The sequence below is a fragment of the Nesoenas mayeri genome (genome assembly GCF_963082525.1).
Source record: "Nesoenas mayeri genome assembly, chromosome: 18".
Taxonomy (NCBI): Eukaryota; Metazoa; Chordata; class Aves; order Columbiformes; family Columbidae; genus Nesoenas; species Nesoenas mayeri.
Window position 1 is genome coordinate 9572974 of NC_137566.1, and position 286040 is coordinate 9859013.

General features: G+C 48.6%; 7 protein-coding genes across 11 annotated transcripts in view; 4 read left to right on the forward strand and 3 right to left on the reverse strand.

The window, feature by feature from the left end:
- The window catches only part of DBH (dopamine beta-hydroxylase), a gene marked incomplete at both ends in the record, with an annotated part of 13504 nt that extends 6573 nt beyond the window's left edge, over positions 1-6931 (forward strand). Inside the window, 7 exons of the mRNA XM_080355749.1 lie at positions 1008-1174; positions 1898-2041; positions 2142-2180; positions 3052-3111; positions 3696-3823; positions 4229-4388; positions 6797-6931. Of these exons, the coding sequence (XP_080211875.1) occupies positions 1008-1174; positions 1898-2041; positions 2142-2180; positions 3052-3111; positions 3696-3823; positions 4229-4388; positions 6797-6931 (833 nt within the window). The remainder of the gene's footprint in view (positions 1-1007; positions 1175-1897; positions 2042-2141; positions 2181-3051; positions 3112-3695; positions 3824-4228; positions 4389-6796) is intronic.
- A 2848-nt stretch (positions 6932-9779) lies between these two features.
- Positions 9780-28858, reverse strand: SARDH (sarcosine dehydrogenase; the record flags this gene model as incomplete). Its single annotated transcript, XM_080355968.1, has 20 exons — positions 9780-9905; positions 10800-10935; positions 11283-11451; positions 11778-11940; positions 16195-16288; positions 16694-16841; positions 18361-18474; positions 19045-19183; positions 19715-19828; positions 20202-20285; positions 21870-22011; positions 23478-23568; positions 23673-23759; positions 24751-24880; positions 25032-25136; positions 26111-26211; positions 26348-26471; positions 27052-27231; positions 27760-27938; positions 28543-28858. 20 exons carry the CDS (start codon positions 28856-28858, stop codon positions 9780-9782), a joined length of 2742 nt encoding a protein of 913 aa, XP_080212094.1.
- Positions 28859-35073: 6215 nt separating this feature from the next.
- VAV2 (vav guanine nucleotide exchange factor 2) lies at positions 35074-149003 on the reverse strand (the record flags this gene model as incomplete). 4 transcript variants are annotated; one of them, XM_080356166.1, is made up of 28 exons in its annotated part: positions 35074-35121; positions 35732-35886; positions 37987-38073; positions 38975-39098; positions 39192-39279; positions 39382-39498; positions 40156-40208; positions 40792-40866; positions 41067-41194; positions 43486-43613; positions 43718-43819; positions 44305-44414; positions 44847-44861; positions 45587-45719; positions 45978-46063; positions 47729-47815; positions 50376-50444; positions 50900-50995; positions 52161-52260; positions 55132-55232; positions 55847-55915; positions 57354-57452; positions 58099-58113; positions 59618-59720; positions 66833-66901; positions 77663-77721; positions 122645-122761; positions 148800-149003. In XM_080356166.1, the coding sequence occupies 28 exons, from the start codon at positions 149001-149003 to the stop codon at positions 35074-35076; spliced, it is 2637 nt and encodes an 878-aa protein (XP_080212292.1). The 4 variants fall into 4 exon arrangements, with proteins under 4 accessions (XP_080212292.1, XP_080212295.1, XP_080212293.1 ...); XM_080356169.1 differs by lacking the exons at positions 37987-38073; positions 44847-44861; positions 58099-58113 and adding exons at positions 42464-42485; positions 42821-42837 and having other exon boundaries at positions 43525-43613; XM_080356167.1 differs by lacking the exons at positions 44847-44861; positions 58099-58113.
- A 6468-nt stretch (positions 149004-155471) lies between these two features.
- On the forward strand, positions 155472-155741 carry BRD3OS (BRD3 opposite strand; the record flags this gene model as incomplete). The annotated part of the gene is made up of 1 exon (XM_080355807.1): positions 155472-155741. One exon carries the CDS (start codon positions 155472-155474, stop codon positions 155739-155741), a length of 270 nt encoding a protein of 89 aa, XP_080211933.1.
- An 8054-nt stretch (positions 155742-163795) lies between these two features.
- Positions 163796-193553, reverse strand: BRD3 (bromodomain containing 3). 2 transcript variants are annotated; one of them, XM_080355808.1, is made up of 13 exons: positions 193496-193535; positions 184543-184687; positions 178260-178570; positions 176152-176289; positions 175032-175179; positions 173950-174164; positions 171916-172287; positions 169563-169691; positions 168946-169137; positions 167878-168113; positions 167062-167354; positions 165087-165215; positions 163796-164373 (listed from the first exon to the last, which is right to left on the reverse strand). In XM_080355808.1, the coding sequence occupies exons 3-13, from the start codon at positions 178458-178460 to the stop codon at positions 164258-164260; spliced, it is 2169 nt and encodes a 722-aa protein (XP_080211934.1). In that variant the 5' UTR covers positions 178461-178570; positions 184543-184687; positions 193496-193535; the 3' UTR covers positions 163796-164257. The 2 variants fall into 2 exon arrangements, with proteins under 2 accessions (XP_080211934.1, XP_080211935.1); XM_080355809.1 differs by lacking the exon at positions 184543-184687 and having other exon boundaries at positions 193496-193553.
- Positions 193554-201480: 7927 nt separating this feature from the next.
- On the forward strand, positions 201481-212194 carry WDR5 (WD repeat domain 5). Its single transcript, XM_080355919.1, has 14 exons — positions 201481-201605; positions 203114-203304; positions 204100-204208; positions 204856-204929; positions 205843-205932; positions 206515-206604; positions 207154-207237; positions 207724-207779; positions 207928-207974; positions 208764-208839; positions 209347-209380; positions 210095-210169; positions 210379-210466; positions 211106-212194. The coding sequence occupies exons 2-14, from the start codon at positions 203224-203226 to the stop codon at positions 211204-211206; spliced, it is 1005 nt and encodes a 334-aa protein (XP_080212045.1). The 5' UTR covers positions 201481-201605; positions 203114-203223; the 3' UTR covers positions 211207-212194.
- Positions 212195-215895: 3701 nt separating this feature from the next.
- On the forward strand, positions 215896-218295 carry LOC308047492 (uncharacterized protein). The gene is made up of 4 exons (XM_080356018.1): positions 215896-216049; positions 217207-217347; positions 217529-217800; positions 218167-218295. The coding sequence occupies exons 1-3, from the start codon at positions 215974-215976 to the stop codon at positions 217723-217725; spliced, it is 414 nt and encodes a 137-aa protein (XP_080212144.1). The 5' UTR covers positions 215896-215973; the 3' UTR covers positions 217726-217800; positions 218167-218295.
- Positions 218296-286040: the final 67745 nt, after the last annotated feature.

The window sequence follows — 286040 nt, forward strand, 5'->3', positions numbered from 1 at the left end:
TGCAAGGTGGTGGGTCTGAGCTCAGAGCCAAGAGCAACAATGGTGCCAAAACCATCAGAGAGACAGTACCAGTCTGGCCGGGGATAGGGAAACTTAGATGTTGTTTTAATGGTACTCCTGCTTTGATAACGTTGTCAGGAGACACATTAAAAAAAAAAAGGATTCCAAATAACCCAGTTTCTTCATTTACATAAAAACATGTAGCTTCTTGACTAACCAAGTATATTTTTAGGAGACCAGAGCATATGTACTGTAGATCAATCATAGCACATTCGGCAACTCGAGAAGAAACACGTCTATAAATATGGAGCTCACGTCTTTCATAATTTATTTGCTTTTGCATGTTAACCAATAGTGTTTCCCCCTGTTATTCCTATCCCAGGGTGGGCTCCAGCCCAGAGACAGGGGATTCAAAGCCAGCCTGAACCCTCCTGACCTACTGAACCAGCCCCTTCCCTTCGCTTGCAAAGCACATCAGAGGCACAGGGTCTTCTCCAGACACAGCAGTGGGAGCTCTGGGAGGGGGTTAAATGGAGCAATCTCAAATGCAAGAGAGAGCAGAAGCTTTCCAAATACTAGGAGTACTTGCTCCATAGGCATTTCACCTCCTGCCAAGCCCCCAACAACAGCACGCCCTTAGTTCTTTGGATGCATCAGTTACAGAAAATGCAATGAGACTTATTTCTGAGGGAGTTCTCCAAAGCAACACATGATCCATCCTGCTTCAGGCTCTCCAAGGGTACTCCTTACCTCTCCTGGGAGCAACTCATCGTTAGGTGGGTGACCTCTCTAGGGGACCAGGCACGTGGCTGGGGCCAATCAGTAAAGAACTGTGTGAAAATATCCAGGATTTAAAACTAATAAGAACCATGCACACAAAAAAGCTGTAAGTGAGAGGCCGGTGTGCCTCTCCCCACTGCAGCAGTGTCATTTTTCACACCTGACCTTGTCCCAGCAGCCGTCACTTCTCCAGAGGTGACTTGAAGCCGCATCCTCTCACCTGCCAGGTCGCCGCGACTCCTCGGGGATCCGTCTCTACTACACGTCCACGCTGCGACGCTACGATGCCGGCATCATGGAGCTGGGCTTGGTCTACACACCGGTGATGGCCATTCCCCCAGGCGAGGACACCTTCATCCTCACGGGATATTGCACCGACAAATGCACCCAGCTGGTGAGTCTCTATCCTCTCTGCCCTGGCTTCTTCTTGGAGAAGAGAGGTTGCAAATGGTCTTTCCAAGGCAGAAATGATACAGTACCAAGCTCCCAATTCCCAGTTTTAAACTCCCCAAATCCTTTACCATGAGGTTGTGCTGGAAAGAAAAGATCTGCTGTGTACAACAAACAGCAAGCAGCTGGTTGGGATGCGCTGAATTCCCCCTGAAGCAGCTCTCCTGGGGAGCCATCTGCTCCTGCTCCCGGGGTACCATACCCAGAAAACTCACTGCCAAGCTGGCTGTGTCCTGGCGGTGCTTTCCCCCGTGGAGATGGGAAGATTGGCCTCTGCTTCCAAGAAGCTCAGCAAGAGCTCTCTCAAGTACTGTTTCAAAATACCCACCTTGCTCTCAAGGAAGTTTTAGTGGATGTTTTTGTAGGGCCTACCCAAAATGAATCATTTGTGCTGCCACTAATGACTGCAAGGAAGCAGGCAGCAACCAGCTCAGCCGTTCCTGCTGACTTAGGGCATGGCAGCACATCAGTTAGATTCGGAAGAGGATCAAGCATCTGTCCATTTGCAGGGACCTCACTCCTGTGCTACCCAAGGGCCCAGCGACCCCCTAAACCTCCACGCAGGAGCCCGTGCAGGGATGGCTGGTACTGAGCACACAGCATGGGGAAGCACAAGATGGGAGGGGGATCGGGTCGGGCACAGGGGCTTGAGCCATCCTTCCCCCAGGCTCTGCCTGCTGCCGGCATCCACATCTTCGCCTCCCAGCTCCACACTCACCTGGCAGGAAGAAAAGTGGTGACGGTGCTGTCCCGGGACGGGAGAGAGAGGCAGGTTGTCAACGCCGACAGGCACTACAGCCCTCACTTCCAGGTACAGGGGTCTGCCGGGGTCCTGGCTGGATGTCACCCGTGGGGCTGCCAGGTACAGAGCTGTAGCGTCACTCTGACATGTCCCCTTTACCTCCCTCCAGGAGATCCGCATGCTGAAGGAGGTGGTTGCAGTTTTTCCAGTGAGTGGCTCCAAAACCAGTGGTGGCTTCTAAACAGCACGAGACCTTCCCCTGACCCCACATCACTGAATCCTCCTTTATATCACCTCGTCCCCACTGCTGCCAGCAGCCCATGCACACAGGCACCCGCTGCCATCCAGGACCTCCTGGACCATGCTCCCCATGGTCCCCAGGTCATATCTGCCACCCCCACGCAGATGCCTTGGGGACATCAGGTCTCATCTAACATGGTACAAAAACAGCGTGTGGGCAATTGAACCATGCCGGGAGCTAAATTAAGCACTTAATTTAGCTGGGCTTCCTCTAGCAGAGGGAGGCTCCTTGGGGGGTGAGGGTGAACTGTGCACGCCTGGGAGGTGCCCCCTGCCTCCTTGCTTAGTAGAAGAGATTTGGCAACAAATGCGGTGGGAGCAGGTGGTGGAACAGAGGCTGAGCATTCCCCGGGGCTGTACGGTGAGTAAGGACCCAGATCCAAAGCCAAGGGCACCCACAGAAGCATCGTGCACTAGGAGGTTGCACCGACCACAGAGGGGATGCAGTTGTGCCATCAAGTTGGGTACAGGTTTGGCAATTCAAAATGTTGCCTAAGTGCATTTTTTTAGGTGCTTCAGCCCTGCAGAAATTCTTGAAAAGTAAGGAAAGAGCAGGAAACACCATCCCAGGGATACGGCCCTAGGGAATCTCCCCAGGGGATACAAGCTTAGCAAGTGTTCCTGTGGCACCATGGTCGGTGCTGGTGGGGAACCAGGCTGCCTGCAGGCTGCAGGGGGCAGAGAACCGCTATGCTACAAACTCCCCCAGCCCCAAATTTCCTGATTCTCTGAAACTCTGCACTCTCCCACCTACATGTGTCTGTGTTCAAACCTCCCAGGGTGATGAGCTCATCACGACCTGCACATACAACACGGAGGACCGGAGCCGAGCCACCGTGGTGAGTGCAGGGCCGGTCTGTGTTTGCACCCCAGGGTTGGGGACACCCACAAAGCGGGTACCTGCATGAACCTGGCCTGAATTACAGCCAGTGAAGAAGCGAGCCCACAAGGCTCTGCTGCCTGCAGTGGGGATGGTTAGGTGCTAATTGAGAAGTCGCATGTGTCACTCCAATTCCCATCACAAACTGTTCCACCGGGGATTAATTGTAATTAAAGAGAAGCGGCGTTTTTTGACAGTGCATGTTATTTTCTTACATAGGCAGCAAAGAAAAAGAGCCTGTCAGAGGTACCATCAACAGGGACGAAGCTAAATATAGCAGAGGGATTATAGGAAATCTGCATTTTAATGTAAAACCACACGATCTAGCCTGAAAGTCTATCCTTGCATAAAAGGCAGATGGGCAGATGAGCAGAGTGCTGCCCATCCCATGCACCTGAAGGGGCGTGTATATAGATATAAATATATATATATACACACACACACACATGTACACATATGGGTGGGAGATTTCTGCCTCTGCAGCCCCCTGCCCGTGCAGTCCTGGCAGGGCAGAGCCAGACCCGTTTTGTGTCTGTGCTGCAGGGGGGGTTTGGCATCCTGGAGGAGATGTGTGTGAACTACGTGCACTACTACCCCCAGACCCAGCTGGAGCTGTGCAAAAGCGCTGTGGATCCGGGCTACCTGCACCGATACTTCAACCTCGTGAACAGGTACGGAGCCCTGCATGGCGGTGCTGGGTGGAGAGGGACCATTGCAGAGCCCTTTGTTAGTAATGCTGGAAAAGAAAGCTTAAAAAGTGGGGTCAGTGCTTGGCCAAGTGCTTACATGCGAAGAACTTCTTATACCCTGGGGCAAACACCAAGCATCCCTGCAGCTCATTCACCCACCATGAGAGGGCTGAGATGCTGACCTTGCACACTATGTCCTACTTATGGACAGTCCGGCTGGCCCCAAATCTTGCCCCCCAGGTGCTGGCTCTGCTAGGCTCTCCCTGCTCCCACTGCTGACTTCAGAGCCTTTCCAACCTGAGCTTTAGGCAAGGAGGAATTAGACACATCCAGGGCTGAAAGGGGACGGCATTGCTGTGTTTCAGTGTGGCATTTCTTCTGCCGCAGGTTTAACGACGAGGAGGTCTGCACCTGCCCACAGGTCTCTGTCCCACAGCAGTTTTTCTCTGTCCCCTGGAACACATTCAACAGAGACGTCCTGAAATCCCTCTACAGCTTTGCTCCCATCTCCATGCACTGCAACAAATCCTCAGCCGTCCGCTTCCCGGTAGGTCCAGTTTCACAACTAAACCTTCACAGCAAAACTCCCGGCCACGGGTAAAAAGCAGCTTGGCAGAGCTGTGCCACAGGGTGACCCCGAGGAGATGGGACAGGTCCCTGGTGCTCAGGACGTGGCTGCACCACCTGAGCTCGGGCCAGGGAGCTGGAGCTGCCGGGGAACGCCGGCATCAGTAGGACACCGAGCCCAGTACACACCCAGCGTGTAAAACGTGGCTGTGCTCGGCCAGATTCAATTAGCAGATGCATTTGCATAAAGCAATTTTGAGGCTGCTTTTGCTGAGTATTAAAGCAGGGCTTGCTCCAGAACCAAGCAGAAACGTGAGGTGGTTTTTAGGATTTTGGCAAATCACATCAGGTCCCAGCAGAGCGAGCTCATTACGCACAGCATCTGTACAGTCTCCAAATGCAGCGAGCCAGTGAAACGTAAAGGATAAAGAGCCATGAGATCTTTAAAGAAAAACCAGGCCCAGCCACAATGGTCATGATGATGATGAAGACTTAAAACCACTGCCGGTCTCTATGACCATTAGCTCCCAGTGGCACATATCAGCGTAATAAACTTACAGGATACCTGAGCTGGCTGCAGGGAAGACCATCAGCTTTCTGCCCTGGTAAAAACCCTTCAGCAAAGTCTGCTCTGAAGGGGGCAGAAACCATTTCTTGGTCATGCAGAACCTTGCTGCAGGGACAGAAATGGCACAGAAGTTTTGTGCAGCAGCAGAATTATGAATTAAGCCTCTTAATTGCAGCCCAGGCAACTCTCCTGCTTTCAGAAAGGTCTGGGGAGCAGCTGCGAAGAGACTTGAGCGGAGCTGATCCGAGGCCGGCACAAAGTGGGTCACGGTATCGCAGCGAGGGCGAAGGAGCTGAGCTGCCCCTCCTGCTCTACTGGGGTTTGCAGAGCAAGCCCGATTTTAAGATACCTCATTTATTCCACGCTGTTTCTGCCAAGAGAAAAGCACCAGCTTTCAATTAAGCTCATGTTTTTGCAGTTCAGTGATCCCAAAACTGAGGAGATTTCTGAAGGGACCGAGTGCTGCTAATTAACGACCAAAATCTCAAGGTAACACTTGTGAGACTCTGCAGGGACATCACTGTCCCCGGGTCCCCTGCACCTGCGAGGGCTTGCAGTGAGTTCTCTACACTCTGCATTAACTGCTTTTGAGTGGAAATCTGAAAGCAACAACTATGGAGACACTCCAAATGCCTTTGATCTACCCCAAAAGCAGGGTGCTGGCAAGGCATAAGCAAGTGGTTTGGGAGCAGATGCACTCAGGGCTGGGGCCAGCCTTGGAGCAAGTGCACCCCAAACATGGTACCTGCACTCCAAAGCCATCATGTTGCAAGAAGAGTCGCTTCTCCAGCTGGCTTCTCCCTCTCTGCTCACTCCCCCTGTGCTTTGGGAAGGTCTCTCCATTCCCCCCCTCCAACTTTCCTCAGGGTTTTCCTGGTGCCAGTGCAGCCTCTGGCCCGTTTCGCTTGACATACTCCAAGGAATTTCATCTGAAAACATGAAAATCAACTTTCATCTTCTTGCTGATGACTCACGGCTCTACCTCTCCTCTCCAGACCTCCCTCCTCCTGCTCACGCTGCGGCTCAGCCTCTTGCTGACATTTCCACATGAACGCACAGCCAGCAGCCAAACCGTAGCATCACCGAACCAGAGCTCAGCCCAGGCTGAGCCCCCCTTCACCCTCACAGCCCCTGATTGCGTCTCAACCAGTCTCTAAACCCAGACCAACACCTCACATCTGAGCTAGATCCTGCCTGGCAGGCTCAGCCGTTGGCACTGGGTGAACCCAGGATGTTGCTCCTTGCAAGGAGCATCCCCAAGACAAGGTGACCCCGTGCACACGTGGAGCTGGGGGTTTTGTCCTGGCTGTGGTCACCTTGAGTCCTGATGACTGTGACAGCCCTTCCCTGGCTCTGCCCCACGGCACCTCATCCAGGCTGCTGTGTCCCTCCTGTTTCTCAGCAGCTGCACATGAACATCCACACCACCACACCGCAAATGTCACCTCCAACCAACCTTCCTGCCAATACTTGTTACAGAGTGTTTCTCAGGGCTGGGCTGAGAGCACGGTGGGTCAGTGGGATGCCCTGGTCTGTGATCTCCATCTAATTTGGTGGGTAATGCTTTTTGGGGCGGAAACTCCCTAGTTAAGATGGGTTTTTGCAACACAGTGCATTGCAGAAATCTGCACGGCTAGGAGGATGCACAGGTGCTTCTGCAATACAAATAATTAGCAATGTCTCCTAATAAAGCATCCTGGTTTGGGCTAAGTACACTTCAAATATTAAAGATCATTTAATTTTTACAAGTAAGGAGGAACATGGAGTCTCCAAGCAGTCAAAACCCCAGCTTGGTCTCATTGTACTGAACTCTCTTGCAGGGCGAGTGGGAGAAGCAGCCGCTTCCCAGCATCACCGAGAGGCTGCAGGAGCCTGTCCCTCACTGCCCACCCGCCCCAGGGCCTCGGCCGGCCGCCCCCGTCCCCCTCGACCTGGGCAAACTCAGGAGGGACTGACCCAGCGCCCGGCTCCTTCCATCCAACAGGAATCACCTCCAGGCAGCAGCATCCACAGGAAACATCATCCCATTCCTCTCCCGGCATCCCTGCCCACGCAGCAATGCTGGCCGGTGCCCTGGCCCCTGTCTCCAAGGGGTTTAGGGCTCACGAGTTAAGAGTTCAGAAAGTACTCTGGAGATGGAAAGCGCTATATTTAGTGCGTTATTAGCAATCCGGGCTCTGAGTAATGCTGCTTTCCGCCCCCAGAATAATAACGCAGAGGTTCGCTATTGTGTCGAACCCAGCACAGCCCCAGGGAGGAGGGGGAGAAGCCTGTTTTCCCACAGGGAAACTGAGGCACAGAGCAAAAGACCTGTGTGGGAGCAGGGTACAAGCCTTCCCAGTGCCCCACAGTCCCGTTGAGCTCAAGGCGGCTCCGTGGGTGCTCTCCCACGCTGGTACCCATGGCAGGGATGGAGGGAGGGATGCTGTGACACCCACCTGGCGCTCGCCTCCCCGCTGCAGGGACCGCGCTCCCCGCTGCGCTCCTCCTTCCACTCCCCCGCGCTGGGGATTATTCATCTTGACGCCACCAGATGCCAATGGCCGGGAACAAATGATACCTCTGTGATGGGGTTTAGAGAGGGGGAGGGCTTGGAGGGAGGGACACGGGGGGAAAGACAAACCAAGACAAACCTTTTAGCAGGAAAAATGACTCTATTAAATACCTAAATGTAATTAAAAAAAAAAAAGAAGAAGAAAAAATTGCTTTTGCTGTTGAACTATAAAGGGAAAATACTCGGGAGGGTCCCTGCCACTCGCTGCCTTGGAAGGGGGGCATCCAGGGCAGGGTGGCAGCTGAAACCTGCCCTCCCAACCTTGGGTTTAAGGGAGAATCTCAGGTCAGAGCCCTGCGGATCACAAAGGCCTTTTTGAAGCAAAACATTATCTTGGCAGGCACAGGCACACAGCGGAACCCTGGCTCAGCAGGGAGACAGCACACTTGGTCCCTTGTCTGTCCCAAGGACAAATGGACAGGACTGTGGCCATCCCTTCCTCTGCCTGGGCGCTATCGTGGAGCACAGTCACCTCGTATTCACACAAAAATTAATCTCAAACTTATTTTTTAATGTTTCCAGTAAAACCAAAGCATATTGAAGAGTTCAAATTCCTGCCCGTGGCACTTGTTGCATGAGGCTCAGGAGCTGAAATCCACTCTAAAGAGGGTATAAACCAAGCAAACCTAGTTCAAGGGAAATAAAGCGAAAGGCAAGCAGCGTGATTATTTCTTCACGTGGGTGAAAGCTTCAGCACTGAAGGTGGAGCCCAGCAAGGGGACCAGAGCAAGGGATGGTGATGGGGATGGGCTGGGAGCAGCTGCCCCTTCCCCTCAGCAGCAAGGGGGTCACAGGTTGCATCCATGTGATGAAAAACCTTCCCTGACACCTCTGAGCCCAGCTCAGCCTCTGAGAGCATCCCCTTCTCCATCAGGAGCTAAAGGAGCTACCTCCATGGTGACCTCTGGGGAGATGCCACCAGAGCAGATGGGACCGTGGAGCTGCAGGGGCCAAGGGCAGCCCTGGTGCCGGTGCCTCGGTTGGTGAGTTTACACCACAGCGCTGAACTGGTCCTGCCCTGGAGAAGCCCAGAGGACACACAGACACAAACAGCACCAGCAAAACAGCCACAGGCCAAAACATGTTCAACAAAATCTTCTTCCTCTCCTACAAATTCTGAGGCTACACACACACAGAGCAAGGACCCAGATTCCAACAGCATTTGCCTCCAGGAGTTTCTTTTATTCACTGAGGCACAAACACAAGAATCTCTCCCCAGTTAAGCATCGAGGGGCTGTACAGCATCACAGTGTTTTCCTTGTTTCAAACCCAGGGCCAGCGCAGGCTGGCAGAGCTCCCTGGGCAATGACATGCTCCCAAAAACTGGGACTTGCCTTGGCTCCCACCCTCCCACAAATAGACACGCTCATCGTTCAGGTCTGGGGAGGATCGACCCTCCCCACCTTCCACACATCCATCACACTGAGGCAGCACGTGAGCACCACCAACAAAATCGAAGCAGCAACTGAACACCTTGCACCCCAGGCTTGAATTTTCAAAGGGCACCTTTGGAGCCATAAGAAAGGATTTTGCCAAAGCCAGACCTGAAGCTCCGGCTGTGAGTGGGACAAAACAGGATGGAGGGATGAACCTGTGCTTGGAGAGGTGGGAGGAACATGCCTGGAAACCTCCGGGGTAAAGGAAATGATCTCAGGGTGCAGAAGAACCCTGCAGCAGGCACAGCATCCACAACGTGAGCCCTGCACCCTCTGTGCCCCCCAAGTGCTCCCACTCCAGCACCGGGTCCCCAGGGCATAGATGGGATGACGTGACACCCGTCAGATCAGGGAGAGACACAGCAAGGGACCGGAGTGACAACAGGTTTGGAGGATACAGCTGTGTTAACAGCAGACTTAGTTTTAAAAAAATTCATTTCCAGGCAGCGTGAAACTACATTTTGGGGGAAAGAGTTTCCAGCAAAGTCAGAAATTGAAACCACTTCATTTGCAGTCAAGCAAAACACTGTTTTCAGGCCAATTAACCCATGGAAAAGAATTATTGCTATGGTGGTACTGCTTCATTTAGAAAACACAGGAACAAAATCTTTGCACTTTTTGGAATCTCTTCCTCCTCTTCCCTTCTAATTTGACCCAAATTTGCTTGATGAGTTCATTGCAGATGTTTGCCTGGCTCTCCCAGCAAACCCTGGAGCCAGCTGGGGCACCTGAGGGCTGGGAATTCAGCCGGCAGCTCCTGACGGCATCTTCCCTCTCCCCATCCTGGCACCCACAGCACCCGCTGCCATGCGATCAGTAAAACCCCTTCACTCGCTTGTTGTCCGCGTCGAACGGGGACCTGGTGTGTGCCTGGGCAGGGTACGTCACCCCCATCCGCTCCAGCTGGTAGCTGCCGCTTTTCACGAAATCCAGCGAGACCTGCAAGGCAGAGCCACGGCTGAACCCCCTGGTGCTGCCGGGTACCCGTGGGGCACCAGACCCCCTCCATCCCAGCTCCATCACTGGGCAGCCTCTCGCACCCCCCCGTAGATCTGCTTTCTGCAGAAAACCCAGCTCTGCCATCCCAGGAGGATGGACAGAGGGGAGGAAAATAGATTTTTAAAAGAACTTGGCTGAAAAATAAAAAAGAATGCAATAGTTAATTTTTTTGGAGGTTGTTGGTTGGTTGGTTGTTTTTCCCAGAAAAAGGAGCTCTATGGGAGAACATGCGCTGTGAGGAGAAAAGGTGGTCCCCAGAGGCTAAGGAGGCAACTGGAACACAAAACCGCTTGGCCTGTGAGTCTTGCACTGATGCAGAATTAAAAATCAAGGCGAGCAAGAGGCTGAAAGCACGAGCAGATGCACTGCCCCTGGTTCAGAATGGAGAGAGTCCCTGGGGACATGATCCACAGCCCTCTGTCCCCACACGCATTCCCTGGCCTCTGTCTACAGTGCACTGCTTAATGAGGACATCTAATTTACTATCCAGGAGTCTCCCAGGGTTAATTAAGAGCCTGCTGTGCTCCTATTGGTCGTTGCTCCCTATAACATAAGTTAATTCACTGCTGCAATTACTCGGTTGCAATTAACATCCGAGGCAGTGCTTGGGCTGGAGAGCATCACCGGGGCCCTGCAGAGTGACTGTTGGTGACACCAATCTCGCCACCAGCTGCAGCAAGTGCCAGGGGCTGCCCCATCATGCTCCCCAGGTAACAGTAGGTTTGCAATGGGCTTGTGCACATGGCTGCTACACCAAAACAGTGCTACAATTTCCCACAGCAAGCCCCCATCATGAGCAAGGAGGCACAGCCATTCCCGGGGGTCTGTACTCACCGGGCCCCCTGCAGGGTCACGGATGTAGCCGTAGGCGATGGTTTTGTCGATGGCAAATCCGAAGTCTGCCCGACGGATGTGGCCGACCACCTCGCCGTCCCGCCAGATCGCCTCCAGGCCGAACATCGGCACCTTCCTGCAAGGCCAAGGCAGAGCCACCGTCAGCAAAGCCCCACGGCAGCACCCCACAGGGCAGGGGGGCTTGGGGGAACCCTGGTTCTGCCCAGCCCCATTTGCAAAACTGCCTGCTGTTCTGGGTGAAACAAGATCAACCCACTCCCTGTCACACCGCTTCCAGCTCCCATTAAACATCCAGCAGGGAATTCGCGGTGGGATTTAAATTAGAGATGGAATTAGAGCATGGAAAACAGCCGAGCTGGCTTGCAACTGAGCTCCACATGCGTGCCTGGGTGCAGGATGCATGGGGGTGGATGAAGATGCTCGTCCCAGGGCATCGGGTGCAGAGCTGGCAGTGGTACTCACTCCTCGGTGGTGAAGCAGACGAGGCGGCGGAAGATGCCCTTGGCTTTCTGAGCCTCCACAGCCTCCCGGCCCAGGAAGGGGATGCTGGACTTGAGCTTGCAGGTGAAAGCCAAGCCTGCTTCTAGCGGGGTGTCGTCGGGGCGCAGGTCTGCGTGCCAGTGCCTGTACCCTGCAGAGAGCGAGCATGGGTCAGCCAGCCTCTCCCTGCCATGGCAGCAAGCCCAGGGTGAGCAGCATCAGGAGACCAAGACATCACCCTGTCTCTTGGACACCCCTGTTGCTTCTGATTCACTTGGCCCTGGACAAAGAGCCCTGGAGAGGAGCCCATAGCAGGCAAGTCTCAGCAAGGAGCACTGGGACCAGTAGCATCTCTGCCAGTAGCCACCAGATCTCCAGTCACATTAACCCACCCTTGAAGCTGGAAAAAAAAACCATCTACGCTGGTCCCCTGGCTGGAGGCAAAGCAATAAGTGTGCTGTAAGGAAAGCAATAAACCTTTCTCAATGCTGAGGCTGTCGATGGCTCTGTAGCCGGCATTGGTTATGCCATGCCGGGTGCCCGCCTGCATCACCGCCCGGTAAACCTTCACGCAGTCCTCCCGGGGCACGTGCAGCTCCCAGCCCATCTCGCCGACAAACGACAACCTCATGGCACGGACCTGTGAAAGGCAAGAGGCCAAACACTCCTGCAATGGAGCTGGGCACCTTAAACCAACAGCTCCCCTGAGCCCCTCCATCCCCAGCTATCGGCAGGGCCCAGAATGGATGGTGAATGAGTGGAAGTGGCTGCATCCAGCATCCTTCAGCCATCGATCCCAGGCTAGGGTTAGACACGATGCTCCAGCTCCAGCCGGGCTTTTGTCTCCCTCTGCTGATTCATCAACACCAGGGAAGAAATCCCATGGGCACCCCCAGCCCTGTATGTCTCTAAATCAGCCTGTCAGACGGGGAAGCCAGTCCCCAACAGGACTCTCCTGCTTTGGGGTACTTTGTGGCTGCTGTCCCCTTGGGGATGCCCCCTGCTTGGGCTGGTGCTCCCATGGCAGAGGGACCCAAAATCCCCATGGTCCCAGGCAGGGGCTCAGCCCAGCACCCCGATCTGTGCCTGCTCATCCCAGGGGGATGCTCAGGATTCCCCCAGCGCAGGTTGTACTCCAGAGCGTGACTCTCTGCTGCCAAAGCAGCTCTACACTGAACGCACGAAGCTCCGAAGAGGAATGAGCAGATCAGCACAGGGGATTTGGTGTTTCTCTGGGGAAGCCTTCTCCTTGGAGATCTCCTGCCTGCCTGCACTCCAGGGACACAAACCTCCCGGCTGTGCTGGGGCTGCCCTGCCCATGTCCCCTCCGCTCTTCGCCCAGGCGGGATTGCCTGCATCCTCCTGCTGTCCCCACTGAGCCAGTTTGCATTCCCAAAGCTTTCCAGGTTGGCTGGGGACACCCCAGCTTGGGCACCTTCCCTGGAGATACCTCTGGAGTCTGAGCTGCGTTTTCCTCTGCTTCATCCCTTTGGATTTCTCCGCCCCCACAAACATCCCTATGGTTCATCTCTTTGGATGCACATCAACTGCAAATGCATACCTCGCTTTGGGAGAGAGATTAACTCAGTTTCATGCCTGATTGTGATCTGCAGTATAAAAAAAATAAATAAAAAAGCAGCTTTCAGCTAGGAAGAGACTTCCAGGCTGGTTCTGTCTAGCTCAGCAGCTTTGGGGCTGTCTTGCCCATGCTGGCTCTGGATGCTGTGGAGGCAGGAGCTGCCTCTGGCCATTTGCTGAGCTCTTACTACAACCTGGAGCTGGTCTCAGCTGTGCTCTCTAACCCCAGGTACAAACACCAGACAACAGCAGTGGCTGCCCAAAGCGACAGGCACCACAAGCACCAAAGGGGTGCTCGGGCTCTCAGCTGTGAGGATGGCCAGTGGGAGATATCCCAGAATCCAAATCCATCCTCACTTCCTCCATCACCCCCTTGCTCTACCAGCACTGCAGAAACAATGTCCTCAAGCAGAGTTTAAGGCAGCTGTTAAGACACCTTAACCTTTACAACTGAAGTGGAGAGGAGGAAGGAATGCCACAGATATTTGGAGCTTATTTTGAGGCTTCTCACAAGAAGACACGCTGGGGAGCCAGTTCCTGCCCCAGCCACAAAGTGCAAAGCCCGGGAATCACTTTTCGAGGTGCACAGACATGGGAAGCTCTTCCCTCTGCACAAAGGTGTCATCTAACCAGGGAACAGCCCGGGATCAAGCCGCTGCAGCCAGCTACTGTCTTCATCGCAGCAGAAGATGCTCTGGGGATTGACGGGCAACTTCCCAGCTCATTAACTCTGCCTGCGGCTCAGCAGCCAGCGCTGCAGCTAAAGTGCACTTTACTTCCAGGAGCAAGTTGCTCCTGGGAGAAACTTCCCCTCAAATCACTGCTGCTCTGAGGAGGCGAGCATCCGGGCAAGAGCGGTGAGGCAGAGCAACGCACCCCAAAACCAGGTATTCTCAGGAAAAATGGGGTGCCAGGCACCAGCTTTGCACAGGCAGCAGTTGGGGGTTGCATCACCGCAGAGCCCAAGGGGGATGTCAAGGGCTGGGCTCAGCCCACACTGCTGGCTTCCTTCTAAATTCCCCTAGGAACAGGTTTTTCTGTTAGATTTCAACCAGAGCTACGAAATAGCATCAATTCCCAGGTCTTTCAGCAGCAATTCAAAAGCATTTGAAATATTCTAGAAAATGAAAACCTGAACTTTAGCCTGTATCCAGCAGCGAAATTCAAAGGGGGACCTTTCTCTGCTGTTCAATACAATGAGAGGCGCTATATATAAACTCACAAACCAATCGGTAATTTCCAGGGTCATTAACTCTGCTGGCGCTCTCCTTTCACTCCAGCTGATTTTGTTCAGCTACTGAGTTAATGCCTGAAAATCTCAGCAATAACTTTTTAAAGATGTTAGGTTCAGTTTAAGCCCCCTGGAAGGCGATAATGTCAGCACAGGCTTCAGCCTGATGTCCTGAGAAACCCTCCCACTCCAATTTCAGTGTGAGATAAAGTCCCCAGCGCTCATTGTGTGGCGGGGACCCGAAGGAGGTGACATCCCGAATGGCCCCAGCAGCAGTCAGGGCACTTACACCAAAAAGGAGCCACAACATTCCAATCAGCGATTTCTTCCAAGCAGGACTGGATTATTTTTTATAAACTCGAAGTGAAATGTAAATAAACTAATCACGCTCTTGAAGACGGGAACATTTCTACACCTTTCCCGGGGGATAAGTAGATTATTATGAGATGTTATCAGCTTCCTACAGGCGTGACAGGGGAGGATATAACTCACTGGTGGAGACTAAAATGCAACATGCTGGACAACCTGCAGCAATAGATTGGCCTTTGGGTCCCCTGTGCCACTGTTCCCACAAGGGACACTGGACACACTGTGGGTTTTGGCATCCGGAGCACAGGACACACTGATGGTGATGGTTTGGGGGATTAATCTTTGTTGGGCAAAATCTGTGGCTTAGTTAAACCACCCTAAACCTTGGCTAGGCTCTTGCTCACAAATCAAGTAGCCTTAATTTGATTTCGCAGCAATCCCTTCAGCAACCAGCTGCACTGAAATTAAAGCCACTTTAATTCCGAATGAAAAGTGTCCGTGTGTGGCTTAACCCAATTTCACTAATATCCAGCCTGCCTCCGGCTCCCTGTTTTCCTGCTGCCTTTCTATAAGATTTATCACTGCAACTTCATCCTCTTTGTCTCCCATCACACACCAGCCCGAGAGACGGAACAAACACCCAGGACGGTCCCTCCTGTGGGAGAGGGATGTGCTGGGAACAATCCCTCCCCAGATTTCCCATGGAAGGCCATGGTATAAACCCTACCCCTTGTCCCAAAGAGGTGTTTTTGCAACAGAAGGAATATTTTACATGGGGGAAACATCAATAAGAAACCAAGGCAAAACTTGCAACAGCTTTTCCCGGGTACCAAAACTTTTGCCAACAGCAGGTTTTCCCAGAATGCTGACAAAATGACACTTCGTGGTCACCAACTCTTCCACTTGGGATGTTTCAAGCAGGTGAAATCAACAGTTTCACACATGACAAAACTCCCCAGAGAGCTGCCATCACCCCCTTTCCCCAGGGATAATTTCACACCATGTTGATCTTTGCCATATGAAGTGCAAGAGAGATTTAAGGTGCTTTTCTTGCTGTCCCACACCAAGAGAGACAGAGGAGCCCAACCAAGCAGACAGCACCGTGAAACCCCCCATCAAACCTCAGGGACCCATCCACCCCTTTGCAACACTATCCCCAACAAAAGCTTCTCGCCCCCTCGCTCCGGCACCGAGGGGCTCAGCCCGAGGCGTTAGCACAGAGTGTCACCATTTCTCTGCTTTTCTTGCATAACCGCTGACGTGAGTCCTGAAGTCTGGGCAAACACAGGATGAATCTGCGCTTGTACAGAAAGCTTAAGGTTGTCAGGATTCTCCCGTGATCAAATACAGCGGCTCCGCAGGCTGCCCACCGCTCACTGCCGGTACTTGACACATTTTACATTAAATCTTGTTTCTTTTGTGAGTAGGGGGAAAAGGAGGGGATCTGGAGTGTCAAATAAATCTCTCTATCACCAGTGCTTGCTCCTAATCTCTTGTTCCTCTGACATTGCTGCAAAGCCACAAGTCACCACGTCCCTTCCTCAAGCTCAGCCTGGGCTGGGAGAGCAGGCTGGCATCTGGCAGGAAAGAAAACACCCCAATTTTTGGGCTTTTCCAACAAAAAAACCCAGCAAAACCTCCCAGCTGCCCACTGCAGCAACGTGGAGGCAGATGGGTTCACTGGCAGAGGATGCTCAGCTGTGCAGGCTGGTGGGTCACTGGTCATCCCAGTGAACAGATGTCCCCAAGGAGCTGGAGAGGCTGTCCCCATCCTACCGTGCATCCCGCAGCCGTGGTGAGTTTGTGGGTGGAAAAGGGGAAGGCTTCATTGCTGAGGTCGGTGTCGAGCACTTCTTGGAGGACAACGCGGCTGTGGGGAAACAGCAAATTGGCCGTGGTGAAAGGATGAAGTTCGCCAGCCTGCTCAGGCTATTGCTAAAACCTGCTGCTTTGTCTTGTTGGCAAGACAGACCTCTCTCTTTGAACAGGAGCTGATGTGGGCAATATGCCATGCTGTGAGAGCCTCAAAAGAAATGCAAATTCCCCAGCAAACAGTGTCACTCCATCCAGATCATCACCCAGTGCCGCAGGGCTCACACCTACCCCTACCCAATACAGGGATCTGCCCTCTGTCTGAAGCACTTCCCGATCCATCCCTGCACCCCTCCCACCATCCATGTCTCCATCCATCCCTCCATCCATCCATCCCAGCGTCCCTCCATCAGCCAGGCATCAGGGTGCAAGGAGGGGGCCACGACACTCTCCCCACACCCACCTCAGGGGGCCCTGGATGCTCATCATGCCCAGCTCCTCCGAGCAGTCGAGGAGTTTGCACTGGAGCTTCATGTCCTGCAGCACAGACGTGATGTGCGACCAGTTGTGCTGAGCCACAGCCCCACCGATAGCCAGGTAGTAGCCATCCCCTGGAAGACACCCCCCGGCAGACTTTAAGGCTCGAGATCATAAGGTTGAGATGATGCCCAGCTCAGCTGGGGACTGGTTTTGCTCTCCAGAGGCTGAGCTGCAGCCCTGAGCCTCTCCAGCTTGCACACCCTGGGGGGACTGCCAAAAAAGGGGGAGGGATTTAAATAGTGCTGGGGCAAGGGAGGGCTCAGGGGCTCTGCTAACAGCCACACTGCTTTTTACTTGTGGTGCTCAGCACAGTGAAAACCAAATGACTGTCAAAAACCCGAAAGAAGGAAAAGCCAAAAAAGCTGTTTGAGCCCTGAAGGTGCCTATGTGTGTGTGTAAGCATTAAGGGAAGAGAAAAAAACTCTTCGTCCCTTGAGACCAACAGCAAAAGCATCTGCTCTTTAGTCCCAGTACAGAGTGAATACCAAAGTGCAGAGGGAGCCTGGAACTGCCAATGGGAGCAGGGAGGGCTTCAGTAACCGGACCAGAACCAGGGCAGGGGCTGCACTGTATATGAGGAGGAATTCCACCTTGTCAGTAATCCTGGGTAGAAAAATCCCCAGGATGGGTTTTGGGAGCCGATTAATACGTAATCAATCTTCCTCTTCTCTTTCCTGCCACTACAAAATTGCTCTCTGATAATCTGTCATAATGATAATAAGTGCAGCCACCTACTGTAATTGGAAAAATAGACTTTGCTGCAATTAAACTCCTCCATCGCCTGACAAACCCTGCAGCTCTGCCATCTACTCCCTGTGATCCTTCTGCCCCCCGCCAGCATCCCAGACAAGAGGGATGCAGGAATCGCCCACGGGGAGGGAATTGCTCACTGGTACCCGAGCACGTCGGGGCAAAGATGGTGAGATTGTCCCTGCAACACCCATCATCCCCAAAACACCCATCAATCCCACAACACCCACCACCCCAAGGGTTGCTCCCTTCCACGCAGCATCTCCAAGGGTGACACTGCATGGGGACAGGGCTCTGCAGGCACTGGCCACCCCAGTGCAAACCTCCCTTCTGGTGGCAGCCCGAGCGACCAGCTCAGTGTCCTCCTGCTCTGCTGCCACTGCCTAATGCCATTTCTGCCCTCTGGGCTGGCTGCTCTGCTCCATTTCAATTCCTCTTTATTGCAGCTGATAAGGACTTGGGGAGAGGTCAGAGCCGCCAGCCGGGGCTGGACAAACCCAATAACGCCAATGAGCACTGCAGGGCCCCAGGGACAAGGGGGATAATTGGGTTACAGGGATTGAAGGGTGGAGGTGGAAAAAGCCAGGTGGCTGTTATTAGGTAAATGCAATCACTCCCAAGCATGGCTGAGAAGGAAGAGATGCTGTCAGCCCCAAATCAGCCACCACAGCTCCCCAGGACTGGAAAGGTCTTTGTGTGCATTGATGCAGCTGAAAAAGGCAGCAGTAGAGGCTGGGGGCTGAATTATCGGGGGGTAAATCTATACAGAGATCCCCCCCAGGCCCACAGTAGCTGCAGAATCGCACCTGCCTGCAGCATCCCCATGTTCAGGGCTCTTACCTTCAAAGGTGGGGGCCAGGGGGGAGGCCGGGTCCCCGGGGCTGATCCGGCTGACGGTCAGGTCGCTCTCCACACCACCCCGCTGGTTCAGCATGCAGGTGTACACGGTGGAGCCTGGGGAAGGAGATGGGCAGCGCTGCCCATCAGCTGGCCCTGGCAGAGTGTGGCAGGTACCAGGGAAACTTATCCTCATCGCTACGTCAGCTGCCACTGCCTGGGGATGCCCTGATGGACTCTGGATGTCCCAGCACCAGGAGGGAGTTGGGCTTTATCCCCTTGGGATCTGTGAGAGGAGCTGAAACTGCATCCTTGGAAATGCTATAAGCTGCACCCCATCCCCAAAGAAGGGGCAGCTTCTTCCCGTGTGAACTGCAGCTGGTGAGGGTTGTGCTTGATTTACTCCAGTCCCCATCACATTTCCAGCTGTGATCCACAGCCGGAGCCAGCGGGTGAGACCCATCACACCCCAGCTCATTAGTTCCTGTGTGAATGAGAGCAGAACGCAGCCCCCAGTGAGGACAGGGACAGCAATCACTGTCACACGCTTCCCACACCCTCTGCCAAAGCAGCATTTTAAAGAAAAGCCCATTTGCGTCCCGGGTTTGTTTTGCTGTGAGATTTGATTTCCCAGGGCAGCGCTCGGCAGAGGCAGAATGCGGCCGGAATCGGGGGCTGAGCTGGTACCTGGCGCTTTGCTCACGTCGGCTGTGAACAGCCAGTTCACCGCTTTGGTTGCTTCAGGACCAACCAGGTAGAATTTCCCAAAATATGACATGTCGAAGAGCGCCAGGGCATTTCTGCACGTTAAACATTCCTTCTTGATCTACAACGAAAGCAAACGCAAAGTCGTGCCTTATTCTCACTCCCCAAAGGGAGGCGCATATTAAAACCATTTATGTAATGAGAAAAAAAACACCAGAAAACTCGCCTGGTGCCTTTGGAGGTTGTAAGGCTTCAAAACACTCCTGAAAAATCAGGTATTAAATGGAGCAAATTCAACAGGCTTTCCTGGATGCTCGGTTCCATTCCTTATGTCACAAATACAGTGACAGTTATCAATAATAATAAATTCTATCACATCGGGTACCTCCCCTAAGCTGGTCTCAACTTTTTCATTTGGGAAGCAGCAGTAAAATTCCCAAGGCTCCTCCATCGTTGTTTCCAAGCACAAGTCGTGCATTTCTCTTAATCTTTTGGGCACATTTTCCCTGGTTTTGGGCAAAGCTTGCAGCTTCCCCTCCCTCTGAGCCTCACAAACACCCCCCAGAGCAGCGGTGTGGCACAGGCTCTGCTGCCTCAAATCCCCCTGGCTCCAGATGTGCCCAGCGGTTTTGGCTAGGGGGGCACGACTCACAATGTCATGGTGAGGGGGGAAATCGAAGGTGTACTCGTTCCCCAGCAGCCGGTTGTAGGTATAGTCCCCGTGGCGCTCCCGGCCATATGCACCATAGTAGTCATAATCCAGGACCTAAAGGGGGGAAGCAAGAGAACAGGAGGTAGTGAGGAAGACAACATGAGGCTGAAGAAGAGGGGCTGCTCCCAGGCACGTTTACCCCATGCTGGGAGAGGCAAAAGGTCCATGCAGGACCTGCCCACAGTGATGGGTTCCCACCCCAGCATCCCCACCCACAGTGACGGGTTCCTACCCCAGCAGCCCTGCCCGCTGCTTTTCAATATATAGAAATGACATCAATATATAGAAATGAGATCAGTGCCTCTCATTTGGGGGCATTGCAAGCAGACAGATGAGCACAACATGCACACATGGATCTTCTTGTCACCATTACATTGAGTTAAAGCCCAACAGCTTTTACGGACCCGTTTTGGGGTGCTATGCTTACCGGGGCTGCCCCCCCGGGGCTGAACCAGCCCGGCCTCTCCCAGCCATGTCTCTCCTGGAAAACACAGCCCTGGCGCAGCAGCTCCTATGCGAAGCAAAGCCAGAGAAATAGAAACAAATGGTTAAAAAAAAGGCGCCTTTTCCCAGCTTTTTGAGCATTGCCCAGGCTGCCTTTCTTGAGTGTGTGCTCAAGACTTGTGACCCCTTGGCTTTGGCTATCAGCAGCCACAAGCAGCTCTGCAGTTTATCTTTTAAAACAGTGGCAAACCCCAGCTGCCTGCAAATTGCCTGATGTTTTTGTCCCCGAGAAAGGTATTTGCCTCCACAGCAGCCCATGGGCAGGAGTCTGGCAGCCCAGCTGTGCTCCCCACCAAACCTTGTGCTACGATGCGTGAATTACTGACCGAAAGATGCTAAATCCAGAGAGCAAGATTCCCCCCCATGTTTGCAAGAGTAATTATATAATAACATTTAAGATTTATATGACAACCTTCTCATTCCTCCTCTATGCTCTCAGGAAAATCTCTCTGCATGCAATTAATTAGGGATCCATTAAGATATTTTTGTTTGGTGCCTCTATTCGGAAGAAGAATAGATTTTGTTGAATGTTTCAGCAATGATTCAGTGCCTATTTATAAAACACAGCACATGTTCTTGTGCTGCGTGTATAAATACCAGGCTGTCAGTCAAATGGGCATCGCTTATTAGACATGCTATTAAAAAATAAATTGCATCCTCGGTGACAGAAAACAACCGAGCTGTCAACCAAACACCGGGGGACAGCGGGGAGGGACGTCTGTTTTACTGCTTGAGCCGCTGTTCTCCACCGGCAGGGGAATGGTGTGATGTGAATTGGTGACAAGAAGAAATGGGCTTTAAAACTGTGGCTGCTCCTTGCTGGGGCTGGGATTGGAGCCAGCACTGACAAGGTGGGACAAGGCAGCAGCCCCAGGTCACCCTGGGTGATTTTGGAGTTTCTGAGCAACAGAAACAGCAAACCACTGGAAACTGATATTTTTCTCAAGTGCTGCATCTTGAAAGTGTTCGCCTATGAAGATTTATGCGAGGAAGCAGCTGGCGAAGGCAGGAGCAGGGAGGAGCCCTGGCTGCAGCTCCAGGGAGCAAAACCAGCAGGACTTATTGGGGTGCTGGCAAAACAGCTGCTCCCCACTCTTCCCGCATCCCTCCTCGTGTCCCGGCCTCGCTCTGCATTGCAAGATGCTGTTTTCGGGAGGAAAAGCTGCTGCTGAGCTGTGAGCAAGACACGGTGAGCGGGGGGCAGGAGATCACCAGGGGCAGCCAGCACCCCACAGCCCTCGTGACTACCCCTGAGCTGGGCTGGCAGTGGATTAAATTAGCCTTTGAACCCTTCTCTCCACCCTTCCCTTGCCCCGAGACCATCACCGGGCTCTTAAACCATATCTGCCAAGTTAAATATTACAATAACGCTTGGCATCTCTACCAATAAACTGTCCATTCCCTCGGCACCCTCACATCACGCACCCAGCGAGCTTTGGGGTTCAGGGGTGGGAACACGGATGCAAAATGCTGCCTTGGGGAGCAATCCAGCTGCGGCTGCTCCTTGCCACCTCTTTTTTGCTGCAAGGGTGCCACCAGGATCTCCCATCGCTCCCCACGCGGCAGCCCGGGATGGGACGCGCGTCCTCACCTCGTGCAGCGGGTCCTTCCTGGCGTTGCGCCCCGCCAGCGGCTCGTCGTGCGGGAAGGCGACCGAGTAGTTCTTGGCGTAGGACTCGTGGCTCCGCTCCCGGATCCAGCGGTTGTTGTCGGTGAGGGAGCGGTGAAACCTCCTGGAAGGCAGGGAGAGGGGAGCATGCGGATGAGCCCACCAGCCTCCTCCGGCAGGCATGGCCCCCTTGGCCACAGCCAGATGTGGATGCAGCTGCTGCGGTGTAAAATTGGTATTTCTGCAGCTGTTTAATGGGTAGGAGAGCAGAGGAACCAAGGGAGCTTGGTGCTGGCTGTGCTGTAGCCCCCACCCAGCTCTGCAGCCCCACACCAGTTGACCCCAGAGCAACTGGAAGCAGAACAGCCCCGCTGGGAGGGGAAAATATTTTAAAAGATGAGAATTAAGGTTAATTCTTCTCTACCTCAGCATGGGGCCGGCCTCAAAGCATGCCCAACGCACAGCCCGGATGTAAACCCGGGGGAAAAAGCCCTGGATATTCCTTACATTTTTCATCGAGTTCTGCCTAGCCTGAAATGTAAATAAAACTTGAAGCATTTTAAATTTGTCTGACATATTTTCATCTTTCAAACAGAAAATCTCTTTGAAGGAATGTGCCAGCTCAGCACACACTTGGGTTGTTATTACCAGAGACTATAACTCAGGGACAGCAGCCCCGGGTGCCAGCAGCAGCTTTCCTGGAGCTGAAGAAAGAGAGGCAGGCAGCAGGCGAGACAAGATGTCATTTACAGGACCCTTTAAAACAATACTTTCAGCTTCCTTGGGTGCCGACAAAAGCTTAGTAATTGTCACCAAAATTAAATAAAATATATATATAAGACTGACATAGGTTGATGATGGGGCAGATGGGATACAGGGGATGCTCGGGACTGGGGTCCCCTGGCACAGCTCAGCCCTGCGATGGCTGCGGTTGTGCCAAACCAGCCCAGGGATTTCTCCTTCCCAGGCTTGGCCCATCTGTGGGTACCAACACCAGCTGCTCTCTCCTCCCAGCCCAAGTCAATGGGGTATTTGCCACTAAAACAACATGATTTTAAAAGCGTTGTCCCCGACAAGGTGGTTGCTGTCACTAGCAGCCCTACAATAAAGCCCCAAACAAATCAAATATTAATATAATCAAGCAAGTCAAAAGCAATTACAGAGCCAACATCTGCATCATCAAAACTCCCGGCCCATGTTGTGCTGCAGACCAGGGGGAAAGCTAATCTTTCTGCTGTTTAAATCATCACCCCCGATTATTAACTTAGAGGATTAGGCACGGAACTAATTGAACAACAACAAAATCCAAACATAATTACCCTGTCCTTTCCCATCACTGCAATCTCCTTGTGTCTGATGGAAGCCGTTTGCATAGAAGCGAAATGAGGCAAATGAGATAAATCCCACGCGTAAATTCATTAAAGCCATCGAGCCTAATTGATTTCAGCTCCTTGGAGGGACACAGGCTGTGGCACGGATGGTGCCCAGACACACACTCCTGACACCAGCACCCAGCCCAGCCTCAAAACCTGTCCCCATGGACCACCCAAGGACGTGGGGTGTCAGTGAAGGAGACTGTGGGTGACTTGCCTGATGTCATAGCCATACATGTCCTTCTCTGGCCGCCCGTGGATGATCCAGTGAGCCAGCTCCCTCCCACAGCCGCCTCCCAGCATCATCCCTGGGGAAGAGGTGAGGACACAGGTGAGGCCAAGCACAGCTCTGGGTACCCGGCTCTGCCCGGGACACGGTGCCCGAGGTGGGATCCCTTCAGGTCTCTCTTACCAGCACTGTTGAAGCCACAGCCCAAGAAGAAGCCTCGGACCTCTGGGGCTTCCCCCATGAGTGGTTTGTGGTCGGCTGTGAAGGACTCTACAAGACAGAGAGGGCCAGGACAGATGTTCTGGGGACACATCACACACTTTAGGAGCAGAGTTCCTACAGCTTCCTGTGCTCGCCTTGGCCTCCTACTGTTCCCAGAGAGGTCGATGGGGCCAGAACTGGACCAACACTGAGCACTCCCCAGCATCCCAGCTCGAGCATCCCCCACCTGCGCCTCTCCCACAGCACCCAAAGGGGAGGCTTCCCTGGTACTGGGCTGCCCAGCATCACGTACGTGTCTTGTGCAGGCTCCTGAAGCAAATATACATACAAATATATACATATATTTGCTTCAGAAGCTTGTGTGACTATACATATATGCACACAGACACATATTAAATCACAGAAGCATAGAATGGTTTGGTTCAAAGCTCATCTACTCCAACCCCTGCCATGAGCAGGGACATCTTCAATAGTTCACGTTGCTCAGAGCCCCGTCCAGCCTGACCACAAATGTCTCTTATTTTTTTTCAGCCTGTGGTGGATTTCAGGGCCAAATCAAGTGTGCAGAGCTCAGGTTCGATGGTTGGCGTCACCTCCAGCTGCTGCTGCAGCGATGCGGTGGGCATTAACCCCACACCAGACAGCCCGGGATGTAAAATCTGGGTAAATCTAATGTCATCGGCCCAGAAGCAAATAGAAAAAATAATAACAAAAGATAACATGTGGTAAAACAATGGCCATTGCTTGAAAAAAACCTGCCACTTAATTCCTCAGGCCAGTGGCCACAACATTGGCTGTAAATCTGTGCCAGCCACCCCCCAGTTCAGACCAAGACAATAAACTCCACAGCTGTTTCTCCACCTAAGCTAAGCCTGGGATGCCACCCCTTGGAAGATGACACCATTGCAGCCAGACCACAGTCACTTTCTCTGCCTTCAGAGAGTTGTTCTTCTCGCCAGAATATGAAATTTCCCCTCATCTCTAGCAACATCATCCTTGGAGGGACACAGCCATCACGGTGCCACTGCTGCCACGTTACCTGGCCCGCAGACTGTGGATTTAATGCCTGTTTTCTCCAGCACCGGCACCCTGTTGATGGCACCTTCAATGTGTTGTGTGAAAACATCCCAGTCCAAATCAAAGAGGCCAAAAGCAAATTTTTCTGATACCTGGAGGTACAAAACAAGAATTGGGACATAAAATACAGTACAGCTGAGGGCTTAAGGATTTCTCAGCTCTGGCAGCCTTGAAGGTTATAGCAAATAGAGACTGAAAACCTGGCTCCTTTCCCCAGGGAAAAAACCTCCTGGCACCGCTCACCTCCTCCCAGAAGATGGGATTTGACTCATATCCACCCACAGAAAGGGCATCACCTTGGAGACGGAGATACACCGAAGCGTCGTGATCACGAACGTTTGGCATGTTCTGAAAAATGGGGAGAGGGAGCAGAGAGGTGAGAGGGGTCCAAGAGCTATGGGGAGACCCTGACACTGGCCCAGTTGCACCCCAGAGAGGCTGAGAGGGATGAGCTGGGGGTCTGGGATGACCTACAAGGATGGGGAGGAGCAGCAGTGGCTCTGTGGATACTCCCAAAAGTTGGGTACCCCAAGGGGAAGGCACCCAGGTCAGCTCCAGCAAACCTGGGATAGAAATGGATGGGATGGAAACTAAATAACGTGTCACCCTCAAAGCCCCAGTGCCTGAGTGAATGGAGTCTCCTTCAACTCCTGAACAACTCTGCACAGCCAAATGGCAGGAACAGATTTCTTGGGAGCATTTAGAAATGCTTGGAGAGCTCCACCTCTGCACACCGGGGACTGGGGCTTGTTCAGAAAGAGTTCAACATCTTTATGAACGCTGCTGTCAGACACCAAACACATCAGATAGTCTATAACAGTTCTACTGAGAAATTAAAAAAACATGAATAAAGTTATCCTGCTAGTCATAACATAGTTAAATATTAAATACAACTCTATTAAAGGTAGTCTGATAGTCCTGCCAGGAGAAAAAGCTGCTGGGTGTGCACTTCATTGAAGCACAGAATGGTTTGGGTTGGAAGGGACTTTCAAAGGTCATCTAATTCCAACCCCTGCCATGAGCAGGGACATCTTCACCAGCTCAGGTTGCTCAGAGCCCCGTCCAGCCTGGCCTGGGATGCCTCCAGGGATGGTTCACCCACCACCTCTCTGGCCAATCTGGGCCAGGCTCTCACCACTCTCAGTGTCAAAAATTCATTCTTCTGCACTCTGCTGGGTGCAGAGCCTGACCTGGCAGCACAGACTTGTGCTAGGGGGGGATGCCAGGCAGGTCTGGGCATGCCAGGGGTGTCTGTCTTATCCCACCCATGCAAAGGGAGCAGAAGCCTCTGGAGCGGAGGATCTGCAGCCACACGGACTGACCTGGATGCCCTCGATGCGCTCGGTCACCACGTAGGCATGATGCATCGCTACCAGCGGCACCTGCACCCCAGCCAGCCGGCCCAGTGCTCGCGCCCACACACCTGTGGAGAGAGCAGCCCCCCTGAGCTCTCCTTATCCCCAGGACACCTGTGGTGGTCGGGGGGTGACAGCCAGATGGGTGTGACAAGAACTGATGCAAAGCCACCCCCCTTTCCTGCCATGCTCTGTGACCCATACCTGCACAGTTCACCACACAGGGCGTCTGGATGGTCCCATGGGCTGTCTCCACTGCATACACCCTCTTCACCCCAAAATCATCAGCTCTGACCTGGATGCCGGTGACCGGGCAGTTCTCGATGATCTGGTGGCAGAGGAAGAGCAGCAGAGTCACAGCAGGGTCACCAGGGCAGTGGGACAACCTGGCTCACTTGATATCCATCCCCCAAACCTAGGAAAGGTGAATCCAACCAGCATATGGCACCTTTCCCAACAGCAATTACTGGTACTGCTGGTAATAACACACCTCCCTGAAACTCAGGCTTAAATGGCTACTCTGTGCTCCTGCATTTGTGTAGGATGTTTATTATAATATTTACACACGCTTGAGCAAAACAACACACCAAGGCTGGTAGACTCTGCCTTGAGGAGCAGATTGTGTTACCTGACCCTAAAACCTCCACTTTTTCACGGAAACTCCCTTGGGTGCTGTCACCTCTTGCTCTTAAAGGTCTTTTTCTCATCCTGTATTTTCCTTGGATCTCACAGCTCCTGCCAGCTTTGCTGCTGTGACCCAAAGAAACTCCAAAGCCAAACAGGACAACAGGCAAAGACGTGATGCTGCAGGAGCTCTGCTCCAGTGGGAAGGAGATGGAGAAGGCAGAGGATGAAGTCTCCTCCCAGGATCAACAGGCATTAATGAGTAATTACTAATTAGGAACTACCGTAGCGCCTCTGGCGGTTGCCGCTCTGGCAAGAGTTGAGCAGGTACCAGCTGGATCCATGGTGCCGTCCTTGGGGACGTACAACGTGCCGTACAGGTCGTCGATGTTCATCAGCGGGTACAGGTCCTTGGTCTGCGCCGGGGTCAGGACATAGGACTCCACACCGTACACCTTCCCCAGCTGCCAACCGGGCAAGAAAACCAGCAGCTCAAGCAGGCAGCAAAGGCTTTGCTCATCACTTGCTGCTGGAGGAGGAGGAGACCCCAGGACATGTTTCTCTCCCATATAAAGTAACTGCTGCCCCAAAGCAAGCCTGAAACGCAGCACGGAGTGGGATGGTCTGCACAGATTTCAGGCAATATGGTGCCATAGTCCCATGCAAGATGGTTGCACAGCTGGAAAAATGATGCTATCGCTATCTGAATGGGCAAAAATCCATGGTTAGATTTAATTTTGCCTACTTCGCTGGCATTTTGCCTGATAGCAGCAGCTTTACAGAAGCCGTGTGGCTGCCCTGAAGCATGACCCCAGCCACTTGCCGTTCTCCAGGTAGGATGAAGATGTCCAGGATGGGACATCCAGACACCCTAGGACATCCCACAGCCCTGGGACTCACAGCCCTACTCCCTTGTGCTTGAGATCAAACACCCACAACCTCCAGCAGCACACCCAGCCGGGGGGGACACACACCAAGGGGCTTCTCCTTACCGACATCAGCCTCTTGTACTCGTCCAGGCGCTGCTTGTTGGAGGCGATGAAGAGCCCTCCGTTTTCCACCCAGCCTGTGTGCAGCCCGGTCTCTGCCGGCAGCTCCCGGCTCACCACGTCCCTTGTGTGCGCCAGCAGCTCCACCTCCACATCGCTGGGACGCAGCTGCCACAGCAGACCTGGGATGGGGGGACAAGGAGGGACATGGGGACACAGCCTGCAGGTGGGACAGGCAGCTCCATCACTCTCCTGTTGTGGGGTGCAGAGGGGACCCCACTGTCCCAGGCATGGTCTGTGTCACACGGCTGGGGCTCTTGCTCCGTCTCGTGGTGACGTGAGAGTGCTACAAATCATTGATTTCTACTTTCCTTGGGCATTAAATGAATGGAGGGAAAAAAGGGTTTCTGGAGCAGACTATTCCAAAAGAGACAAAATTCTCAAAAAGATTTTTGAATTAAATGCTTCTAGCTCCCTCGTCTTTGCCAAAGAAAATGGGCTTAAAGAAAAGAAAAAAAAAAGGTGTGGAAATATACTGTTTAGTTTTCCCATAGTCATATAAACCTTTTTTTAAAATAAGGAAAATTTGGGGCATGTTTTCTTAACAAAAAGTTATGCTAAAAGGAAAATGAGAAAACCCCAAATTCTCCGCATTTAGAGCCAAAACTCTCCGGTACATCCAGACCTGTGCAATGGATCCACTCCACGGACAACAGCACATCCCAAACCATGAACATCCCCGTATCCCCCACCCCAGGGATCACCCCGCTGTGCCCCCCGCCTCACCGGCCGTGTGCCAGGTGGTCCCCGAGGTCAGGCGGTCCCTCTCCAGCAGCACCACGCTGCTCACCCCCTGCTTGGCCAGGTGGTAGGTGGTCTGGCAGCCCAGGCTGCCCCCTCCGATCACCACCACCTCTGCCGAGGGCGGCGGGGACCGGCTGGGCTCCCTGCTCCCCGAGCCTTCCTCCTTCAGCGTCTTCTGGTATGGGACGCTCTTCCTCGCCGTGGGGCCCCTCGTGCTGCTGAGGGGCCGGGGGTTTCTCCATGGGGGCGGCAGGCAGCGGGGGGCGGCCGCCCGCAAGGCGCAGCTCACGTAGGACATCTCCACCTGCGGATCCCAAAAACACTTCGCTGGGGGCGCTCACCACTGTTTGGGTGGGAGCAGCATCTCTGAGTGCTGTGCAAGGGGCTGAGCAGCTCCAGGTGGCTGGGGGGAGCCCCTGGGCATGTCCCCGAGCAGTTGCTGGGACCCTCTGGTACCCACTCCCAGCAGAGAAACAGGATCCCAGTTGCAGGCGTGTGCGGCTCCCAAACAGCCTTACGAGGGGCCTCACTTAAAAAAAGGGGCTTGGGAATGCGCAGTGCACAGCAGCGCCTGTGCTCGCTCATGCCTGCAAAAAACACTTTCTTTTCTTTTCCCCTTGTTTTCAGGAGCTGTTTGGCCACAACGAAGGCACAAGGTTTGCTCCCTATCAAAAGAGGGCGGTGTGATGGCTACTGGGGGGGACAGGAACAGATTCTGCCCGCAGACCCCCCAGCTCCTGTGCACAGGGTTTGCTCCGGGTGCGTGGTTTAGGGTACACAAGTTGGGGGTGCAGTGGGGGTCTCACAGGTCAGCACCACCCCCCCCACACACAAACCCTGGGGCTGCCATGGGGTTCACCCCACCGAGACCCCCCCACTTGCTGCCACGTGGCCTCCAAAGCCCCCACTGTCCCCTCACTGTTCCCCCAAAGCCCAGCAAAGCTGCAAAGTCCCACCTGGGAAATCCCGCGACACGGGCGGGAGTTTCTCGCACAGCCCACGGCAGGTTCCCGCAATCGGGCTCCACTCACCGAGAGGCTCCCTCCGGGCTGGCTGTCCCTGTCACGATGGCCGAGGGGCCCCTGCCTTCCTCCAATGCTCTTCTCCTCCTCCTCCTCTTCCCGTCCCTTCAGCCCCTGCTGCAAAAAAACACATTAACCAGCACTAGAGGCGAGCAGAGCCAGCCAGGAAATAGGGGCTCAACTCTTTCTTACCGCTTCTGGTGGCTCTGCTGCTTCTCCACGAAGAACAAAAAGTCGGGCAGAGTGGAGAAATTCAAAACAGGGAGGAAAATGCTGCTTTTTTCCTCAGCTCAGTGCCTGGCAGAGAACAAACAGCCGGGCTGGGGCCAGCGGGGACTCGCACCCTCCCGGGCTGGCGGGAGCCGTCAGCTGGATGCCAGAAAGCAAACACGGCAACGAAAGGCACCATCTGACCCTCCTGCCAGAGTTCCCAGCGCTTACGTTTTAAGAGCAGAATTAAAATGAATTTACACATTTCCCAGGGCAGACCCACTTGCTCAAAGCGAGGACTCACCCCTGAAATTAGGGCCTGTTTGGGCAGGATACGCGGGCAGTGCAAGCTCTGTAAAGGCGGCTCTGAAGGGCCTCATTTGGATATCTCAGAGGAACAGGGGTCGGGGTGGAGCTGGGGTTTGGCTGGCAGTTGGTGGGGTTGGGGTCTGAGCAGCATCGTGGTCCCTGCAGCGTCCCCCGAGCAGGATCACCCACCCATAGCCCCGTGGAGCAGCCCAGGGACGGTGTTTTGTTGGGGTTGAGCATTCAGCAGCACTGTGACCCCAAGAAGGTGCCCTCGCTGCTCCCCACCACCCCGCACCTCTGCTCTCACACGCTGAACACACGGCGGTACCCACTCTGCATCCACATTCCCCCAGTTTGGGAAGGGCTTGGATAGGAGCCAAGGGGTTGGTTTGTTCCAGCACTTAGGCCCTGTTTCAGGCAGCATTTTTCCCAAAGATAGAATCAGTTTCTAAGTTTTAAAGAGAGAGCCCCAGGTCCTCCAGGCTTCTCCACGGACTAATTGCTCAAAATAACCAAAGAGATGCAAACAAGTCTAAACTCCTGTTTGCAATGGGCTGTTTCTGTTTGACAGGACAAAGGCATTTCATCAGTATGTCCTAATTATAAATACGACCTTTGGGTTAGGCCAGGCTTAAAACAATACAACCCAAGTGTGCATTCAGGAGCCTGAGACATTCACCAAGTTCAGGACTGATAGTGGAGAAAGAAGCTGTGATTTCAGTCCCTGCTCCAGGGATGCAGCTCCAGAGCAGGAATGAGGGTGGTTATTTTTACTGATGGTCAGTCCAACATAGAGGAAGCCTAGGCCAGCTTGGTCTTTTCCCTGTAATTCTTAGATTAAATATAAAATAAAGAAGCATAGCATTTTGCATGTGCCAGCTGGAGTTTTCCAGGTCACAGAAAACATTACGACTAACACGGGAAGGAACTAGTCAGGCGTGTTGCAGAACTGCAGCTGCTCACTGTGTGGACCAGCCTGCAAGTCTACACCATCCCCATCACCCGCATGAGCCCTTTCCCCTGCACTGCAGCCTGAATTTGTTATAGGGAAAAAAAGAAAACCCAAGACTGGTGCATCTTTCTGTCCAGGGTCTGTGCAGGGCTGCATCAACTGCGTTGGCCACAGCTGGAGATTTATTTTCCTGTTAATGCCCTTGGGAAAGCTGCTCCCGGTCTGGTTACAGCACCTGGCTGTGGGTGGGCAGGGCAAATAAATGCCCTGTTTATCCCCAAGGCTTCAGCCCCCACCGGTGCAAACCCAGAGAGTCGAGCAAATCCAGCTCAAACCACCACCCCCTGAAGGTTAAATGTTACTGGCTGCCACCCAGGAGCCAGCCCCTGGTGTGACAGGGATGTCCCCAGAGCCAGGACCTGGCCTAGAAGCAGATTTCTGCATTTACCTGCTCTTGCAGCCATCAGTTGGTTCCAGGCTCCAGTGCCGCGTTTATGCAGCTCAGTTGCACCAGGGGCATCCGAGGGCGATGCCCAACCCGCTCGGGGATGAGCTGATGCTCATCACTGGCAGGAGAGCACCCAGGTACCAAAACCTGGTGTTTCATACATGGTGCATGTTGGAAAGCTTCCCTTAGACTGAAGAGCAAAAGTAGTGAAAGGTTTTATCCCAGGCTGGGGTCATCATCTCAGCCAAGGCTAAATACCTGGCTGAGTAGCACCCTTCCAAATCAGCATCCAAAACTTACTGCCCAGCTCATGTCCTGCTTCTCCACGTAAAACAACTCTGCTCATTGCTATGGCCCCTTTCAGCTGACCCTGTGAAAGCTGAAGCGAGAAGGAGAAAGCACTGAGGACTCCAAAAGCAGAAAAAAAATAATATTATTAATTAAATGACATGGCAGCTCACAGTGGCATCTCGCATCCCTGCTCTGGGCTGAAACCTCCAGCAATGCCTCAGCTATTTTATAAGCAACTGTGCAACTTCTTTTATTGCTTTGGAAGACACTGCTGCGTGCGGGATTCTGGAATATGATACTTGGGAGAGACTGGAAGCCGTGGAAAATCATGCTCCTTCTCTCCCCATGTCAGTGAGAGGAACCCCAGGAATGCGAGACAACTGCAGGAGGGGCAGCTGCTCCGGAGACCAGCAGAAGGAACTCGAGAGGCAAACAGTTGGCTCCAGCATCACCTCCCCGCAAAGAGCCGCGCCTGGCACTGCAGGAAGGGTTTGTTCTGGGTTTTGGAAGGGGTACGAACACTTAGAGTTCATGATAGCAGTCAGAAAGGATTCATCCCCATGAGCACACGTCTCCCCTGGACTGGCCAAGCCACCCCACTGTCCCCAGCACAGCCAAGGGGACTTAGTGACAAGAAGCCTGACACAAGCCTGAACTACAGTAAAAACCATGGCTGGAATAAAGAAACCTATCAGCAAAATTACACTTTATTTTTTTTTTCGTTGTGGAATTTACTTTGATGTATTGTAACTTAAAAAGGTCTGGAAAAACCACATGCAAAAGGGTTTCTAAGTAGCAGCTAAAGTTTCTATTCCAGCATTACAAGCTATTCCAAATGATTTCCAAATTCCCAGCTATAAACTATTCCATAAACAAACAGTTTTACCTTTAAGCCACCTCCACCCAACCCCAGTTAGTGCAGTGCAAAGGAAAAACCCACGGAATTTACATATTATTTTCCAACGTATCCCATTGCAACTTTGAATGATCTGCGATGAGCTAAAATATATATACAATTTTCTCACCATCATAAAAAAAAAACATTTCCCTTCTTATTCACAGATATATATTGTGGCAAATGGCTGAATAATTACTTACAAACAAATCAAATCTCTTTAACGAGTTTCTTACAACAGTAAACACAAGAGGGGAGAGCTCTCCAGAGGGAGGGGGTTTGGGGGGGCTGGGAGGGGAGCGTGGGCAGCGGTGGAGCTCAGGGATCCCTTTGGGATCCGTCTTACAAAAACCGGCCACATTAAACAGGAGGGTCGCGTAAGGCTTTAGGATCTGAGGCGTAACATGAGCCATCGTGAGTTTGTCTCGGGTGTGTGCGTGTGTCTCATCTCCCCTAAATACGCCCCAAGCTCCACAGCTCCAGGAATCCAGGACATCGCCAGCTCCCTGCACCCCAAAATTTTCCCTTATGGCCACAGTACCATGGGAGAGCCCTGAGCCATGTCCTTGTCACCTCCCAGAACAAGACCTCAGTGGGCACCTGCCCCAGACAGACCCCAACCCAGACCCCACTCCCCCTGGCACCGAGTACAGAGGCTCCGGGAGCAATAGGCAGCAAAACAGGGCAGCTCTGGGCTTGTCACTGACCAACAACGTTGAATTTCCAAGTTACTAACTTTTCCTTGAGTGTCCCAAACTCTTCCATTTATTATCCCAAACAGGGCCTCATTGCTCCATTTGCAGCAAGGCTTCGGATGCAGCCGTGGGACCCTCGTGCCAAGGACCGATGGCATCAGCACCGCTCACCCACCCAGCGCTGGTGTCCCCAGACCAGGCCCAGGGCACTCCATGGCAGGACCACCGCAAGTCCCATGAGAACTATGTCAGGTCATGGAAGCACCAGCTCAAAATGCCACGGATTCAGAGAGGCTGGAGAGCATCTCTTGAGGCTCAAAAACTGGGTAGAGGAAAGTTGTTCCCCACCACACACATTATTTGTTCGTATTTGCACTTTAGAAGTAAAATTCTGGAGGTGGAGAGTAAAGCCAGCGCCCGGCACAAGACGGTGGCCAGGATTTCCACCCGGCAGCTCTGCCTACCAGCCATGGGGGCTGCACTTTGTAAAGAACAGACTCAGACAGACGGTGCTCAGGACAAAGTGGCAATGCCAGGACAGACGGACCTTTACTTGACAGCAGCAGCAGTAACAGCCTGTGGGAGGAGAAGAGGGGGCAGCACTCACAGCCCCCAAAAGTGCACACAGCTGGGGAAGAAGAGATGCTTTTTACAACTTAGCAAGAGAAATCAGGAGTTGATACCATAGCCCTTACTTGGGTGGGTTTGTGGCTGCAAGAAGAATCAGCCTGGCCCAAGGGGATCCTGCCCACAGTGGGATTACAGACAGACCCACAGACACACACTCCCGTCCACTCCTCTGCGTGTACCTGATGCCTTGGTGGCCTCCAAAACCCTTGTGTGCCAAAGCCAGTATCCAGCCCTGAAGCACACCGAGAACCCCTGCTTACCGGTGAGACCAGTCAGCCCCCAGCAAGGCTGGTGGGACCAAAGGTGGTTGTAAAGAAAATGGGGCTTGGGATGCCAAAGTAGCTCCTTTCCCTCCTGTCTGACCTGGAGGTCACTTCCAGCCTACGTCTGATGGTCAAAACGTGCTCCTGGTGTCACAGCCGGCATCCTTCAGAGATGAGCAACAGCCTCTCCCTCTTCCAGGGCCGCATGTCCCTGCTCTGCCCCATCGCCCCAGCCACAGCTGCCTGGGGACGCTGCCGAAATCCTGAGCTGGGAGCCCACCCGAACAGTGTGGTGTGGGGTCCGCATCATCTCCTTGGGGCTGAGTGACTCCCTCCCCTTAGAAACCCTCAAATTCTCACCTTGGCACAGCCAGGCACAAACCTTCAGCCTCGCCCTCCCACCACCATCACCATGGTGGCTTTTAAAACATTAAAAACATTATTTTTTTTAACTCCAAGAGGTTTGTCCCCCATCCTCTGACGGGCATCGCGCAGAGTCTCTCAGCTCTGTCCATGCAGGGGAACACGGCTTTCCCGGGACTCTTCCGCAGCTGCTACGTGGATGTCATCCGACAGACCGTTCATCTTCTATACACGCAAGAGAAGTGAGGCCGGCAGCGGCCCCGACATGCGCAGGCACACGCTGTACAGAGGAACGGGTTGCTAAAGTCTGTGAGAACCGTCCCAGGAGGCGTCCGGCCACGGTTCACGGGGACCCGCAGGCGTTGGGACAATTGTGCACGGTCTGCAGCGGCTCGCTCTGGGCACTCGAGGACTTTCCACCAGACATCCCCGCAGTCATTGCACCCCCTCCTCTTCCACGTACGTCGAGGGAAACCAGCCGACCTGTCGGGGAAGCGGAGAGAAGAGCTGGAGACTGGGGAGCTGAAGTGACCTCCTGTCCTGTCACCAGGACTATTCCCCTGTCACCATGTGCTGTTCCCCATGAGCATCTGTACAGTGATGGATGCGCCCGCAGCCTTCACCCTCACTTGGGACAAAGCTAACTATACATTGCCTTGGACACATGGGTTGTCCACAGTGTATAAAGGATCAGGGCATGAAGAATCGGTCCCCAGTGTTACAAACTCCATGGGACACCAGGTCAAGCCATCAGCCTGCTGCTTGTCCCCAGGATGCTGAGCCTGTCACCTGCAGAGCTGCTCCTCCAGAAACCCCCCAGGTGCAGGTTTAAGGAAGGGCAGATCCCAAAATCGCCCAAGCTGGCCTGCCACCACATCACGTGTCCCTGTCACACAGCACCGACTGAGGACACAGCGGTGGCTCTGGTGAGATGACAACCCACCCATGAGCCAGAAAAGAGCATGAGAGAGTGGGACGCATCCCTCTGCCCTTTGCTGGGCCGGCAGCAGGTTGTGTTCTAGCTGGGCAGGTTGAGAACAGGGAGGACCGTGCGCTGCAGAAACAGGATGGGACGTTATCTGGATGCACTCACTCTTCCGTTGGTTTCCCCCTTCCACCAGCCCTGGTCCCCGCCGATCCTGCTGTAGATCTTCACCACGTCACCCTCTCGCAGCGAGAGCTCCCGCATGTCCCGCGCTGCGAAGTTGTATCGTGCCACCGCCGTCCCTATGACCCGTGGGGTGAACACTGCGAGGGGACAAAGCAGAGGGAGTCGGGACCTGCCCCACCGCAGGGGACCGGCCGAAGCCTGGAGAAAGCTTGGTGAGGTTCAACCTGGGTTTTCCACCACGGCGCTGGCTCCCATCGCAATGCCACGACCTGGATCAGATGGGATGGTGCAGCTGGCTCATCCCAATTGCTCAGCCCCACACGGACTGGGATGGTCGGGGGTGAACTGAATTCCTGCCAGGCTTTAAACAGCTCTGTGGGCTTGGGAAGACTCTCTTCTGATCAGGAGAGTCTAGGAAGGACTTGGTAGGGATCACTGGGGTGAGGGGTGCTTTTGTGAGAAGGTTGCGAAAGAGATTTCATGGGAATACACAGTCATTAGAATAAAATCAGGGAAAAATCCTGTTCCACCATCAACATCATGTCTGGCTGCTGCACAGCTCCCAGCACCTGATGGCACCACCTCATCAGAAGATTTCGCAAATTAACTTGTATTTATACTACTTCCAAAAAATAAGTTACTGGGATTGGATTCTCCTAGAAATGCTGAGCAAAACCTGTATGTTTTGCCACGAGGAGGAACAAGCTGCAAACCCAGTATCCCCCCTGTTCCTGTCCCTGCCAGGGGCCTTGGAAGAAGCTTGGTCTCCCAATAGCCCAAAATGTGCAAAAGCACCCTGCAAACCCTAATGCTGACCAACACCTCATGCCAAGCAACTTGTCCTTGGGGACCATCCTGGGACTGACCTCCGCCAGCACCGGCACGGCCCCGGCACCGCGGATCTGCATCACTTCAGGCAGGGGATGCTCGGGGAGGCAGAAGGGAAACCCTTGGCATAGGGGAGCAACGAGGAGGGGGAAACAGCAGGAGCAGAGCTTGACATCCCCACCCCAGTGCCTGGGCAGGGGGGAAGGAGAGCTGGAGAGCAACAATGGGAGGGATGGGACAGGGAGAGGAAGAAAAAAATGCAAAAAAAAGAAGAAAAAAATGTAAAAACCCCACTCCGAAGGGACGTTGTGCTTCGGTGAAGCTGCCCCTTTTGTCGCAGGAGTTTCGAGGACGGATTTCCATTTAACAAAAAGCTCGCAAACCAAGGTTGAACTAAGTTTGAGGAAAAGCTTTGCCCAGGTTTTCAGCTCTCAAGATGGAAGGAGATGAGGATGGCGATGGAGGCGGTGCAGACACAACGTGCAATCACTGGAGGGCTCCTCCATCCTCGCCAGGATGGAGAATGGAGCGAGAATCGTGGCAGCTTTGCACTCTTCCATCAGGAGCTTGCTCAGAGCCCACTGCTGCACCAATTATTTTATGCAATACTTTGTATGCAGCTAAAGGATCCCAAATTCCCAGAATTATGTCCCAATACCTTGAAAAGTTAAATGTTTTCCCAAACATGACACCAAGGAAAACACATGTGGCTTTGCTGATGATTTTCCCTGTCCGGCCTCAGCAAAATATAAAAAGTAAAAGCTTAAATGGGAAGAAATAAACTGGCACAATTTTGCTCTGATCCCCGCCAAATAGGGAGGAAGATGCCAGTCTGTAATGCATTTAATCGATGGGGTTCAAAGGCCAGAGCACCACTGCTGTCTCTGCAAGGACTCGGAGCCACAAAACACATTTAGAGCACAAGTTCCCCCCCCAGCCTCCCCACCAAGGGGCTCCTGAGCAGTCACAGATGCCAGAGCTCAAAAACTGCCGGACATCGAAATGTTCTCCTTGTACAGCAAGGAGGAATGGTCTGGAAGACAGTGTGATGCCAATGCTCATTTAGTGAAACACATGGGATAAGCAGGTTGAGCTTGAAGTACATCATGAGATCCCAATGCACTAGATTCACTTGTTTTGTTGTTGTTAATTTTAGCCCCTTTTCTCAAATAGCAACAACTCCATCTCCTCCCTGCCTTGATTATGGGGAGATGAGGGGAGCACATTTTGCTTCCAGCCAAGCCTCAGTTAATTAACTTATTTCCAGGCTGTGCCCCAGGGCAGCACTGGGGACCCCCTCAAGTGCCTGGGGGTGATGAGGGGACAGCGGGGACCCCGCAGGTCCCGCCAGCGATGGCTTTCAAGCTGGGGATGCTGCAGGTCTCTCTGGCGGGGAGAGGCACCGGTACCTGACCAGAAGGGACTGGAGGAGTTCTGAGAAGAAAAGTTGAGGCCCTGAGGACTGAGAAAAGAAAAGTTGTAGGAAGCGCAGGAGGCTGCAAAGAGGTTAGAGAGAAACAGAAAGAGGCAGAACACGCATTAAAAAGGAAATTAAAAAAATATGTATTATAATGCACAATGCTTTAAAAGCCGACGGAGAAATACAGGGCAAGGCATGCAGAAGGGCTTGCACAGGGACGCAGAGCTGGGACAGCTGGTGGCACGTCTGGCCCTGCACAGGCAGCGTGGGGGCTCAAAAGTCATCCTAGGGTTGTATTTTATGCAAAAGAATATTTAGTTTTTAAAAACTATCTTCCTTTTATATTTTTAAAAATGCACACATTCCTCACAAAGTCGTTATTTCTGCAGTCAGGCTTTTAGACAAAGCAGAACATTTAATGCTAACGTACACTTTGCTTCCTATTTGTTTTGATTAGCACAGACTTACCATTTCTCCCATCACCTCCAATAAATCCCACTGGGATTCAAACCATCACAAGTCACACTGGAACTGGATCCATTAAAACACACACGCAAAAACTCATAGGGGCGGGTAAGACACGATACATCCCGCTAACAGCATCACATCTCCCCTGACAGCCTCAGATCCTCCCGGCAGGACCAGGGGGTGGCAAATCATCCCCAGGACAGGGTGCAGAACCAGAGGAGGGAAAAGAGGTTCCTCCAGCTAAAGCTCTCCCTGGGAAGCTGCACCCGAGCTCTCAGGAGCAGCCCCAGCTTGGTTGGATCCCCAAGACCGCTGTCACTTCCTATGAGACCCGTCCTCAAAATGCCACCAGCCAAACAGGAGACTTCTTTGTAAACTCGGGGGTGCAAGCCCTAAAGCAAAGCTATAAATCACTTCATCCAGACGATGCTCCTACACCTTGCTGAAAGGGTGGGATTCCCCACCGCAAGTTTAACGGCGCCTGCTCGTGCGGCTGAGCTGGGTTTTACCTGGGGAGCGGGTGAAGGTCCTGGAGGTAGAGCGCTCTCGGGATTTATAGGGGTATTTCAGCGTCGTGTCCAGCTGCTTGAAGCTCTCCTTCAGCGAGTGGCTCTGGTAGTACTCCACCAGCTCCTGGGAAGGACGGAGAGGAACCAGTTGTCCCCACCATCCTCTGCGGGACTTGTAGGGGTGGTGCAAAAGCTTGAAGAGGCTACACAAACCTACCAACAAGCTTTCAAACTTCTTGGCTTCCGTGATGTGAATCCAGTTGTCCTTCTCCACCACCTTAATGTGCTTCACCTCCTCGTTGAACCTGCAAATGGTAGCAAAGGCACTCAAGGAAATGCGGCTGGGTGCTCCAGCCCTATCTCACCTTCCACACTGAGCAACTCTAAATTACTAAATTATTACTCACTTAATACTGATGGCAAAGCGCTCGGCCTCGGCCGGCCGCTCCCGGATCAGGTAGGTGCCACTGACATGGGACTTGAGCAGGTTGTCCGTCTGCTGCCGCTCCATGTTCCCTGCGAACCTGAGCCCCGGCGTTAATGAATTAATTTAATGAAGTAAAAAATAATGCCTATCTTTAAAATGGGCATGCTTTTGACAAAAAGACACATTTTTTTTAAAGGTGTGAAGGTTGAGAAGGCAAGTAGAGAAACCCAAGATGGACAAGAAGCTGCTTGGGCACTGAACAGTGAGGGTGAGTGATGCAGAGTGTAACCTCTTTAAAGTATTACACCTACAAAATCCCACTAATTGGGAATGGATCCCTAGGTAAAGGAGGAGTGTGGATAATTTATCCTCATGGATTTGCAAATGTGGAGCTGGAGGGAAAGAGCAGGAGAGAAGCCAAGTGTGGCCTCTCCTTCCAAGGCAGGAATTGCTTCCTTCCTTCCAAAATGGTTTCCTGGGCACAGAAAATGGGAAGAAAAACCGGTATCTCTCCTTGTGCCTCTGACCCTCTCCATCGGTGAAGAAATCCCCACTGATGCTGCATCAGGTTTCGCCCCCAAACGACACCGCAGCAGCTGCCCCGTGGCCATAAGGGAGGAGAGATGCAAACCACTGCTACCCTGCCTTCACCATTCATTATTAGAGTGGATTCCTGACGAAGTAACAATTAAAAGGCGAGGGTCAATATATCTTTATGGCCAGAGGAAGTCGTGTTCAGCCCAGGGGCACTCACCACGGGTACGCCGTGTAGTCTATCTCCCGCGAAGGCGGGCGGCTGTTGGGAGGCTGCGAAGAGAACGTTGCTCATTAGTGACGAGGCAGTGTCTCATTAGGCTATAGATCACATGTGAGATGCTCCTCTCCACAGGAGGGTTTTTGGCTGCCAAGCTGTTTCTGAATTATTGGCTTCAGCGGCGGAGGGCAGTGTTGTAGCTGAGCATTTCTCTCAGCCTCCCCGTTGCGATGAGCATGCTGCGTTTTTTCATTTACCTGAGCGTTTCTTAATTGGGAAGCAGCTGACAGTGTTACAAAACACAGTAAAAGAAATATAAATAAAGTGCAGTTTTCCTGTACCGTGACTGATCTCAAGTACTCTGTTCCTCTCCCTGCAGAAGAGGGATGGAGTCTGGACCTGGTCACACCAACCCCAACCTTGGGAATGGGGCTGAGACCAACCTGACCACACATTTGCAACCATGGGATGATGGATACACAGTAAAAGGTCTCATTCGAGGTCCAGGGCCTTACTGGAAGGACAACGGTCTCAAGCAATGGGCTGAGCAGAGCAATAGGCATTGCCGGAGCAGCATCACCTCCCGTGACAGCCCCAGCGCCCATCCCCGCGCTCCATCTCCCGCTTGGCACTCACCCTCGCATCCACAGGACAGGGCTTTACCGACGAGCTGGGGAAATAACCCGACTTCTTCGTCTGCAGCAGCCGCCCCTGCAGAGCCAGGCTGGGTATCAGATTGGGATGTGCAGAGGGGAGCAATGTTTTCACTGTGCAGGGATGGGGACAGGATCCAAACCGCCTTGTAGCTCCCCCAGCTCCAAACCCCCGGGAAAACCCACAAGTAAAAGGGATGATGTGGAAATCACTGGTTTAAAACTTCCCGGGAATTTCGGGAGGGGAATCGCTCTCACCTCCCACCATGGCGAGTCGGGGTCCCCCCTCAGCAGCTCGATCACATCCCCAATTTGAAAGGTCAGCACCGGCTTCCCGGGGGGAGCTGGGTTTCCGTGGTAATTCTGAACTGCCACCATTTTAGGACCTGGGAGAGAAACACAACGTTTTCATCACTTAGTCCCTGTTAAGAAAAAATGCTCCTCCTGAAGGCTGATTTTCCTTAACCCATGAACCACAAATCTAACAGCACCAGCAGGCAGGGTCTGGGGCAGAAAGCATTAAAGCAGAAAGGAACAGTCTCCACAGCAAACAGTCTTGGCTGCCGCAGTTACATGGATGATTGAGTTCCCTGAGCAAAAATAAACCCATGAAGGACTGAGCCAAGCCAGAGCTTGGACTCCCAGCCCTGCACTTGGACTCGAACCCCGCTGTGGCAGAGCGGCACCCGTTAGGCGATGCCCGGCTGGCTCCAAACCCCACCAGGGTCAGCGGTGACATCCACGATTGCAAAATACACCAGTAAACGCTCGGCTTGAACGGAATTTCAGCCGGACCTGGGACCCAAACGCCCCTGAAGCTCACAGCCAAAGTCCACTTGTCTCGCCAACAACTGCACATTAAATAAGCTTCCCCAACTGCACTAAAACCACAGTGTTTGTCTTCAAAACGCTTCCCCACCTCTGCCTCTCCCCACCCAGTAAGAGCACTCTGTCCTTGCTTTTTTTTTTTTAAACCTCCAATTTGATTCACGTTTCTTTTTGCCAGACTTGGCTTTCCTTTCATCAGACAAAGTGCAAAAACAAGTTGTTCCTTCTCCTTCAAGCCAGAGTACGGGCAGGGCAGGCCCAGCGCTCTGTCTAGGCTAGTTTTAAACAAAGGAAAACACAAAAATATTGCGGTAACCATCACAACTAACAGCCCCATCAGAGCGCAGTGCCTGGAGCGGCGGATCCCTGCAGCACAGCGGACACGCGCTGGCAGGAGGATGCTCCCCATCAGCAACAAGTCTCCTTCCCAGGACAGGTTTGGTCTGGCTTTGAAGGATGATCTGGCACAAGGACATTTGCCAGGCTCTCCTGGGTCACCGGTGTGACGTGCAGAAGCTTTACACATGTGGCAGAGCCGGCCAGTGACATGAGTGCACCCAGAGAAATGCCAAAGTGCTGGTGGCCGCAGCGGGCGAGGGCTGAGCCCAGGGAGGAGCTGCAGGAGACCCGACCTGCGGCTTTGGGAGCAGGGACAGGAGAGACCTCAGCGCCCCATCGCAGCACAGGACCCCTCTGTAGCTGCTAATGCCCCTCTCTGGTTTTGGAAAGAGTTTCTCCCCTCCATGTGCTCAGCACTAGGGACCACCCACAGCCACAATCAAGATGCCGTCTCTATTAGCCCTCCTGCAATGCAGTAATGCCCTTACCAGGTCCAGCACCCAGTGAATCCTGCAAAGAGAGAAGAAAAAGTCTCTGTGAGGAGAGGGAATCTCAGCTCTTTCCATGAGCACCTGCCTGAACCCACTGGGATGTGAAACCCCCTCCCGAAACCTCCCTGGTACCTCCCAGCCCATGGTGCTCACCCCAGCTGGGTCTGGCACCTTATGAGAGCTGTGGTGCTGAACAAACCAGGCCAGTTTTAGGCTGGAAAAGAGGCCATTGGTCTCCAATCCTGTCCCCCAGGTTACTGGGACCCCCCCAAGGCCATTGCTGGCTCTTCCCAAGGGCTGCCCGCACTCTGACTAGATAAGGATACAGGAAAAAAGGGCCATCAAACAACGTACCTGGTCTGCTGAGGAACCTGCAATAGAAATGGTGAAATAAGTGGTTAATTTATCAAGCAACAAACCTCATTTTCTGTTTTGCTTGATGCTGTATCAATAAACCAGCATCAGTGTTCAGACTTGGAGGACGCACAAAGCAGAGCCCGGGGTCTGCTCTGTACTGACTGGGCAAGACCCAGAGCAGCACTGGGGCTGGACAAGGCCATTTTCTCACTTGCACAAAGTTCAGGAACAGGGTGAGCAGAGCCCAGTCACAGGTTTGCCTAATTTAGACCAAGGACACTAATTTTTGCCATACTGTGAGGCATTTGGGGTCTGGAGACGAGGTGTCTCCTCATCAGAAACATGATCCCTGGAGCAGACCCTCCTGCTTTCACTAACCAATATCTGCTGATGAAGAACTCAGCATCTGTCCTAAATGCCATTCCCCCCAAGAACCAGGGCTGGGGGCACCCATCTGGTACCCTGATCCGCTGCGATCCTCTGACATACACGGGATTCAGCAATTTGTTTTGGGGGTTTTGGTTGGTTGTTTTGTGTTTTAAACCACCAGCCACTGTTAATTCCAGCCCTGGGAGGTGGGTTGGAGCATACTTAAAGTTTTGTTAAGCATAAACATTAGCGCTTTATACAGTGAATCTTTCAGATCATTCACATGCATTCACCTCCTTGGCACAAGCTGCTGCTGATGTGAAGTAACTCACCAATCTTGCAGGGAGGAATGATCTCCAAGCACTCCTTATGAGCACCTGCTCCACATTTGGGGCAAAGATAGCCCTGGTAGAAGGTTCCTCTGTGCAAAAAAAGAAGTCAGAAAGTCCTAATTCAGCCTCAACTTTGAGATTTTCTTTCCGTGTTTTAATGCAGATGCAGAAAAGCTGGATGGATGTTGCTCACCTTAGGAACATCCTGCAGGCTTTGCAGTTGGTCGTCTTTTCAAATGTGTACATCTGAAAGTTATGGTGATTTGCATTGGCTTTCTCTGGCTTTATGTTGGACCTAAGGGAAAGGACCTGGCGGTTATCAACCTGTCCCTGCACGTCACACTGTGACCTGTCACAGCAGCTGCTGTTTGCATTTCAGTTAAAGTTTGGAAACTACATGGACAGATCAGAAATCAAACATGAAAGCAGAGTCAGGGCTTGACTGTGCAGAGAGGATTCTGCCCATCAACCTTCCCCTGGGACAACATTCACGGATTTGGCCCGTAATCGCACAACATCTTCCTCCCGCCCCAGCTCGGTGCCTCACGCACGGCTGGACACCACGGCAAGGTGTCATTTCAGAGACACACCACCCACACCTGGGTGCAGACTTCACACTGGACCCAAACTCCTTTTGCATAAGGACCAACAAGCCCAGCCGAGCTGCCCCATTGCAGGCTTTGCTATCGCAGCTGGTTTCCAGTGACCCACTGGTCCAAGACACTGTCCTCCTGTGCTTGGCAACTGCACAGCATGGACAGAACAGCCACTCATGCTTACATTGCCATTTCAAACTGCTCCATCCACTTCCTCTTCATCTCCTCGGTCTTGCAGAAGAACTGGAAGCCCTGCTTTCCCTGGAGGTGGATGAGGTAGAAGCCATACGACCACTGCAAGAGAAAACAGGGGAGCTGATGGGATCGTGGTGCTCCCAACGCCCGAGCAGCAAAACACACTGTGCTTTTATTCAGGCATCTTAATCCCCGCTCTCAGTGCCTGTCCCTGTCCCTTCTGCTGAACCTTTGCAAAGGTAACAGCAGGGAAGGAGGATGAAGAGCTCCATGTTTCTCTAAAACATCACAGCTAATGATGCCTGAATCAGCTGGGCATTGTGCACTAGGGCCAAATAGGATTTTATGGTGGCAGATGAGAGAACCCAGATTTTTCTGCTCTAACGGCTCCTCCCCAGCCATTATATCTCTCCCTGACAACAACTGACAGCACAGGAGGAACATCTGACCTGCCCAGTGCACATATGCTCTACCCGTCTCATTACAACACTGCACAGAAAAACACGAGAGAAAACTGGATGCTTTGCTTACCATTTTTCCATGAGACTAGAAAGCATAGGAGAGCAAAGTGGAAATACATTTCATTAAAACACAAAGCTAGCAGCATTTCTTCAGCACCCAAGTGGCAAAATTGGCTGTTCTCACCCAAATGTCACTTATCCCATCTGTACAACACCTCTTCCCATTGCACGTAAGTGGATTAAGCTAATGGGTCTCTGTTAAACTGACAGCTGGGAGGTTTTCCTTCATGGTTGCACGCTAAGCTCCAAACCATCGGCAAAATGATGTGCCTTCAGTGGTAACCATGCTCCGAGCATTGATTTTGGCAGGTGGGTTGGCAACACTCATGGTGCCTTTCCAGGCTCCTCCACCCCGTGACTCGTGGGAGCAAGAGCATCGATGGACCTTTCCTCCCTCCCTCTCTTCCTCCCTCTCTCCTCTCCACCCCGGCTGACGTTGGCTCCTGGCCGGTCCCTCGGCTGCCAATGGGCCAGAAATCCGGGAGCAGCTTCCTCTGTCCCAACTCCAACCAGCCCAGCCTCTGCAGGGCTGTTTTACAAGGATGGAGGTCAAGGATCAAGCCAAGCCCCACATTAACAAACATTTCCCAATGCTCTGTAAGGCTGCCCTGAAAGCTGAGTATTTATTTTCCAGCTTTTTTTGCAAGCTCTGTTTCTATTTTAAAAGGCTAATGGGAACATACTACCCAAGGACTGGCCCAAACAGCTCCAAAACGCTCTCCAGCAGAGCCACGCCCCTGATCCACCCACCTTCTTGATGTCCTTGTTATTCATAGGGTCATCAGTCATCTTGTGGAAGAGCAGCTCAATAATTTCTTTCAGCTCATAATTGTATCCTTTCCTTTTGCAGACGATCACCACTTTATCGAATAAAAATAAATACCTGCCCAAAGTAAGCATATAAACAAGCAATCCCGTAAAACATCTCATTGAATTCCCCGTTCAATAGGAAGTATTCGGGAAGCTCTGCAGAGTTCTATGCTCTGAATGTGCTGTGATTTCACACTGATGGTGTGAAATTCGCATCATTCGCGCTGTCAGTGCAACTCTAAGCAACAGTTGAATAAAAGAGTACAAGGGGAATTGCCAAACAAAGGCATGTTTCATTTGGGAAAACTCCCAAGCGCCGTTGCTCACTCACCTGTCCTGCTTGGTGTGGTTGACGATGGAGCGGACCTTCAGCTCGCCGTCGATCTTTGGCCTCCCAAACTCCTCCAGCTTCACTTGCTGCAGAAAGCAAAGCAGGGCTGAGATGCTTTGGAGAGGTGGAAACACGAACCATCCCAGATCCCCCCAGCCCTGCCACCAGCTGCAGAAGCTCCTGGGAACAGCATCATCCTCACCAGGGGATGCGTTCTGGCATCAGGAATGGGACCACCGCAGATCCATGCAGCTCCAGCACCAGCATGGCAGGGGTCAAAGCATTTTGGCAAGGTATGCGATCCAGAAAGCAACACCTTCCCCAAAAATAACCTGTATTTCCAGGAGTTTCTGCAAAACCAGAACCAGGGCTCTTATAGTTTTGGTTCCCATTCTGAACCAAGACTGGAGATTTTGGGGAGGCTGGAACCCAACCCAAAAGTTTGTTTAGTTCGTCTTCCAGCTCAAAAGCCCTTGCAAACAGTGCTCAGTGCAGCACAGCCGCCAAGCCACAGGAATCAGTCCCCTTGCATGGTTCTTACAGGAAAAATAAGTACCGTGCAGCATCACTGCTGATCAGGAAAATAAACGTTTCCCACAGCTGTGTGTACAGTCGGGATTTATTTCCTGGCTGTGCCATGTGGACTCTGTATACATAACACCAATCACTCCGCAACGTCCCGCCCAGCACAAAGAAAGGAAACACGGAGCAGAATGTGCGTGGGATTGACCTGCAGACAGGAGCGACTGCTTTGCTAACACCCCATCTCCCGCATGTCAGAATTACTCTCTGGCTGCTGCTAGGAGGAGAACTGCCTGCCTCATGCCCCCATTTACATCCTTGTTTTTATGGAGCACGATATCTGGTTGTTCACGCAGATCAGGATTATCACGGCTGCTTCAATCAAAACCCATGAGCCGCAACGGCCCGTATCCCACCAGAGAATTTTTGCAGGTTTCCTCTTAAAAATTAAGGAGTTTGTCTCCATCTGTTAAATAACCATCAATTAGAAGTTCATTGTTTTCAAATGAACTCAAGGCTCAAAGTCCTCAAGCCCAGTGCCCCCCTCCATCAGCCCTTTTGAAGCATCTCAGGTGTCAGCCCCCAAATTGCATTAGCCTGTCGGAAAGCGTGACCACAGAGCAGCTGTGCCCGCATGTGACCAGCCCTCCCACCCCCCGGCAAAGCTGGGAAAAACCTCGTTAGCTTGAAGCTCTGCCACCCAATATTGAATTAATGGGCTAAAGTGAGTGATGGGTTGTACGGGTTGGGTTGATGCACATTAATGACCAAGTGTTTGCTATCTCTGGAGTTTGGAGGATGAGATTCCCCTTAAAATATCTGCTTGAGATTTTGGGGATTAGGTGCATATTACATGTGCCCTTCTCCTCCAAATGGGCATCATTACATTTTCAGTTAATCTCTGTCCACTTAACAGCAAAAGAAAATCCAATTTTAAATAGCAGACGGATAGCTGATTTAGGGAATTCTTGCCCCCTCCCACACAAATAACATGAGAAAAAATTAGAGCAGCATTTTCAGTGTAACAACACCAGGAGAAGTCACCCTCCATTCACAGCCAAATCAGTTTTCTAATGTAGCAACCACATCTAGAGCATCAGCAAAAACACTGTCAGTGATGAGGGAGTGTCTGAACACACAGGGACCTTTCTTGGGCAATTGCACAGAAAAAGCAAACATGTTAATAGCAATCAAATTAAAGTTGGGAGCAAGAGGATTTTCCAACTCACCAGATTTTCTATAGAGCTCTGAAATTCACTTATTTTCTTTAAAGTCTCTTTGTCCCTCTTTACTTCATTTATGTACATGGCCAAGTCCTTAAAAGAAAAGTGAATATTGGTTTTTATTTTCCAAATGAAGCCTTCCCAAAGCAGCAAACACACGACCCCAGTTCCCTAAAGCCAAACTCTCTGCCCTGAGGAGTCAGACCAGGACTCAAGCAGCAGCCCCGGCACCCTGAGCGCAGGGTTTGTGTTTGTATTGCTGAACCCGGCAGGCTCTGCAATTTTTACTGTTTCCCAGAAGAGGGCAATGCATGAATCCAGTGCAGCGCAGCAAACCCGACCCTTGGCTTTTACCTGGTGAGAGCTCGGACGAGCAGCCAGGCATCCCCTGCCCCAGCAGCATCCTTCCCCCAGCTTTCATCACCGTAATTCCCTTCCTCCCCATGATACAAAAGCTGCGAGCCAGTCTCTGCTGTCAAATCATCCACATCTGTGACATAACTGTTCTGGACACCCGGCTGCACGTTGGCTGTGAACAGCACTTGACCTGGCTCTGCCCTGGTTGCTTCCAGCTCGTCTGCATGGGGTGCTCGGGGTCACGAGCGCTGGGATGCTCCTGCTCCATCCTTCCCGACAGCATCCCCACCTCCAGCACCCCTGGGCCTCCAGCACCTCCCATACACAAAGGCTGTGTTGTCAAATAAGGAGATACTCCATGGAGCTTGTTCTGCCCTGAAAAATTCCTCACCCAAATTTTGACCCATCAAAGAACCTTATCCCTCCCACTAAAACAACTCCTTACACCCTTCAGAGTGCATTTTCTGCGCCCGTTTGCTTCTTATTTGTTCCCTGCCTCCTTGTCCTCAACAACCGCTCTTGTCAACTCGGATTAAATCTGACCACAGGATTTTTTTAAGACATCCCCTCTAGGTCAGACCTTCCTCAGCTTCCCAACACAAGAAGGGTTAATCGCAGATGATAATCACAAATCTACGTGACAATACTTATAACATCACAAAATACCCCGCCGGGACAGCGGCAGGGATGGTTATGGAGAATGACAAAACCAAAAGCCTTATGAAGTGGCGTCTCCCATCAATGCTTGAGCTTTTCCTCCCTCCTGCTGATGAAACCGTCTCCTATACAAAGGAGAAACACAATCCCAGGATCGACCGTGACTTGAAAGAGTGGCAGCAACATGCAAAGTGGGGCTGTGGGATTTAACTGGGAACTTGCTTCAGCCCACACCATAACCCGGGGGTTTGGTTCTGTGCACTCAGCAGGACAATTCGTACCTGCACCAAATACCCCCGTGTGCAAATCTTTGGTGCAAATCCTGCCCATGCTTTGTGCACACAACTACCTGTGCAAAACAAAGGGGAGGTGAATTGCTTTGGGAAATGTAGCTCTGGCTGTAGAAATTCATCCCCCAGACGGCAGCAACGTCTGTCGCCCCCCAGCACGGCAGACAGAAAGGCTGGACTCGCGATGGAAAACATTGCTTGTAAGTTAAGCCTTGGTTTACAGATCAATTAAAACCAAACCACACGGCTTCCTCTGTCCCTGCCCGGCGTGGTCTGAACTGCACCTGCATTCTGCTGCTGACGGAGTAGAGAAACCTCGCTGATGGCTATTGGAACCCTCTTGCAAAAAAATGTTGAGTCTGCAGTGGAGCTGGAGCCTAAATACATTTATTTATTAGCAGTGGTATTGGTGAGTGCCACGTTATGAGGCCATAAGCAGCGCTTAATGACTGTCCCCATGTTTATTGTTCATTTGAGGCCATGGCCACGTGTTGTGCAGCAACGGGCTGCAAACGCAACGTCCTTCAAACAACCTTAATTTTAAAGCGACCTACATATCAGCTCTGGATTCCCGGGCTTGCGGGGATAACGGCTGCAAAGGTCACACAACTTATGTAATTGCTGGGAAATGCAGCGTCGTTACAAAAGCTGCAGCTCAGAGGTAGAAAACAAAGTGACCGGAGAACACAGGGCTGAACATGGGACAAATCCTCCAATGCTCTCCAGAGAGAAAACCTGGAGTTAATGATCCCACAGTGTGAGCGTGTGAGGATGTATCCAAGTCAGAAAACATTTGGATGGTTTTATTTCTTGCTGCTGAGACCTTGGGGGTTTCGGCTGAAAGCTCAAAAAAAACTTTAAACAAAGCAAAATTTTGACACCAGAAGTCTTCATTTGTGGAAAGAGCATTTTCCCCTTAATAAATTAAAGATAATTGGATAAAAGGATTCCCAACCAGTGCCTGGCTAACAGCACGCAGGCACTGCTCCCATTTCTGCAACGCTCCCCGACTTGCTGATACGGCTGGAGCTCCTCCAGATCCCTCCTAGCAAAACCAAGAGCCAAATCTGGCACAGCCTCTTCACACACAATCGTAATTAGTGAAAAGTCATAACTTGTCAACAAACACCGGCTTCTTCAGCTGCGTAAGGGGGAAGATAACAGTGATGCCTGCAGATTTGCTGCGAAGCAATCGCATCGAATGGCAATCAATACACACTCATGTGTCCTAAAGGAGGAGACGCTGCCTTCCCTCGGGCTCTTGGGTGGTTTTGCTATTGAAGTTTATGTTTTACAGAAGCCGGGGGGTCCCGCACGCTGTTGCACCCCGAGCCCAATGCAGCCCGTACCTGCATCGCCTCCAGAGCCTCCTTCAGCTGCTGCTTCTCTGGTCGATCTGATGAATGGCTCAGCAGCTCCTGAATCACAGCAAAAATAAGAATAAAGAGCTTGGGTGTGATAGGAAAGCTGCCCACACTCTGCCTGCACCGGGGAGCAGTGCCGGGATGGGCAACCGCAGCTGCAGCCATAGGAAGGGGAACACGTCAAGCGGCTGGTGCTTGAGAGGGTCTGTTACATGGAGTTGACGGAAGGAATTTCACACATAATCAGATTATATGCAAGCTTATTTTATATTCATTAACTGCCTCTTGTGGCTAACAAGTGCGGAATTACCCTAGGTCACCGTACTTTAAGAGACAGCACAAATATTGTGTCGCGTTAAGTAGCTCTAGTAATTATTTCATTTGAAGGGGAATAAAAAAAACCAACCCTCAGTCTGCATTTGGCAATGATTCACTCTCTACTGTAACAGCCCAAAGATGCTACAGCGTGGATGGCAGCTGGAGGGAAGTGCCAATGCTGAAACACTTACTTTTAACAGGAGATGATATTTCAAAACTCTTTGCATTGGAACCACCAGCAGGTCTTGCAATTTAAATTTCCCATCCTGAACCTTTAGCGTGCACTCCTGTTAAAGGAATCAATACATCAGGGGTGAAGCAGATGGGGGAAAACAACTGTTCTCCCCCAGAAAAAGCTTCCAGTGTCCTGTGACTGTTATGTTTTGCTTCTGTAAACCCAGTACTGATGACAAATGGCTCGTGGCCCCTGCACACACCCAGTCAGTGCCAGGGCAGAGGTTATCGAGGAATAAAACACAGGGGCTGGACCCTAAAATACAGGCATTCTCATGCAACTGAGCTCCTCCAGCTTAATGAGATCCTGCTCAATTAGGGGAGAGCCCACGAATGCTCTCAGACCTTGGGAAATGTCAAATGAAACGCATTAGCTTAACTCACCTCCTGGATGGTTTGAACTAATGCGTTTTATTTGCAAGGGGCTGGGAGCGAGCACGCAGGCAGCTGCTGGGACTCTGCTGATAAGCATGAAGTCATTAAGATGAGCTAATGCGATCACAGGAACTTCTGCGACTGTTACCTTTGCCCAGACCCATTTCAAATCACGATGGCTTGATGCCAAATCCAGGAAACAGGTTTTAAAAAATTATTAAATGCAGTTTTATCCCTGAATTGGGTTGCTACTTTTGCATGGGAAATCAAAGAGCGTTTGCAAACAAACGAGGTAACGTGTAGTGACAGCCCAGCAAATTCAAATTAGCATCAAGACCGAGCAGGAATTAAAGCTGGGTAAAAACATCAGCTCAAACAATGCATCCCCCTTCTGGGGCTCATTTGATTTACTTAATATCTGGAATAGCCCCTATTTCACACTAAGCCTTTACACCGGGGAAGGAAGATGGGGGAGTAATTGGGTATTCGCCTGGGGACCTGGGTTCGCATCTGATGGTCCCTGATGCTACGTGTGACCTCGGAAAGTCACACAGCTCCCAGCTTGGGATGCTCGGTGCCTTCCTTGAGTCCAAGAGGAATTACTCCACAGCCAGTCCCACTCAAATAGAGTCAACTGGCTTATTTTATATTGGAGGAGGGAGGGACAGAGATGAAGGGGCAAAGCAGGGGATCAAGACAAGATAACTCCCTCTCTGAGCCGTCCAAACTCACCCCCATATCCCACATTAAATCAAACATTCCCAACACAACTTCTGCTCCACCGAGTCCTCCCGTAAGGAGGGCGGTGGGCAGCCCTTGGCCCCAATGCCCCCACCCGCTCACCTCCACCTTCTGCCTGACGTCCTCCCGGTTGGCGAGGAGGTGGTTGAGCGTGTTCTGGGCGTACTCCATGTGGCTGCAGTACTTGCCGTAAATCAGCAGCCTGCGGAGGGGGAAATCACAAATTTAATCGGAAACACTTGCTGGCAGTTATAATCCGTTACATGTAAAAGATATATATACTTATACACAGTGAAAGGACAAGGCAAACAGCTATTCCCCCATATAACTGCTTAGTAAAGTATTAACACTCTTTTACAGTGTGGCTTTTTAACATTTATATCTTTTGAAGTTTCCAGAGCTCACGACGAGCAGAAGGGGCCGAGTGGCCAAAGGAGCCGGTTTTGGGAGGTACGACGGCTCATCGCTCCACTCCTCATCTACTGATCCACCGTTTCCCAAGAGCAAAAGCAGAGCAGGGATGCGCTTCAAGATCCAATGACAATAAAAATCCATTTCTTGGGAGCATTTCCCAATGCAGCTGACTCAAGCCCATGTATTCATCTCCCGAAAAGTCTTAATTTGCTGAGTCACAGCTGCTCACAGCCCAAAAAATCATTGCTACCACCAGATCTGATGTGTGTCTCTCTCTCTGAGGGTTTCTGGATATTTCACCAAGTAAGGAAGAAGGTGAGAAACTCCTGATTCTCAGAACGTGCCCAGAATGGATGGGGGTGACGGTAATTCACACATTATCAGAGAATGAGATGCTTCAAATCCGCTTAAAACATAAGAATACATTTTAGAAAGCTCGTTGCTCCTTGCAGGATGGGCCATGGGAACCTAGAGATCAAAAGACTGCGTAACTCCAGAAAAGAAAGTTGTCACAGCCTTTGGAAATGCAGTGAAGCTCTGTATGGACACCCTATGCTATAAATTAACACACCTGACAAAACCAGAGCAGTTTTGCTGCAGATTCCCCCTTTTTCCTCCACTTTGCTCATTAATCCTGCATGACAGGTTGGGGATTTCCCCCCTTCCTTGCCGTTAACTGCGTTGCTGCTGATAAGACACATATTCCATCACACGCTGCAACTCATCCATTATTTTGGGGCCTCGTCTCTTGATGGAGATGATGTGGGAGCACCTGACCTGGTGTCGCTCCATAAACGTGGGACTCTCAGACTCCGGCGGGGAATTGAATAGAGAGATTTATGGGAGCCGCAGTCCCCGGCAAAGCAGCAGCAAATACTGATTATTCTTCTGCCTTTTCCCCTTGACAACTTTGGAACACGCACAATAATATCTACCTTGCCAGCACTTGGAGAGTTTCAAAGAGGCTTCAGGAGCATAAATTCAAACTCCGGCTTTCAGAGAAGGAGATTTACAAACTATTTCCTTAGACACACACACACACACAAAAATCTGCAAAGCAAAGGAGCAATACATCATTTTGCTAGGATGTCTCCGAGGATGCGTTGGGAAGTGAGAGTTATTTGTCAAGGACACATTTGATGCAGGAAGGTCTTATATACAGGGACCAAGCAGGGACTCTGGAGCTCCACATTGCCTTTTTCCTGGGACAACACTGTCTCTCACTTTCTCCTCCTGCACCCCTATTTCCTTGCTGCAAAACGTGGTATCATCTTTAGCACCGTAGGGCAGGATCCTGCCTATTTAATCAGGTTGCTCCAAGCTCTTCATCTCCAAGAAACTAGTTTCAGGGTCTTTTCCAAGCCAGAATTCCTCGCAAGCAGCAGAACGCAGCTCCGGAGCCACCTCGCAGACGGTGCTCTGAACAGGAGCAAACATTCATTTAAAGGCTGTTGGCCCCAAGAATGAGCTTCATGCTCCTGCACAGCCACACAGAGCAATGTCCCCTCTGTACTCGTGCCCGTGTCCCAGCCCTGTGTGCACAGCTCTGTCCCAAAAGCAGAGGCAGCAGCGGCTCAGCTCAGGATCACCGCCCGGGGACAGGACCGATGTGCACGGAGCCCAGCCAGGAATCAGGAGATCAAAATCACCTGCATGAGTTTTATGAGTGTTTTTAAATTATTTGCATTCTTCTGTCGAAACTTTCTTTAAAAAAATTAATCCAGGAAACATTCCCTTTCTAAAAAAGAGGTACTGCGAATGATGGAAGATCTGACCTTACGGTGTATTATTAATGCAGATGGTATTTCTGGAGTTATTGACTTCTGAATGGCATTTCTGTGTCTAGACACTGGTTTAATCACAGTGAAATAACACCCTGGCACGATTCCACAATGAATCAGGCCTTTGATTAGTGTTAAGGATATTAAACACTTTTATTAACCTTATCTTTGTGTTCTGGGGTACTCCTGCTTGCAGCTGCCAAAACACAGGATCTATGATGCTTGCAAAAGCAACTTTTACATTTATTCATCATGCATTAGGTGTGGGATGAGCACAGCGCCAAATATGCGATTTTTTAGAGTGAGCAATCGCTTTGATCTAACCAGAGCAAAGTCTCCCCTGTAAAGGAGTCATCCCACCATGTCACAAGTCCTCAAAGCCCCACTTGCAGGAAAACAATACATTAAACCCCTGAAGGCAGTGAGGTTTTAGTCCATCCTGGCTCGCCACAATCACAGTGTTTCCATCTTTATCCCCTCCAAACATCCCTGTAAATATACTGTATGTTCAGCCTGCTAAATGGTTGGTCCCATATGGAAAGCTGTCAGCCCAGCAAAACTCAGGTGCAGACATCAGTTGGACTTGATCCTCTTAAAGGTCTTTACCAACCGAAACCATTCCATAGACTTGCAAGAACAAGCACCGATTTAGGCAGGTGATGTCCCAGCCTCTGCCCCTAGAACAGTTGTAGCTGGGTTTGGATGCTTGTGTGTCAGCATCGAGTGATGTTCCAGCTGCCTGAGAACATCTGGCTGCAGAGGATACAAAATCAGTTTGCTGCACCAGGCTTTTCTGTTCTAAGCTCTAAGACGGGCCCTGCAAATATTAACCTGTATCTGTTAAAACTGGAGCTGCCTGCAGACCGGGTTTCCTTTACCTCTCTTTGAATTCCAGAAACACTTTTGCCAGGCTGCTTCCTCCAGACATCATAGAGACATCAATGGCTCTCAGGAAATTGAAGTGCACTTTAATTAGGTCCTAAAATGAAGGAACAATCAATACTTTAAACACATCCAAAGCAAGTGGACAAATACAGCCTAAAGAAACGCACAGTCATTACTTAATCAGGCAGTCATTTTCCTTTTTTTAGTTCTTTTTAGTTGTTTTTAAAATAGGTCATTCTAGTGAGACGCAGCCCTAAATGGCCAGGAGTGCAAGGGTGTGATTCTGTCAGGTTATAGAATGATAAATGCCCTAAGATTTCCATGTGTATTCAAGTCCCTTTTGCAGGTCTGGAGGAGACGAGCAGACTCTGATCCAGACCCTGCGCAAGCCAGCGTAGAAATAAATCCCTTCATCACCGTGTGTCCAAACCAGCTCCAAATACAGCTAAAATATACAGCCCGAGCCCTGGAACATCCTCCGTATAAAATTGTTTTCCTGCTTAGAGTACATATAATCCCCAAGTCTAAAATTGAGTGTTAAGAGTATCTCCTAAACCCGTTCAAGCTCCGCAGCACAGGAAGGACTGAACCTCTCCAGGTGAATGCACAAATCTAACGTGAAATCTGAAAAGCCGTCTCTTGAGCAGGAAGAGGGCTGAGTTGCCGTGAAAAGAACAAAGATTTAAGCCACAGTGTCTGCGCCGTTACCTCCAAATTGATAAAAATAGCTTCCATGTCTTGGGGAGTCAGTACCAGCCTCAGTGGGTTCATGTAGTTCTGCAAGAGGTAAATGGAAAAGGGATTGAAATACCAGAGAGGAATAAGTAAGCTTCTCTCTGTGCAAGGGAGATACTTCACCTCGCTTCACCACTTGCATTTACCCATGCAAGGAGAAGTCAGGTTTTAATGAATTTAAGCATTTGCAAAGGCACATGAACGACAGTGCGTTTGTCAAGACCAGGGACCCCCATGGGAGCATCGTCCCCTGGTCCCCCCGGCACTTCCAGCCCGGGGAAGGTGCCAGAATCCACCGTGGGTGGGCACAGCCCCTGCTCCTGCCCAATGTACCCCAGGGGGATTTAAATGCTCAGAGCTCTGCACCTCGCCACAGTCCTCGCCTGGGGCTGGCAAGAGCTCGGAGGCGTTTTTTTTCAGCTCTTCGATCATCTCACTAGAATTTTGCCCTTGAAAACGCACCGATGATGTGATTACATTGGAAATGCCTTTCTGAACAAATACATATTAATAGAAATGTCTACATGACTCGTAACTAAAAAAAACCAACCACAATGCAACGCACCAAAACAGGACCCTCTACCCATAACACACCATCAGAACTTACTAAGCCTTTGCAAGCCTTTTTAATGGATATCAAGGCAATAATTTAACTCTTCCTTTAGACTGAACTAGTAGAGCTGTGGCTCTTTCTAAGGAACAAGGGTTATTTACGTAAAGCACATGTACATTAGGACATTTCCATGGAAAATAGGAAACATTATCCCATCGTGCCAGTTTTGCTCACAGCTTCCTTGCAGGAACTTTAAGCAGAAGCAAATAATTGCAAAAGGGGAGGAAACAGAAGCGTTAGGGTGATTAGAAATGGCAGCTGGATATTCACTATTGTTCTTCATTGCTGCTGCTTCCCTTGGAGCACAAACCACCTCCAGACTCCACTGTCTTGCTGAGGTGTTGATTTTTATTTTTATTTAAAATAAAGGCACGCCGCTAATTTATCAAAACCAATTAAAACCCGTGAATTCGAGCAGCAAAATGTGACTTTTAATCCAATTAGTTTCAATGACAAGCACAGCTTCAGCACTTTCGAAAAAGGCCCAGAATAAAGAAATTATTCCATAGCAATCACAGTGATAAGATATCTGCAAATACAGCTCTTATCGGTGAGACCGGCCTGGCTGAGCAAGGAGCTGTTACCCCGGGGTAGGGGGACACAGCAACATGATTTTCAGCCTATTTCCAATAAGCAGCGATCAAAAAAAATACGCTGTTTGGCTCTTACAGTTATAGGCTGCACATTTGTGCTTGTCAGTATGGGTTTTCTGAATCCCCCTTCTCTCCAATTTTACATGTGAATGCATCGATCCTGCCTCATCACATCTGCCAGCTATCGGAGCAAGAATTAATACAGTGAGATTAATGTGAGCTCAAGCGATGGTGTGGAAGGGCGATGGGATAGAAAAGATGGGTCGGTTCTTACCTTTTCTATATCTTCAAGTGTTTTGTAGTATTTGGCCTCGGTTTCTTGGATTTCTAGCAAACAGCAATTTCTTTTGTCATCTTCTGTCATACCCATTTTCTAGAAAAAGGAAAAATAACGCACAGATTCTCTTAGGAATGGTCCAGCAACCTGCTCACACGGAGCGGAGCTCCAGTTCAGCCCGTTCAGAACAAGGGTGAGTTTGGAAAGTCAGGAGAGCACTGCTACTGGTTTCTGTTAAAGGAAACTACTTTTATGCAAAAAAATTAGGAAGGAACCCCGGCTGTACTATTCAATACATTTCAACATGGCAAGTATTATATTTTTTCCATTTTTTAATAGCTACATCACCAATGACTATCAGCTAGGGAATAAATAAGAGTTTTCCCCATTTTTTTTTGCTTAAGATGAAACTCACAACTGAGCCCAAGTGCGTCATAAATAATACATCAGACTTATACAAATCCCCTGCCAGGGTTACCAGTTCTCATGATTTTAGGTCAAATCTGATAATACAAGTGTTTCTTAAAGCCCCAACTCCCCGAGTCACTTCTCTTGGTTTTGCAGCTGTAAAGAGGAGCTGGAAACACGTGTGGGGAGGTGCCGCACTTGCAGTCTCTGAACTTGGGATGTCATTCAGTGACTGGGTTTTAATGATCATGCACAGGAACAGACACCCCCTAATAACTCACAGTGCAAACCTATCAGCTGGACGTAAAACAATATTTGAATCAATGTGTCTTACCTGCATATACCTAATCTGAAGCATGCAGAAATACAAGAAACCAATTAGCATCACATACTTGCTATAGCAATAAATCTTAAAAAAAAAATCCAATATTTAGACAGATATGTGGGTGCTTGTAATAAAACTAGACTCTTTTACTCAAGGAAGGGGAGGAAAGGGAGTCGGAGCCATTGAATCCATCACTGCCCAAGGTGTCCAAGGAAACCTAAAACATTGTGCAGGTGGACAGTGAAAAACTGACAATTGTAGTGACCCTAATCGTGCACTACCTGGTTTCTGGACCCCTATACTGTGGGAGCTTTCCCTCATTTTTGCCATTTATGCAAGGAATTCCTACCAAAGCCTTCCCAAGGGGTGGTTCTTGGGCCAAACGGTTTCTGCGACTGATGGCAACACGGTAAAAACACCAGTGGCCAACAAGCTCTGCTGACTTTGGCATTGCCACTGGAGTCCGTAAACAGGTCCAAGCACTTTGGCAAGATCAGTGGGAATGTTTTGTGCCTGACTCCATGATCCAGATGGGTTTTCGGCACACAGGGAGCTCCTCAGGCTGCAGACCAGGTGCGATCAGCAAACCTGTCCATCGGTCCTGCTTTGTTATGGGGAGGTATGTTCCCTTGTCAGCACCGTTTGCAGCCAGCAGAGTCAGAGTCTGCACAAAGCCCGGGGGTGGTAGATATCAGGAGGTGGGAGAAAGTTTGGAAGGTCACGCTCTGATGGAAAGGTTCCCTATAGCTCTGCATCAGCAAAAGCCAGGGTAGAGATCTTCTCGGTGCTGGGGACACAGGTAGCAAGGGTGGCCATGAGCACTTTTGGGGAGATGTAAGGGCCACCAGCACCTTCCCAGCTCATCCACGGAGTGTAATATTTGCACCAGAGCCCTTGGAGTTAATGCAAGCCCCTCCGTGAGGCTGCGCACGCTGCACACCCGTGTTTCCCCACCATCAAAAGGCTTTTAAGAGATGATGGACAGGGTGGGCTGCTTGTCCCTGTAGCCACACGGGTCCCCAGAAAGCTCTGCTGTAAACATCTGCCTGCTCACACACAGCCTGGCAGGAGTGGCAACAGGCACAGGAAAGCGCTGGATCCTCCACACACGGATCCATCAGCACTCGCCCCCATCAAAAACACACGTGGCTGATGGAGCGGCAGAGCCCTGCACTCCCCCTCCCCACCACGGGCTGAAGCGACACCCACTGCCTTGGCTCAGCAGCAAATCACTATTTTTAGCTTATCTTTTAGGGCTCTTTAGCTCTCCCTTTCCCTTCCTCCTCCCCAAACTCCTTCAGATGACAGGATGGGCTGGGAAACTCCTCAGAGAGCCCCCTCTGGGCCAGCACCATCCCAGCTTGGCTTATTGTTACCTCTCACGAGGCCGACCAGCTTCACAGAAGCATGAAAAGCAATTCGCTTCCCTGCAGCATCACCTACCATCAGCAGATACTTATTTAATTGAATTCTCTCCCTTTTCCCTCCCACCTAGTCACAGCTTTAAAACACGCATATAAAGTGTTACCATGGGCTGCTGAACTTCCACTCGGATAATATCTTCATAGATATCATCGCCTTCGTCTTCGCAGGGGACGCAGTCATAAATATCCTCCCCCAGATCGTGTTCGCTGGAACGAGAAGGAGGGAGATTGAGCGATAATAAAGAGGACACGTTTGCTGTCACTTGATCAGGCAAATGAACTACTGCTCGCGCCAAGGAGGGAGGATAACCATGACAATAAAAACACCCTCTTAGCCCACAATATTGACATATTCAGTCCACGTTCTCTGTTTGCATTGGGAAGTTTTGGTTTTTTCCTGGATCGGTACCCGCTGCACATCTCTTTCTGCTCACCAGAGGCTGGAAAAGGCGAAATGCTGCTCAGCACGAGCAGGGATCACAGCCAAGTGGCCGCTCGGAACCCCGTGCCAGCCATGCCATGATGCTCAGTCACCATGAGCTGCCAGCTCTGCCCCTGTGGAGCTTTTCCTCGGCGCTAATCGGTCCATGTGAGACAGACCCACCAGCCAAGTGTCCCGGCGAGACCATCTGAGCCACCGGGTCCAGCTCCACCTGCCCCAAAGATGCTCACAGCCTCCCCTTCATCTCCTGCATCTCCTCAGGACACACAGCAGCTTTGGTGTCTGTGACTTTAACCACATTATACCGAGAGAATCTATTTTAATGGGTTGGATTTTGATATGTTTAAAGCATTGCATGCACCCTTGGTCTGTTTTCGCTTTTTCTCACAAAAAGGCTTCCTTCACACCAAAGAAACCATCTCCTTTCCCCACATTACAGCCACAAACTGCCATAGGAGCCCATGTCCATTCAAGGCAGTAATAAAATACTAAATAATCATTTGATTCCTCCGTGCGGTAGGTAGAAACATCCCAGCCCTGCCTCACCAAGGGGGGAAGCGCTTTAAAGGCATCGCCCAACTTGTGTTTAAAGGTGATGGTGTTAGGTACTTAATTGTCATCTGAGCCTTTACAACCTCCCCCAGGGGCTCCTAAGTCTTAGAACACTTTTGAAAATTCAATCCATAATAAATACCAATTAACAATAATAATTTTAGTGCTTAGATCTACAGGTGCTGATTGCTAACGGCTCCCACTGAAGTCAACCCCATGGGATCAGGACACTGTGAAATGCTGGAATATCAAACAGCGTTCACATATTTTACAAGCTGTCTCTTTCAACATGGGTATTAATTACATACAAATATACTTAGGTGTAAAACTGCGCTAAAACTGTAACACTCGACATCTCTATGTTATAAAGCACGCAGCAGCAGAGCACATCTGTTTGCAAAACTGGGCTTTATTTCTTTTCTAAATGCAGTTCTTTCTATTTTTAAAAATAGATTTATTTAATAAAAGTTGGGGGAAATTAAATAAATACACTGGCATGATGTATCCATCCCATTCTTTCAGAGTGATGCATTGCAGCTGCTATAATAATGCCCACTAATAGCCGGTGATCCATCTTCCCCTTCCCAAGCGTCGCCGTCACTGTTATTATCTGTACCAATATTTATATTCTCGGCTCCGCTCCTCATCCAGAGCGAGGAACTCCTGGTTCCTGATTAATCTCCCCTTCCCGCCCGCACCTCTCGGATCGCTGCCTGTCTCTCCATACATCATTTCCCCAGCTCAAGAGTCGTTAGGAGACCTAAGGTTGGGTTAATGTCGTGAGCACGAGCCTGGCTGGGTGTGACGGGACCACGGCGGGTGCCGCAGTGATGCTGGTGCCAGAGCAGAGCTCAGCAACTGTTTCGGGATACATACAGAAGGAGGAGACACCACCTGAAATGTCCCTGGGATGTCCTATATCCCGAGCATCATCCGTCCCTCCTCTCCCGCACACAAGCACAACTAAGTGCCACATCCAAACCTCAGCGGCCAGTGTCACCCACCCCCAGCCTGGTACTGCACAAGGGACCTAGCTTGGAAAAGCTCAGCTTTTCTCACCCACCAAGGAGCTCTGGACCACAGCTGAGGACACGCCAGGACATCACGGTGAGAGACCCAGGCAGCCACGTGGGATGCTGAAAGGGTTTTGCTAAATCACAGGCTGCCTGGACCAAACCAGGGGTGCCCCATGGGCCTGGCCCTACCCAGAGCTCCTCTGGACCACCAGGAAAGGGACAGAAACACCTACCAAGGGCAAACACAGCGTGTTCACCCACAGAACTGCCAAGAGCCACCTGACACCAACACTGGGAGAAGATGAGCTCTGCGCGGGGGTGCCCACACCAGGGCATGGGCACAGATGGCTCATGATGCCCTGAGATATGGTCTGCAGCAGGTCTGGTGTACTAAAGGAACATTGCACATCACGTTCGCAATGACACCATGGATGAAGAGGGTGAGTTGGGAAGGTCCAAGGGACTCAAGGGTCACTGAAGGACCTTTTTATCCGTAAAAGTTTCTCTGGAAATTTGAGGAATTTGTACCAGCCCCAGGAATCCAAGGACGAGCCCAAGAGAGGCTCTGAGGGCAAACCCACCACGCCAAACCCATCCAAACCACAGCGCTGCTTTTGCTCTGCTGATGAAAGCGCCAGAACTGCCGCGAAGAGAGAAAGAAAAAGGAGGAGGAGGAAGAATGAGCTAAAATAAGACAACCAAAAGACAAGCCCAAATTTCCAGCCCTGTGGCCGAGGTTAAGAGCCAGAAGACCTCAGAACCACCACCGGGTCCCGGCTGGAAGTGCATTTGCCGGGTCCCTGAGACAGCTGCCCAGCAGCTGCGAGGCTCCAATTCGCCCCAGTAATCCTCCACTTTCTCGTTCTGACTCTGCACTTACAGCTATAAATAGACGGTTCATCCAACCAACCCCCTCATTCCCGCCCTCTGTCAGACGAGGACAAGCAGAGTCCTCTATTTGCAGCACATCTGGCAGGCTTCGTTTGCAGGGTGAAGGAGTGCAAGATGGGCAGCCGCTGGACTCGAGATCTTGCAGGGTTTTAATTAGTCAGATTGTACTTGGACAAAGACACGCATCTGGAAATAGCAAGAGAGGCCTTCTGCCATCTATGCTACTCAGGTTTTACATTCCCCATTCAAAGTGAGACACTATAATCCCAAGAATAAGCCACACTTACAGCAACTAACATGATCCTAGAGATGGCACAAGCAGGACATAAAAAAATCTTTACTGGTGACAAAGAAGAAAAGACACGTTTTCAAGTGCTATGGCTCGAGTGCTTTGTACCATGGAGCCATTTATTTAACGGGCTGCCACGTGTGGTTCTTCCAATGCCACAAAAATAATAAGAAAAGTGGCAGCTAACTTATCATCTCACCTTGGATCCTCTATTCATTTCTTTTTTAAAATGCACTTGAGAAATTCTGCTGATGGCATCACTATTTTGGAAGATCCGAGGAGGCAACGCTGGTGACAGCAGTGAAACACGTAGGACAAACTTCAGCAAGGAGCTCTTGGGAGGAGACAGGTTGTTGGCAGAGCCTGTGCCCAAACAAGCTGTGGCACTTGAGAAACTGAGATCTTCTCCATCTCCCCTTCTCTACGATGAAAAGTTCTTTGGAGTACACCAGTATCTCTATTTTGGGGATAAATCCCCAGTGAGCTGTGGCTTGAAAGAAGGTTGGGGGACACCGATGTGTGGGACGAAGCCCCCCCAGGGTACACACTGGCTCCAGTGCAGGGTTTGGTGGGGACCTGCTTCGCTTAAAACACTTTCTGTGTCCTTTTTGCAACACTAGAACTTCCCCCCTCAAAACAATTTACTTTTAAAGGAGAAAAGGAGGTAGAAGTTATGTCAATTACATGTTTCATGTCAGATCACTCACAGAACTCCTGTCTGACTCCGAATTCTTCAAATAGCTACCAAATAACCCAAAATCTGTCCTACGTGTAATCCAGCTGAGCCTGACAGGCTTCATGCCAGTGCAGAGGTACTGTGCCATCAAGTGGAGAAGGCTCATGATAAAGAAGGTTTTGGTGCTGTAAAGAAGACCAGGATTAATCACTCTCATAAGTTTAATGAGACAAAATAACGAGAGAGAGGTTAAGTAGCAGCAGAAAGATTTGGGTTAAATGTTAAGTGTAACTTCAGGAGCACCAGGATGGTTTGGGGAGCTCAAACAGCCATCAGGAGAGATGGAAAAGCAGTTTGGTGGGGAAGATGCTCAGCAGTGAGGTGGATAATTGCCTGTGTTGCCAGTGCCCAGCAGCCGTGTCCATGGGGAGGCAACAGCCCACAGCCCCACAGGGGCTTCATCAGGACAAGGGACCCTTTGATTTTTGGGGGCAGGCTCTAGCCATTGCAAAGCTCTGCTCATTTCCTGGGCAAACGCCCCAAAAAAACAGCTGCTGCTCGAGGGTCTGGCATTAGGGCATGCAGAAATAAATCAGGCAGCAGAGGACAAATGTCCCTTTACTGCTCCTCCCAGTATCGATCAGGCATCGCTTGCAAACCGGCCGCCCCTCGCCATCTGCCCGCGCTCGCTGCAAGCTGCCATCTGGCCGACGGCAAAGCAAACCATGGAGCCGGAGGGCTGAGGACGGGGAATTTGAGAACTTTCTAGCTCCCCTGATACCCTTTTAGTTTCCTTTCTCCTTTCCATCACCACTTGTTCTTCAGGTTCTGCCTTCTTTTTTCTCTTTTAAATAAATAGCTGTTTCCAGGCAATTATCTGCCTTGATCTGCTGGCTGGCTGACCCGGCGTGCAGCCCGGCATCATCTCTGCGATCCCCCAAAGGTGAAAGCACAATGGGTTCATCAAGGCATGAAGATCCTTTATCCACACCAACACCCCGCACTCGCAGGCAGACAGCTCGGTTCTGCAGCGCACGTAAATGGCCCTCGTGGCGATGCCATGGATCCGCTCCCAGCCCCCGTCCTCGCTCTTTAGAGCATCGTGGGGACACCGAGGACAAAGTCTGGTTCCTTCTGCTTCCCAAATCTGCTCCTCTGTCACAAATATGTTTGTATTTTCAATGCTTTGCAGAGCAGGAACTCACCCAGTATCTTAAATGGGGGACACCAAGCTGCTCCATTTAAGTATTAAGGTTGAAATAGAGCATTTTGAAATTCTTAAACAAAACAAACCAAACCCCAAACAAAACACAAAAAAACAAACCAAACCCAAACCACAACATACAAAAACCACCACACTAAACCAAACCAAACACACACACCCCACTTTACCAGCCCTTAGAATGTCTTTCTAGAACTAGCTCAATATTTATCCTGAGTGTTTTACCCCAGACATGGAGGGGTCTCTTTTGGAAAAGGAAGCATTGTTGTGCTGTTCGGTAGCGGTTCCTTCCACACGTTGGGTCACTCCACTGCTCACTGAGAAAATAATCTCTTTGCGTTCCATAAAGCATTTTAGATGCACTCGGATCCTCCCAAGGCTGCTGGATCATCAGCAATATGAAATGCAAAGATGCTGGATGGACTGAATCACCCTCAGCACATGAATGATGCCCTTGTTCAGCTGCTTGGAGATCGGCAGTAGTTAAGAAAGAGCTTTCTCATGCGGCCCCGTGGTTTGCCAGCGCCCAGCATCGGTGCCCAGTACGCACCATTGTGACCAGCAAGTTTCCAATGAAAGTTTCCTTGTGAAGCACGGAGAGATGCTCCTTGTCAAAGGGAAAAGGGGGGACTATTGCTGACGTGTCCCCAGGCGGTGGGAGCAGCAACACTCATGCTAAGGGGCTCTCTGGGGCATTTCAGAGAGTTTTACAGTTACGGGTGAATTACATCTCTGTTTTGTAGGCTGTGTTTCTGCGCACAACCTGCCTGTATGGAGTGCACATCTGGATGAAGGAATTTGTGCAATACCCCCATGCTGATTTACATATGCCTCTCCCCAGTGGTCTTGACTGATGAAAAGGATTTTACACAGAATGGGTGGAAAAAAGGAAAGTTAAAAGTAGGAGAAAATCTGCGACAGAGCAGGGCGATCAGTAGGAAATAAACCTCTAAGTCACCTGAGCACAGGACTTGGGCATCTCAGCCCCTCTCAGCAAGGGACCAACTCACAGCCACGAGCAAAGGTCCCAGGAACAGTTTGGGAAAGTTCTACCTGGACACCCTGTGGAGCAGTTCAAGCTGGGAACCCACGTTCAACACCAAATAACCCACTCTGAGAGCATCAAAACCCCTGATTTCTAGGAGAGGGCTGCTGGAACGCTGCCATCCCCACCAGCGCTTGAGGGAGAGTTCACACACAAACCTTGCTCCAATTAAAAGCACGCCTACGTGTGAGAATCAGGAATTTTAAAACCCAATATTAAAGGGATTTTGAGAACTTTAGGGGAAGAGGAGAAAAAATGTTATTCTTGAAAGGAACCCTTTGTAAGTTAAAAATTTATTAAACTGTAGCTGCTGGGAGCAAACCGCGAGCGGGGGATTCCAGGGTACTCCGTTTCCCTTGACTAGTAATTTATGATTTACTTTTGTAATAACTGAAGCCATAAGGAACTCATTGGATTAAGGAGCCTTATTATTTATGTTGTGGAACAATAATATTTAACTGCATAAAGCCACATATCCACCCATACAGACCTTCCCTCCATACAAACCAGACTGCACTTCATAAGTAAAACCCTGCTGAAGCTGACGGGAACGTTGCCATTGAATTCCAATAGCACCCGCGTTTCACTGTATATGTTGTAGTTCAAAGTTGCTTTAAAGCCTGTTATATCATCACCATGGGCAGCAAAACACAGACACCAGAGACCCAGATAAATATAAACACATAAAACACGGCGGCATGACCCCACATCCCCAAAGCGAGGGGCTGGCTGGATGCTCCAAAGCCACCCAAGGTGGATGCAGACCCGTGTGCCAGCAGCCACACAGCCCAAAAATGCCATGGGGGGGTCCGGTGCTGAGTTAGCAATGGGTACCCCAGTCCTAGCGAGTGGTTCTACTTCAGTTGGCTCTGAGGAGGAATTCTGCCCTGGGGTTTTGCAGCTAACGATGGGATTTAGCAGGTGGAGAGGCTCCCTGTGGGTTTGGTCCCCTCACCATCCACCGAGCCACTCGTAAACTCAACCCAATTAAAAGCGAGGTCACTCAGGACTCTACCTGGGAAAAGATGGACTACTATAAGAGCACAAAAACCTCCTGGCAAGATGATCAAAGCAGTCGGCCCAGCTCTCCAAACCCTGCTGTCAAATTTTATCTGACTTTGCTGGAACTACATTGCAACTTTTCCCTTTTCGTGACCCCTCCCCATGAAAAGGCAAAGTCACTTACTCCGCCAGCTCCTCCAAGCTCCGATACACATCGTCATCATTTTCCGTGGTCTCCTCCGATGGGAAGGGCCTGGGGAAGGAGAGGAATTACAGCGTTATTGGTGTGTCTCAGCCCTTACAGCAGGTCCCCTGCAGCCCCAGCTGACCTCAGCCCAGCCCCGAGCATCCCGTTGAGCAGAGGGCGTTTCGGAACAAAATATTCATTGCAAATACATTTTTTCCTATTGAGGCACTGGCTCCCAGGAGGACATTGTCTGGGCTGCTTCCCGCGGGCAGTGCTGGCACGGCAGGACGAGAAACCAGGTGGTGAGGCTGGTGGAGCGCAGGGCAGCATCTGAGCACCAGAGTGAGGAGCTGCATCATCTACAGCATCACTGAGACCCTGCCTCTGAGCCACCGCTCCCTGCTGTGCTAGTGCTGCACAAATTCAGGAGAAATCTAATTCAAGCCCAGTGCTGGACTTGTTGAGACATAGCAACACCTTTTCTTCACCCATGATGGAGCTTTTCTACCTGTGAGCTCCTGCCCTGCGTGGCTGGTGCACCTCGAGCTGCTTCCCACCAGCACCTCCCACTGCTGCAAGCAGCTGATCCCACCAGAATGAATGAGTCCTCACAAAACCTGGGCTTCCTCATCTTAACAATTTTGTGATAGCTGAAAAAAAAACAAGTTAAAACCCCGGGGATGAGGGAAAGGACACCAAAAGGGCAAAAGGAAGTGAGGAGAAAGCAGATTAAAAAAGAAAGGGAGGGAGTGGGGGGTGAAAGCAAGAATTCCTTGGCTCATTCTGAAGCAATAACCAAATAATGTATGAAGGAGATGAAAAATACTGCTTTAATTAAAGCCAATGTATTATTTCTGGCACGGGGCCATGATGGGCCATGGCTCTGGGGCTGGATGCACCTTGCAACTCTGGCCATGCCGGGCTGGGGGTCCCTGTGGTCACAGCAAATCTTGTCCCCACCAGAGCACAGGGACAGCAGCAGTTTGGATCGTCCCCGTGGGCACTGCAGTGATGGCAGCTGGGGGTCCTGGTGCTGAGAGCCGCGTGGGGCCAGATGCTGATGCTGCGGGTGAGCAAAACTGGATACATGTCAACTTTTAACTGGCCCCAAGGGTAATTTCCTCCTCTCCTCTCCTGCCCTCCCTGTTTCACGATAGATTGCCCCTCCTGAAAGATTTAATACGTGGCCTGGCTACCCCCCGAATGCGCTATTTTTGGATTCTGTCTCTAGCATTAATTTTCCTTCCCTCCTCTGCTGTACTTCACCCTTCCTTTGGTGAGCAGCTTCAGACCAAGCGTTTGGAAATAGGGCTCAAACCTGCAGCGAGTTCAAATGAAACCACGACCAGGTGGTGGCCCCAGGACAGAGCTGGGAACCAGCCTGGACCCCTCTTTGGATGGGTGGGAGGGCACGGCCACCACCGCTGCCAGGCTACCCCAACCCACACAGCCCCAGCAAGAAAGGAGGAATCAGAGGTGACCTCTGCTTAAACACCACTTGTTAAAATCATTTTTAAAATCCACACCACAAAGTACAACCTCCTATCTTTTACATGCATCTTTTGCTTTTAATCACTGATTATTTCCATCTCCAGTACTCACCACGCCAGAAAGAAAGAAGTAAAAGAGCCATGAAGAATATTAAAATCACAAGCACATATTTCCAACCATAAATCTGGGCTCGAGGTGTAATCAGTTCCTGTGACAAACCCCCTCATGTAAGACAAGGAGACAGCAAAGAGAGAAGAATATTTTCTAATGAGAGTTTCATGGAGACGGCAGCTCCGTCAGCCCTTCCAGCTTCACCTTGACCGTGGGCAAAGCACCAGAGTGAAAGTCAGGGCAGGGGAGGAATTAATAACCTGTGTCTCTGCAATGGTGGATAATGGCTAAATAAGGATGCGCAGAACACAATTAAAAGCAAAGTCACGCTGAGGAGAGGATTAGTAAATGGACCATCTGAAACCTGGAGCTGAAGGATGGCTTTTTGGAGAAAGCCTTGGGTTTGCCCCCTGTTCATGTCTCTTTCCTAAGGTGCCCATGCCACAAGAGATGCTCCCCGTGTCCCCATGTCACCGCTGCGGGAGCAGAGCTGCCACCTCCCCTTCTCCAAAACTGGGTACCAGCCCCCGGACTAGGGATGTGGATGAACCTCCAGCAGCCAGCTATAGAAAAACATATTAAACACTTTTCTACCCAGACTCTCAGCAGGGTCAGGGTGGAGCTGGCAGGAGCGGTGGGTGAACTGCCCCCCCAGCCCTTGTCCCATGGGTTATTCCCAGTGTCACTGGCTCCCCTCGGAAGAACACTGGAAGTAAATGGGACTAGAAGCTGATGATTCCCTGAGAAATTCTCACAGATCTCCAGGCGCGTTGCCGCTTCATACACAATATTAAATGTTAGTGCTGGGAATGCTCAACAGTCATAAGTATTTTGAGTCCATTGAAACCCAATAGGTTTGCAAATATGCCAGTCCATTTAAATTCATTTGAAAATGTCTCTTATTTAATATCATTAGTTAAGTGCTAGACTTTGTTTTTCACTCCACCGTCATGAAAAACAACCTGCTGAGCCATTCATCCTCCCAGCCCGCACCGGATCCCGCTTCGATGAAGAGCAAAAGCTCCAGCAACATCAAACGCCACTGGAACAGGCTCTTAGATGTAATAAAGCTCCCAGAGTAGACTTCTTCACAGCCAAACCCCACAGCACTCAACAGCATCGCTTCCAGAGATCAAAGAAAAGAATGAAAGTAGGATCGATCTGATGCTTTAGTACCTAAAAGAGAAGGAAAGACCCAGCAATTTGTTGCGGAGTTTAGAGTGAGCTTCTCCTCTTGAGGACAAGACTTACAGCGGATGATCGTTCTTGAGAAGCGACGCAAAGTACCCCCTTGATCTTACAAAACACTGAGGGTACTTTCTGGGTTGGAGAGCTCGCACATGCGCAGCACTCAGCACCCTGCAAATGCAACGCACCCTTGCAAGGAAAGGCAGGAGCAGTCTACAGCCAGACTACATCACACACGGCGATAAGCAATTAATATTTCACGAGGCACCTAATGCAAAAACCTCCCCCCTTGCTCTCAGCGGTCACTTGGGTTGCCCCACGATCCATCCCATGCCGCATCCTCCTCTCTCTGCAGGGAGAAGGTGCCGCTCGATGCGCTGCCTGGCTGCTCTCTCTTCTGAATTATTTAATGGGAAGAGCTAGGTAGGCTGCAATTCTAACAGCAATAAGCATAAAGATTTATTTATTTATGAACATATTTCAGAATCTGGGTGCCTTGTCCTAGCAACTGAAGCCAGACGTTCATCTCCACGGTACCGTCACTGAGAATATGGAGGGTCAGGGATGGGTCGGTTTTACTCGGATCATTTTGTAAAGCAGCATCGTAGCCTCAAACCCACGTGTGACAGAGCAGAGAGGATCTGGCATGATTTACTGTCTGTCTTCCCCGTTTCCATTCTGATTTCTTGGGGTCAAACACCACCCCTGGGAACAGAACGTGTGGTGAGAAGCAGGCAGGGCGGATATGTCCCCCTCGCTGCCCTCTGTCCCAAGAAGCTGCTCCCATCCGAGCAGATTGTGTCTAGCAGATCTGCAAGGAGGTTTTCATTGCCTGTGCAAGCACCCACAGGAGATTAAAGGAGGCAGCTCATCCCTTACCAGCAGAACACCATCCTCCCAACGCCAGCATGCCCATCTCCTCTTGTTTCCTTGAGTCCAGCGATCACACTTCAGTGTTTTAAGAAGCAGTTGGAGTATGTGACACTCGTGAAACCTGAGCTGCTCCCATCTGCCGCCCCTTCTGCGAGGGATTTCTTCCTAAATGGGAAGGACCAGAGCCTCAGGCTGGTGCAAGGGAGTTCTACAGCCCTGCTGGGATGGATGCGGCTGTGCAGAGTCTTCCTGGCTCAGGATCTGGCAGAAAAAGATCTACAGACCGTCGTTACACCTTGCAGTAGTTCACAAAACCCATGGCTGAGCAGGCAGATCCTATGAGAAACCCATTTTGAAGCAAGCATCGTGGCAATACAAAGAAAACCCAAGGTTTTGGACTTCAGGCCATGCTTTCCGTGCAAGTCCAGGTGTGGGTTTGCAGCTGTCTCCTGTGCTTCCAGCCCTGTCTGTCTGTCCCGCTGCTGGGGTTTAAACGCTGCTTCAATCCCCCAATGTATTTGTCCAGGGGAAGTGCTGTTTGTAGCATGTCATTTTGATATCTCAAACCTTCCTCTCTCTTTGTTTAACTCCTCTTTTTTCTCCAGGATGGTAAGTCACTCCCTGAGCATGGGATCACCCCGTCCCCGCGGCTGCCACCAGTTCAGGTCCCCTGGGCACACAGCACTCCTGGAGCCGTCCAAACAAAACTGTGTGGCTTTGCAAGATGTTTACGCGCAACTGAAAACTCATTCATCATCAGCTTCGGTGGGATTAGGCAGATTAAAGTAGCATTTAATTTACTGATGGACCACGAGGTGGCTGTGACCTGACCTGGGACGAGCAAAGAGGTGACCTGGAGCTGCTTCTCCAGCCCCACTCTCGACTCGGGCGGCACCTCGGGGTTTTGCTTCCCATCTGCGAATTGGGAACAGCGTCAGGGAATTATTTGGGTAAAGTGCTGTGAGACGGATGAAAACCATGTTATTAATGCCCAAGAGCCATTTTTATAAAGCAGAATGGAATCAATTCTCTCCCCTGCAGAACAAGACACATCGGAGCATACCAAAAGCTGCTGAATTTAATTAAAATCATACTATTGTGTTACATTACTCATCTCTGGAAAGAAGCACCTTGTGCTGTGCCAAATTTCAGACACATCCCCTGAAAAATTATGATTTGCTTTTATTTGTGGTCTGAAACTTGCAAAAATACTCACAAGATTAATTCTGATAGAAATTCAGTGGGGAAACAGCGAGCTACATCATCAGATAACACAAAGATGATGATTTTGCAGGAGAGTATTTCCAGCATTTAGCACCGTGCACTCCACATGCCCAAGGGTTAGCTGCATGCCCTGCTTTATCTTCAGCTCAAATCTGAACCGAGTATTTCTAGAGACCATGAGACAAGAAAACAACAGCTCGTATAATTTTATGTTTTAACACGTTATCACATTTTGAGAAAATTCTCATGTACCAATGCTTCGCTCAAGAAAGCGATATGATTTTCTCCTCGCTTCAGCTCCACATTGGCGATAACAGATGGATAAAATCTAAAAGGGAATCCAGAAACATCTTTCTCAAAAGAGAAAGGAAAAAACCCACCCTTCTGGGTTAACAGTGGAACCAATCACTAGGAAACAATTTGGCCCAGGTCTCTGACTCAGAAGAAAATGCTGTGGCTGAAAATCAATAGCAAGTAGAGTGAGCTGGGACACGGGCAGCGTTCCCTGCCAGGGGACATCCCCATGGCCCTGGTCCCACCAGGAACCCAGCAGCAGCAGCCTGGGGAGGAGGGAAGATGCTCCGCTCACCCTGGGAGCATAAAGATAGATCAGAGCCAGGATGTAAAGACCTAGCATGCACCTCACGGTATTCAACAACATCTCCATAAGGCTCTACAACTGCCTAACTCTGGAAGACATTCTGTTAAAAATAAAAACCAAAAAAAACCAGAGCAGTAGTTTCTTTGCTCTACCTGAGCAGCTGCGATCTTACGAAACGCAGGCCAATAAAAACAAATAACTACCTACACGTATATTTCTGCCTGTTTCCAGCGCAGCGCTGCTGACTGCAGGAAAGCACCACCAGCACGTCCCAGCCAAGCCGGGTCCTATTGGGCAACTTAAACCCGATCTGCACAGACCACCCGGGCTGAGCAGCATGTTCTGTGGCCCACGAGGAACAAAAAGATGTGTCCTCCCCCCTCCCAAGAGGGAGCCCCAGGTCTAGCATTATATGGGCAAAATCAATGAACAATGACAAGGCACGTGCACCCCAAAAACCAGCGAGCGCCACATGTGATGATGAAGCAGAGCTGTGCACATCAGAGCTTGATGGGGAGGGGGCGAGAGAAACTGCCTTTGCTGGTATTAGCAGATGCTTACAGGGTGACCTCGGCATGTCGCAGGCCTACAAAAGCAGCCACACAAGAAAATATCTCAATGATATTTTTCAGACTCTCTTAGGAGCAAGTCTGTGAGGACACACACTTGCCAAAATAAACGTGTTAAAAATGCTTTTAGCTGGAAAGGAATTACTTTTAGCCAAGGGTCCAGCTTGCTGACAAAGGAAGAACCTTTATGGTCCCTCCTAAAGAGGTTTCCTGTGACATGGACAGACCCATCCCCACTCAACCCCACCAATGTCTGAACCTCTGTGGATCTGCGCTGGTCAGTCCCAGGGCTGGTCCCAGTCCCAGACTCCCTGCAGCACAGCAACCATGCGTATTTCCAACCACAGATGCCTTCCATATCCATTTTATAGCAATACTTACCAATGGATATGCAACGGCAGTAAAAAAAAAAAGTAATGTGCAGAGTGCAATTACAGAGAGCACACTGGCAATGAATAAAACAGCCCTTGTAAAACCAACCTTACAGAAGAGGTCCCATAATTACCTCCTTGCCAGAAGACACTTGAGGACTTAATCATCAGCAACTTTAATTGCTTGCCATTTTCACACACTGCTGGATCCATCTCCTGTGGGCACCATCCCCAGGGATGGGGCAACCAAAGACCAAATCTTGCAGCATGAAGCGCCTCCATGATGCTGGAGACTCTCTGCAAATCTATTGGAAGGTATCCTCTTATCTCCCTTCTCTCCACCAGGAACATCCAGCTTGTGCCATCCCATCTTTTGCAAGAAGCGGGTTTTGCTGGCAGGAGCACAAAGTCTCCTTTACTGGGACATCCCCACTGCAAACCTGGGTAACCCCACACCGCAGTGGAGCTCAGTCAGATGGGGAAATGGATTAACATCATGAAACCGGGACAAAACTCTAGGTTTAATTCTGAACTGGTGCATGAATCGCTGAGGGGTTTCCAGATCAAGCGCAGCCAAACAGTGAATGACACACACTGGGAGCAGAGACACATTTTTCAGGGCAGGGGCTTGAGGTCCAGCTCCATTTACCCCCCTCTGCCCCCATCCTGCAGACAGGCAGGACACGGTGCCCCGAGGAATGCTGCTTGCTCAGCACGTCATATCACAACCCCGGAACGGCGCAGGCGGGATGCTTGTGACTCTCCCTTCCCATCCCTCCTCCCTCTCACCCACACACACATCCTGATATTATTGGCAAGCCGTTAAGTACAGAAAACTCTGGGGATGATAACGCTGCAAACCTCATTTTGAGCAGGTCAGTCTTGTTTAATAGTTTACCTGGGCAAAACTGAGCAATGCTGAACCTCGTCAGCAAGGCACGGGGTTTGCAGGCAAAGCAGGGTGGGAGGAAAGTCATTTCGGGGTGAAATCCTCGCTGATGGGAGGACATTGGTACAGCTCATTTAGTGCCTGGAGGTGGCTCCAATCTGCGCTAATCCCAGGGTTGAGTTTCTCTCATCTCGCTCTCTGCATTGTAGAGATGGGCAAAATGGGGACACGATGGTCTTGCTGGTGGTCACCACTCAACAGGCAACCCAGCCCTGACCCCCACTGGGCATGGGGTCTGCAGGGGGGAGCAGGGCACCCAGGGGCTCAGAAAAACATCAGGACCAGCTCCAGCTCATCCCCTGGAAAGCCAAGAAGGCTTTTCCCCCTTCACTGACACCTCCAGCCTCCTGTAAGCAAAAGAGCAAATCCCAGCTCCTCATGTACAGGACTTTCGGGGGACACCCAAGCATCCCACTTGCTGAGATCAAACGTGCCCTGCAGCCACGGGCAGGTCCCAGCCAAGCGCTTGCCACCAAATCTGCTCTGTCACCGGGGTTAAATGCCAAGAGAATCAGCATTTTGGTTTGTATTTATCTATTTTTTTCAATGCAAGGTGAACCTCAGCCCAGGGCGCCGGGCTGGCCACACTGTGTTTGCCTGGAGGTAAAACTAATGTCACTTATTCTTCCACCAAGCTCGGGCTGGCTGAGCCCAGGGGGTCCTGCCTTGAAAACACAACCATCCCCTTCTCCTTCCCCGTACTGCCCAGCCAAAGCACCACTGCTGCTCCCGCAGGAGAAAACCTCCTCTTGACAAACAGCATTCAACCCTCCTCCCCATTTGCAAGTGGTTCTAAATCTATTTTATCAACCGCAGTGCCTTCTGAAGTAAGTCACTGAGAGGTTCACTTCATATATAAAGGATTTACTTAGATTAAGGGCCTCAGTAAAAGCCCTTTGAACACGCTAACTCCTTCCCGTTTTCAGATGGTTTCACTGCGCACACATTAAAAATGCATGCAGGCAGCATGAGCCAATATTCCTTAACCTCCTGCTTTGCTTGCAAAACTCTGCTTCCAGGAAAAACATGTGTCTCGGGGAGATGAAAAAGCACGTGCCGTCTCCTCACAGCTCACTTGCAGCCAGTGAAGCCACTTGCATGAGGTGAACGATGGTTGGAGACCAGAGGACATTGGGATCTACCATAGGCAAGGCAGAACAGCCAGGGCTGCAGCAGGAAAGTCTTAAAGAAACTTAATTAATAACAATTTTTAAAAATATAAGGCCTACTCTGCTTTTGCTGATGGGCAATGCTACACAATGAGGATCTTTTCTTTGTCCCCACATAGAGTGCCTGTAAAATAACACATGGATGAAAACCCTAGGAAGAGGGTAGTTATGACACAACTTACATGCTCAAATTGAATCAAAAGGCAGCATTGCCAGGGGTGCCTGTGCCCACACGAGCGCACGGGGCTGTCTCCAACCAGCCAGGTGAACAAGGGTATTTCTCACCTCCCTGTCTCTGAAATGGGAAAATCAGACGTACTAAACCAAGGGATTTGCTCAGGACCATGTACAGCACCTGGGGCAGAGCCAAGATCTGAACCTCGTTTCATGCACCCGCTCTCCCTTCAGCTCTTTATCCACAAAAGCATCTTTCCTCTGAACGCCTTAAACTAAAGAGAGAAAATGGGCCTTTTTCTAGGAGGCATCAATAAGCCTCTTATCATCGAGAGGCTTATTATGCACAGGGCACCACCCAAAAAATAACCCAGTGCAGCAGTGGTGGTACTTGCAACTACACGCTTCTTTAATTAGCGGGGAAACATCGCCTGTGCTGTTTGCACAGCAAGAGAGAAATCTATTTTTGCGGTCATTAGACACCATGGTCTGCTAGGACGTAAGTCAGTGATGCACCGTGCTGGAGAGGGACACCGCTTTCTGCAACCAGGACTAGAACAGGGGAGCAAAGACACAGCACAGGCTGTAGCTACAGCTGTAGTAGATTAAGCCCAGCCTTAGCAGCATGCTGCAAACAAAACATCACATTCAAGATCCTTTTTTGCCATGTTTTGCTGCTTGTAGTTTGTTCCTTGGAAGAAACACTGTCATCTCAACATAGCTATCCGATAGCTATCTGATTTACGCTGTGAACCAGGGTTTCTCTGGCAAGGTTCATGTATCCAAAAATTATTAGGCAGAAAGACTATTTTATTTTTTCACTGAATAGCACGCAAGATTGATTTTTATTTTTCTACCCCACATGCCATGAAACTTATTTAAGGACAAGTAATAGGCTTAGGGATTTACTTCATTCTTAATTTGCGCAATCCTGATTCTCAGACCCCAAAATAGGGCCTGGAGCAGAGCCACACTCATGCTATGGAGCTGAAAACCACATAATCTGTGTCCCATCCTAATTACACTCTATTTACCATGTTTTTGAGCACCATGCCCAAGCCAACAAGGCTTTTCCCATTTATTTCAATGGCAGCATCTTCACGGAGGGGAGGGCAGGGACCTCAGTGAGCCAAAGGGCAGCAGCGGCCAACGGGAATGGTCAGATCCCTTTGGGGAGCCAGAGCTGCTGCTGGTTCCCACAGATCAAATTAATTCACCTGAGAGCAGTTACTGCCATTGAGGCTTTTGTGGTGGTGTAGCAAGAAATCACCTAATTAAACAGAAAAAACTGTCCAGCGATGGAGAAAGCGAGGGGTCTCTGATAGCAGGGGACAGTGGTGACAGGAAGGAACACCCTGGGGGGGTATTTTCCAGCTAATGGGAGCAGCAGAATTTTCTTGCAGAGCTGGCAATGGGAGGAGGAACAAGGTTAATAGGCAGGAAAACAGAGTTACAAGCAAAGACCCACTAAGCTTTGTGCTATTGTTGTGTAATTACGGTGCCAAAGGCTTTCAAGATACAGGATTTTAGTGGGAACCGTAAATGCTGGTTGTAAAACAAATGAGAAAAAGCCACATTTCCACAGAATAGCAAAGCCTCCCTGCTCCTCGCTTCCAGCTATTGCTCCTTCATCCTCCAAACGACACCAGGACCTGCCTGCCCAGGGAAGCGTTTTGCCAGGGTGGACACATTGCAGCCTCCTCCAGTGATGCCTCGAAACTTAAACCCAGCCTTTGCAAAGGCTCTGAAGCTCGTGCTCGTGGGCTCCCCACTATTCCCTGCCTCCAAACGCCTTCGATGTTTGTGTCTGTTAAAATATTAATCACTGCAGGCTCAGCGCTATCCTTGATAATAAATATTCCTTAACTTACAGCACATCTTTATTCCTCAAACCTTCACCCCCTGAATGTCCCCCAGTCCCGGTGGGATGTGTCAGATTCATCTTTAGGCTCCAAGTTTGTTTGTACACATGAAAAGCTGTTTCCCTCCAGCAGTATTGGTGCAGTTAAGGCAGGGAAAATAAGGCTAAAGTGTCTGATGTGATTAAATACTAGGAATGTGGATAGGGAGAAACATTATTTAAAGCATCATATTGAAAGGATCTTACCTAATTCCTTTGGTTTGAGCAATGCTGTGGAAGGAGAGTCTGGATACTGCAGAGATCACCTAGAAACGAGAGAAAAAGATGCTGGTGTGCTTACTGAAGACAGAGGAAGGGTTGGTGGGAACTCAAGGAGCTGCAGCCTTGTATTTGGACCTGAACACCCATCAACATGGATGTGCTCCAGTCCCCCCATCAGTGCCACAGCACGTCACCATCAGGGGTTAGAAGACACTATCAGTGCAAACATCACTTTTGGTTTTACCACTGGGAATAGAAGACATTTAACCCTCCGTTATAAAAATCCCCATTCAGCAGCATCATCTGAGGAAACTCCATCCCGCCATTCATACAATACATCCAGACCCGCTCTGACGGGTTTTATTCAGCACTGAAAAGCAGTGAAAAAGCCCCTCTTACTTTGTATTTTATTACAAAAGGTTTGTAACTCCCTTCACCTCTCCCCACACAAAATGATCTTATCGAGGTAAACTTGCCAAGACTGAACGGTCTTGACTTCTCGCATTTCAATAAAGATGCATCATCGGTTTGTCAGAGGTGAGCGCAGACCATCGCCCTTTTCTGGCAGAAAACAGCCAGAAGTGATTCAACAATGAAATATTTTCATCATCGCAATCGGGAACAGCAGAGCCACCAGCATTTTTCAGAAAACTCCCATTTTTGACGGACGTTTTAATTGCTATGCAGAATTTTCAACGGAGACAAACAAAGAATGGTTTTAGTCCCTTATAGATATAAATCATGTTTTACTCTTGCTCATATTCATCATTTCAAAGCGAGATTGCAAAAACAAACCTATTATTTTTGGACTGGTTTCCCATCTACTGGGATGAATAGAGATGCTGTGTCCAGGACACAGATAAAGGACGTCTTGAGCCAACCGGGCTGCCCATGGCACACAAACCCCAACACCGCTGCAGAACCTCCTCCTGTCTTCTCCTCCACACTTTTCCAACCTTCATCCCTCTATTTTTTCTTTTCTTTTACTGTTTTCATGAATTCCAGCCCAGCTGTTGGCCACTGGTGCCCCACGTGTGGACTCAAAGCCGGTGGGACAACAAAGGAGCTGCCACAGTTTGGCATTTAGCAGTTGACTTCCACACGGAGAACAAAGATGCTGAATTATTCAGCGAGGCCAACGAGACTCAATGAATGTCAAAACGTGGCCAAGTTTTCCCCTAGTATAAAATGTCACTAATGGGAGTTCAATGCAGAAAGGAGCTCCAGAGCAAGAGGGAATTTCCTCGCACCTCCGATACTTTATTGCCCCCACGCTATGCTTCTAGCAAAAAAACGCATTACCAAAGCCCTTTTTTTCTTTTAAAGATGTTGCCCCTGACATTTCATTCTAAGCAGAATACATAGATAAACAATTTTTTTAATTAGACAAAGGACTATTTTTGCTGCTGCTGTCATGAGCCTATTTTGGCCTATTCCTCCCTCTCTTGAGGCCACCTGGCCAGCTACCAGCCCGCCAGCCCTGGCACGCCTGGTTTTACAGGGATGCCCTGGAGCCACTGATCACAGACCGTAATTACTGTGCAACCAGAAGAGAAACGGTAAACCTACCCAAGCAGAAATTCAGTCTAAGTGCAGTCGAGTCCCACATTTTCCTGTAACCCAGCCTCCGTTTTGGGGAGGTGTTAAACAAGCCTGGCTTTCCCAGTCCCTCTCACACCTCTGCCTCTGGACGGTCTCTCGTTTGCTCTGGTTTTGAGGAGCGTCATGCAAAGACGCGGCTTCTGGAAACATCACGATTCCCTGAGCAAACCTGCTCCAGAGAAACCCGAAGGGGCTGAGTCCCCTATGAAGGAGGAGGCAGCTCTGCCTGCGAGCTCCAAGCGAACCAAGCCCCTCACAAAGTGTACGTTGTCATTACAACCTCCATTTTTAACGAAGGTTGAGTTTGCCTTTAGAAATGACATGAGCCACAACAGGAAAACAGAAGGTTAAAACATAACCGAGAGTCAAAGAAAGCAGGTCTGACTCCCAAAATTGCCAGCAACGACTTCAGGCATGTTATTAAATCTCTCTGTGCCACAGTCTCCCGCCTCTAAAACTCTCCCCGGTTTGGGAGAGGAGGTGGGACTGAGCTCATTAGCGTCCAGGAAAGGCTCCAGAGCATCGCTGCCGGCAAGTGGTACCTGCAAACATCAAACCTCGACGGGTGCGGGGGCTGGAGAGCCCGCTGGCACCCCCGGGTTTAAAATAGTCCAAGGGAAGCCCTAGACTGATTGAATGAGTCTCTCCTGCGGTCTATTCTTAGACTCATAAAGTAAAAAAAAATCAGTTTATGAATCAGACAGTTACACCGCAGGGTTTGACTTCCAGGGAAATTTAAGAGAAAAGCGCACTGTTCTTTACGCCAACAAGTTTTGCTTTGTTCTTTCATGAAAAACCCCGAGCGCTCTGAACATCCTGGCACATCAAAGCTCGGGTTCCAGCGGCAAGGCAGCACACACAGACACGCTTGCCTGTGCTTGGGCTCCCAAATCGAAGCTCAGGTACATAAGCAAAGTGACCCACTTTGAGGGAGCGGGTACAAATACCCTCCATAAAGCTTGGCACCTCCAAAACCAAGCCTGAACAGTACCTGTCTCAATATTGGGGAGTATTTTTCCAACAACAACCAAGGCAGTAGCCAAGAGCAAGACAAGCCAAGCGCAACCCCAGCTCCTGCACCCAGCCACGCGTTTAAGGATAAGCAATCCTCTCAATTTCAACGGGATTAAACAACGTTCTCAAAAGTGAGTCAGTCCTTAAGTGTTTGCTAAACTGTGTCTCATTTTCCCTGTAAAACAGCTTCTTATTTGCAGAGAAACCCCGTAATATTTCCTGCCACTCCCGGCTATGGGTCTGTATGAGGCCAGGCAGAACCCACACAGCTGGCACAAGGGGCCCCTGATCTCATCCGAGGCTTTTCGTTGCTTCTGCAACACAAGGACATGTTAATACAACTAATACAGATACGGCACTTAGTGGAATTACAGTTTGCTGTTATTTATACCTCCGCTTTCTTTTATGGCAGCTTGGAAATGCAAACGTTTTGTTTCCCAAGGCAAACAGATTAACAAAAATAGATCAGTTACCTTCGGATTTACACTCATTATTTTATAAGCTCAGATCTCTGAGTCTTGTGGAGACCCTGATTAAAAAGTTACCAAGTCCTACACTTTTTGGGACAAAAAAGAAGGAAAAGAAAAAAAATCAAGTCTCAAACTCAGTTCCTCACACTCACTGGTCACTTTGCAAGAAACCCGGTTGAGTAAAGAAATGGGATTTGGGGGAAAAAACAAACAACAAACAAAATCACCACGATAACAAATCAACCATTCTTCTTCCTTACTCCCAACACTTTCTTTTAGCAATTATAGGTTTTAAAATAAACTCTAGCAAAGCAAAAATAAATCATTATGCTTACGTCTCTTCTATTTCCTCCAGCATTGTTTATTGCTGATGGTATCTCTGGTGCATCTAGAAAACCCTCAAATAAACTCTCTCCTTATTTGTAAAAGGAAATCAACCCAGCTGGGCTGCAGAACGCTTTGCATACGAGGACGACCCAGCATTCTGCATTCAGGGGTTATGGCCAGTTCCACCCATGTCGAGCCCCAGCAAAGTTGTGTGTTCCCAGAACAAACTAATGTTTGCTTCTAAGCAAATCAGGAACATTTCAGAGCTGGATAATAGGATCCAACAGCAAAAACACTGATGAGAAGAGTCCTAGGGATGAGGCCGCTAAAATAAAAGCAGCCATGAGAGCAAGGAGGACTTGCCCCAGTTACCTCCAGTTTGTGGTGCTGGAGAACCCTGTATTTTCTCCCACAGTGGCCACTCAGCTTGTGTTTGCTCTTGTCCACCTGCTGAGTGAAAGAAGAGTTGCTGGCCAGGTGTACGGGGGACAGGGACATCTCTCTTTGCCCTAAACCTCAACCAGCATCCTGCATGGCAGGGAAGAGGTTTGCTGCACAGCCTCCCACACGCATCCTCATTGATGGGTTTGTTGTCACACAGAGAAACATCTGCCCTTCGATTTTCGTAAGCAAGTAGACATGCAACCTCATTGCTATTCCCAACAGACACAAACTCGCACTGATCCATCTCAGACTCTGGGACAGCCCCGTGGATACAAGCGGTGCGGGGTGACCTTGGGACAGCAGATGATGCTCCCACTGAATTCCTGGAACACTTATCACTGAGCAATAGCCAGGTGCACAAACAAAATGTAGCCCAGTTTTGGTACATGGCAAACAACAGTCAGAAAGCACAGCCGTACCACCCTGTGTTGTATTTGACGCCCCCTGAAGTAGTGAGAAGAAATGCACTAATATTTCTAAAAAAAAATGGTGCCTAAAAGCAAGGCCAGGGAACTCAACCTCAGGGTTCCAGTGCCAATTCAAGCAGCCACTGTTTTGAAAGTAGTTTCCCACAGTTTGCTCGCTCCTTCTTTCTAAAATCTTCCTGCTTTTTCCAGAAAAAGGCTCAGAGGCCACAGAACACCCTTCTGCTCTGCAAAGCCGCCATCCACCGCCCAGCCTGTGCCGCAGCTTTATGGCACTTCGCAAGGGACCTGCTGCCAAACAGGCGCCTTTTCCTCCTGCTGCCGCCTTTGGGGAGAAATGACAATCAGGTAGGAGAATTCTGAAGGAATTAGCTCAAGCGTGGGAAGACGTGAAGCACGTAGGAGGACGTGGGCGCTGACAACGCCGACCTCCGCTTGTGCAAACTGGCAGAGTCTCCGCTGAAGGCCAACCAAGCTGTGCTGGCTTATACCCGCTGGGCACGTGGCCCTTTGTGCTAAAAGAGGTGCAAGAACAGAGGAGGAAGGGGGGAAAAAAACCCCCTCAAACACTAATTAGCTTAAAACGCTGGTAAATAGATTTACACAGGCGGTCTGTAAAGCCCTTGGCTAACCGGGATTGCATCGTGCCGTCACGTGGGACTGAGGCACCACAAAGAGACATTGTGCCAAGGTATTTGAGCACGGGGAAGAAAACACCAGCAGAATCATTTCCATGCAAGAGAAGGAGAAATGTCACTGGCTGATAGCAGCATTCATCGTGCCTTTGTGTTTCCAGATGTTCAAAGCCTGGCCCTGCTGCTCTTTATCTCTACAGACTTTGGAGATGTTAGAAAAGCATCCCTGTCTTACGCACAGGGCTCGGAGCCTACTTGGTGCTAAGCAGGGTGGTTATAATTATCACATCTTTACTATGAACAGATAAAATTATCAGGAATATTCAAGGGAAAGGAACCAGCAGCTGATTCCTGATCATGGAGCACTGATGCAAGTGTCAGAAATGATAGGATGGCCAAACCAACACCCTACAAAAAGCAGCTCCAGGCACAAAGCTGTTTGTCTTACACCATGGAGAACACCAGGACAGGCTGAACTTCGACCAGAAACAGGCTCCTCCTGCTCAATGTTTGAATTCAAGCAGTTTTAGTTTAGTTTCCTCCCCAATCTGCAGGGCACCTGCTCTACGACCTCATCCCTTCCTCGTGCTCAGGGACCTTCTCTGACCTCAGCCCTTAGCTCATGATGCCCAAAGTCATGCACCTAAGCAAAATCTCTCATCTTGTGTCTCAAAAAGAGCCACCCAAGCCTTCCGGGGGGGAAAAGTTCGTCAGATGTGGCAGTTCCCATAGGGACTATTTGCACCCTGACTGCGTTATTGCAGCACAGGCAGAGCACGGAAAACAAGCAGCACATATTAATTCATGGTGGTACAGGAACGTGGCTCTAATAGCGTGTCAACCGAGGTGTTCCCAGACCTGAAGTTTTGCTTTGGCCTCTAAATTAAAAAGCTGCAAGCTAGGCAAACACACCATCATCTCGTCCCCTTAATTAGTTTTGCTTTTACGTACTCAAGCGACATCCAGCCAAGGGGATTGCAAAAGCTCTGGGGAGGGACGGTGGCTTTGCACAACACACTACAAGGAGAAGCTCCTGCAAAAGCATCCCCCCCTCCCCCAGCATTGATTGGATTTGTCGAAACAGATGGAAAAAACAAGTAGTCAGATGCAAAACACAGATCGCCAAACTCGCTTCCGAGAAACTGGCTTAAGTCAGTATTACGTTTAATCCCTTTTGATCAAGGCCTTGGATGTAAGCACAAAATATTACAGGTTTTCATATAGCTTTAAGTTCCCATTTCTGCTCTGCTCTGAAATGAAGTTGGGCTGTCAAAGAAAAACATATGGAACACAAAATGAGAGGTTTAGGAACATTTTGCCTGTGCAAGAGAAACTGGAGGCATCCATATGAAACCAATCCACTCGCACAATGGTAATTTACCTACTGAAGAGAGAGGGTTTGAAATTCTCCTTGGCTTATTTCCTCCGTCTTTATTCCAGCTGCTAAAGGAAAATAACACAGCAGTAAAAAATTGGAATGGTGAGCCAGCATTGAGCATCAGAGCGAGGAACATGCTCCTGATTTTACTTAATTCCTGCCCACCTTTCCAGGAACTGCAGGACCCATCTTAGAAGAAAGAGGCTGACTTGGGAAAGAACGTTCAGCCAAGAGCTTCTCTCTTTGCAATTATTAGATGGTTCATACAAATGAAGCCTCTTTAGATCGTGCAATGCAGTAGGAAAGCCAAGGTGGTGGGGGGCAGCGAGGATGCTACTCCTCCTGCCCTCCCCAGAACGAGATAAAATGATTAGTTTTTATTTTTGTATATATTCTGCTTCACTCCTGAAAAGCTGCTGCTGAAACACGTTACAGAAATAGAAGTTATTTTAGAAATAACAAAGGGCTTTCCATCAATAACATTCTGACTGCAGAAACAACCTTCAGTTCCTCTCTGATTTGTTACCCAAAGGATGGTTCTCAAAATAGCAAACGCCGACTTCCCCAAAACCATAATTAACTAGAAGCAACAGCAGAGGTTTTCCAACACACTTGCTGTAGGGAACACCCTCCCACCTCGGGCAGAGCAGTTCCCATGCTGGGCTCTCCAGCATTGCCCGCTGCATCCCCGGCACCACACACGCCAGCCCTGCCGCCGGATAAAAACCTCTGACGCAGCCGCATTTGTTCCATGGCTTAATTCCATTATGTCAATTAATCTATTTACATCTGCAAAAAGGCAGAAACCTGGAGCTTATAGAGAAGGGACCACAAGGCAGCTTTACAGAGACTCTGCTAGTCAGAAACCACCTCCCTTCCTCGAATACCGTAACAGTAGATAAATATACCCATAAAGTGCTTTGATTTGACTGCGTATGTTAAATTTAGCCCTTGCTCTGCCTCTGCAGACAGCACGTTCACTGCTGTGTGGGTGACTGAAACATGCATCACACAGCATACTGCAAACTGGCCTATAAAAGATCCGCAGTAAAAGATATCCAAAATATTGGCTCCCTTAGCGGGTCATAGCTCACAAATTACGGGGCGGAAGGGGAGCTGGATGGATTTCCACGGTCACTACTATACTGAGGGTGAGACAAGATGATCTAAGGGTCCCTTCAGACCTAACAAATCCATACAGCTGAAAATAAAATTAATTAAAAAATCATAGATTAGATCTTGGCTGCCTCCAAGAAAATAAGGAAAAAAAGAATCAGGCATGATGTTTTCAGTCAGTGATTTGAGGAATGTAAACAGCTTTGTCAAGGATGCTCAGGCAGATTCCCCAGCTGGATCCTCCACCATGAGCGCAGCTTTGCGGAGTATCAGGATAGCTTAAACCAGCGGGAAAAGCAAACTGGGGGCTGGCAAGCCTCAGCTCCACGGGTGATAGGTGGGAAATATCATGCAGAGATTATTTGCACCCCAAGAGAACAAGATCCCGAAGATCCCATCATAACACGGTGCAGCTCTTGCTCTCCCCAGCTCGGTGCTGGGAGCTACATCAGCTCCTTGGATTATACAGCGCAACTCCGAAAGTGTCACCAGCTGTTTATCTACTGCTAAAATGTGAGCATTTAAAAATTAATAGGAACAGATTGAGCGAGCGCGGAATGCACAGAAACCAGAAGCTTCGAGGATTTCAACAGGCAACATTAAAAACTGCATGGGCTTCAAAGAGCAAACTCCAGCCCCGGAACGGGAAAGAAATGCCCAAAATACACAGGCTTAATCACACATTCATCCTGGGAGAGGGAAACGCAGCTCTAATCACCACATGTTCTTTCTTCCAGCTCTTTAATCAGACCTTGGAGACAAAGAGCAGCTGGACAGCACTGTGGTCAGCCTTGGGTTGCAGGGGGAGGAGAAAAAAAGGCTCAATGTCTGTGTTAACACAGGCTCAGTTCAACCCAGACCACAGCCAGGATTAAGGACTCGGGTTTTGAATGCACGTCGTTCATAAAGGTCACCGCTTTTGCAGCAAGATGGATGCACACCCTCGGTAACACCCCATGCAAGAGGGAACGAAGGGTCCCCAGCAGCCACACCATGAATTCACTAACAGCAAAACAGGAACAGGATTTACTGGTCCCAGAAGGGCAGGTCTGCAAAGCTCTGGACAGCATTATAAATCAAAGCCAACACCTAAAACTGCATCCCAAAGGCCACTCATGCAAATCTGAAGGTGAGATCAGAGCAACCAGCAGAGAAACATTAATAACTGCTGCCACGTTAGGGCTGAGCAGCCAGTAACAGAGGTTCACCAAAAACTTCTCCCCGGAGCTCCTGTCCAGAATAGTTTGCAATAAAACACACGAAGCTGGTTTGTGTCCCGTGAAGCTCATGGAAACATCTGACAAGTATTTACTTGCAGCAAGGGAAGGGAACAGGAAACTAATATTTGTTCTTAGTTGGCTCTCTTGACGTTTTCTTACCGGTAGTAAGACCAGCAAGAGCACATTTAACTTGGAGGCTGGAGTCTTATTGACTTCACCGCAGCTAATGAGCAAAGTGACCGAGGTTACCAGTGAACGCAGCAATTTATGGAGCAAGAAACCTAAAAAGGCCCAGGTCAGGGTGAGACCCTGCTCAGGTGCCTCATGTGGGGCTGAGACAGTGGCCAGAAGCCTGTGAAAATTCATACTGCAAATAATCTGACGTGCTTAATGGCAGCAACTGCTGGAATTCCCAGAGGAAAAGCTCAGCCTGGTGTAAACCTCAAAATTCAGGAGTGGGAGAGCGAAAAGAATAAATGGTTTTCTGCTGTGACAGATACTGATAAGCATTTCGGTTTTGTCCAATAGAAAACCAAAGGTAATGTTTCCTTTGAATCCACAAACATTCAAAGTATTTTCCATTTTTGGACAAAAAGGCCCAAAAACGTCCCTGAAAATTGAGTTTTAATGACTTTTTCCTCATTTGCTGTAAAGGATGTTTTTTGTTCAAAACAAATAGGTTTTTTTCCACAACATATTTTGGCCAGATGTAGATGATGTGCCTGGACTGCAGAAAAGAGTATTTGATAGCACTGCCAAAAGATAACCAGCTCGGACTAACCCTTGCAAAAGAAAACCTTTCATTTAATGGCAGGTCCTCTGCATTGAGCTGCACCGGTATCGTTTCATCAGCCTGCGGAGCAAAGCGGTCCACAGGGATGGATATGAAAGGTCTGAATAATTCCGCATCAAAATGAACTGTACTTGGATGAGACTTCCACCAAAGCACCGAGACACAACAAGAGGAAAGAGGGAAAATATATTCTTGTCAAAATGACATTCCCCTTAGGAGTACAATCTCCACAAAAGCGTTTACCCGCGCGCATTGTGTTGGATTTCAGATTCTGCGCTTCTGAAACACATTATGCCGGGTACTTGAATAATTATGTTTGACTTATTTAACAATTTAACATTCGCACGCTTGGCTTTACAGCTGGAGGAATAAAATCACATGTTTGAGTGACTAAAAGGAAAAAAAACGGTTAGACAATATATGTATATTTATGCAAGCATTCCCCGCTCTGAAATTACATTCGCAAAGCAAACATTAAACTGAGCAAATTCTCTCCCTCGCTGGCTGTAAATGAGGCTTTAAGCGGTACGATCGGCCAGCAAAGAGCCGCAATCGCGGATGTGGGAAAGCGAGGGCAGCAGCTGGACATGGGCAGGACGAGCAGCTGCCTGTGCCTGAGCTGCTTCAGCACCAAACCTCTGTGTTCCCATCATGGCAGGACCACGGTGCAGGAGTCCATCCATCCAACGCTGCCCCCAGAAACACCTCCAGGGAAACCCCCCCCCTCACAGGGTCAGAGAATCACAGAATCGTTTTGGTTGGAAGAGACCCTCAAGACCATCAAGTCCAACCATTAACCCAACCCTGAGAACCTCGTGTCCGTCTGTTCAACCCCTCCAGGGATGGTGACTCCACCACTGCCCTGGGCTGCCTGTTCCAATGCCCAACACAGCCCTTTACAGGAAGAAATTGTTCGCAATATCCCTTCTAAACTTACCCTTGAAGCCAGGGTCATGTGTGTCAACCTATAAACTGAACGGGGTCCTACACTCTCCTTCTCGAACACCCTGAAGGTCTAACGAGTTGAGTTTCTCCTCCCATCAGCAGGGTCCAGACTCAGTGGTCCACCTCAAATGCCTTGGAGGAACCTCACATGTGACAGCTTGTAGCCACATCAATGAAACTTGTTTTCCAGCTGGTGAGTGCAATGAAATGCAGCTCTTACGAGCCAGGAGCACAGGAGCTGTAAACAGGGCTCTCCATCATTTAGTTGACCCAGGATCAGGTCTTTACACCACTCACCAGACCTCAAGAGGGGCAATTACTTTATCACCTACTCCAAGGATGCTCACGGGCTGTCCTTCCCTGCCTACCAAGAAACCCACCCCAACACGGCCCCTCAACAGCCCCTCTGCATTACTTATCATGGGATCTTCGTTAGGCTGCCTGGAACCTAACACCAAATGAGACGACGAATAACCATGTCCAGTGAGAAGACAGAAAAGTGAACAAATAGGCTCAAATACAAAAAAACATCTTCCAGAATGTCAAATCAGTGCAACACAGGTAAATTTGCCACCTGAGCCATGTACCCCATTACTTGCTATGATCTCACATGAGTGTTTTCCTCCTTGCCCAGAAACTAGAGCTCTTCCCTGGCCAGTATGGTCCAGTCCCGTCCCCCAGACCCTCTTTGCTCCCAGCCTGACCTCAACAGCAGCTCTTCCCAGGAAATACGGGCTGAGAGAAGGGGAAACCGACAGGCTGATGGGTTACAAAACGGAGAGAAGTGGAAAACTGTGATCGCTGCGCCACCGAGGGAAAACCCAGTGATCGCAGCGGGGAATACCGAGGCAACGCTCTGCTAACAAAGGCCCCGCTAATGTATTTTTCACAAAGTGCTTTATTCTGCTACAGACACGAGCGCTATCAGTAAAAAATGTTCGCAAGCGCAGTAGCAGGTGGCGGCACTGATATCTGTAAAGCCACGGATAAAAGCTGATGGGCTGTATCCCATAACAACTCAGCATTTATTAAGACTCCTATTACTCGTCTACCCAAGCTATTTCTATCGGAATCCCTCCTTTAGAAGTGTTATCCCAGCTTGCGGCATCTTATGCTCTTTCTTCATATCTAAAGACATGTTGTGAGCGGGTTTGAGCCAGGTTCATCCCAGTTTACCCCAGTGAAGCCCCAGTAGACCCCATCTGGGTACCAGCAAGCAGACATCCATCACTTTTTTCCAAGAGCATCTCCCAAATGATCCCAGAGAGCCCAGTCCTGTGAATAAAAATATGGATCTCTCCATTGTCCCATGTGCCATTCTCTTCCCCAAGCCTGATGTAAAACTGCGTGATGGTAGGATAACAGTGAAAAAGATAAGCTTTGATAGGGAAAAACTATGCAGAAAAAGGATCAGAACTATATTAAACTGTATTAAAAAGCTGGCATGGAAACAAGTTCAAACAGCTCCCTGTAAAGCAGCTCAGCTCTCTGGGGCTCCATTTAACAGCCATCCTTTTATTAGAAAATCACTGAAGATGACTGTTTAGCGGCTCCAATAAAGAATAGGTGGATGGAGAAGGAAGATTTTTTTCTATTAAGATTACAGAAGAGCCTGAGGCAGAAACAAGGGAAAACCTCCAGATCCAGGATTTGGTTTCTCGCTCGTTCAATAACCCACCCAGTGAGCACCAAGATCTGAACTGGTCACAGGCTGGAGGGTCACTGGGGTCCAGGGTGGGCACATCAATCATTCAGGTGGTTTTAGCTAAAACGAGGAATAGACACATAGATGATACAAGCAAAAAAGCCAAATGCCAAAAGAAGGGATGAGAAGTGAGACTCCAGAGTCAGCACAATGATTTCCCTGCTCCATGTGCACCTCTAGCAGCTGGCACATCAGATGGAGGGCACGACACCTGGAAGAAGTCTCCAGATATACCAGTTTGCAGATAAATCTTACATGTCTTTTCACAACCTTCCCCTCCCCTCCCAGCTGAGGGCAAGAATTGCCCCATCCCAGCAAGGAGCATCAAAGCAGCATCTTCCCCCAAGAAGCAGCGATGATGCTCCCTCCATCACCAAAGAGCTACCAGTGATGGTTCTTCCCAGGGCCACAGTCCTTCCCACCAAATCTTGGGTCTGTTCCAAATTTATCATTGTACCATATTATTAATCCTCCTTATCGTCAGGATCTTGGTGTGCAAATACATGTTAAGGTGTCTTAAGTTGATACAGTGCTTATTCACCCATCGAGCTTTCTCCGTGCTGCCCCTTTCCACAACAGATAACTCTGACTTTTTGAACACAGCATGGGTGGAGGGTTAAGACTGCTCCAACCACCACAGAAATCCCAGCACAGTAAGGAAGGGAGAGGACAAATGTCTGTGAAGCAATAAAAGTAATAATCTAAAGGATTACAGAAATAATCTAATGGGCTTTGAAAGACCATAACCACTGCCAGTGCCATGGGATGTCCAGCCATCAAAGGAATCAACATTAATGTTTTAATGAATACTGGAGTGGACGTTAAATGTGGATGTGACATGACCATTGATACCAGAGAAAGATGACCAGACAGACGATCTGCTTTTAACCATCTGATGGTTTCTATCAACCCCCTTGTCTCAAGGCAGACCTTTAGACATCTTACATTATCTAATCCCAAACACAGCAAAATTAGGCTGGAGATTTTAATAATGATGATCATATTGCTCAGCTTTTACCACTTTGAATACGAAGAGAACAGGAGCTGCGACGTGTAAAGAAATGGCACTGTTAAAAATAACATTAAAAACGCATCTATTTTGGCCCTAAGGCCCACAGAGAAAGATGTTTCATTATCCAAGTCTAAGAACATAATTACGCTTTAATAATTTTTTCAGTACAAAAGGGAAGTCTTTTTGGCTTGCTCTGCTCTTCTAAAGCTGCACTTGAACAGGAACCCCAAGACAAGCACTGCTTGAGCCTCATCCATCTCCTCCAGGATCCAACCCCGGGCTCATTGCAGCATCATGGACAATCCCTCGGTGCAGCCTCCCCAGCTCTCCATCCCAAGCACATCAGGATTCCCTCTGGGCCCAAAGAATCTCCTCTTCTCCTCTGGGCATGGGCGAGATCCTCATTTCAGCAAAAAACTTAATCTGATTGTCAGCCTTTAGGAGATCTGACAAGCTCAGCATCGCACCGACAAGCTCAGCATCGCACCGACAAGCTCAGCATTGCACCGACAAGCTCAGCATCGCACCGACAAGCCGTATCCCCCTTCATCTGGCTTCTCCAAGCACTGGGGCGAGCCTGACACGAGCCCCCCCACCTCGGGTGGGTTTTATTGCCGTTCTCAGGCCGGTTTGCAGCCGGAGCCGAGTGGTGCTGAATCCAGGCAGCTTGCTTGGCACTAAAATTTGGTTTCCATAGAAACAGGTAGATAGCAAACAGAAGCTATATCTTATTTGCTCACTTGTAAAAAAAGGGCTCTCCAGGCTGTAATTTAAACCCAGTGGTAAGTGTAACATAAGTAGGGATACAAAGAATTCATGATGGCAAAGAACGTGGCTTTTAAACAAACAATACCTTTTCTTCTTTAATATCAATTATTATAATAAGACTAACAAGAATTTACACACACACGCTTTAAAAAGTCCCACATCCCATTGGCTTTAACAGATGTTGTTTTTTTTATTAAATGCTAGTGAGTTTTGGAAGATTAATTTCTTTTCCCTTCCTCCACTCCCCTAATCAGACATAATCCCACCGGCCAACCAGGAAATCTGCAGCTTTAGTAACCAGTTAGTTACTAATTGTAACTTGGGCATACCCATCATTTAAAGCAGGTTTCCTGTTCTCAAATCCAACGAGATGCTCTCAAAGTGCAAGCTCTCACTTTTTTTCAGCAGATATATTTAGACCAGTTGATATAACATGTACAAATCACTTATTTCTCCTGTTAGAAGCAGAGAGAGATACTGAACACTTGAGCAGCTTTGCTGTAGTGAAATGCTGCATACCTTGTTTGCAAAACATTGAATTTTGGGTGCATCCCTTGCTCTTTGCTAAGAGGAACAGCTACTTGTGTACCCCCAAACACATACACACAAAGTCTGTTAATGCTTGGAACATTAGTATTTATGGGTTGGAGATATCCTTAAAATGACTCTGCCTTGCCCTGAACAATTGCAGAGTTAGAATATGTATTATTTCAGATGAATAATACATGATGGCACAGTAAATCTAGTCCCAGCTGAGAACGTGCTCTCCAGCAAGGAGCTGGGCAGGTTTCTGGGTCTCTGTGCTGGCTGGAGGTGACGTTTATCTCTTTGCTAATGAAGGGAGTTGCTGCTCCAGCATGGAAAAGGGGCTGCAAAACTCTAATTAATTAATGGTATTCAAAACCCACGCACATCATTCTCCATGACAGCCCAAAACGCTTCCCACCAGAGACCCTGGGGCTAATTCCAGCCCTTGCTACTGGGAACTGGGGTCAATTTAAAATAAATGAAGCGCTTGCAAACATTTCCTTACTGGCGGGGGAACGAGAGGCCAAGCACATCGCTTAAGAAAAGGCCACTGAATAAAGATGACCTACGAAACTGGGGGAAGGATTATGTTTAATCCCATTTAGCAGGGCTCAGACATCCTCCTGCAAAAGGCACAGATTTTGCTGAGTCCGATGAGGACTGTCCCCACGATGTGCCACACCAGGGTGGCCACAGCTCTCATGCTCATCACCCATCCCATTTGCACCAGAACCCCATGAAGCTGGACCAGCTGCTGCTCACGTCAGCGTTTCTCCATATGGGACCAGCTCCCCCGGAAAGCATTGCAGTTCCGGACAGACATTTCAAATAGTTATTTTTAAAAGTGAATTTCCAAGCCAAACTGACAGTATCTGATGTTTGTTCATTAGCTGAGCCTGGGATGACATTGCTCATGGCTCTGCCAGGGTAATAAAGGAACCAGCTAGCAAACAAAGCAAAAATCAATATAGATGAGTGTAATATTTTTCATAATGTCTTTATTGTGTACGGCCTTCCTCACACTGCTATTATTAGACACGCTTTCTCTTCCTTTCGCAGAGAATAAAGAAATGGGATATGTTCTCATTCACAACTGCCAGACCAGAAAACGCTACACCAATTTAATCAGCCCTGAAGAGTTTATAAATTAAACCCAAATAACAGCCCAAATCAAGCATCCATCCTAACTAGTGGAGCTGGTTTCCCAGACACATACTGAAGCCCCGGGTCCCCCTCTTGGTGTCGGCAGGGGCTGGGGACATCCATGTGGCACCAGGTCCCCCCCACCAAGCTGCAGAGCAGGAAAGCGGCTGAGCCCCCAGATGCTCGTGGTAGGAGAAAAGGAAGAAAAACTACACTCAATGGGAAATTTTGTTGGCGAACACAGCAGAATCACATCCATTGGGAAGGCATCCTCTCCGTGAAAGCAGTGACCCCAAAGGACTGATGCCAAAGAGATGTGGGGGTTTATTGTGCACGGGGAGCTGGACCCCAGTTTTGGGGGGCTGTGCACCTCTGGCTCTGCAGATTTGTATTTATTTGAGCATGACCAGCTCTGGCTGGTCCTGGTCTGACATTATCAGTGGGGTCACTCCAGTTTGCATTTATTTAATGCAAAGCGGGTGCTGCAGGATGATCATGGATGGAAACATCGCGATTCCCAGGCAGGAGCACAGGACAGCAGAGCCGCAGCAGCCACCTCCCCATCCCTGCAGCGACTCCCGCCACGCTGAGCAGGATCAATGGCTCCCACTATTGATTAGGTACAGTGAAAATTACCTTAATTACCCACACTGCGCCAATGCCCCGCCAAGGTTAGAGTCAACTGTGCTTTCGGGCTTGGTGTATGAAAAAGCTCTTGGACACAAAGGTGACACAGCTGCTGACAACAAAAGCCTTGACGCAAAGCAACAGTAGCAACCTGCCGGGCTGGAAAAGTCACCGCCACCCTTTTTTGTCCCCCACGTCACCTCCTGAAAACCCAACTCCGATCACTTTGACTATTTTCTGGCACGCTGCATTAAATAAGAGCAAGGCTTTCACAAGGTGCTTCAATCTACCAGGCTAAACCCACTCTCAAAAGGAATCTGAACACTTAATATCCCGTTGCTTGATGCAGCTGGATGGAAACGGTGCGGCTGCAAAGTCCCAGCCCCCTAAAACACACCTTGCTGCTGCCGTTTGATTTTACTTTGTCCCGATAACAGTGCAGCTGTTCATCCGCCAAGGCAGCTGTGCAGGGAAATCGCTGCTTTTTCTGTGCAACCAGTTGGTTTTCAGTACCTGCACCAGAGCTGTTGAATTCAATAAGGGACAAAAAGGAAATTATTCCTCTGTAGCTTCGCTTCTGGTGAGTAAGCAGAAACCATTGATTAAAAATGAGAAATGAGGAGTAGAAGCACCTCTCTGCTTCATAAACAGCTCGGGACACAATGGTTTATACTGTACATAAATTTAAACAGAGGAATAAATAGCCTCTTCTTGGATACCAGCCTAAGCGAAACGGCAGCTGGATGGAAGCAGCGCTGCAGGGATGGACACCGATGGGCTTTTACCTGCAGAAAAGCCCCAGCACACATGTTCAAGGGAACGAGCGTGTTTCCCCGTAAAGAACAAACTCACTTTTGTAAAGATCCTTCAAATTTGGTGCACAAAAGTAAAAAGCAACCTGCTTCTAGCCTGGATAGCAGCGAGCTGCTCTGCTTTTGTTAACGGGAGAAATCAAAATGCTTTGGCAGCGTTCTGCACAGCAAGAGCTTCGACACGCACCCAGCTCACCGTTAGCACTGTTGTTCTTAGCACCAAATATTTTACAGCTATTAATTAATGCCCTGAAACCGTCAACACCATTTTTCAAATGGAAAACCCGAGGTCCAGAGGTGCTCAGAGATTTGGCCAGGAGAAAAACAGGAGGATCATGCCTGGACTGCATTTTGCATGGGCCATTGCTGGAAGCCAAACCATTCATGAAGCAGCCAACAAAAACCGAGCTGTATTTATATGCACCGGCATTGAACGGCAGGTATAAAAGCAAAGAGCTATGATTCAATACAGCCCTGTACAAAGGGGAAATGGGGATATATATATAGCTGTAATTTTAAATAATATCTATTATATTCAGCACTCGCACGATGATGTGAAGCACCGTGGGCTTTGCAGCGAGCAATCTCATTGCTGTGCTAAATCAGAGCGGGCAGCTCTGGGCACCTGTGCCAGCAAAAGGGAAACAGAAGCTCAAGGATGAGACACAGCCTGTCAAAGGTATTTTCTCCTGTGCTCTTGTCCAGATTCCCACCGGGAAAACACGAGTGCGTTAATTCCTTGCACCATCAGGTCCGTGGGGGAAGCGACACGCAGAGGTTGAAGAGCATTTGCTTTTGGCAACCCAACCTTTGCCATTGTGCCAACCACTTTAGCCTAGCACCGTGGCCGGGATCCTGTCCATGTTACTGTTGGAGAAGGCAGAATAAATCTCCAAGGGCATCGCTGAAGAAAGGGGGGAATAAAAACACTTTTAACTCTTTGGGTGGAAACAAAAAAAGGAGTATTTAAAATAAACTTGAGGATCCAGAACATAACTCAGCTCCATCCCTTCTCTGCCCTCGCTCCTCCCCTCGCTTTCCCCAGCAAAATGTGGACAAACACATCCTGTGGCCAAGGGTTTTTCATCTGCTGCCAGGGAGATAAAGCGAATTCCTGCAGCTCCGGGCGCCCGGTGCGAGGCAGGACCAGGACCCAGCAGGCTGGAAAACACGGTGGTGGCCACGTACCCTGCTCTGCGAGGGACAAGGGGTCCTGGCACCATCCCCCAGCAGCACCGCGCTGCAAGGAGGGGACAGCTGCTGGGCCAGAGGTTTTGGCGCAATTTCAACCCATCACTTCTTTAGATGGGCCACGATGGGGGGAAAACAAGGTGGCAAGTGAGGGCTGAAGGCAAGCGACACGGCTGAGGGATGAGCAGGGACAGCTGAGGACAGCACATCACACTGGGAACAAGCTGGAGTCGTAGGGTCTTTGCTGGAGATGCTCCAGCTTTTGGTATGGATCCACAAACATCCTCCATGCAAGAGCCGCCCAGGGATGCAGATGAAGAAGGTGTAATGAGAGAACAACGTGGATGAAGAAGGTGTAATGAGAGAAAAACACAGACAGACAGGAAAGATGGGAAAAGGCAGGAGACCAGGGCATTTAAGCCTAAAACATCCTCTTTAGGATTTACCCCAAAGTAGGTAATCAGCACTAACAGGAGTAAAACAAAGGGTGATGTCACCAACTCCCATCTGCTTCAAATTTGCTCTAAGCTTACGTCTCCCTAATTAAAAGAAAAAAAAAAAAAATCACCAACATTTGCTAAATTAACCCAAAATGAAGCAAACACCCCCACACGTAGCAAAAATGCCTTTCTTCCTAAGCAGCTAAAAATATTGGCACTAATAACCTCACAGACTTTCTGGCTGGTTATAAATATTATAGATACCAGCAGGATGGCAGAGGAGATAACCGGCCCCCCCCGGGATGCTGCACCAGTGATCACCGTACAGGAGAGAAATGGGCTCCGTTAATGGTCAGGGCTGATGCTCTCTGCTGCTGTTGGCCTTTTAATGACTGCGCCAATGGAAAAACCAATGAAGTTGAAATCACTTTGTCACCTATGAGGTTTTCTATGGAGTTAAAAATATATTTTTCCAGTGAATACAGAGAGCAGAAATGAGAGCGGCTCACATTAAGGTCGCTAAGTACCGCAGGACTGCAGCCCACAGCCATTAGCCCATCTAGTCTGAGCTTTGGGGGCCATGAGGTCCCCCTGGGGATACCAGTATAAGGAGAATCACCCCAGCAGAAAGGCGGGTTTACTGTATGACAATTCTGGCCCTTGCCAGTCTGGCTTTGCTAGCCTACAGGAACAACGTTAACACCATGACAGCAATGAGATCCAGCTCTGGATGTTGAGAAGGTTGAGAAAGCAACGAGGATGGACCAGGCAGCACTAACGAGCCCATATCAGGCAGGAAATCCCAGTTCTCATGAGCCCTAACCCACAGCGGCTCTGGGATGCACCTCCAGCATCCAGCAGCTTCCCTGGGGGAGCACCCGCTCCTCACCACATCTGAAAGGTTCTCCCACAGGCTCCCCGCAACATCATGGAAAACTTCAACGAGGGCCCCAATTACTGATTTCAAAGCCCAGGGAAGGACAAAAGCACCAGGGGGATGCTTGGGCTGCCAGATTCGCAGGCGACCTGGCCCCAGGGTATGATTTCTGTATGATTTTCAAGTAAAGCTGAAAAATTTCCCGGGTGCAACGAGCGCTGCTGCAGGTTCAGGACTCGCTCAAACGCGGGGAGCTGAACCAACATTTCAACACAAACAGAAGAAACGCTGAAAAAGTCCCGCAGGCTGTGCTGGGTCCCTCCTGCAGTCTGGGGGTGTTCGGTACAACAGGAGCAGGTTCTCTGGGCAGTCAGGGTTTGCACCTTGCACTGAGCATGGATGCTGCTGCCCCCAGCCCCATATGGAGCCCAGAGCGGGGGCTGAGCGCTCTCTCTTTCACTGCCCCACAAAACTCATTTGGCTTTTTATACAGTCGAGATTTGATCTCCCTTTGCTGTTCCAGGGCCCTGCAGGTCAGTAAGGACCAAACCCAGAGAATCAAGAACTGCACTGGCAGCCCCTCATCTGGATCCTTCCCTGAACTATGACCCAAGAAAACCTGAGCTCTGTAGGGCATCCTGCTCTGCATCGCAGCTTCTGCTTATTAAAGAGAAAGGAAAATTGTTTTTTCCCTTCTTTGCAAGGTGTTCTGGCACATACAGATTCATTACAGCAAACCAGCACAGCGTGAATGCCAGGGATTTCCACAGTAACTCCATAAACACAATGCTAATGTAGCTCGTGTTGAATGAGGTTTTCTCAGCCAAGCAGAAGAAAATGCTTAATCTAGAAGACGAAGGAGACTGAGGACATAGGAGGCTTCTAGGAAAGGACTCTGAGGTCCATAGAAAGCATAGGGGCGATGCGGCAGTTCATTTGTACACCTCTATATTAGCTCCTCTAATATTTCAATTAAGGCACAAAAACAGGGGGAAAAAAAAGCACAGAGTCATACAAGTGTGCGACAAATCACTGGTGTGTGCAAGAGAAGCTGTCAAGGCACCTCAGCTTGGGGAGACAGGCGGCAGAGCAGCGAAAGTTAAAGACAGGAACAGCAATTCAAAACGACGAGATGTAAAAATGTATTGCAGCCGATGGAGCTTGAACTGAGTTTATCCCAGTAGCAATCTGGCACAGCGTGTAAGACAGGCAGCCGGGCCGGTAAAGGCTCCTGTGCGTCCACAGAAAATACACCCATTTGTCTATTTTTCCTTAAGCTAAAACCCAACATCTGTCCCCACCCCCACGGGGAGCTCCCGGGACCCCTCCTGCCTCTTCTCACAACCCCGGCACAGCCAACCTGCTGCTGAACGGCTACGGAGTCACCAAAATTGTACAACCTGCCTGTCTAGCACAGCAGAGGGAGATGAAGGGGATGTTTTTCCTATAATTCCCAGTATTTCTGCACACACCGTTAGCCACTTCGCCCTTTACACTCAATAGCACCCAGCGAGAACACAGTGAGGGGCTCCCACGATGTTTGCCCGTAGAGGCTTCTACGTGTTTCTCTACAGCATGTCAAATCAAACCATTCGAAACGCCAGCTGAAAGGTGGGTTTTCCTCACTTCCAATCCTCCCTCCAGCACTTTTGCACATCAGCGGGCTCAGAGAGCGCCCACATGCATTAGCTGCTCACACGGTGCGAACGCGCCCCGTGCTGAGACTGCAACTCCAAACAGCCCCAAATTTCCAAAACCATCAGTGGTTTTGCAGCCTGGGGCAGGTCTGCTAGCTCAGAAGTGCTAAGGCATCGATGTTCTCCAAAAAACTCAGAGTAGGGCTTGTTTCCTTAAACCACAATCCATTTCAGACCCTCATCTTCCTAGAAGCTTTGACCTATTTAATTTCTTAATTGATTTAAGGATACAATTGTATTTTAGTAGTTGGTTCTTCCCATCAGCCAAAAGCCCCTTCCCCAAGTGTGTCCCAAATACGCCAACTGTCTGGCATCAGCATTCACCCATCTCTGCATCCATACATGGGACAGGAGCATCATAATAAAGCTGCATCAGCAATGTCCTGATACGGGGCTGCTGCTTGACTACTTTAATTTCCCACACTCGCAGAGCTCCTTGGGAACTGATTTATAAGTATAGTATAAAGCCTCATTGGAATCAAAACTAATTTATAGACTCGAGAGGAAAGAAAATTGACATTTTCTAGATCATACACCGTCGCTGTAAATCAATTTCCATTTTGTGCCCCTGGTGCAAGCTGCTTCCAGCCTCGGTAAATAAATGCCAAAGCTAATGAGTTTTGAAACAACCAGCCTGAAAGTAACAAAGAAAATGACAGTCACTGAAAAATCCTTATACTGCCAGGAAAACTCAACTGCAGATTAAAACGATTACCAAAACCCAAGTGACAAGGCAGAGGAGACCGAGAAGCTGATATTCTGTCTTTATCTTCCTCCTCCAAGCAAAGTCACGGAAGATGCTTGGTCCTCTCCTCGTTAGCAACTGCTGCATGGCAGGTAATCACCTGGTGGAGGAGGATGAGCTGCAGAGCAATTTCTAATGCAGGTAATGAACCTCTAAGTGATTTCAGCAGCGAGTCTCTTGGAAAGCAGGAGGAGGGGACGAGTGTCAGCCCCGTGCTAGAAGAATTTTCCATGGAAAGAAAAGGCAACTGCAAAGAGCCACATGAACCCGCAATGCGGCCATCGCTCACAAGCCCATCGTGGGGTCAATTATCAAATTGCAAACTGTAATTTCCTGGAGGATAACTGTTTCCTCTGCTTTTGTCTCTGTCTGAAACGCCTGTATTACTGTGGTGTGAGTTTGAGATTGAAGATCCCCTTCATCAAGAATGCGATATCCTACCTTGAGATTCGGGATTCACGGGTGGCAAATGCAATTTCACAATCAAATTGTAGCTACCCGTCCAGCTGGAGAAAAACCAAACTTAGTGGCACCACGGTGGGATATTAAATGCACAACACTCACCTCCACACACAGGTAGCACTGGGAATGTCACAAAAGATAGCCTTTTTATATACATTAATCCCAAAAAAGCAGTGCAGCCAATTGGATGGACCACAGACAAGTTGTTTTGTCGTGCTGTATCCTCAACAGGAGCTCCCCAGCCAGCATCTCCCACCTGAGCACTGGGACCACATCACCTTCAGCATGGGACCAGGCAGGAGATGGGTACGACTGAGGTCCCGGGTTTTGTCCTGACAAAGAGAGGTCTTTGGAAAACCTGGAAAACCTGAAAATCATCCAGGCTGACCCTGTACCCATCAAGTGTGACCCACTGCATTTCATCAGCTCTGCAGCAAACCTGCCCGTCAACGAGGGAGATGCTTTCGATGCCACCTGCTCTTCTTATTTTGAAAGCTCAACTCCATGGGGAGAGGTGAGTCTTTGTTCATCAAACCTCAGGGAGCTCAGGTGTTTCTCACAGCATCTCCTGGTGCTCAGGGGTATCAATTGCAGACAACAGGAGCAGCCCTGTCCCCTCGGGTCATGGGCAGCTTGCTCCCTTAAGGGGGTCAATTGTTCACGTGAAGCTTTAGGATACTCAAGGATGAGAGGCAAGAAATATAAAGTCATTACTTTTTATTATTACAAGAGAGTAAAAGCCAAGAGTAAAGGCCTGCGCTGACAGCAATCAATCGCTCAGTAACCACCAGGCGTTGTTACACTCAAAGAAAACAGTGAAATAATATTTGAACAGATGAAGAAGGTGAAATTATGGATGAAAGCGGTGCCCAGGTGAGACTTCACACAGACCTCAACCTGCAGCTTCAGGGATGCACAGAGTGGGGATCAAACGCCTCCCACTGCAGATGAGCTGTCTAGAGTGGCTGGGGACGCATCTGCTTCCAGAGCCTCACATCACACACGGAATTTGGGGGTTTTCCCTTTTGTCTGCAAAGGAGCTGCAGCCCAGTCGGGGCCAGCAGCCAGCACATCTCCCCAGGCCCTGCTGCTGAGCACCCGAACAACCCCCCCCGTGAAGTGATGCTCTGACCAGTGAAATCACTTGGTATATGAAAGTAATTTGAATTTATGTAGCAGAAATGCAAATTCAGCCCTGAGGCTGTTCTCCTGTATGCAGCCCAGGAGCCTCCCAGCACACACACGCTTCAGAGGTGAGCTACTCAGAAAATAAAAGCGAAGCTAATTACCAGTCCCAGCACACTAAAGCTTTTGTTACGTTCAGAAGAACAAGAAATCAGAAAGACCGACACAGAAGAAAAATGGAACTACTCCTACTTGTGTTCTGTGAAGAAAAGCCTGGCTAAGACAGATCTTCGGCATTCAGAGAAACAAAAGGCAACACCGGGTCCCATGTGTCCCTGTCTCGCTGCAGACATGCGGTGAGTGTAGTGATGGGGAGGATGCTGAGGGACAAGGTGGGTACCAGGGCAGGGTCCCAAGGGACTCCCCAAACCACAGTCCAGGTCCTCACACCACAGCTCTCCCAGCCACAACCCACCTGCCTGGGGCTGGCTGCCCTGGGCTTTATAAAATACATAAAGAACGAGGAGAATTTCTGGGAATGAGGCAGGGTTCTTCAAACAGAGACGCGCAGCGAAGGTGATGGGTTATCACCAGCACTGGTCCCTGCTCTCTGCTGCACAGACATTGCACACCCAGCACCACTCTGAAAATAACTTTTTGTTTTGTTTTGTTTTAGCAGCAAAACACACAGAGCTGATATAAAACCCCGGGAAGCCAAGACTCCCAGCAGAACAACCATGGGGCAGAAGAAGCAAATGGAGCAGGGAGTGAGCATCATCTCAGGATGCAGAGCAGCATCGGCACACTGCGTTTTCCTGGAGGGTGAACTGAATCCCTGGCTGTGCGACCCACAAGCTCCATTACCTCCCACCACAGATGATGGGGATGGGGCACCTGTGCTCATCCCTCCTCGCTGTGCTGCTCCTGGAAACGCAACATCACAGGGAACGGCTGCAGCATCCGAGGTCGGAGCCACAGAAACCAAGTTGGGCTTCAGAAAAAATCAAAAGTTTGCGACTAAAGGCTTAACAGGGATGATTCACACTTCCCTGGTACAAAGACATGTCCCTGTTTTCCTAGCATTTCACCTTGGTTGAGCAAAGGACCATCAGCCAAAGGCACCTAAGTCACGTAACCTCACCATAAAAGCCCTGGCACAGAGTAAGAGTGAATTTAAGCATCCTGCTCAAAGAGGGGCCAAAGGAGAATGGAAACTCCATATGACTGCCTTCTATATCTAGCAGTTTTATATATTTAGCTGGCTGCAACGGGAAACGGGCGGCTGTTGAGAACAATGATACCAGTTCCTGACACGGTGCCGTGCCCCGGGAGAGAGCTGTTTACAGGAAAAAGCCTTTGCCTGGCGAGGAAGCGAGCGCACGGCCAACAGCCCACGGCGGGCACCGACACGCACCCCGGCCACGCGGCGGCTGGAAAACAACATCCCTGGCTTTGGTGAGGCTGCCGGAGCACGGTCCAGTTCTGCAAAGGCTTTAAAGCAGTGAGTCCAGATGACTTTGCATGAGTAGACATAAACTTTGCTGCAGCCCCGCGGTCACGCAGGGTGGGGAACTGGGGACCTCTCATCACTCCGGAGCAGCGCCAAGGGGTTGGTGGCTCCAGCAGTGCTGCTGACATGAGATGACCCAAAGTACTGGAGCTTAACTGGGCCTCCAGCTCGAGCAGAACAAGTTCCCCTGGCTGGAGGAAAGGCAGCAGCGTACCAACGTTTCTACAAAGCCCAAATGTGCATTTGAGGTGTTTGGTGCCTGGTTCCCATCGCCTGGGCTGTGCTCCACACCGTGCACACAGCCACACGCTGACTGATGGACTTTTGGACTTCTGGACACACAGATGGGCTTTTGGACTTTTGGACTTCTGGACACACAGATGGGCTTTTGGACTTTCAGCAGCACATTTGCTCCTGTCTGAAGCCCATCTGGAGCAGCACGAGGAGGGAAACCGCCTTGTGAAAGGGAAAGGAAGCGGAAAGGGAAAACATCTTCCGCTCTTGTGAATACAACAGAACCCAAAGATAAAAACCACACCACAACACTCAGCCAACCAACAGGGTTACGGCAAATCTTGCTCAGCAACCTGCTGCGAAGTGACCAAAGCTGCTTCATCTGGGTGCTGCAAACACCCTGGCACGCACAGTGTTTCTGCGGTTTCCTCCTGGGACAAAACCGCAGCCTCTTCCCTCCTTCCTGACGCCACCACAGGCCAGAGAACCAGCCGCGAGCTCTGCCCCAGCCAGCGGTGCCGGTGACAAGGCTCACGGTGCTCTGGCATCGCCGGCGCCGGAGGAGCAGCGAGGGCAGGGGAGCAAAGGGCTCCTCCGAGGAACAGCCCTGGGGTCAGCTCAGCATGAAACATCAGACGTCTCATCCTTGTGCTGTTGAAATAGAGCCGTGTCCAGGACCTGCAATGAATTAATTACCGCAGAGCTCGTGTTTGGGAAATAAGCTTTACGCCGCGCTTTAGTTCCAGATCGAAAGCATCCACGAAACACGGCGCAAGTGGTGAGATGTGATGCTCGCTGCTCCTGCTGCCTCCACGCCTGGGCTTCCAAAATTTGGCAAAGGCATCAACACACAAGCCCCTGCACCCCAGCCTCACCTGGGTTTATGAGTGCATTGCTGTGTTGGGGATGCACCAGCTGCAGGGAGCTCAGGGTGCAGGAGCGAGAAACAGCAGATCCCCCAAGACTTTGCATCTCCTCCTGCAGCCGCCACTAGTAAAGCCAGGTCAGTTAGCACGTACAAACCTTATCATACCTAATCTAGTGGAGTACAATACACCTAAATACACAGAGACTTTTTGTAGTATGTACATAACAAGGTATCACAAACACAAGGAATTCAATACAACACACCCATGTGTGTAGAGAGGGGAAGGGAAAGCGAGGACACTTCTCCGTGCAGCACTGACATCACTTCGGTTCAGCTACGGGACAGGACGGCACACGCTGACTTGCATTAGTACTTTCAAGTCTAAATACTGATACAATATTTTTTTAAATTAAAAAGATACCGCCCCCAACATCGGTTTGTTTGAATGAAGGAGAAACCAGGTCTATGCAAAGTCTGGCAGCAGTGAAAAGGAGACATCTTCCTCCTGATTGACGAGATAAAGCCTCCAAATGATTGACAGGACAAAAGACTTTTGTTTTCAGTCGATAGGCAATGCAGTAATTTTCTTTCAATGGCATCTTTTCTCCCCAAGTCTTTCTGGAAAGAGCACAAACCACAAGACGAACCCCCGCACGGAGCCGTATCGATCCCCGGGCCACGCGAGGCGGCTGACGGCCAATTATCATCATGTTTTCTACAGCCCAAAGCCTGAAGAAACCAAATAAACCAAATACATGTTTGAGAGCCAACCCTGCTCCCGTAACAGACACAATCACTGTGCAAACGGGCGGCAGGAGCATCACACAGCGCCAGGGAACATTGTGCGCCTTTACATCTGGGTAATTATTTTCTATTCTAACGAGCATCTTCCCTGAAAGCAAATCCTCTCACATCCCCGCTGGTTTTCCTCTTTTCCCAAGCTCCTACCCTCACCAGCTTCCCTTCTCCAGCAAAAATAAAATCAATGCACGTGACTTGTATGATGGTGACAAACTTGTGTTAGATGTGCAGGGAATCAGGTTTAGCCCTTCTAGAGGAGCTGGGATGCTCCACAAGGCAGTGAATCCCCACGGACATCACAGCACAATTCCACTCGCTCATCTCTGCCACCAGCATGCCTCCTTTAGCACCTCTAACAGTGACCAAGCCCCCAAAACACCCACCTGGCTACCAGGGATCACCCCCAGCACCAGGGGCTGTTATATCCCACGCATTCCCAACGCGCACCCAAACACCAGAACACCTAAATCCTGCAAAAATGGGCATGGAGACAGCCACAGCGAGCAAGAAATTCACCACCCGCAGCATAACTCTTCCCTTCATGAGTGATCTTTGCTCGCACAGGGCAACAGCATGCTGAGAAATCAAAGGGCTTTTAAAAAGTGAGTGTCACCGTGTTTGTGTGACCTTCCCAGCAGATATTTGGCTGCAAGGGGTGTCCTCGCTGCGCTGTGAACGTACCCTGAATAATTCATTTTGGGGGGGATGCGATGGCTGCACAGCGGGAGGGAAGGAGAGGGTGACCCCAGCCGGGTTTGCTCTTGCTGTTCCCCTCTGTACAGTTCCCAGTGCCAGGTGGATCAGGTCTCGGAACAAAATAACCACAGATTAAACATAATTTTGTTTTTAAATGAAGAAAAACCACACAATGTGAAAACAATTAATCTTCTCAAAAATTTGCTTTTCAGACAAAATTATTAGGTGCATTTTAGCCACAACTAGGAGTGTTTTCAGTTAACAGTTTGTTTGGGAGAATACATAAATAAATAAGATGAAAACACCAAGCTGCCAGCAGCGTTTTGCCCTGCTGTAACCCACTGGCTGCCAGCACTGCTACGACAGTGAGAAAGATGCTTTGCTGGGAGTGCACGATGTGGTCCGTGCCGGGGACAGATCCTGATACAGTTAATCCACACATCTGCTGATTACACCAGCATTCGGGAGTAACACAAAGTCATTTACCAGTGATGCGAATCGCAAATGGAAGCAACTTGGAGCATCTGCCCACAGCGTTCAGCTGGAGGGACAAAGGTGATGGAGATGGGACAGACCCATTTGACTCTCCATCCAACCTGACCATCACAATAAATATATATGTGCAGAAAATATATGTGTGCGGGTCTGTCACAAAAATCACTGCATCCCACAGAGCCCGTTTGGCTGAGGCACCATCCAGATTGACCCCGACAAGAGCCAGAAAACATCTTTTTTTGCCGGCAGCAAAAACCCAGCAAGCCAGAGGTAGGAACTGCACCATCAGCTTTCTGTGATATAATCACAGCTGCGTCCCAGATACAGTCGTCTTCTTAAAAATAATAATAATCTACACACAAAAAGAACAGAAACATTATGCTTTGCCTATGAAAAATGACTTAGGACACCGGGAAAATAAAAAAACCCCCACACATGTCAAATGACACTGTTGTGAGACCATCTCGCATCTGTTATCTGTCTTCGTTGCTCCTCATTTCTCTGCCTTTCCCGAGAAGTTCATACATATTTAAAAAGGCCAATCGCTCCATTACTCCTCACTTCTTGTAATATGGGAAGATTAGAGTCCGTAAGGGAGAGAGAAGAAAAGCAAGTATCACGGGGAAAAATGTCACCGTAGTACTACAACACTGTTTACCCCTAATCCTGGGTCTAAAGTAGTTCTTATGTGGAGGAGGGCGCCAGGGCGGGAGGCTCAGCTCTGGCTCGATAACTGCAGATGATCTGGAGCAGGCACAAGGCTCAGGCGTTTCTCAGCCGCCGCTGTGCAGCACGGACCCGCTCTCAATGTCCTCTTTGTTCTCCCAGCAGAATCAGGCTGGAAAACTGCTAATGATGAAGCAGAGCTGGTGTGTTCCCTTCACAGCGACGGAGGAGAAGGCGTCCCAGCCCGCTCTGCCGCTTTGGGGTCGCTCTGGTCATAAAGATGCAACCAGTGGGCAGCACCAGTGACTGTTCAAGCATGTTGGGGGTTTGGTGGTTTTTGCTCTTTTTTGAGTTTTTTGCTTTTGCTGACAACAGATTTCTTTGAGAAGTTTTGCTGCTTTTTAAAGCAAAGGAAAAATACAAATTGAATTTTCAGTTTGTTTGTGGCTCAGAAAAGAGCCGACACTGAGTTTCGGTAATGTCCCCTGTGAAGTCAGAGTTTTAAGTGGCTTCATGCTCATACTTGCCCTCCGGGAAGACTTGACTTCATTCTGCAATCCTGAGCCCAGCGCAAAGAAACCCGAGCCCAGCAGAAATCTCCTGCTCAGACTTTGATCTGACCATAAGCATTTTATCACCGTTTCAAAGACCACAAAGAAGTCCAAAGGCAGCTCTCCCAGGGGAGATGAAGCAGCCTGGGCATCGCTTTGCAAGGGAAACGCTACAGAAGGTTTAAGTGCAGGTGTAACCCTGCAGTCAGCACAGCCCCAGCGCTTCCCCAGGTCCAACCTCCCAGCTCTTTGCTGGGCTTTCAGCCCCTCATCCCTCTCCACCCATCAGCCCCCAAGTCCATCTCCTTGATTACCAACTCTTTTGCCTCGTATTTCTAGGCAGGAATCACGAAACTTCACAGCAACTAAAACATTAAAGCAATAAATATTTATATATTTACATAAATCTACGCATAAATATTTTGGTCACAACCGCTTCTTGCTTCACTTCGACAATATTGATGTGGTGATATTTTCGTGCATTACAGGAACATTCCTTCCTCTCAGAAGGAAATGGATGGAGAAATCCAGCCCAGCTGCAAGCATGCTGACAGCCACACCACACCAACAGGCTCTTTCCAAAGGCTGGAGATGGGCAATTTCATATGACCTTATCATAATTTTAATCTTATTTCCTTGATTTTGGGACAGATTCAGAGCAGCCAGTGAAGCTCATTGCTCTCCATGAGGTTACTCGTGGCTGTGTGCAAGTGCAGCAGTGCCTGATCAGGATTTATCTGAATATTTCTACAATGCTGTTACTAAAAAGCTCTGTTCTTCACCCTGAATGGGGCTGATGACCACAGCTCCTCTCCCGGCCCCTCGAATCACGCTTGCTGGTGCTCATGTGTTGGAAAGGAGAACTTGCAGGTGATGTGTACCCAAGTCATTAACCCCAGTTTGCACTGGAAATCTTGCAAATAAAGCTTGTTTTTAGGGCACCTGCTAGTAGGAAACAAAAGCAAAGCACAACCGCTGTTACAGCTGGGTGAGCCCACCCACAGCATTTCTAGCACACAGGGAGACACACAAATCTAATTTATCAGGGTCAACCCTTTTTTTGACCAGGAAACAGCCAGCTGGAGCAGGAAGGGACAAAACACTGATTCTGTGTTAAGTTTAAAGCTGTTCCAATAGTTACCGCTCCACACTCCTGTGCATCCACATGCACGTGCAGCTCATTGAGATGCTCCAGCAGCTCCTCTGTCTTTAGCGGCTGGGGTCCTAACACTGCTAACGGGGATTTAATTTGCTCTTGCTAATGTTTTATCCGTGGTATTAGGTCATGTTTCCCTTTCCACTTGAAAGGCATCTTCAGCTTATTGGCAGCAGTGAAAGTAATAGAGAAATCATTAGAAAGCATAAGGCTGGGGCCGTGCAAATCACACACCGCGGAAGATTATTTCCAAACAATAAAATTAATTGGTGTCATCAGCCACCAGCAGAAACACTGAGAGAGTTCGCATTAAAAAACATAGAGGATTATTGACAGCCCATGCCTCCTCATACATAAAACATTTGATGGCATAATTCTATTTTACTATTTTCTATGCACGAAGGCTTTCCCTGCGTGGAGCTGCGGAGGAGAGTTGAACCAGGCAGCAAGATGCACCCGGGACAGTGATAACACAGCAAAACCTCAGCTCTTGCCTGCACAACGAAGCTGCAAATCACCTGAAAACTGTGTAGATTTGGTCGTATGGTTTGAGGCAGCAGGAAACCAGACTGATTTTCAGAGGACAAGCGCTCAACACCTTTTGCACATCAAGCCTTACAAAGCCGGGCTAGCTGGACTTAAATTTACAACTTTTGGACAAGTGGGACACAAGGACTTTTCTGTCGCAGGGATTTCCAGGGAGCAAATCCCACAGCAAATGACTCAGACCTGGCAAAACCCACGTTCAGCTCCCAGACCCTGAACCAAACACTCTCCTGATCCTGCAAGGTCCAGGTTTGGGTTCACAGCATCTTCCTGGGCTCCCCCATCACCCTGGGGTCCAGCCCCTTGGTGACCATAGAAACCACAGAAGAGCAGAGGATTTTGGCCCTGGCTACAGTATTTATCCCCCTATAATACTAAAAAATGGCTGCAAAATAGTAAAACCCACACAACTGAAAGAGGCAGACAAGGTCACCATCTGAGCAAAGCAGAGTAAACACTATAGCGCTGCCATCACCATGGTGGTTTTTAAAAAAAAAAAGATTAATTCCAAGTCTCAAGAAGGCATGTATGAATTTGTTTTGTTTCAGAAGAAAAAGAATAAATAGTAGCCTCAAGTCAGGATAATATTTATTCACATGCTTCACTTTGAAGTTCAGCCCCTGTTGACTTCACATGGTGTGTGCACATGCTAAATCTTCTCGAGAAAAGAGCTTTCTGAAAGCGCAGCCCTGAGCAAGGAAAGGAAGAAAGGAAACTGTTCAAACCCAGGTATTAACAAAGCAAAATAAGCCCTGGCACCAGGGGAATTACCACTGTCCCTCCAAAATACAAAGGAGAATTTAAATGGTTTTATTATTGCACCTCCCCAAGATGGTGCAGACCTGTAGAGCAACCTCTTCGGTTCAGGGAACTGAATTTCATGGCAGGAAAAGCAAACTGAGAAGAGTAGCCCAGTTAATCTCCAAGATAAATCCCCGTTCACTTGGTTCCTGCCATAAAGAGGGATTTCTCTATACTGCCATTTCTTCCTGACGTCATTTGGATGCATTTCCACGCTTGTGTGGATACCTGGAGAGCTTTAGGCACAGACAGGCAAAAACATGCTGGTGGCAAATGATCCACGTGCACAGTGAAGCCCTGAAAAGCACCTTTCCACCCAACATCCCCACGGGAAACTCCTTCCCAGCCCCACGGAGCAGCCCCTGGTAGTTTTCTGCATTAGCACATGAACATCAAATTTTGGGTCAGGCTCCACATCGCACAGGGCGACCAACCTTTCTGCACTTTGCAAACCCTTCGGTGCGGGTTTGCTCAGCGTGTGCCCAGGAGCAGAAAAGCAAACAGCCCTGCCTTCTGCAAACAGAAGCATCACGAGGGTCACGCTGCAAACAGCCGTCATTCGGCTCCCTCCTTCTCCCCACGAGCAGGGAATATTTTGCTTTCCAAAATACCAAGCACACCACAGATAGTCATCAGTATCAAAATCCCTCTTCCACTTCACCTGCTCTATTGCCCAGAATGCAAACACATGGGAAAGGAAAGTTTCCTTCTACGTATTTTGCATCTCTTATCTCTCTCCGTGGCTCCTCCAACCAGCTTTACTAAACACACGGGTAAACCAGGAAGCTAAATTACACCCTTAATGAACACTACTGGGTAATGTCTCCTCTCCGACCTTTCTTGTAGTTGAGTCCCTCATTTATATAGTCATGCTTCATTTTTCTTTAAGTGTGCCCCTGTTATGGCATTTATTCATTTATGTTTCAGAAGAGAACAGGGCAAAAAATGGACTTAATGGAGCTAGAAATAGAACAGAGCAAAACCACAAGAATCTGAAGATCTGCTCGTCCTTCAGACAGCTTGTACTAACGGGAACTTGCTGCGACTAATTTTAATCGATCGCTACCTCTTTACAAGCCTTTCTGTGGCAAGACAGAGCTGCGGAATTATCTGGGAGGAGCAAAGCACTTGAAATTAAATGTTTTTTGGCTGCTTTACATCCCTGTAACACAGAGTGTGAACAGAAGAGCCTGTTGCAGATTGTGGTGCGAGGAATCGCAACTTAGACTCCAACAGCTCCTGGGACCAGCACAGTAAAACTCTTTCTAAAAAAGCCTTTTCCCCACCACATCACCTGCCAGCCCCAGTGGCTGCAGCTCTGCTCACCTCCCTCCAGGGCCTTTGGCACCAGCCTGTGCCTGCATTTGGAAGGTCCCTGACACTGTGAAAACAAGAAACCCAATGCTAAGCATCCCTGGCCATGGACCATCCACCCCCGGTGTGTCCTCAGCCAGTTTCTCCTCAGTCTAATCCAAGGCAGGTTTTCTTCACCTTGCCTTGCTTGTCAAATGCTCCCCCCTATCAAGGTTAAAACTGATTATCTGCCAACACAGTGTGAGAAGGTGTTGAAGGTTCAGGCTCTGTTGCTCCTCTGAAGGATAACTGCTCCACTGTGAGCCATTGGCCAAGAAGAGGCACATTAGAAGAAGCCCTGGGGTGTGCCAAGCACTCAGGCAAGGGGCAATTAAACCCTTTTATGTGCCAGAAAATGGCTGTAGAGGTGGGGGAAGCTGCCCATAGCCCTGCTGAGCCCCACCGCATCTGCAGAGGGGATGACCTCCGCCAGGTCCCCCGCCAAGGAGCGCAGAGGACAGGGACTCCATCATAGCACAACTGTCCCCTCCAGCCCAGCCTGGCTCCATGAAGGAGCTGACAGCCACACTACCAGCATTGCAGAGCTGTTGGGATATGAATTTTGGTTCTCCGCTGCTCAGGTCCTCCAACAAAGTCAACTGGGATCCAGCCTGACACCCCTGCAGCCCATAGTCTGTCCTGCAGGGAGGATTCCTCGGAGGTTTTATGATAAACGAGGAGACTCCATGGCAGCCAAAGCCACCGGTGCTTCAGGCCAGCCCAGTCCCCAGGTCCTCAGCACAATCCACACGCACCCCTGGGGAAAACCACCTCCCTAGGACCTGCCAGTCCAGCTCCCAGGCTGCAAACAGAGGGGCAAGGGAAACCCAGACAGAAGGAACCTGTAATTTCACAGCACGAGTCTGCTGCTTGGATGCACCGCAAGTGCTCTGGGATCAGGACACGGTCCAAGGCTGCCCAGTCTCTAATGTTATGAAGAAAACCTCCTCTTTGGCATTCTTCTTAAAGCCTCAGTCCTGGGAACCTTGCAATTACTTGCTAACTGAGCTTCCAGTTTTATTTTTTAAGTGTTTAGCCCCTTGCAACTGCAGAAAAAGCCAGAAGCATTATTCAAGTGCTCCCTACTCATTTAAAACAAAGCCTCTAAAAACAACCATGTATCGTCATTGTTTTTTAAAGAAATATCCCACTTTAAGAGCACGTCAGCCATACGCCCTGCATTCTCTCCAACACCAACAGATGACCGCAGGCACTGCCGTCATGGTTTGGTCCAGCACGATGCACCAGCAGAGCCTAGGGAGATGGACACGGGAGGGCTGCAAGCCCAGGAACCAGCTGGGGAGCAGAAGGTCCAGGAGGAGACATCAAACCCCTTCCTCAAGGGACAGCCACCCTGAGAAAGGAAAGACCACGACCACATGCAAAGTATGACCACAAACATCCCCGTTCCAAGCAGGGTTAAGAGCGCAAACCCCCCAAACAAAAAATCCTCAGCCCTACAACCCTCCTGCAAGCCCTTCCCTGAGCTACCAGTCGAGCTGCTGCTCTCAGAGCCTTGTACCCACAGCCATCCCTGGCTGTCCCAGCTCACCCAGTCAACTTCAATGGCTGCACCGCCGCAGGGATCTCTGCAAGGCTAAAAGGCCACCCCAAAAAATTACATCTGGCAGCTCATCAGGAGAAGCAACACTGTGAAAACACACCCCAGCAGGACCCCAGCAGACATGCGTTAACCCTTCATCCTCCTCCAAAGCCCTCATTTTCTTCCCTTTTTCATCTCCCGTTGACATTTATGATCTCCAACCAATGTGATAACTAGCATGTCCCAGTTTGCCAGAGAAAGGTGCAGAAGTTTGGATCCGAGGATGGGCTGAACATAGCCAGCACTAATGGCGAGACTGCAGCGAGGGGAAATCAATGCACAAATGGAATTTGCCAAGAGGCATTTTAAGAGTCAATTCTTCACACTCCAGTAATTAGAACAATATTATGAAAAAAGGCGAGGGGGAGGGCGGGAGGCAGCGCACACACTAGGACTTGGCTGATGGAGGAAAGGGGTTGAGCAAACAGAGTCAAGTGAGGCCTCAAGGCAAGAGTCCTTCACATGGCTTCCTGCAGGCTGGATTTAACCCCAAAGTTCATCTACTTCCCAACTGTAGATTTTTCTATGCATGCATGTTTTTAAATAAAATTTTGTATTTAGATCAAATATGGGCTAATGACCCTAACTCGCCTTCCTCCTCTACCTCAAAAATACCACCAAGGTCAATGGGGTTTTTCCTTCCAGGCAAATACATTCAATTCAAGATCCTGCTACAGATTCTCCTAATGACTAATAAATCTTTGTGCATAATCTGAGGCATCATAAAAGTCTAATCCCACGGAGCACTCAGTCCCAAAAATCAGATTCCCACAGAGAAGCTGTCACCTAGGCTCTACAAAAATCACAGCACCCCCAACTGTTGCATTAGCTGAAAATGCTTAAAATGAGCTTCCCATCCAGCATCTCTCCTATAACAGGACCAAACAGCCCAGCTGACAAGCAAAGCAAAACCAAACAGACCTACATGCTGATGGATCCATCTCTAACATTTCCCCGGCTGCTGGAGCAACCTCTCCAGGGAACGGGTGGACTCAGTTTGCTGCTGATCTCCCGTGTCCCACGTTGATGTGCCCCTGTGCGGAGCCCTTGCCGCCAGCTTTGCCGTGCCGTGCTATTCCCAGGAGCCAGAGAATTCATTTTTAAGGAAAAATGAATTTGCTGTGCAAATCTAGCTTCTGCAAAGACAGCCAGGGAGCAGAACTGACGTATGGGGTTCAAGACAGGCTGGCGCTGTACAATGGTTGTTCATATCTGCTCAAAGTGGGACTCAGCCAGTTCAATTCACATCTGCAGTGAACTGTGATCTCAGCTCTGCTTCTGGAGCACAGACGTCCTTTTGATAAATCCCTCCGTACAGGGACTAAAGCACTATTTCCACATGAAAGAAATACATTCGATTTTTTTTTTTTTAATAATCTTTACAGTCCACTGGCTTGGAAGACCGAGTTTCTCTTTCCCATCGCAGAGCTGTTGCACCCCATCAGGCTCAGGTAAGGGGCTGGGACAGCAGACAGCGACGCTGCAGAGCCCGCTGGCTCGCACCCTGGCTCTCTTCTGTCAAATTAATCCTCCAGTGCAACCTCCAGTTGCTTTGACTTTTGCATGTGCCTAGAAAAGACCAGGGAGCCACAGGGACACCCTTGATATCACACCCGGTGCTCGCACACAAACTCCTCCCAGGATCCCCATCCCTGATTTAATTCTCAGCGAACACTCATAACACCGACACCAAAAGGTCTGTGTGTGGGAGAAGATCTTTTCTCATCTTTTTGTCCTTGAGAAAATGCTACAAAGTGCTTTTTTTTTTTAATCAAAATTCCACTTTTGTATCAGTCCTCTCCAGATATATGTATAGTTTAAGTTAGATGCACAAAACCAAGAGAGAGATAGAAGAGTACATCTGTGTAAGAGCCATTACTCTGCATGTAAGTGACATCCACTGCATCTTTGAGGACAGTGCAATGCAAATATCTGTGCAACTGCCTCCCTACTCGTATGAGTAATCAACTGCCTTCAGCAAGATGACTCTGAAAGGATGTGGAATGGCAGCAGTGGTGGGAACACAGCTGACAGATCTGTCACTGCTCTGCAGGGCCCGGACAAACTGCTGCTCCTTGGGCCACGTCTACAGCAGCTCTTCAGACAACACAGAATCCATACGTTGTGCAAGGTACCCTCACTGCTCCATCGTGTTCAGGCTTCAGCCTGTGGCAGAGCAACCGGGCATCACAGCGTTGAGATCCTTGTGTGCTTCACGCCAGATGCTCCAGAGCTGCTCAAAGTCAGGGGGACCTTGGAGGCGGCAAATGGAAGAGGAGGAGAGCTGGAAACAGGACCATCCCAAGCCCCAGAAGAACATGCAAACTGCTGGCTCTGATCTAAGTGTTACTTCCAACCCATTTGCACATCGCTCCTTGCCCTGAAGTATTAACCACCTTTTTCAAAACTTAAGTAACAGGCTGTGAAATCCCCACCATCTGTTAGTCAGGAGAAATTTCCACCACAACTCAATCAGTCTCTCCCACACAAGCCTTACTCATTAGTAGGGAATGACTGCAAAGTCCACGCTGGCTCAAAAATGTCTAAAATTACTCACAACAGGCCTGGAATAGGAAACCTTGACAAATGCAACTAAGTGCAGTGTGTCCACATCATTAGCTTTACCCAGGGTGCATTAAGGCTGCTTTCTTGCTACCATGATTACGCTTTAATACATAATTAGTAGGAAGAAAATGATGTCAAAGAGGAGAATGTCTCACTTACATGCACACCATTAAGACCAAGAGCGCAAATGAACCAGCTGCAGCATCACCATCTGAGGCTCATTAAGCGGAGCAGCGAGGCACCACGGGCGAGCAGCGCGGTCCCACTGTAGGAATGGCCATGGGCTGCGCACCCGCGGTCGCCCCATCTCCCTCCCAGCCCATACCCAGGCACGGAAAGGTCTGCAAGAGCCACAAAATACAAAGGTTTCTTTGCCCAAGAGAAATGCTCACGCTTTAAAAAGGGAAACTGATACTTCGGATAACTACACAACCCTTACGGATGGTTTTGAGATGTTTTGGTCAGCCCCCCCTGTGCTGTTTAGAGAGATGCTTTTTAAATCCTATTCAAAGCAAACTGCTCCTGACCATCACTGCAGTCCAGCCCTCTGAAGCCGTGTCACCTCCTGGCTCCACCTGCAGTCCCTGCGCGCAGACAGACGGACAGCCCTGCCGCTCTACGATATCCCTCACCAAGTTCTCCAGTCCTCTCTATCCGGGGTCTGTGCGTGCAAAGCAACGCTGCGCCCAGCCCGCAGTGGGCATCCGGGAGGAACCTCATGTGTACAGGGAGTACTGGAAGGAATATTTCCTTTCTGAAAGAAAAGAAAAACACCCTATCTGGAAGCCCTCCAAGAACAAACAAACAGCCCATTCTGACAGCCAGTGGAACAAAATAGTCTGAGATGTTTTTTAGATGTTTCTTTTCCCCTTTAACTTTCCCCCATGTGGGAGGGAGATGAGAAGCCTCCACACCGTCCCCAGGCACGAGCAGCCCTAGTTCCTAAAGCTGTCCTTGAAGAGTACAGGACCCATTGGTCACAGCATCAGTGACATGGAGTCTCTAGAAACACAAGAGACTCATGAGAGACCGAGAGACGAGAGTGCAAACAGGGACCGAAACCACGCTCTGCTGAGACGCGGAGGTTTCAACGCATTTTTCTTGTGCAATGCTTATTTTCTGTGAAACATTAACATTTCTCTTCCAACAAGCGACTGTCCAAATGCAAAGCATCGGTTCGGCAGGAGCGTGTGGGGTCCCAGGCTTGCTGCCCAAAGCCCATTCCCACCCCAGCCCTGGCCCCTTCTGGGATGGGCTGGAGAAGGAGCAGGGGACACCAGGCTCCTCTTGGCATCGGGATGTTTGTGTTCAGCAGCAATATTTCAATGTGCTAACTTGTACCAGCTCTCCCCTGCCCCAAGAGGAACCACACTTTCCTACAGAAGCTTTTTCCCCCCGCCTCCCGTTATTCTTTCTGTTTTATGGGGAAGATGTTGTGCAGAATGACCCTGAGCGCTGGGGTTTGTGGAGTTTGGCAGTGCCAGCATTTTCCGGCTGATGGTTTCACTTTTTGCCCATTCCTCTGAACCGCAGTTACACCCACATGTTAATCTGTTTCAAGAAATGTTAATTATTATTTGTAACCAAAGCTTTTGGCCGTGGGACAGCACCATCATCAGACACTGCAGCTCCAAGAAGCTGAGAAATCTGCAGAGGATTTTAATGAAGAAATAAGAGCTCATTATAAAATAAAAAAAAATCTTTTATTCTAAGACTCCCTCAAGTGATATTACCTGGGATGTATTTCCTTCCCTTCCCAAAGCACACGCACACTGAACAGTTAATCTCAAATGATGCCAGATGTGCTAATTGAGCACCAAGACAAAGACTGACTGCCTGTTGACATCTTTCAGTCACAATGATGCTCCCTGTATCATTAAGTCTCAAATGCCTGATGCCATAATAAAGGAAAATAACAAAGGAAAAACATCTCAAGGGGTTCAAATGAAACCAGGCGTTTTTCAAACAATACGCAAAAATCTGCTGGGGTACCCAAGAGAGCTTGGACTCTTCCCCCTCCTTTTTTTGGAAATATGGACAGATAAATGCTTTACCACTCACAGGATTTCAAGGGAAAATATTCCTTTTCTTCCCAGTTTTGTGTAAAATTACCACAAGGAAAGGTAAAAGAAAAATCAATTTGATACACATTAAGGATATACATTTATCCATGTCCTGATCAACAGCTCAGATTCCTTGCACATTAAAACACTTCAACTGCTGTTTAAGGCCCAACAGCAGTATTCTCCCACCCAGACTATGGGAGTTACGAAAGATCCTGCCCATACTTGCTTGATCTGAAACATAATACCCCTTAATGTGACCCCTTGGAAAAATACTGCGGAAAGCAGCCAAGAAAGGAAAAAAAAAAAAAGAAAAAAGAAAAAGCAAAGCTTCCCAGAATGAACATTTCTGGCTCTTTCAGTTCCACCGAGAAGCTGCACATCTGTAAACAGACCAGATTTGCAAGTAGAGAAGAGAGGAGGGGAAAAATAAAACAGAGAATATGCCACAGCACGGGTCAAAGATTCTGCTGTGGTTAGTACCGGAGGGACAACACGGCTGGGCAGAGGGGGAAGCAGGATTTGGAGCCTTACAAGGTACATTACTAGAGGTGTCGGTGCCTTCCACATCCCTCACAGCAAACACCGCATGGGGGACAGTCCTGCGCGCAGCAGAAAGCACCGCCTGGTCCACGCTTGACTGGCCCCAGAGACCTGCCATTCTTTCGCCCCGTGTTTTAGGGAAGTTCAGCATCACTGTTTCCTGTACCCGCCTTCAGCGTTCCAGCTGAAAACATCTGCTGGAGACACTGCACCTGCCAACACAGCCCCCTGAACCGCAGCCCATGTCCCCACCATGCCCAGGAACAGAATCACAGAACGGTTGGGTTTGGAAGGGACCTCTGGAGATCACCCAGTCCAACCCACCTGCTAACGCAGGGTCACCAGAGCAGATCGCACAGAAATGCGTCCAGGTGGGTTTTGAATGTCTCCAGAGAAGGAGCCTCCACAACCTCTCTGAGCAGCCTGTTCCAGTGCTTTGGCACCCTCAAAGTAAAGAAGTTTCTCCTCAAAGTCAATACATTTCTCCTTATTTTAGGTTTTATGACAAAAATCTTGATCGCAGAACCTAAGCTGACTTTTGAGATCCTAGAGTGAGCTTCCAAGATGGATTTACTTATTTTAACCATCAGCCCACGTCCCACAGCATCACCCAAGACCAACCTGCACCACGGGCAAGGCAGAGCTCGGCGCCTACAGAGTGCGAGACAAGCAGCCCCCAGCCCAAATGAACCCTCGGACTGGCAAATGGGAATAAACCCAACCCACGCTGTCCCAGTCTGCCTTTCTATTTGTAGCATCATCCCAGTATCCAAGTCTCCAGTACGATTCCAGCAAAGCCATTTAAAACACAGGTGGACAAACCTTGGCTGACCCTGACACCAGCTGAGCATTACGCCAGCCAGCACAGAAGGGACCAAACGTCACCCACAGCTCCTACAAACAACAGAGGGGTTAATTATCAACTGGCAGGCAGTGACCTCCCTGCACAGGTATGTCACCAGATGCCTGCCCTGAACAAGGACGTGCAGCAAGGGGCCCAGCGGGTTCCTGTTTCTCGCATGCAATCACATCTACACACATCTCTCTTTGCAGGCCAGTTACTCTACCACTCCCCCGGGAACTGAAGAAACAAAACACAACAACCACGCACACCCTCCTTTTGGGGAATTCTTCTCACTTCTCACTCCACCCGCTGCATACACGCTGTGTGAGTTATACAGCAATTAGAGATGTTTTCATCTGCGATGGGATCCCTTTCTTGACACACATCCAACCAACATGTAGCAGCCATCTGAGTAACTGGCACAGCCGAAAACAAGACGGGAAGGTCTGTCCGGCTGCCCGGCCCTCCGGGGAATTTGAAAACAAATGGGACACAAGGTAGAGCCACCAGCTCTGGTGTGCGATGCATTACAGCACTAAAATGCAGTCATTTATCCAAAAGCCATGCAATTTTCACCTACCTATATTACTTAACATAAATCTCTCCCTTTATCCCCTTTATATGCCCGAACTATGTCAGAAAGGCACCCTTTAAAGTACTTGCTGCAGGGATATTGACTTGTACGTGAAGTTAGAGGTGATGGAGGGAGGGGAATTCTCAGCAGAGAAACACAAACCACCAGCTCTCAGTTTTCACAGATCCATCAGCCTGAGGAAGGGGACACCAAAAATTATACTGCATTATAATGTTTTATATAGAGCACACATCACTTCAACTCTGATGGTACCGCTGGAACCTTCAGATGTGCAGGACGAGCCATGTACAAGTCCCCCATGAGCCACCCACGAGGCACATGTGCCAGAGAACCTTGGTGGAGTCAGTTAATTGAGAGGGAGGATTGATCCAGACCCTGCTCGAGCTGGTGCAGTTCTCACCAACCACTGGACCAGAACCAACAGCACAAAACCCACTACATTAATCTCAATACCTCCTCGTTTTTCATCTGGCCCGTGAGCTGCTTCCCTTTTTCGTTTTTAGAACAGCATCATTTTTTATTCGTGGGTCAGGGTAGGACAGACCCCTATCAAACAAACAGTGCAGGAACTTCAAAAGCAAGTCAGCACAATTAAGTACACACCGGGAGAGCAGAGAGGAGTGGGAGGCTAATAAATGGCACGCTCCGCAGGTTTATGAATATTTGAACTATATTTCTCAAAAAAAAAAACCCAGTACATTACTGCAAGTTATTGGAAATGAGTAACTCCCTTTAATGAACCTTGCTACCATCGTGCTGACTAATAGAGTGGTAAAGAGTTTAATCCATATTTATGTACATTTTATCTCATTATCGTCGGTGCCAATAAATTAGCAAGTCCAATAAGAGTTACATTTCATACCATTACTGGTATTAAATGTGCATGAAGTACTACGCAACAGCACACCATACATGAGCACTAGATTTTTTAGCAAAGGCTGCCCAGCACCCCCGCAGAGGACCCCAGTGCTCACCCCTGCAATATCAGACCCTAATTAAGGCCAAATAAGTATTAACAGGGGTTTTCTTCCCGGAGCGCTGCTTCTGCATCCTGCAGCCGAGACACAGCCACAGAGAAACATTTCTGCAAAACTCACTGGTGATGATGGATTTTAAAGGGATAAGACTAAAAAAAGCGCCAACTTGTAGAAAACAATATCGCAATATATTCTTTTAAGGTGTCGTAACGGGGCCCGGTTAGAAATACATCAACTCAGCATCTCAGGTCACTTTTGGAAATCTCTGTCATGAAACACAGCATGTCCCACCACAGCAGGATTGCTTAACGACTGGACATTGGGGAAAAAGAAAAGCAAACAACACTGGCTGGGAGCAATGTAAACCGGCCTTTCAACTCCCTTGGGTAACTGGGAAACACTGCAACCGAGATTACAAGAAACATGACGCATCTGTTTGGCAAAAGCCTGAGCTGGCCAATTACCGGACATCCCACAACAGCAGAGATGGAGCTTTGTGGCTCCACGGGGATTTTGGCCGGAGAAGCCCACATGGGTCCCGATCCCATTTCACCAGCTGTTCTCCTGGTGACAAGTAAGGAAACAGGAACTTCCCAAGCTTAACACTTAAAAGTAGCAAACCCAGGGATAGAAACCAGTGTTAGTGGATTCCGGCAGCCCCCAACCACACTTGCTCCTTTGGAGGAGGCTCCATCCATCCTACGGCAGCTCCTTCTTGATGAAATCCCAGCTTGGAAGCCAAAGGGAGTCATGGAAAACTCTCTGGAAATAACAGACGGTCAAGGCAAGACTGAGGGATCTGATTTTCCTTCCTTTTCTAAAGCACTCGTGTCTTTCTACCACTAAGAAAAGACCCTGCAGATTCCAAGTGACCAGCCCTTTACGTATAGGTTGGCACCACATAGACACAAGCCACTGCCTTTCTACTGAGTAATTGCACTGCAGCAAACCCAACGGCTATTAGTAATTGCTGTCTCACCCACCTTCTGGTTTGGAGGAGAGAAATAATCACTTAAGTGGCATCCAGAAAGGAAACACCCAACACCACTCCACCAAGGTTTCTATGCAATTAAACGGTCGACTGCTACTGTGCTCCATCCAGAAAAGTCTCCTACACGGCGTACGTGTCTCCTAACCGAAAAAAGCTATTGATCTAAGGAATGAATAGCTCCAGGAAGAATTTTTGGTGCGTGAAGTCTGCATTTGGCCTGTGGGAATGTGGATTGGAGACTCCTCTTGCTCTGGCTGTGACTCAAAGCTGAAAGGCACAACGGTCAACAGCAGATTTTTCCCTGTTTATTTGTTTTGCTGCTGTTGAACACGGATCTGAGGGTATCGTGGGAACAAAAGGTGCCAAAGACAATGGGGATGTTTTGACAGGGGCTGAGGGTGGTGCAGATCAACAGCTGATACTCCCACCAAACTGATAAAGAACCGCATTGGGAAAAGAGCAGTGAGGTTTCCATGTACAGAATCTGTGCCTCCCACATCTCATCAGGTTGTTTGAGGAGGACGATCCATGCAAAAATAAGCAAGGTCCAGGCAATAATTTGGATTTCTTGGAAGTTTTTGATGAGTTTCTTTCCAAAGTCTCCTAAAAACCTAAGTTGTCACGAGGTAAGAGGGAACAGCAGCTCCCCAGCCCAAGTCACAAACCTGAATGTCCTCCCAAAAACTGAACAGGAGGAAGGAAGAGCTGCTCCCTAACCAGACCCAAAAGGAAACCAAACCGTGTTCAGCTGATGTGTTCCAGCAGTGTTTAACGCCATGCTCTATTTACAGGCGTCTCAGGCAATTCGAAACAGCACAAAGCAAGAGACAACGTGACGATAAAGCAGCATTTTAATTAGCAGTGGTTCTTTCCCCAGCCCAAAAGGTTCCTTCTGTGCATTCATATTCCCAGAACAACAAAAGCCTCCTTGTATTTCATAAATCAAAAAAACTCATAAAACAAGCCCCTGCGATTGCACATTCCAGATAATAGCCCAGAAATAAATTAGGCAATAAATATCAAATAATATATCCCCATCAGCAGTGAAAATCTACTCTTTGGATAATCAGAAGTGAAGATGCCTTCCAGCAGCTTACGCCTGGTACCTCGAAAGAGGTAAAACAATAGAGAGCTTTAATAAATCTTTTAACATCTTTTTCACTAAAGAATATAGCGGTTGTCCTGGGTAATAGCTTCCCTGAGCCCGGTATCCATTAGAGTAACAGCACAGCCCCGACGCTGTTCACATCAAAAGTCAGGGTATCAGAACAACAGTATCGTCCAACAGCTCTTATGAACACATAGATACACAGATACTTTGATTTCCCCCAAAAATAAGACATTTCCTATGTACTTTAGAGGCTGATCCCAGAGGCTTTGTAATCTAAAAGGTTAATCATCCTTCGCTAAGGACACAACAGAATCAATCCCATATTCAGGCTGCCACGAGCATGGGGGAACAGGCACCCAGTGCGCGGGTTAAGGGTGCAAAAGATGCTCAGAAAACCCCAAAACCTTTCTATTTTTGTCCAAAACCTGCAGCACAAGTCAGGAGAATCACCCAGCGCCAGCACCATCGCTCCCCCGGAGCCCAGGAGTAACTCTTACCTTTCCAAAATCCCGGACATCGAAGAGGTCAAAGGGATCAAACAGATCGCTGTTTCTTAACCCAAATTTGTCGTGACACACTTTCAGGAAGGTTCGGATGTTCTTCAAACAGAGAAACTGGGGAGAAAGAAAAAGGGAGGCAAAAAGTGAGCACAACAGGCACACATTTTAACCGAGATTTACTGAGTTAAATTCACATGTGAGGTGAGTTAACGGGGGCTTAGAAACTTGCACTGAGAAGCCGTGTATTGGTTTATTTGTTGTTACTGAAGATGTCAGGCTCCTGGTGCCCTGTGAGGGCTCCTGTGTTCTCAGCTGCGCACCAGAAACAAATGCCCTTTTGAAAAACAAGTTTCACATAAGGTAACATTGCAGAAGGGCTGGAAAACTTAAGCCAGGATGTTTCCCTTTCAAGGTCAAAGCCAAATATAAATTACAACTGATGTTCTACAGAAGCCCAGTGTTGGACTTTTAACCATTTCCAGCACGATCCCATGTGGTTCGCTCCAGGAGGGACATACATTATGTTATTTATTGTACACACTGCTGTACATCCATACACATGCATACATGCACATAGACCAAATAAAAGATTGAGACACTGGAAAATCAGGGTTTTTTTTGCTTTGGGGTCTGAAACAACTGACAAATTATTCAAGTAACATTTGCTCCTTTAGCTTCACACCTCCCAGATGCTGCAGGCACCAGAACACCAACAGACCCACAGAAGAACATCAGCCCAGATCCCATTTCCCAAAACCAGGGCAACCCCTGGGACTGTTTCCACAAAGCTTTGCCCATCTTTAGTCTTAGCCCATGCAAAGAGGCGGAAATCTCACCCCTCTCGGGACCACCCTCAGTTATTCAGACAGCTCAGCCGGCAGAGCAACGTTATGTCTCTCTTTCACGAAAATCCTGTCTTTGACTATAGCAATAATTGGCTGTTTGTTTGCGAGCATGATGGATTTTGAAGTCTGGGGACTGCAGACAGTCTCGCTCCAATGGTGAAGCCTGGCAGCACAGGGGCTCACATGAGAACAAAAATCTGCTTCATTTTTGCAGCTGCATCACCTACATGAGGATGACTCTGCTGAGCAAGCCAATTAATTTCACTTCTTTCTGCATCCTCATGCTATTCTACAAAATACCTTCAATTTATTGCTGTATTTTTAAACTTCCCCCCCAGCAAATTCCTCACAAATACACAACAAACATGTTAGAATAAGTAAATTAAAGGGTTGAATCGTCCCCACGTGACAAAGAGGCGCAGGATGCAGGCTGCCTTGGGGGGGTTTGGTCAGCATGGTTTTGTCACATGGCACTCTCTCTGCTCCCCAAGTTGTCACCAAATCAACACCATGCAAAAACACTGCTTGCAAACATCACCAAGAGTTCAAAGCCAAATAAAATAGCTTAATTTTCTTTTAATTAGAAGAATCAAAGCAGCGCCTTTGGGGTTATCGCATCTCCGTAGACAGGAGCGCGGTGCAGCTTGTCGGTATCATTGCACTTGGGATTGTACGTGAGGTTTGTGGCGATGAGATTATCAAAACCGTCTCATTGACAACAGGCTGGTTTACCTACACAGAAATAATAAATAACCTTTTACCCTTCTCCCCCATTCCAGCCCCCTCTGTGCAGAGCTCCCCCAGCACAGGACATTCCCATCACATCAGAGCCTCCTCATTAGACAAGTGCTGGAGGCAGGAATTGAAAACAATTCTGTTTTTCTAGGGCATTCCTCTATCTCACATAAACACTGCAATAAATACAATCTGTCTAGACTGAGAGGGTTTTTTTGGAATTGCTTCACAACCTCTCTCACCGATACGGGTTATTTCATAACTTTATCTTCTGAGTCTCTGCAAGAATTTACACCCTGGGCAAAGCGGCTGCTTGCAGCAGGGGTGCATTTGCTGTTGCATTGCAGTCTCATTCATTCCAAATTTCTAGCATGTGTTTGTTTTAAATCCTTTTAAGCCTCCGGTTTGAAAGTTAATGACACAGGTTATAGCTGTCATTACAAGATGCTCGCTCCCCACCTCCCGCCTGTCCCAAGGCTGAAGTGCTCAGGAAAGACGGACTTTCACGGCACCGATGTTCAGCCAAGCAGAAGACACCTGATGGGTGTGAAAACCTGAACCCTTCACACAATACACTTGTGGTTCGAATTCCTGAAAAGCCCCATGTTCACGCTGCCTTGTTTCTGAAGGATCGCGGAGAGATGGCACATCCGAATAAACGAACACCTTGTCATGACAGCATTTCTAACGGGGAGCAAAACCCAGCTCTGCCATGGATTTAGATGGGGCTGAGCTGCCCCCATCTCAACTCAGCTTGGGTGAGAAAGGACAGAACTAGATGACCTCCAGAGGTCACTTCCAACCCCAACCATCCTGTGATGCTGTGACCAGCCATGCTGTTCAGCACCAGCTGCATCCCACTGTCTTTGCGCATCCCATTCAAATCTGGCCGCCACCTCGCCACCAGCTGCTAAATGAGCACGAGGTGCCCACAGCGGTGTCACTGCCCTTCACGCAGCCCCAGGGGACATCTGGACAAAGCCATCAGGCTCTGCCACCCCGACAAGCATCACGGAAGAATCCAATACTCTATTTAAATAGTTGCTGAAAAAGCCCAATGTAAACAATAAACCAAGGCAGCAGCACCACGGTCCCGCTCCACCAGCGAGGAGCTGGCAGCAGAACAGTGCCACCACATTGCCCACAAGAAAAGCCACCACTTGGGATGACAACTGTAGGGAGGTTCTAGCCCCATTCCTCATGCACAAGTAAGTGTAAAACAGAGGCACGACTGGCTCCTGCACTATTTCTCTCATCAGTCTGCAAAATATCTCCTTTGCTTCTGCTCACAGGCATTTCAAAGCTAGTTTGCTGTTGATGGAAGATCAGGAATTGTTGGCTTGATAGTGTTACACAATGGTCAAATACTGAAATTAGCTACAATTGGATATGAGCTGTGCCGAGGCCACTTTATTTACCAGTCAATCACACCTTCGGATGGGTAAACAACTCCACAGGAGTAAGAGAAACCAATGTTCTCCATGGGGCTCATTCACCACCTGCCAGGACCAAAATCAATGGTGTCATTTATATGCTACAAGCGAGACCAGTGCTGGAGGAAGGTCCTGCTACCTTCTTCAGTGCAAGGGTCAGCAGGACCCCCGCACACCCCGAGTCCTACCATTGCCCTCTTCTACACCCAAAACCGCCTCGGTACCCCCCAGCCATTGCTTCTGGTGGGAGGCAAGGCACCACCAGCAACCAGGATGCTCTGAAAACAGACCACAACATCATCTGCAGACACCAGCATCTTCCACCGTACCGCTCCAAAAGCATCCAGGGCAGGAATCCTCAGCATGGGGAGAGCTACCCAGGCACAGCAAAACCCATCCGAAGCATTTCATAGCAGGAAGATATTACAGCCAGAACAAAAACATAATGAGGGCAGGGATGGGATAGTACCACAGGGAGAAAAAACACATTTGGTAAAACAAAATACATTGGAGCCTGCCAATAGATGAGAAAAGTCTGTGGTGAGCTCTGAGCTGATCTCTGAGGGCTGCAAGGAGGCAGCACAACAGCCCAGCTCCTGCTGTGAGCACGGCAGAAAGGCCCCACCACCTGCGCTCACCGAGTTTCGGAACAGCTTTGCTTATTTTTAAACACTCTGCAATGCCGTAAGGCGAATAAACTGCTCCAAACCACCGCTCGTCCTGCCCCAGCCCACAGAAACCCGCTTTGCAACGCAGGGAGGCTGCAATTTCAACCAAGGTAGGACCACAGCAGCACCTGGGACACGCTGGAAACTCCTCAGTAGCTTCTGGAATGTTCTTTTTTAAAGAGGGTTTTCATTACATTATTTGTTTTGTTTAGAGACTCTTTGGATGATCACTGTGCATATAAAGCGTATCGCTGCTGAGATTTCAGTGCAACTCAGAAACTTGTCCTGCAAATGTATAAATGCATTGGAGAAGCTTTCTGTAGAGATGAAAAAAAAGGATAATTTGGTACTTGGGATAACCCCAGATACTTGGGGTCACTCTACTTAGCACAGGGACATGCCTGGCCACCCTAAAACTCTGCTCCTGCACCCCCAGAGAGCCCCTGGGCAGGAGGGATGTGTCTGCAATTGGAAACTACAGCTCCGTGGGCAGGAGGGGCGCCCATGGGATGGTGCACGGCAGCTCAGCACCTCTCTTCTCCTCACACCCCCATTTGAGTCACCACCACCACCCTCTCCCTGTGGTCCCCATATGACTGGGCACTCGCAGCACCTGCACTGACAAGACAGCAGCCATTTCCCATGCAAATTCGTGCAAAAAGATCCAGCTACTTGAGCAGGTTGGGGCAAGGCTGGAAACCATCCCCCAGCCCCAGCAGAAATGACTGCAGGCTGGAGAGCCACATGCGTTCCTGCCCCCCGGCACGGCTGCTGTGCTAAAGGGAGATGGCAAAGAGGCAAACAAAAAGCCGGCAAATGCAGCAGCGTTTGCTCAACAACCAAACCGCCCGAGGTGGCACCCAGAGGACGTTCATGTGAGCATCGGCGCAGTCCCTGCATTTGGGATGGCACAAGGGAAGGAGGCGCAAGGTTTGGGAGGCTCCAAGGGGATAAATAATGTGATAAAATGTAGGAAAAAGAAGGAAAGGGGGCAGCTGGTTTGTCTGGCAGAGCAGGATTACACTCACAGCTTTTCAGAAAGGGGTTTTTGGAGCAAAAAGCACCCGCCAGGGGTGGGCGAGCGCTCGAGGGGGAGTGGGGCCGCACACAATAGCACCGGGCAGGCGGCCACGGCTGAACCGCGGCCAAAGCCGTGGGCTCGAAACGGGCCCTGCAGCATGCGAGGAATGCTGCAGCTCTGCCGCTCGAGATAACCCATTGACGAATGACGAAAGTAACTTTCTTTAGCGCTTCCTGACCATGATGTCAGATTTCCTCTTATCTCGCTGCCGGCACAGCTCAAAAGCACCAGGCGAAAAAAGTTAAGTCCCCGACAGGGAGCTGCGAGCATCTGCTTATCGCAGCAAACGGGGAAGGGAGGGTCTCTCATTGAGAAAACACATCATTTGCAATCATCAATGGGGAAATGGGTCTCCTGTGGCATAAACCGCTTGAGAAAGCCAAAAAGATGCATCTCCAAATCACGCACTACTCTGACGTTGCAAAGGGACATCAAAGCTCCGAAGTCAAGAGTGGAAAGAAACTCCAAGAGCATCCAAGTGCCCAGCAGGATCCACGGGGCTGCAGCCAAAGTATCTTTGTATTTAAAATTGCACCCATTAAATCACAATCTTCAGCTAATCTCTCCAAGTGGCTCTGCCTGATCCAGCTCGCTTCCACATCAAGGCGTTACCGGGGGAGCTTTGGAGCAGCAATAAGAGTCAAAAGCACAACTGGAGCTTGTGTCACTCTCCATCAGCAGCACCCAATCTCGCACGGCTTTGTTCTTTCTTATTGTCTCTGGTGGAAAGAAGCAGCCGCAGAAATGATACAAAACATCTCTACAGAAAATTCCCCTTCCCATTCACATTTGGATTCAAGTCGCAGCTCATCATTTACTTTAGACGGACAGATTAAATTTCGGGTTGTTGGACAGCAGATTTATCTATTGAGAAGTGGAGAACGAAATTATTTCTCAAACAATTTAGTGCTATTATTTTCCCCCATTTCAAAGCCGCTCCTGTTGCAGGGTGCTCACGGGCTGGGCAAATACCACTAGGAGACTGATTAATGGGTTTAAAACACTGACGAGCGCTGACCTCCTCACAGTTTCTCCTCACACCCACCCACAAGCACAGATTGACCCAGGAGAGTACCTGAGGGAGAACAACCATCTATTTTAGCAAACGCTCATAGAGGACAGAGGAAAGCTAAACCACAGCAACCAAAGGTCTTTCCCAACAAGGAGCAACAGCCAGAGCTCAAAGGGGCTGCAAACCTCCCACATGAGCTCACCAGGAGCTTCTACCTTGCTCAGCAGAAACGCAACACAGATCCAAGGTAACGCTGCCGAGCCCCACTCTGGTCCTGCTCATCTTTGCACCTTTGCTCATCATCGCTCTCACCCAGGTCAAGCACCCAAAAGAGTTCTCAGTTACCTACAGGAACTTCCCATCACGATGTATGGGCTCGCAAAGGGAAGAGGTCCCTCAGATAACAATATAAAGCTCCTGAACTGGAGGCCAGAATATACATAAAATTGTGAAAACAAAACAGGGGAGGTCCTGGAGTAACCTATTAAACACACCGAAGCAACAAGCCTCACCCAAGGGCAGAGGAACGGCTTTCAGCAGCGCTCAAGTCAAGAGCTGGCACAAACATTAACCAGAGCTCCTGGATTTCATACCAGATGTGAACTGAAACAAGGCAAGGACCGGAGGCAAACACCTCCGAGGTGGCAAACGTTATGAGGATGTGGGAAGAGTGAGAGACAGAGCATCGGGTCAAACGATCAAATCCAAATGAGTCAGAGATGCAGAAGAAATGCTCCGTGACGCCCATACTGAAGATGCAGGGGATGCGAGTGCATCTGCGCTTGCTATGCTGGCAGGAGGAGCCCAAGCGAGTGCAGTGACATCGTGTCCCCCCTGGGGCTGCTGTCACCCCAACAAGCAACGCTGCACAGGCCAAGCCCAGCGCTGCAGGAACTCATCCTGTTTAATCCTAGGAAAGCTCTGCTGACCCCAAACCCCTCCTGAGGATCGCCAGGCTCGTTTCCTCCATTATATATGCTCCTTCAGATAAAGAAATGAAAAAGGAAAAAAATAATCCAGATGTGTGGGTAAAATCCCATCAAGCAGCTGATGAGTCCAAGCAGGGCTGGAGGAGGGGACAAGGATCAAATAACATCCCCCAGTTTGGAGGAGGGAAAAGAAATCGCAGGTTTTGCCCAGATCCTTGTGTCCTCCAAGGCAAATCCTGAGAGCAGCTATGACCTCCCTGAAGCTTAAAAACACAGGCTGAGCTCTCCCCAGCGACCGCTCAGTGTCCATCCGTCCTGCCGTCCGTCCTGCTGTCCACGGGTCACCCAGCGGTGTGCAGGGGCTTTAAATGAGAGGAAGGAAGCTGCAACTTCCCCAAAACAACAGCGGAGCTGCAGCCCAGGACAGCATTTCCCTCCTTTGTGGAGCCCGCTGAAGTCTGCTGAGAAAGCAGGAGTCATTAAGGTGAGAGTTTTAATTGTAGCGTTTTAGCAAAGATGCTTACAGAGTCTGAAACTCTCCGCTCACACACGTAAGATCCGGACACTCCAGGGCTTTTGCCCAAACACCCAAAATCCAGCAGGTCCAACATGTTCAGCACGGGTCCAAACCCCAAGCACAGGTTTGAGGTTTGTGTAACCAAAAGCATTGCCACTGAGGTTATAGAAAACCCCGATTGAATTCCCTGCATCGCATCAGGTGGCTGATTGTACTTCAGAGATTCATCTTTTAGGACGCCTCTAAGAGAGATCTGCAGAGCCATTCCCAGGAATAACAAGAGCTTCTTGCAAAATCAGGTGGGTACAACCCTCTCTGGTCCTCACCAGCTCCTCCTCTAAGAATGGGAATTTCAGGTATTTCTGTGTGGAGAATGGCACTGCTTTGAGCCATGGGTCTCCTTGCTGATACAGAATGAAGCCATGAGAATTAATTCTCCCTTTTCCTTTGCTACCCACCCCATTTGGGGGCATTTTGGGAGCTGGATGGAGAACACAAATTACACAAAGCAGGCAGTGGGACACTAACATATCCCTAACGACCCTGGACAACCCTGAGCTGAAAGATGCTCTTGTGTTATCCCAATTCAACATCTGCAGGGAGCAGACCACCAGGTAACACCACTCTGCTTTAGAGGAGAAACCCAGCAGGACCTTTCCATGCTCATCAGTATCACAAGCAAATAAAACAAAGGGGTTTCTTTTCGACTTTCCCACACAATCCGGGGTTAGAGGCTCTCACTCCTGCATCCCAGATCTGCGCTGTCTCTGCGGTTTACTTACCAGCAGATGGCCAAACCCAGGCTTGGCTTTAGTGAGCAACTAGATTTGAGACTACATAAAGCTTGGGAGCGGGAGAGCTTGGGAGGATTGCTCAATCTGCCCACATTTGGCACCCTTACTGGAGAGTCCCCTTCCACCCTCATTAAATCCAGCCTTCTCCTCTCGCTGGAAGCCACACAGCTCCATCAGGGGAACTTGGTTGAGAAAGTTGGGAGAAAAAGAGTTATCATGGCTTTTATAATTGATGTGAAGTCCTAAAACTCATGTTTGCCTCACGGGGGCTCACATTTCATCACTCAAAAATCGTGACCATAGGTAAAAGAAGGAATATATAAGAAAGAAATTAGGATTATAGCTGACCAAGAAACGCGATGCCTTCCCACGCGCTGAGTTTTCAGCAAAGAAAATTCAAAACATTTTGGCCAAGCCGAAACTTTAAGACAGGACTTGACCTGAACCATGACAATCAAATTATAACACAGAATTCAGCTGCTGTTAAAGCAAATGAGTAATTGCGTAACCGTATATAGGGTTACACTGTAATGATACGCTTACAGAGAACTTTCCAAGTAGTCATTGTTCTCCTGCTCTTCGAGCTGGCGCGGGGAATCGGACCGTGATGAACTTTTGACAGGAGAGCGATGAGAACATCTACATTACGTCTCGAAGTGAGTAAATAGCAGCCAAGTCAGGAAATCAAGCCCTGTCACGTCAAGTATTCGGGCCAGACCCGAGAGAAGAAGTTCCAGGCGGCCGCCTGCAAGCCTGGGCTAGCTCAGGAAATTCAGAGAACTTATTTTTGTCTCTTTAAAACTAAGCTGCCCCATAAAAATGCTGAAGACTATGAGGCAGAAGTGAACCATGGGGTGGGATCTCAGGTAGGCGCCTACAACAGTTGACTCCACTATCATTTATGCAAAACTATTGAAACAGACTAGTATTAAATAATAAAGTATGTTGAATATAGAGGTATATTGAATATAGAGTATATTGATACAGAGGTCTTGAAACTTCTATATCAATTTTATAAGAGTCCCATAAGTCCAGTGTTAAACACCTGTTGACATCTCCAGACCGCCCCGCACTGATCATGTCACTGTTACAGGCACGTCCTCATTCCAGGGCACGCACCAATCTCACCGCGGACACCATACGCTTTTATTTTATAAAACACGCCCAGAAATCTCATTTCAAAAGTTCTGCCATCAGATCAACGGCATGCAATCCTCCAACACCCAAAAGACATTTCTGGCAAGAGCCCGCATGGATGCCATTGCATTATTCATGCATCATGGGTATATGAAACTTTTCTCCGTACAGTCATGATTTGGGGTGACCAGGTTCCAACTAGACTCACTTTACTTTCAGAAAGCCTTGGAAATTACAACCAAATGTGATATTTTCCTCACTGCAAGAAGTGCCAGGTTACCTGTTGGGAAGCAGAAGTGCTGAACAAACAAACCCCCTCCGGTACATTCATCCCATTGAGCCAACATTGCATAGCACACAGAGGGAAAGCACGACTGAAAAGCAAAACCCAACCATGAAAAGTATTTGTAACACCGCATTTGTTGCACCTTTTACCTTTGAGACTGGCGATGGAAGAAAGAACGGCCTAGAACAACCATAAACTTCTGTCATTTTGAGATCTGCACAGTCTGGAGGTGATAATTCAGGTTCAGCTCTAAAGGACCCGAAGCTGTAGCTGGTGCTGGCAGTTCTGCATCCCAGAGGATGCAGATGACCTGCTCGCGGTGACGGCTGCCGACACGCACCCCGACACCGTTACACCTGCGCTACCTTACACTTTCCGGGACCGTTGCCCAAGTTGCTTTCTACCTGAAAAGCATTGCAAAAAAAACCCACATCAGGCTACTGCCTGACAATGAGTTCAGTGAAAAACGGTTCCTAAATGTCACACCAGAGACCAGGGTGGCATTATTAGAAGCAGACAACAAACACAGAAAATTCTGCTTAATGGCACCAGGTAATGATGCTGAAAGATATCTTCCCGAAGAAGTAATTAAAACCAGAACACTACTTTTCACATTACGGATAACTGATGCAGACCTGCATATGAAATCAAGCCGCATTTCGCAAGATTAAGCCCGCAATGTGCTTTTAATGGGTCTCTGGATGCGCCTCTGTCTGGTGGCAGCGCTGGGGCTCTGCACCAACGTCAGCCCCTCGACGCTGAGATGGGGCCACTGGAGCAGCTCAGCAGCTTCTTCGCCTCCAAAACCAACAGAATTGGGGTCACTGGAGGTGCTCCTGGGTCAGATGGTGAGAGAAACTCCCCTATATTTTAACTTTTGTTGTTTCCCTTCACCCCTCGCCCAGTAACAGCAAATGCCAAACGGAGTTTCGCACAATAAGCACACAATGGGTATCAGAACTTCCCGGGCACCACAAGAAGCCCCCATGAGCCTCCAGACTTCAACAGGCTTCACAGCAGGTCCCAAAATCCTACTCGGCTTTCCCATAATAGCTCTGAATCCACTTCTTTCTATGTATCAGGAAAGGAAAACCCATCCCTGAACACAGACATTAACACACATTTTTCTTACTACCTAAAGCACTCCTACTGACTTCTGTGATTTGCATTCAGGGTATCGGTTCCGCTCCTTTTCAACATTGCAAGGAAATTAATTAACTGAAGAATAACTGTAAGTATCACAAAGCTTGGGAGGCTGAAACAGGAAATCTGAAGGTTGACCATCATACTTGATGTTCGCACAAGATAAAAATCAGAATGAACTTTGATTAGGGGAAGGATGGGGAGGCCACTGGCATTACTGTGCTGTTGGCTGGGGTCTTTGTTGTTAAAGATTAAAGCCTATATTTTTATTTTATAATTTCAACAAAGCATTTTTTGCTCTTCTAGGAAGAAGAGAGAGGTGTAAATTCCTTACTTACTACAGAATATCAAGCATCATTCCAAATCACTCGTGTTGTAATGAAAGCCAGGTGAAAAGCAAAAGCAAAGCCATCACTGCTTGGTAACTTAAGGAGACTCCTGATGACACAAAGCAGGTTTCTTTTCCTAATTTCAGTGTCTACCTGAGCACCAGGACAGGCTCAGCTCTGGATTTCCAGGTGAATAACCAGCAAAATGAACGACAGTGCACGCACGCTTCAAGAAAGCAGAATTTGGACTTTTTGAGAAGACAAATGCCATGAAAGCCATCTTTTATTTTGCTTTCATTTTACAACTTGTCAATTATCTCAATTAACACCAGGGAAAAAAAAATCACTTTCTGTTTAAAGTCATTTTTGCAAAGTGTAATCTAATGAGACTCCAGACAAAATTAATGCTGTAAAGTTTCCTGAAGTGTAAAAAGACTTGTTGCCACAATGAATTAGAAAGATTTTCCTGGAGTGACTAGTGCCTAAAGTTTCAGATACGTTTTTGCACCAAATCTCGGCAGTCAGGGCACGGGCTCCAAACCCTTCTGGATTTGGGCACATCCCCATCCATGACCTTTGCTTCAGAGAGAGGCTAAAGCTCAATTAAACAAAGTGGAGCTTCGTTTCTGACCCAGTTTATTTTAAATATCTCTCTAAGAATGTGACTATTTTACCTTATCTGGAATATTTGACCCTCCTTCTCAAGCTCAAGCGGCAAAATTTTACTGCCCCGGCACAGGCAGCGATTCTGTACAGGCACTTTGTTGCATGATGAAAACAGGCTACAGAAAATTAATCTACTGGCTACTTAATTTGCAAAGCTGCTTAAAAAGGTCAGATCCTCAGCTCATAAGAATCCCTACCGAGAACAGATCCCAGAGATTATGGGAAATAAGGCTCTGGATATTTATATAAATTAATACTTGGGGAGTATAACGAGATAACAGGGCCCTCTAATCCAATACCTACATGGCGCTCTTTGGGGCTCGTATCGCTTGCTTATCTATCACAGTAACGCAACGGGGTGTGCTCAGAGCTGGTTCTAGAAACCTGCCCAAAATCTCCTGTATGTTTTCACTGAACAGCTTCCAGCTTGGCCTTAGTATTTCTTAAGGCAAGTCCTCCTTTTTGAGCCAGACTAACAGGGGCTAACATCCACTAGCTGGGATATATTTTAGTCTACTGAAAACATGGAAGAACACAATTTTTTTGATTTGTGGTTTTTTGTGGCGTTTTTTGTCGTGTTTGTTTGGGGTTTTGTTTTGTTGGGGTTTTTTGTTTGTTTGACAAATGATGGTCTGTTAAATTGTTTAATAGAAAGTTTAGCACGCACACATAATCACAAACACTAACACCCCTGCAATTCTGCACTTATCCCCGATTTACGCTCGCTTAAACAAGGAAAACAAACTGGAATTTCTGAATTTGAGACAAGAAGAAAATCCCATTATCTCCAGGAGCTGATCCTTCCCCTCTCCATCCCCACCTTGACTCAAGTCTACTCAAACACAGGTGTTTTCCTAGGACAAGCATCTCCCCTGGAAACAGAATTTAACGATGTATTTACCAGCCAGACACGAACAGTTACACCAGACAGCGTACACGAGCAAAGCTGACTCCCCTAATTGGACTATCTAAAATAAACTCTGCATTACGGCGTAATTGCATTTGCAGAACAGGGAGCGTTAGGGAAGGTTGCGTTGCTTCTGCTGTGCTGGTCTAATTAATTTGGTACAACTTGAGCAGGGAGATAAGGCCCCAGGGAGGTGTTGGGCTGGACCATTAATGCTGGATTTCAGCAGGAGGGGTTGGGATGGGAACTGGAACAGCATCCGACTCCTTCCTCGGCTCAGCTGTTCGGCTCCATTTCTCCTCCCAAAGCCACCCACTCCGCTTTTGTGGGCTCAAAATTATCTGGACACGAAAGGACAATAGTCAGAGCTTCTAATGGGAGGGGATCGATACATCTAAATAGGCAGTGGCCCCAAAAAAAGCTCACTGACCCGTAAATTAAAGTTACTTTATCGACACGGTTAAGACTGTGTCAACACGCAGCTGAACACGGATTCTTCATTTCCCCTTTTTTTGGCAGCAGCCCTGTCCTATTTTCCTAAGCGCCAACCAGATTAAGTTAATTTTTACTACTTCAGCTGCATATGTAACTCAATAAAAGTGATCTTTCCTCTGCTTTAAATTAACCCTCCTCTTAGCAGCCGCCTCCAACACACACACGGTGTAAAACGTATGAAGAATTTTTAAGCACAGAATTAAGATGCAACAATAAGCACACAGATTTGTGTCAGACCAACGTGTACTCACTTATGTTTAGCCCAAAGAAGTTATTAAAGACATTTAGAAGCCAGCACAATACTTTTAAAAAGCCATAGAGCAAAGATGAAGGCAGGTCTGGTCCCTGTGCAAATGGCTCTGGTGCGCATTAGGCTGAGCTGTTAGGAATAAATTGCTCCTCTGCATAATCCAATCAAGACTATAAAAAAAAAGAAAGGAAGGAAAAAATGAAGGCTATGTAGTATTTTACAGGGCCGTAAACACCAAGGGAAATAAAACATCTTTCTGTAAGGTGTAACTCCCAATGCAAAAAGCTTTTCCTCAAGCTCCACAGAGGAAAAGGCTTTTCCAGCCGCCAAGTCCCTTTTTGGGGAGGGGAGCATAAATAACATCACGTGTAAAGTCATCATGACCCACCACTTCTGGTTGCATTTAAGAGGCACAACGCGGCTTTTTCTGGACCACACTCCACCACAAACAGCGCTCCCTCGACTCGGGGAGAGACCAACATCTGTCTGACCAACATCTGGCAAGGGGCTCACACAAAGCCCAGGCCACACGTCAGCTCCAGCTCCATCGGTCTCCATCACACCGCGATGTCGCAGAGCCAAGAAGAGCAGGGTGGGAAGCTGAGAAACTGAAATCTATCTCCAGCCTAATGGACAGTGAAAACTTTAAGCCCCAAAGAAACTGAGCCAGAAAGCGTTTCACCACTCTCGCCTCTGCATGATGGCCAGCCACCAACAAAAGGCTTTTTTTTCCAATTTTTTGAGTAAAACACTAAGTGGGTGGAGGGAGGAGAAGTTCTACATTTATTCTTCAGCACTCAAATATATGACAAAGCCTGGCTGCTAATGTGACAAAGACAAAACCAAGCAGTTATTAAGTTACCTTGAGCACAGAGACAAGTTAAATACCCCTTTTTGTCTCCAGTCTCCTCCTGTGCTCCATCAAAGGGAGCAGCAGACTAATAACAGCCCTGCCTGGGTGAATAACAGTTTCTGTGGAGTGATAACACAACCCGGTGCCTCATCTTTATTATACGGGATCTTCACACCATGAGACTGTTATTAGGAGAGCCGTCTTGCAAAAAAACCTTCAAATCATAGGAAAAGAACAAATCAGAAAGGAAATTTGAGCAGCTCCTCCTGTGCCTGCACGAGAGTGGTGCTCAGTGAAACACAGATTTCCTTCTCATCCCCAGGACAAGAACACACAAAACCTGGTGGCTACGGTGGTGATGCCCTTGTCCCTGATGTCCTTATCCCCAATCCAGCTCAGGATGTTTAACACCCCGGCAAATACACGGCCTCACAGAATCACAGAATCGACTGGGTTGGAAAAGACCTCAGAGATCATCAAGTCCAACCCTTGGTCCAACTCCAGTCCATTGACTAGATCATGGCACTAAGTGCCATGTCCAATCTCAGTTTAGAAACCTCCAGGGCCGGTGAGTCCAGCACCTCCCTGGGCAGCCATTCCAATGCCTGACCACTCTTTCTGCACAGAATTGCTTTCTAATATCCAGCCTAAATTTCCCCTGGCAGAGTTGAAGCCCATGGCCCCTTGTCCTATTGCTGATGCCTGGGAGAAGAGCCCAATCCCCACCTGGCTAGAACTGCCCTTCAGGTAGTTCTAGAGGGTGCTGAGCTCACCTCTAAGCCTCCTCTTCTCCAGACTAAACAAGCCCAGCTCCCTCAGCCTCTCCCCATAGGGCTTGTGTTCAAGATCTCATCTTTGGCGAGTTCTTCTCTGCCCCCATGGAATTACAAGGCTGCTTTACACCTCTGGAAGTTTTGTTCTCACTTCTTTTATTTACACCCAGTTAAACCAGATGTTTAACGCTGCTTATTTTTCTCTACGTCTGTAAAACATAACACTACTCAGCTTTTGTTGGTGGAGCCCAAAGCTAAATGTGGGTTGGTCTGGGTTTTATTTTCCTATTATTTTGCAAGGAGGGGGATTAAGAATATCACCTACTGGTTCATCAAGAATCATTCTGCTTTATAAGACTTGGGTATTTGAGTCTTAAATGCACATCAGAGTCCTATATCACAGCATCATCCTTTCCCATTGCAAAAGAACAGATTTTGCTCACACTGCCAAAAAAATCACCAGGACCTATGAAAATGCAATGAGGCCTCATCTTCCATCAATAAATCCATTTTTTTTGTTCTATAGAGACCTTCACCCACCCCAGCAGCTGTATGCTAATTCCCCTTCAGCACTGCTTTATTATCATTTGGAACAGATGCTACAGCCGCTCCAAAATCTGGAGGTTACAAAAACTATTAACCTAATTGGGGGTTTGTCAGGGGGTGTTTAGCACCAAGGGGAACAGCTCAGCCCCCTCCTTCTGCTGCTGGTCGCCACAGCAGCACAGACAGACAGACAGACCAGGCTCTGCCCTCCCTGCAGCCAGAGACTGCAAATTCTCCGTTGCCAAGCCCCCAAAACAACCAATAGCAACGACAAAACTGAAACTAATTGACAAAAATACCCCCAAATGTTGTAAAACAAAGATGGAGAGATCAAGTGAGATGATGTGATTTACAGACTTGTTCCAAAGGCTCAGGGAAATTAGCTGCAAGATGCCCATGGGTTTTACAGACTTGGCACAAGAGTGGATGCAATTACCTTTCCTTTTTTATATTTGAGGGGGTGTTGTCTTTGTTGGGGTGTGTGTGCAAACAAAGTCACTTCAATCGCAGATAAACCCAACTGCAAAAGGTTTAACATTCCCCACAGAGTTGATTTCTCCAGTGCAGCCCAGTGTGGCTCCTGGAGTAATTAATGCCAGAATCTATTTATGACCTTTGAATAAATTGTTCTTTTCTGAAGGGAAAGCTGTTACACACGTTAGCAAACATAATTAAGAGGGAATGGGGGGAGGATGACAAAAATCTGGAATTAAATCTCTCTCTAATTAGAAATGCTTCTTGCAACAACCTGGCTACAAAGCCTCACTCCCGAGCTGATACTGTAGTTTCATTAAAGCTTCCTCATTACCCTTCCTGAGATAACTGAGCTGTCAATACAAGGGAAATTTACTTCTAATGTTTGTCACCCTAAGAAAAATAATGTGTAAATGTTCCTCCACGTGGGTAAAACTTGGTGACATGCACCCGAACACACCAAGGCTGTAAAACATGAGAGGAGCAGAACTTCTGTATGGTCCTGCTCGCCTTTCCCAGCCAGGGCTGCTTCTCCATGGCCACATTGCTCCTCCTTCACCAGCCACAGCCGTCCATCGCGTCCCAAGGAACAGGTTTTGCTGCCGAACTCTCAGGACATGGACCAAGTTTGCTGTGTCTCAGACTAAGGGAGACACCAGGGAGACACCGATTGCCTCGTGTAAAGAGACGCCAGGCAAAGCAGGTGGGAAGCGGCAGCGATTAAAGCCGGGAAGTCCCCTGAAGATGTTCTCGGTCCTACCAACATGGACATTCCTACCTCTGGAGAAACCAAAACTCAACTGGTGGACGAGAAAGGGTTAAATCACACATCTGCAATGCTATCCAGCACCCACCCCTCCTCACTGTAACGTGAAAATGCAGAGGGCAGGATGATTCACATCTAGGAAGAGCCTAGATTTATTTATTTATTATTATTATTATTATTTTAGAAGGCCCACCAAAAACTCCTGTTTTATGTAGAAATTTTTGTGCTCAAATAACACATTCTCCTACATCTGAGGCTGGACATGAGGAAGAAATTGTTGCCCCTGAGGGTGGTGAGAGCCTGGCCCAGGTTGGCCAGAGAGGTGGTGGCTGAACCATCCCTGGAGACATCCCGGGCCAGGCTGGACGGGGCTCTGAGCACCCTGAGCTGGTGAAGATGTCCCTGCTATTTATTTCTGTGATTTGATGATCTCCAGTTGGTTTCACAAACAAAACACGACCAACAGAGCAAGATGCTCGGTGAATCACAGTCACAAGGAGGGACGATCATGGGCAGGAGGTGCATGGACACCTCCCTGGGAACATCAGCTCCTGACACAGACCAGGGGGAAAATCAGCATACAGCTTCAAAGTAATATATGAGGTTTACTGCAAAAGATTTTGGTTTATTTTCTGTTCAAGCCGCAATTCTCTCACAGCTAACATGAGACTTGGCTTGTGGGTTTTTTGTCTCCTCCCCTCTCTGAGGCTCACCAGTGACTTTCTTGGAAGATCAGTCACATGAGAAAGTGCTTCCCATAAACACAAAGGGTCCTGATGCGCACACAAGTCTGTCCCTGATGATGTACACATTTCCTGTCCTGGGGACATGCCATTCAGCTTGGGATTTCCAGTGTTTAACACACTCCAGCTCTTAAAAAAATATAAGTTTATATATATATCTACATATCTCCTATTCTTGCTGCTTCTGCCACAGAGACAAGCCCAGCCTCTCAGGATCAGGGCTCTGCTTTAGGGCAAACCTGTATCCTTGCATAAACTCGGATGCTCCCAGCCCAGCTGTGAACGCTCCAAGTACCTGATAAACCCAAAGGAGCCAAACAGCCTGTCCTAGAAAGCAAAAACCAGTTTATACAGCACATCTGAGCTCAGAGCAGCCTGGGGGACACGTGCCCAGCAAGGACACACGGACACTGCACAGGCACTGCCATGGGGCTCGTCCCACCGCAGGTCTCACCGTGCTCCAGCCCCTGCCTGCTCAGGGCTCGGCCATACGCTTGTTTTCCAGGCAGCCCAACACTTTCGTCACGCACATGAGTTCAGCGGATTTCACAGATAATTCTGTGTTTGCAGCAGTAAACACAAACCGCTTCTCCCGCTCCTCCCCTTCTATGATCTACAAGCCTCCTCTGTTCCCTCCTCAGCCCCTTTCAAATACCAGATGTTCCATTTAGCTGTAAACCACTATAAAACACAACAAAAGATATGAATGCTATAAAAGGGCCAATTTACTCCCCTCTCCATCAGTATTAAAGCATATGCTTGAAGAGAAAGAGTAAATTTCCTCTATGGGAACCTTTTAACCTTCCCCCTCTCCCTGTTTATCAAGCCCTGCTCGTTCGCAGGCTGAGCTGAAGCCCCAATGCAGGCAAGTGCAGGCAGCTGCCCGCACCGTGGTCCTTAACAGAGCCGGAGAGGCGTGAATCCCTCCTCATCCGACTTCTCATCACATCCAGAGGCAGCCGACAGCATCTCCCTTTGCTGGGCAGGTTCACCACCCGGTCAGCTGTCAGCATGGACCAGGAGCGAGCACGGAGCCAACGCTGCTCCTGACAAGGATGCGCAGGGCACCCCGCAAGACGGGAGATGCTCCCCGGGTTCAGCGAGCCTGGCAAACTCAATCGTGAGAAGTCAAGGGGCATTGCAGCAGGTAAAAGATGATTTATAACACAACTGGGTCTCTACCATGGGCAAGGCTGTGGAGTTTACTGAGGGGGTTGTTCGCTAGATCACACCACCGAGGAGCCAAAGGAGCAGAGTCAGGATGTGAGTCAGGCTGGTGGCTTTCCAAGGAGGCGAAGGAGAATCTTCCACCCGAATCCCGGCTGTCCAGACGGGTTACGAAACAAGACGAGGAGACTTCACGTCACCTCTTGCCACCCAAGCGACAGAACAGAGACCGGGGCAGGCAGAATCCTCTGTCCTGGGATAGGAAGGGCTTGCAGCCCCATATCAGGGTGAAATGGCTCTTTCACGGATTTCAGAAAAAAACAAAAAACAGGCTCTTAAAACTAGAAATGTTCCAAAACTTGTTCTGCAGGACTTGTTAGGCTGGGAAACTTGATGGTCAACAAACTAACACTCTTCAGTAGCTTCTAGTAAGGACCATCAGGTCTTTGAGCCTACACACAGATTAGCAGCCTGACCCATCTGCACCTGTGTTTTTTCCAATTCTTTCTACAGCAGAGTGCTTCTGGTTTTTCCTAGAGCAAAAACACCCTCTAACACAACATGAGAGGACACAGATGGTCCAGCTACTTATCAGAGATGTACCCCTGTGAGAACCTTTCAGGTTAGGTCATCTTAGCTAAACCTCAGCATTAACATGGACTGGACTCAACAGGGCTGAGCTAGTGCAGAATGGGATCCCAGTCAAACACTCCCAGACCTCCATCACAGAGGGTGGAGGGCAAGGAGCGGCTGCATTCGGGTTGTATCATCAGATGAAGCACAGCCCTGAGCTGCAACCAAAAAAAACATAAGGAAGTGAGGAAAAAGTCAGTTTTATTAGAAACAGACCTTTTTTTCAGGCTTTTTCTTGAAGGGGAGATAGAACACCAGGAAAAGTAATTTCATTAACGCTGAGTTTGAAGCTGTCGAACGCAAAGTGTAATTAACAGCTGTTGTGAAAAAGGTGGTACTTCCCTCTCCTCATGACGGAGCTTCGGAGGGCACACGGCTTCAAACAAGCAGGACACATCACCGGGGTTACAGGTAACATATAAATCACCCCAAGGATGCACCCAAATTAAAGCCCTTGGGCTGATACCACCAGGAGAACCGGGGTGACAACTGCAGGGACACAGACCAGGCTTTGCCTGGGGCCAGCGCTCACCGGCACAGCACCGTCTTCACTTCCCAGAGGTGCTGCAAGCTCACTGTACTTACCCACCTCCACATCAATCCCCTCCACACACCTTATATCTCCTGTAAGCCTTCCACCCCCGACTTGCACAGCACCCTAAATAGACAGGATCCTGGTGCTCCCAGCTCTGCCCAGAACACCCCAGCAGCCCCAGCCCGTGCTAATGGGACATGTGGGATGAGCAAATTTGAGATGCTACTGAACACAGGCTTAGGGGGAAATCCAATGGAAAACAGATCTGTCTCTTTAAGAAGGGACAAAGCAGCGGATCAAAAATTTGCCCTCAGGTCAGTCTGAAGCAACATTTCTGTCAGCGCCAAAAATCAGGTCCCGTCTGGTTCCAGATGAGCTGAAGAAAGCAAAGGGTTCCCAGTACCAGGCAGGGGCTCCCACACCACAGGGCGATGGGTCAGCATCATCAGCTGAACACAAGTCAGATAATAATAATGCTCAACCCTTCGATACCACCGCAGCCCCAGCACACACCTTGCTTGCTTTAGCCTAAATTTCTGTAGCCCTAAGCCCAACTGCCTCGCGCAAACACAGCCCTTAAGCATCACAAGTGTCATGGCCAAAAAATTGCCAGTTTTGCTCTGGAGGGACCAAGCGACAAGGTGCCCCATTTTTGTGACAAGGTACCCGTTCTCTTGGCAGCACACCAGGCACAAAGGATCATCACCAGGAAGGACAGACAAGCCAGGCATTTTTTACAGCTCATCAACATGCTGTTGAGATAGAAGGCAGCTTCCCAGCCTGGTCCCAACTTGAAAAACGACCAAACTGACTGGGGTTTTTTTTTGGCTTTGTGTTTTTAAAGGCATCTATTCATTCAAGAGTCTGTTCCCAGTAGGTATTTAATGCAGGTATTTAACTCTCATCAATCATTCAAGGGGGGAAAAGGAAGTTTTCGCTGCTTTTCATGCTTTTTGGCATAGCCAGCAGGATCCACCTAACACTTTCCACCTTCTTCTGCCTCAGCAGAATACATATGAGCCTTCAGTTGCAGGTTCGGTTGGATCTTACAGCCTCCCCAAAGAGCAAAAGAGAGGGTTCAACCTACACAAAGAACAAAAAAGAGGGTCCTACCTCCAGCTAGCACAAGGTCTTTGGGTGCTATTTGCCACGCAGGGGCTGGGAGGAGAGACGGCAATCGTTGCCTATTTGCAAGGAGCTCACGAGCTCGGCCATACTAGACAGAGCACCTTTTTTCCCTGTGTAAGGCTCAGCACATCCAAACGGGAAGTCACTGAGACACAGTGAACAGTGATATGTAATGAGGCCTTTTTTTACAGCCTTTTTGGAACAGAACTCAATTTCAAGAAGCGGAGAGTAAATAAAAAGCCAGAGGACCTGAGCAGAGTTAAATCACAGAGTAGCTACACAGACCTTGCTCAAACAACCCACCTACCCAGTCAGCTCCTATAATACTGAATTATATTTAACTATTAATACAATCATGACATATGGAACTAATTAAAAGCACTGTAGCTATAAAGCCTCCAAGTGGCACGTTAAAAATCCCAAAGCCTTGTGAATAATTACTGGTACCACATACGCCAACGTGCCTTCATCTCCCATATACCTGGGGGAAGCAGTCGCTACGAACCACCTGCTCCCAGTTGTCACGGCAAATGAGTGCCTACATCATCCATAAATATGACTTTGATACCAAATTATTGCCATCCTCCAGAAAAAAAATGACAGCCATGAAGCCACCTGACAGTTTGGAAAGGTATAGGGCATTTCACCCATCAATCGTGGGCAGGCAATTGTCTGCGTGGCTCCTTAATAAGAGCAAAACAAGAGCGGTGGGCAGCCGAGTCATCACGCCAATTATATTTGCTGCGTCTCATCAGTCTCAAGAGCCCTAATAAAACCTCCAGGCACTGCAGACCGAGATGGATTATCTCTAGAGAGATGTCAATATGCTTCAAAATAAGAAGCCTTAATGAGCTGACCATTACTGCTAACTTAAAGTCTGCACACACACAAATACGTGCATTAAATGTATGGCTGCTTCATTTCAAGCAGCCAGGGGATTTTGAAGCAGGAAAAAATAATAATATCTATATTTAGCAGTGTCCAGGCCAACCTTAAAGGAAGGGTGAATGCAACATGATATCAATGGGAGTCTTCACATTAAAACAAATGCATGATCAAGCCCAAGGAGCGCACAACTGCTTTGGTGTAGGTACCAATTTCCATCTCTCTAAATACACGGAGCAACGTCAACGTCACATCAGATAACACTGCAACAGTGTGCTCAGCCAGCCAGGACAGAGCAATGGGAGGTTGGGGCAGGAGTTTGAGGGCTACTGCTTTTTTCTGAGTTGTCCTTCTTCGGATGAACCCACATCTTCCTCAACTGCAGAGATTTAGGAGCAGAAGCACACCCAGAGCAGGGTGCAGGCTGAGCGCCCTCGGATGCGCTGGGCGATGCTGTCAGCCCCCACAGCACCTTGCACGCTCACTTTTGATAACTCCCCATCAACCCCCCACCTGCAAAGGGGTCCAGCACAGCTGATCCAGCCCTGGATGTCTCTGCCTGGAGATGTGTCTGCACAAATCGCGTTGCCTGAGCAGGGAGCAGCACAGGTCACCAGAGCATCCCTGCCAACGCCAGGATACATCCGAGTCCCTGTCAGGAAGGACTAATTTATCTAAGGCAAATGCAAAATAATAATAATAATAATAATAATAATAATAAAGAAACAAACCCAAACCCACGCCACCAAATATCAACCTCACCCAAATGTGCAATTCTTATCACACGCATTTTTATGCCTCAGCATGCTAAAATGCAAGTCAAGAGTCATTTAATTTGTATTTGACCAGAGATTTAACAAAATTACAATTCAAACCTAATTATAGATGAAAATCCAAGGGTTTGAGACTTCCATCTTGCTCCCAAAAGGAGTTTGGGATGCAAGAGCAGCTGTACCACACGGTGCCAGAGGACTGGAATTAGTGCCAGGTACAGGGGAATGGGGCAAGAAGCGGGTTCTGGAGGTGGCTCCACACACAATGGGGGAGAAATGCTGTCCCGAGAGCTGGGGACAGGGATCGCCAGCCTGAGGGTTGTTATATCTGCCCCCATTTCCAGATAAAGACACCCTTTGTATCACATTCCCACAGCCAGCTGGCAAACCAGCTTGAATTACACCCCCCAAAACCCAATCACGGTAATAGACATAATGATCAATAAGTACTGAGGGCAAGTACACTCCTCACGCTTCCCACCTCTCCAGAAACGGCCTCTACAGCAAAAGCAATTAGCAGAAATGAAGTTTTACTCCAGGCTCATCAAAACTGGCCTCACATCCGCCGACTCTTAGAACAGAACTGGGCTTTTTCCTGCTTATTTTGTTTGTCTGTAGTGGTTCAGTAGCTTTGGGTCATCCCATCCTACCAGGCACCACCAAACACTGGACTTGGGTCTCTGGAATTGAGCCTGAAAATGAAGCAAACTTGAGATTGCAACCGAATGAAGTGATTTTCCCAGCCTGGTTTCCCTGCTGAACATGCACAGGAAGGTTTTAGAAGGATGGGGACACCAGTTCAGCCTCCCGCACGGGTGCCCTTGCTGTGCTGTGACCTGATGCTCTCACCTCCCAGCAAAACCTTCAGCAGCTGCTGAAAAACAAGCCAACCTGAAAGGGGATTTAACAAACAACACACCAAGCACACAACAGTGTCTGGATCTTGAAGTGTTTCTTCACAGAGAGATGTGATTTCACCTCTGGCCTTTGAAGTGATGCTCACCTGGGGCAAAAATCTGTTTTTCATTACACACCTGCACAACCCCATTTGATTCACTGAGAAGGGTGGATGACAGAATACTACTGAGTGTTTCAAGTCTAAGCACAAGTGTCTTGTCCCCTGGCATTTTGACTGTTTAATAAAGAAAATAATCTCTCTAGTAAGGCAGACGGCTGGTTAGCCAGCCCAGCCAGTCAGGCAAAATGTGCATTTATCATCAGAAACAACCTCTGAAGTTTCTAATCACACTCTGTCTTGCACATCCCTGCTCCCATGTCCCAACGCATCACCGCTGTGTGACAAAGATGGGTTCCTACAGTCTTCTTCTGAAATTTGGCCTAGGGAGACTTAAACTGCTCCCTGCTAGCTGCAGTGAGGCTGGGGCACTGCAGGGACGTGTGTCCCCACCCCAGGGACCCCCATCCTACCCAATCTGCAAGAGCTGAGGATGCACAGGAGGTGAAGAGCAGCAAGATGCCTCCTGTCTTTTGCTACCATGCGGGAGAAGCCACATTCCCAAATTCAGGAATAGCCAGAGAAGCACTGAATACTTACAAGCAAGTATAAAGACTCAAGTCTAGATTGATTTGGGTCCCATCCTGGCTGAGGACAAGCTGAGTCTTGTAGCATCCTCTCCCACACCAGGCAACGGCTCCGCTCATCTCCATGGGCTCAGCTTTGGCCAGGCTGGGCCACTCTGCTCCCACAGCCAGGTTTTTGCAGAGATAACCACCAAATTATCTGATTCAGCCACTTCACGCTCCTCCCAAAACCAGCAAAGCCGACAGGTGGGGTAGGCAGAGAGCAATTTCATTAAGGACAGCTGGGCCATAAACTCTCACCTCCAACCAGCAACACCTGCCTCAGCAAGAGCCTCCTCTCCAAACTGCCACTGGGATCTTCCCTAGATCGCAGCTACCATTTAAAAACCCATTCTGAGTTCCCCACAGGGCAAATATTGAAACAAAATTAGGTTTGTAGGGCTATAATGTTTCCTTAAAAGAAGAAAGGAGAAAAAAAAAAAAAAAAGCAAAGTATGCCATTCTCAGCATGTTCTAAGAAAGCACCAGTCCCCACGCATTTCCAGCTCCAGTGTGACAGTTTATTTTTGGAAACATCAGTTTGTACAGAAGACAGTTTGATCAGTTTATAGCCTGGAAAGCTAAGAGGAAACCTCACAGCATCGTTCCACCCTGGGAAGAGGCATCAGGACATATTGTTCTTTACACCAGCAGGTCTCACACACCAACACAGGCTGATTTTCACCACACGCTTGGGGTTGCCTATGCCGGTGCTTTGGAGGACCAAGGTCTCCAACTCCACAAGCCAGCTGTGACAGCCTCACACCCACGTGCACACAGCAAAACACACTTTGCTCCCCAAAGCACGGCTCCAAGTTTCGGGCCCAAACACCTGGCAGGGGAGCTCAGGGCCATGGGCTGTCCCCAACCCCGGCAGCTCACCCAACACCCCGGGTTATGTGCAGAGGCCAAACAGACAAAAACCACCATCACCCTAGAACAAAACTGGCGGAAGAAGGGAAAGGTGCTTGCCGGATAAGCGGCATGCTTACACAGCACATATGCAGAATTCATGTTAGCATTATACATTATTTATCTTTGAACGTTCAATAAAGTTAAACAGGGTCTTGCATGCTCTTCCCACCAGGACATTTCCTTTCCTTTTCACCAATAAAACCTATTGTTGTTCAAAAATAAAAGACAAGGGTTTGCTGTCCACTCATCAACACAGGGGCTGCCGGGTAGAGAGGACAAAGTGCCCCGTTTCATTTGTTTCTTGATCGATTTCACTTCCCGATTCCCATGCAAATACCGCGCAGCTCGGCTTGCAGAAACATAAGCAGAGCATTTAAACCCAAAACAACCAGAACTGCCTTTTTTTTTTCCGTTTAAGCCTGCTTTCACCAAAACAACCAGAAATTGGAAACACTTCGGAGGAGGGAGCTTTCAAGTTCCCAGACCTAGAAGCCACGATCAGCGCGGTGCAGGGGGGGTTACCGGACCGGCCGGGTCTCGATCGCTCAACCGGGACGCCGTTACCCATCGCCCCGGAGCGGCTGCGGCGCCGGGAGCCCCGGCCCGGGGGACACACACACAGGGACTCGGGCACCGCATGGCTGCGCTCCCTGTCCAGCCGGGCTTGGGACACCCTTGCACAACACCAGGGTTTGGGGTTTTATTTATTTGCTTATTTTGCTTTTAATCTTCCCCGCCAAAGTTTTCTTCTCCAGACCAGCGCCCTCCGCCTGCTCCTCCAGCACATCAAAGCCCAACTAGTGCCTCGTTAAAAACCCCCAAGTAATCCCATCTCCTCTCTCTTAACCGTATCATTTGCTTTTGTTTCGCGATGACTGCGAACAGAGGGAGGGATGTTTCCCTCTTTCCTAGGGTGTTTTTTCTCCGTCCCAAAGCCCTTTCCGGGGCGGAAGCGGATCCCACCGGGGCACGACGGGCGAGGAACCGGGGAGCTACACACCGGGGTGGGGAGGATGAAGCAGCCGGTCTCCCACGCATCCCCTCCCCAAACGCGCTCGCATTCACGCATCCCACCAAGTTTTGAGAGAGCAACACACTCACCCAGGGAAGGGGGTGCTCCTGGGGGTCCCCCAACTACCCATCCCTTCCCTACCTGGGACATCTGGGGCCTGAAGTTGATGTCCTTGAGGTCGATGGAGCCGGGGGAGAGGTTGTGGAGCAGCTGGCAGAGCAGGACCCCGTCCCGCAGCGCCTGTGCCAGGTCGAAGACCACCGCCGAGGGCCAGACCACCCGGTGGTTCGGGGGCAAAACTTTGCAGTCGATGAGCCAGCGGCCGCACTGCCGCCACTCCTCCATGGCCGCGGGCCGACGGGGCCGCCGCCCCGCTCACACACCCGGCCTTCCCCCTCCTCCTCCTCCTCCTCCTCCTCGCCGCTCAGGGTCAGCGGGCGGCCGCCCGAGGGGCTGCTCTGCACCGCGGCACCGCGCTACCGCCCCGCTCCATCGCCGCCCGCCGCCCGGGGAAGCATCGCTCCGTGCCGGGGCTCTGCGGAGGAGGAGGAGGCAGGAGGAGGAGGAAGAGGGGCGGCGCGGAGTTTTCCGGCGGAGGGCTGCCCCTGCCCCCGCTGCGGCCCCACCGCCTCGGCCGGGCTAGGCGCGCCGCATCCTCCCGGGAACAAAGCGGAGTAGAAGGGGGAAACGGGACACCGAAACCGGGCACGGCGGGGCCGCCCCCGCGGAACTTCGTCCCCCTGCCCCGAGGAAACTTGCAGCAGCCGCCGAGAGGCCCCACCTGCGCGGGCGCGGAGCTGGCGCTGGGGACGCCGCTGCCGCGGGTGCGACTTTTCCCCGCCCGCCCCGGGCAGCGGGAGGAGCTCCCGGGCCGCCCCCGCCGCCCCTTTGTCTGCGGGAGCAGGGGGCGGGGTGCGCTCCACGCTGCCTTGGCTTCCCCCCCTTCCCCCCCCCTTCCCTTTTTTCCCTTTCTCCTCTTTGCATCCCTTTGCTCTCCCGCCGCTGCCGTTTCGCTCTGTGTTCCGGGAAAACCGCGCCGAGCCGCGCTGCTGCTTCACCCTCCGGGGACACGGAGCTGCCATCACCACTTCGTAACCGGGGTGTCCCCCCCCCTCCCCGGGACCCCCACGGTCCCACCGCCCCTCACACGCACGGCCCCAGCTCGCCGGGGGGGCAGGACCCGGCCGGGGCCCCTCAGCTCCCGCTGCCCTCGCACACAAGCCCGGGCTTTGTCTGACCGTGCACTCCCACTCTCCAGCTCATGTTTGGGTTGCAAACAGCGCAGGAGCTCTCGTATTCCTCGACTTCCAAACGTGAAGGCAACTCCTGTAATTAATTACCAGTGTATTTAGTAAAAACCTCAACTCTCAGCCATTAACTCCTTGGCAGCAAAACTCTTGAAAAATCTCTGATTTTCACTGGTGGCTTCCATCCAAATCAGCGCAGTTTACAACAGCCTCTTTTCAAATCTGCTCTGAGTTTTCTTCCGAGATCCTCTCCCCAGAGTTTGTCAATTAATTTCCAGCCCGGCTTTCCAGAAAGCCCAGACCGGAAGCCGAGCCTGGGACGAAGGGAAGCTATTAACCTGGATGTCAAACAAATGCAAGGCTAATCTCTTCCAAATGTAGCCAAGCGGAGATAAAGAAGAAAGCGCAACTCTACTGGCATGATCCTTCATTTCCAATGTAGGAAGGAGGATCCCCCATAAAGAATGAAAAACAATTGTTCAATATTCCAAGGAAAGTTTGGTAGGCTTTTTAATAGCACAGAGGCACTTATTTTAGCGTGATGTGCTGGCACCCAATCTGGCTGTGTGCAGTGCCGCTGCACCCCTGGCAGGGCAGGGTGCGTGTAGCACGATCCAAGAGGGAGCAGCACCCACATGCTCCGATCCTGCAATCGGAGCTGCACCCTGGGCGTATGCAGGAGCACGCTGATCACAATCCACACTTCCCCATACCCTCCGGAGGTGATTTCTCAGAATACCTTTCTCATTCGTTAATAGTTCTCCATGAAGCCTTACTTTCCAGCCACTCGTTAGGTCTCCAGCAGCACCCACTGGGCAGGAATCACGAGGCTACTGAAAGGAGTGGAGTCCTGCCAGCGATAATTTTGGTTGACTCTGTGCTAGTTTGCCTTGTGAGGTCAGGTCTGTAGGTAGAGGACGACAGAGGAGTTTATTATATGCGTATAATTAAAGCTGCTAGTTACAGTCTGGCTTTTTTATTGTGTAATAAAAAGGATACTTGGCCCCTGGACACTTAGGAACAATCACTGCAGCTGCAGAGCCAGCATCTGTGTGGGAGGTGTTGAAGCAAATACATTTCTCGCCTACCTCTGCAACAATCAAAACAGCTGATGGCAGAGATATTTTTGATAGCAGCTGAAAAAAAAACACCCAACAACCCCAAACCTGTAAGACAAGACCCAGTGAAGAGCGTGTATCCCACACACACACGTGTGGGCTGCGAGCTGCGGATTGTACAAATGTCCTGAAACAGGACGGGGTGCATGGAGAGGACCCAGATGCTGCTTTCAGGATGTACCTGGAGCTAAAAGGGAGCCTGCATACAGTAAAGAGGTTGAATTTTGTGCTAGAGTCGGTGCTTTCGTGCCCCTTGGTACTACTGGGAATGACACCCAGGGACAGACAGACAGCCAGGGATGGACAGACAGCCAGGGCTGAGGCTGCTGACCCACACACAGAGGCGGACACCACCCTCTGCTGGGGACCGAGCGTGGAGCTTCTAACCAGCTTCGCTCTATGTGCTCTTATCACTTTCTTGCATGAGAGAAGCCTGAGAGGTGACTGAACACACTAGAAAGATGGTAACAGAAGGAACATCAGGCTTCTTCATCCCCAAATATCTCAGTGACTGTGTCCAAGGACAGAGGGGGTGTAAGGGGGTACAAGGCTGGGGAAGCAGCGGCTGTTTGGGAACATCACAGAGGTGCTAGGGAACATCATAGTCCAGCGCAGAATGGGAAGGAAGGAAGGAAGGAAGGAAGGAAGGAAGGAAGGAAGGAAGGAAGGAAGGAAGGAAGGAAGGAAGGAAGGAAGGAAGGAAGGACTTAAATGCACAAACACATCCAACGAGACTGTACCTTACAAATCAACCAAAACACACGTGGGAAATGGCCACATTTCACAGCAAAATGTATTTGGAGCAGCCCTCTGAAGAGCCAAGAACTCCCCATCTCCAAATCAGCCAGAGTCTGTGGATTGCCATTGCCACCTTCTGGATCAGACCAAGTGTGCACCAGCCTGTCCCAAACGCCGTGGACATCTGTCACCAGCTGGAGCCAGGGTCCCCAGAGCAGGAGCCGTCACGGCTGCTGTCACCGCAGAGCTCGGGCACCACCAGCAGCTGTCAGCAGTTACCCGTCCAGCCTACGTGCCATTTACATCGCGCCCTTAGATTCTGTGATCTCCTTTCACCAACTATTTTAGGAAACATGCACAAGTCACAACCCGGTGAACATGCTGCTCAGCAGCAGCTCTCGCTCCGTCATCAGCGCGGGACAGATCACACAACTATTGAAGCGCTGTCGTGTTAATCTACCAACATTTGTTGGGTACAGATGATAATTCTCTTCCTGGATCACCTGCCCAGACAACTTGTACCTCGAAGGAGTCATTGCAATTATCCTCCCGCTAACAGGAGCTCACGTCTCCTCCTCCCCAGGCACCGATGGGGGTTACTGCCTGCTGCTGTGGAAAGGGAGAGCAGGAAAATTAACCCAGCACAACCCCATGCTGGCAGGAGGGGTGAACTGGATTCTCTTCTTGTATGGGTGTAACGGGGGGGCAGTCAGCCACAAACATTCCTTATTTAGCCTGGAAAACACTAATGCTGGTGAGTAGCACCTGTGAGTGCAGCTCCACTGCAAAAGGGCTCCCAAACTGGGGACTAAGCAGGTGGAGCCACCGGTTCCCTGGGCATGTTGCTGTGGAATAACCTCATTTACAGGGTGCAGGATGCCCCAGCTGTGCTGAATACAAGTGATAACGTTTCCCCAACACCATCATCGTGCTGCCAGGACAGCTTGACCCACTAGCTTTCCTCCACCAGCTCCACTCCCAACAGCTTTCCCATCAACACCAATAGACGCAAATGTTATCACAGTCCTAAGGAGCTGAGTAAGGAGAAAATCACCCAGCCCAGCTCTGTACTGCAGCTGTGATTTACAGCAGAGGTGGGGCTGAGGGAAAAGCAAAGCAGAGATTTCCTTGGAGGAAGGAGAAGAACAAACCATCAGCCGGGCAGCGCCGGGTTTCACCTCATCTGTTCCACTGCTGCTGCTTCCAGGGTTTATTTGGGAAGGGTCCTGTAGGCAGATGTCTTGAGGACTCACAGCGAAGGCTCAAGTGGATGGGCAGACAGCTGTTGGCTTTCAGAGTCCTGCAGTTTCCAGTCCTTCTTGCCTTATCTTAGCAGTGTAACCACTCCGCTTACTGGCTTCTTCTGTTATGCTCTGAGTTCGAAGATAACAGCCCCGGTAATTTTTCAGAGAGGTCCAAGACACCTCATCCATGCCACAAAACTAAACCTGGTTCACTAAATAACTTTGCATTTTGCTCTGCAGCTTCCACAAGGTGGGGCCTGGGCTGGCTCCCCCGTGCTAGAGGGAGGCGGATTAAGCAGCAAAGTCAGGACATTCCTGATAGTAAACATTTTAATAGTGTATTCATTCTTCCTTTTTTCTTTCTTTCCTCTTTGTGTTTGGTCTAAATCTGCTGGGAACGGGGAATGGCAGCGTGCCTTCTGTCTCACAGAACCAAACCACTGCATCTTGTTTGTGTCCATGAGGGCCAAGCCGAACAGCAGCAGCGCCTCGAGTAGCTCTGCAACAGATAAGTGTATCGAGTCCTTAAAGGGAGATTAGATGGCGCTGCGTTCACAGGAGATAAGAAGATTGGAAGCTTAAATTTAGCATCATCAGAAAAAGAATAAGCCCCACAGCTGTCTTCAAAACATATTTCTCGCTGTGCTTGCCAGGGGACATTTGGGCTGAGGAACACGCTGGAGCAGACTGATGACGAGCACTCAGTCACGCTCCTTTTCCACGCAGCCCACCCTATAGATGTGCCCATGCCACTGTCACCGCGACAGTCGCATGAGGCTCAGCACACACGGGGTGTCCCCTACCTGTCTTCAGCCCACAACAGGCACACACTGGGGAGCCTGAGAAAACTGAAGGGGTGTGAAGGTACCACGCACCCTCCCAGCACAAGTGGCTGCTACACCAGTCACCCACCAGAAAGGGGACCAGGCAGCAACACGCTTTGCCTTGGCTGTAAATGCCAGGGCTGGGACCTGGCACCTTCAGCAGCTTTGGCGGCCGCTCTCCCCAGGGCAGCCCCAGATGGGTGGGCGACCACAGGCTCCCCTGATCAGCCCCCGTGCCCCCCACGGGCTCTGCACATGCAGGGCTGGGTGTCCCTTTAAAATGTTCTGTGCACTCAAAGGGTGCTGACACCCGTGGGAGCCGGGTACCCAGCGTGGGGAGCCCCATTGCTGCACCCCGGACCCACAAACCCCGACTCGGGATGCTCCATTGCCAGGTCCCCGACCCACACACCCCACTCGGGATGCTCCATTGCTGGGTCCAGCACCCACACACCCCACTCGGGATGCTCCATCGCCATGCCCTAGACCCACGCACCCCACTCGGGATGCTCATTGCCATGTCCCAGTCCCACGCACCCCGCTCGGGGATCCCCACCGCCGCTCCCCAGGCTGCCGCCCGCCCCGGCCCGCGGCCCCCCCGGTCTCCCCGGCCCCCCCGGCGGCCATTCTGGCTCCTCCCGCCGTGATGCGCTCGGGAAGCGCCGCCGCGGCAGCTCCGCCGAGCGGCGCCGGGGCCGGGCCGGGCCGGGCAGCAACGGTGGGGCCGGGCAGCGCCGGCGGGGGCGGGGGACACGCGTGGGGGGTGCGGGGAGCCTCGGGGTCCGTAGGGGTGGTGGGGGTGCCCCGCGGGGGGCGCGCAGGGGCAGGAGGGTGCGGGAAGCCCCCGCGGGGCCGGGGCGGGTGCGCGGTGCCCGTGGAAGGGGTCGGGGGATCCCGGGGGTCGGGCGGGCGGTGGGGGGCACGGTGGTGCTGAGAAAGGGGCCCGCGCAGGGCAGGGATCCCCGCTGCCAGGCCTCGGGGTGACCCGCTCTGTGCCACCAGGTTGAAGCCTTGAAGCGGGGCGTCAGGAGGCGATGGGTACCCCAGCTCGGGTACCGTAACCGGGGCTGGAGGCGGCATCTTCTCCTGCATCCCTGAGTACGTGACTGTCCGTCAGTCTGGCATCAGCGTGAAGCACCGCTGGAGAGCTCATGCACAGGCCTGGGTGCTGCTGACCTCTTAGGTCTGACCTCTTAGGCCTGCCTTAGAGCTTCGAGAGCTTTTCTTCAGGGAAGCAAAACACGTCCAGAGCCGCTCAGCCCGTCTTGCCCGCGCTGTGGAGCCACCGCTCGCGCCTGCCGAGATGCTCCAGGGACTGTCAACAACAAGCAGCTCGCGTGCGTGTGGTCCCTTTGCAAGATGAAACACGTAGCGGCATCACCGCTGGATGAGGTTTCAGCCATCCTGGCTTGTTATTTAAGCAAGGCCAGGCTGCCAGTTGTGGTTTTTGGGTGCGGGTACCCCTGCTCCCTCTCCTGAGCGGTGTGTTCACCGACCAACAGCTCGTGGGTCGCGAGAGCCGTGGCCCTGGGGATGTTCTCCTTGAGCTCGAAGCAGCAGCAGCTGACCTGGACTGAGCCAGTGGGGTGTATTTTGGAGCTGCCGGGAAGGAGCTCTCGCCTTCGGAGCCACCCCTGAGCAGATGACGGACAAGGTGATGAACGGAAGGGTGCCCCTGCCTGAAAAGGCCTTGTCCGAGGGCTACGCGCGGCTGCGGTACCGGGACACCTCCATGCTCATCTGGCAGCAGCAGCAGCAGAAACTGGAGTCGGCGCCTCCCAACACTTACCTGAGCCGCAGTCGCAGTATGTGGTACTCGCAGTACGGCAACGAAGCCATCCTGGTGCGGGACAAAAACAAGCTAGATGTCTCCAGGGACACGGGGCAATCGAAGTTTTGTGCTATTATGTAATTTCGGTGGTTTGGCGTTAGAAAGCCACACGTGGAGACAAACCAGACTTGCATCAAGCTGGGAGAGATGGGTTTGCACCATCCTCGCAACAGACCTGTGGCTAAAGCAGCGTGTGTGGGATGAGGCCAGAAGGGCTGTCTGAGGTTTACGGTTGTTTTCACTGTTGGTAGTACCAGATTTTGCATGTCATTGAGTGTGTGTAGCAAAACCAGTCTCGCTCAGGAACTCACGAGCTTGTGTTTGCTGCCTGGCATCTTGGCAGGGCCCGTGCTGGACCATGTGTTGCTTCTAAGTGGCTTGTGTACCGTGAGAAACACCCGCTGTCATTTGGGAGCCGTCCCCGGCAGGCACTTTGACTTGCTGGTCCTTACACATTGTGAATTCTGGTGGGAAAGAGGCAAGTGCAGATCGTTTCCATCGAGGCCGAGGTTTTAGGAAGGTGACCTGCAAAACTACCCGGCCGTTACATGTTCTCCTTGCCCTGCCTCCCTTTACCGACTGCCCTGGAAGTGGTCTCTTACAACCAGATAACAAAGGGATTTATTGTAGGTGAGAAGAGGGAAAGAATGTGTTTAGAGTTTCACCTGAGCCTTCAAAACACCTGGCAGGAAAAGTGCGCTGCAGTTCCATCCTGCGCAAAGCAAAGGGCCCTCTCTGGTGCCACAGTTTAGTATCATGGTGATAAGAGACAGGAATTCACACAGATCACCAAGTGAACCGCCCGAAAGGGAGGGACAGGCCCAGGAAAGCACCAGGAAGGAAGCCACTATAAATACATCTGCTAAAGGACGTAAGGAAACTCCCCCCCCGGTCCGTACCTGCCCCCAGAGATCTGTTGCAGAAGGAAACAGTTCACTGAAGTTTGCTTCACATTTAAGTTTTAATGTACGCGGTAGCTTGGAAGAGTTTATCTTCCAGTTTGGGTTGGATAGTAGATTCAGTGCATGTATTTTTGAAGTTGTGTCTGGGAGTGTTTGTTTCAGCCAACTGAGGGGTTTTAAGGGGGAAAAACACTACAGTTGCACTTCTTGGGGACAGAGATTGCTTTTGGGTTGTTTTGTTAGAGCTGAATCCCTAACTTGCTCAAGGCAAGATCAAACTGAGAAGCTCAACCCAGCAAGTCCCTAAACCTGTATTAAAAACAAAGTAGTACCACTTCCAGGGATGCTAATTATGTGCCCAGGGTTCAGCATTAAAGTATAATATTGGGCTTAAGTCCTAGACTCCCTTTATGTCCTGCCTGGGACGTCCCCCTGCACACATGTGCCTAATCCAGCAGCGCTTAGGTATAGGCTTAACTTTGAGCAAATCAGTATTTGATGTTGACTTCAGTGTGGATTATTTACCTGCCTAAAACTAGGCACAGGCATTACTTCTATTATATTTATCTAAAACATCATTTGCATTTTTTGAGCACTTTATTAGGTTTTCTTTTAAGATGGTGAAGAACCTTCTCCACCTCTCTCGTGTGGGTTAAGTGGTAGAACATACACACTCGAGTTTGCTGAGCAGAACAAACCTGTTTTAACACGAGATCATAGAGGTTTGATGTCCTTAGCCCTGATCTGTGGCACGTGTAGTCACTGCAAACTATAGGCAGCTCCTTTTGTATTTTAAAGTACTATTCATGCATGTGTTGACGTTTGGTGCGTGCTCATAAAATTAAACCTGTTGATGGGCCTCAGCGCTTTGCAAACCTGCACATTGCTCTGCGCGCTCAAATAGTCAAATAGATCTTGCCAGGACTAGCTCTGGATGGGAAGTATTTTGGTGAATAAACGTCGTTCCACTGGGGAAAAAGCATCAGATGAGATTGACAGAACCAGCAAGACACAGGAGCCGTGGCAGAGCTCCTGCGCCGAGCAGGTGAAGGTGGAGCAGCACCCGGGGCTCAGTTGTGAGCAAACAGGCAATGATTTACAGACACGGGCAGGAGGTTGGACCGAGAGCTCCCCTGGAACCGCAGGAGGTGGGTTCAGGGCCTTCCCTGCAGCCCAGGGGAACGTGCAAACTCTGGGAGTTGAGGGAACAGCACATCCCCAAAACCAGCTGTTCATTTTCTTTTCTTATAGAAAAATCAGGGTTTGTGTTTTGTTTTGTTTTTTTTTTTCTCAGAAAGTTTATTATTTTGGGTATAATCAGTCTCTTTTTGTTCATGCGGCTGGTAAACCAAAATTAAGTTATTTGAAACATTAACTGGACTATACAAGAATAAAAACTTGAGTATGTGCATAAATTCTTCCAGGATTAAGCTAGACACAACAATACAGGAAGAGTGTGACTTGTTCTTCCATCTCTGTGTGACCGTGACTGTATTATTTCCGTATCTGTGTGTCCTTATTAGTCACAGGTTTGTGGAGTAGCTGCTCTGAGCATTTCTGTAAACCACTCGTGTAGTGTCAATGCACTTGTTTAAAATGCTGTCGTAGCCTCTTGGATAAAGTGCATTAAAATGGTTTGAATGCATCATCAGGAGCAGCTGTTTGTCTTCTGCATGTTAATTGCTTTGGCACATGCAGCTGTTTTCACTCCCAGTTCCACCCAGGCAGAAGATGCAGTTTCTCCCAATAGGAATTATTGGGGCAGTGGGTGAGTCCCACCACGTTACCTGTGAAGACTGGCCATGGTTGGGGGAGCTCCTCCAGGTTCTCAAGCCCAGGAGCCCTTGTCAAGTCTCAGAGGTGCACCGGGGGACAAGGACAGGCTCTGGATGTCACACAACCTCTGTCCGTACAGATATTGGCGTGAGCCGAATCTCAGCTGTGTTTTCCCTGTCCTCAGCCTCTTCCAAGTCTGTCAGAAGCAGCTTGATATACCTAGATGTAACTCATTAGTAAGTGCTAAAGTAAACATTGGTTGCCCCACAGGAGATTTTTAAAGGACAAGTTGAACAAACGTTTCCTTTGGGGGTTTTCAATACAACTAAGCAAAGCAGGTTTGCTGAAACCTCAGCGACATTATGGCTTTTAAACCCAGTGAGCAGGAACAGGGTTAGAGAAAGATTAACCCTGGGGAAACGTGGCTGTTGTAACCCTTACCTTACAAATAAGCCGTCAGACATGCATCTGAGAGACTCAACAGCAAACCCAACCTGAACCCTCTCCAATGACTAAAATAGATCTTGGCCACCGTACAGTAACGACAAGACTCTGCTGTGAATGTGACCAGCCCCATCTCCTATGTCCTGGTCACCCCAGCTGGTTCCTCCTTCAGGTCTTGGTGGCTTGACACTGGTCAGCATTACACCTGCGTGGAAAATGTCACCTATTCTTGAGCTGAACTTACCTCAATCAGATGCAATTCTCACATAATCCAAGACCCCTTCAGACTGTAGGTTTCTAGGAAAAGTCCTTCCTTGGCTGCCCTGGTGCATTAAAACAGGTGAGTGTTGCTCTCACCACCAACAAGGTGTATTTAGAGCACGTCTACACTAAACCAGGACTCAGAGACCCCAAGGCCCCAGGTTCACCCCTGCTCTGAAGGCAGTTTTACCCATTCACGTAACACTCCAGCAGCACCAACAGCCGCACTTGCAAAATTACTTCTGAACTATTTCAATAGTTGTGGCACTAGGACTCTCCACATCCAACTGCTCCACCAAAGCTCTACGGGTTTAACTGGAGCAAGTGCAACAGCTGGAAGAGGAGGTGAGGAAAGGGAGAGGAGAGGGGAAAATATGGGATCAAACTGCACACACAAAACAGTTTTTCTTTTTATTATGAAAACAAAACAAATACCCAGGACCAGGGTCCATAATTACCAGTAACATCAAAGATTACCTTCTAACTTTTTTAAAATTCTGTTGTGTTTGAGGCCAGCAATTGCAATAAACAAGCTAAACTACTTACATTGACTCATTTCTTTTCAGTAACTGACATTTACAGGAATATACTAGAAATGGCACTAAAAAGTTGTAAGAAAAAGAGTTACGGCAAATTTGCATGCACATCATACAGAAAAGTAACATTTTTTTTTTAAATATTAAAAAAATCTCAAAAAAAGAACAAAACCAAAAATACAACAACAAATCTTTCTGGATTGGTTATGCCAGCATCAGGGATAAGTTAAGTGGCCCGTGTCAAATCCTAGCTGGTGGTTTATTTCTTTTTAAAAACGACATTTAAAAAGATATGCAAATACCATTTCTTTAAAAAAATGCATCCCATTGTTTTACAAGATAATGCTGCTGTAGTGTAATGAAACCTTACCCTAAATTTCCTTTCAACAATGCAGAACCTGCCCACAGTTAGCCCTAGTGGTAACTGCTCGTTTGAGAACGTGTCTCTTTAAAATCCAGTACTAAAAGGTTGTGGTTTTTCTTGGTCATGCCCCGACCCCTTCCCCTCAGCTCCAACCCCAACGTTATAAAACACCATTCCTTTCAAAACAAGGAAAAAATTAAACACTGGTCTAAGAGTCCCCAAAACGAAGAACTAGAGCAGGTAAATGCAGTCTGCTTCTACCACACCAAGAACATGGACAGAGACCCCCCCGCCAGGTAACTAGTTTGTATCTTTAAATACACACGCAGAGGTGAGTGCGTGTGGGTGCAACTATTATACACCCTCCCAAAGAACAGTTACACAGTCCTGAAATATCAGTTCTACAGTTACAAACCCTGTCGGTAGGAAAGTTTAAAATCACATCAATACAAAACTGAAATGATTTTGTACAGACAACATTTGGTTCGTGGAAAACTGTCGTACGCAACAGATTCCTTTAGTGGATGGATCAGGGCTGAGCCCGTGGGATGCGGATCTCCCACCCAGCCCCAGGAACAGGCTGACCTTACAATCAGATAAAGTTCCACAAAGTTTTTAAAGGTGCAGTAATGCTGGTTGATTGATAACAGGTCTGGCCAGATATTGTTTTGTCCAAACAGGAATTCGTCAGAAAAAACAGTTTCAATAAAACTATTTGCGCATATGTATACATATGAAATCATACTGATTTCAGTGAAGTTTCCCCTGGAAAACAAAGTTAAACTTTGTTTGTTCAAGAAAAATTCTACCATAAAAATTTCTTTTTTTAATTCTTAAGTTTTAAAATGTTATTTCAAATGTTAAATGTTTGATCATTTTAAAGATCTCTCAATTACATCTGTACTGACGTGTCATGCAATACAAACTCAGTTAAATAAATGCTCTATTGTTTCAGTTCCCAACTCGTTTAAGGGCTGCTGCTACTTACTATGGACTGAAAACATCTCTTCTTTCCTGGATATACAAGAGGCACCACTACTGACACGTCAGAGATAACGAGCACTACAATGTGAAAATGAAAAAGCGTAAGAACAACATTTTGAAATCGAGAGTCACCAGTTTCTTTCCTGAAATGACGGTCACACTGAAACGGATTTCTCCTCTGAACTGCCATTTCATCGGGAACACCCTGCGTTCCACGGCGACAGAAGTTACTACTGAACAGCAGCCCAAGTCGCAGTTGGGTGTTATCAAAGATACGCAGGTGGTTTTTCATATTCCTTGGTGGTTTTGGTTGCTTGTTTATCTCGCAAATCCCCAAGCAAGGACAAGTTTGCCACATAAACCCGGGATCCTCTGGCACTGCAGACAGTCCCAGGCCAGGCCGCTTTCCATCACTTCACACTTGGTCCCCAGCCCTTTGGTTCTCACCTTCCCACTGGTGTCAGGGGGACAGACCTCGGTGTCCCAGCGGAACATCTGCACCCTGGTTGTCCCCGATGTCCAAGGTGCTGCAGAGCCGGGTCCCCAGGCTTCGGGTGGCGGTGACGCTGACGAGAGCTGCCGCTGGGTTTGTTCTGCACTGCGTTACATTAAGGGCACAGCTCAGGTTAATGCGCATGGGAAAAGGTTTCCAGCCGGGAAAACTGGGAGCTTGTTTATCCAAGTTGTTACGGTATTGACTTGGTTGCAATTAATCATAATATCAGTTGGTTTTGATAATGCGAGTCTCAGACAATAGGAGAAGCACAGATGAAACCCAACCTCCTTAAAAAAAAAAAACCTAAGCTCTTAATTAGGTGCATATTACATTTCCTCATAGTAAATACTGAAAATATATTACTAAGGATCTGTCTAGGTGAAGTTTTTGTTAAGGGCAGAATTTTTAAAAAGTATAGGAACTAAAAATAACTCCACTGTTAAAAGAAAAACTATTAATTTCAGTAAGAATCACCCTAGTTCATCCACTTGCAAATACTATGGGAAACTATCTGCAAAGACGCGAGAGCCTCCTGCCAATGGGCCCAGCACCCTAGGGGCTGCAAAAGGAGCCAGGATAGCCAGCAAACTCCAGGAGGATCTCAGTGGCTCACAGCAGCACTCTCAGCGCTTTGAAACAACAAAACCAAACCAAAACACACCAACCAAAACAAAAAAAGGGGGAGTTTTTTCTACAGCAAACTGTGGGGAGTATGTTATTGTCACTACACAGATAGGACATGGACAGAGACACGTCAGCTGTAGGAGATGCACGTCTGAGCACCCAAATGCTGATCAGTGAAAGACAGATATAAATATATATAGGCAAGAATAAAATTCTTGCTAATTCCGTCTCCTAAATGTCTAAGTGTTTGTGTCTAAAATCTCAGGTGATGGGCAGTAAGTGACGGGCAGGTGAGTGTGGATGTGGTTAGAAGTGCAAATCTCTTTATGATAGAAAGAATTTACAATAACTTTCTGCCCTTCAGGTTACAAATTTTATATAATTATAGTAGTGGTGTTTTCCTAAAATTGGATCGTGAAAGAAAAAAAATCACTGTTCTACAAAACAATAAAGTGGGGGCAAAAGAGCCCTCTGGAAATATTACAGGAAATATAATAATGTGCTGTATCAAGGAATTGTATCTACCTGTACATCTCCGAAATCTGTATAAAACAGGAAAAAATGGAGCTGGGGTGAAAAGATAAAGAACATCCCAAACATGACAGAGCACCAGACACAAGACAGACCGGAATGTAGCACCTGTTGGTATAAAGTCCATTGGATTTAAATAAAGTATCAGATTTTTATTTGCTTTTTTTGTTGTGTGGGGGTTTGGTTTTGTTTCATTTTGTTTTTTCAATCTGATTCAAACCACTTGAAAAGCCTGCATTTCTGTTAGCCTGCATAACGCAGCTTTGGTTTTGTTATTTTTTAATAAGTTTTAAATGACCAGTGGCATTTAATAAATAAAGTACTTGTATATACACAAAATTAGGGACAGTGAAAGCAGACTGTATGGCAGCAATGCAAGTCAAATTGTTAGGCTGGACTAAAACTGCAAGCCTTAAAAAATCGTCTATTTTTTTCTCCCTTTCCTCTTTTTTCTCTGTATTGAGGTGTAAGCATTTCAATGTCTGGAAACCTGTCCCCCCGCATGACACGCAGTAGCATATTCCTCTCCTAGGAGCTCACTGCTGAAATAAGGAGGGGAAACAAAAGGAAACAAAACCAAACCCAAACACACACAACATCCCTCTGTAAATCTCCTGCCAGCTCAGCCTCAGGTGGAGCTCAAGCGCTCCTTTATTTTAAGCCCGGACTGAGGTGCTTGTCATGGAGAAAGTAATTAAGCACGTGTCTAATAACGAGCGCATGACTTGCCCTGGTCACTCTGCAAGGATCACTCTGGGGTCCAGCTGTGAACTTCCAGCCAGACACTGGTTTCAATTAAATGAAAACTTTTCATACAGAGTGTCCATTTCCTGGAAATTAGCTATTTGATGTTAAAAAACTGAGCGTCCCTTGCTCCTTTTTTTGCAACATATCCCCAAGCAAAATGAAATTTGAGTGAAAAAAAGTAAATTCAGTGACTTATATATTGCTCATGTGCTTGAAGTTGTAATACATTCATGCTCAAATACCTTCCTGAACGGGTGCCCTTGCCTCTACCAAGATTAAAAAAAAAGCATGTTAGCAATCCACAGTACATGAGAATTTTTTGATTTTTTGTTTTTATGTAAAAAGATGATAGCATCTGACATTTTCATCACACTGTAGACTTTGAGATTAAGAATACTAGTGCTAATAACAAATACACCAACTAGTTCAAAAGCTAACATCTTTCAGATACAGTACCATTTTACAGAGAATTCTTTTAAAAAAAGATTAGTTTTTTACCTTGTGTGACCCAGGCAGGCTTATTAAAGAGAACATTCTGGGGAGAGGGAAGGGGCAGGAGGGAAATGTACTACAAACCTTGCAGAACTTTCTATTTATCTCCTGCTAAGAGCTCAAAAGTTCTTCCATTTTCAACCAAACTTCTTCAGTTAAAATGTATTTTAGAGACTTTATGTAAAGGGAACTATTTGTCATAAAGTCTAGTCAACACACACGCACAAAGATCTTTGACCTATTAAAAGATAGCCCCCCAAAAAAATGGAAGATAACTTTTATAACACTGAATTAAAAAATAAAATAAAAAAGTCAGAGAGAAGGGAAAAAAAAACCTGACCACCGTGAAACAAGAGCAGTATATATTAAGAAAAAGGAACACTGCAGAGCATCGGTGAGGGTGATGTCCGTTTTGTGTTTTGTGTCTAAGTGTCCGTAGCTCATTCCGAATCGCTGCTGTCCGAGCTGGAGCCGCTGGAGCTGCTGCTCCCGGACTCGGAGGAGCTGCTGCTGCTGAGCCGGGAAGGGCCTCCCGAGGGAGCCGAGCCGGATTTCTCTGCGGGGAAGAAGGCAGTGATGTGGTTACTTGCGAGGAACTGAACTACAGAAGGTTTGCCACCAGCCTTCATGCTCTGTGGCTTCGTTCACAACTTTGTTTTGCCTGGGCAGGTTATTCACCTGCAGCCTTCGCTTGCTGCAACAAGGCCCACCACATTAGTGGATATCAAGGTTTCTCATGCTGCAGGTGACCATGAAAGTTTGGGATGCACACAGGAGAGTGGAGCAGCTGCATCCACAGTCCTGCGTGCTTCAGTGCAACCTCCCAGCCCAAGAAAACCCCACTTGACTTGTGCAAAGCTTGAAGCAGCTTGGTTTGCCCTGAAATAACCTTTTGTATCATTTTTCACACTATTGCACTACGTGGGCGCCTGGGCTTTTTTAATCCCACAATGGAGAAAACCCATCCTTTAGCTGCTCTGCGCTGCTGGTGTGTGCGCAGAGTCCTGTGCAGGCTAACACAGAACAGACAATCCTCCTTCTGAAGGATGAATTACCTGCAGGACACCTTGCATTTACAACCTGGAAGGAGCTTCCACCTGGACAGGGACCAAAGCAGCCCCCACAGAGCAGCTCAGTGACCAGCTGGGGTAACTGTCACAGAGATAAACCCAAGTCTCCAAGGCAGCAGCAGTTTTGCCTTGGTGAGGAAGTCTATATACATACGCAACTATCTGGGCACTTTTAGCACAGTAAAACCAAAGCCATTACCTTTCTTTGCAGGTTTCTTGTTGTTGTTTAGCTGCCCACTGACATCCTGTAACCGTTTTTCTAGTTCTTTCTTCTTTTCCTGAGCTAACTCTTCTTTTGACTTTGCTGCTTGCTTTTTTCCACTTGCAGCTGTGGAGGAGGAACGCACAATTTCTGAAACTGCATGGTTGCAGGTGGAAAACAGAGTGGACATCGCTATTTTACAGGGTATGTAAATCTGTGCAACCACTCTGCAGTGACACTGGTAAGATCATGTGCCCACACAGCAACTGCACACCCCAGATGGAGGACAACACATGAAGTTGTCCCCTTCATCCAATCATCATACTGTAACATGTATTTTTTAAGAGAGACCTTCTGGAAACTATTTAAGATAGAAATATCCTTGTAATAACCTTGTAATTACAGGCTACTTACCAAGTAGCTATAAGGCCAAATTACATTTGTAATTACAGAACTGTTACATGGGTTTTCTGCCCTGTAAAATAGTGTCCCATTAAAAGCTGTCAGAAGCGTCTGCCACTGTGACTTAAGATACCTCACATGCAAGAATCTACTATGTTGCTTTAAATATAAAACAAAATAAAAAGGACAAATTAAAAACCAACTGAGGCAAAGGCCGGCAGACAAGAATGTACCTGCATTAGTTCAGATGGAAACAGTGAGAGGTACCAGCAACACTCCTGCTCCTGAGCAGAAGAAATACCCCTCCAAAGATGAACTAATTGAACCCAGGTGTTGGCCAGTATCAGAAACACAAGACAGGATATTTTGCCTGATCCAGCAATGAAATACCTACATTTCTGTGTGCTGTTTAAAAGAGATTATTTAAAAAAAGACATCTTGAAACTACGGTCCTAAGAGGGTATGCTCCTGAAATCTAAGCATTGCAATAGAGAGCAGAGAGCCCAGAGCACAGCTGGGGTCAGGCCTGCCAGCCCAGGGTGTGCCAGTCTCAGAAGAACAGACAGACAGACATCTGAGGTTCTTTATCTGTGTTAGTCTACATTTTGGTTCAAAAACAAAAGGATGCTTCTTTTTCCTAACAACTCTGGAAAATCTCTTCCTGAGCTATTCCAATAGTGAAGGACTTGGAGCAATTAAAAATAAAACAAAGCAGTATATTAAAAAGCAAAAGGAAGGGTCAAAGTCTGAGCTTTACTTAGGCCTATCTGAAAGTCCTCTGGTAAGAAATAGGGGTGCTCTGCAAGAGCTGTGAGTAGCTATTGTGTTGTACTCCTAACAGAACAACTCCCTCTTCACCGACAAGCAGGTGGACAGAGCCAGGACCACTTCAGGTAAGCCATGCTGTCACTATTCAGCTGGAGCTAAACTCTCAAGAGGCCACAACAATTCACTCTCTGTGGATGAGGAACAGAGAACAGTCTGTCCTGTAGCATACCAAACACTCACCAGCGCATTAACATTAATCCTCTGATCTGATAGAGACTGAGGGTAATAGAGTGATCATACCACTTAGGAAGAGCGTTTTTGGGGTGAATGCACAATTTGGACACTTACACCCAGAATCCGCAGGGTGCTCAGGTGACTTTGTGCAAGTCATTTATTCCCTTGGTGTTTCAGATCCCAACCACGCTTTTTGTTTCCTTCCTAATTAGATGCTAAACTATTCAGGAAAAGAAACTGATCCTTCCAGATGTGTGCACATAACACCTAACACAATGAGACTGAAACCTTTATAGTGCCTTCTAGATTCTAGATAAGTAATAAAGGTATCACATGGGTCTTGTGGAGGAACACAATAGTCCTCCAGGTCTCCACGGCATGACATCATGGGAAGAAAGAACAGAACAATAGAAAGTTTCTGTACATTTTCTTGGGAGAAAAGAATCTCTAAAAATGCCTGTCATCACATACCCAACAGCTGGATTATAGAATCCCAATACACATGCCCTGACTCCAAAGCTGAGCCCAAGAGCTGGTGGGGGAACACGTGCCCCAGGAGGTAACTTACAAAACGGTTTCCTTTGTTTTTTCTGTAAACAAGATTTCACGTATCTCTCCAGTTCTCGTAAAGTTGTGGGCTTCAATGTTTCAAAATCTATTTCTATCTCGTCGGGATTGGAGTCTCTGAGGGAAGGTTCCCGTGACTGGATGATGTGCACCACCCTGCCCAGTTTCTCTCCAGGCAGGCGATTGATGTCCAAGCTGAGTTGTCGTTTCTCATCATAGGTCATGGGTAGACCTTCCTCCTCTTCGTCTGAATCGTAGGTTGCAGGTGCCTGTTTGCCTCCCTTCTTGGGCTGCCTGGGGGGTTGGTAAGTATGGAAACATTCATGGGTATATAAAATGCAATAACTCCTTTTTTTCTACCCCCGCCTTGGAACAAACATCCCAATGCTCTTGGCTTTGAACCTCTAGCCAGATGGCTTAAACAGCACCACAACTTCTGAAAAAGTTCAGAAATCTGACATCAGCTGTTCTACTCCTATTATATTTTAGCCCCGTAAGGCATGACAAGCCCATGTAGCAGCAGGGGGGCAGCAATGAAATGGCACATTCGTGCTGGCTGCACAAAAGGCAAAAACCAAAACCTTATCTGAGAGTGATCTGGCAAGGACTCTTAAGAGAGACGGACAGTGGAAATATGACTGTTCTACTGCCAGCTCTAACTTAAAGACTCCCTGGAGTTGTCTGGGAATAGGGACACAATTCAGCAGCAAATTAACTGCTGTGACAACTGAGCTTCACCAGGAATCCAATGGGGACAGAAGAACTGGGCTGGAAGCTCTTGGCATCCCCTTTAAGACAACATGCAGAAGGCTCTTACCTGTTAGCTGTGGTTGTGCTGTTAGCTTTCTTTGCTGGGGCTTTCTTCTGTTGGGTTTGTTTCGGTGGTTGAGCCACCTTGGGTTTCTTATCTTCCTCAGCTTTTACTTTGTGCTTTTCTTTTTCCTTCTCTTTATCTTTCTTTTTCTTCTCTTTTTCCTTCTTCTCTTTTTTTTTCTTTGGTTTGTTCACTGGTGCTTGTGACAATGCAGCCAGCTGCTCATGGACGGCCTTTAGCTGGGGGAGAACAGGGGAAAAATTAACCAGAGTTCAAGGCAAGAGAGCTGATGCCTCCACACACCCTTCCTCTACACCCCAGTGTGTAAGTACATTCCAAAGCCACCGATCAAGCAGTCTAGTGATTGAACTCAGGAGACTTTGTTTGATTTGAAATTCTTTAAAAAAACTGCAGTGCAAGTACGCAGAACCTGACCCACATGAAAATGTGTTCTTGTTTTATAGGGGTAAATAAAAATTAAGCTTAATAGCTCCATCTAGAGTCCTGACAATTTGGTCTCTGAAATCCTGGGTTCACTTTGTGGCTCTCCTACTAGCTTGCTTTGAGACACCGGATAAGCTATTTTATTAGTTCTTTGTTATATTACGGTAGCACACAAAAACGCCACAGCATCTGCATAATAAGAAAGGCCGTGACTTAGGCGTTTGCAACCACAACAGTCAGAACAGCTCACTTCTAGAGATGGGGTACTTGGAGGACAATACTGCACAGGAAGCTTGTGCCAGATTTTGTTATGCCTGAGGTCACACATAAAATGGGGGTCTCTGTTCTTCCAAGATCCCTGGCATTGTGTGCACCTTCATTCATGCGCTGGGATCCCAGAAGGAAGCACAGACCATCAGCACTGAGAATAGCTATGTCAAAGAAAATTAACATCACATCAAACATGCACTTTTTTCACAGCTGAGCATTTTTCCCCTTTAGCTGGCAGAAAGGAGATTGCTTTGCTGCATCCTGGCCTAAATGGGATTTTTAAGAACAAAATTAAACCCTTCCTCCTGCTCTGCCCTTTCTATTGCACAGACACACACAACTTGGCCACTGCAATACCTGCTCCTGGAGCTCTGCCAGCCGAGTCGCTCGCTCTTCTTCTGAGTCCGAGCTGTCCGAGTCAGAAGAGCTCTCCTCGCTGCTGTGGCTGCTCTCTGTGCTTTTGCTCACCACTGGTGCTGTTGGTGGAGGCGGAGGTGGGGCCTCTGCGGGCTCATCGGGCATCTTTGCAAACCTCATCTCAAAGACATCCTACAAAGAGGGAGGAAAAACTGGTGACGAAAGGAGCCTCCGCCACCAAGACCACACTTTGGCCTTTTAAACACACCAGACACCCCAATATGGGTCAGGGTCTTGCTGCACTACACGAGCTGCTGTACAAGTAAATAATCATGTACAGATGGGCAAACTTATTCCATAAGCCCAAGAAAATTATCTCATTACTTTATAGAGCGACAATCATAACATTTTTGGAGCAGAATGTGGCTTTAGGCCATGCCATATGATGAGCACAACAGTTCTGCAGCAGAGAACGTTGCTCTTTCCAAGGGCTGGAGAAACCACCAACTCGCTCTCCCTTGCTGGTGCCAAGAGCAGATCCATGCTTGGATCTCCAAACTGACACCTTGTAGCTGAACTAAACGTACTCTGGAAGTCGCATTTGCCAACACCTTTACCTGGAGCTTCCTGGCCATCGCTACCACTTCGTGGTCTGGAGGATTGTACTTGTAACAATTAGAGAACATTAACCGAATATCTGCTGCAAAACCTTGTGCATCCTGGTATTCGCGACTGTCCATTTTTTTCTGCAAACAAACAAGCCAAAAGGGAAAGGGGAAAAAAGCCATAAGCAAAAGGCATTTGTAGCAACCGCATGGAGGACACGTGCATCTCGGAGACAGCTCAGAACAGCCTAAAAAAATCACATTTCTCTACGAGAACAGTAGTTTGATCAAGCTTATTAGTTCCTAAATAACATCCAGAGTTTCTGTTTTTTAAAACAAGCAAGCAAACAAACACCAGACAACCAAAGAAGCTGATATTGTTCCATAACAGTTTAAACACTTTAAGATTCTAAATTTGGGTTGTTTTCTTTTTCTAAATAGTACTATATAAATCTGCCAGGGCCCACATTCTATTAGAAAATAGAGTCATTTAGAAAAAGGGTTTGCTGGATCAGAAACTGATGTAAACATGGAAAGAAAGGGCATGAGTCAACAAGCAACCAAGTTACAATTACAGGAGCACCTTAAGCATATATTTCTATGTGCTGCTTGGGTGTATTTGTCCTGTAAATCTGAAAGGGCAGAAAATATCAAGACCACCTAACTCTGTCTTCCTGCTAACACTGGGCATGAATTTTGCCAACTTGCATCTGGAGTCAGATGGGCAAAGTTGTCCTTGGTCTCCCAGACAACCACCAAGACATCAATGAGTTCTCACATTCTTTCCATATCAAATCCCAAACACTGGGGGGTTGAAGAAAACATTAACCCTCTCCCAGGGTGCTATCTTCTTATTCTCAAACTAAATGCAAAACAATGACTGTGCTGGCTATGAAAAAGAAAAGTTTCTCACTGCATTAAGAAAACAAGCTCCATTTCAGTCAAACCAGCACACCCTGTGAATCTGAAAGGGCAGAGAAGATCACAACCTGTGACTTTCTGCTAACACCACGCATGAATCTGGCAATTCCTACAGCAAGACAGGTATTTACAGTTACTACAATACCTACTTTTGATTTAAAAGTCCAACTGATAGAGAACAGATACAGAATTCACCCTTTATGAACTTATAATGTTGTTTCCTAGTGTAGTGAGGATAAGCATCAGGAACTAAACATTTGCACATTGTTGCTTTATTTTTCCACTCTCACTTTTGTCCATTTCTCTTGCTGTTTGGGTGTGAATGACTTGGGTTTAGAGAATAGTTCACAGCATTTCTAGAACTTAACTGATTTTATGCGTATGTTACTACTCTGTATGAAACCTTAGCTCCACTTACTCCTACCAAAAGGAAAAAGCAGCTAACACTAGATTCCATTTGCATTTAAAAGACCCAGGTTTAAAGAAATTATCTGTTTGCCAAGTGGTTGCAGGCCCCTGTTTTGCATGACTTGTGCACTTGCATCCCCCATCTGCAGTAAGAACCCCTGCACCATCACAGCTGAATGGCACAGCACATCAGAGCACGGCACGCTCCTTCTAGGTACAGCATCGTATTTGCCAAAGAACACAAGAAGAATCATGAATGCAGCTGCCCTTTTGTCACCTGGGCATTTAAGACAATCCCAGACACTGGCTCAAGTGGCAGCAAACCACTTTTGGTGTGCCAGTGACAGCCAGCAGAAATACTTCCTGCACATCGAAGAAAGTCTCACCTCCAACACCACCAGTTCCAATGGCCAGCTGACAAGCAGAAGATGAGAACTAGGAAAAAAAACACACAGCTTCGCTCCACTGATATTTAGGAAGGATTCAGAGAAACCTCCCAGTCTGCTGGGAGAAACACCTTGAATATTGGGCCATACTAAGCTAAGCTCTTGAAGAGCCAGGCATGAACCACACAAGCATCACAGTGTTTCCTCTCCTCCCTGAGTACCAGGTGATCATCACGTTGCGGTTGGAATTGCTCAGTGTAAGCCTATCGGGACCACACATCATGCCAACAAGTAGACAGGCAGCAGTTTCTGGAAATGGGATACTATCAATTGAATCCTATGAAATACAGCACCTCTTCTTCTCAGGGTGCAACACAATCCCAAGGATACAAGTTTAAACAGCCAGACTATCCACAAAGAGGAGAGGATGCCATCATACAGTCTGTTTTGCAGGGCAGAAAAAAAAAGATGTCCCAGGTTACGGGAACAAAAAGGAGAGGGGAAGGAAGCAAAATATAAAAATATCCAGATGATATCCAAACAGGTTCAGTTTTCCACCCCTGTCCCTTCCCCCTCCCCCAGAAGGAGCCAGTCCTCTGCAATCAGAGGGCTGTGACACCCTGCAAAAGAGGTGGTAAATGTGGACGTACTTTAACAGTACTGAGATCCATGGGGTGTTTGATAATATCGTGATAGTCATGTAATTCCAAGGCCTCTGCGTCAACAGGCTTGTAAAAGGGCCATGCATAGGCTGCATGCTTCTTGGAGAGCATCTCCTTGAGAATGCTGTCACAGTACTTGAGGTGCTCAGAGAGTTTGCCCTTCTTCCCTGCGTGCTGGGGGACCTCTCCATCTTCGAGGTCCTTCTTTGGTGGTTTGATGGGCCGGCCGCCGCTCTCCCGCCGAGCGATGATTTTGGCCTGTTTGGGGTCCGAGAGGGTTGTGGGAGACTCGCTTCGGCTGGCAGTGATTGCAGAGGTGGTGGGGGTTGTCGTGTCTGCTTTCCGCTTCACCCCCTTTTTCTGAAACAGCAGATGGACAGATTTCATCAGGACATGCCCAGCTCCCACGCTATGCTAGCAGAAGCCTAGCACAATTCATCGTTATTTTTTGAGATCTGCCTGTCCTCTGACAGAAAATACAATTACTTCACTGGGATAAATGGGACTTGTGACTAGAGGCTTCAACACGCAGTTCAGTGACTATAACACGATGTATTACTACATGTCATCTGAGCCACAGTAACCAGCCATTGCACATCTCCAACCCAACCCCAAACACGATGCAAAATGTGTTAGCTCTATGTATTTCACTGAGATTTAAACTAAGGACTCTTACCTCATGTTTGCCAAGGGAAAGGAGTGCGCCCGGTCGATTACTGCAGCTCAGGTGATGCATCGTGACTTAGTAAGTGTCAGTAACTTAACCACATGTCTGAGTCCCCAGTGGCAGGATCAGGCTATAAGTTCTGAACCAAAGCATATTAATCACCAAAGACCCATAAGCCCTCACTCACTTGTATTTAGTGGGTGTGCAAAGGTAGATTGCTTATTACGGACAAAAGCAAAGATTTAATGATTTCGCCTTAAGCAAATAAAACCCATCTCACATAAATTCAAGCTGTGACTGTCCAGTCAGCTCTCTCGTGCTCCTATGAAGGATTTATTTTGCTGGAGAGAGAGAAAGGGGAAAAAGTTCCTTAGGGAAATCTAAGGGAAATCTTAAGTAAATCCCAAGCAAGATTAATTTTGCAGCGTGTATTTGGCAAACTCACTTCTGGCTTCACCTTTGAGTTTTAAAGTCAAATTAATTCTCAGAAGCAAGTTGTTTGGACAGAAACTGAAGTACAAGACAGGCTCCTGAAGAGGACAGCTTAGCTGCAAGAAGATTTGACTCACAATTTCTCTAATAATTCCCACGTTCTAAGGTTAAATAAGCAAAACAATTCTGTGACTCTGCTGGTCCATGCAACCTCACATCAGAAAACACCAATACTATTGCAGTTAATTTCCCAGTTTAGAAAAAACACAGCTTTCTCTGAGCTATGCTTTCATCATTTTTAAAGCAAAACACGGCTTGCTCGGAAAATTCCAATTATTTAGAGCAATGTTTTAATTTACCCATAAATTAACATAGTAAATAAGCAAAACATCAATCCCAAAAGATTACTCAGTAAGGAAGACAGAACTAATGCACCCAAAACCTTCAGGCAACATCAGTCTCCTCCAACAGGAGTGACAGGCTTGTCTTGAACTGGTTTATGGCAGAGAGGGACATTCCTAGTGCTGGAGCCCACAAACCTTAAATAAATAGTACCAGTGGGTCAGTTAGAGGGAAGCGATACTTTGAGCTACGTGGTGCAAATGGGGGAAAGCTCCAACAGCCTTCTGGTTCATGGAGCATCAGCACTGGCTAAGGCCATGGTCAGAGAAGAGCCTGGAGTAATTACAGGTGATTTCACCTCAGCTTGGGTGAGGTAAAACTGCCAAAACTTTTTTCAGCCCTCTCAGACATAACAGCAAGCACGTGTCTGAGCACACCCCAAAGGGACAATGATGGCCAGAGAGGCAAGGAGTCAAATGCGAAGAGAAGGAATGTACATAACCAGCAGTGAGGGGACAAAAATAAAGCACCGCTGGGCCATATTGCTTTCTGAAGAGGAAGGGGTTGAGTTCTCCATTTACCTTGACTACCGGTGGCGTAGGAGGCACCACGGGCATTATCGGAGCGGCAGGTGGAGGGGGAGCAGCGGCAGGAGGGGCAGTGACAGGCGGGACATTAGCGGTGATGGTTGGCACGGGGGTGGCGGCAATGACAGGCGTCTGTGACATGGCTGGAGGAACGTTCTGGAACGGGGCCGGCGGGGAGACGGAAGACACGGCCACTGCTTGCTGCGCTCCTTTCAAACGACAAAGGGAAAACGCGCTGCAATGTACTGATGGCTACAAGTGCTGACAAGACATCGGGAACAAAGTGACACTGGTGTCATTGGACTGTGCAATCGTGGGCTGGGCAAAAGGTTCCCAGGCCAGAGCCACAAGATCACAAAAGTCACATTTGATTTTTACCCAGGGTTTAACAAAAAAAAATAAGAGGAATCACTGACCTAAGTTCTTGTACCACAAGTTTTAGGCCAGCCATGTGCAAGCAAAGCATTTCAAGCTTTGCGCATGGAATGTGTTGCTCTGGGAGAGTTTTCACCCCTTTTGTGTTCTCAGAGCTACTTTGCACTCAGCAGAAGAGCGAATGGAGGGACATGGCTCCTTTAGACAGCTGCTGTCCCGCACAGAACTCAATCTGGGAGTGTTTTAACTACATATGACAAATGGTAACAACCACTCCCCTATTGCCAGCTAAACACCCAAAATTCTGAAGTGCTTTGGATTTGCCACAAGTCATACAATGAAAGAAACAGAGCTGTGAGTAGAGCAGGAGCCTCTTGAGAACCAGGCAAATGTCTCTTCTAGATTTGCACTGTCAAGGAATGGGCTACTAGTATAAAGTTAAGGGGAAAAAACTGAGTAATAACCAAGGAGCAATACTCTACGTTTTTATAGCAGCTTTTATCAAAGCATGCTGAAAAGACACATCATCACAAACGTTTGTGAGTTTGGATGAAGTTGTAGCTCCGTTCAGCACTGCTTTAACAGTTAGACTACATGCTCCCTTCCCAGCCTCACCATCTGCAAAGCCATGCAGCTTGGAAGGTGGGTCAGGCCTCAGCAACAGGCTCCCAACGTTTACTGTCACCAGACTGGGTTGATACCTGTGCTCTGCGTGCCCGCCGAAGGCTTGCGACCTTTGCCTTTAGGAACTGGAGGTAATAACTCAACTTCCTCTTGAGGCATCTGGGCAACCTTTTGCAGAAATATCTTCTCCAGGGCTTGGGCCATAAGAACGATGTCATCTGTGGGCTGTGAAAAACGACAAATACAAGCCTATGTTGTATCATGCACATCTTAGAAGCAAACCCCAATGATCAACACTCTTCAAATGAATTATAGTATCCAAGCTCTGAGAATAAACAGACCAGCTCTTCTCCCTCCTTGCAATGCTACCCTCCTGCTCTCCTATCCTGGTCTAGCATGCAATAATTACAGCCTCTAAGTACACTGCATCCAGAGAGTTCTCAGGATTCCCAGCAGGAGCCTGCTAACTAGCACCCTGCGCATCAGTGTGGAAGCAGCAAACTGGAACAGATGAGCTGTCCTCCCCTCCTTGCCAGCAGGTCCAAGAGAAGTGTGTAAACACATACTCTGTGGCTCAAACTAATTAATCTGTTTATTTCAGCTTGTTTCTCCAGCACGGGGCAATGATGACAAACCACTGTAGAAAACATAATACAAAGAATAGAGGCTTTTAACAACCTAACAAAACTGCAAACAAGCCAAACCCAAAACAATAATAAGCAATCTAAAGGTGTGCAAGTATAGACCAGACATAGGCAGAGAACAGAGGTGTATGTTCTGAACTTCTCTGTGCTGCCAAGAGATACTATTTACTGCTAGACAGCCAGTGTAACACAGATCACTAATGCTGCACAGAACACCTGCCAAGCACTGCATAAACTGTAGCTCATCTTAAAGAATTCCTAACTGAAAATAAAAGTAGTAAAAGCCTGCTGCCTAACCCCAAAGCAGAAATCTACCTATAATTAAAAGGCAGATTTGCCATTTTAACTAGTCTGGGGGAAGAAAGGCAGAGCACAAAGACAGCTTTGTGCATTTCCAAGTAACGTGGTTGCAATTAGCGGCATTTCAAATCCTTGCAAGGAGAACCCAGAGTAGAGCAGGCTGGTCCTGTTCAAAACCTGCACTCTAACAACTGGAGGTGGGACTTTTCTAGGCAGTGCACCAGATGAAGAAAGGCTTTTCTGGGCTTTTTACCTTGTTATAAATGTAACAGTTTGTAAACATGGTGTTGAAATCCTGCATACATTCACTGGCACTCCAGTAATAGTTATGTTCCAGGCGCTTCTTGATCGTCCCCATGTCCATGGGGTTTTTTATTATTTTGTGATAATCCTGTTGGAGAAACAGGAAAGATGTTATCTCCCCTGATATCCAAAGTGTTCTTCACATCTCACTCTTGTCCCAGCTTCTCCTCATTTCCCCCTCCCAAAAAACACATCCCCAGATTTTTGTGCAAATCAAACATAACCTGTGCTTTAATTTATTTTCTAAATTGTAGATTTTTAGTCTATCATCACTATGAACTTGATTACAAAGCACCAGAATTCCTTCCACAACTCCCCCAACAGATGCTCAAACTCACACACGAATGGCTATTTGGGCATTACCAGCTTTTTATAAATACAGCTGGTATTGGGAAGGGACTAAGAGTAACATGTGGAGGAAAAGATGCTTTCTGAGCAGCTCTCCCTGGGAGCCATTTGCAGCCTTGGTACCCTTCACGAGGCTGTAGGAACCACTTTGGATTGTGCCACACTTGACAGATAAATTAACACTGCAGTAATGAGCTTCACGCTCAACTAGGAACAGAATTTGGGGCAGGAGGGTCAGCACTAGCCTTGGCAGGTGTTCAGTTTAATGGTGGACTCGCTGCAACTTGGGAAACAGTGCTTCTGCCTCCCTTTTTAAAAGGCTGCCTCTGGCACTTAAAGAAGTTTATCAGCGCCAGCACAGGCTAAGACTGCACTAAAAGTTTCAGTCTCGGGTGTTTCAGCCCTTAAAAGGCTTCTGCGTGTTAACCCGGTTTCTTTCTGGGCTGGTCTCAATCACCTGTAGAGGCTGTTATTAACCTGGAGATGCTCTAGGCACACACAATTGTAGGCTGTAGTTTTCTTGTTCCAGAGAAGAGCAGCAAATCCTCCTGCCACACGTGCACACGAAGCCATGAACAAACACCAGCCACTCTCTGAGCCCAGCCCAAGACACCACGTGGAGAACAACTATTCTTCCAGCTGATTCCTCCTTTCAACTTCCTGGTAACCCACCATAAAACCACCTCAAAATGCTTCACAGAGAAACTAAACCCACAAAAAGGAAGACATAAAGGAACACAGACCTAGAGAAATATTATACAGGTGTTAAGCATTTTATCCTTTCGGCTAGTACTTTAAATAGTACCCATCAACATTATGGAGTTCAAAAGACACCCGATCCAGTCCATAAAATTGAGTTACAACCTGCTGTAGCTGGAACTCTCCGTGACTTTACATCCCAGAACCATGCTCCCTCACACCCTACATTGCAACCCTCCTGCTTTGTCAAAGCAGCCAGAGTTAATTTGCAATGGGCTGCCTGGCTGAGCACAGAGGGAGGTGGTGTCTGTATTTAAGTGAAGTGGGTGGGTGGGGGTTTTGCCTCCACTGCTGAGTTTTTACACCCACAGGACTCCTTTGAGGAGGCAAAGAGTGTGTGTGCCTCTGTTCCTTGGAAAAAAGCAGCTCAGTAAACTCTGGCCATTTACGAATAACTGGGCTATATCTTGTCTGACAGAGACATGGTGTGTGTGTATATATATATGTATCTATGTCACAAGGCACAGATGGGTAAAAGCAACTGTTCTGTTCTTGCTACTTCCAGTACAGCACTTGAAAATATCTAGCTCCAAAGTATCCTTGGTAATTAGCTTCTCCTGTCTTCCTCAACACTGAAGTCAGTGGCAAATCCAGGAAAGTCTATCGAAAACACAAGTTACATCAAGCCCAATGCCAAATCCTCAGAAGGGGGTGGGCTTTAACACTCTCTTACTGAACAGAGGTGGAGCAAGTGGTGAAGACACATAAAACTAAACAGAGGTAAGCTACAAACAAAGCACCACACTTCAGTTGCTCTAAGACAGCTTGTCTGCGTGTTCTTCCTTAACTGAGAACCAGTTTCCTTCTTCAGAGACCTGCACCTCTCCAGCTCTGAAAGACATCACCTTCTTATTCAGTGAGTCTTAAGAGCATTCAAGGAAATCCCCCAAAGCAACCTAACCATTCTGATCTAGTGATCAGAAAACCAAGCAGAAGGTGACAGATACATACTGGCAAATTCAATTTAATTGCATCAACAGGTTGGTAGAAAGGCCAAGCAAACTGATGCTTCCACAAGGTCTTCACCACAACATTTTGCATATATTGCAACTGGTTGGTCTTCCGGCCAGGCTTGTTAGGATTAGTGACCTCCGGAGGCGGTGGGTTCACAGGGCCCTGAGGAGCCTGTATTGCTGATGTGACTGCCGACATTTTCCTGCTCTTGCTCTCACTCGCTGTCACAGCAGCTGGGAGATTTTCTTTCTTCCTTTATGCTCCCTGAACGGGACTGACATCCCATTTCCAGGGTCCAACCATACAACCTAGATCAAATGAGAGGAAGAGGACAATGTGTAAATACAGATACTTCTAGTAGGCATGTTCGAACACTATCAATAGCAGAAGTGTCTTAACACAGGTTCTTTACCCCATCTGCTTTGTTCCCTCAAACACTTTATCTTGATGATGGGCACAGTTCAAAACCCAAGAGACAGTGGAACAGCAAGTCCTAAATTCAAATCCAGCAGAGAGCCAGCAAGCTCTATAGGACTGGTTTTTGCTTTATCTGGCTCAGAGAGCATCTTCATGAAAAGAAAACACATGGGGCAGCATAAGAATACAGTCAGGGAACAGCTAGGATGTGATGTAGGGACTCCAACGAATGCACTGATCCAAGCTAATAAACCCATAGCTCGCAGCTCTACGTAAACACAGCTGCTTTGCCTCTAGATCCATGCGGGCTGGCACTGAGTCAGCTTACAAGCCTCTGCACTGCTGCAATGGTTAGTCTAAAATCTCACAATCAAGGGCGGCTGATAGCTGTCAGGGGACCTCAGACCAGAGAAATGAAATAATGGGCAGTGGGAGGTGCTGTGAACAGTTGTAAACTAAAGATGCCACCAGAAACATCCTAACTTGAAGTGACCTGCACTTTGAATCTCAAAAGTGTCTCACTATGTTCCTTACTACATGTACCTGACTGGGACCTCAGTTTTGTATGGAAGTGTCAAGATAACAGGCTCAATATAAATAATAATTAGTATTATACTTGTATGCCATGACCCAGCTAAGACTACTGTCATGCTGTCAAAGGCACATACGAAATACGGAAGAATACAAAAATTGCGTTATTGTATTTTATTTTTTCCCCGAAGCAAACTGCAGGGAAAAAGTGGTCTAGTATCACTGTGTCTTGTTTACCATATGGTAAACAGCTTTGCTGTGTCATCTTCCATAAACATTTGATATTTCAATTCACATCAGAACTGCAGCTACTCTTCTCATGGCAAACAGACCACAACCACTTTCTAGAGGAGAATTACTTCAAACACATTCAGAAAGCCACACATACTCTCACTGACATGTGCTTCTTGGTTACACAGAGAAACATGAGCAGAGACAAAAGCTGCAGTAACATAGGAAGGAGAGAGCAGTAAAACATCCTAGGGAAAAAACCAAAAAACCTCTTATTTCAGACATCCCTAATCATCTCTACTGAATATCTGGACTAAATATAGAACATCAACATGCTCTTTGAGTTGCTGATTGGATAATAGCAAGAAGTAAACACATACCTCATTTCGGGGAATTTTAGAAAAATAGATATGTACAAACATAAGCAGTTCTGCAGCAGAGAGGGATGTCTAAATATTGGTCTTCTCAGGCTTGCCCAGATAGTGGAGACATTTGAATTTCACAGGCCAGCCATTATATCCAAAGGACACAGAAAAAGCAAAGACTTTCTTGTACCACATACATGGCATAAGTATAGGTCCAGAATCAGGGCTCTGGTCGCTATTCTTTGATAAGTCAAGATCTCAGCTTAGTAGATCCAAAAGAACTCATCTCTGCTCCCCAGCCCCATCTGGTCACGCTCCTGTTGGTGGGCAAGGTGATCACCAAGCAGCAAAGAGGGACGCTGGCACCTTCTGGGCAAGGAATTTCAAAACTAGGATGTTACTCATGTTTTCAGATTTACAACTGGGGAAGCATTTTCTCCTGGTGTTCCATCAATTCAAAGCAGCAGCAGAAGTATTACAAAACGTAATCTTCAGATCAAGGTGGGTAAACAGACAAAGAATTAAAAAGAAGAAAAAAAAAAAGGGTAATTGGGAAGTTTCAGTTTTACTCAGTCTCCTTCTGGGCAGCTCTCTGCACAGATTTCAGACCCCAAAGCCTTTGAGCAACATCCATCATCTGAGTGTACGCAACGCTGACTGCAGGCCCCTGGTGGCCACCACTGAAGCATTTTGTTTGCTGTCTTCTTGATCAACAAACTGAATCCAGTGCAAGGATTGACAGGAAACAGAACACCCACAGAGAACAATTCCTGCTGCTATAGAGCATTTCAGTCACAAGGCTGGAACTACACAGTGTAACTTAAGTCTTCCCTTTAAATAACCTAAGATTAGATACAACTATTCTCTTTTAATTTGAATTTTGTCATGTCCTCCTCCCTCTCAAACTCCATTTTATAAGGATTTTAATTATTTCTTATTAAATCCTGGAACTGTAATTCCAAAAACACATATCTAGCTCCTGCTTCTCCCCAACTCCCTGTCTGACCTTAGCAAGGCGTTCAGCATCTTCACACCACGGCTCCTCATCTGTGCCAGAGACAGCTGCAGTTCCTTTCTGTCTTCATCTGCTCCACCCAGCCAGCCTGCAAACTCCCTGGGACCTGCGCTGCCTCTTCACACGCATGTTTTCACCATCAAGCTTCAACAAGGCTTGTACAGTTCACATAAGAGAACCATGTAGACGTCAGTGACACAACTCGGAAAGGATTTTAATTAGGAACACTACCAAAAGTAGGAGGGGCAGAGGGGCCAACTCAACCAGTCCTCTGACAGCTCTTTAACTCGCGTGCTCCAACTCATTGGTTATTACAACCAAAATTGGTGACAAACCCCAAACCTCTCAGCAGTGCTGCCATTTAAATGCTGAATCTTGCAGCTGAAAGACAGGAATAGCTACCTGGGCTATCTCAGCAGCACTAGAAGTGTCTGTTTCTGGCAGAAATAGACCTTTAATGTGCATGAGCCTCATTGCACCCCTTTAACCCTTGGCCTATCAGATTCCTCATCATTTGCTGCTTTGATATGAGATCATTCTGTAATTTTTAAAACTAAAAACTTGCTTCTATATCCACTCCTTTACTTCTAAAGTTTCAAAATAATATTATTTTTAAGAAAGTAAAAAGCAGGATTGTGAGGGATCTGGAAGCTTAGGGTACAAATGTTTGGAAATGTCCAAAAGTGTATGACATTGCATTCAGAGAGGCCATGGCCCTGCCCGAGATAACTACTAGTAGTCAGACCTCATTTATCACATGCAGAAAGTGAGAGGCATGACCATCTGACATCCCAACCTACCATACAAATCATCCAACGCAACGCTTCAGTAGACTCACAAACAAAACCAAGCAAGCTCACACAAATTGTCCCGTAACTACAAGCAGAATCAAAACACACAGCTCCAGTTTAAGCACTTCAGCATCTACTGAAATTGCATTAGTATCAATAATTATTTAAACCATTAGGGAGCCCAGTTGTGAACCAGCACATCACTGTACAAGGTACTGGCCAAGCCTGGAACACAGATTGCCAAAACCAGCCCTGGCACAGACATGTGCATCTTCCAGGGAGGGCTGGACTTTCTAGCCCTGGAGTAATAACTTCATACATTTACATTTTAAAATTACTACTTATCCTGTTTCTCAGATCTGTAATGTTCATGTAACAGAAGCTATTCTTCATTTTTCTGGCTGCACATGTACAGTTTTGTTATTACAAATTTAAAGTACACTCTTTTGCTGTCATACATGAGGAGTGTACACTGCTTCCCACATTGTGCATTTCTCCTCCTTCTTACTCATCCCAGTCTGAGACAATAACTAAAAGTAAAACTCTCAAATAAATCTTGCTTCTCTGAAGTTTAATCCTGCCCTTTTGTGCTAAGTTACCACCTCAGTGTGGCATCCAGGAAAGCTATGAGGTTTGGCTCATCCCTCAACCAAACCAGCCATCAAAAAAAACCCAGCTAGGTTGGAAGGATTTATTTATTTTATTTTTTAACTTTTCTTTCACCAAGTTGCTTCCACGGGTCAGCCAGTGGAGAGACAGTTGGCGTGGAGAAAACATGCTAATAATTCCCTATACAGGCTGAATAACATTTTACTCAGCTGATGCAGCCCACAGACTGTCTGCAGTGGTGGAGAGTATTTTAAAAGAAGCTATAAAGCCCCATGAAACGTGCGCTGTGCCAGCAAGCCTGCTGCTTCAGCTAACGGCCCTGCCACTTCCCTTGGCAATGCCGAACATTTAACGGCTGGCTCACTCCCGTGCTGCTGTCTGTGCAGTACAGGATGGTATTTGTTTTGATTGCAAAATTAGAAGGTAGCAAGCTTTATGATGGCATGTGAGCCCAGCAAATCTTTTTATTTTTTTCCCCCTTGGTATAGTATTTCTGTGTGGTTACTTGGACACTGATCAAAAACTGGCACAATTCCAGCCCAGTCAGAAACAGCAATATAAATCTTCTCATCAGGGAAAATGATCAAGTTTTAAGAGTCCTTTAGTTCCTTGACCTCATCTTTATCTCCACATTATTATTTACATTACAGTAGCACACGGAGCCTGAGCAGAGACCAAGGTCCCTCAGCACTACGCAGACACACAGTAAGACCTTGTTGCCACCTCAAGTGCTCACAACAAGTGCCCTGAACCCAATTCATTAGCCAGCCAGCTGACACTCCCCTTCTCCCTTCCAACAGCAGTGGTCGCTGGAAGCTTGGTCGGATTTGCCACCATATGCTACCCCTCGCCTGAGAGAAGCAGCAGGCCCATGATCATCTTGCCTGGACTTTCTTGCAGCAGGAGGTTTAGTGCACTGCTACTACCCCTCAACACAACCTTGATGTCAGAGATTGTGAATTGAGGGTAGCTGTACCCATTTCATTCTACTGTGGGCTACACCGCCGCTCCTCCATGTTTCTCAGAAGGACACAAAGCTCGTGGATGTCCTCTTCCTTCTGCTCTGCCCTCCTTTCTGTCCACAGTTCCATACAGAAACAGAACTTCAGCTTTCACTACCTATGAACTCCATGTCAGTAGGGACATTCTCTACAGACTCAAGGGATGTGTGAATTGAGAGCAAGACTTGAGGACAGATGAGTTGTTTTATCAGCCAACACTGCCTTAGCACATCATGCATGCCACACACAATATGCCACCCTCTCAAGTCTTGGGGATGAAGCATTTGCACTTGGTGTCACTGCAGGAAAGGGGAATTGGGCTTCTAAGTGCCTCTATGGCACTTTGCACTCTGAGAGTTCATTCAGCTGCCCTTATTGTCTCTCAAATCATTAATTCCACACATCAGAGATTGTCTTTTCATGCATATTATTTTGAGGACAGCCCAAATAACATCCTGAGATTGGGAGGTGCAACTGTGTCCTTAATTTACCCCTGCACGAGGGAGGGAAAAAGATCACAGAAGATTAAGTCAGTTCCTTGGCTTTTGACTTGGTTAATTTAATGCTCATCAGATTATGCAGATGGATTCCCCACCCTTGGTCTCTCCTTGGCTATTATACAAGCAGGTGTTTTCCTCAGTAAGGAGCCTGTGGGTTCCTACCAGTAGGAAATAATCGGCTAGAAGTAACTGGTACTTTCAAGGGCCTCCAGTTCTGATACATACTCAGTGCTCCCTGCAAATCAGGCTACTTTAAGTTGTCTCACATCATGCTTTCAAACTCAGGGGTACCCAAAAGTCCCTTTATCTTGATTATAGAGGCACTGTGGACTTTCATAAGCACTATTATGGGCACCTCAAATAAAACGATGGTCTTTCTGATAATTACAAGCCAGAGTATTTCTCTCCACTGAGTTGCTAACGCCACAGCAAGCACCTTCTGAGCAAGTCTGAGCAAGAATTCAGATGCATGTCGCATACCCCCTGCAACACACACATCATATGGGGCTCAACTGCTTTCTAGAGGCTGCAGTTTCAAGCACAGGGAGTGACGTTTCACCCTATAATAAGTTCATTTCCATAGCTTTGACTTTGCTTTTGAGAACATTTTAAATACCTGGCCTCAGTAATGGATTAGGTACAGATCATCTTGTTTCAGATAGAGGATAGAATGACCTCTGAACATTTCTTCCAGCTCTACTTTTTGTGGCCCTCTAAAAAGGGAAGCAAATTTTAACTTGGACATACGTTGGTTTTGTGTTACAGCTTTGTCAACAGGGCTACAGGAGGAAAGAAAAGTGTGAGTGGTTAAAGAGCTTACTCTGTGTTGGATTCCTGACTGGAGGAGTTCAGCCAGCTTTGAGACACGACTCTGCAGTAAGGATTGGTCTAAGATTTCTGAAAGAAAGCGAACTGCACTTTCAAAAAATCTTCCAGGAAGTACTTCAGCAAATTAACTGGGTGACCTATAATGAAAATGTGAACAAACGCTTAGTTGTAGCAGTGGAAATAAGCATCAATGAACAGGTTTCAGAGTATGTAAAGCAGCTCGTGGCTTGTATGTCAACACACTGGGAAGACAGAGGCAAATCAACAAGATGGAAATGGGTAGGTGCTTCACAGGAAAATGCTAGTGGTAGTGCCTTTCACAAGATACACCAATTGTACCTTTATGGCAATGGGAAAAAAAAAGTATTGTTGAGCTGTTTCAGCCTTCATTTTCATAACAGAGATTTGGCATAGCAAGGAAAGCATTTGGGAGAGTCACATGCCTGGGCCAGAGTCTGCTCGTGCCACTTCTTCCCAGAGGGGAAAGGTGGAGACGCAATGAAATTACCTTGTATGACCCACAGGACTGAACCCACAACATCTCATCACCAGGGGAAGAGTCAGAGAGCAGGCAGGCAAGGTTTACAGAGAAATGACAGAAGGTGAACCTGCTTCTGAGCATATGCTCCCTCTTGTCTAGTGCGCTGCAATACACCAAATGCTTAATTGGCAATTTCTAGCACTTGTAGGGGTTACTGCAGTCCCCCAAGAGCCCATGGACAGCAGAAGCCTCACAGCCCTGGACATCAGGCAAGAAGAAAGTACTGAGAAGGTGCTGACACATGGCCACACACCAGAGGAGCTCCCAACGTGGATGGGGGACCTTGGGGTGCAGGACCATCGCTGAAGGCGCTTCGGAAACGTGGTATAAACCACAACACAGACAGCAACTCAGTCCTCCTCTGTGATTCAGTAACCACCTCAAGCCCCATCCTGCAAAACACTAAGCAATTTTCCCCTCTCGATAAGTTGCACAGCTTCTGCGGCTCAACACCTCTCCACAGTGGGTTTTGCAGATTTAACACCTACAAGATACAACTAATTGGACAATCAAGATAAATCTCTTTCCAAGGAAGGTTTAGACAACAACAAAAACAAACTCAAGCTCTCCACACTCTTTGGCCCCTGTACTTGGGTCAATCAAGCTGTCCATTGAGGAGACACAAAATGACAAGGGAGGTTTAGTGCTACAGATCTGGGGATGGAAAGCTTTTTCTGATTGATCAGACTTGAGGGTGTTCGCACTGTTGCGGTTACAATGCCTGTGATTAGCTGATCTAGTCAATGTTACCTAGCCCTGAAGATATATCCTCACATCGCACGATTGCTGCAGAACATGATCCCAGCTAGAGAAATCCCATTGTACAGGCATAAGGTGTGCAAGAGCACGGAGATCACGTTTCCTAAAGCACCATGAAAATAATCATAGCCTAGACAAGAAGAAGAATCTCCATGTTTACATGAAAGTTGGCCAAGGAAGGGAGAAAAAAAAGGAGTGAGTAGTCTAGACAGGCCAGGAAAGAGGCACAAACTGGTGAGATGTAAAGGTTTTAAAAATAAAAACAACAACAAAAAAATCACAGTGTAAGTCAGTACCACAACCCAACTCCTCCAAGGCTCAGTCTCCTAGTTCTCCTTCAGTTAATCTATTCCTTTACAGACTACCTTCTCCAAAGCATGACTTATCCAACCCATGACAATACTGCCCATTCACCCTGTGACTCCAGAAATCAGTTCTGCCAATTTCAGGTCAAACAACCACATTACAGTTAAATTACTTAAAAAAAACCAAACAAACAAAACAACCCCAACCTACTCTGGCACAGACCCAAATTTCAGATGATACATGCACAACAGAAGCATTTAGGTACACCCCTTAAAGTACAATATGGCAACACCCACACAGGCTTCAGAACTCCTAATGGGATTATTGTACGTCTACACCCTCGCAGGGTTCTCTTTTTTTTTCTGCTTTTTAAAGGATGTGATCTGCACAGTTAAAAATGTATGTTCTGAAAAAGACAGTCTGCCCTTCCCCTTTTTAATCAGCGTATGGTGCTCTGTGTACTTTTACAGCATAAGAAAAAACTCAGTTTTGATTCAGTATATAGTAAATAAATTACACAGTCTTTCCACAATAGGTTTTGTCATGATTGTTTCTTTTTCTGCACTGTAATTTCCAAAAAGAGAAATTATTGGATACAAAGCATTTTGAAGAAAAGGTGGGAAAAAAAAACCCAGAACAAACCAAAAAAAGGCTCAAATACTTCCCTGATGGGCAGAGCATCTCCAAGCTTCTGCTATGCCAGCAAATAATTACAAGAAAAGAGAGCTACAAACCAGGATGCTGACACCTCGGCTCAGATCTCACACCCCATCCTATAGGCTTACCATCTCCCCACTTGTAAAATAGGGATATGAATATTTCCACTACCACCTACAATTCCCATGCATTTACCCTTTAATTCCTTGTCAGTGTTATGGTTATACTAAATGTTACAGAAAAACAAAACAAAACAGAGGAATATATATTTACAAAACATTCAAATACGATCAGTTAGGTTTCTGGAAACACTTAACTGTTCTTTACTAAGTACAATGCTAATTGTAATTTAAAGAAACTGCAAAGCCAAAACTGCTTTATCCCATTTCCCTGCACTACAGCCCTCTTCAAACATGTTTCTAAAACAAACTACAACACCTGAGAGGTCCTTCATGACACCTGTTAAAGTTTAGATACAGCCAAATTCCCCTTCCAACCAAATTCAAGAGGCCACACATAACAGGAAGATCACCTCCTCTTAATGAAACTAAGTACAAAAAGTATTACAAGCACAGCATAAAATACAGAGCCCTTGCAAATAGCACTTTATTTCTATGTATTACCTCTTTAAAGGATCGTTTTCTGCTCTGTGTACCTAATAACCTACACTTCAGTTCTCCCTTACACCACCAGAACTGCGTGGCCACATATCAGCATTATTAATATAATTTACAAGTGCTACAGATGTTATCCATAGGGGCAGCTCCATGCAAACATTGACAAGAGAAGTCAGACTTCTAATAAACAGACACAGATCCCTATGTTGTTATAATAGAAGCACTTCACAGTACATAGTAGAATCAAAGTGATTCATTAAACACCCTCCTCCATCAACAACCCCCCCCATGTGCTTCTTGTGCTTCAGCACTTTCTCCTACTAAAATTTAAAAAATATTTTTATATATTAAAATGATTAAAGCTACTATTTTGAAAAAGAACAGGTTTGGGGTTTGTTTTGGACAAAAAGCATTACAAGTGTAGGAAGAACTGATGAGCTGCCACTGGTTTAAATGATGCTCTGGGTTTACAGCTACAGCACAGCAACTCTCCCCCACAAAGTCTACCTAAATCAATACATGGCAATCAAGTCAGTTTAAGGGGATGAACAATGAAATGAAAGTGATTGAATTACTATGACATAAATATACTACTTGTCAGCCGAGCCATAGTAACATTATACTTGGTAATGGAGCAGAGTAAGTACACCCGCCCACAGTTAATTACTGCAGCTGGACTGTCGTTACTACAGTGCAGTAGCCTCCCATTTGTAACTACTACTCATCCCCTATGCATGTTCCCTTAGACAGGTGGCACCTACAGCTTTATCTGTTTACAAAGCAACATAAGTGCCCTGTCTTTGAACAAGTGTGTTGTTGTGGAATAACTCCATGTGTTACCTTAAAGCACACATAGGCAAACAAGTGCAGAAGGCTGTGTAGTAATATTTCAGATGAGAAGTGCCTCGCTGATTTTGCTACGGTTGCGTAGATCCATGAATTTGCTCAGCTATGCAAAGAAGTTGCAGGTCAGCTAAGGTGTGAATAAACTGTGATGGCAAAGCTGCTGTCACTCCCTGAGAGGGCATCAGCACAGTTCCCGCTGCCTGAGTCTATGCATCTGATTTAAACTCCCAAACAGTGTGCAAGAAAGGGAAAAATTTGGATCTTGGAGTCTATTATCCTTCCTTAAGCAGGGAAGGGAGACTGCTAATTTGGGGGAAGAGGGGAAGGTGCTCCCCACTGCCTAATACAACCAAAGGTGGGCTCCTCGCACACCCAGAGAAACATGGACTGCAATTCAATGCTATATCACAGACCCTAAACAGAACTGTAGCCCCAACAGGAGAGCTGCAAAAAGGCAATGCTTTCCAATAAGGAACAGCATTGTCCATTATACCCACGCACAATTCTTGCACGTACAGTACAGAACACACATGTGCTCAGCGTGTCAGTTTCACTATAGCCCACAGTGCAGCACAGTTCCTAAACCAGCCCTGGGAAGCAAAAAGGCTGCTACATCCTACATCCCATCCCAGCAAAACAGCACAAGACTGCGAACTCCGAACTCGCTTATAGCCAAACATATTGACTGGTGCAGTTTTAGAAAACAGATTTATCTTGGAGTGACGATATTGGTGGGTTGCGTGAAAGTGAGATCTCCAATGAGGCGCCTTCTGTAATGCTACCCAAGGATAAGTTGAGCAATTGTAAAGGCAGAGTTACACAAGGAAAATTGTGTCTTTCCTTCAATACAGATCTGGTTTGCTTATGACACGTGACTCAGACACAAAAAGTGCATCTCTGGTTTTATATTAATGTCAGTGCACAAAGTCTTCTGCAAAGCTATCAGCAGGGCTGTATCAGTAAAGTGCTCCAAGTGTAAACTTCAGGAGCAGAAAAGCTCCCAGTGCCAGGAAGCAAAACTGCAGTTCTTTTCTGGTTCTGCTTCTCCCTTTTAAAGGTAAGAAAGGAATAAGCAGGATCAGTCAGAAAGCAGACCAGCGTCAACCAGAACTGAGTCAAATTCTCAAAGTTTGAAGCTAGTTCAGCCAGGGCATTTTGTTCCAGATTCGTCCCCTAAATTTCACCTCAGGTTGTCTTTGCTGCACCTGTTGTATCACCAGTGGAGAGGAGAATGTCAAGCCCTGGTCCCAAACAAACCTTCTCTGTGCAGGTTATCCATGTTGCTGAAATACTTCCAGACATGGCAGTGTCGTCTTATCAGACTCAAGCTGCAAAGAGACTGCGGCCTTAAAAGGTGTGAGGGGAATCCAAAATAGAAGCGAATGTTTCTTCAGTATCTTATCAGTAAGAATAGGAGGAGGAATAAGGACTAGTAGGGAAAAAAAAAAGCATGTTACAGTGAATTTCCACACTGCTTTCCAGAAGAATGTAAATCTTTCCAGTGTTGGCTTTAGCAACAAGTGGGTTAAAGAGTTAGCATGCCCCAAAGAAAGTTGTTCACCTCCAACAAGCACTAATGATTGCCAAAAAACACACTAATGCTGCAGTAAGATACCGTGGAATGAAAAGCTCAAGATACACACATCCTTCCAAAATGTCCTGACAGCTCAGTGAGCAGCACAGCGAACAATGGCTCCTTCCTAATTCCCAGAACTCCATTACTTACAATGGCATTCTGGGCTATTACTGAAGAATAATGTGGCAATTTAAAAAAAAAAAAAAAATACACAACAAAACACACACCACAACACACCCAACAAAACAAAACATACGCTTCAAGGTAATGATTGGGAAACCCACTGTGGATTAATGAATTTTGCAAATTAGCAAAGAAGGAACAACAAAGATTAAAGAGAAACAATCAACAACACTGAGATGCAAAACGCTCTTTGTTCATTTATTTAGCGAAGTGCAGTTCTGTCTGCGCTGAAAGCACCTGATAGCTTACCAAAGTAGACAGAGAGTAATATATTTTGTAAAAGTAATTAAGCCTTTGAAACACAAGACCTCACTACATCACTGAGCTGCTGCCGAGGACAGGGATTTGACTCCAGAGTTGTTTGTGCTGTCAACGAGAGTGATCAGGCTCCCAGATTACTCCAGGGAGATTCTAGGAGTGCAGCAGGGCTTGGCTGGAAACCAACAAACACTACACCAGTGCCTCCCCCAAGTTACTAAGTAAATATTAAACAGCATCTTTCAGAATTTGTACCAATTAAAAGATGCCCTGGTAAATACTACGCGAAGCCTCAGCCTTCACCAGGGCAAACTGATTTATCTGTGTGTGCTGCCTTCAGCTCCAGGGGAAGAGACTCTCGGGTCAGGCAGGATCCCCAGCCTGCACACATGGTTTGTGGACACCAAGAACCTGCATTAGACTCCCCACCATTTTAGGAGATGACCGCAGGGTAAATTTTTAAGCACATGGTTGTTAACTCAGGAAAGAAGCATTTTGCAAGATTATCAAGAACTGTGATTTAAGTTGTACTCAGTGCAGTCACAGTGTAAAGAAGCACCAGCTATGAAGCTACTGAAGTACTTGCATTTGCAGACACCAACAAAACCAGCCCTAGAGCCAGACTGTGCAAGAGCGCTGCTGCCCAGCATGCTTGCTGAGCTGGAACACCACACTGCTTTAATATGCTGTTCTTCTAAATATTTTTTTTTAAAGGACAAGAGCTAAAGTTTTTTTAAAGCACCTCAGTGCTTCAATGACCAAAGTTTTATTTCCAAAAGCAATGGAGCCTAGTTTTTATTTGAATGAAGCAAACTCTCCAAAGTCAGTTTTGAGAACAAACCTTAAGACACTTTACATTGCACATACACTCTTTCTTAATTTAAACTCTGCATGCATAGGTCACTAAAACTAAAAAGCACTTCACTGGAATAGCTACTGTCTTGGCACTGAGCACACAAAACAATATTGCAAGCAAGTTTATGCTTAACACTGAATAAGACTGTTACCCTCTGCCCAACCCTTTTATTAAGCATTGTCTCAAAGCACTAAATACATGCATGAGTATTTTTAACCAGTGTGGATTAAAAAGAACGAAACAGACACACTTAACATTTATTCTTTCCAAAAAGGCAGGCTTTGAGGTCAGGAGTTCCTCTGTTTCAGTAGGAGTCTCCAAGTATATTATTAAAAACCCCATAAATTTCTGTGCTAACAAAATAAAGACACACAGCAGCTCGAGCTATGATCACAGATCAGGAGGCAGGACTTTGCATTTAGAGTACACTCAAGTGGCTGGGCAGTTGTAAGCAATACAGATCAGTGTTTTTTACTGGTAAAGCTTTTACTGCTTTGGGGATTTCTTGTTTGTTTTGACCGTTGCATATTTACTCTGCACTTCTCACCCGTACTGTAGTCACCAAGTCACTAATACCATATCACTGTGTGAATTAAAGAGTCTCAGCTCTATATTTCCAGTTCAATTCAGAGACACTCTCAGCACACACACACGTACTGAATGCATTAAAAATACTAACAAGCATATTAAAAAAAACTTCTCAGTTCCCAACAAGGAGCAGCAGGTGTGCTTTGCTAATTGCGTTACTCCTTAACCTACAGTTTACTAGTATCATGAAACTTAAGATGTTAAAAAAAATACATATATATATATATATACACACACACATATATAAGTGTATATATATAAGTTCAAAGTATTAGTGAAGCCATCGTTATTTGCTTATCCAAAAAAGTTTATTTTAGTAAGTTTTGATTCCTGAAGACATCAACAGAAAGGTATTTCCACACTACAGAACGTCACGGAACACTCAATGTGAACCTTATGGAACGCATGCTCCACGTTGTCACAAGTAATTTCTGTAGGAAACACATTCCCTATTAACACTCTGCAAGACTGGAACAGGTAGTTTAAAGACGCGCGCGGATCCGAGACCTGAACACTGCAGCTTTGTTTGAAAGTGAAACCAAGCAGGCTACAAATAATGCTTTATCGCCAGCACCCTGGGAGGTGCAAAAAGGAAACGAGCAGTATACACGGAGGAAAAGTACGACTGAGTTTCGAAGTTTTGCATTTTATTATCGGGAGCATTATTTATAGCGCGACGCTTCTATATATAAGCCTGCGACCCGCGTTTCTTTTTACACCTATAAAGCGTATCAAGTTTAGGCGACGAACCCTCGGTTTCCGTTTATTTGCGAAGAGTTCGGTAAACACCACGTATTGACACGAGCGGAGCGGCTGTGTATATACATATATACACAAATATACGGACAACGCACTTTTCACCGCACCGTATGCAGCCCGCTCAGACCTTATTTTCCAGCTCAAACCAGCGACCCAGTTGGCAGCGGGGACGAAGGGAAATGGCCGGGACCAGCCCAGCGCTCCGAGTCCCGGTTCCGCGCCCCGTGTCCGGCTCCGCGCCCCGAGCGCGGCCGCGCTCGGGGCGCGGAGCCGGACACGGGGCGCGGAGCCGGGACTCGGAGGTTTGATGCTGCCTAGTTCCAACCCTCCCCCCTTTTTTTTTCTTTGTACTTCCCCCCTCTTTCTGCATTCTTTCTTCTTCTTTTTTTTTTAAAGGCGCTTTCAGCCCTCCTTTTCCTCGCCCCTAATTTTTCCCCTTCAAAAAGATGGCGGGCAGAGAAAGCGAGCGAGGGGAAAGCGAGCGAGAGAGGGGGAAGAAGAAGAAGAAAAACAACCAAAAATAAAAGGAAAGAAAGAAAGAAAAAACCCCACAACCCTCCTGCGTAAGGGGAGCGGGATTCAGCGGGGCTGCGCCCCGGCCGTCTTGGGGCGCTCGGTGAGAAGGGGAAGGGGGAGTAGAAGATGGAGAAGAAGCGGCAGAAGAAGAAGAAGAAGAAAAGGGTGGGCAGGAGCGGCGGGGCCGGGAGGAAATCAATGGGCAGGCTGCAGCCAGCCCCACCGCGCTTTGTTGCATTGTCGCGGGAGCACAAAAGGCTGCGGGGAAGCGACGCGGGGCTCTCGTAAGAAGAAGGAGCAGAAGAAGAGAGGAGTAGAGGGGGGGGAAAATAAATAAATATCAGCATTGGCCTTTCCCAAGTGGGTTTTGCTTTCCTCCCCCTTCTTCCCCGGCCCCCCCCACTCCCTCCAGAAACCATGGCCCAGTGCTAGCAACGCACACCCAAGCATCTAACAAATAAAGGGAAAGATTAAATAGATTACTTTGCCCCGGCAGCTCCAGCAACGTTTGCCTTATAGTCCCTCCAGTTGCTCTTCTTTTTATCCTCGGCAAGGCAGTATAATAGATGCGCTAAGGCGCCCAAGAGCTCATGCGCCGGGGCGCAAGGCCATGTGGGGCCGGTAGTCCCGGGCCGGGCCGGGGGAGAAGCGGCCAACGGGCCCCGGACTACAAGTCCCAGAAGCCGGCAGGTCCCGTTCCCCCCCACCCCGAACCCTCGCTCCCTCCCCGGACCGGCGGGCAAGGGAGAGAAACAGCAGGAGGGGTGATGCCCCGGGCAGCGGGGGCGAGGCCGGTAAAGACGTTCCACCCGGTGGGGAAAGCGCCTCGCTTGGTTTGGCGGGTGAGAACCGCGATAAAAACCCGCGGAGAAGCGGCGGCTGGTGGGTCCCCCCCCCGGGCGGACATTGCCGGGGAAAATCCGGCTTCCCCTCCCCGCCCGCCGTCGCTCCTCTCGGGCTCTAAAGGTACAAGAGCCCTTAGAAGTGCGGCTGGAGAGGTGCGGGTCCCGCTCAGCTCCGCGGCTGGAACCCACGCGTGGGACCGAGTTGTAAATCACAACTGCAGGAGCTGCCTTGCTCTCTCCCCCCCCCCCCCCGCCTTTTTTCTTTTTAAATCGCGGTTTGCATTGGGTAATGCGCTCTCACATTTATTACGCAACAACTACTAGGAGCCACAATAAAAATAGAACGCCGCCAATGCAAGCTGTAGTAGTAAGTGGCAAAAAAATAGAAAAGATCCATCAACAAAACAGTTTGGTGATGTAGTTTGCACTGGTTAGTGCGTTTCATAACATTGCCAACTGCTGAAAACAACAAAAAAAATAACCTAATGTACACAATAAAAAACAGAATATGAATTTTACACCCCCCCACCATAAGAGCATCAACAAACATAAGCACTGTTAAAAACACAAACACTTCCAAATAACAGACCAACACAGCCTATATATCCCGAAGCAAATCTACAAATGCAAACAGAACTTAAAAAAGAAGCTGCTATTATAACCCTAAATATGACTCAATTGCTGCAGCACAAAAGCCAAGAAAAAAAATATAGAGCTGTTGGAAAATAAACAAGTCCAGGGGAAACAATTGAGCGCCAACATAAAATAAGAAGCAGTTAGAGGATTTCTCTGTGGACATATATGCCGGCAGAGGCTGCCACGCTGCCTGTTACAGACAGCCATGCGGTGATGCCAATTAATAAATCAGTTTATTGTAACCATAAGGTGAAGGCAGTTTTACTGGAAGACCTTATTTCCAGAAGATTAGCTTTTGAAAAACGTGACCAACGGGACTGAAATTTCTCAGAGGGTCTGATATAATCTGTAAGACTGAGTTTTGTACAGGCAAGTTGATAAATGCTTAAGAAAATTCCACTCAGGCTTGTGGCTGCCTCAGGATGAAACCAGAGTTGTGCATGTACCTTAGCTGAACCCCCCCAAAAAGTGCTTTTTTGCACTCAACTTCAAGGCTCATGTGAATTCAGGAACTAGAAACTTGCTCACAGCTGTACTGCTCTTGACAAGCTTTTGTAAGACCATATTTGAAGTTGCAAGTGCATCTACAGCCCAACCCCACGCTAGGTCAGTGTGCGCCTTGGGCTCCCTTCTGCATGCATTGAGCTTTTTGATTTGACCATCAGGTACCCAAAAGCCATTTCAGTGCCCTCCGTACCCACTCACACTCTGCAGGAACACAGAGAATGTAAGCAGCAAGAAAAAGGCACATTCCGTATCTTAAGGGCAGCAGCCACACTTTACAACCTGCCCCACGTCTGGTCATCACATATTCCTCATTGCCAGACTGAGCAAGGAAATCCCTTTGAAACACCACCTGAACTCTGCCATGCCTAAAAGCATCCTGGACGCTGAATACTAGGTAGAGCGAACTGAGCACAGGGTACTTTTTATCATCATTCTGCCGTATTCCTATTTTCAAGACAATTCTGCAAGAGTACACATGTACCAGAGCACTTGAGAGTGGAAAAGCACCAGCTGAGTTCTTCTGAATGCACTGTCCTTCTCCAGTACATGTCCAATCCACATGGATAAGCAGGGTATAAATTTATGAATGCTGTAACATACATAGACACCAAATGATGAGCATGACCAAAGAGCCCCTAAATGAAAACTGCTGCCACTCTGGGCATGGGGGCTGGGAAAAGTTGGCAGGCTGGAGCTTTCCAAGGGAGGGGGCAGGGAGTAATCAGCTGAGTATTCATTATGAACACTTGTGAAAATGTGCACCTTCCACTCCGAAGACTCTTTTTTCAGCTGAACCACGATCAGAAATTTTGATTTTTAAATGTATTTACGTTTTGGTTTGAGGCAACAAAAAAAATGTGTTGGCTGAAACACAAGACTTGGCAAAGTTACAAGCAACTGAACAGGGGGTCTCATGATGGAAACCGTTCAGCAGCACATAGAGAGCACAACAGGAGGGCTGAGCACTGGCAAAGGGCAGAGACGAGAGGCAAGGAGGGTCCCTGCATGAGCACAAAGCTCTTCGAGCTGGCAAAGTCACCTCACAATGAACATTTACAAGCTAAAAACTGGAGTTTGATCCTCACTGCAAATCCACTTTCAAGAGCAGTTTGGTGATGGAGGGTGCAAAAGCTGCAACCCAAAAGTAGTCTCCAACTACACCTAATACTGCCTTATCTCACCCAGCGTGGGTATAAGACAGTTTCATCTCAAATTGTTACATTTATTAGGCATAATGCTGAGCAGGCCAAACAATTCACATGCAAAACTGTCCCCAAAGATGTCACTACTGCCAGCTTTCAACCTAGAACATGCAAATCACACAGATACCTACCTGTAGGTCTGCAAACTTACACTTGAAGAAACCAGATGCATCCTCCAAGGGAATAGGAAAGCAAACATGTTCTAGAGATCCTTAAAGCCTTCTTTATACCAAACAGGCACAGACTGAGTCAGTTTAAATAAGCCCCATAGGAGACACAGTGAAACCAAATCATAACAATTCAAGCACTAGGTACTTTGCCCAAAGTAAAAGCACTTAGGTTGAGGAAAAAATAGTTGTAATCTTCAAATGCATTTTTGAAGTTATTTTCTCATATTAGTTTTACACAGAAGATGTAAGTCTGCCTGCTTGAGGATACCTTAACACCAGCTTTTCTATAAAGTGTAAGATTACAGCAGCAACTATTCCCTTTCTCCTCCTCCTCCTCCTCCCCAAGCTCAGAGGAACATCCTAGATTCACCCAAAGCCTTTTGATTAGCCTCTGTGGTCTCTTATGTTGCACCTCCAGGTACCCAATTAGTACCTTGTTAACTAACACCTGCAGTGTATTTATTCCTTGCCATTGCACTGTTTTTAACTCAATTCACAGTGGTACATAAACCCTTCTAGGAAGCTTTGGGCATATGCTTTGACAAGAGAAAACTTATTTTTGCAAAACCAGAGTGTTTTTCAGGGTTGCTAAACGCTGACACTTCTCTACTCTTGGTGTCCAGGGTAGGACTTGAGTCTTTTGAAAACAAGAGTGGATAGAAGCAGAAAAGGGAGATTCTTGTCTCCATGGAACTGATGAGATCTGTGAGAACTGGCCAAGCTCAGTGCCTTGCATGACTGCACCCAACAGCATTTAATAGTAATCAGGGACTGCTGGGACCACTAACCCAGAGCTTCTGATTCTTTACCTCACCCATTCAGTGCCTGTTTGACTATCAAAATCATTGTTGCCCACTGCAAGGGAGTTTTGTTAGTATTTGTACTTGGGGATTACCACGGGATTACAAGTGGAGAAGACTGCTGAAGTACGAGTGCCACATTGGCAATCCATTCTGTCCTCCAACTCTGGGCACATCTGTAGGCATGCGGTTCGTTTACAGGCATGTGAAGGCTGACGTGAACTCCACACGCCTCAAGGCTGGGAAATTTGGCCATTCTGCCCATTTTATCAGCCATCAGTCGCCATGGGCTCCAAGAGATCACACATCTGCAGACTCACAGCAGAGCCTATTACCAGCAGCTGCTACCTCTAGGGTGGATGTCATTCTACATTACATAATTTATTCAATAACAGTCATGTTTGGGATAAAGAAATAATAGTGCACCAACAGAAGATTGCTTAAGAGCGTGTAGAAAATGTCTGGGAATGTATGACTCGAATCATCCCAGTGGCAGAGAGAAGGATGTTGAACACAAGGGGATAAATGCTTTTATTGTGACAGAGTCATCTTTACCAATGATTTTCTTCACTGTAGTGGCAGGATTTCCTCGATTGAGTAAGCGTTATTCAGTAAGTTAAGGATGACAGGACTAGGGCAGAGGTTTGAAACAATAATTGCAGTTTGTTCTTCTGTACTACCTTTCATCTGTGGAATTCACAACAATGCAATAATCCTCCTAACAGCTTTTGTAGGTAAGAAAATATTATGAGCCCTGTTTTTCAGCTGAGGAAGCTGAGAGGGAATATGATGATGCAGAGAATCCTGGGCAGAGCCAGAACTGGGGCTCAGCTCTTCTGACTCACACTTTGTCATTCTGAGAGGCTGGACACGCCAGTTCGTGAGGCCACCCTGGCTACTCAGTGCCTACAGGACCTTCGTCTCTTCAGTGTTCGCTCTTCATCTAGAAAAGGGTGAGCAGAGCCCCCAAACAGGGAACTCGCAAGCCAGGATCTCTACAAGCCCCAAAAGGCACAAAACTATGGTAACTGATGGGAAGGCAGGAAATGCTCTAACCAAACAGTAACACTTTAAAACATCTCAATTTCTAAATTACAATGAGTACTAACTATACTCAGACTTCAGATAGTTTTGTATCTCAGGGATATGAGTTAATCTTATTGAACTGTCCATTCAGTGGAGTTGTAACCATTTGCACCAGCCAAAAACAAAGCTCCTGATTCCCAGAAGTGCTGAGAACCTGCTGCTCCGGTTGAAGAGGCTGGGAGAGGCAGGCTGTCATCACGTCTGGCAGGCACGCTGCGTGTGATTCAGTCCGGGGCTCACAAATCAGCAGCCTTTTTGCATTAACTTGGCTGTGACACGCATTGGGGGGAATCCGCTTTGAATGATACACTCCAGCACATTGCTGGACTCCAATCCTGCATGAAGTCCTCCCTTCTCTTCAAAAATATGGACTGTTTCTTAACAGGTCTTTACTAACGTGGAGCTCTATACCCACCGTGTTCAATGATCTGACTTTGAAAGAACTTGACTTCAGCTTCCATAGGTCCCTTGTGCCCAGGCTAAGTGTTTGTACACATCCCTCCCAGGGCAGAATGAATCAAATCCTACTGAGATTTCCTGGTTTTAAATGAACAAATGTCGGCAGTGATGCAAACATGGTTCATAACATAGTGGGGGAGGTAGGAATATCAGCCTGGAAAAGGTTTACTGTTTGTTTTTAAATCCCAGAAGAAACATATGAATGTGATGTATCTGGGATTTAGAAAGAAACAAAGCAGTGTATTAGCAATCACAGAGAAAGAGCAATATGTCAGAGATCAGCTGCTCTTTAAAAGACTAAAAGATGCAGCAGGTTTCTCACAAGTTCTTCCTCTGTTTCTTGAGCAGTGTGTAACACACAGTAAGTCTGTTCCGCGCTTCCTATGTCTGCTGAGAGGCCCAAGCAAATAAAAGGCCTAACTGGGATTGCTAATTGTGCCAAAACATAAACGTGGGCTTACACACCTTGTAAGCTTAATGCCTTATTACTCACCATTGCAAACGTAAGCACGAGCTTGTTTGCAGCAGCCAGGTCTAAAGAGCAGGTCCAGCATGTACTGAAGTTAGTGGGAGCTTTTCCACAAACATTAACATCCTTTGGATCAAATCTGCAGGACTGGATTAGTTGTGGTCACGGTGAAACCTGTGGCAAAATTGTATACATCAGTCATAGCAGCACCCATGGCCTCAGCTCTGGTCCTGACACCCTTAAAGCCACCCAAAGGGATCCCAGCAGCACTGAAAGTAGTCATTTCTGTCTCATCTGAGCCACTCATGGACGTTTATTTCCCTTTCATAATTATGGGAAGCTGCTCTCCCACAAAAAATAAAAACTCTCAGACAGGTGTCTTTTCCAGTGTACTTGGCAGGTCACCAAGTTCAGGCTATTTTGAACCAAATGGAATGAAAGATTTTGTGAGGGAGAAGCCTGCCAAACCCCACTCTTTTCCAGAGAGAGAACTTGGACAGATACCACATCCTGCTGATCCCAGCTGTGGCAGCATGGCTGGAGGAGCAGAAAAGACCCTCACCGATGACTCACAACCAACAAGTTAAATTTCATCCAAAGGTAATGGGCTGTCTGTGCAAATCCCCAGGTACTCACGGTATGCAGTCCCCAAAAAATGCCCTTGCACGCTGAGCTGCCTTTCTCCGCAAAGTGCCATGCTGTCAAAAACCCTGTCTAGCACGTGAGCAAGTGCTTTGCCAAATGGAGTTTATCATACTTTAACTTGTTTTAAAAAAAAATCCAGGACACTTAGAGGCTAAGGGGTTGTTTAAGATTACAATTAATTTGTGTTGAGGCTACCGTTTTCAAGTTTCAGAGAGCTGTTATTCACTATAGGAAAAAAATTTTATACAAACATATATATTTTATAAATATAAACCAAAAATATTAGGGAAGAACTTCCAAAGCAGACACTGAGAGGCAAAATACAAACTTTTATCTCCAACTTGAAAGACATAAAAACACCTTATCCCTGTCACAGGGAAGTTATATAATACATAGCATTATACTGCTGATTTGATTTGTGCTCTTTATTTTGTATTTGTTTTTTTAAAATAAAGAAAACTTCAGGCAAAAACCATCTGGAAGAACCAGCAACAGAAACTTAACTGGATTTGTTTCCTAACGCTGTTGTGGGGCTGGTGCAGCTCTTGTAACTCTGTTTACATTTTGCCTCCTCGAGTTTAGACAGGAGGGTTAATTCTCCAGACTTCTGCTGTGGGTTTGCAGGCAGTAGGGGAAGAGCTTTGGCCTCACTGCACCACAGCTTTTTCTTTTCAGCTTTTTTTTTCCTTTCTCAGCTGCCACTAGAATTTTTGGAACCCTAAGATCTTCCTGTGTTAAAGGGCCAGCAAATGACACGTCTCCTCCTTTTCATCCCTCTTAACTGAAAGCAGACTGTAACGTGTTCTATGCGGAATAGGCTCAGAAAAGAGCACCGCTCTCAAGAAAAGCGCTTAAACACATGCTTAACTTTTGGCCTTCGTGAATCAAAAGTAAATGCTTTTCTGAATCAGGGCCCCTGTGCGTCGGTATACTGAGAACCACCTTGGATACAGTCTCACCCCAGCAAATATTACAGCGTTAAATGGCTCATCCATCAGCTTCATGCGTTATACACATTAGTGCGTTGTGAATTTCACAGCGGTTTTTATCTGTAGTACTGGTGCTGTCGTGCATATTAACCCACCGACACCTAACCCTGCTGCAGTCGGGTTCAACCCTTTTTTAACAACTGCAATGGATGGGAGCAGAGCCGTGGCAGCGGCTGCGTACCTGAGCGCGGGTGCCCGGCGTGATCTGTGCTACACGGCAACGTCCCCCAGGCTGGATGGGGCCCTGACCAGCCCTGCTCTGCACCACATGCCTGGCAGGGCCCTGGATGCTGCTCCTCTCGACGCCTGCTCCACATGGAGCCACCCAGGACAAGGACAGCACCTCAGGGCGGCCTCACCCGTGGCAGAGACAGCGCACAGCACGGAGCTCGGGGCCTCTTTCCCGCCGAGCGCTGCCGCTCAGCCCGGGAAACTGAAGGAGGGCTGGGCCGGAGAAAGGCGCCGCCTGCCGCCTTAAGGCGCCGCCTGCCCCTTTAAGGCACCGCCCACCCCCTTCAAGGCACCGCCTGCCCCGCTACGGCACCGCCCACCCGCTGCTTTTTGGCTCTCGGACCCTGCCGTAGCGCTCCCGGGAGAGAGCGGCATTGTGCAGCCTTTGGCCCGGACCGCGCATGCGCCATCATACATTCCCCCCGCCTGGCGGCCCCGGAGCTGCCGCCGCCGCGTCCCTCCCCTCCCCTCCTGCGGCCGCGCTCCTCCTCGCCGCGGAGGAGGCGGTGGCACCGCCGCCGGGCCCCCCCTTTTTCCCTCCCCCTTTCCCCCCGGTAAGTCACCGCGAGGCGCGGGGGGGCGGCCCGTTTTCCTCTCCCATCTCCTCACCGCCGGGCTCCCGCACCGCCGTTCTCCCCGCGCGCGCGGCGCCGCCTCCCCTCAGGCAGCGCGCGGAGCCCACTTCCCCCCCCCCCCCCCCCCCCTCCTCCCCTCCCCTCGTGGAGGCCGCGCGCTGGGCCTCGCGCCGCCACCCTCCCGCCTTCCCACTCCCGCGCGCGGGGCGGGCGCGCGTGCACGCGGGCGGCTCCGCAACTGAGCGGGGCTGCGGCTGGGGCGGGGGGGGGGGGACACCCCTGCACCCCCCAAAGTTTGGGGTCCCCCGCAGGGAACTGCACCCTCTCCCACCTCCCCAAACGTGGCGGGGAAAGGGCGTTTGCAGCCGGCGGCCGTGGCGCTGCGGGCCGGTGGGTGTGTCGGCACCGCGTGCCCGGCGGCGGGGGCTGCGCCGGCGCTTGGGCGCCTGTTTGCGGGTTCCCCGCGTCCCCCCCGCGGGCGCTGGGGTTCGTACGGGGCGATGCTGCGGTGCAGGCGGGGCTGGGCGAGCTCGCCGAAGTTGCCAAATGAGTTCCAGGTGAAAAGGGTCTGATCTGCATTAGGAAACTTTCAATTTCTTATCGTCGCCACCGGTGATTTATCCACGCTGTGGAGAGGGCTTGTTAAAGCAGACAAGCAGCTGGTAGCGCTTGAAGGAGATGCTTGAAATGCCACTTAGTCACTGGAAGAGCAAATGCCGTTGCTCCCAAATCTGCTGCCACCCCCAAAATGAACGGCAGCGGTGGTGGGATATTGCGAGTGTACTTGAAGACAAATCCATACAGTGTGAGCTGGAGGTTATTCCGTTCCTAAGCTGAAGTGTGGCAGAGCTGCAATGGGGATTGTTCCCTCTGCAGCATCAGCCCTGATTACCAAGCACTGGCACAGCGCTTGAGCAGGTTTTGTTACAGAAAGCGAGTCTGGCGAGAATAACGCAGGGCTGGCTTTGAGTCAGGAGAAAGTCTCAGGTGGAGAAGGGTGTGATTTGATGCTCAGACTGTTTAGGAGGGAAATCTGAGGCTGAAATACTTGCATTCCAAGATGTAGTAGGATCTTAAGCTGTGGAAATGCTGGTTATTTTTTGTGCTCGTTATGATCTTGTATTCTCTTCCTTAATAAATGTGGAAAAAAAAGACCTCAGACTGTGGTTTTTTTTCACCTTTTGTACAAACTGTTGTATTTACTGTGTAATGAGTACGTGTTAGAAGCATTTTGGGGAGTATGATATGAAAACCCTTCTACACCTAAAGCTATTCTGCTTTGCAGTAAGTGATAAAAGGCCATGACTTGGGTTCTTGGTCTTGCACATAAGTGGGTCTGAAGGCCTAAAATACTCCTGTGTTGCTAAACAGATACAGAATATGGCTTTTCACACTGATTTCTGGCACCTGCAGTCAGGCTAATCTCATTCTTCTAGCTGCTGAGGATCTTTTTGACAGCTAATGAGAATATTTTGTTTTTCTTCCAGGTTTCTGTTTCAGCGCCGCTTCTCCTCTCCGTGGCAAGAGCTGCCTTTTGAAGCAGCACATTCATTCTCCCCTTCAAGCACCATAAGTCTCATTTGCCAGCTCCAGAACCATGGCAACAGAAGAAAAGAAGCCAGATGCAGAATCTACCAAAACACAATCTACTCCTTCCTCCTCAACCAATCAGAGCAAGGTGTGTGTGGGGCTCCGAACAATATCCGTGTGAATACACGTGGCAACTACCTGCATATTCAACTAAAAACCAGAATTACAGAATTGAATTTGCACATAGACCAAGAGCTTCTCCAGGTTTCTGCTTCTGATGTCATCTCGAGCTGAAAATGTGCTGAGGATTTGATGGGAAAAGTGGGTGGAGTGTGGCCCCTTTTGTCGTGTTAGGGTTTGGTTTTTTTTGGTTTAGTGCAAGTTCTTGCTAATGGAATATTTCTTGTCTGTTTGGCATGAGAAAGGCAGGTTGGTTGTATCCTCGGAATGCCTAGAGGTTGGTGAATCCATGTTCGTTGTTGCAAAGTGGGGAAGCAGTCATTATTCAGATTCTTTAAAGCCTGCAGATGCTCAAAGGAGATGTTACTGTCTAACTGTGGAGACTTCACAAAGAGGGAAAAAAACCCGAGATTATGGCTGATATAGAGGAATTGGTCTGTGATTTGATTCATGATGAGAAACCTGCAAAGACATAAAAGCACTACACAGATCAGTACCAAGAGTATTATTTTCATTGGGATTACTCTTGCCTTTTGGTTACTGGCTTGGGTGGAATTTGTGCTGGGGTTGAAGTTGGTGCAGCAAGGGGGGGTGGTTTTTTGTGGTTTTGTTTTTTATTGCATTTGGAGTGGGGAAAAAATGCTAGAATCTCTGTTTTGGTGAACAGTCATGCGGTCCATTGCTGTGTACTGACCCAGCTGGATACAGGGCTTGTCGTTGAGATACTACATTTGGAATTTATTCATACATATTTTTCTTACAGCCCGCGCCAGTAAAACCGAACTATGCTCTAAAGTTCACGTTAGCGGGACATACAAAGGCAGTCTCATCAGTAAAGTTTAGTCCTAATGGAGAGTGGCTAGCCAGCTCCTGTAAGTATTGCTTGCTTTTTATCTCATCTAAAACATGGAAATGTAGACCTTGGAGAACTCTGTCTGTAGCGTTTCCTTCATTAGATGGGAATGACATGGGAATGACTTAGGTCTTTGGCTTAACTGCAAATAGCCTTAGTAAAACCAGTGCTGCGTGCCATATATAAATCAACTTTTATGTTCAAGTGTCCTCATGAAAGTCCCTCCCTCTCTCCCACCCTTTTTACCTCTGGCAAATATCAGCCTTTTTCTCTGTCGTGTTTTACCAGTTAACATGGATAATAGGTTTGCTTTTTTTGCAGGCGTTAATTCAGTCCAGCTTGTGGTGTAATTTTTGTTCTTCTTGGGCAAAAGCGTTTCAGCCTTCCCATGCGTTCCCTGCTTTTACCACTGGCGATCTAAAACAAAAGTGGAAACACAAGTTGTCATCAGGGAAACTAAAGCGGCTGGAGACTCTGTGCATTCCAGGCAGTTTATGTAATCTCAGCTGCTGCAGCTTGGCCTGTACCAAACTGTTCTTTATGGTTACATATTACCTTATACACTTAGGCCTGCTTGGGAAGGGAGAAAACCCCAGTGTTTATGGAGATGTAGTTAATATTATCTGTTAGTGCTGTTAATATCTTAACTGACACATTCTTTTCCAGCTGCTGACAAACTCATTAAAATTTGGGGAGCGTATGATGGCAAGTTTGAAAAAACAATATCTGGTCATAAACTGGTGAGTATGAGGAGATCACTGTGCATGTGAATTTACTCATAAAGGATTTTGCTTTCTCTTCCTCATCCAGAAATTTCCATTCTTGGCTGGTTTGGCTTGGGTAGGAGGCTTGTTCTTCAGTCTCATTTAGCATTGCTTTGTTTATAAAGTCCTGCACAACAGCCTAAGACTGGAATTGCTGAATAATAGCAGGTTGGGCTGGAAATCTGGGTGAAGCGCAGGCTGGCGATGCTGGACCTGCCTGCACACTGCCTGGCATCCCCAGTTCAGGAGCACCCACCTCGAATACGGAGCAGCTCATTCTTGGGTGGAAGTCCCTGTAAACTGTAGCACTGTGTCCTGTTCTCTCTTTCCTTTGTAAATGGAGCAGAATGGCTTGCCTTTTAAGGACATTGAATATTTCTTGTGGGTTTGCCTACATAAACATGACACTTACTCATTCTGCACAGTTCTGATGAAAACACAAACTCCCAAACGCTTTGGTTTTGTTTTCTGAAGTTTCTTACGTGCTGAAGTTTTGTAAGCAAAATGAAGATTCACCAAAAGAAAAACCAGTAGAATCTTGTTCTTCTCCAGCCCTTAGGGACTCGAGCCATAAAGAGCGAGTCATTTGTCACGAAGAGAAGCCACTAACTCATTAGTTCATATAGCATAGTGTTTATGAATTCCAAGAGAGGGTGTTGGTGGCCACAGTCAGAGCTGTGTGAACAAGCCATTGATGTTTTTGGAGTATATGGCTCAGCTGAAAATGAACAAGTGCCAGAGGAGCTCTTAACCCCATCAAATCAATGAATTCCCAGCTCCCAATGCTGAATTTTCTTTCAAGCTTCAGTTGTGAATATCATATGCAGTCTGTGTTTTCCATTTTCCTGTGGTGGTGAACAGAGCTGAGGATGGTTTCTCTTTGTTTTAGGGCATCTCTGATGTTGCTTGGTCATCAGATTCCAACCTTCTTGTCTCTGCCTCTGATGATAAAACTCTCAAAATATGGGATGTAAGCTCGGTAAGGGCAGAAATTATTATTTACCTTCCTTCTCTTCAGCATTGGAATGTTAATCCTTTGGGTAATATTCACTCTTTCCTGCTTATAATGAGTTGCTGGTTGAATGGGCTGTGAGGATGAGTGAATTAAGGGGATATTTACAGATACTCTGAGGATTCTGGTTATTTCTGAGAATCCTTGAGCCTTATGGTGGCAATAAAACCGCTGCCTTCACTTCTGAAAGCAGCCTGTTGGACTAAATGTTTTGGGGACTTCTTATCATAGCTTCATTTGATTTTTGCTTCTTTTCCTCTCCCTTTTGTGCTGTTATAATGAGAATGGGATAATTTGGTTGAATTTTGGTTGGGTACGTTAAACCACTTGGGTCTCCTGAGTGGCCTGAAGAGTTTGCATCTTGGCTGCAGTCATTAAAAATGTGGGTTTTTTTCTTTCCTGTTGTTTTGCTGGAGCTGTTTCCCTGCCCATCTAAATGTGGGGTTAGACATGGCTGCTTTGTGTGCTGCACAGTGATTAACCCTAATGCAGATTATCTTGTGGTGCTGAAGGATGCTATGTACTTAACTCCGCTAAATCTTGTTTCAGGGTAAGTGCTTAAAGACATTGAAAGGGCACAGTAACTACGTTTTCTGCTGCAACTTCAACCCTCAGTCGAACCTCATCGTTTCTGGATCAGTAAGTGATTCATTTTTCTTTGTGCAAAGCAAATACTGCACACCCCTGGTACCCAACACTAAGGGGACAGGGAGGTTCTTTTAGGGATCCTTTGCAGAACGATGATGGCACTACAATCATAGTTACTATTAAAGCTTTACGAACAGAGTGTTATGATTAGTATAGCACAGAATTTATGATTAGAATGGCTTAGGATTTCTACAAGTGGAGTGAATGTAGTACAATTTATAGGTAGCATAATACAGAATTTGTAATAGAGCTTAAAATCTATGGGATTAGAAATTATAACTTAATTCACAGTATGTCTTCTAATCACCTGGAAACTCTGCAGATTGGGTCAGATCTTGATGCATGCTTTGCTGTGTCAGTGTAGTGATCAGAATCTAGACTTGAACGTCATATAAAATAACAGCGTGATGCTGGTGTCCTGGGCTCGCAGCCGCAGGGCAGCTGGCGGGAGGCACGTGCTCCTGGTCGAGCTGTGACCCCTCGCACGCCTCAACTAAAGGTGCATCGCTAAACCACCTTGTACATTCCTTCCATCTTCAGTTCGACGAAAGCGTGAGGATATGGGATGTGAAGACAGGGAAGTGCCTCAAGACGTTGCCTGCGCATTCTGACCCGGTTTCAGCTGTAAGTCCCTTCCAATAAGTGAACGTGCTTGTTTTGTTCAGCAGAGCTCCTGCCTCTGTGGAGAAGGGGATTTGTGCTCCAACTCTTATTACCAGGCCCTTGCACAGGGTTGTGGATGGGCTGGGGGGGATTTACCAGTGGGGATTGTTCACTCATTTATGAGCTTGGAATACAGCAATGTCTGTTCAAATGAAGAAAAACCAGAAGGTGTTCAACTCTTAGTATTTTTGGAATTAACGAAAAGAAATTCGAGCCTCAAGTGTGCTAAACCATGACTGTTGTAACATGATTGTTCTGCCTTGTGTGGAAGATACTTCATGTTTACAAATCAATGTTAGTAGCAATTAGTTTTTAAAACAGCAGTCCTGCTTGTATCCCCATGAATTGCAGTGTCAGTAGTGGCAGATAAGTTGTTTCAGTGGGATTTAAAAATTTGATCTTTGTGAAGATGGGTAAATTTATTTTTCCCTTTCTGCAATGTTACAGGTGCATTTTAATCGTGATGGATCCCTGATAGTGTCAAGTAGCTATGATGGACTCTGGTAAGTGGTTGTTTCTTGACTGCAGCACAGTTCAAACCTTTTGCGTTTAAAATGAAAAAGACTTTTAAAAAAAGCTTGTATTTGTAATGTTAAAATTGGAACAAAGAATTCAAAAGCAATAGTAATTGTTCTTGTATGTTTTTAATAGTCGAATCTGGGATACAGCATCAGGCCAGTGCTTGAAAACACTGATTGGTAAGTAGGAATATACTTCTTGTTTGTGCTCTGCTCTTTGCTGTTGAGTTGTAACGTAGATATTCTGCATCATCACTGTGAACAGTGGCTTCCTTAAGCTCTACTGTCTTCTTACTATTCTGTTAGTTCATAGTTGTCCTCTGAGCTATTGCAATGAGAGGGCCTCTCCTCTCACACGAGTGGAAACTTGCTTAAGCTTTGAGTGCTGTGTAGTATAAATGGGCAAAAATAGAGTTTTGCAATTTTCTGCCATTCATCCGTGTCGTGCTTGTTGTGCAGCCTTTCAAAACTGGAACGACAGAGCAGATTGTGCTGTTGGATTTGACAAAAACGGGTAGTCTGTGACTACACAAGCTTCCTGTTTGTATTGCAACATGCATCTTGTGGACATTGCTGATGAAAGGAAACCCCCCGTTAGGCTTGTGTGCCTTGGTCTTTCATATTCTTATGAAGCATTACATAAGCAAGTTGTATGGCACTGCAAATCAGTGGCGTGCATTCCAATATAGTGATTTTTAGAGGGCAGAGATGCAGTCTTGCTCTGAGTGTTGATGCAAGGAAGGGCAGTTCAGCTACAAAGGGTTATTGAAAATGTTTGAGAGAAAAATGCTTCATATCCTTTTTTTTTTTAAATTACTGAAACAATCACACCTCTTGTTTTCTTCAAGTACCAAGAAGACTGAAAGCTCATTTCAGTGAAACAATTAACAAATTATTGTCAAAGGAAATTTGCTACCAATGAGACAGTACAGCTGTGCACTGTTTGATATTCTTTTATCTTCACCGTAGATGATGATAACCCTCCTGTGTCTTTTGTGAAATTCTCCCCAAATGGCAAATACATACTAGCTGCAACTTTGGACAAGTAAGTGTTAAAAACCAACAAACACAAACCCCACAAACAAAACCCAAAGAAAAACCGGCAGACTTTGAACTGCTTGGGTATCAGCTAAAACTTTATTTTGCTGCTTTTAGCTATCATGGTAATTATACTACACGAGTGTACGAGTTTGTATATAGTATCAAACTTGAAAAGCCTGCAAGGTGTTGTGCCAAACCACCTTGTCCTCTCTCGCTGTGATGTGTCTGTTATCCTGCCCATCATGTCCCTAAGTTACATGGTCATTATTTATAAAGAAACTTGCAGGTGTTGGGAAATTACTTAAATATACCCTATTTTATGGAGGAGAATATGAATGGCATGGCAGTAAAATTGATATTTTGGAGTTAACTAACTCCTAATTCTGCAGCCAGGCTACACTGATGCATGTAGGCTTAAAGAACTCTGGTATAGAGAAACGTTTTCTGTTACTAGAAAATTGTGAGATGAAAAAACTCTGAGAACTAAAACCTCTGTTTTTCTGTTTTCCAGCACTCTTAAACTTTGGGACTACAGCAAAGGAAAGGTACGAACAATCCTCCCTCACTATGTAGGCTTAACTAAGCTTATAGGGAAATCTGGATTTCATACGTGCTTCTTAAACTTGCTTAACATTTTATGCATACTATAGAAAAAGTTGTTAGTACTCTTTTATGGGAGAGGACAAACTTTTAGCAGGGCCTGTTGTGGTAGGACAAGAAGTGATGGTTTTGAACTAAAGGGGGGAGATTCAGGCTGTACATGAGGAAGGAATGTTGTACATTGAGGGTGGTGAGAGCCTGGCCCAGGTTGGCCAGAGAGGTGGTGGATGAACCATCCCTGGAGACATCCCAGGCCAGGCTGGACGGGGCTCTGAGCAACCTGAGCTGCTGAAGATGTCCCTGCTCATGGCCGGGGTGGGAATTAGACAACCTTTGGAAGTCCCTTCCAACCCATTCTATGATTCTATGTGTTGTGGTGCCCTGAGACAAATCCAGCTGTATTTCTGCTTTTTTTCCTTTATGAAAAATAAATTTATGTTTTCTTTCTTGTGCTAACATGACAGATTTAGGGCTTCCCCTCCCCGCTTCAAAATCATTCCGTGTTGTAGGGCAGAAGTGTCCTCTGCATCCTCCAGATAAGTTGGCAGGGTGGGAAACACAGGCAGATCTATTTAGTCTTTTCTGCCGAGAGAGTTTGTCCTTGACTGGGAAAAATTACCTCTTGGCTGTACTAATGTGTTGTGGCTCTTTGCTTTTAGTGCCTGAAGACGTACACAGGACACAAAAACGAGAAGTATTGCATATTTGCCAATTTCTCCGTTACCGGTGGAAAGGTTGGTGTTTCTTTGAGATGCTTTTTACCAATGTGCGTTTTTTCCTGCTTTTCTTTGTAGAAGAAACAGTTTGGGAATGGAAACCTCCTTTGTTGTATAATGTTGGGCATTCCCTTTCATATGATGGCAATGAAATGTTTACTGAGTAATAGCAGTTAGATGTAGGTGAGGAGAAAGATGAAAATAACCGTGTTTTTTCTGCTTTCCAGTGGATCGTGTCCGGTTCAGAAGACAACCTGGTTTATATTTGGAACCTTCAGACAAAAGAGATTGTACAGAAATTACAAGGACACACAGGTGCGGAAGAGGATTTTGTTTTTATTGATGGAATATCCCTCATGTCAGCCTGTAATAAGGGTTTAGCTTGAGCGATTTCTCTCTGATGTTTAGTTTTGACTGTCAGACCCATAAATTCTTGACTGGCTTTTTCTTACATGGAAAGAAATAACTGACCGGGGTTTTATTTGCTGTCTCTGGCATAAAATGCAAAGAATTTAACTTGTAAAGTGAGGAAGAACAAGAATCTGGAGAGTTCTTGCATTTTGAAGCCTGTCAAACACTTTCCAACTATGTGCTCTCAGTTTGTGTTTGCTGCTGTTGCCTCTCACAGAGAAGCAAAATGCTTCTAAACAGCATTCCCTCTAAATAAACCAGTTTCAGAATGAATATGAGGCCTTTTAAAATGTTCTTGAAGCTTCAATGATTGTTTGCTGCTTCCCTTGTCTACAGTGCTGAATAAAGCTACGGCTAAATGGAAAGTTAAATATATTCATGAGGTGTTAATAGTTGGGAAATACTTATGAATGTGTTTGAAATTCTGCTACAGACTAACATGGTGATGCTGGTTTTAAATGTAGTAGCGATACATGTTCATTTTTGGGAATGGCGCAGATTCCGTTGCTGTAAGTGATGCTATTTGTATGTCTTTTTGCCTAGATGTGGTCATCTCAACAGCTTGTCACCCGACAGAAAACATCATCGCGTCAGCGGCACTAGAAAACGACAAAACAATTAAACTGTGGAAGAGTGACTGTTAAACGTTCCAGCATCACTTCAGAGACTGTCAGGAAAACGTGTTTTTAAAAAAAAAAACCCACAAAAATATCGAAAAATCCACATGAGAATAATAAATCCAGTTTGGCGGGAAACCCGAAGAATATTTGATAAAGTGGTTTCTGTTAGTCTTGGCCCAAAGAAAACGTCTTGGCTCTTTGCTAGAACCGGCCAACGTGGTGAAAAACAAACAAAACGATGCAGTGTCTCCTTTTCTTGCCTGATCTCTTGACAGACAAACGGATGGTTCTGACTGCATTAGAAGTGTCAGCCTTGTTCTGGACACCCCAAAGATACTGTATTTATGGTGGCATTACTTCTGGGCACTGTTGCTGGGTAAGGAAGAGCTGCCAGTCTGCTTTGTAACAGTAAGTTCAGTCACAAGCATAGAGATGTGTGGAATTTTTTAAAGAAATGTCTGAATTTTAATTTTTTTTTTTAATTTTTATTTTTTATTATATTTTTTTTCCAGAATGTAGGTTCTAGTCTCTTGGGAAGTTTCTGTATTGTTTTAAATAGGAGTCCTGCATCTTTAAGGGTGCTTCATTTTAAACACTCAGCTCAAACTTTGTGACCAAATAAAACCGTACAGTTCCAGATTTCCCTCCTCCCGCCCCAACTTATTCCTGTGGTGAAATCTCCTCTTACCTTCTGTATAGTTGCTTACCTCTTGTTACGTGTGTTTAATAGATGCTGTTTCTAGAGCAAAGTTACAGTTCTGTTAACCATTAAAATGAATCCTGCTTGTAGTTGTTCTCAGCATATTTGACTTCTTTTCTCTTCTGGTTATAAAGCGAGCTCACAGATCACTGTAAAGTTATTTCAATGTACAAAGAAAAAAAAACAAAACAAAACCAAGAACAGACTTTTGTATCTTGAAAATCCATCGTATGAAATTGTATTGCTACTGGCATGACTCTATATCTATTTCAGCGTTGGTATTTCTTTCCCTTTTTGTCATACCCGTGTGGTATTTACACATCCAAAAAAAAAATACCATATGCCATAATAAAAAGGTGGGATTTTATGTGTATGCTTGTGGTAAGAGTTGTACTAATGTGATGTGTCTGCGTCCCAAAGAAGCCTCCCTTAAAAACACCTGTAGAAGGAAATACTTCTGCAGCAGTTGCGTTGGGTGAAGGAGGGAGGAGGAGGAGCAGCCTGATGCTCTACACCTGCTGGGGAGAACACGAAGAGGAGCATAACTCAAGTCAGACATTGTTTAAAGTAAGTGAGAGGATTGAACTGAATATCTTATCAGAGGCAACATTGGTACAAACCCTCCAAGACCTTTAGTTGAGGGGAGAGGAATCCTGATCCTGCTGCCCTCAGTGCAGAATGGGTTGGGAGGCTGACCCAGGGTTTCTCTTGTGCCTCAATGCAATTCTTAAGGAGCACAGGTTTTATTGCAGCTAAAGGGCTCTGCTCTAAGGGGATGTTTAATTCCTGGTGAAGCAAAAATCAATTTTTTTTCTTTTTGTATTGGCCTCGTGCTTGACGATAACTGAAAATCAATTGCAGAACAAACCTCTTCTGGTGGCTGCTGGGAGACTGTCTCACTTACCCTTAGTGAAGAAGACAGCTGCAAGGCATGAGGTACAGCTTTTCAAAATAGAGAGTTCATGTTGAGCTGGTGCTAAAATGGCTATTAGCAATGCCACTGTCTTTTGAGGCTTTTTGTTACCGCCAGGAAAGCACACAATGTCTCCAGACTTGGTGAGCATCACTGCTGAAATAATCAATTTCTTAACTTCATGAATTTTTCAGTCTTTTCCTGGCATTCCAATGAAACTTTTCAATTGCAAGATGTCGCTCTGCTGCTTTTTCAGTGTGGAGATAATGGTCTATTATTCCAGCAAAGCATTTTTGTGTAGATTCAATAACATTTTGTAGTGTAGCACTTCCCATGTGTTGGTGTGAGTGGCTGTGCCACAGCTTCCCCTGCCCTCATAGCTGCAGAGGGAGATGCTTTCCGTGCGAAATCTCTTGAACAAGGATATTCTGAAGGGCTTTGATGTAAAGGATCTACTCTTCTAGCTGACCTTTGTAAAGGTTGTGTGTAAGTCTCTAGTATCCCACCTGGGAACAATGCTGGGTGGTGTGAGCCATACTTAGCTCTAGTTATATCCAGCCTGGCATGTCAGCGGTGCTTTGGCAGCCAGGATTAGCTAATCTCCTAAAGCAGGGTGCTGAAAACGAGGTCTGTGTGATGACAGGGCTGGCTCACTCTTCCGTAGTCAGAGAGATGGAGCTTTGCTTATGTTGGATGCAGCCTGACAGGGGTTGGAATGTGTCACCCTGGGGCTCTGCTGGGTGGTTTTATGCTGAAGGAAAAGGAGTAGATGGTGTGAAGAAACGAAGGGGAGCTGAACTTTGGGGGTTTGATCCTCCTGGGGGGAGAAAAAAAATCACAAGAATGACAAAACATGGTTAGATGCCACGAAGTAGGTGGCAGTGCCTTAACCGTATGCGTGTTGTATAGGCCACAAGGGCCTCTTCCATCCTTATCAAGGGGAGTGCTAACCTTCTCTCCTTTCATACAACACAGTCTCAGTGCTGCGTCCAGCGATATTTAAACCTCTGTTTTACTGTTTCTATTGTGGTTAGGGTGAGAAACAGCTTGTGTTTTCTTCCTTCTCAGATTGACATCACTTTCTGATCCTAATATAACCGTTTTACTCTAATGTCCGCAGCCTTCCTCAAAACCACGAAAATCCCTCCAAAATAGCGAAAACGCGCACTCTGGGCGCCTTCTTAATATATTCATCAGCCTCAGCCAATCAGAGCGCACGCTTCGCAATCCGCTTTGACTGCCCCCTGCCGTTGGCTCTGAGCCTCCGCCCTCCGCTCACCCCGCCCTGACGAACCAGAGGAGGGAGTGAGTTCAGAAGTTCGAGTCCCGGCTCCGGCGGAGGCGGTGCCGTGCATTGGGCTCAGCCTGCCGCAGGGATGAGCTCTAAAGCAGGATTTGCAGGCGAGCCTGTCTAATCTGTGCAGGGTTTAGCCGTCTTTCTGGGTATCCCGAAGGTTTAAGTGGGAACATGACTGTACTGGAGGATTTGCTAATCAAATTTTTCTCCATCAGGGGAGGAAGGCTGTTTCCTAACGTGTCTGCGGTGCCCCGGGCTGATAAATCCCTCTAAAATTGCATCAAAAGTAATGATGAGTTAAAAGAAACGTACACTAGTTCCAGATGTGGAAGCAGTGAAAAAGGTTGGTTATTGTTATTACTTTTCCCCCTTTTGCGAAGGTCTGCCCAGGCTGCTCCTGGCTGCCCCTTCCAGACACTGATGACTTTATTAAGGGATTAAAAGTTAGTTTCTTGTCTTTATTGAATGCTCTGATTTATGCATGCATTTAAATCAATCCCATTTCCTGTGTTTTATCCCTTTTCCCCAAGGCTTTCAGGCTTTGCTGTGTTAGACATTTGTTATAATCACATTGTTTTGAGGCAAGTGAGACACCGTGGGTGGTTTAAGCGATTTGAATAAATGAGCTGCATTACTTAGGCAATTCTCCGAGGTGCTAATTGCCCGTCCTGAGCTGTAGATGCCCGTACTTGGACAAGCTTGTGCTGCCTCCCGGTGAAATATTAACAAGTGTGCTTGCTAATGAAGATGCTGTGTGGAGATGAGGTCCAGGCCCCTGCCTGGCCGGGAGCTGTGTCTGGCAGTGGGGGTTCTTGGGGGGGGATTTCAGGTGCCGCTAGCAGGCGGTTGCTGGATGGGCTACATAAGCAGCTTATTTTGTCATCTTAATTTTTTAATCCCACGCATTCGCTTGCCGCTCTCCTATTAGTAAGCATTAGCTCTCTAAGTCCCATTAGTTCCACAGAGAGCTGGGGCTTTGTTTGTGGGGAGACTGGTGGGGAAGCCAGCAGGAGTCTGGGGGCCTGATCCTGCAGCCAGTGACGTCTGATTCTGGCCCTGCGGGATCACAACCATCACAGTTGGGTTCTTTTCCTTCCCTCCAGAGCTGACACAAGCCCAGGGCTGGCCCTGTTTGGCCTCTCACTGCTTTATTAAGGCAACTATTTCCTTGTGCACAAATGCATATCATACATTCAAACACACTTCTCCCTCAGTCAGGTTTTCCCTTTAACCCAGCAGCCGTCCCTAGGGCTCTGTTACGTTAGAGAATCTCAAGCCTTGGATTTAAAATTAGTTGACTGCTTCTCTTTAATAAAAGTATTCCTGCTTTCTTTAAATAGCACAAAATGCCACAGAAAGCCGGCGGGTCTGTTTGTGAAGATGTGGCAGCTCGGAGAGGAAAAAGAAGAGGGAAAAAAAAAAACTAAAACCACACATCTCCCCAAACCCCTTCTGCCTAATCCAACTGAATTAGAGGATTTCGAAGTGGATTTAAAACTAAATCTTGATTAGGGAGAATTTCTCTCCAAGAGCTGCTGCACAGTAGTATTAATGGGAAGCGATCGTGGTCAGAGGAAATAGGACAGAAATAACCGAGGGTAGCGCATACGCGCTCACGTCTGTGCGTGAGCTGAAAGAATCTGAGAAATTCTCAAGAGGAAAAGGGAGAAATTAAGCATCGGGATAAGGAGACTGGGTGCCACGGGGCTGGCGGGGAGCAGCCACATCCCTGCTGCACTGAGAGCATCTCCCTTTATTCCAGTGGAGGGGTCGCAGGTGGAAGGAGGAAGAGCCGGGGGAAGAGCCGGGAAAAGGGGGGGGGTCTCTGCCCACTCCCCCAGTCACCGGTGTTTGTCCTTGGAGCTCCGGGAGCTGACCCCCATGCGCTCGGGACACATGCCTGGAGGTGCCCATGGGATCCTCTCTCTGATGACCGTGGTCCTCGTCCTCCCAGAGGGTAAGTGCCGCTGTCCCCGAGGTGTGCGGTGCGCCCATGCTTTGGAGTTACGGTTGTTCGCGTCCTCCCCAAACCCTGGTTGCTGAAGTGGGGTTTATCCTCGGGATGAACTGGGGGACAATCCTGCCCTGAGCAATGCAGCTGTGCAGCGGTGGTTTTAGGATGGAGCAAATGTCATCATGTTTAGTACAAAAAGAGGGCAATCCAGCCAGGAGCTGGGTCCCCAGGGGCTCCCTGTGCCCGACTGTGTGAGGGTGTTCACCCTGCTCCCCAAAACCCTGTGGGCTCAGGAGGGCTCTGGGTCAGCATTCCAAGGTGGGGAAAGCTAACGGCTACAGTGAGTGCAACCTGATTTCTGTTGCTGTGGTTAATCAACGCAGAGATCAGGTATTGCGTTTGCCTTAAACTCTGAGCAACGTACGTTAATATCCCTTGAAGGCTTTTTGTTTTTATTTTTAAAGAAAGCTGAGAAATGGCTTAATTCCCATTCTGGTTTAGGGCAAACAACTCTCAGACGCAGCTGCTGACCCTGCAGGGAAGGACGAAGCTGCTCCCAGTGTGCGCAGCTCTGGGGACACTCACCAACCCGCTGTCCCAGGGTCACGGATACATTGGCTCGGAGTTCCTCTGAATGAGGATTTCCCTTGTGTTTCTGAGTTGTTTTGCCTACTCAATAGACCCTGAGATAAAAGCAGGACTGTGTTCAGGGTGCGAATCAAACCACACCAACGAAACCATCCCTCGGGTGTCAATGACTCTATCACCAGTGTGGCTGAAACTGGAGGAATTTGGTGAAACAGGTAAAAGCTGTTTCCAAGCACGGCCAAGCCCTGGCTCGGGGATGTCTACACGTGGGAGGTTTCACCTTCTCTTTACAAATCCTGTTTCAAAGCTCCCTTGTTCCCACTATTAGATCCCAGCATAAATCTCCAGCTAATCTCTGATTTTGCACTGACCTCTAGTGGGAGATGCTTTTACATTTTTGGGGCCGCCGGGTAAACAAGTGGCAGGCGGCTTCGGGCTCTGGCTTGATGCTTAACGCGACTTGGCGAGGCAGAGAGCGCTGCGAAGCCGTCGGTAGAGAGCAGCTAGGAAGGAGCTGAAGTATTTTTTCCCCCTGGAAAAATCTAATTGTGTTTCACATGGTTCTTGTTTAGTGTCCGGACTCCAGTGTTATGGCTGCAACATCATCGTTGGCACCAAAAACGTGGACATGGGGTGCTCTAAGCCGGAGGTGATCACCTGCTCCCACTCCCACCAGGGCTTCAAACACCGGTTCTGCATTAAGACGGAGAGCGGTGAGTCTGTCGAGAGGAGCCCACGTTTCAGGGGGTGCCTGATTGAGCTGGTGATGCTCGCACCCCAAAGCAAACCTTGCTACCTTCACACAGGTGCTAGGCTGGCCGAGCACCACCCTCGGTCCTCCTGTCCCCAACTGTCCCTGTGTCCCTGATGTCCCGTGCTGCCTTTGCTTTGCAGTGGTCCTGGGCATCCTGCTGGCCAGCGGCTGTGCCACCTCCCGGCACTGCCAGCAGCAGGAGCTGCCGGGAGTCCGAATCCACTGCTGCGACACCGACCTCTGCAACGGCTCCCCCCGGGACCCCCAGCTGCCCCCCGGCCTCGCTGGCAGCCGCCTCCTCCTGCCCTGTGTCCTTGCTGCCCTGCTCCTCTCCTGAGCTCCCCAGGCCGGGGGGGGCATGGGGCCCTCGGAAGGGACAGGAGCAGGGATGTCCCTGTCCCTGCTCTCACAGGTGAGCAGGAAACCCTCCCATCCCCTATAAAAGGTGTTGGATGGGTTTTGGTGATGCCCCAGTGCCATGGCTGCACCCCAAAGAGGATAGGGGGCATTTCTCCAGACTCAGAGAGTGGCTGGGGGTACCCACACCAGCCTGGGGCAGGGCGAGCACAGGACCAGGGGGACCCACACCCACCCACATCTTCCCACGAGAGGGCATCCTCGGCCTTTGTTCTGCCACCTGGGACCCCCCCAGCTTACCTGGGGGGCTTTGGGGTGCAGGGATGGAGCACCCACCCAGGGCAGCACCCCCAGTGGGGTCCCAGGGATGGGTGGGTGGTGGGGAACGTATTGCCCATGTGAAATGAATGTTTTTTTGCAGACGTTATCCCAACCAAAGAGGCCAAACGGGAGCTTTAACAGAAAATTCTCATCCCATACGGATCGGAGCCTCAGTGGCTTGTTCAAGGTCATCGCGGGGGTTTGTGGTAGAGCTGGGAATTAAATGCATATGTCTCAAGATCCAGCCTTGTGCTTTTATCACCAGGGAAACAGCATAAACCGCACTGATGAGAAATGAATGAAATATTTATATTCTGATTTTTTTTCTTTAGATAAAAAAAAAAATAATGCAAAAGACCTTTTCCATGCAGAACATCAGCTTTTGATGACATTTATCAGATGTGTGTCAGGAAGCAAGTCAAAACTCTACTAAAAATATTATCTGAGGTACCTTCCCAGCAGAGGCACCTTGGGGCTGATACAAAACATGTTCAGACTCTGAAGATTCACAACAAAAGAGAATCAGAAAACAAATCCTGTAAAAATGACAGGAATAGCGACATTAACCAGTTCCCCCTCTTTCCCCTTAAAACGTTCCGTATTATTTTCAGGGGAGAAAGAAACATTTCCTTGGCAGCTGGAGTTATTCTTGCTACTGGTTATTTATCTGTCGAGATCAGCACTGTGCTGAGTTCTCGCAAGAAAACCTCCACGGATATAAATTCTCATTTATCGGCTGAGGTTGGGGACGGAATCCCAGTGCAGAGGACAGCGCTGGTGGTTGGGGGTCCTGGTGTGGCATCGGCCACCTCCATAGCATCTTGGGGAGAAGCGAGGGATGAGATGTTGTGGTCTCCTCCATCTCTGTCCCCTCTGCCTCGGTCCCCAGCTGGTGATGCTCCTGGCCCCTCTCTGCCCCCCTTGCCCAGCCCGAGCCATCCATCTTGCACTGTGTAAGAGCCCTGTTGCAATTAAATAGGCTGAAGTGCTCCTGAACTCTTTAACCTTTGCCCTGGGATTGCTCCTTTTGCCCCGGGGCTGTGGATCAGCTCCATTGCACTCTCCAAACAGAGCTCGCTACTTAGCTGACATTTCTTTCTCCTGCTGGATCCTATTAGCACCCTGAGGTTGAAAATGCTACTTTGGAGTGTTGTAAGGAATGTGATTTATACTGGAAAGTAGCGGCAATCTATCTTTCCCTATACACACGCTACACATGAGGCTGGAGAGCTAAATCCACATCGCCTGAACAAACAGCGACCAGGATAATTGGTGAGGAGGCTTCAGACAGCGACTCGGTGGGACGGCACAAGCCGGGCCAGGGATGCTGCGCTCAGAGCCACAGAGAAACCCCATTCCCAACTAGGATCCCATATCTGCACCAGTGCAAACTGGTGCTGGGTGCTGCTGGTTTCCAGGTGATGCTGGAGACCTGGTTGGGGAGCTGCCTGGGCTCTTTGCAAGGTGGTGGGGTCCATTGTGTCCTTCTTCACACTTTTCATTCCCTGTTGGTCTTGTGTCAAGGGAAGAGCTGAGCAGAATTTGCGCTGGTTTGCCTGCATGTGAGTATGTATCATAGATAAGACACTATGCGTGGGAGGCAGATGAAAATAAGAATTGAATGGTGCCTGAAGGAGGGCTTATTAGCTTTTATCAGATATGACACACTAACCACCAAAGCTCCTTGCTGGAATACCGGGTTAAAATCTCAGCGGTGTCAAATTTCATGTGCCTAAGCAAAGAGACACTTTCCATAGTGTTTGTGTGAATCTTCTGGATAAGCCCCGGAGACTGAAACCATCTCAGCTTCGTGTGGGCATTAAAAGTCCCACCCACGTGTTTAAAAAAAGCCCCAAACCCAAAAACGCACAAGCTGACATTTCCTCTGAAATGTCTCGTTCCTGCCGTGCTGCGTGGCATCCGCTGGCTGCGATTCGGGGGCTGCGGGCATCCCCGGGGCATTCGCACCAACAGCCCCGCGGGAAGCCAAGGGGTTATTTTGCACGTGCAGAAGTGTGCGCACAAACGCACACGGGTGCGAGCACGGAGCTTTCTGGGAGAAAAATCAACTAAAAAAAGAACCACCCAACCCTAAGAAGCCTCTATGTCAAAAGCCCTTTTATAAAAGCCTCAGTAGCTGAAGAATTGCCATTGTTTCAGTCTCCAGTGAGTGCTAGTCTTAAAATATTTCCAGCTCGGAGCAGGCTTTGACATTCTGCCCAGACCCAGGAGAGGGAACAAACACGAGTTCAGAAATGTTTCTACAAGGCACAGATCCTTCTTCTTTTTGGAGAACAGCGTTCAGCATCTCTCGTCCTGTGGCCACATCCCCTTAAAGCAGGGGAAACCCCCCGAAACACCCCCAAAAGCAGGGGGGTGCGGGCTGCTTGGGGGGGTCCCGGTGAAGCAAGGGGAGCTGGCCTGGCTTTCAGGCTGAGGTGCTGGGCTTTGCTTTTCATGCTGGTTACTCAGCTTTTCCCTCGTGAACAGCAGAACCGTTCTTCCCCCTCCCGGAACTCCGTTGCTCCGGGCTGCTCTGGCTGGAATGCTGGCGGGTGTGCAGAACTAACCCCACCTCGCTGGATGGTCCAAAAGCACAGGCTGCTCAGAGCCTGGCAATCGCAGGAGGCAGCGAGTGTGCCTTGTATTAACACCCTTTAGCCTTTTCTTGGTGTTCACCAGCCATCCTGGGTGTGACAGAGGGCAAATTTGAGAGGAGGAAGCTCTCAATGCTTTACCCCATCGCTGCAGGAAGGGTAGGTGAGGGATGGAGCTCAGCACACGTGCCAAGGTCACCTGTACCTTCTTACAAACAACTTTTTGGAAGAAAGGTGCAGAAAACCGTTAGAGGTTGTAGGAAAGTAGTAACAAGCTGGCTGCCCTGGGTTCTGTGTGCAGCGCTGATGCCCAGGGCTGCATCAAGATCGCTCCAGAACGGCAGTAAACGTGTGCTTATAGTTGCGGTGAGCACTCGTCACGCTGGATAAAGGGCAGTGTTTACCCAGGAACAATGCAGGGTTAAAATTTACTAAGTCCTTGTGCAACTCTTTATAGAGAGGCAGTGAGGACAAATAAACATCTCTTAAAATAAAGGCAGTACTAGGGCTCGCTGCTTAATTCATTCTGCGGAAAATGCATGTTGTTCGGAGCCATTCATTGCAGGAGCTCGGAGCAGCAGGGGCTTGATCCACTCCAAATTTCAGGCAAATTAATATGATCTTCGTTCATCTCTTGTTTGTTCCTAGGAGAAAACACAAGGTCAAATCTCCAGCTAGTGCAAAGTTTGCTCGAAACTACTGAATTTTTTATTTGACAAAGTTTCTCTCTGCTTGCCCTCTCTCCATGCGCCCTCCCTCCTTCCCTCCAGCTCGCAAGCCCAGGAGGAGCCCAAATTCCCAGAGGATTTGGGTTTCCTCCTTGAGTGATAAAAGCTTCAGGGGCGGCGGCGGGGAATGAAATCTGGGTGGCCAAAAGCAGAGGCTCCCAAGGTTGAAAGTTAGGATGTCTCTTATCTGCTCCCCTCCCATGGAGAGACAAGCAGGGGAGCAACCAGACCTGGGACATCCAGCTCCATCCGTCCTGTTGCTGCCCAGCCTGCTCCAGGGATGCTCCAGTGGGCCCCAGCAGAGAAATCCCCTTTCTCTGACAGCTGGGTAAGCCCCAAACACTTCACAAAGCTGAGAGGGAGCAGTGTCAGCTGTATTGACAGAAAACCATGAACTGGGTCACATTGCCTGCTCCCCTCTCAGCACAGAGCTCTCCTCTTGCACAGACAAACAGGGAGCACATTGCTCAGGGGGATGCACAGGGTGCAGCATCTGCACTGGTCCAAGAGCTGCAAACATACTGGCTTTCCTTAAATGAGCCCAAAGCCTCAAAGAAATGCTCTTCTGCTCTAGGATGAAAGCCAAGGCTGCCCTCTGCCAAAGGCTGGGCATTAAGGGTATTGGATGGAGAGAGAATTGGGGATCCTTGTTCATTTTAATAACCTCATGGCAGCGCTGGAGCCAGTGATGTGCCTGACCTACATACAGCCCAGAGCTCTCTGAACACAATTGATCCATTGGCAAGAGAGCAAATGTGGTAGCAGGGGGAGGACCTGCCGCACTGTACCCAACCAGGGTGCTGGTGGCACCGTGGCCATGTCGCGGTGTCCGACTGTCGGATGAAGCCACATGGCAGCAGCTTGTCCTCCATGCTGGGCACCACCTCCATCCCACAGCCCCAGCATCCCTGTCCCGTACCCTCCACACACAGGACAACCTGGACCCGTGGACATGTATTTTGAGATGTTCTCCTACAACAGACATTCCTTTGTGTAACTGGCTTCTGGTACAGAGAGGTGTTGGCTTGTGTGTGCCCCTGGGATGCCTCTGAGTAATGCACACAAGGTTTTGGCTGCTCTTAAGTCAGAAGGTTTGCTCTTTGGCTCAGAAGCTAGATTCACATCTCCTCCTGGAGCCTGCTAATGGATCATCAGTGGATTCAAGTGTCCTTCCACCCTGGTCGTCTGGTTTATCCAGCCTGGAAACACACCCTGAAACCTTTTCCTTCCACTCTGTTGTTTTAGCATCTGACACTCCAGGGCCACTCTCGCTGACCCCACAGGCTCTGCTGCAAAGGATGGATATTTCTGTCACAGTTTGCTCTTCTCTGTCCTTCAGCAGAACATGTTGGTAGGGTGGCAAAGGGCAGACACTATGGTGATTTCCCCCCCTGCCCCAAGCCCCCAATGTCTCACAAATTAAGAGCTATAGGGAATAAAAATAATACCATCTGGTGACACAGTGAGCCTAATCCTGGAGTTTGCCTCTCCCCAGGCATGTGGACACAAATCTACTTGCCTGACTGCAGGTGGCATTAGCCAGTGAGTGCTGATGAGGGGGAGGATGGATGAAGACTCAGAGAGAGAGACCACAGTGTGGGCAGTGGTGAGGAGGAGGATGATGGAGAAGAGAATGTGTCCTCACATTGCATAACTCTTTTGGGACAAAAGCCAGGTCTTCTGAGTGTCAACGTCAGGTTCCTCCCCTTGGGTAAGATATCTATTAGACCTGTTTTAGTGCTACCTACACAGAGCAGCATACTTTGTCTCTGACAGTAATTACAGAGCTCATTAAACACAGAAAACTGAACCCTGGTGCAGAATAAGGAAAAATAAGGCGAGTTAAAAGGTGGGCAGAGTCTGGCATTGCCTCTTCCCAGCGGCATCGCTTTGCTCCCGAGGAAGCTCCGTGCCAAGTTTCAGTTTTACACTGCAGAAATGAATCACAGTGAATTGCTGACGGAGCCTCCGCCGCCGTCAAACACCAACTGGTTCGGTATAAAGGGAAAGTGCTGCTGGCCCCCGCTCCTGCCGTCTGAGCACAAGGCTGCTAATTAGTAAATAAGGGATAATCCGATCAATTAAATGCTCAGCTTGCAGGCTGGAGAGGAGGGCACAGCTCTGCCGGTGAGGTGGGCAGGATGGGGTGGTTGTGCAGGGTCAGTGGGGGGCTTGGGGTGTGCAGGGGGCTGGGAGGGTCTCTGCTACAAGGTCTTCCTTGTAACCCAGGCAAGTGATGCCTCTCACTGAACAGTTCTCCCACTCTGGTGAGTGTGTGGTGAATGGGGGTGCAGTGAATTTGACTGGTAGGATGGATTCTCAGTGTGTCCCCCGAGGTGTGCTGGGTCCCCTCCAGCACGCAAGCGTGATGCTGGGGGGGTCACCATGAGGCAGGGAGGTGTTTATGCCCTGAGTGCATGGGCAGGTTCTGTTCCTCCTCTGCCCACCCCTCCAGACTGGAGCCCGGCCAGACTGTGTCCTGTCCTCACTCGCAAAGTGACCCCGGTATCACCACAGTGGGTAAATAGTGGCCACCCACACCCGTGGCGTCTGGCACCTCGTTGGTGAGCGAGGTGAAGGCGAGCTGCAGGAATCGCTGAGTATTCCAAGTCTTGAAAATTCAACCTCAGGAGAACAGCAAAAGGAAATTAAACACTCACTCTGATGGCAAGTAGGGCTCTCCTGGGGTGGCTCGGCTGAGGAGCCCAGGACAGGGGGACATGGCCATGGGTCCCCGTGACAGCCCCCCCAAGCAGCCCTGTTCTGGCAGATCCCTCATACACCAGCTTTTATCATCACCCCGTGCTGCTTTGGCACTACTGAAACATTTTCCACCAGCACCAATTTCAATTAAATGTTTTCAAAAAGTCATTAAAGAGAATTCCCCATGAAATTATTTTGATTTCCCGCCTCCCCTCCCCACCTCCCCGCCCCTCCATCGACTTCCAAACTAATGAGATTAATTGGAAACTACAAACATCTTCCAAGGGCCCAAGGCAAATGTGATGTCAAACAAATGTAACTTCCCCGGCTGCGCAGGATCTCATCGACCCTCCTCCCGCTTCCCGTTCAGAGCATCTCTCCCCACAAGGGGCTGCATTTTGCATTCTCAGAAGGTGCTCAGGTTTTAAAACCTTTGATTATTTTTTTCCCCCTCCTTTGAGGAAGGAAAAAGAAAGTTCCTGAGGAATAAGAGCTGTCAGACGCAATAAAGTGAAATCTTACTTTTGGCTGGCAAGCGCAGGGGGTCCCTCTGGTGTGTCGTGTTAACCGGGGGAGTTGAAACAGGGAAATGGGGTGGAATATTAGAAAAGTTATCATGCGTTCAGCCCTGCAGGTAGGAAAAGACAAATAAAACCCCCCAAACCCAATAACCTGCAAACCAAACCCAACAATAGCCCTATTCACCTCCCAGGCTTTTATCCCCTTCCAGGGTTTGATTCCTCCCATCCAGGCGCTGGGTTGATCAATAGAAAGAATCTCCAGCCTCACACCTCTCCTGGCCCCCACGGGCTCCTCCAGGACTGATTAAAGCCAACAGCCGTTTGTGGGGCTGCGTGTCTCAGAACACAGCGCGCTTTTTCGGGCTGCCTTGCTACCGTCCGCTCAGGATACATAAAGGAGAGGGAGGAATATGGAAGATTTGTTATTTTGTGGAGCGACCACTCCGTGTCACCTTCTCCCTGGTGCTGCTTTAAGTAAAGGGAAGGAAAACCTCATATAGAGCCCCAGACCCTGATGAATTTAATGGGAACATACATTTATACATACATATATATATATATACATGGGGAGTGGTGAAGAAGATTGCATCAATAGCTTCAGAATTGGAGGAAACAAATCTATTTGCATGGAACCCCCCGAAAGCCCAACGTGTGCAAGCACAGATGATGGCAGGGATAATTAAGCTGCAGAACAGACTCTCTTCTTTGCTGTGACGACTTCAGCATCGCTTACCGCTTAGATGTGCTGCCTGTCCCTCTCCTCACAGGGATGTGGATGGATTTTGGTGGGACTGTGGGGAAGATGCTGTGAGATGCCCAAGGAGGGTCTGGCAAGCACCGCCCTACCCTTGTAAGATCCTGGGGTGCCTGGGGCTGTGGGGTGCATGGGGAGCAAGGAGCATCGTGCTGGCACAGGCAGGGGACAGGGCAGCATGGGGTCACCTGTCCTGCTGCCCATGCAACACCCAGGCCAAAAAACACCGCAGCAGATCCAGTCCTCGGCACCTTCTGACAAGTTAGAAACCTCCAGTTTATTAAAGATACATTCCTACGCTAATAAAAGACGCGTTGTCTGGTAGCGGAGAGGCTGCAGGATGTTATGGTTGGAATGTTCCTTGGCCCTTGTGTAATTAAGAGCCCCACCAGCTGTGGATCTGTGACAAGCTATTCCCCCCCCTCCAGACAGAGAGACTTGATGTTTTCTGTGATCTCCATGATGTCACCATCTCCCCTTTGATGTGTGCAACCGAGGAACTGCCGGGCTCATGACTCCGGGGGGATATTTGTCTGAGTATTGCTCATTAGATGACCCAGTAGGATGGAGGCAAGATTAATTACAGGAGGGAAGAGACCAATCCCTGCCTCCATATTCATTAGCACATTAGGGCTCGGTGGCCGTTGCGGTGAGCCAAATGCAGAAGTAATAATAAGACAAAGTCCCTTCCCTGAAGATTTCAACAATGGGACAAAAGGATGAATTGTTTTCCCCATTTCGTGTGAGGAGGATGGAGAAGCAGAACAATTAAAAGCCTGTCATAATGGAGTAAAGCAGACTGTCCCACAAGGGATGTGCAGTGGAGCCAGACGCAGAGCAGATCCCTCCTGATCCCTCTTCGTGTTTTCACGTTTGTATAACATGATGAAACCACAAATCTGCAGTGGTTTCCTTATGCAAGTCCTCCTCTTGGGCTGGCTGGTGGCAAGCAATGCTGCAGGGGTGGCCAGCAACGATGGACCAGCCCTTGGGCTTTGTGAGACAGGAATGAAACCAGGTCTGAGTAAACGGCCTCAGGAACTCAGCCCTCCCTGCGCTGAGGCTTCTGAATCCACAGCATACAAACAAACCTCCTAAAATAGCTGGAAAACACTTTGTTCCTATTCTCTTTCTGACACCCTCGCTCCCATCACGATGTTACGTGCTGAAGACAAAAGGTTCTCCCGTGGCACAGCTCGCAGGCTCCCCGGGGACTCCTGGCCCTTCTTTAGTCACCAGGATCTTCCAGGGACAGAAGAAGCTGGAGGCAAAACCCTGCTGCCCGTTATAATAACATAAAGGAACATATTTTATGCAGGCCCTCAGATGTGTCGTCTTCGGGCTGCGGGGAGGACAGCTGGAGCCCATCCCTCCGCTCAGGCTTGGTGAACTGTTGTGCTGGTGGCTTCTGAGTTGTTATTCTGGGCTGGATGAAAAACAGCTCCGTGACAGCGGAGAGGGCACAGCACAGGTTGGAGGAACAGTATGTCCCCTCTGATCACACCCTGGCCGCTTGCTGGGGCAAATACTGGCCCCGAGCCTCCGAGGGAACATTTTTGCAGGTATTTACCCTGCGAGCAGCCCAGAACTGGATTAAGATCAGGTGAGCGCTGAGACGATGTGGAAATGCCTGTCAGGGCTACGAACCTGCAGGGCAAATTAAGCAATCATGTTCCCAGGACATACATAAAAATAAGTAAAAAACACTATTAATCCATAGCAACAAAAGGAGATAGCATGGCAACAGCAGCAACTGCTGCAAAACAAAACAGTAATGAGAGGAGAGGAGGGGAGAGAGAAAATAAAGCTCTGCTGCATCCATTGGGGGTTTTTAAGGTAAAGTGGGATGTTGCATCCCAGGTCGGTGGGTCCTGGTCCTGCGTCCACGGCTCCTAAACCTGGGTTTGGGCTGAGAAAGATCCCAGCTCCCAATCATCCCCAGCAGAGCAGGGCTGGCAGCTGAGGTTACTAAGCCCGTTGTGTTTTTTTCCACCCTCTAATTGATAAAATTAAAGGAAAAAGTGTCCAGCACAAGAGGAACAGTCCTCAATAGCAGCTCATGATCACAAGCATGAGCTGCTCAAAGCCGTGAGCACTGCAGGGAGAAACGAGCTTTTTACCCCTTAGCACTGATGTGCCATGGACGTGCTGGATTTAATAGAGCCCACCCTCCAAAGCGATGCTTTCAGCCACACCAATAAACCCCCAAATGGGATAAACTCAGCGTCAAAAACAGGGCTTAAACCCTGTCTTGAACCCAGGTAATGCTCTGCTGTGGGTGTGTAGGAAGAGCGTGATGGAAATAAGCCCTAATGGGTGTTAATTTGAAGTGGCGAGTTTGTGAGTCAGGTGGGGGTGCATGGGGGTTTGGGAAGGGGCACAATTTGGGGGTGAAAAGCGTTGCTGCTTCTGCTGCCTGCTAAAAGGGGTTATTTATGCTTTTGGCATGGCAGACCAAGCCAGGAGCAATGCAGCGATGTTCCATGGGTTTGGGATTTGGAAGGAGAAGAGGAGCTGCATGGAGCATAGAGAGGGGATCACATAAAGCTGAGTTACAGGCAATTTGGCTTTATCAGCGTCCCCATTCAATGGGTTGTTGTGAAAAGGAGGAGGTTTTCCACGCTGTGAGAGCCAAAGCAAATACGGTGAAGCTTAATTAAATGCTTGCCTGCTAAAATAATAATTTTCTTATGAATTGAGGAAGCAAAGCACAATGAAAGATGGATCTGATAAAGGAACAATGATTCTCCAGTGTTCTCAGCACAGGTAAAGAGCACAATAAAACAGGTTTTTTGGTGGGGAAGGTTCTCCACTTTTCCCCTCATCCAGGTCCATGTGTAGGGTGCCCTCATGTGCTACCTGGCTCCATCACGGAACGTGAACATACAATCCAGTGCTGCTCTATACAGCCAGCTCAAGGAACGAATTGCCAGCAGTGAGTGGAAATACTAGTGCTTGTGTAGAGGAAAGAGAAGGAAGGGAGGGGGGAAATCTGGAATAACTGCAATTTTAATTCTGCTTTTCCTTGCCAGGGCTGGGGAGACAGGAGGCACCTCATCTTCTGGGCCTGGGGCCACTTCTGCACTCCAAGAACTTGTTCAGAGGGGCTCCGGACAGAGAATAAAGTCAGCTGGAAGAAAGCCCTTCCAAAGAAGAAATGAATGGTAATATCATCATCATCATCATCACACAAAGAACCCAGGAGAATCCTTCCAAGAGGTAAAGATGGGAAAAACAAAAAGGAAGAAAAATAAAAAAGAGGTCTTGAACTGTGCACCTGCAGGGCTGGCTGCCTCTGCACATATGGAACGCGCCTTGCACACGTATAGAGAACACGCCTTGCACATGTATATGGAACACGCCTCGCACACACGTGTGCAGAGCACGCCTCTCACACACGTGTGCACTCCCACAACACAGCTGGAGCGCTCGCTCCCAGCTCTGCAAAAGTTTGCAGACTTAGAGGCCAGGCAGAGATTTCTCTTGAAAGCTCCTCTCTAAATGTTATTCCTATTTAGAAAGACAAAAATAAATAGGATAGACTTCAGCATGTTCAGCACCCCGGAGAGAGATGATTTCCAGCTCTCCCTGGGCTGCGATGGGCGTCAGGGCACCGATGTAACTTATCAAAATAGGGAGAATAAGCAGCGATTTGGAGCTTTTCTCTTATTTTGGTTGTTGGCTCCACCTCAGCACAGCCGGCTCCAGCCAGGGCATTCGGCTCCTTGAGTCTGACTCGGGGCTTGTGGGCTCAATACTTTTATATTGAGGCCTCAAACCATTGGGGAGGGGTTAGGCCAAACCGCTGTTTTTCCATTATTTTAATAAATGTGATCACTTCTCAAAAGTTTAGTTTTCTAGCATCCTCCAAATGCAGATATCCTTTTCTCTCACCCCAGAAACCAAAAGACTGGATTTGGACCCTGTGTTGTTTGGCATTTACTCCTTTAGATATGTTGAACATTACTTCATGGCTGAAATTGCAGAAATAAACCCACTAATAAAATAGAAACTAATAACTTTTACCATCTTTGTCTTTCTATGGGAGTCAGGAACGGCTTAGTCTGTACAATAATTATACTGTATGCATGGCAAAAGAAGTTTTCGACTGCTGCCATTCCCAGCCCTTCCCCACCAAAGGAAATAAAAAGTTGGCAATAAATTTAAACCAGTTTTATTTACCTTGAACTACTCAGCCAAGAATGCACATTATTTAGGGACTGGAATAAAAAGCCATTCACTCCGGTTCAATTGGCCATTTAGTTCAATTTGTGTGTGTTACTGCAGGTAATTACTATGGTAATAATGTACTGTAATCTGCGCTGATTTGGAACTTGTCCTGTTTCTATATTAATAATAAGTGCCATATATGTACTAATTACCAGTTTGTTACCATGGTTATTTGCGTAGATGCCATGTTAATGATACCCTGGAAACATAAAGCAATCACATTTTTGAATTAAATCTTTGTGGTCTCTTTAGTGCTAAAAGCCCAATTCACATAAAATAATGATGAAGAAAATGAGATCATCGTCGCTGACTTGCCAGCAAGCTGATTAGCTGCACTGCATAAATATACGATTTTACCATACTGAAAAATTAGAGCCTCCAAAACATTTTCCACGGTTGCTAAGTAACTTCCCAAAGATTACATCACTTACAGGAATACGCGGTGCCAAATCTGTCATGCACACGTATTTATAGAGCACACAGTGTGGGGAATGTGTGCTCAGCGGAGAGGGCTCCGGTGCTGCCATAGGTGTTCGCTGCTGGCTCCCTGCCAGAGGAGAGGGAGAAATAAACAGCATCCCTCCTGCTTTTCCGACAAAATCACACACACCCCCCCCTTACTGCTTGGAAGGAGCCAAGAGGCAATCCAGAGACATCTATTTTTTAAGATTATTTAAAGCCAGAAGGGACTTCTGCTATCCCTCCCCTACAATAATTTCACGCTGCAAGTCCTGCGCTGGCTTGCGTCTCTTCTCCCTTTTAAATTGAAGCGAGCAGCGCATTTTTGGGGATGATTTGTTGGAAGCGCACACTGGAAGGGACAGGGCTGGCTACTGCTGCCTCCCAGCCCAGGGCAGACGTGTCGAGGTTTTGCTGTGGGACGATGAGCAGCGTCCGTCCCTGCAAAACTTCTCCCTGCAGTCTGGCATCCAGCTCCTTTTGCAAACAACCTGCTATTCCCACACAGCAGCTCTAATACCTCGCTGGCCATATTGGATCTACATTACAATTAAAAATAGTTTATTGGCAACAAAAACATCCCGTTTTCCCTGATCACACAGTAAACAATGGGTCCTTCCTTACCCTAAAATGGCAATTCTTTAACCAGATGACACCGGTGCTGGGGAAAACTGGAACAGTGAAGCTGCGTGTTCCTGCAGACAGCAATGAATAAAGCAAGGAAACCTATAGGTGCCAACACTATAGGAAAGTCTGATCCCTGCTGCTGTGGGTGAAGCCTCATGGATCTGGAGTCCGTGCAGGTCCATGGGGAGCAGCAAGACCCAGAGGCTGGAGGAGTCTGGAGGTTTGGGCACCCCAGGTCAGCTGAAAGGTGGAGCCGGGGCTCTGCTCTTTCACTGCTTGGGTTTGGCCAGGAGGTGAACAAGAAGGTGAGAAAGAGCATCGTGGTGAGTCTGGACTGCAAGTACTTGGGATGACCAACAACCACTGCAATACTGGCCAAAAGCCCCCAGAAAATCACAACATCAACTTGCCAAGGGACATTGCCTGACCCTTGGCACGTCATGGAGGGGATGGCTGACACTGGGAGATGCTCCTGGCTTCCATCCGGTGAGATGCTGCTGGACCACAGCTGCGGTGAGAGGATTTTCTCTCCGTTATCCTCCCTTCGCTTTGGCCCGAGGCCACCGCAGTGTTTCCTTCCCTGCTCCTGCAGCACCCGGTCACCCACAGCAGGTGCCATGTGCCATGTCATTTGAAAAGCTACTTTAGTGCTCTTTATTATCTGGTCATTATTCTTCCACTGAAGCCTGAGATGAGCAAAACATAAATCAAACCAGAACAGGAGCTAGTTGGAGCAGGTAAAGGATGGAAAAGATTTCAATCACTGAATCTGGGTGAGAAAAGCCAAAAGAGGGAGAGGGAGGGAGGAAAGGGGGGTAAGAAACAAAGAAAGGGAAAGAAACACCACTTGTTGTTTGTGGGATGAAGACAAATGTTTCCAAAGCCACATTTTCCATGTGAGTCCCAGTAAAAGCTCCTGGTTTGATTATTAATCACAGGGTGGCCTCCATCCATCACTCCATCCCTCTGTGCCTCCCAAGCCGTTTGATGTGCTACCCTCCGCTCTCCCATCCCACATCCCTCCCATGGGCAACTCTGACAGGGAAAAGCCTGGGAATTTATTCCAATAAAGAAAAAGCAATCAAATAAATAGAGGAAGAAATAAGTAAGACTATCAGAAAAGCTTCTGCTGCTCCGCTTGGGTCCCTGCCTCTCAAGGCTTCTGGAGAGCTGCTGACACGGGGAGCGTCTTCTGAAATGGATGGACTTTGCCTCTTGCCTCATACATCTGTTTAATGACCTCTCCTTGCAGGCACTTGACATGTGATTTATGTGATATAAATTTTACCTCTTTGCTTCGGTGTTGCAATCGCTACATTCTGCAAGGTGAGAGCACCTCGCTCCCCGAGGACGCCGTGCTGGCTCCCTCGCCTTTCTGCTTGCCAAACTTTCTTCCTCTGGCCCTTCCTTAAGAAAAACAACGAAACAACAGAAAAGCAACAGCCAGAAAAACAACAGACCTTTAAAAACGTGTTTTTTCCTCTTTAAAAAAGAAAACTGCTGTTGACACAGCCTTTGCAGCGTTCAAGGCTGACGGCGCTTTTCAGAAAAAGAAAACAGCAGCATCCCAGCACATTTCCTGCGAATAGTAATAATAAATACATGTATAAATAAATAAGTCCTTAATTCTTTTACTGGCATCTCTAGCCTCTAATTCATAAATTCATCAGGACTTTCCCAGGATGTCAGTTTTGGCAAATGAGCCCTGAGCTGCTTCATGCTAATGGAGCGGTGGGCTGCCTGACCTCAGGAAATAGAGAGGCCAAACATGAAAAAACAGAGCCGGGTTCAAGGCTGGGGCTGTGAACCCCAGATTTGAGGGTGAGGTCGGGAAAGGGTCAGGGAAGCATTGTGTGTGCGCGAGGGAGAAACGCTGGTTTCTATTTAAAACCTTTTCATGCCGCTGCCAGAGACCTCTGGCCATTGTGCGCGGGAGCAGCCCGGCTATTGAGAAACGCGCCTTGAAGACCCTGACTGCAGGAATGGGGAAAGATTGGAAACAGTCACACTTACGTGTTACCAACCAAACCCTCCCCTACCTTGGGAAGAAAGAGATGGCGAGATCTGCCTGGCTCTTTTCAGCGGCTAACGCAGATGGATTTGCTTTGGCATTTAAGGGTGATGGATGAGCCAGGTGCTATTCATTAGAAATGATTTGTTGGGGCCGGCGTAGCTCGCCTGCCCATTAGGACGCATTTACTTCGCAGGTTAGTAATGATGGGCGCGCTTAATAGTTTCTAAGTATCAGAGGGCATTAAAAAAGCCCTGGAAGAGAAGGCTATCAATATTTACAGCTTCAATTTGTTGGGGGAGGAAACCAGTGTGTGTGCCTGGAAGGGGCGTCCGCCCTGGTCCCTGCTCACTGGTGGTGGATGTTGGCACTGGAGAGGCTGGAGTAGAGCAACGGGGGTTGGAATCTGGTTGTGCTTTGTCCTTAGCCCATCCAAGTAACATGGCAGCAGCAGCTCGTTCGGCTCCAGGAGGGAAAACCGAGGCCCATCACCAAATTCAGGTGCACACTGAGGGCAGAGCCAGCGGCAGAGTTGCAGCAGCCCCAGGGGTGGCAGTTCTATCGGGGTCACCTCTCCGAGAGCATCATGGACCATGATAAGAGGAGGCAGAAGGTCATTCACTGAGGGATGATTATGGCTATTACATCCCGATTCCCTTCCCCTGCCCTCCCCCCCGGCCTGAGCTTCGCTGGGAGCGATATCCCGTTAACAGCCCTCTGCCAATGGGCGGCCATTTACTTAAGTCCCAATTTTTCATTAAAATAGCACATATGGCTATCAAGCATCGCAAGGTCACAGGGCTGCATTGTCTCAGCTTAATATGATGCCATTAAGGCTGGACTATAATGTCCCAGATACAGCAAGTTCGGCAGCACAAGATCAAGCATTGGGCAAGACTGCAATTTCCTCCTGTCCTCCTGCTATGATCTTATCAAGGCCTGACTGATCTCTACATACGAAATCGTGCTGGAGAGCATTAAATATCGTGAAAGGCTTCGCTTCCAGCGGCCGGCGGGGAGGTTGGGTTCACAGCCCATCTCCCTTTGTGTCGCTGCCCCCCGGCTCCGGCGAGGACTGGGGCAGCATCGGCTGGGGTGGTTCAGTCAGCTGGGCTGAGGAATGAGTGCGAGCTCATCTTTCATCTTTGCTATTGTTTTTTTATGAAGCCTAATCTCCATTCAAGCTTGCGTGGTTTTGAGTCTAATTTTTTACCTAGCTCAGCATCTTACTGCCGGGTCTCCATTGCCCTCATGGCCACCACGCTGGCCTGGGACCCTCTAGCGGTGGTCATCACTGCTCTCTGCAGCCCTCAGCAAGCCTTTTATTTCTCCCTCGACTAAACTAGACGAGAATAATTCTTTTCTTCTATCCTTAATCTTCCAATCTGAGCTACAAGTGCCTGCATGCAGTCCCTTTATCACACCACGTACTCGTGCGGTTCCAAGCACAGCAGATCCCTGCTCTCGGGACTTGATGAAATGCAGGAACGCTAACTAACAATTACAGAACAGAGGCAGAGGTAGGGAAAGGTAGACTGGAAACTGTCTGGTGGCTTTATTAAGTCGTGCAAAAATACTCTGCTTATTGACTCATTGGCATTGATGTAATGCGGTGTACGCGTGCCCAGATGGGAGGTTGTCATCATAAGAAGAAAGTGCATAAATAAAGGCAAGTTTGTGTGCGCACCAGCCCTGCTGAGGAGGAAACTTCTCTCACAATATCTCCACAAGCAGAGTTTGCAGAACACACACAAACGTGTTATTTTATCTCAGTAGCATGGAGATACACCAATGGGAAGGGGTTTGCTTGCAAACCAGATTAACCAAATGGCCAAAAAAAGAAAAATAGCTGCAAAAGCCAAGCTCCTCTGCCATGATTTCCCATTTGAGTCAGAACAGCTTAAAAGATAATTAGTTAATTGAGCAATGGAAGCCATCTCCCTATAGCTATGTGTCAGCTCCTGTTAACCGCCCTGTAATGTTAACTGAGAATACACAGATACTCTCTGGAGATATTGATCATTTATTTACCAGGCGCTGTGCTTCCCCTTCCCTTGGGCGGGCAGGGGTGGCTGCGGTGCCAGCCGCTCCATCACGCCGCGCTGGGCCACGCAGACAGCCGTCAGCTGCGATTGTTTTCTAGTGAAAATAGATGTTCGGTATTGATCTTTTTTCCTCCAGTGGAGTCCGGGGGCCTTCTCCTTAGTTACTCTAATAAAACACAACTAATTAAATTTGTGCCTTGCTTTTCCAATATTGCATTATCCTAATTACTAATTAAGGGGACCACATGGAAGGGATAGGCATTATTCCCTGCAAAAGATCCCCTAACGGCCTAAATGACATCTAGTGGAAGGAGGAAATCTTTCAGCAAAGGCCAAGACTGAAGCTGGGGAAGAGATCCCTGGGGGCAACTTAACAAGAGGCTCTTTAACCCTTCAGCTGCTGCCCTGGTATGTGCTGAATCACAGACTATCCTGGAGAGCACAGGTGCAAAGCTGCCCTGCACACGGCAGGGAAGGTGCAGGCTGCTGTGCGAGGACAAACTGGGGAGGAATTACGAGGATTTGGGACATCTGTGTGTGCCACCATCTGCTTGGCAAAACACATCAGGGGAAAGTGGAGGAACCGACTCTTCAAGATGAGTGGGTCACCCACTCGTGTCCTCCCCGCTGAGCAGCCCGAGGGACAGGGACATTCCAGAGCTGGGGCTTGTCAGGGAGGAACGAGCCCATTCAAGCCTGTACATGATGTCCTGCTCTTGTCAGGCCCTTGCCAAAATGGTTTTGTTATGTTCCAAGTGGCAATTAAATACAGAAAATGACAGAGAAGGCTCTTTTTGGGACCGCTGGCAACAGGGGGAAAGCTTGCTGCTCTGCGCTCCAGCAGCACCCAGTTATTACCAGTGACTCTGGATAATGAAGCACTGGGCGATGTGCTCAGCAAGGGGCACCAAATAAAAGTCAGGCTTAAACCAGACCTCTAGGCTCTCAGCAGCCCTGCTCTGGGACTTGGTCTGAGTTAAGCTGGCTTCTATACGAGGACCTTTGACTAAATCCCAGATTTCCTTTATTATGCCCAGGCATCAGTGACCAGGGGTGCAGGAGCCTGTGCTGGGCTGTGCTGACCCCCTCCCCGCTGGAGAGCCCCTCACTGGAGTTCACTAACATCTTCATTTCATTTTCTGTGTGAATCGCTGCTCACGCTCTGGCTGTTCTGGCTTCATAAGTCACTGGTTCATTTCTCATACAGCTCTTTTCAAAACATATTTTTCCCCTTAAATATGTGGCTTGAAAGTGTGGACTGAGATTTATACTGAAAAGAATTTGGAAAGAATAGCAAATAGGTATTTGTTGGAGGAAAAAAAAAATACCTTGGGCATTATAGAGAGCCCTCCAGCACTGGGACTCACAAAGAACATGTTCTGCCTAAGATCTAGGGATTTACCAGGGCCAGCTTTACTGCCCAGTGCACCAGTGCCATCCAACCTTTGGGATGATCCTTTCAGCTCTAGATCTCTACTTGGGAGGAGAAGAGTCACCAGCATTTGACACTGGGGGAAACTGAGGCACTGCAGCACCTTGTACCAAGACGGGGACTGTTAGAGGTCAAACACCTTCTGGATCCTTCTCCTTTCCCTTTTCATGATGATTTGCATGTAGCACTGTTACAGAAAAAGATTTGGGCAAGGAATCATATCATTAATTGAAATTTAAGAATACTCCAGACTATATTGACATCTACGATTTAGCATCTTCTTGATTTCTATTCTGCTCACAGGTTGATCATGGGTCTGTTTTGGATTATTTTATCTCTCCCTTCCTTGAAGTGATTGAAATCTTAATAATCAAGGATAATATCGACGCCAAAGTTTTAAGCAATAAACATATAAACAGAACGAAGAGAAGCAGAATGCTCGTGTCTCTCAACAGTGAAAATTGTTCCGTTTTATTTTGCTGTAGCAGATGTTGAGTTTCCAATAATAAGATAAAATAAAAAATCTAAGGGAGACATTTAGCAAAGTATAGCTTTACACTCCAGAGTTATCACTCCAATTTCAACTGGGACCATAAAGTTTTATGAGCTATTAAATTGTCCTAAACCTCCTTTAACACGCTAGCACTAATGTTGGAGATTAACCATTTAGAAAAAGGAGGTTACCTTAGCAGAGATCGGGCCATTTTCCTGTACTTTTATTCAGTCAATAACACTTTTCTATGTCGGAGCCATTAGCTGGAGTGTGCGGCTGGTAATTAGCCTGCATGCCCTGCAGGTAATGCAGCCGCAGTAGATGCAATCCCTCCCATGGCGACAGGAGCATCAGCAGCACCAGGAGGATGCTCAGGAGAGCGGAGCTCTGGGATGGGGCACTGCAGGGCAGAGGCAAGTTCTCACCTCCTTGTCTGGCCCCATCCCCTCACCCATTCAACAGGGATGCTTGGGATTTTTTCTTTCCCCATTTCCTTTTTGTTTGGGTGACAAATCCATCTGGATTTGGTCTTCAACTATGTTTTATTACCTTGTGGAAGAGATTCTTGATCTTAGCTTGGATTCTCTGGATGCTAGACTGAAACAGGTCCATACATGACCCAGGAAAAGGTTAACAGCAATTTCAATTTGCACTTGCAGAGCTCTTTCCAGAGGAGGAACTTAAAAACATGCCAGACACATCCATGGAGTGTCACAACACCCTTCAGAAAGCCCAGTATTATTTTATTGATTTTTAAACAGGCGCAAACCCAGGAGCAGAGATGGTTTTTACCCGCAAAAAGATTCTCAGCTTGTTAAAGGGGACTCGTGAGACTTGGCCACTTTTAATCTGCCAAATTGCCACCCTGCATCTCCCTGCTGAGATGGTGTGTAACCCTCTGGGCACCAGACCGCTGAAAGTGTCATTGGTTTGACTCGCAGGCAGCCCAGCTGTCTGATGATCTCAGCTGGCCACACCTGGAAACATCTGTCCTGAGAGAGCTGAGCGGCATGGGGTTGTCTCATGATGACAACTTGCAGGGATCTGGCGTTCCTCCTAAAATTTCTGCTATGATTCCTCTTCTACTACCAGCTGGGGATGCTCTCCTGCTTGTCTGGCTTGCAGCCCTCCTGGGGCTAGACCATGGAGGAGCGTCCTGTTTTTAACTAGGTGGTCACATACCTCTTTTCCCTGGTGTTATCTTGAACTATTTGGGGTCACATGGGGAGCCATCAGCAGCAGAAGTGTGACTTGCCCCCAGAACTTCCTGGTGAACATAGACCTGATGCACAGGGAAGAGCCAGGCTGGACCTGGGCAGAGCAACTGGACGGCACTGGGGAGAGGGCAGCTCCTTCCTGGGAGGAGTTTTGAAAGAAAGGCTAACCCCTGCTCTATTTTTGAAAGAAATGTCACTGGGGTCTTCTCCTGCATCCTGTACCAGGTGGCTTGGCAGCCCTTGGGGTGGGAAATGTCTCCTCCTAAAAGCCCGATTCCCATTTCCCCTCTGATAAGATCAGCAAAGACTAGTTTTCCCTCTAAATTTTTTAAAAGGCATTTCCTATTTTGAGTCTTTATTGATGGTTTCTCCCAGCCAAGGACTTAGAGCAAACACCTCCCAAAACCAGGGTGGGATGTCTCCCCTGTGTACACAGTCTCATAAAGATGCATTAGGAGATGCTTCAAAGCCTCTGGTACCTGTGAGAGGAGCAAACCAGAACCCACCACCAGTCTCCTCTATTATAGCACAGTCCATGTTCCAGATTTGGCTGCTTTAGAGGTTCTTCTCTTTCTTCTCAGTCATCTGCTGTGGTTAAAATCCTAACTGGGACTTCAAATTCATGTGCAACAAAACAGTGTACCAGCCTATTCCGGGGAGCAAGGAGAAGGGTTATGTGACTTTGATCCTTCACCAGACTTTGAGGACACGGTTCACAAAGTTCGTGTACACTGCAGCCTTTTGCTTTTTGATTAAAAAGATGCATTCTGCTGTCTGAGAAGCCTCAGACATCGGCAGAAACTGCATTAAGAACAGACATTTAGTACAACAAGCCTCGGGCTTCAGAAAGGCTCTGACTAAGCCTATCTTCACTGGTACAGACGTTTTCTGTGTCCTGTATCAGAGAAACAAGGTTTAACTGATACAAGCTTGAAGACTAATAGGACAGTCCATCTACCATCAGCTGGATGTTTAAACTTTTGGAGCCGTATCTTCTTCAACTCGGGTAGGGCTCAGAAGACGAAATCCCTTGGATGTTGCACACTACATGCAGTGGACATTTTGATTGAGCAAGTTTTAAGGCTGAGTCAGAGAGATTTCCTAACACCTCTTCCCTCCCCAACTCCCCAGATAACCAACATCAGCTCTGAAAGACAGAAAAGCCCTGTTTCTCACTCATCCCGACTGGAGACGGCTGGTCTGGAGGCAGATGGGGGTCCAGTGCCCCCTGCCCGAAAGCTGTGAGTTTCCATCTGCAATCTTTAATTATCCTCAACTATTACTGAGATGAGGGGCACTCTAAAAATGCTGCGTACCCTCACAGAGCTTGAGTTCACTGTTTTCTTCTTCCCAACCTCCCTCTCTTGAGTTAAAGTAGCCCTGAGTGAGCAACCCCATTCCCTACTGGTCCCAGCATCTTCTCAGAAAGCAAACCCCATCCAGAGCAGGACATGGTCTGATAGAACAGCCTCAATGTCTCAGCTGCTCTGCTGGGGCTCCTGGCCCCACACAGGTGTGTTTTCCTCACCTCAAAGGGCTCTTGGTCAGAGGGAGTAAAAATCCCAACACCCCAGGAGGTGCTTTGTTGCTCAGCTTTAATAGTTAAAGGGATGAAAGTAAATGCAAGGCCCTATTCAAACCAGAGACCTGCCAGCATTTCCAAGTCATTCATCTGCCTCTTTCAGTTCCTTTGCTTTCCTTCTAATGTATGTAGATGGGGAATGCAAATACCATCATGAGAAAACTGACCTTTTGGCTGAATGTCACCAAGTGCTGCAGCACTGGGAGTGTTTGCATTCAGTCGTTAGCTTTAGCCTGTGCAATTATTTATATATATCCCCGTAAGACTCGATGGGATGACTCAAAAATGGTTTTGACCTTGCTTGTTCTGGTGGTTTGATGGGCTGCAGTCCTTAGATGTTGTGTTGATAACATGAATGCCAGCCCTTTGAATTAGCAACCCCTAACATATGCCTGGGTCTACCACTGTCCTCGAAAAGCCACCGTTCAATAGCTGGGAAAATCAGCCCATAGCCTGAGATTACACCTCTAAGAACGAAGTTGTCGAAACTCCGTTACTAACATGATGTTTGACGTTAGAAACCCAAAATATAAGGTATTGAGCTTGAAATTCTTGAGGAACCCTGTTTCCAGAGCTTCTAATTGATGAAGTTGACTTCAAAGGCACCCCAGCGCATCCCGCGCTGGCCACCACCAGCTGGGTATGACCACACGGCGTGCTGCTCTGGAGTGATGGCCACTTTTTTCACAGAAATTAAGCCCAAAATGCATCTTTGGTGTCAATTCCATAAACCTTGGCCACACTGCCCGTGCCTGCAGGAATCTCACAGGGCTTCCTCAGCCCTCCCTTCCCTAGGAGGGGTTTGAAGGCTGGGTTGGCATGCTCTCAAACTTTCCTCCTGGACGTATTTCATGCTGGTTGAAGAAAGAAAACGTCCTCCACACAGCATTACAGGCAAGCGATCTGCCTGGCTGTGGGCTCCCTTGCTCTGAATACTAACGCTTTGCTTTTGTGCTCGCTCGCCTCTCGCCGAAGCTCTGTTGAATTTCATTCCAGCAGACAGTCTTACATCGTCCGCTCCCTTTGTACAGCGTCAAAAATCTGTCTCTGCCATTCTTGAGTTGGTCGGTTGAGCGTGCTGGGCTGAGCCACGTGTGGCTTATGGCATGAAAACCTGGGAGGGGGCTTGGGGTGAGCTGTGGAGGACCAGAGATGGAGCTGGGAGTCCTTTGAGCAGGGATCAGCAGCTTGGCCACCTCGGGTCTCTCCTTCCATCCTGCCAAACTCCAGCCTGGCACTGTCATTTTGACATCCAGCACCTCCAAACCCTTTCCTCATCCTTTCCAACCCCTTTTTTACATGCCGCAGCCATCCTGTCGCCTGCATCCCGGTGATGTTGCTCAGAGAAATTAGGGCAACTGCTATACAGGGTTTTTATTAGGATTGCTGAACTCTTTCAGCGTTTAGAAAGGGCTTGAAAAGAAGCCAAGTCATTTCTCCTTCTTCTGTTTCTTTTCCTCCACCTCCTCCCTCCCTCCCTCTCTCCCCACCCCCTTCCGCCTTTGCTGTCTGCGGATGCTTTGGGATGAATTAATTTAGACGTGTGGTTTTGAATGTTTTTGGCTCCTGGTTATCGAGCCATTCAGCAGTTCTGGGAGCCTCCCCCATCGGCTGTTATTGAACCAGACAGAGAGGGGCGGAGGAGATGGCAGCGGCCTGATTTGTTGGCTTGTTAGTTCTGCTCCTGCGAACCCTCCATCGGCTCATGTTTCTGCAGCCTGACAGGGAGCGACGGCAGCCAAAACGCAGCTCGGAGCGCTGCCCTGCACGGGATCACCGCTAGCATCCCGGTGGAAACAAAAATGGGTGGTTTTTCGCTGTTTTTTCCTTTTTCTCCGCCATCCCCGGTTCAGCCTGTCACCCCAGCTCTGCTCTGCACTCCCTGTTGGTGCCTTGGGGAGGTATTTTTAGCCCCAAAGAGGGGGCAGAGCCAACTGAATGACACCAATATGCGTGGGGATAAGACCTTCTCTCTGGTCCTTGCTTGCATCATGGGCTGGATTTGATTTCTCCTACTTGGAACTCCCTGTAGCTCCTGGTCCAAGGGCATCCTTGCCTTGTCTCCCAGCCCCACGGTGTCATCCGTGATGGAACAGGGCTCGGTGGGCACCGGTGCCATCGGCAAAGCCTGGCTCACCACTGTACCATAAGCAGAAGCAGAGATAACCACTAAATCCTTCAGAAAAGCTCTTCCTACCAGTGCTGCTCTGGGGGGGTAGTGCTGAGATCCTTTAATAATAGGGAGGATTGTTAGAATTCATCATTTTCTCAGCTTTGTAGTTAAATTTTAAAAGCCCACCTGAAACTTTCATTAGTACCTGTCAAGACTTTCTTTGAGTATGCTTCTGCTCTGACTTCATGCTAGGCTAATATCTAAGAAAAATATTATCTCTCTGCTTGGCTTCCTGCCATCCCAGCCGTGTTTGTATTTCAGGGGTGGATGAAGCTGCTCCGGTTTATTTATATAGCTGGTAAAGCCACCCCTCCAGACGAGAGATGTGGCAGGACCTCCCTTGCTCTCAACTCAGGGCCCACGTACAGTAGGACCTGGTGGAAGCCCCATATGGCTTTAAACCATCACCACCTTCATGCCGTGGCTCTGCACCACGCAGAGCTCTCTTCCTGGAGCTCTACTCAGATGTCTGTGCTTTAAATAGCAAAGAGAAAGTGCAGAGCCTTAACTCATGTGATTCACAGGATGCTACTGGGAACTGGTAGAAACTCTCTGGGTGCAGAAGTTTCTGGTTTTCATCTGTTTTATCTGTCTTACTCATTAGATATCAAATTAAAATATCAGAAATGCAAACAGACAATATGAGGGTCTGCGGTGGGCTTTGGAGCTTTTATTTTGGTATTTTAAGCTCTGATCCAGAGAGATTTTGAAAATGTAATTCCCACTGGTATAATTAAAATACTCCTGAGATTTACCACCAGAGCCCTGATGGGAAGAGAGCTGATTCTGGGGCTGGGCTGGGAGATCACAACACCGACGTCCCCTGCAAAGGTTTTTTCAGTTGGAAGAGAGTTAACACACCCCCAGAAAGAGACTTTTGGCCTCAAACTGTACCAAGGTATGGCTCATGTGGATATGAGCACTTTTCTCCCCACCACTGAATCTCAATGTGTTTGGGGAGTGTGCAAGCTCAAAGCACTGCAGGCCATGGTTAAAATCACATCATTGCTCTGGTTTGGGCTCTTTTCTTTTTGCCAGCATTCCTGCCTGTGCTGTCTGCTGCCGGAGCAGAGTCACACAGGCACTGCCATGGCTGTTTCTTGCAGAGCTCTGGCTGCTCTTCCAGGAGAACTTAAGGGCGCATGACAAAGTTAACATGAGGTAACCCATGGTGTGAATTTACGGCACAGCAGCTGCTCCCTGGCCATGCCCAAAGTGCATGTTTACCCCGTGGCGAATGCAAAGAGCTCTGGGATCTGCTGCACCGCGGGGATGGGGATGAGCTGCCCGTGGGAAGGAGCGTTGATGAGCGAACCTCACAAACCTGCACCCCGGTGCAGCCTGCAGCAGTGTGCTCATTTGGCTGTGCACGGAGAGGGGTTTGCACGGGGAGTTATCCTGAAATGTTTGCAGCAGGAAAATGTTGTGCAAAGAGCTCTACTGGCAAATTCCCTCTGCTCGCAAGGCCACAGGAGCTGGGAGCGGAGGATGCTTTAATGCACTCATCTTGCGCAGAGCACTTGATGCATCTCCTCCATGTGAGAGGGGGAAGAATAAAGAGTGTGAGGGCAGAGGAGAGTGGTGCCAGCGCTACGGAGCGTCCGAGGTGGACGGCAGCAAGGCACTCTGCGAGCAGCCCTTCTCCAGCTGCATTCCTCTTTTGCAATTCCAGCATCTTGTTTCTGAGTAATTTATATCGACGGAGTCTTTCAAAACACTTTAGGGTTGTTTACAACATTGAGCAAGAACATTTTGTCTCATGTTGTCTTCATTCTTAAAGATGATTCTCTCCTTCGTCCATCCCCCCGCTCCCCTTTGTCGGCTCGCAGGAGAAGCATCCCCCTTGCTCTCTGCAAACCCAATGGGCTAGAAAGGAACCTGCAAATCTACTTGATGCGATGCTCCTTCCTCTCTAATTACTAATTAGCTTTTCCAACTAGAGAAAAAGCTCCTTTTCAATGGCAGAAACCTCCCCGCGCCAGAAGTGCTCGCTCATGTGTGCCATGTCATGGTGAAGCGCTGGGAGCCAACATGACATGAACGCTGCAATGAGAAATGAACGTGTTTGGGTTCTGCTCCAGCATCCCCACATCTTCACCTGAGATGATGGCCCAGGCCAGCTCTGATGTTTTCTGATCAAGTGCTGAATGCAGGATCGAGTGTGTCACCAGAGCCCAGCAAGAGCTCAGCCTGCAGCAAGATCTCTCCTCTTCTCTCCATCCCTCCTGCTTTCTGCAGCCTTTTGCACTGCTTTGGCCCATCTGGATGTCACGGTTGTCCCTTGTTCCCTGGCATGTTGTTCGAAGAGCATCAAGGAGGCAATTCTCTCATGAAACCTACATCCAGTACTGTCCCCATCCTATCAGCAATGACCACTTTAAAACCTTTTAGAAGTCTTCTTCAGCCTTTCAGGCAGAGGCTTTTTGAAGCCCTTTAACAAGGGGAAATGAAGCAGAGGACTCAGACTCCCCAGACAGACAAATCCCCTCTGCAAAACCAGCTACTCCTGGAGCTTGCAAGTGAAGTGCCGGCCAACCCTGGCAGCGTTAATGCAGCAGCACAGGGGGAAGAGCAGAAGCAGCAGGATCCTGGGCAGGTGAGAGACTGCGGGACTTTCTGGCAAGTCTTGTACAGTGTGCGCTCCAGCCTGCATCTCCATGCTGTCATCGCCTGTGTCCTATTCCAGTTAGATTAAAGCTTATACACATTTGACTACCCATGCCACAATAATCCTCCCATTCGCACTCACCTAAGAAAGTTGGAGCACCCAATTATTTTAAAGTCTGCTGTTTTACAAGCTCTTGGCTTTGATTAAGACTTTTCATCTTCCAGGCAGACATCAAAGTGAAACTTGGAGTTTTCCAGCACTGCATCATGGGCTTGGGGTGTTCTTACTGCTAACTTGTGATTAACAGATGAGCTGCCCGGATGGCAAAGCCATGGGGAGGGATTGCTGTGCCCCACCAGGCAGAGGAGCAGCAGTGAGGACATCTCACCAAAGTCTGCCCTGCTCTACCGACCATGACACTGCTGGGAAACTCATTTAAATGCATTAAGAGGGAAAATGGGGGCGTGCATCTCAAGGATGCTCCTCGACACATGGCATCTGGCTGACGAGAGAGTCTGTCAGGAGCAGCCTGCGTGGTGGATGCTCCCTGTGATGATAACTGTTCAAAGTGGATGAGCTTTCTGTCAACAACTTAATAATCTGCGTCTGCCACGATCTCGCGTCAGCCAACACTCCTGTAACGAATGGCTGATAAGGAGGAGGTTAGACTGGGGAAAACGGGCTGTTTTGTCAGCACGATGTTCTTGTCAACAAAAAGACTGTGGAAAAGTTCACTGGCTCCTTTGTAGATCGGCTGGGATGATTCACCAGCCCCACAGGCCAGTTGGTCCCAAAGCCTCTCTCCACCTACAGCAACTGCAGCAGAAGTGGCAAAAAACCCCTGCAGTAAGCAGATGTGGTTGAGCGTCCTCCTAACCCAAGCAATTAGCCTGGGTTTTATCCTCAAGTTTTCTATCTCCTCCCCACATCTTTATTTTTTAAACTGTTTGCTCTTGTACACATGCAATTTCTTACTACTCTACATGAATTCAGTTTACACTGAAACTCTGCTGCAGCTTTGCCCTGTGGCGAGGAGTTCCACAGCTGAACTGCCCTCCATGCAGAGAAACCTTCCATTTTGTCCTCAAAATCTGTGGGAATAATAGGAGTGAGGACCTCAGACATAGCACATATCCTCCGGGTCTGGTCCTGATTCTCTCTCTTGATAAGCTGGGGCAAATCTGAGCACCCTTGGGGTGGAAGGGATGGAGGAGGCTGCTCCAGTAGCCCCAGTCCCACAGCACCTTCTTCACTCAGTTCCGCCATGGCTGGAGTGTGATGGTCCTGTCACCCAGGTCATGTTGTGGAGCTGGATGCACTGGGGACCTGGAGTCTGGAGACTATCAGAAGACCAACCCATCATCGTTGCACAACAGGAGCCATCCCATGGGCTTCTTCTGGGGAAAAAGAAAGAATTAGCGCTTGGGGAGCAAATTCCTCTGGCTACTTGAGGCCAGGGCTCAGCGCTCTGGAATGCCAGAGCGATAACACAGCACGAGAGCGAACGTTTAAAGAGGCTGCGGATGCAAACAGTGAACCCGTGACCTGTCCCAGGCTGCAGCCCAAATCTTGCAGCTTCAAGCTGCTGTTGCAACTGCGAGCGGTTGGTTGGAAGGACAGACACCCAGGGCTCAGATCCTTGGCTGCTGTAAGCCGAGTTGCTTCACATTTAATGGTGCTTCCTCTGGTTTGGACAAGCTGAGGATCTGGCCCACTGTGTGCAAAATTAGCCCCTCATTAGTGTTGCCCGCAATCCCTCGGTGCAGGGGTGAAATGAAAGCAGATGCCAAACTGCCACCTGGAGCAAATTTTTTACAATTGGATTACAATTGGCTGGAGACAGCGGGAGTTTTTCATTCATATTAACTGTGTGACAAAGCACTTGGAGGCTGCTGCTGTGCGGGGTTTCATACCCAGGTCCAGCACAACCCCCTGCATGTAGCAGCATCTTCAGAACATCAGCAATTGGCACCAGGAACCTCCAGCTGCAGCTTGCAGTGCCACAGATCCAGTCTGCAGGCTCTCGCCTTGTCGTTAAGCTCGGCTTTGCAAGGAAGCTAGAGGAGAAGGCTCCATCCAGAGCCAGGCAGCAGTGCCCTAAGTGTTAGTTTCCATCCATTCTAGCACAGATTGACACGCCACATTATGTTGTGACACGTTTGCTAGTGATGATGCTTCTATGACACGCTACAATTTCTGACATGCCATTAAATAATGTAAAAAAATACTGAACTGAGACATCTCCTAAAATAAAACAAGATTTAAAGCTCTTATTTTTTATTTAGGAAGACATTCCAGATTTTTTTATTTTGCTTTTGAAAACAGATTTGAAGTATTTTCCCAGCTGATATTTTGATGTTTAGGGAACTGGAAGAGTTTTCCCTGAAGTGCATGGGAGTGTTCAAGGTGGCATCAGCATGGCCTTCCAGGGTACCCCAGCTTCTGTGCCATGGACATCCCCACCATGAAACTACCCAGACATGTGCCATGGGTTTCTCAGAGCTTTCCTCAACCAATGCTGCTACTGCTATTGGAGCTAATTAGCTTAAAGCTAGCCTGGATGTGTCTATATATGACACAATCACATCTCTGGCTGCTGGGAGATACACTCTGTCACCTTTTGCTGGCGAGTTTTTTTGATGTGTTTAAGACAGCAAACATTTGTGCGCAGATTTTGAAATGCAGGCAACAAATGCCCACAAAACCCAACCTCTCTGAAACTTTCTCTTTGTAGGAAACATCCTGATGTTAACATTTTTCGTGTATAAGTTCTTGTTTTTGTAACGAGCAGCCATGGGACATTAATTTGAATCAGACATTTGATATCCATATATACATACTACTCTATATTTCCCAACTCATTTGGTAAATTCACCATTAGCCACATCCACTCATGCGCTCAGTCAGAAAAGTCTGCTAGAACTGCATGGAAAATTAAAGTCACTTTTGCCTGGCTCAGAAAGCAAAATCTCACGAGCTGCCAACATCTGCTTTCATCTCGCTGCTTCTGGAAGCGCCGGGGGACGTGGGGAAAGGCAGAGGGAGGACGAGTGTGTGATGTGGAGCAATCACATTACGGACCCTGTGAAGAAAAGAAGTTCTTTTAAAGTAATTCAGCCTGAGTTCATCCTCAGTGCCCAGGTGAGACTGAGTCATCTTCCCGGTGCAATATCCAGCGTGGAGCGTGGGTGCATGGTCAGAGCAGGGTCAGGCAATTGCAAACAACAGCGTTAGCGGCTCTTTAGAAGTTCTTGCCCCTTTTCCTTGGGCGAGCAATGGGTGAAGGATGGCAGCAATATGAAGCACACAGTTCCAATCGTTTGATATCGTCTGGCTTCACCCCCGGGCATGTTCTAGCTCTGTGCCACAGCTGGGTTCCTCGGCGTGGTGGCTTCTCTACCAAGTCCATGCCCTCTTTGCTCGCATTCTGTCTCCCCATCACAATGTCTTGTCTGGCTGATTTTGTGCTCAGAAGCAACGCTGCTGGTTTAAATGCTGGCAGCTGGCAATATTTTCCCTTGGAGTCAAACAGCAAAGCGGCTGGTCTCCCAAGCCAGCCTGTGAAGGTTGGCTTTGCTGGTCCAAGCACAAATAATTCTGGCAGGGCATGCTCGCTGTGAGAGTTTGCAGTTGAGCTCACTCATTTCCTCAGTGCAAAGGAAATAAAAGGGATTTTCAGTGGATTCTCCATAACCTCATTTTGAAGACGAGGATTGCTTAAGCAGAATAGACCCCAAGTTCTCAAATGTTCTGCAAAATCATGAGGCGCTTCTGATGTCACCGTGGGATCAGGAGCCACTCCACCATTGTCAGGGACATGCCACTGTCGCAAAACTACTGGCACTGTCTGGCCCCTGTCCTTATTTACACGGCTTCAATGCTTACGAAGGCTCAGAGTCATTAATTTCCTGAGTTGCTCCCTTTAGTGGAAAACATGATGTTTTGGGAAAGACACCAGACCAAGCTGGGCGTAAAACTGTTCAAGTCGTTTAGCCAGGTGAAGCAATGTTATCTTCACATCCTGTTTTTGGAAAAGGTTTTGGGATTAGGGCAGGTGCCCCCATCCTGTTTCATTGGGAGCTGAATGTTTAACTCCCTTAGACTCCATCAGAAAGCCTGGTTTAACCCCACTCTTCCCTTCAGATGTGTCCCTTGGTCTCATAGAAGCCAACAGGACTTCTGCACATTGCTTAAAGTTTAACTGTTGCTTGCATGAGTGGCTGAATCAAAATCCAAACAATCAGCAGCGCTTCTTGGGTCAAAAGTAGCTCTGCTTTTAATGGTATTTGCCTTCACACAGGCACTTGTGAATGTGTAGAACCCAAAGCACTTTGCAAAGACCTCGGCACCGCCGTTGACTTCTCGTAGGTGGGAAAAATTAATCACAAAGGGTCACTGAAATGATCCAGCCACGCGATGGGAAAGGACATGCCAATATCCTAGCCCAGGGCTCTGCATCCTGAGGGCACTTCGGTGTCTGGAGAGGTCGGGGTACCCATGGTGGGCCTGGCAGCAGATGTGCACCGTCCGACTCCATTTCTGATCCAGGCAATATCAGTATGATGGCAGTTTCCATGCAGGCAGCTGTGGAAGGAAGCAAGAGAAGGTCTCTGAAATGAATGCGTTCGCATGTTAGGGTAATTCTCCCTCTGTACTGTGTTGACTACCAAAATGGGGGCCCTTCTGCTGATTCCTGGGGGAGGGAGGAGAACTGAGCCTGAAATATGTATTTAACCTGATCTCAGCACAGCTCTCGCCTCTCAGACTGTTTTAAAAATAATATTTTTCTCCTTTTTTTATCCTTTTCTTTGTGTTGGGAAAGCTGCCAGAGGAGGACTGAGCAGTTTCTGTGTGCACGGATCCAGCTCATTTCCAGGCAGGAGCCAGACAGGGACCAGGGAATAAGCCCCATGTACCAGTCATGCAAATATTTCACAACCCAATCCCAGACCATTTTCCAAGTCCCAGCCTCATGTTTGCACTTCGGCTCTGGAAAGAGGGGCTTTGTTCTTGTTGGGAGATCTGATCTACCTGTGTATCGGGAAGAGCTGCTCCAGATCCATTTCCAAGAGCAAGACTATGTCCAAAATGGTGCAAATCAGGAACATGACTGTTGAACAAGGAGCGAAAGAGCCAGGAGGTAAGGTTTAAAATAAAACCTTAATTTGCTGCATCCTTTTTCTTTTCCCTGCTGAGAATGGAGGCAGCACACACAGAAGCCTGTGTTGCTTTTACTGAGGATCACTTACAAATCCTCAGTTTCTAAAGAACTAACCTTAAATCTTTCCCCATTTTGGCACCTTGGCCCTTTTGCGCAGCCACTTGGGCAAATTTCACCTGCTCTGACAAGTGGGTTCCTGTGATGGTATATGTATTTTTTTTTTCTGAGTATATTCATTTTGAAATCTGCTTCTTTAATGCAAAACCTTCTTGCTGCTCTGAAACAAAGCAGGGCCATAGCTTCCCTGGCTTGGGCTGGCTTGGCCCCGGCTTTACAGATGGAATTATTGCTCTCTTGGCAGGAGTCACGCAGAAGTAGGTTTTGCAGATTTCAGAGTGAAGTTAGTTCTTGGCATTGCTGGGTCGTTGCTTGTGTCCAAATATTTCTAAGCCCTTCATGATCATTTAGGTCAACCATTGCACGTTTTGTTGTAGATCTGAACACGGGATTGAGAAGGCCACAAAACCTCTTGGGATCCAGTGGTAGACTTGATGCCATGAGCAAAGCTCAGACCCGTTTCTGAGCTGTGAGTGGGTCACAAACAGCAGACAGATATCCCAATTCTGATTTATAGCTGAGGTCATCTCAGTGCCAGATACATTACAGGCAGGTGGAAAGGGGACCAGGAAACTTATGTAGTGAAGTGGGTGATTGAATGATCAAAATGTGGGGGCTGAAGCTGAAATAGGCAGGCGTTTTCTGGAAACAGTCTGCTTTGGGTTTCCATCAGGAGATGCCACGCTCCAGAGCCTGTCCTTGGAGCGTGGCACCAGGCTGAGCCAGCCTTGGCCGTGGATGAGAGCATCCTCCTGCTCCATCGCTCCTGCACGCACACGGACGAGCTGGAAACGTCCCGCACAGCAGGAGATGTAGGCGGCACGGCCGTGAAGTGCCTCAACGCAGACATCTGTTAAAGACCGTGCGTGACAAAATCTCCTACCAATACAAACTGGCCTGCGAAGAACCAGAAAATAGAAACAGAAAGATGTCTTGTGACTCAAGATGTGTGCATTTGCTAAAGCTGCCGAGCTGCAGTGGCTGGACTCAGTCTCTGAGTCTGTATTTCTGCACTCACAGGAGAAAAAGCCTTTAACGGCAGCAGGTGGGAGATGTTTCTCCGTTCACCACTGGGTTTTTTGATGCTCATGTATGGCCTCCCTGTGGGAGCTCTGGTTTGGTGTTACAGTCATAATCGTGATGCAGAATAGCACTAATGAGGGCTCTCATGGTTTATCCATGTGTGCCAAATCTCCTCATTTCCTCAAGGGTCCTGAGGCAATTGGTGCTCATCTTCTGTCTCTAATCTCTCTGGAGTCTTGATTCTGTGGACATTTCAATTATAATCACAATACTTAGTAAAAAGGCCTTGTGGCATCCCTAGTTATGAATAAACCTGATCCCTCTGGGAAGGCTAAATCCAGAATTTCAGAAGTAAGGTCTTGAGGACGAGGGCTTGGAAAAGAGAAGAAAATATCCCTGTCCTGTGGGAAAGGCTGAGGCAGGGCAGTCTCCTTCTCTTGACAAAAATCGCAGTCCTGGGAATTCTTTTTTCTGAAGGGAAAATTCAACATTTCCTTTGCTTCAGCCTTATCAAAACATCTTGCTTTGACACAGCACGACAGCCTGGGACCATGACAGTCAGATCAATATGCTTCCAAGCCATCGAAAGCAAAGTGTGATCTTTTCCAGCTCCAAATTAAGAGGTTAGTCCTTCCCCACAACGTGTTTTTGTGTTGCTATAGGAAGCCGAACAGCCGTGCTGGCAGGACTTTCCATCAACAGATCTGCCACCTGCAAATGTCCCTGGGAACACTCACTGAACAGTTCTCACTCATTTACCTGTGTCTTCGCAGACAAGGTTGTCCTCACATCCAAATTACAGAGAACACAGGGAGCTGGGGATTTCCTTACACTCGTATCCCCTGTTAATTGTTTCTGGGAGGATTATGGTCTTTGCTCAGCCTCTAAGCCAAACCTGTTCTGCTTCCTCGGGCTTGCAGCTTCCTCCAAACCCATTACAAAGAGCCATTGTGGGTCTTACCCGTGGCTCCCAGCTCCCGGCAGCCAGCACAGTCATCGTCGGAAAAGGCGCCTCTTGCCCACTTAGCTGGGAGATAAAGGCTGATTTGTCTTGAGTGGGAGGAAAGCATCGAGTGTGCCGCTGCCAGGTTTCGTGGTACATGGTCGCCTGATTTCACAGCTGCTGGGCTGGGTAGGCGAGTTTGCAGATCTCCCCGGGATGTGGGGGGCTGCAGAGTGGGGACCGCCCCACTACCTCCTCCCCACCTCCCTGCTGTTCTCCCTCCGAAGCTGCTGCGTTTTGAGCTGGGATCAATGGGATGTGCTGCAGCCGCTGAGCCTGTGCTCTCCAGGGTGAAGGCAGCCCCCCCGGGGTTCAGTGGATCAGGTCCCAGTGAATACAGAGGAAGGAATTCCTCCTCCTCACCTTGCCTCACCTGGGGATGAAAACCCAGGACCCCCTCCCTCCCTCCGAGCTCTGTTTCTGTTTTTGTTTTCTTGCCTCCCTCAGCCCTCTCCATCCCAGCCCTCCTGGGCTGTTTTTCCCGCAGCGCGATGCTGTGAGTGGGTTCAGAAACAGCCCCTCCAGCTGGGCAAGCCCCGATGGCTCCAGCCTCCCTGGGTTTGCCTGTGGGCTTGGGCTGTGGGATGGGCACGAGCATCACAGAGCCAAAAAATGCAGTGGGGGTTGCTCTGAGTGGGTCCTTTTCTATCAGTCCTGGGTTCAACAGGGAGAAAACAGCTGGCTGCAAGTGATTTTTTTGCATGCTTTACAGAGTGGCTTTTGCTGCCTGTACTCAACCCAGTGTGACCTGCCTGGCATCATCTGTTAAGTGGACCAGTTAGCCCTGTCCCTCTGCCCCTCTGGGCCTGGTGGGAATCAGCTGCCAGACCTGGGTCCAGTTTTGGCCTTGGTAGTTGAGGCTTTGTGTCCTTCTCCTTCCACCAGAGCAGGATGCTTGTGTGTGGCTGGGTACCAAACCTCAGCAGGCAGCCCAGCAGCCTCCAGTGTCACAGGGCAGAGGTGGGTCAGGGTGGTCTGGGCACTGCGGACACAGTGCTCCCGTGCCAGGAGACATCAGATTTAATCCCCAGCATCTCAGCCACCTTTTTCATGCCTGCTATGGGCTTAGCTAGGCTGGTGGCACTGGGAAGGAAGGAAAACCGAGAAAGCTTAAGCATAGATTCTAATGCATCACCGCACAGCTCGCATCTAGCTAATGGCTCTGCAAGTGGGGCTAGTGACCTGGCCCAGCCTGTCCTGGGTGACACAAGGCCACTTCGACATAGAGTTAGCCCAATCCTCCCTCTATGTTCTGACTATGTGGTAGACACTAATCAAAAATATATGCTTCCAGGGCGATATGGCAGACGTTGCACTCCTGACAGATTATTGCATGCCTGCAGTGCTGCTGTAATGCTGGAGGTTTGGAGGCCAAGTGACTGTAACCAGCTGAGCAGACTAATAACCCTGCAGAAATGCACTGCCTGCAGTGTTGTTTTCCTGCCTTACCAATGCAAAACTCAGAGGAAAGATGCAAGGCAGAATGACAGAGAGAACCTTCCCCTGGCCCCCAGATCCCACTTATAGATTGCTATCGTCCATGTCGTGGTCCCTGCCTGCCCCATTGCTGGGCTGGGTGCTGAGCAGAAGGGACAATTTCAACAAGAACTAAATTGCAGCTGGGCAAAAAAGGATCCAGGGGGATATGGAGGATGGGAGTAGGAGCTGCGGTGGGCAAGGTGCCCAGCTGAGCTTCTGGGGCTGTGCGGGGGCAGATGCTCAGCATCTCAGGGTGTGTTAGTGGTGGCTCAGCACCGCGTTGACCACAGCCACAGGTCCCGGCATGAAGCCAGGGCTGGCTCAAGCCAGCAAAGAGTATCTGCTTGCAAAATACCTGGAGGACACACCCAAGAGAGAAACTAGAGCAGCCATGCTCCCAGCCCTGCATGCCGTGGAGCTTTTCAGGGAGACACCCGTGTCCAGTGCACGAGAGCCCTTTCACCACCCTGGTCATGTCAGTCTGTTCTCCTCCCTGGACGTCTGTCCTTGTTTGATTCTCTGGCTGCTTAAAGCACTCCATGGTGCCCTTTGCTCGCTGAAAGCGTAGCACCGGACTTCACCCCAGGGACACTGCTGCCAGCAAGATGATGCAAACCATGGCTTGTGCAAACAGGCAGAGCCATGGACCTTGGTGTGTGTCCCTTCGCGTGCTACTCACGAACCAGGCTGGTCACCTCCAACCTGCCCAGTGCCACAGACAGCATCGTCACGGCTTGGGAAGACATCATCAGGCTGCAGCTCATAATTGGATTGTGGCTAATGTGGAACAGTCCCTCGAATAGTTTCCTGATGTGGAGTTGCTCCTGGCAAAGTTCAGAGGGAGAGAAAGCTCCAGGGCTGGTGGGGATCTGGAGCTCATTTCAAAAGGGCACTATTGAGTCCTTTCGGTCAAAAAATTGAAGGTAGCTTTCATGCCATCAGTCCTCGGGGGAGAGACCCCACGTTATAATGCCATGCAGAGCTGCAGCAAACTCCTTTCAGTCCTGGTGGGCTGAAACAGAAAAAGAAGAAGACAATGCGGATCCTCCAAATAAACAGTGCACATGTGCTGCCATACTGAGGGCCCATGTGTCTCTGATTTACATGCAGTCTGGGAAGTGCCACATCCGCCTTATGTTTGGAATATTTTAGCCCTCCAGGGCCTGAATTTAACCCCTGCCCTCTCCCACCTCCTGCAGCATCACTGATCTTGCCCTCAGCCTAAGTTCCTGAGAATTCAATGCCAACTCCAGTGCACTTGGACACTGGGAGACATTGCAGTTTATTGACTAACCCAGAGAGCTGCAATGTGTACAGATGATTTAAGAGACATTTCTTCTTCTTTCAGCATAGAGGCCAGCAAGTATAATCCCCTGGTCGATGGGACATGGAAGGATATGGCACAGGAGCGGGAAGTAAAGGCAGATATTTCTAGTGATTGTTCTGTGCTTTTCCTCTGTGTGTTTCCAGAAAGGACTCCAGCCTGAAAAAGGATATCAAGACAGGAAGGATATTGAGTTGGCTTAGGCTCTGTCATACAAATAGCTTGAGTGACCTTTCTCTAGCAAAATACCAACTATCATAGTATGGATTTGTTCCAAAGCGTTGTCAGCTCTGGAAGAGCGCGGCCATTTCACAGGCAGGAGATGCAAAGGTGGATAGATAGACAAATAAATAGATAAATAGACAGATAGATAGATGGTGTGTGGGGTAGAGAGAAAAATAGAGACAGACAAATGCATTCTTCACAAAACCTTTTTTCACTGCCTTCATTTATAATGTAGGGTTTGATGCCTTTGGAAGGGGACTTCATGTATCTTCACACCATTCCTGAGTGTGGCAGTGTTTGCACAATGTTAAGGTCTCAGGCCTGGCCGTGTACTCCTTCCCTTCATGCGTAGCTCCCACCTGGATGGGGAAACTGAGGCACATAGCAGCAAAGTAACTTCTAAAGGCCCCATGACTTGCAGGAAACAAAGCCAGGCATGGCAGACCCAGGAGCCTGGTCCTCCCTCCTCTCTCCTCACCATCATCCCTTGCTGTGTTGCCCGTTATGATCCTTGTCACACTTCCAGGGAGATGTCACCTTCTCTAAAGGCTAGTGAACACGCACCTTTTGGAGTCTGTGTGCACGCATGAGTCACCCAACGCAGGAAGAGCAGAGCCAAGAGGTGGGAGCTGGGCACTTTCCAGGAAAAGCTGGGCTGAAACCACAGAAGCCATTTCCTTGCAGACTCGAGCCATTATCCCCCTGCCAGAAATGACTGCTTTGCACATGGTGAGCCCTCCTGAGGTCGAGATTTGCTCCCGCACGTCCTCACCGCAGAGATGCTGCTTGTCCACCCTCTAGGCTGCTCCCACCAGTGAGTCCTGGCACCAGGACGACCGTGAGGCCACCATGTCCTCATTGCTCCTTTCACTCCTGCAGCTTCCCTGGATAAACCACCCCTCTCTGCATTGCCACCCTCAGCTTCTCAGTCAGTTTTAACCCAAACCAGACACCAACCACTAAGAAAAATCCCTTTGCCCCGTTTGGAGAGGAGCAGACCTTTCCTGTGGGCTGCAGCACCTCTGGCTTCAAGGCAAAAAATCCACGGCTCCAGACTCTTCCCACTGAAGATCAGGCACTCTTGGCTCCAAGTGCAAATTTTAGGATGTTAGCCTATCTTCTGGATTTAATTAGTCCCCAAAACATTGCAAGATTAGTGAAAAAATGGTATTGGAAGAAGATGGCTTGAGGTCGAATCGAGGGAGGCTGTTTTGTTTCCTTGTAGCTGAGGCTGCAGGACTGCAAATGTTAATGGAATTTACCCGTTCCTCATGTCCAGGAGATGCAAAAATAAAGGGAAAAAAAAGCCCAGCCCAACTCATAGGACACCATTAAATTACATTGCTTTGCTTTTCCTAGGTGGGACCATATCTACAGGCTCAATCGGGCAGCAGAAAAATCCAATCCAAGAAGTAGCGGCGTTACCCTGAGCTTGGCTACTTATGGGTAACAAAGATTGTCGGAAACATTCTGAAAATGCTAAAACTCAAGGACTATTTCTTAGCTGCATCTCCCTCGCCCAGCTCTGCTTTCAATGCGAGGTTGTCTTTGTTTGCAGGGAGACCGGCAGCAGCTTGTGCACACTATAAACATCGAATGGAAGAGACACTTCTAATGTAATTATAATTTAAGCATAAAATATGTCACTTCTGTAGGATTTTGTTGTCTGGTGCGTAATTACTTTATGGCACCATAAAAATATATTACATTATGATGCCTTGCTGTGCTTTGCTCAAATAATTTATAGCACAGTAATAGCGTGGAACAATATTCCAGACCATTGTATCCAATCTAACACATAAATAAAAATTGTGGAAAATAATGATCTTAGTTAAACGCTCATTTAATTATTTTCCAGTCTTGGCTAAGTTCTTTTATCCCAGTTTCATTCCCACATCCTCACCAGGTTATATTCAAAATATCTAGAGGGAGACTTTTTAAAGCTCAAAGAAAATACAGCTACGTACGGATTTCTTTTTCATATGCTGCCACTTCCAAACAATTGGGAAGACGAAGCATTTACTGCATGTTGACTGGAATGGAAACAAGTTCCAAAACTTCTCCCCAAGCAACGTGTTGAAAACCTTTTCATTTCAAGTCCATGGAAACATTTTGCCAGCTTAAAAAACAAAACAAAACTACATGAAGCCCCTTCCTTCTGCTTTTGAGGCTCTTAACTTTGATGCCCTTGGAACAAAACTTCAGTGACTTTCAAAGCAATAAGTTGTTTTGAAAAACCCACCCCCCTTTTTGCCTTGAAAAGAGGGAAGTGAAACCTTTCTCTTTTTCGCCCCAGCATCCTTCCCCCACCGCTTGGACCACAAGAGGCAAAACATTTCCCATCTGCCCATCCACATTCCTTCCCTGAGCTTTTTGGGGCATTCACGCAGATTCACTCAGTGGAGGGACGCCCTGAATCCGCAGAGGGTTGAGCCCCTCGGACACCTGTGCTAAGACCATTCTTTTAATATTTTAGTGTTATATTTAGCAAGGGAACTACAGGTGGAATGGGGAGGAGATGCCAGGCTAGAAAACTCCAGGTAAAGCAGAGGTTAAATCTTAATTTCCATCTCACTGAGGACTGAGAAGACCCAATGATATCGTAGGTGAGGGATGGGGCAGTTTGGGGCTGGATCCCCAGGGCTGCTCTAGGGTGAAGGAACCTGAACCAGACAGCTGCCCAAAGCTGCTCCAGTGGGTGATGAGCATCCCTGGAGAGGAGCAAAGGCACGTGGATGTGCCCACCCCCCCACTCGGCAGAATCTCCCCCCCAAGGTCCCTCCTCTGCCTCCTCCATCCTCTTCCTCCCACGACTGCAGCAGGAGCTGGGACGAGGATCTAAAAATAGTGGTGGGCCCTGTATATGCATCTTCAGCAAAGAGACCCATAAATGCAGGCAGGACTGAAAATCAATTCTTTAAAGCTGAAATCAATAACAATAACTAATATTAATAGTGATTATCCTTTCTTTATTGCACTTTGCAGTTGGAAATGAATTGTTTTTAAGGATTAGCGGCAGCTGAACTCTGTAATGCAATGTAAGACTGAAGATTTACTATGAAAACACAGCTTATGAGGAAAGACTCATTACCGCTGATGGAATACACTTTGGAAATAGCCCCGGCGACGGCTGCTGCTGAGCACACGGAGCCTCAGAACCTGAAGTCGGCAGCGGGTTGAGATTTCTGGCAGGAGACAGGGATTTTTGGTCTCTAACCCTGTCTGGTTTTCTCGCAGTCTGACTTTTTAGTTCCCAGACATCCCAAATGCATTTTCATTTTTTGGTATCTTTTATCTGAAACAGCTTCAGACATGCAAAACTTGGGGTGGGAGAGAGGGGAGGAAGAAAGGGAAGTAGGTTAAACCTGTCATATATATATATATATCTGAGTCAGCCGTACATAGATGAGGCAGCAGTGTCTAGAGAGATCTGTTGTGTGTCAGAGTTTCCAAAAAGCAGCATATTAGGTGTGCGCCGAGCACTTTAGGAAAGTCTGGTCTCGAGCATCCCCATGGGAGTCCCACGGCACTGAAGCGCTTCTGCAAACCGCCTGCTCTGACAATCTGGGTTCGTGCCTGTGCAAAACTCCTCCCTCAGAGCAGAGGCAGCACAGCTGGAGAAATGGGGCTCCATTCTCACATCTCTGCTTGTGGGCCAGCCCTAACCCCACTATTCGCTTCTATTTCGCGTCTCCAGAAAGTGGATGATGCTTCAGCTGTTGAGAATCTATTTTGATTTATTTAAATCCCTGTACCTGAAGGCCAGGAGCTCTTTTCAGCTTTAGATGGTGTTCGCTGAGCACCAGGGATGAAGTGCAGCACCCTGCCTGTGCGGGATCTCCTGGCAAAGTGACCCATCAATGCCACATCCATCATCCCAGCCTGCAGAAGGTCTTGCTGGTGGATGATTCCAGCTGTCTCATGGACATGTGGCTGTGTTTTCCCAAAGGGGTACTTGTGCTTATTAAATGTGGACCCCTAAAATGTTCCTAAAACTACTTTGCTCCATGCATAGCATTTTCTCAACCGCAATTCTTAGTGGGACAGAGATGAGGTTGACATAGAAATTCAGCAAAATACAGCAAGTAAAATCCTGCCCCTGTTTGAGTTGATGGCAAATGGGACTTTACCACTTCTGGTTGGCATCTCTTCCCAAGGCTGTTCGTGTGCAGAGCTCCTGGGCCTTTGATTCTGGGTTGTTTACTCAGCTTTCTTTTTAACACTATGAAGTTTTTTACTATTAGCTAGATAGTAAAGACAGGCAGAATGAAAGCCTTTTGCAAACAGCAATAGATCAGTGGCAGCCGGCATGAGCAAACTGATCGTATCGCATTATTGATCTCTGTTAAAGGGGATTGACATTTTTCACCTGGGAAGGTTCTTTTATTTTTATTGAAAAAATGGCCTTTTCTCCGGAAATAAAATTGGACTCTTGCCTCCATTTTTCTCTGCCATTTCAATTCATAGTTGCCTTCCAATTTTATAAAGGTTTTCATCATATTTATCCTAACAATTTTGAAAATCTGGGTTTCAATCCGAAAACACACTTTTTAATGGACACTACATTCTGGTAAGCGGGGCAATAACCATATCCAAAATGAAGATAACTTGGATGGCTTAATGTTTTCCCCAAAGTTGTTTTTCTTCCCTTACTTGTGTCTTAACTCTCCTTTCCATGGAGTTCCTTCAGCCACCTCAGGAACAGAAGCACTGGGAGCTTTCCCAGTTGGGTTGAGCAGTGCTGGAGCTCCCTCACATCGGTGCCAGCCTGGAAAGATCTATGAGTGTTCCACTGAGCCCGGCATGTGGTGTGCAGATGTCTCCAGACTGGCTCAGCTTTGAGCTTGCTCGAACAATTCAATGTTTTTCAGTTGTGCATCACTGCTATTTTGCTCCGACTCATCTTCTGGGGGCGGGGATCTGGAAAGACACTTTTTTTTCCCACTGCAGAGAAAACAGCCCTCCCTGGACTTCAGAAAAGGAAGCTGGTGGCTGTGTATACTGACCACCTTGGAAAAGACCTGGAAAGATGTTGCCCTTCTCCTTGTGATGGCAGCAGCAGCAAGGCTGGAGATCCATCATTCTTGAGTGAACTGAGAATCCAGGTGGGAAGGAAGACTTGTTCCCACCTAGGATGGGGACGGATGCCAGGGGGATGCACCAAGGAGTGCAGATTTATGGGACCGTCCCCTTCCAGCACAACATCTGCTGGGTAGTGGCTCGCTAAGATGCCCCTGGACACATCATACTTTCCCAATGAGCATGTTTTATAGCAGCAAATGAGTCCTGGCAAGGGGCAGGAAGACACGATGAACTCCCTTCCAGCACACACAGGTCCAGGCACCTTCCAGATCTCAACTCCCAGCCACCTGGGCTATTAATTCGCATCTGTCAGAGTGGGAAATACCAGCAGGAGCCACAGCCAGTGCTTCTTAACCTGAGATTTTTAACCACATCTACCCTAGGGGGGTGTCTGTCCTCCCGAAGAGACATGGTCTTGTGAGATTTGGGGGCCACAACAGGCAACGAAGCCCATTGCTGCCCATACACACACGAACTCCGGTCTTAGAAAGGAAATGGTTAGTGATTTTTTTATTTATTCATTTTTTTTTTTACAGATCTGAGTCTTCCACCTGTGCTTCCAGCTACCTGCTTCATATCGCTGTGTTTGCCCCGCTGTCAAACAGCGCAGGGGAGAGCAAAAGGGAGCAAGACATGGGGGATGGAGAGACACAAGGGAGAAACAAGATAACGTGGGGATTGATTTGTCCAAAGGTTAAGAAGCTGAACTTATTTAACTCCTGTTAGTTTATTTATTGTCTCTGACTTATATCTGTGACTGTGACTGAGCAGATTAGCACGGGATTGCTGGGTAGATTTAGAAAGGTTCAGTGTTTTTCTAGCTCAATATGCATGAGCGCATGTGTCTGTGTTTGTGCGCATGTGTGCCTTACTCTCACTTTTCACCGAGCAGTCCCTTTCGTGATCCCCTTATGGGTGAACATAAGTGCTCACGTATACAATTAGAGACAGAGGAGAGAAACAATTTCCTTGCTCACCAGATTCCTTGCTCATCAGAACCTAAATTTATGCGGGGTACAATACATGCTGTTTATTATTCCATGAAGGCACTGGGTAATAATTCCTCTGTCCCCAGAAATAAGGACACTCACTGCAGTAAAATATGTGTGTATATATATATATATATATATCTAAAACTCCTCCCACTGGTGATAAACATATGCGTCATGCAAGATTCATAGAAGCTGGCGCTGGTAAGTACTGGATGTGGATGAGTAATGTTTATTATGGCTCTCTTGGCTACTGGGCACTCTCAGTAGCAGAAGCTGCAGAAGGAAAGGGCAGCCCAGGGGGAAGGACTGGGGCTGGTCTTGGTGTATCTCACAAAGCCCGGCTCAGGCAATGAGAGCAAAGCCCAGGCTGGGACCGGCTCGAGACACCAGGGAGAGGGGCTGGATGTCACCGAGCAGGAGCGAGGTGCATTAGTCAGATGGCTTGGCTAATATCTCCTATTACATCAGTTTCTTTTCTGTCTCTCTAAAAGAGCCACAAAAAAACCAGTGAGTAATTTCTCTGCAGAATATTCATCTTTAAAAAGCCAGGCCCAGTGCTTCAGTGCTTCCAGCACATTGTTTTTCTCCCCTTGACTTTGAGAGTGTGTCCGGTGTATAAAACCAACAGGAAAAACTCTAACTGGGGACAGGGCACAGGAGAATGTGTCCCGGGCTGGGATGAGCAGGTTCCCAAAGGCGCTGGGGCTGCTGCAGTCAGGTTAATGCATGGGACTGAGCTGCTCTTTACTATGGACACAATCCCCTTCCTACTGAATGAGCAACTGCAGCTTTTTAGTGATCATCTTTGTCTCCTTATAAAGGGGAGTTTAAGGATCTCTTCTGCCTTATGCTCGACCCTCTTTCCATCCTCATGGTATTTGATGATTTACCCCCTCATTGAGGGTAGAGGGTATTTTCCACAGCAAATCTGCATCATTTCTAATGGAGGAAATACAGTCAGTGAAAAGCAGGTGCCCTGGTCAGATCCTGGGTGGTGGATGGTGTCTTTTTTTGAACCCCAAGCTCACATTCCAGGTATCTATTTATGCTACCTATGTAAATCAGACAGAACTGTTTTGGGACATAGAATCATAGAACAGTTTGGGTTCAAGGGACTTTCAAAGCTCATCCAGTTCCCCCTTCCATGAGCATGGACATCTTCACCAGCTCAGGTTGCTCAGAGCCCCGTCCAGCCTGGCCTAGGATGTCTCCAGGGATGGTTCATCCACCACCTCTCTGGGCAACCTGGGCCAGGCTGTCACCTCCCTCAATGTAAAAGATTTCTTCCTTGTATAGAAATCAATCATGCCAGAATCCAGGAGGCACTGGGCAGACACCGGTCCAGCAACAGCCCCAAAACTGTGTTTACAGCAAGAATGGAAATATGTCTCATAGCAGCTCCAGCCAGCACAAAGGCAGCAGTGTGAGGGACACAGTGCAGTTGAATTTCAACTTGAAAGAAAGTCCAAACCACAGTGCTGGAGCCAGGTATGAAGCTCTCTGGAAAAATCTCTTTGCCTCCTCCTAACACGGTGCCACCAGCTTTACTGCAAACACAGAAGGAGAGCTACTTTTTATAGATACAAAAAAGTCACCAGCCATTTATTTTATTTGTGGAGGAGACAGATAATTGACAGGTGGCTGTCTAAAAGAGATGAAGCCCTCCAGCTAAACACCGCAGCTCCAGCAAGGGTACGAATGACAGAGAAATGGCTCCAGAGGTGATAGACTTGTTACTTTTAACACTGCGAGATATATAAGAGAACAGGGTTGAATCGCAGTTCAGAACAATCATACCTAACCACTGAACTAAATAAAACCGATGATTTCATACCAGTGTCTACAGCAGCCTCTGACTGAGCTTGAATTAATGAGTGTGTTGTTGCCTCCCAAAGGGTCTTGCAAGCCTGAGGACTTCAGGTTCCTTTTGTAGGGCTGGAATGCGCCCCAGCTTGGGACCAGGAACCGGCTGGAGGGTCAACACCGTGCCGACCAGTGATGCTAAACAGCGGTGACATTTGCCCTCCAGCAAAACAAACTTTGCTGAGCGCTGGGGAGGCAAGCGGAGAGCAGAGAGCTGTACTGGGACCAGTATGCTGGGCTGGCTAGTTGTCTCATGTCACACAAGCTGCAAATACCAATCTTTCATCGATTGTCTTTTCTCTTTTTGAACCAGCCTGCCTGGGACTTTGAAGGTGACAAACGTCTTCCAGGCCTGGCCCTCCTGCCCCTCAATGGATCTGTGCCTGTGTCTGGGATATTCAATATTATCTGCTCCTGACTACCATAAAGAAAAACGGGACCTTAAATATTAACTCCCACCCATCACACCACTATAACGTCTTGCTACATGAGAAATTTCCTTGTTTTTCTTAATCAACTTCAAACTTCTTTTTTTTTTTTTTAATGTTTACTCGCATTTTCCCCTCCTGCAGGGGCAGAGGAACATTTACGATGTAAAATTACAGCGCCTATTACTCGAGAGTGCTGCACGCCATGGTGATTCAGCATCAGACTGGGACCGAGGGAACAACTAGAGCCTGTTAGCCAGATCCCTCCACTTTCACACCTCCACGTGGCTTTGCAGCAAATCAAAATGCAACAAATGGCTTTGCATCATTTCTTCAAGGAGTCCTGGGCCTTGTACGTTATCTTGAGGGCAGGGTATGTGCTATAATAAAAGACGGCTTTATTGCCAGCTGCAACAAAGCCAAGGATTCAGACGCATATCGCCTTGTGGGTTCATTGTAAACTCCCTTTTATGGCCCTTCCAGTTTATTGCTCATGGAGATTTACAGTGGGAAGAAGGGGCCGTGTGCTGTAATTAATACTGTTATTAGGCTGGGTGGGTTCGATGCAATGAGCAGCGTGGCGGTACTGCCGCCAACCTTGGTATTTGCCCTTTGTTATCCAGCCCTGGCAATGAGATGAGGACGGGCTGGCTTTGGTGTGGCAGGGCTGGCATTACCAGTGCCGTGCTGGGAGGTAACTGGACCAAAGTCCTTCTCCATTCAGAGGGACCGGCTGTGGGTTCGGCCACCTTGGAGCAGAACATTGTGAGACACTACGTCAGCTTTTCTTGCCAGGCTGAGGACATGAATTTCTGCTCCACATGGTTTTCCCCCCAAAGCAAACAGTATTTTCTTCAGGTGCAGTGGAAGGAGATGGATTATTTTCAATAGTTTCAGGTGTTCCTGGACACAGGAATGAGTTAAAAGCTGGACACGCAGAAGTCACCTACCAGCCCTGTGGTCCCCTTTGAGAGGAGTCTGTTTTAGCACACTCAGCCTATGGTGACAGGGGACAAACATGACAGATAGAGGCAGAGCACTGGACACAGCAGTGAGGACTGTACCAAAAATATCCCATCCTGCCTGCTCGGATGCTTTCTGCTGAACTGAGGCTGTTAATTAAAAGTGATCGTTGCTTCTTGTCCATCTCTGGACTTCTGAGCCAAACTCCAGCCCTGTCGCCACTGGGGACACTGGAAGTGGTTCTGTTAATATCAGCCTGGTTTCCATCACCCACTACTGGAACAAAACCTCAAATGAGGCAAATTTCATGTGGTTGCAGCTTTTTGCTATGAATGTTTCATACAGCTCTGCTTGGCAATTAAAAAAGCAAAAAGCTAGGGTGAGAACAGCCCTGCCAATGATTTGCAGTCTGCTCCTTAGAGCCAACTTATCTCTGCAAAGCCAAAACTATATCAGTTTCCAGAAGCTACCACAGAAGTTAAACATTAAATGCTTGAAGCTGCTGGAAACTTCTGTGGCTTCCGACTGATCACAGGTCAAGGCTAAAGTCGTTGAGAGCGTCCTTCATCTCAACCAAACACCATGAAAATGGCCAAGCCCAGAGAGCGACCAGCAATAAACCTGCACCATAAACCTGCTCGCATGTGATGGCTCCTCTGGGCAGGCTCCATCCCCCCAAAACAGGGAAAATGTTGTGGATGCCCATAAATAGAGGAGAGATTTTGGGGGTGGATGAGAGCATCCAACTTGTGATGCTGAAGAGCCACCCATTGGTTTTAAATATCCCATCCAGCCATCTAGGCAGTGCCAGCTATTTAAGTCCCAAGGACAAGTATAATGTTTTGTGATTCCCCGGCCAAATTTCACTCTGGAGATTTCCTTCAAAAAGACAAAGGTTGAGAATCGCAAAGGTTTGGGGAAGATCACTGGGAATTGGGTGCTGCAGGGAGCTGCAGGTGGCTCATGGGTCACAGCAAGGTTTGTGATGGAGCGTGGGGTTCGCTGTGTTTTAGAGAAAGAGCGAAAGGATATCAGCCTCCTTCTCACCATTTTTATTAATATTCAAGCTAATTAACTTCACTGAGGGCTGGAGGAAATTGAATCTCAAGAAGAACCTAAGCTCTGCTTTAGATTTTAAGCCTTTTTGGAGCTTTTGATTCAAACCTTGTGCTACTATTATTATTATTTTTAAATCTCCTTTTATTTTTGTTTTTCCTGCAAACACCTGGCCCACTTCAGAGGTGATATAACAGTAATAAATGATTCTTATTAATTGGCCGTCAGCTGATGGGGAGCAGCAGGCTCCCTGCTGAACAGAGCAGGTTTATGGGGTTTTTGGAGGTGTCAGGAGGGTGAACCTGGCCGGGACCCATGGTGGCTGGGTCACAGCAATGTGGGGGTCCCGGCTGGGCACTGGGAATGGGCTCAGCCCAAAGCAGCTGAGGTAAAAGCTTTTGTGAGATTAAATGAAAAAATTACTAAAAAAAAAAATAGAAAAGGAAGCTTTTACAAGCCAGAGCTTAAAGACGAACCCTCCCTTTTTGCCCATTTATTAAGTAATAATGAAACACTTTTGTCAAAGCTCAGGCACAAAATTTCTGACACCAGATGAGCTCTAAAGCTAATCAGGGGCTGGAAAAATGGGAATATAATTAAGGTTGCTGACAGCCCTGTGTCATTAACCTCACAGCTCTCAGGTGCCACACTGAACCACAGCTGCAGAAGATACTGTATTACGGGGAGTTGGTTTCAGCTGTGGAAATGAATTTGGCTTTTAATGGCTCTGTAATGGCCCTGGAGCTGCTTTATCTGGAGCCGAGGCTGTGGCAGAGGGGAAGGGAGTGATGGTCTGTGCTGGGGCCAGCTTGTCTCTGCCCCTTTGCTCTCTGGTGGTTAAACAACTGAGGCTCTTCTCACCCAGAGAAAATGAGGTTTTTCTGGGTAAGTGTTCAGGCTGTGGCAGTTCTGCTCTGTCCCTTCTTCCTCCCCTATAATTAATTATTATCATTATTAGAAGTATGGGTGTCTGCTTTGCCCTGGCAGCTGGGATTCCTGCCTGCACCCCTCTGCGTGCTGTGGCTCCGCTCCTCTGATGTAACCCGTAGGGCTGATACCCAAACCACCTACCTGCTCCGTGACTCACTTTCCCCTTGTACAGTGCAGGTAATAATACTGGGGCCTTTGGGAGGATGTTTGGGGGTTTGCTGATGTGTCTTTGTGCATTCCTCTTGTGATTATGTTACCAAAGGAGGCTGTGATGGGCTATGCTGGCTTGGGAAACCCCTCCTTGAGCCTTACGTCAGGTATGCAAGGGGTAACACTGCCAGTGGAGAAAGGCTTTTTCTTTTCAATTTATTTTTTTTAATTGATTATCTACATTTTCTGGATTTTACTGCTCGGGAGGTGGCTGTTCCCACACTTTCCAAGCACAAGTCTCTCCACCTTCTTAAAAACCGAGACTCGGTGGGACGGCCACAGCACGCACTGCAGCCAGGGAGCTCCTGGGCTGCTGCCAAGGTGATGACAGCAGTAACCCTCGAACCGAGCCTCTTATCTGGGCAATCTCAGAGCATGTTTCAACTGTTTCGCAAGGCATGTTTCATAGACAGGTATCCTGGGACACGGAAAGGGTAAAAGCATTTGCCTGGGAAGGAAGGTGGCTGTGTCACCGCCAGGAATAGCAGCCTGGTGTCCCGTGACCCAAGCTCTCCTGCAAAAGAAAATGAGATAACGTTTCCAGTGCCGAGCAGCTTTGGAAAAGCACCACAGAGACCCCTGTGATCACTGCCTCTGCAGATTGTCAACGCGCTCCAACCATCGCTCACCAGCACCCTGCGATGTTGTCCGAGCAAAGACTTGCAGAGCTCTGCTGATGTGAAAAATATTAAGAGCTAATCAGCAGAGTAACATCAAACCTGATTGACCTCGGGTGTTATTCATCACCCATCCTCCGCTGCCACCGTGGTGGCATCTGTTGCCCCAGACTTAAGTGTCTCGCACTTTCTCTGCAGCGTTCTCAGTTTCTTGGGGCCAAGACTCAAGGCCTGGACAGCAGCAAAACCAGTTAATTATGTTTTCACCCTCTCTGCTTTGAAAGCCCAGGAGTGTGCCTGGTGTGACCACAGCCGTAGGAACGCAGGAGTTAATGATAAATTAAAAACAAAAGTACCATTATCCATATGGGACCATACGAGTGGTTCACACACCCGAGCAATTCTAAGCACTCTGCGTATGGTTCTTACTTGGTTTTAACTCAATTTCTTTGAGATGCAAATCAGAGGGATTACATTCAGAGGCTGCATCAGAAAGTCTTTAATACAAATGGGCTATAAGATTTATTTAGAAGAGCCAAATGTCTTGTCTGGGACAGAAGCAACTGAGCTGAACTGAAACAGATGGACATAAAGGAAATTAAGCAACTCTAATGGTCTTATCCAGAGTTTCAAAGTATTTGGTCTTCTGAAAGCTCTAGCTCCTGGAGGCACGTGATGAGATGGGAAGCTCGGGTTTCACTTAAAAACAGGCTTTGCTGTGTCCTGAGAAAAACAATAATAATGTTTCTATTCCTTCTGTGTACAGAGAGAGGGCTGCCTTCCAGATTCTGACTCCTTAGCTCGGCTTACATCATCAGATGAAAATATATTGCATGGCTATTTTGGATTCCACATTTTTATGACAGTGTCATTATTTTAGTAGACTGGATTCACGATTTTGGGGAATGTGATGCTAGTAATGGGGATCAGAGTTTTCTAATGATACAGGGGAAAAACAGTCCTCAAGTCTGCTGAGGTTTTGTTTCCTGCAACAAGTATCTATTTATGATGGAGCCTTACCTTAGGTTGCCTCTAAGTCTGGGGTTTAACTAGGACATCATGAGGGCCAAGGTCACCTCTAGCTGTGCTGGATGCAGCAAACTCAGAGCACACATCTCAGACACTGATAAACCACTGGGCTGGAAACCTTGGTAGGTCAGGCATCCCCTGAGACCCTACACGTCTCCGCTTTGGAGGTCAGAAGATTTGCGCTTGACAGAAGAGCTTTCCCTGGGATATTTGGATGTGTTTGGCCCCAGACAGCCCGTGCAAATACAGCTGGGAAATACTTTTGCAGCTGAAGCTCCTGATGATAGCTGGGAAAAGTCTTTCTACTCACACCCAAAGGCGGCACTCCTGAAGCCATTCCCTGCTTCACTCCCTGTGTTAAGCATCCAGAGGAGAGAAACCTCACGTGTTTGTGCGTTTGCCATCCTTCACCCCAGTGCATTGGAAAGTGGATTAAATAAAAGGTGAGAGAAGTGAGGAGAAGGGGAGGGAGAGCGAGGGAGTGAGTGTGAGAAGGAGCTCATCCATTACGATGCTGTGTGCAAGGCAGAAGGTCTTGGCCTTCTGGTTTGAGTGCTTATTCCCCATAAAACACCTCTGAGAGAAATCAATACAAGAAGCATGCAAGAACTTAAATCAAAGCACAAGGAAGAGGCACTTGGCGAATGGAGCGACCTTGCGGAGAATTGTTGAAACAGGGGCCCCAGCCCTGCAAATAAAAAACTCGCTAGAAAAACAAACCCTGGGAGGCTAGTGTGCAGACTTCAGGCTGGTGTGTTCTTCCTTGGCATGGGGTTTGCATGGGGAAACACTCTCGTCTCTGCAGCAGAAAGCACATAGATGGGGTAGGCTGAGTAAGTAGCACAAGGGCAAGCTGCCAGTTTCTCCTGACGTCCTCTGTGGTGCCTATTTAAGTATGTTGGAGATAATGAGGTAAGGGTGGCACCCAGCTCTGAGATACAGGACATGCTCCCTCCAGCCTTGACCATGCAGAACCTTGGCCCCTTGGGCACATACACACAGAGCAGAGGTCCATGTCCTGCCAAACCTTCCCTCTCACCCACTGCGACAGCTGAGGATGGAGGGGTGTCCATCAGCGGGTCCCCTCCTGCCAGGCAGATCCCTCCCATTGGGAAGGGCCACTTCCCCACGCAGGTGCCACCCGCCTGACCTTGGCGGAGAGTCACAGCGCGGTGCTGCAGACATCATAAATCTGCAAAAGGTTTTCTCCAGTCAAGCCCCACCTCTGCAGACCGCGGGGCACATGTTCCCATGCTGGGAAATTTGACCCCTCGGTAGCCTGAGAGACAAGGAGAAGCCTGGGTTTGGTGTTTTGAATAAGTGGCTTTTTATCTTGAAATCCCTTTGGGAGCATGAGCTCAGTAACCAATGAAATTATATCTGTTGTTTCAAGCAGTGAAGAAAACTTGGCCTGATGTTTATTGAGATTTATGGCTTCCCTTGAGCTTAATTGTCTTTGGGAGCCCTGGATCTTTTTAACGGTTCAGCTAAGTGGTACTAAGAAGGATGGTAATGGTTTGAGCAGTCTGCCCCCTTAGCATATCTCTTTCTCTCACACAATTTGCTGATATTTGGGAAATATAGCTGATGCACTCTCCTCCTGAGGTCACACTTATTCATTGGTGTGAAACTTCAAGATACAAAACCAGGTGTGAAAAGCTCCCAGTGAGCGTTTCCTTGGTGAGGCGCTCACTTCCAATCCTTCAGGGCTGTGCTTTGGGGATGAGGGGAGGAGAACACATCCCTGCTCCTGCTGGGGAGGGTCACCCGCTCTGTGAGCCCCTCCTGAATGCTGTGCTTCGTCTTCCTTGGTCTTCCTCATCACCATCAGCCTGGTGACCGGCTGTGAACTCGTCTCTGGTCTTCAGCTGTGGTGGCTTTTCCGCTCCCTTTGCTGTGGGCTCTTGCCTGAGCACGGACCAGCATCGCTCCCCAAACATGCTGGAGCTCATCTGGGGGTGGCTGATGGGGTGGGTGTTGGGATCAACCTCTGGAGATGCCTTGTGGGGGGCTCTGGGAGGAAGACACCCCTCTTCTCTGCTCCTTGCACTGGTCTGAACTGGGAAGGTACTACCTGGGCTGCCTCCTGCCCCGTGCTCACCCCACAGGCACGCAGCTCTGTGCTGCCTGGCCATGGCTAGTCCCTTGATGGAGCATCCTTGGTGCTGGAGGGCTCTAAGAGCTTGTCACTGGAAGGTAAACATCACCCTTCACAAGTAGTTATTCCTCGCTTCTAGAGCTTTTTCATCTCTTATCGCTGGTGACCCTTGTTGGTTTGTTATCTCTCCTCAGCCATCCAGTGGAGCCACAGACCTGTCATCGTGGGGAATGACCGTAACCTATTTACTCACCTCCACAAGATGCCATGTCCACTCTACTGGGTGCTCACAGCCAGGCCAGGGCAGCAACACCTGGCTGCCCTCCGCCAGGAGCCAGGGATGCTGCTGCCGAGGTAATTACAACCGCTCATTATGGTTCAGCAGGCACCTTCATTAATAAACCTCAGATTTCAGAGGTGCCTAACTCGGCCATTCGAAACCACATCTGGCTGTAACTCTGCAGCTTGTCTAAGCTTTCAGCTCATCTCCCGCTGCCTAAGCGGTTTACAGGACGAGCAGTAAACAAAGTCTGTTTTGTTGGGCTTTAAGGCAAGGAAAGCAAACACACGCTCGCTGGGCTAATCTCCTCAGTGCGGAGCTGGAGGCTGACAGCTCCTTCCTAGGTCACGCCAATGGGTTTTTTATCTCTGATATGGCTCGAACCAGGAGTGTGGACATGTCCTGTACACGCACAGTCCTGGTTCGTGGCACTTGGCAGGGTGTTATTACTATTTGGTTGCACCTTCAAATTAAATGAGGTTTAGGTAGTCACATCAGGTGTATGGATGTCTCAGACCATTTTCTTCCTGCTGATAACTTCTGGAGCCATGGGCCAGTTCCAGCTTCATTAATATAAAGCCCCTAAAGGAATGATACCTTGACATTTTCCATGGCCCTAGGCAGCCAGGAGCAGAAGAGCTGTAGTGAATGTCTCAGCCTGGACGTGGCAGACACAGGATTTGGGCAGGAGATGCACAAGGAGCCGTCTTGCCTCTGCTACCCACGCACTGGTCTGCCCATGTATTTTTAAAACTCAACTCAGGAACAGGGTCTGTCTTGGGTTGCTGCTGGGTGAATAAATTAACCTACAGCCCATATAACCACTGAGGGTTCAAACATCTTCCCTAGCACAAGCCTGGCTTACAGGAGGATGAGATGCTGTGTCAGAGGAAAGGATGGGGTTAAATTCCATGGAGGTGCAAGGAGAGGAGGTGGGGTAAGGAGATGAATGAGGGGATCAAAGGGAGTGGGTAGACTTACCTCCGACTATGATCAGCCCCACCCGTCAATAAACCGTCCCCTCTCATAACCTGCATCCCACCAGAACTGAACAGTAAGTGAATGCAAGCCCAGGGCTCTTCTGTGGGGGAGTGCTGGGATGGACAGCCCAAAGTGGGGGTCAGGCTGCACAGAGATTTGGGGGGGATGTTCAGCCCCTGGGTGAGCTGACCCTGCTCGGTAACCTCAGATCACACAGAGAACCCCCTCCTCAGCATCCCTGCCGCTGCATTCCCCAGCGTGGAGCGAGCAGAGGCCAGCTCTGCATTTCCCAGGTGCTGAGGGTGCTTTCCCACCCTGGGCAACTGAAGAGGAGGTGGCAGCTTTGGCTGTGGGCTGCTGCCGAACTCACTGGTGGATTGCTAATGATGTTTATGAAAACCCTGAATGAAGACCACACACAGGAGGCTCAGGTGAGCGATGCATCTTAGACCTTGAGGGTATGAGGCAAAAATGTTTTTGCGCCTGACTCACCCGCTCTGTGCTAACACTGACTCATAATTACTGATTTCGATGCAGACAAAAGATTTATCTGCGTTCAAACACAGGGAAAATGCTAATGTAACCTAGTAGTGAAAAGGGGAGGTAGTGCTGCTAAGTTGTGTGAAGCTTGTGGAGCACACGATGGATTGGAACCAGCTTCCTTATCCCAACTTGTATGTGGGAGTATGTGGGAGTTGTATGTGGGAGTGAGCCCCCAAGGCCAGAGAGGGTCTGGTTACCCACATTCCCTGGCCATGCTGGAGGGAAATTTGCTTGCAAAAGGTGACTGTTGCAATAATAACCATTTTTTTCTGCAGAGCTGCCTAGGCCAGCTTGGTCCCCACTCTTTCTGTTTCGCTCAGCTCTGGGGACACCCTGCTGTCTGTGGGGATGCATCTTTTCCCTTTTCCCATGAGCACCACGCTGGAAGGCAGCTCTGGGGATGAAGATGTCTTGTGAGCAGCACACTGGACCTGAAAGCATGTTTGCACAGTTCCTCTGCTCCAGCACAATAGGTGCTGCACAGCGGGCCGGTCACGCCGAGCGAACAAGAAAAGCTCACCAAAGAAAGGCAAAAGTGAGTACAGGATTAAACCCAGAGCAGCGCCTGGGCTTTGTACTGGGGGCAGTCCTGGGCTGCAAGCTCCTCGTATGGTGGCAAAGGCTCCTGCATCATCCCATCCCCAGCAGCGCTAACAGAGACCGTACGAGGCTGAATCCCAAGCCATCCTTGGGACTGTGCTGCCTCCTGCCCTGCCTGTGCCCTCTCCAAATGCCCTCCCTGTGCCACCTTTCCCCCCTGCTGCTCGGCTCTGCTGGATGCTAAGTGGAAATTTCCCCCCCGTGCCAAGTGTTAAATACTTATCAAGCTAATCCAGCGTCTTCGCGGAGGTGCGTACATGAGACAACATGTTACCGTAATTAACAAGCAGCTGGAGTTGGCACCGGTCGCTGCTGCAGCTGCTCCTGGCGGCTTCCAGCGCCTTTCCCAGGGCTGCGGCTCTGCCTCCTCCGTGCTGTGGTTGGGGGGATGATGCCTAGCAGGGCCTTTTCTCACTTCAGAGGGGATGGTTGTGCTTCCCAGCCTGTGGTCTGGGGACCCTTAGAAGTCTGGAGGCTATTTCTGATCTGTATTAGACAATTTTGTCTGTTCTAAGCCGGCAAACGCTTTTGCAGGAGGATGAGGAACCACTCTGGGATGTTTTGGGGTGCACTGGTTTAGGGAAACCTCTTAGGAGGAAAATGAGTCACTGGGTGGTTTGTCCCTCCCTGTTGATGGGGCTGCAGCAGCTCCCTTGGTTGGCTTTGCTGTGGGAATTGCATCTGTGCAGGATCCCTTCCTTGAGCAGAGGTGGCTGTGTGCCATCAGGGTCCGTGTGACAGCTGCCAGGGATGGTGACACTTTCTGGTGATATCAATGCTGGAAAGAGACTGGGAGAGAAAAAGACTGAGAGGCTGGGATGAGTTTACAAAACCAGCCTTTGGGAGAAAGGCTGCAGAGTGGGCTTTGGATGGGGAGAACCATCTGCAGAGTTGATCAGCTGGTTGACTGTACCTTCCCAGTGTTCATCCCCTTTTGTCTGGACCGGTAAGGATTAGTTCACTCATCCAACTACCTGCTCAGCTCTAAGCAGAGTTGCTGCAGAAAACCTCCCCATCCTTTTAAATTGCCTTGAGCTCCCTAACTTTCCAACCCCAGAGAAGTCATCTCAGCAGTAGATGTTTGTATCATGACCTACATTGCTATTGGCTTTTAAATATATTTTTTTCTACTGTGCTATATACTAGCTTCCCACATGCAAATTGCTCTGAGTGAACCATTTATCTGGAAAATAAAGGTTATGTTCTCAAAAGGCATTTAGTTCCCTTTCTGAATGATTGAGCGAGTTTTCGGCTGAGAAAACAAAGGTCTTTAGCACAGTCCAAGCCAATGACAGGGAAAAAGGTTCAGGTAAACCCCCTCCATTTATTTAACAGCTCCCCCTTCCTCATTCATATTTACAAGATAAAAGGGGCTCCATCAACCCATTAAAGTTGAAATACGTGTCCTGTCTTCAAGGAAAGCAAATCCCATCTGGCATCCCTGGAGGGATATAACCTTAACTTCAGCTTAATGCCACATTAGGGTATCTTACAGATTCTGTCTGAGATTTACCTGCCTTAAAGGGAGATTTATTTTGGAAGTAAACAGGCTCGTGTGACAAATCTCCTTCCATGAGCAACTTTGGTGAGGAGGTGCAGAGCATTTGCCACTTGCTGGTTCTTTGGTCTCTGCCTGGATGCTGGGACAGGTGGCAGGGACGGTCACACAGGGGAACCGCTGGTCCCTGCCAGGGGCTGTGACACAGGACTCCATCCTGCATCTCAGGAGCTGTGAGCAGACCCAGCCTGGGCAGGCTCAGGTCTAACCTGCAAACCCAGCTTTCTGCCATGACACCCGGGATGGCAGGGGCCACAAGGGGCCCGTCTGTGGGTCTGAGTAGCCACAGGCTGGATGGGAAAATCAGAGCCCGTATCAGTCCTGCTTTCCATATCTCTCAACCCATCCTGGGGGAGCTGGTGCAGCTCCCAGAGCAAAGGAATTCCTGTCCGCCCCCGTGGCCACCCGCCCCCGCCCGGGCTCCAGTCCTGCAGGGCATCGCATCAAGGGAGGTGTTTTTAAGGAAAGGCAGGTCCAACGCCTGCCAAAATCATTGAGATGCTTGCACTTGTCTTGGGAAATCAGGGAGTATTCCATGGATAAGATGAGAGCTGCCACTGCCTTCCTGCAGCCCCATCCCAACACTGCCTGTGTCCCTCATCCTCCTCTGCAACCTTGATGCCAGCAACTATGAGCATCAATCTTGCATGTAATGTAGCCTTGGGGACAACAGTGTTGTGGCAAAGAGTGTTCTAAAAATGCTGCTAGTGGCTGGGGAGTGGAGGTCTGGGCGATGCCTGGGGCTCTGTGCGGTGGCAGATGGGGCTGGTGTGGCCGCAGCACCCACCAGGTCCTGCCCGGTGGTCCAGCCCTGCAGAGCCAGGCGAGCAGCTGGCTCGATGTTTCACATGTGGCTCCAGGAACGAGCAGATTTAATTACTGTGCAGTCTGTACCTTGTGTCAGGTGTACCCAGGTGACTCCCTCCCTGCACATGCGGTTCTCCTGGGCAGCAAAAAGAAACATGGTTCGGGGTAGATTTGCAGCTTTGGAGGCTGCAGGGTCGTGGGGACCGCAGTGTCGCACTGCACTTCCGAACAGAAAGTGTGTACAGAGCCACTGTTTGGTAGCAATCTGTTTATTATTATTGCTGCTTTTACAAATATTCATAAAAATGATGAGGGTGTTGTAATTACTGAATTGATCCCAAATCCTTTTAAATGTACATGGGAGCTGGACTCGATGATCCTTATGAGTCCCTCCAGCTCAAGATATTCTATGATTCTGATTCTGTATAAGATTGTTTTAAAGGTTATGTGGCTAAAATATAATAAGTCTGTGTGGGGTTCCCCACTGGCCTGTGATTCAGCTGCAGCTGTCGCGCTCCTTTCAGCCCTTACTTCTACAACAAACACAAACCTGCAAGGGGGACCCCTGATGAAAAGCCACGCGTGGATTTTGAATGGGTGCTGCTAATGTGAAGAGACTCTGGGGCCGGGCAAGGGTACAGCCAGTCTGCTGTCCTGTTACCAACCCACGGATCATTGAGCTGCTGATGTACACGCTGTTCAGCCTGAGAACGAGAGGGCAAGTCAGCTGCAGGTGGGTGAAACCTATCTCCTCTCTACTTAACTGGCCTGCCTGACTGGTTTTTTTTTATGATTATTTTTTATTCTGTCTCCAGTTAGGCAATACACTTGCCTATTAGAAATATTGCCCTGGGCTGCCAGCTCAGCGAAGGAGAAAAGCGGGTGTGTGTTACGGAGGGAGGATGGGGCATCGCTTCCCTCCCTGGGGTGAGCACCCATTCCCTTCCCCTCTCCCGGCTGCATCCACCGACCCTCCCCTTCCCTGGGGAATCTTTGCCATTCCAGATGCGCATCTTTATGGGGGATTTTCTTAAGGGTAACTCCTGACCCCCCCTCCGCAGTGCTCCCACACCCTGAGAACCACTGGAGCAGGTTTCTGGGCTGGAGTGGGTGAATCTAAGCCCAGCCGGTAGTTTGGGATCATTAACCATCAAGGTGCCCCTGGGAAGAAGCAAAAAGGTATTCGGGAAAATTTGCTAACAGACGCTAATGACTTAATAATCCCAGCCGGAGAGAGCGCGGCAGGTTATGTGAATGTCAAGTTTGTTTGCTTTGCCGAGAGCTGGCGGCAGGTTATGTAATCGTAGGGTGTGACCTCCTTCACAGGGGAAAAAAGGGAGGAAAAAGGAAAGCACGCACCCGCTTCCATGCTGGGATGTGTGTGGGAGCATTGGGAAAGGTGTTAACTGGGAGCCCCAAAGCCCAGCACAGATCTCCCTGCCCAGATGCTTTGAAAGGGACGAGTGGCAGGGTCAGAGTCTCACAGCATGGATAGGAACATATCGGGGTCCACCTGGAGCAGTGGGTACTGGGGCAGAATCAGTGGAAACGATGCTGCCAGCAAAAGCAGCCGAGAGCCCAGGTAGCACAAGGGATGTTGTTAGTGCAAGCCTGTTGCATTGGTACACACTGCAGAGGATGGGGGGTGTTGGATGAGCACAGAGCGGACACGTCCCCAAGAGAGCTGCCACACAGCATGAGCCTTGTCCCTCTACCAAACAGGGTCTCTTGTTGCTCTGGCTTTCTAAAGTTGTCGTTCCTGATGCAATTCCTGATTTGGGGATGTAAAACTGAGAGCCAGACAGGGGACTTGCTTGGTGGTCCTCAGCGGTGATGGCTGAGGCAACCCTGAGATCCCAGGTTCGTGGGGGCTTTCCTTCAAGACGGAGGAAAATCAGGTCTGTTAAGCTGTGGCGTGGTTTTAAATGTGCTTTACATTAGCTGCCAGGACCCACGGCACCGATATGGCCTGACTCTCTCCCCGTTTGGGTCTGACATCCTCCTTGGAAGTCAAACCAAGGCAGGCAGGTGCTGGACCCCACTCCCCGTGGCTGAACCAGTGTTCGGAGAACTCTGCCTCTTTCCCCATGAAATCAAGCACTCCTGGGGCACAGGCTGCCTCCTCACAGCCCCAGTGCCGCTGCTCAAGCTCCAACTTGCCTGCCATCAATACTGTTTAAACAAGCACATTCGCAGACGTAGCTCTAGGCCAAGTCGCGGGGCAGGTGGGAAGGAGCCGCCGCAGCCTGGCTCCAGACCCTCCTGCGGGAGGTCCGGGCGGCGGGCGCGTGGGCGCCGATGGCATCGCGTGCCAGCCGCGGCTGTGCCCGAGGGCTTTCCTCCGCACCTGTGGCCACTTTGAACCCCAACCACAGCTCGAAAGATGCCAGCAATGTGGGCAGAAAAGGTGGGAGTGCTGGGGCTCAGCAGGCGTGTGTCTGTTTGTATGACCACCCCTCGCTCCTTGCTTTTGGAGCAGGTTGCGTGTCCCAGCAGAGACACACATCCTTGCAATAAGGGGCATCCTGAGGTTGTGCAAGTGAAATGCAGCTGCGATGCCAGGCTGGCTGTTCTACCATCTCCCTCCTGCTTTCTGTCTGGTTTCCCAGGCTGATGGGCTGCAAGAAATTTGGGGAGGATGCAGAGGGGGATGGTGCTGGGCAGGGTGCTCCCTGTGGAGACACCCATGCACAGCACCCAGCTTTTCTGATGGGCTGCTGCAAGGGAGAGTGCAGGTGGCTCTGGGAGAGCGTGAAACATGCTCTTCCAAGAAAAAAAGAAAAGGCAGACAGCAAAAAAAGAATAAAGGAAAAGGCTTCTGAAGCTCAGAGCTGGATATTTCTACACTTGACATAAAGGATATTTCTGCATTGAAGTAATAAGCGTGACTCAGTAAACCAATAGGGAAAGGGTGTTCCCTTTGCAGCAAAACCTCAAAAGATCAAAGAACTTCTTGAGCGGTTTAACATTTCGAATGTTAAATGAATCGGGTTCCCCTCCCTCTCCCCTTCACCCCTGCCTTCAAGTTTTGCAGAATAAATGGTTTGATTTTAGCTCGGAAGGGCGCAGCTCAGCAGCTCCGGGGAAGCGCGGTGCTGGCCAGTCGGCAGCGCAAAGGTCGTGGGCACGTGTGCTCGGTGTGCAGCACCCGGCTGGCTGCCCGATGGACATCAGCCCTGCTCGGGACGGGGATATGTCACAGCCTCGGGGCTTCCCATTCACCAGCTGAGCTCGTTCTGCTTTATGGAAGCTGGTTTTTCCCTTGCTGTCGCCCTCCAGACCTGCCTGCAAAGCTACCGTGTACTGGGAGGGATATCCTGGCATGTCAAGCCTCTGGGCTGGTTCCAGGCTTTAGGGAAAGTTGAGAATCACCAGATTTCCACAGGTTCTTGCCTTGGGAAAAGCAAATCCTAATGGTTTTGTGCGTGCACCAAACAGTGGGGAGATATCGGGGCTGGTCCCTGTCCTCTGCCTACACCCTGTGGCAGGTGCCGGGGCTGATGTGGGACCGGTGGGAATGCAGCGGCGGGTACCACCAGGGAGGGACGGAGCCTTGTCAGTGGCTCTTGGACATTTGCGCATTTCTGGGATCGATAGGCTGGAGAAATATATTGCACTGAGATAACAAATCACTTAGCTTATTGGGTCTTAATTAAGCCTCTTTTATCTCCATGACAGCCACACACCTGGGCTATTGCCCAGGCAAACCAGTAGCTGTGGCCAAGCGGTGGGGACACTGCACTGGAGCTGGGGGATTGATGAGCCTCTGCTGGGTGGAATTACCTCATTGTGTTTGCAGTGCTCGGGGCCATTGATCTCCCGGCTCCCCCATCCCTCCATCTCGGAGCACCAGTCACTGCCTCCTCTTCCCAGCACCTTGCAGGCAGAGGACAAGGGGGACAAGGCGGGGGACACCCCCTGGTCAGGTTAGCCTGGGTGTAGGTGGACGAGCTGGGGGGAAACTGCCCCATTTGGCCTCCTGGGTAATAGATACAGTTGTTATAGTCCCTGACAGCGCGAAATGAAGACCTACATCACCATAATGTATTGTCAGCCTGCGAGCACGCTGCGGCCCCCGAGATGAATGAATGCAATATCTCTGCGTACGAGAGGGAAGGAGGGGAAGGGGATTTTGCCGCTGCCACCGGCCTCGAGGCGAGAAGGCAGAGCCGCTGCTTTGTGCGGCTGGAAGAGAAAAGGCATTTTTTATTTGTGATGTGGAGGCTGAGGGTGTCCGATCCCCACGGAGCCTGTGACAGACACGCTCCGTGAAGGGGAGCGCTTAACAAACGGCTGAAATGCTCCTGTGATGAGTTCATCCAGCAATGAAGTAATCTTGCCCCTGTGTTGCTGCCAGCTGAGGCAGCAGGGCAATTTACTGCTCTGCGACCAGACAGATCAACACCGATTTTGGCTCATGTAACCCAAGAACAGAGGGAAACCATCCAACCAAGGGGGGCCCATTCGACTGGAAATGTGCGTACACGGCAATAGGAATCTAAAGCACGTATTGCATTTAGTTATTGGAAAGTAGGACAGTTTTTACTCTGAAGTATGACTGCTGCTGTACTGACTCGGAGTGAAATAATGGGAGCTGGGAGTTGCAAGTGACTTAGGCTGAGCAGCCAAGTCCTACACGATGTCTCTTTTTCTGTAGCAGTCGCCCTTCTTTAGTTTGATGCTTAAATCCAACACCAGAAATGGTGGGAAGCTAGACAGATATTCCCAAGTTCCCGTTCCAACATGGCCATAGGCTTATTTTGTGACCATGGGCTAAAATTGCTCATGATTTCTCTCTTTGCCAGAATATAAAATGGTAATAGCCATATCCAGCCTCTCTTAATGATGTTTGATTCTTGCAAGAGCAATTGCAAGGTGCTGAGCGGGGAGCATGCTGCAGCATGGCAGATATTGCATGTCTGCAAATAGTCATTTAAAACAAGAAAATAAGGTTCTGTGCTGGAAGACGAGCAGCCCACAATTCATCCTAGTGTTAAACAAAGTCCAAAGTACTCACATTACACAAAATCCAACTCAAGGGCAACACCCTTCTCCTGTTCCTGAGTTTTTATGGCTATTTACAGGTTTTTGGATAAACATGAGAAAGTTGATATAGGAACAGCCAAATCCCGTAAGCTGTCGGTAAAACCTTCCTCCGCGGACTGGTTCAGCTGGAGCACATGATGTTATTAAAGCCATTCACAATGGGGACTCCACAACACGGGCTCATTCTCAGTCGCTCGTACCCTTTTGCATCAGGTAGGACGTGATTCCCCTCCATGCTGTGGCACTTTGGTTTTTGGGCTGTGCTTGACCTTTGGTTTCCTCTTCACAAAACCTCCAGCCAGAGCTCTGGAATACAAGAGTTGTTTTGGGGGGCGGTGGGGGGTCAGCATGTGATGGGAAGGGGTTGAGGAGGGGCAAAGACCAGCCTGATCAGCTCAAACTGCAGGATTAACCATTGATGCCCTCAGCAATGCCATTTTAACTAGGAGCTGCAAACCCAAACAGCCTTCACATCACTGCAAAGGTGTCTGCTAGCTCCTTGCGTGAATACTTTTTGGTTTTGTATCATTAATAGCCAGTGAGCAACACCTTTTGTTATTGTATTAGGCACCAGGCACGTGGCCACTGTGTGATTTTTGGCATCTCCCTCTCTTTGCTACCAAACTCCCCGGCTCTCTGCAAGAACAGCAGGACACAGCTCTGGTTTTTTTCTTGACCATTATTGCTGCTCTGAGATTTTTCCCTGAAAGGTTAGGCCAGCCCTTGCGCTGGCGTTCAGAGCCCGTCTCCATCACTGATATATGATGCCCTTGTAATCTCCAGTGACATAAATTTTGCTCCTGTTTGTCTCCCCGTGTCATATCCTTCTTGTGCCGTGTCTGTTATTGTGTCTGGTGTTGCGGTTGCGTTTCAGCGTTTTCCATTGTTTGTCTTCTTCACCTGAGGATGTCCATTATGGGATGTAACAGCTTTAACAGCTTTTAAATGGGAGACTGGAGTTTTTATGCTTCAGAGAGTACCGCTCGTGGCAGCCACCATTCAAGAGTGGCATTTACCAGTATTTAGTATCTAAACGGGCTCCTTCCCTCCCAGTTTTCTTTAAAGCCCATGGACAAATAGCTTGTCAGCCCTTACTGGAGCTCAGGTTTGCACCTGCTGGGATTTGGAGCTGGTATAAGTGGGATGGTAGTTGGGATAGGGCTTTGCACAGCTGGGAGTAGATGGTGGCTCCTCTCTGCTCCCAGCGTTGGGTTTGTCCCTGTCCCCACCAGCAGATCACCAGCCTTGAACCAGAGCTTGAGATGTCCAGCTTTACCTCTAAAAAATGCTGCCTTGTGCATTGGGGCACCTGGAGCCAAGTCTTGGCCTCTGGAAGCAATCACTGGACTCTACCTCATCAGCATCTCTTCCTGAGCAGAGTGCTATGCAACCAGGAGCTAATTAAGCGAGCTAATCTGAAGGAGGTACTACATCTCCATGGAAAAACCGCTTCAGTTTGGCTTCTCGGAATAATAAACAAAGCACTTGGGCAGATGATAGGGCATTTAAGTGTTTAATCTTCAGAGTATTAAGTGCTAAATTTGTTTTTAGCTCCCTTATGAAAAGCTCTTGCAGAGTAAAAGCACACAAGGGTCTCAGCCATCCCTTGCATTTTTCCTCCAGGCTGTGTCCAGCGGAAAGCCAGGCTGTGTAGCCACCCCGGGGGGACAGGGAGAAGCACGGATCATTAGTATCACAAGGAACCACTGAGGTTTTAATCTGTTGTTAAGGAGCAGGGGATAAAGCAGAGCCAAATCCCAAACCCACCCATGGGGATGCTGATGCTGACACAGCCTGGGCAAGGGGGTTGTCTTTAGTTTGTCCAAACTAAGATTGGCACCCATTTTTTTTTTTAAATCCATTCCATCATTCACTTAGTGTAATAAACTCCCTAAATGGAAAAGATAAAGGCAAAAACCTCCAAGTGAGCAAGAGCACAGAACTCATTTCTCCTGCCTCCTCCTCCTTCCCGTACCACGGCTGTTTCAGCAGCCAGTGCTCAGCATTGGGATGCAGGACCCAAGCAGAATTCAGCTCAGAGAGTGTGGGAATGGAGAAGTGGAAAGGGAGGATAAAAAAAGGTCACCGGGGTGTCTGTTTTGCTGTCATAGGCGTTTAGAGGTTCTCCCACCCTGCGTGAGGCTGCGATGGAGTGAACCGTGCACATCTGGCCACTGCTGCCCGCTCGGCCCAAGGACCATGTAGGGAGGGATTTGGGGCTGAACTCGCTGCTGGAGCTATAGAAATAGAGCACAAAACACCCAACAAAACAACTTTCCATTTCTAAAGCTTGAAGGAGTTTGCACCCCACCATGCCAGGACAAAGGGAGAATTAGCAGCCAGCAAAGAGAAAAACAACACAAAGCCACATCACAGCTCAAGAAGCCAAAAAGCCTTTTTCCTTCTTAATGCGCGGGTACGGCTTAAATGACTCTTGCTCTTGATGTGGAGCTTGATGCGGTTCAGCTCTGCAGCACTTTGCATTCATCTGCGTGTGCCTGAGCTGAGCTCTCCTTGCTGCTGCTTCAGCTGTGATTTTTTAAACCAATTTTGACACATCAAAACCGATGCAGAATGACTCAGAAGTTTTCAGACAGAGCTTTCTCCTTGCAGAAGGGGAAGGAGGGGGTGCACACATATTTAGCAGCAGCAACCTCCTTTAAATCAGCCTTTTTTTTCAAGAAGAATACTATGGTTCAGGCAAATTTGGGATGTGTCTGAACATGCTTCCTGTCCACATCATGGATTCAATTACAACCCAACACTTTGCAGATTTCGGTTAAATTTTAACTCGTTTCACATGGGTTGCGTGAACTTTGCCTGACATTTGGAAGCAGGCAACTTGTGTCATCAGGTTACACTCACACTTATCTCTGCAAACATATCCTTGTACCCAGACCAGCACCGGCGCAGCCGCCTCTGCCGTGGATGGCATTAATTGAACCTGAAATGTGCTTTCCTCTGGCGTTACGCTCTCGCCTGCTCGCCGAGGGATGTGGGTGACCCTGTCCCCATCCTGGCAAGCTCAGCGGCAGCAAACGCATCTGAGTGGGGAGGGGATGGGGACAGGGACAGCAGACGGATGAGGGACAATGAGCGATGGGTGTGTGGTCTCGCTGTGATTTTTTGTCGCAGGGCAATGCTGGTGTGATGAGAAAGGAAAGGCTTTGAGATAAGCCTATTCCACCCCCGGCTTTTAAACTGCAGGGATGCGCTGGCAGTGAAGACAAGTGGGTGCTGTGGGTGGCCCCAAATCACATCTCCTGGGGAGTCCCACAGGTCCATGGCAGCAGGGATGGGGAAGGACCCCTCTCCTGTCCCCAAAGCCTGGCAGGGACGGTGTGGCTGGGTGACCTGCAGGACCAGCCACCTGTGCTGGCCGTGCCCTGTGCTCTTCCATCGCATCGAGACATGAAAAACCCAGCGCTGAACATCTCCTTTAAGCAGCAGGTCCTTGAGACGGCTAAAAAATCAGGTCTGATCAAAGCCCAGCTTCTCTCCTGGTGCCAGGGGTGGGCAGGGGGAAGGGGGAAATATTAAAATCCCAAGATCAGTCAGTCCCTGGTTCTTACTTCAGCTGCAAAAGTGACCAGCTCTGCTGATCAAAGGCCTTGTCACTGTTGTTTTAAAGGTGACATTAACATTTAAGGAGCTTTTGAAAGCCCTGGCTTGCAATAAAAAGCCAGACACCCGGTCACAGAGCAACTCAAACGCAAGTTTAATGATAATGAAACAGCCTTTTGTTCTTAAATTCAAAGAAGAACCACAAACCTATTTATAGTGTTTATAATAAAGACTGTGAAACCTTTTACACATAATCCAGCAAACCGATACCTGCAAACCGCGGTGTTACCCAATGATCCCTGGAGTGTGCAGAGCAGACTTTTGTGCATGCTCCTCTCCTTGGCTTGCAGGCACAACCGCCACGTGTCCTTCCGATGATGCCAATTTGACCAGCACCACGAGCATCACCTGGGTGTCTCTGCCAGGTTGTGAGCCCATGCTGAGCAGAGCCACCGGCCTGGGACCCGTCAGTGTGTCCCCAGCTGGGGTGACACAGCATGGCGTGGGACAGATGGCACAGCGCAGCTCGGTATGGCTTGGTGTGGCACAGCTCTGCTACTCATCCCATTCAGGACATGCACCACCTTGGAGCCTCCCGCACCAGGACAGGTGTATTTTAGTGCCTGGCTCACGTATACCATTAGCACAGTGTGCTCCAAACCTTTTTACAGCAGCTGAAATCACCACTTTTCCTCCTTCCTCCCTCACTGCAGCCCTGTGTCACTCCCCGCACACACCAAAACTCACTTTGGATTTACCTCTGCTGCAGACACGGCCCTGGATGACCAGGGCTGCCGCTGCCCTATGTTCTCTGAGCTGGATCTCCGGAGAACCGGGTGCATTTTAGCAGTGCCATATGGGAAACCACGCGGGCAGTGCTGGGGGCTCAGTGCACACAGTGACCAGCCTTCACCCGGCACTTCGTGTATAAATAGCCTGGAAATGAGAGCCGGGTAGATAGCAGCCACGGCTGGGTAAGAAAATCCCCTTCTTCCCGCTCTGGTTTTGGCTGTTGTCTCTCACAGTAAAGCTCTCTGCTTTATGGCTCCCAGCCCTCCGCTGTCTGCTGTGTTTTACCTTGCAGCTCCGATAAAGGCACATTCCTTATCACATGAGACTGGAAATATCAAGCAGATTCCCTCATTCTGCAAAGTCCTGGAGAACCTCTGCTCTACTGTACAAACATGTCTTTATGACAGTGTGTTACATTAAAGATCTCTTTTTTTACTCCTCCCCACCCTCCTGGATGTGGTAGATAGCACTGGGTCCTGATCATATGCATTCCCTGAGCATGGGAAGAGCCAAGGAGCTGAGCAGGAGCAGAGAAGGGAGGTTTGTTCAGCTGGTTTCTTAAGAGCTTGGCCCCAGCAGAAGAAGGCATGGAGGACCAATATCATGCAATGCTGCTCCAAACCCCTCCTGCCCACAGCACTGTCCAAGTGGGAATTCGCTCTCCTGCCTCTTGCCGTGGTGAACCAGGATCATTATTTCTGTTATCCAGCAGGATGTGCAGGCATCCTGCTCCGAGACCCTGGTCTGACCGCTGGCCTCCGCCTCCTGTGTCCAGCTGAGAGCCAGGATGCTCTCAGAGCCAAGATTCTCTTGGAGCCGGGATGCTCTCAGAGCTGGGATGATCTTGGAGCTGGGATGCTCTTGGAGCCGGGATGTTCTCATCACCGCGGTCATTGTCTTGGAACCCAAGTGGGGAGCGCGGATCTCCCCTTTGATTTCTGAGGGCATGGATATCCAAATAAATTAGCAATGGGAATGTGCGGGGGTGGGGGAGGCAGGCGATGGGAGAGCTGGCGGGCTGGAAGTGACCCAGACCCAGGGAACAGATGCAACTCATAACGTTAATGAGGTCGTTTTTTCTTTTCCCTTCCCAAAGGCACTGCACTCTTGAGAACGGGGGGCTTTCTATCCCATGGCAACACCAAGTGGGGTAAAAATGGGCCTGGCTTTTATTTCATTTTTTGGTCCTTTATAGGAATCACAGGCAAACAAAAGCCCTGAACAGATTTATCATTTTTCTTTCTTCCCCACCCCCTCCTTTTCTTTCCTTTTATATTTTTTTAAAATAGGGTTAGAGCAAGATGGATGGTTCCCCAGGCCCAGGGAATGAGCAGATCGAGGCAACCCTGTCGTCTCTGGCATCCCATTAAGCGAAGCTCTGCAAGGAGGCCGTTCTAAGACTTATTAAATTTGCCACAGCCCAGACCCTGAACACCAGCCCTGGCTTAGGGCTGCCCTGGCTTGGCCACCTGAGTCCCACCTTGTTCCCCCTAGTGCCACCACCGGTACCTCTCCCACATCCCCCCGGGGCTCTGATCCGGTCCCGCTCTCGCCCCCCGCATCAGCTCGGGAAGCGACTCCATCCGTTCTTGTCAGCCGAGGCCGATTCGTCACCGGCGGGGTGACAAGCGGTTTGTATGGCTCTGTCAGCCCATCGCTGGAGCTGGCTGGGCCCCCCGCAGCAAAGCCAAGGGTCCCCCGCAAGGAGGGGGCTGGGGGCAGCAGGGGGGATACAACCAGCCCCCGACCTACCCCTGACCTGAGGGCTCCTGTGGCTGGAGAAATGGCAGCGAATGAGAGGGAACAAAAGGGAAAAAGTGGGAAAAAATAGGGGGTAAAAAAATAACTCGAGCCTTATCAGTTTAGGGACAGGCTCAGCCCGAGGATGCTGCCCCATCCCTGCCACCCGCCAGCACTGCCTTAGCACGGTTATTTCCACTTTAATACTTAACAAGGATTTAAAACCGTTCTGTAGTTGGAGTTTGTTCTCAGCGATAAATTTTGAATAGCTTATAAATTATGG

Bases quoted from the DNA above. Each gene is read 5' to 3' on its own strand.
- WDR5 (XM_080355919.1), top strand. From the start codon at position 203,224: ATGGCAACAGAAGAAAAGAAGCCAGATGCAGAATCTACCAAAACACAA. The intron at 206,605-207,153 runs GTAAGTGATTCA...TTCCATCTTCAG, and splicing joins ACCTCATCGTTTCTGGATCA to TTCGACGAAAGCGTGAGGAT. The intron at 209,381-210,094 runs GTACGAACAATC...CTTTGCTTTTAG, and splicing joins GGGACTACAGCAAAGGAAAG to TGCCTGAAGACGTACACAGG.
- BRD3 (XM_080355809.1), bottom strand. From the start codon at position 178,460: ATGTCGGCAGTCACATCAGCAATACAGGCTCCTCAGGGCCCTGTGAAC. The intron at 169,138-169,562 runs GTAAAGGTGTTG...CCCTCTTTGTAG, and splicing joins CGATGGCCAGGAAGCTCCAG to GATGTCTTTGAGATGAGGTT. The intron at 167,355-167,877 runs GTAAGAGCCTTC...CCAACCCCCCAG, and splicing joins AGCACAACCACAGCTAACAG to GCAGCCCAAGAAGGGAGGCA.
- LOC308047492 (XM_080356018.1), top strand. From the start codon at position 215,974: ATGCGCTCGGGACACATGCCTGGAGGTGCCCATGGGATCCTCTCTCTG. The intron at 216,050-217,206 runs GTAAGTGCCGCT...GTTCTTGTTTAG, and splicing joins GGTCCTCGTCCTCCCAGAGG to TGTCCGGACTCCAGTGTTAT. The intron at 217,348-217,528 runs GTGAGTCTGTCG...TTTGCTTTGCAG, and splicing joins CTGCATTAAGACGGAGAGCG to TGGTCCTGGGCATCCTGCTG.